General features: G+C 36.4%; 1 protein-coding gene across 3 annotated transcripts; it reads right to left on the bottom strand.

Annotated features, from left to right (window-relative positions):
* Nucleotides 1–16,938: 16,938 nt before the first annotated feature.
* LOC140137858 (neuronal acetylcholine receptor subunit beta-2-like) lies at nucleotides 16,939–190,972 on the bottom strand. Of its 3 annotated transcripts, none has more exons than XM_072159658.1 (10): nucleotides 190,677–190,972; nucleotides 113,658–113,842; nucleotides 61,199–61,243; nucleotides 54,250–54,359; nucleotides 37,913–37,936; nucleotides 31,398–31,619; nucleotides 28,603–28,717; nucleotides 25,628–26,055; nucleotides 25,215–25,315; nucleotides 16,939–18,486 (listed from the first exon to the last, which is right to left on the bottom strand). In XM_072159658.1, the coding sequence occupies exons 1-9, from the start codon at nucleotides 190,732–190,734 to the stop codon at nucleotides 25,309–25,311; spliced, it is 1,194 nt and encodes a 397-aa protein (XP_072015759.1). In that variant the 5' UTR covers nucleotides 190,735–190,972; the 3' UTR covers nucleotides 16,939–18,486; nucleotides 25,215–25,308. The 3 variants fall into 3 exon arrangements, with proteins under 3 accessions (XP_072015759.1, XP_072015760.1, XP_072015762.1); XM_072159659.1 differs by lacking the exon at nucleotides 190,677–190,972 and adding an exon at nucleotides 126,791–127,073; XM_072159661.1 differs by lacking the exon at nucleotides 37,913–37,936.
* Nucleotides 190,973–251,112: the final 60,140 nt, after the last annotated feature.

The raw sequence follows: 251,112 nt of genomic DNA, 5'->3' as shown, positions 1-251,112 counted from the left end.
TTATAATGCTCAGTGGTATACTAAAATACCACGTAAAAGACTAAGCCTGAAGTGTTTTAATAACAGTAACTTTTTGTATTAAAGCTGGGTCGACCCGGTTTTATTCAGAGTTCAACGATCGAGTACTTGCTAACATGTACCGTGGATGTCAGCTTGTATGGACACACGTCGAGCGCGATGCTCCGTGCAAGTACATGTAATACGATCGGCGAGCGTAGTACACGCATTGTAGGCGTTGGAATGAATCGCAATTTTCTTCGTTATACCTCATTTGTTTGGCTCGAAATTAAAAGGGGATAATGTGATTAGTGAAAACAAACATTTAAATAAAAATCTATTCTTTATGCAAATCACACATTATTGCTTTAATGAATTTCATCAATGTGTAATATCTAAACATTATTCTTTGGACCTCGGAATATCCCTCATAATATTCCTCGGTTCCAAAGTTAAATGTTTAGATGTTAAAATAACTGATGCGCAGTTCTACCTCTAAATGTTATTACAGATCACACCTGAATGTAATTAATCAATTTAAAATGATAAGGGTCGTATGTGACTGAGGGTAAACACTATCAGTTGTACATAGTGTGAAGTTCATTGTCACCTGATAAGGTTTTTGTTTTGTATTACTACCGAGTGAAATAGTTTAGTAGGGCAGTGGTGTACTTTTACTCGTGCATGGGATGTGAGAAGTTAACACTATCAGTGACACATTTGAAGTCTATATCATCTGATCAGGTTTTTTATTACTACCAGATGAAATAATTTAGATTGAAATGTCAACTTTTACTCAATTTTAGCTGGATGTCGATCTGTCAGATTGGGACATTGAACAACACTTGGTAGAGCATCACTCAGTATATTACTTCCTTATAATAAATTCTATTTCTGAGTATAATACGATATTTAACGCATATTTATATCGGCTGTTCTGTTTGAAATTTACATACCCCATGTGATATAATCATGAAAAGTTCATCAACAATGTTTCACAGACGGGGTGTAAATCTCAAAAGAAGTAACCCATTGCCGTAGAAAACAACTGGCAACTCGACAGCAAACTCATAGCCCAATTTTGTTATGACGTAGCACCCAGTTTGGGTTAAAAGCTATAGACCACTTGACATCACTATTTATCAACAAAGGCGAGGGACTCGTCTATCGATATGCTCGAACGAGCCGCTACACTGTTCAATGGCTTTCCTGTACTTATTGAAATGTGGCGGGCGATTTAAAATGCACGTGCCCTTAGTAGACTACGATGCGTACGCACACTGCAGGGCAAACAACAATGGAAATTGCCATAATGCGCGCGCATACTGCCGGGCAATGACGTCACATGCCAAGTGGTCTATACACTCAGAACTAAGGTCAACCGATATCTATTGTTGTAAGGCTCACTCAGTCATTTAATGAGACAATACAAACGATTGAATTTGGTATTGAAATGAGCCAAATTTTGAGTTACACCTTTGCAATGTAAAATTATTTTTGCCCAAATGAACTTGAGCAATAATTTTCATTTTTTTTCAGTAAATGCTTGATACTGAATTTATTTTCAAATCCTGGTGTTAAACTTGGGCGTAATATTTTAATTTTTCAAAGTAATATAATTAGTTCGCTAATGAAGGATTTTCCCCAACTTTGTAACGCACATCACCTTGAGCTATTATCATAGTTTTGTCAGAATTTTCGTTTTGATTGCACCATTTTTCAATTCCGACTACCAATTTTGTCAAATTCAACTCGCGAATGTACCCATGGATGGATGATTTTGTAAGCCACTATAGAAATATCGATTATTTCTGTTGAATGGCCAATTTTGGGCAATTTTTGGCCATCGAATCGTAGTGAACTCGCTCCCACTGAGTGAAGACACAGCTTATTTTGCTCTAAGTTTGCTGTCTTGTTTGCTACTTAGTTCAATTTGAACTTGCTTTCAATTTTTGACTTGAATTAGTTTTTAAACTACAGCATGTAGTTCTTGTTGTTTGCTTTATATTTTGTTGTCTGTCCCTGAAGAAGAGCAGTTTATCTGCTCGAAACTTCGGTTGTTTTTGTCTGTTTGGTGTTGTTTGATTGCTATGTGCACAGTGATTTTCATCACTACCAGTGTACTGCCCCGTGTACTGTTTTGCACTTTTGTGGGCTCTGGAATTGGCAATTTTTGGCCATCGAACTTTGCCTGCTTTTATGCCTACATTGGATGTTTGGTTTAGCGTGTCTGTTTATATGCACAGTGATTTTCATCACTCGTTCTAGTGTGCTTTTGTATTACCGTTGATCCTTGTTGTTTTTGCAGGTTCAGCACTTGTGGGCCTTGGAACTGGTAATTCTTGGCTATCGAACTTTGCCTACTTCTTATGCCTACATTTGCTGTTTTTGTCCCCCTACGTACTGTCTAGTCTGCATTTTACTTGTTTCCCCACATCAAGTTGGTGTACCTCGCTTTTTTTTCTTTCCTGTTGTTCATATTCAAGGTATCCTCTTGTATCATTTATTGATCCTTGATGTGTTTTGTGTCCTCGTCCGTTGGATTCACCATTACCCTCTTTTTAAGATTTTTGGTAATTTTATAACAGCAAATAATGGTGATGTTAAAAGAGGCCGAATATTAAATATATATTTTTTTTTCAAAAGCCCGTGTCTCATCCAAAAAGTGATATATGTTGTAATAATGTTTAATTTAATTTCCCTGCAACCACTGAACCAAAACGACCTCAATTTGCACTGATATGTAGGAAACAGGTTGTACTAACTACTTTTATACATTTGTGATCAGTATGCACCTGAACTGAATTGGAACACCCTTTACTTGCTCTTCTTTCTAAAATGTTTATATAATACACATGATTGAACCACGGTTGAAAAGTAATGATGCTCTATAATTGGTTATTAATGTCAGCACTCAGCAGGGAACTCTGCATTGACGTACTGATGTTATTGTATGTGTCTATATCGGATACCTTACCAGCCGGGATCACTTGCATCTCAACTGATTGTATATATATATATATATATATATATATACGCCAAAAAAGTATCCTTACGCTTGGAAAAATAATCACAATTTCAAAACTGAACCATATCGAGGTAAATTTTTTTAAATAAATGCGCTATCTAATTCTGTACATTGTGACACCACATTGAATCCAATATGACCTCAAGAAGTAAAGTTACAAGCATTTAAATAGACGAAGGTCCAGTTTTAAAAGTGACAAGCTGGCCTAATCAAAACATTGATTCATTGGATTCAATGTGGTATCATAATGTGCAGGATTAGATAGCGCATCTATTAAAAAACAAATTTACCCTAATATGGTTCAGTTTTTAAATTGTGATTATTTTTCCAAGTGTAAAGATACTTTTTGGCGCAGTATATTATCCGCAAAAAGAACCCCAAACAAACAAAGGAAATAGGATCAAGGTAAGATACTCGAGTATCTTATTGAAAGATTTCCGAAATCGCAAAAATACAATAATAAAGAAATATAAAAAATCAGTGATTTGCTCTTCGGGGAACGTAAAAATTATCAAAATTCGAGTTTTGGCACATTTGTTACATGCTAAATGTGCTAGAGTCCGTTTGCTTCTTCGAGTCCGTATAAAAGTAAAATCAAATTTTGAGATTTTTTCAAAAACTGTTAATTTTTGCAGATGGGAATCTGATATGCTAGTTGGATTCCTTGCATAGTTTCCATTCTCAAAATGTATACTTTTATATAGTGTACTTCCCACCATTACATTTATCTAAATTAATGACTCGAAAAAGGTAAACAGACAATAAAATAACCTGCTAGTGATTAATCTGAAAGCCTCGTATTATAGAAAATGGAAGACATTTTACACAAATCTGTAATTTCTCTATAAGAAGCGAAATTAGCTACATGTATATTTGAACAGGGCTTCAACTTGGTCAATACTGCTGTTTTCTTCTTTTTTTTTCGTTTCTAAAATGCCGAATGCCAACTTGAATGACTTTACCTTCACTTTTAGGCAATTTATAAACAATTTTAATTTTGTTGCACTTACGCTGGGATCACTAAATGAGCCCTTAAAAGGGTGCATGTGATTGTTTTATATACTCCTATGTACAAAGTAGGTCTACCGTATATTTTACGCAGTTTACCTAAAGAGATCAGCCGGTCATGTAATGTTTATGAATTAATAAACATACCTGGTTCGTTTAAAGTACAAAAAACCTCTCCGTTATAAAGAAATAAAATTAATATATCTTTAAATTTCCTGGTATCGGGAGACGGTAATTTTCAATCATTTCTTGACGTCACTACTGCCCAAGTATCGATACAGCCGAGTAGGCAATGCTAGTTTTTCCTATGGAGGTTATCCACTTCACTCATGTGTGACTTCTAACAAAAGGAGCTGGTTCCCGTTGTATTCCTCATTCAACCCAATTCAGGAATTGGTTTAGGAATATGTTATCTGTATTCCTAAATTAAGTGACTTCGGTATGATTTGAGGTGACCTCCACTTGAGATGAGTCTGGTATTTATTCCTAGCTATTATGTAAAATGAGACACATGTAGCAGACGACAAGTGCATCGTTTTGATGTAGATGTACTCAAATAAATAAATAAAATACGCTACTAATGAGCCTTGCATCGTTCTCAAAATAATCAGGGGGTGTAAGACATAACACTAAATCATGAGACTGTACACACTGATTACTTTGTTCATCACAGTTTATTTCTCATATATAAAACATTTTATTTCTGTGTCTATATATACATGTGTATGCAAACTGTACATCACAGTAACCCATGGTTAAATGTAGGTCCCGGTATAATTTGTACATAGTCCAATATAACATATGAAGATATTATTCAACATTAAATCTTAAATTTTAATTATGTCCTTATAATGACACCAAAATAACACGAGTGACATCACTGTGGATTGTTATTAAAGCAGTGGCCACATTATACAGACAACAAAAGAATTATGGGATTAAATCAAAACTCTGTCCGGTTTCTATTGTTCTAACAATGGAAACCGGAAGGAACCAGTGGTCAACCACCGATTTCATCCCTTAAAGTACCAGTTATTTTTAACCCTGTATATCCTACCCAAAGACATATGTCACTATTAGAAACATTAGACAATAGCTGTGCCTGTTTGTGTGTGTGTGTCAATTTGAAGAAAATATAGCAACATACTTTCTAATACTTCCCTTTTAAATATTGTGTGTAAGCAACAACATACATCTTGTTAATTTTGAATCGTTTTGTGTGTGTATGTGTCGAGGTCTCATACAAAAAGATAAAATCGTTACATATGATGTTTCAGTGCCATTGCATTCTGTTAACTACATGAGATTTTGGCTTCAGTGATGAAATTTACACAGGAGAAGTTTCCTTGCCAGCAACGCCCTTTTAAATCAATCGTAAGGCTCTAGTGCCCCTATATTGTTATTATTAAAGAATAAAGTTTTTGTTTTTAACCGCTGTCGTGCATCTATCGTCTCACATTATAAGGGGGCATCAACCTTCTCAAGTGTTTACGAATTTGTTATAAGTGTTACGATTAGGGAATTGATGAAAAACTAAATTTAAAATTTGTTTCACATGAATTAATGAAGAAAGATAAAGTCATCCGTAATCAGGAAATGCCTAATTCGAATGCAATTCGATATGTCTGATGTGCTCTCATGGCCCACAAAATCATACTGTGCAAACGTTGCTATCCGAGCCCTTAAAATTTAAAGTAAAAAAAATACTTTCAAAACCGCATTCCGCATTAGGTTTTCAACTTGGGAACGGCTTTGAGACAATATATTACGATGGCCTAATACAGAAGTAGAACGATTCAATTTCTGGATTTTAAAATCACGGATAAACAACATGATTAGGAATGAATAAGTTACGGGTGATATTGCACTGTAATTATATTCGAATACTGTTTTACATTCCATATACTTTTTCTAGCTTTTTGGAAAGCGATACATCATCAATACAATACAGTGGCAAATACACCAGGCACAGAAACTCGTCAGTTATATTCATCCTTGCTGTTCAATAACTTGATCATTTTGAATTATTCTGAAATATACATTTTGTTAATTGGACTTTTTTTCTCATTTGACACCCTGTTCGTAAACATTGAGCAAGAATTGACCAAGATATGCGCCTCCAAACTCTCAAACCCCAAAATGAAAAGTTGCAATTATAACGATTCAATTGTGCCTGTTACATTGTATGCTTTATTGATTGGCACGTGGTGCTTGTGTGCAATACAACGATGCGTTCTCATTGAAAATCGTTGAAAATGCAACTTTTGATTTTGGGGTTTGAGGCTTTGGAGGCGCATATCTTGGTCAATTCTTGTTCGTTTTTCACGAACAGGGTGTCAAATGAGAATGCAAAAATCCAATTAACAAAACGTATATTTCAGAATAATCCAAAATTATCAAGTTATTGAACAGCAAGGATGAATATAACTGACGAGTTTCTCTTTGTGCCTGGTGTATTTAAAACAAAGGCATACTATGACATGACAACTGAGAATACAATACAAGAAGGAATGCAGTTTATTAATCTTTTTCCGCCTATCAGCCTTTCATAGTGCAACATACCGGTCGTCTAATCAATGTATACTTTCAAAGCTACTAAATTTGAATAGGATCTGTTACGAGGGACACTTAGCGGGAATCTTTTTCAAAATGAAGAACATTAGGAAGTCATTGGAGATGACCGCAAAGTGCGCAAAAATTTGCAAATTTCAATGCCGAAATGGACCAAAATAAGGATAATAATAATGTGGATTAAAGCAGGCCTGCTAAGAAACATTCATTCCATTGATATTATTTTATTATTGTATCATTTTTATGTTGCTATAGTGTATTTCAATGGAAATAGCCTATGCTGGCAGCCATTTGAATACAATCTTGAATGAAAAGATGCAAATGAAACTAAATGGCCACATATTTATTTCTGTTGATTATAAACATTAATTCCATTAATAATTATTCTTTATTAGTAGTATTTTGATGTTGCTATAGTGTGGTTTAATGGAAAACCCCTATGGCGGCCATTTTGAACGCCATATTGAAAATGTGTTTGATCTGAATTTCTTACCCGAACTTTTCTGAATGTCTTGACGTATATAGCATGAAAATGCAGGGTAACTCTGTAAAAGAATCATGTACACCAACTCACCCCTAAAGCCGAAAGTATTGGGAATACCCATTATTGTTATTTTTTTTGTAATTGACAAGAGGGCATTAAAGGCTTTCTGTGGATCGGCTACTTGTTTCCGCACCGAATCAGCTTACCTATTAAGAAATCAAAAACACATTAATGTGTTACCTTTCAAAATAACTCGTATCCTTGTTTCAATAAGGATTCCGCGAAAGAATACTTTGACCTAGCTATGGCGTACGGTTATGGAGTAGAATTTATTGTGACGTATTTGTTTAATTTCGCCTCCGCGGGAAAATGACATTTGCTATGACTTTGATTTTTAATTATTTGGTTTGGCGCAAGAAAACAGAAGAAGAATCGTTTTAAACATCTAGGGTAACACAACAATTGTGAAATGCACTTAATGAAACTCAATGTGACTGAATGGGTATTGTCCTATTTTGATGTGTTGCCAATGTAGAGAAACATCCTTCATAGCGCAAACTATTCTTTTTCTAATTTATCATGGAAAGATAAATTATTGTTATTTTCCCCCTGTGGTGCCGTCACAATGTTACATGTATGCAAATAACTCCATAACTGTACGTGATAGATAAGTCAAACTATACTTAATTCGAGTAATTTTGAACATATTGATCGGATAAATGTTACCCAATATGGACACTTCATTTTTTTAATTTACACAAATTAATGTATTTTATACAAAGCGTTATATATTTAATTGCAGATAAAGATATACATATGATTTCAATCTTACAATTATTTATTATGTACATTGAAACATTTTTGTTATTACCAATTATACATCCTGTCACCGTCTCGGTGTCAAGAATTAGCGATTTCGTGCATTATACATGTACAATCCGACAGGACCATAGTACGTATGAAATGTGAGAGTCCCTCAAAATATAGATTTCGGGTCTCATGAGCATGATAAGTAAAAGTAAACTCCAGTTCGGGACGGACGGACGTCTATGGCAAGTATATTGCACAATAGAAAAAAAAACCAGATTTATCGGCCGAAGAACCTGGTTTTTCGCCGATAAACTTGGGTTTTCACTGATAAAATAATAATAATAATAATAATATACGGCGCTTACTATAGCGCAATACCAAACATGTTCATTGCGCTTTACAAAATAAGAACTTATACACTACATGGTCTTATGCAACAAGCAATATGTGTCTTGAGCGAGCGTTTGAAAATGTCAACAGATGGAGAAGATCTTATTGAGAGTGGTATGTTATTCCAGAGGCGTGAGCCGAAGACACTGAAGGAGCCATCACCGATACATTTCTGAGATCTTGGAATGGTAAGGCGGCTCTGATCTTTTGATGAGCGTAGACCGTCCCGTGACGGTTTGTGGGTTTGAACGCATTCCTCAAGGTAGATTGGTGATAGACCATTCAAAAATATGACAATCGAATTGAAAAAACAAATTTATCGGAAAAAAACAGGTTTCTCGGTCGATAAGCTTCGTTTATCAAAACTATGACAATCAAATCAAAAAAATCAAATCAAATTGAAAAACCTGGTTTATCGATTCGATTGTTATAGTTTTTAATAAACCTGGTTTATTAACCGAAAAACCAAGTTTATCAAAAAACTCTGACAATCGAAAACCGAGTTTATCGGCGAAAACCAGGTTTCTCGGTCGATAAACTTGGTTTATCAAACACTATGACAATCAAATCGAAAAACCCGGTTTATCGATTCGACTGTTAATCGAATTGATAAATCTGGTTTTTTCGATTGAAAAACCAGGATTTTCTCTTCTATTATGCAATATACTTGCCATACATGTCCTACGGATGTCATTGGGTTTTTTTTAATCAAAAACTATGACAATCGAATATGAGAAACCTGGTTTTTCAATTGAAAAACCAAGTTTATTCTATGGCAATCGAATTGAAAAACCAAGTTTATCGGTGAAAAATCAGGTTTCTCGGTCGATAAACCTGGTTTTTTGATTCAAAAACCAGGTTTTCAAACAAAATGTGACAATCGAATTGAAAATCCAAATTTATCGGCGAAAAACCAGGTTTCTCGGTCGATAAACTTCGTTTATCAAAACTATGACAATCAAATTCGAAAAACCTGGTTTATCGATTCGATTGTTATAGTTTTTGATAAACCTGGTTTATCAGCCGAAAATCCAAGTTTATCAAAAAACTCTGACAATCGAATTGAAAAACCAAGTTTATCGGCGATAACCAGGTTTCTCGGTCGATAAACTTGGTTTATCAAAAACTATCACAATCAAATTCGAAATACCTGTTTTTTCGATTGAAAACCAGGTTTAAAAAACATATGACAATCAAATTCGAAAAACCTGTCATTTCGATTGAAAAAAGAGGTTTATCAAATCGAAAAACCTGGTTTATCGATTTGACTGTCAATCGAATTGATAAATCTGGTTTTTTGATTGTGCAATATGCTTGCCATACACGTCCTACGGATGTACTGAAACCTGCAGTACGCTGAATGGGGTAACTGACAATGATCTCACATCGTTACAAAAACACGATATTTAATAGTACAAAGTTTGCTTTCATGGTGTAATTATTTTACAATATTGTTGTTGTTTTTTTCAGTTGACTACCTACAAGTACTGAGGTATTATTATAACAGAAAGTAATTATCCATTTTACGAAGTGTAATGCAATAAATAAATTTTCTTTCTTTTAAAATGATATCAAGTTAAGTTCTCCATAATGGTGTTTCTGATCATAGATATAAAAATGAGCATTTTGGGGTACACTGTTATTTACACCCTTACACGTTTTCACCAACAAATGTGAACCATGATGAGCCTCCTATGTACAGTAGTTAACAGCGCAACCGTGGACCTCTATACGCACATTTTTACTTTTGAAAGCGTTGACATTTGTGGCAAGATATTTAACCGCCAAAACGGGGACCTGGTCTTAAACCTATACATTATTAAAGTATTATGACCGTGGGCATCCACGATTACTATGGGTCCACACTTTATGAATGAAATGTTATAGGTGGACTCACCCCTGTCGGTAAAAACAAACGCACAAATACGTCTACAGTATGTACATGTATAAAACATTTTGTGAAAAAAACTACATATCATTTGGGAAACGAGAGTGATTTCAGATGTTGTTTATGTAAAATTTCGTCGTATCTATGTTGTTATGGGGTGGAGTAGGTGTTTGTGGATGGTATGTGTGTGTTTTATTTGTAAAGACAAAAGTAATCAGTCGCAAATTGTAAAGACAAATGTAACTCGGCGGTAGTGACTTACTGTTTGTGAGGTCTTTAAGTAGGGCTTATATGTGTAATTTGTGTATGATTTGCGAGTGGCGTGTGGGTGTTTAGTTGTATAGGCCTACTGTGGTATGCCCATTTTGCTCTAATATAATACATATTCTTTCCCTTACCCAATCTACACTCTTTCATGTTGGTGTAGATTATTCATCCAGTAGTTCAAAACATTATTTTGTAAATTAAATTCAAATACTGGAACTAAAATTTGCAACTCACTTTGCTACGTTGCGTCCGAAAACATCGGACTTCGTCAGGCATCCTATTGAATAATCTACACCAAGATATAAAGAACAATTTCGGGCAGGAATGCCTTGATCTGGTTAGAAACCACGAAAAGACGGCAAGGAAGATCGCTAACTTCAGGAACCATTTGCGTTTCAACCTACGGTGTTTGCATGAGAAAATCACCACGAGGAGTGTCAAATTGAAATCGAGTTTGCAAGGACATCGAGCGGATAACATCCTGAGAAATGCGGAATGGAAGCTGTTAAACGAGCGAATTAGGCAGACAAACTTTACAATAGATGTGTTAAACCAGAAAAAGTCGGATTTAGAAGATCGTTTGTCCAACTCACTTCCGGGTACGGAATACGACAAGGTTGCCGAATTCAACAGGGTTGCACAGCTGAGCCAACACGCTGTAACCAAGGGACGCCATCTTGAAAAATTTGCGAAATACAAAACTGCATCGCAACAAAGATCGCAAGCGGACCTTGATAAGAATTGGAGATCAAGTTCTAATAACCCTGACTTCCAACGGAAATGGGTCCGGAACCTGTCGGATAGAAATTTGAAGGATAGTGAAGTATCTGTGCTAGCTAAGGGACTTAATTACGCGGTTGTTCCAAACAAAATTCCCACAGCAGATTTCATCACAGCTACGGAAACCGCGATTAAGCAGGCCAAATTAGACCCATCAAAAGCTGAAAATCTTCGTCACAAGGTCAGTAACACACTTCGTAACACCAAACCCCACCTCCTAATATCACCAAAGAGGAAAAGAAAGCTCTTGATGAGCTGAGCAAGGACAATAACATTGTTATCGTACCTGCCGATAAGGGCAAGTGTATTGTTGTTCTGAACAAAACTGACTACAATAGCAAGTGCCAACTGTTGCTCAAGGACAAGAAAACTTATAAACCCATAGGTTATAACCCTACCAACGGTTATAGAAAGCAAGTGTCGGAGTTTATCAACAAAATCCACACTGCTGGGGCGGTTGACCTCAGTCTCAAATTTAGATTGACCCCCACCCCCCCCCCCCTACCGAACCGAGCGTTCCAGCTTTTTATGGCCTGCCTAAGATACACAAGCCAGATCCCATCCCAGTGAGACCAATTTATAATTAGTAGCATTGGCTCGGTTACGTACAACTTAGCCAAACACGCAGCGAAGATTATAGGACCGCTTGTCGGAAAATCCCCTCACCATCTTGTCAATACACAGGACTTTGTAAAGAAAATCCGCGATACCTCAGTGGACGATAACGAGATCATTACTTCTTACGACGTGAGCGCACTTTTCACCTCCATTCCGCCGGACGACGCCATCAAGGTTGTAAAGGATTTCTTATCGGAGGATACCACTTTGAGTGAACGCACAGATTTAACCGTTGAACAAATTGTTGAACTTGTCACCATCTGCCTCAAAACAACTTATTTCTCGTACGACAATAAGTATTTCATCCAACAATATGGGTGCGCGATGGGCTCAGCCGTTTCCCCAATCTCTACATGGAGAAATTTGAACAACACGTGCTGAGTAGTTACCCCGGTAAACCGCCCAAATTGTGGCTTCGTTTTGTTGACGACACATTCATCATCATAGACAAAAGCGAGTCGGAGTCCTTCTTTAATTTCATTAATCAAGTTGACCCGAACATCAAATTCACTCAGGAGGAATGTGTGGACAATAAGTTAGCTTTTCTGGACTGCTTGGTTCATTTGAACAGTGACGGTACCCTCAACTCAACGGTTTATAGAAAGCCCACGCATACCGATCACTATTTACAATTTGACTCACACCATCCGCTGATCCACAAATTAGGCGTGATCAGAACCCTCCAATACCGTGCGGACACTGTCATAAGCAATTCTGAGGACATTCCGGAGGAAAAAGATCACTTACAGAAAGCCCTTGGAAATTGTGGATACCCCGGTTGGGCGTTTACCAAAGCGAACAAAACCAAAGACTCCACCAAATCCACCACAGGAGAGGTAAACCATGACAATCGCACACAGGTAACCATCCCATACATCGCTGGATTATCTGAAAGGCTTAAGAACTCTTTCAAGTCCTTCGGCATTACTACGTGCTTCAAACCTACCAACATCCTACGGGGGAAGCTCGTGCATGTTAAGGACAAACCCCCCAGAGATAAACAGTGCAATCTAGTTTATGGCATTACCTGTGCTGCACCGGACTGTGGTGACTCCTATGTAGGCGAGACAAAACAATCTCTTCGAGCGCGATTGAACCAACACAGGCTCCCTAGCTCCAGCGAAGCCCAAAACTCCGCGGTTTACAACCACTGCAACAAGAAAACCGAACATTTCTTCAACCCTGAGGAAGCGGTTATTCTAGATAAGGAGGAGAAGTGGTTTGAGCGAGGAGTCAGAGAATCCATATGGGAGAGAGTGGAGGAGCCTGCCATTAACAGAAAAGGGGGACTCCGCTTCCAGTTGTCACGTGCATGGGACCCGGCGTTACGAGACATTCCTCGCCGTCTGACGTCACAACATCTGACGTCATCACAACATCTTCAATCAGATGCCTGACGAAGACCGATGTTTTTGGACGCAACGTAGCAAAGTGAGTTGCAAATTTTAGTTCCAGTATTTGATTTAATTTACAAAATAATGTCTACACTCTTTCACTTCCTGAAGATCGAGCAAATGGCGTAAAAATGTATTTAATAGTGAGTTTAGTACGTATAGAGAAAGTTAGTCCACATATAGAGTATAGAGTTAGTCCGCGGTTGACAGGGTGAAATTTATTGGGTCTTCGATTTCATATTAAATTCTTGTCCTCGTTTTCCGGTCCCCGGTTGACAGGTCATACCAGTATGCCCGGTGTGTCGATATGTGTTAGATTTTGTTTCCGAGGAAAACCAGAGAAATTTTATACCGCAGCTTTGTTGTAAATTTGTGTAAGTAGAGTAGGGGGAGAATGGGGTAATCCCGAACACCTTTTCATTTAAACCTATTACTACGCATCAAAACAACGTAAGATAAAATAAAAGCTAAAATAAACCATACCAATATCAATTAACTCAACCTTCATTAGTTAGCAAATGGCGTCGTTCGGGATTACCCCGCGATCTGAGGGTAATCCCGAACGGTACTGGGAAAGCTCATTGAACCATCAATTTGGCGTGTTCAAAAGAATTGTTTTGATTATAACTTTTAATTTATTTCTAGAGCCTCTAGATTAGTTCATATCCAGCTCATGTTAGATCAATTCAGATAAAAAAACAACAACATCAGACTCATGACGGCCGTTCGCGATTACCCCGCACACGGTATCATTACTGTTTTCTATGGCCGTTCGGGATTACCCCACCACTCAAGTATTACTTTTTCTTACTTGTACTGATAAGCTATGTCAATTCACGATATGGTCACGTCATATCTTTAAGCAATTGTCCTCATGTCTTATTAATTGTACAATCCACCCCTGTTCATCACTTCAATGTTTCCTACACATCCGAAACTGACCTGAAGATAAAAAAAAGTCAAACGTGTCTAATTTCGTTTTTAATATTTTGTAAAAAGAACCCTCTATCTCTCCAAATGTTCATTGTGTGAATGTTTCTTTGTATAGTAGCTTTTCCTGGTTACTACTACAACAGCACCGTTCGGGATTACCCGCCCCTCCCGATTATCATATTGGGTCGTGTGGATGTGTTTTGAATGTGCGGGGTAGTTCAGGGTTTGGACTGGGGTGTGTGCGTTTCACTATACACGTTCATGCGAAAGGAAAGGGCACATTACTATCACATTTGCGTTATACACACATCGGTGTATCAGTACAGTGAATGGTACAAGAGATACATTCACCGCCACGGTCAAACGAGGACACCCCTATATACATTACACTCCTAAAAGGTGGACACACAGGAACCATGGCTGCCCTAAGAATGTATTGTAATTTGGGGGTGCTAAGAACTGTGTTTTTTATTAAGAAAGGAAAGACCATGTTGCCATCAAATATGCTTTATATACACATAAGTAGGCCTATGGCCCACAATGAATGGTGATTCATGCATGGGTTGTACATGTATAAGTGGCGGGGAGGGGCTGGATGTCCGTTCATGTTCATGTTTGTGACCGATTTCTTAAAAATATTATATTGTGAAGCTATACAGAGTTGCGGAAAGGCTACATTGCTATTTAATATCAGTCCCAGAACAACGCCAAATATGGATTAAAAGACCTTTGACCTTGGATGTACAACAGCATGTTATGATCTAATGGGAAACTGTGCACATCAACAAACACCATTTCTATCAAAAGGCAACGGCCGATATAATTTGAAACCACATAAATTACTAGAGTTGGTTCTTCTCTTGGATTTGGACCAAGCTTTAGAATATCGACTGTTGCGTTTTGAAATAAAACAAACCAGAAATTTATCACCCGTAGTAAAAGATATGGCACATGTACCGAATACACGTACATACATTGGCTGACCTTGTGGATTTCCTGGCCCAGCCATGCTAACCACATAAGGAGATTAATACGATTAACCTAGTGCAGCTATTGTCATAGCAGGGTATTATTATGTAATACTCCTGATCCATATTTGGCGTTCTCTTGGACTGAATATGAGGAGGTATGTGGGTGTATGAGGGTGTATGTGGTATGTGAGGTATATCTTTGTATGGTTTAATACGAATGTGGATAGGCCTATGTTGTTAACTTTAATATGAAACTTATGCAAACCTATGTGCGGGGTGTATATGTATGGTGTTCAAGTGCGTGGCTATATACACCAGGCACAAAAAGAAACTCGTCAGTTATATTCATCCTTGCTGTTCAATAACTTGATCATTTTGGATTATTCTGAAATACACATTTTGTTAATTGGACTTTTCTTTCTCATTTGACACCCTGATCGTGAATATTGAGCAAGAATTGACCAAGATATGCGCCTCCAAACTCTCAAACCCCAAAATGAAAAGTTGCAATTTTAACGATTCAATTGTGCCTGTTACACTGTGTGCTTTATTGATTGGCCAGAGATTGGCCGTGGTGCTTGTGTGTAATACAACGATGCGTTCCCATTGAAAATCGTTGAAAATGCAACTTTTGATTTTGGGGTTTGAGGCTTTGGAGGCGAATATCTTGGTCAATTCTTGTTCGTTTTTCACGAACAGGGTGTCAAATGAGAAAGCAAAGTTCAATTAACAAAATGTATATTTCAGAATAATCCAAATTTATCAAGTTTTTGAACAACAAGGATGAATATAACTGACGAGTTTCTTTTTGTGCCTGGTGTAGGCTATATCTGAGCTATTGTATATCTAAAGGTGTGTATATTGATTGTGGTATGTTTAATGGTGGTGGTGGTGGGGGGGGGTAGTGCTCGTGTCTCAGCATCTACGGATGTTGTTCATGTTGGGGTGTGTTTTGTGCGCATGGGGTGTATAACCCAGCAAACACAAACGTTTTCGACATCATTCGCAAAAGGTTATAAAAGGTTGTCAGAAAACGTTTAAATGTCGGGTTATATAAAGGGTATATTAAGAGTATAAAACGTTTTCATAACCTAAATAAACATTTGTTGATAATCTACTGCTCAGCAAACAAAAATGTTTTACAGAAAACGTTTAAATTTCGGGTTATATAAAGGGTATAAAAACGTTTTAATAACATTTCAAAAACATTCTTGAAAACTTGATACAAAACATTTTAAACACAATGTTATTTTGGGGTTGAAAAAAATATTTTGCGAAAAATGTTTGCCCAAAATATTTTCAATAACGTTTTAAAAACGTTTGCATGACCTTTATATAACCCGACATTTAAATGTTATTAAAAGCTTTTGAAAAAAACATTTTAAGAACATTTCTGTGTTTGCTTGGTTCAAATATTTTAACATAATGTTATTTAAGTATTGACACAATATTTGGCAAAAATGTTTGCAAAAATAGGTTACAATAACATTTGTTGAAAACATTTAAAAATAATTGTTGTAGTGTGTTTTCATACAAAACGTTTTAGAACGTTATCATAACCTTTATATAACCCGATATTTTAATGTTATTAAAACGTTTTTACCTAAACCAAAAGCCAAAATATAACTTATTTAAAACGTTTTTAAAACGTTTTTGTGTTTGCTGGGAAGTAGGGTGTTTATATCAGTAAACTTCAATCAAGATATACATTGAATATGATACGTTTTTATGACCAGTGTATGAGTATGCCTATACACTTTTTACCCAAAACATGTGCTTCTAATATATTCTAATACACAATATTATACACTGTACAAAAATAATTATTATTTGAACATTATTACAGTTTTCAAAATCTGAGGTATACAATAGGGAAGTTCACAGGTGTAGTAGGTGTCTAGCTCAATATGTATGGCATTACCGTGCAAACACTGGTCTGACTTAAAGGTATGGTGATTTAGCTTTGGTATTTTCTTTTACAGTGTTGCTCTTTTGATGATACATTTGAGCACATCGAACCCGTTTGCTAGACGAGTCAATTTACGTTTGAGCGTAAAAAATTGGAACACCAATGTTTTAGTTGTCTTCCCCAGCAACATATCCAGGAGGGGCTAGTGTTTAAGTAGAGTCACCATGGTCACTAGCAAGCAACAACATTGCGTTCCCATTTCGTTTGGGTGCACCCATTATTTGGCAAAACTCGACCGCTGGTTGATCGGCAGCTGATGGCGGTTGAATCGCCTTTATTTGTTTAAAACAATAGAATTCAAGTCCAATGTACCGGACGACATATGGATAGGTTTGGCTACAAAACGATTCTCTTATAAACGCATCTATGCCCAGTTTCCACCACGATACACATGAGCACACAATTTCGTCCAAGCAAGAGACCTTGTCTCTACACAGTGTTTACTGTGCTTTTATATGCTTGCATGCATAGCATCATAAGAGCTGTGTGAGCTTCTAGCTGGTGACTATTGGAAAATACGGCATCTGTGATTAGTTTTTGTTAAAACCCAGGATGTTCTCTTCATCCAATCAGAAATTTGTTTATATCGAACGAAAGCTAACACTTCCCGCCAACAACACTTGATTTTTCATTTCGTCAACAGATGACACAATTCAATATTATAACAAGACGAATGTTGTAAATCTGTTGAAAACGACATATTCACGCACAATTTTTGACCAAAATGTAGGGTTTAAAAGTCAAGAACCCGAGTGATCCTTACAAAATGAAAAAAAAAACACTCTTATATTGTCCATAATAGTAGAATCATTTCAATGAGCAGTGGCCAATTCTCTTTTTAAAAGTTTCTATTTTCGCCTGTTTTGTCATACGGTTATAAATTCAATGAACAATGACTTTGCTTAAAGAGCGCTTTGAAATTGATATAAACCGGGCGAATCAACCGGCGGTTGAGTTTTGAAATCGTCCCTAAGTTAACTCGTATGCTAGTCGATCAGTGCTCACATTAGGTTCCGATGAGCTAAACACTCGACAAGAGCAGAACAATTATGATCGCAATCCATTGTATAATTAGATTTATTAATATGTACAGGTTTATTTGACCCGCATACAATTTGTACCGGGTTTGACAAATTTGTGTCATTTCTTCTGATTTCAATATATACATAAATACATAATGTACAAATAAAAACATGCTTCTGTTGGGTCATTGGGATAACGATTAATTCTGGCTTTGATCGCAGTATATAGGATCCAGATATGACGGCGTGTTCGGAATTTTCGATAATAAAATACAGGTTGTAGCAACGTAAGTTGTGACCATCATGACGAAGAAGATCCGATCCAAGCAAACGGTGATGATCCATCTTTCTTCTCTCTGAAACAAATTGTAAAAACAATAAAATTATAAATACCCCTATGAAAACCCACAGCTTTCTAACGAACACTAAACCTTACCCTAATCCATAACGCTATAACTCCTTCAGCAAACTCACCTACAGTAAGCCAAAGAATTAAGGCACCCGTTATGTTCATTCCCTGTATATCCTAAACAAAGACAGATATGTCATAATTGGAACCAGCAGCCAATAGCTGCATCTTGTAGCTCGAATTTAAGACCTCATTTGTTGAAATTGTTTAAGAAATAAAGACACGACAATCCAAAAACCCAAGGAAGATGACAAAGTAAAAGTTGCCGTTTGCGCTATTGCATGCCCTATTGATTTGTACACAAAGCGTTCGCGATTAAGAGAACTAGCGCCGTGCTTCCATTGATTAGCACGTTAAAACTAGCGTCGTGCTTTCATTGATTAGAACACAAAAGTGCAACTTTTGATTTCGTTTCTTCATTAGGTTTTAGATCACTATTTCTTTAATTCTCAACCAATTTCAGCAAATAAGGTCTTTATTTAGGATATGCAGAGGTGAACACAACTGGTACCTTAATTTTTTGGCTTACTGTATATTATGTCCAATTCTAACCTTGAAGCTAACGCTAAAATGTATGATAGAACTTAGTCATAAACACAGGATAATAAATAAAACTAAGTAACAAGTCAAATGAGTATCCGTTTACACGGTTCACGAGATGGGTATCGTTAGTTCCGTTTTGTGTTCGTAAACTAAAGTGATACAGGGTGTTCCAAAAAAAAGAGGCCCCTCATTGCGCCCTCTTTTTCGCCTATTTTTGTAAAGTTGATCAAATATATTTTGGCATGTAAAGAAACCTTTAGCTAACCTTGTTAGCTTTATAAACCAAAACAATTATTTCAATCGGCTCCCAACCTTTGAAGATATGCCCTTTTAAAGAAAAGTACCCGTTTTTCACTCTGTCCACGGAGAGCCGATTGAAATAATTGTTTCGGTTTATTAAAGTTAACGGGTAAAGGCTTCTTTACATACCAACATGTACTTGATCAACTTTTCTGAAATAGGAGAAAAAGAGGGCGCAATGAGGGGCCTCTTTTTATTGGGACACCCTGTATATAGTGCCAATTGCATCGCGTATTTAATTTCAAGTCATTGTAGGAATAGATATGATCAAGTTCGTATAAATGTGAGTGGATCAACTTGAGATAGCTAAATACCGTTAACTAAACCATGGTTACCATAACTGGATTGTATGTCTGGCAAAGGAATCATGGCTTATAATCGGATTCGTATTTCGTTAATTATTATTATCAAAAATTCGTTTTCTTTTAAAGTTTCCTATTGTAAATACTTCTAGATAGTATGTTTTGCAGAATAGACCATTGTCCTATAAATGCACTATTCCATTGTCAATGCCTAAGATGATGTTTGAAATTCATACAATGCAATATTTTTTTTAAGTACCCACATTGTCATTTGTTAATCTTTTAGACCAAGAATAAAAGGGGTAAAGTTCTAATATTCAATCTTAGATTGAATCGAGTTCTCAAATTCAGACGCTCACTGGCAAATTATATATGTCCATTTTGGAAAGGCCCATGAATTTCGCCATTCGTGCAAGTTATATTGCATGCAGCATTTTTTTTAAATATTCAATCTTAGATATAATTGAGTTCACAAATTCAAACGCTCACTGATAAATAGTACACTCATAGAAATGACTTGTTCGCCTTGTTGGCGCAATTCAAAAGGAGTAAATTTGAACAACTCAAAAATAGTGTAAAAGTTGCCAAAACAAAATTCATTTTAGTTATCCTGAAAAAGCTCAAAAGTTCCGTCAACTAATCAACTTTGTTGGCATTACTTAAAAAGTTGATGTAAGTCGTTGCGTCAACTTTTAAGTAATGCCAACTTCTGAATTCAAGTTCAGGGAACTTAGAAAATAAACAAGGTTCAAAGAACCAATTAGTTGAGTTATTGTAACTCAACATGTAAGTTGATGTAACTCGTTCATATTAAGTTACTGGTACTTATTGTTTTGAGTTATTCCAATTTGGTACTTTGTTACTTAATTCACGTAATTGGATCATTTTCTGCACAATTAGCAGTATTCAAATATTTATTTTTGTAATCAGTGCAAAATTGTGTATACTATAGCACACCTCTAGAAAATTATGCTAACCTAGGCTAGTTTCATTTTCTGAGTTGTAACAACTCAATAAAGTAAGTGCAAATGAGTGCGGCCAACATAATGATATCGAGTCAGCGTTACTCAACATTGTACGCGTTAGCATTACTCGGAAAGTTGACGCAACGACTTACATCAACTTACTGAGTAATGAACGAACAATATGAGTGTATGGTATCATTGGAAAAAGCCAATCTCTTTTCTCACTGAACATGCTGAAACAAATGGTGTAAACAATAAAAAAATAAATAATTCTATGAAAACTCTAGCTTTTAACAAACACTTAACTAGGTAACAAGTCAAACGAGTATCCGTTTACGCGGTTCACCAGATGGGTATCGTCAGTACCATTGTATATTCCTATTGTAACTAACTTAAAATGTTTTGGATGTAAGAATTCGGTTTCCAATTAAGAAAGCAGTATGGCTCACAGTAGTCTGAATTGCATCGCGTATTTAATTTCAAGTCATTAGCTGTCATTGTAGGAATAGATATGATCAAGTCCGTATAAATGTGAGTGGATCGGCTTGATAGAGATAAACAACGCTAACTAAACCATGGTTACCATAACTGGATTTTATGTCTGGCAAAGGGATCATGGCTTATAATCGGATTCGTATTTCGTTGTTAATCATTATTATCAAAAAGTCATTTCTTTTAAACTTTCCTATTCTAAACACGTCTTTATATATTGGAAACCATTGTATATAGAATTAGATCTTTTCCCTTTAAATGTGCTATTAGGGCACTCCCCAGGATACTCTCATGTCCACGATCAAACGCCAAGTTCTATATGCTCTCTCTCTCTCTTTCGCAGTTGCACGAAGTAGGCGTACCTTGAGGTCAATGGATATGCCTCTGCTTTTCCATATGCTTGACATGCCCTGCAGAGTTGCCCTTGCAAGAGACAGTCTTCTCTTTAACTTTTTAATTACTTTTTTAAAACTTTTAATATTCACTTGTATATATCTATTTATTTGTATGTTTTTGTATGTTTTTATGCCGTTTGCCCTTCTATGTATAAGGACCCCTTCGGAAATAAGCCTTTGGGCTTAAAGGGCTATCCTGTGATATCTCCTTGCATTGTTTTTTATGTGTATTATATGTTATTTATCTTAATGCATTTTATATCTATTTACCTTGTATTGTTGTATGTGCAATATGGAGATACCGAATAAAATAAAATCAAATCAAATCAAATTATTACAGTAATTTCAGTTCTGTTAATCATTGAACCCAAATTGCTTTACCTCCTCAATCTGCTGTACATCTATATATTACAAACTCATCACTTTTCCGCTCTCTGTCTACAACCATTATTTTTTGTCTTCTTTGTGTTCACGAGTATGGCAAGCTAAGCGGCTCAGAACGTGGGACTAGCTACGCGCAGCTTCTTTCTCGTTACGTGCAGCTTATTAACCAATCAGATTCGCGGTTTTAAACACGTGGAGCTGATGTAAACATCCTCTCTCACAAATATTACGTTGTTAATTTTTGTAAATGAAAATATCTGTAGTATATCAGCAAAAAATGGTATAGGTGCTATTAAAGTAATATCTGAACAGAATGATGATTGTTCTATATTTTGGGGGCTATCATTTTCTTCGGAAGGGGATCCCAAATATAGGGGTCATACTTTTTGGAAAGAAAAATAAGGGGAGGGGGGTCATAAATTGATAATGACAAAATGTAGGGAGTCACAAGATGACTACAGATAAGTGTGTTTATTGTATTCAAAAAAACTGATTTCAATACAATTTTAGCCTGTCTAGGGGGTAAGGTGTATCGGTTGTGGGAGTCGGGGGTCATAACATTATGATGCCGAAATAGTGAGGGCCGCAATTTATTGTAAATTTAGGACCCCCCCCCCTTCCGAAAAAAATGATGACCCATTTTACTCTCTCCATATTTACACAGTGGCATGTGATATCGCTTTCCCTGCAATATCTTTACACAGCGCTTTACATCAGTACGGTAGTTGTTGTTTGACCTTCATATCCCCTGCACCGCTAATACAGCCCGAGTATAAAGTTACTTGCTATTAAACACGGTGTAAACTTGGAAACACTAAATAAATATGCTTTGTGTCATTTTAGCCAGGCATTAGCAACATGTTCTCTTGACACGTGCTGTGATTTGGCCTCCTTTACCCGTTCGTTATCTATGCTAATTCCGTAAATTAATTACAAGATAATAATTGTGAAAGAGGATACCTATAACTATACTACGCACAGCTAACGACCCAACCACGTGATTAAATTTGACTATTTTGATTGGTCAAACAGCTGCTCGTAACGAGAAAGAAGCTACGCGTAGCTGTTCCACGCTTTTGGCCCCCTTGGCTTGCCATACACGAGAAGGTTTTTTTCTTCGCTGGCCTCTATGCATCGTGTTGAAAATCGTCCTCGAAGACGAGATTACGCGAATCCCTGGTATATTGTGCAAGATGGGATTATATAGAGGTAAACTTTTGTGTTTGTTTTTTGCAGTATCATCTATGCTACAGGATGACTGGATAGATTCATTTATTTAAGGGGTGGGGTATAAACGTTTGGACAGTATTTATTGTGGGACATTAGAGCACATCAGACATATCGAATTGCATCCTGAATACGAAGAATGTCCTTCTGATATCAAATAATTTTGATTTTTGACATTCGCAATGTAATACATTTTATGGCAAATGATTAAAAATTGATATTTTTGATATTTAACAGTACTCGAAGTAAACTTTATAAACCTGATGATTTATACTTAAAGTGTATGTAGGTGGGATGAAAAGCCGACGATCAATTGAAAATTTTGACCTTTCGTCTTGAAGATATGGATTTTTTCCCCAAAATACCAAAAAAATTAGGTCTTTTGGAGGAAAAAATCCATATCTTCAATATGAAAGGTCAAAATTTTCAATTGATCGTCGGCTTTTCCTCCCAGCTGCATACACTTTATTAAGAATTTATCATTAGATTTATAAAATTCACTTCGAGGACTGTTATATATCAAAAATGTGAAAAATATCAAATTTTAATAATTTGTCATAAAATTTGTATTATATCGTGAATTTCAAAAAATGAAAATTATTTGATATCAGAAAGACATTCTTCGTATTCAGAATACAATTCGAAATGTCTGATGTGCTCTCATGTCCCACAAAAAATACTGTCGAAACGCTCATTCCAGATCCCTTAACCTTTTTGAAAAATAGAAAACAAAATGCAATCAATAGAGAACTAATGAAAAAAAAATACCGGTATGTCAGTATGTGATTAACAATAGAATATGTTAATCCACAATCCACGTTACACGTTTAAAATTATAGCATAAAACAAAAGTCATTATTTTATATAAAATACGTGGGTAAAATGTATTTTAAATTAGTGCTATTTTCTTTTCGTTTTTGTCTTTCATATTTATTACACTTTGTTTTTCGTGTCTCCTTACAATTCAGTATTCAGTATTACTCGTACCATTACATTCAATTTAGTTTACCTCGATGGAATTTTTTTAAACTAAAACCAACAGATTGGGATGCTTTCCATATTTATATTTATTGATATATAGATTTAATTATAATACGTTTGCTAATAAACTGGTTCGTTTTCTCACTCTCTTTATAAAATCAAAAAAAGAAAAAGAAAAGAAGTATGTTTACAGAAAGATGTGTTTTTCCTGTTTGTTCTATGATTACTGTCTTTACTTCTACCCATAATGTGTCAATAATTTTTCAATTATAAAAAAAGTGTTCCAAATAGTGTTCAACATTACATATTTCACACTTAATTCTACTAATTGCTTTCCCATTTTATAAGAATGTTTCTTGGATAAATATCACTTAATATCTTAGAATTTAAAGTTATAATAAGCCTAGCCTAGCGGGAACTTTCTTTCCCTTGACATATTGGTTTGACAGAGATATTAGAAGTCATAATATTTCGAACGGGTTTGGACGAAGATCTACATGTGAATCTAAATTTTGTGAATCTCTCAATTTTTTTGGAATGGAGAGAATATAATAAAATAAATGCTGTTTGATTTAAAGTGCGATTCAGCTAGGCATGACCTAATTATCAGCACACTTCAACAATTATTCCGCTGCCATTAGGATATTATTATCAGAATCATTTCCGCTTCACCAAGTCCGCAACTGATGCGCAGGTACTCTCATCGACTTAGATTGTTATACCCCCAGCAGCTCCCCATTTCAGACCTTGGTGGAATGAAGCAAATGGGAATTAAGCTATCTTGCTCAAGGACGCAACACTGTGGAAGCTCGCAAAATTGTGCAATTTTACCATATTTTGACCAAAACAGGGTCTACTAGGAAGGTGACAGGGCAATTTTGGGGGCCCCCGAAATCTGGCCCAATGGTAAATCCGGCCCTGTATATTCACCAAAATGTGCATAGACTATTTCGGCATTTCCTGACTATTAGTCGAACGTGTGTTCAGCTTGTGTATTGACGATGAACTAAAGGTTCTATGAATTGCAGAAATGGTCTTCAATGTAAATACGAAGACCACTTGTTGTAAGATAAAGTAAACTCATACCCATGATGCAGGTCCCTCCTCTCCTTCTGTATAGACGGTGGTTTCTATTTGGTTGTTATTGGGTTGTTTGTCAGCATTCTCAGCATCACCTCGATCACTTTCTGATGAAATGAAATAATCAAGAAGAGGTTATGTGCTTGCATAAAATATATTATTTATTCAGAGTACTCAATAGTCATTTACATTGACTTATTTTAATCTTCAATTACGTATTTAGGCCATCACACGCCTACTCGCACTCCTACTTTAAGGGACTTGATATTTTCTAAATCCTATATTTCTTAATCGAAGGATGAATAAATTAATAGTTGTTTGTTTTGATTGCACAATACTTGAATCCAACTAGATACAAAAGCACATTATTTTTCATCCAAATTAAATTTTGATGAAAACTTTCGGAACTAACGTATTACCTGTTTCTTCTATAACAACACGCATTTGTTCTTTTTCCTGCGATTCTTGACGTTGTGGTCGTCGAACAAAAAAGGACTCCTGGCAACAAGTGTAAAAATATTGCTCTCACACACCGATTTCTAATGGGTCCTGGTTGTAAGTACACCCTCAACGACACTGCAGTACAGAGCAATGACGCAGCTACTATTGCAAAGTTCATGGAGAGATACATTCCTAATAGAGGAGGTTTCCCTGCGGATTTTTCAGGAAGTTCTTCTGATACGACAAGTTGGAATACAGTGAGTCCAAGAAGCAGAGACACACCTAGTGATATTTTCTCGCCGCACTCAGGCGGGAGCCAAAAGGCTGTAAACCCGAGTACTGTGAGAACAGTGGATGGTAATGCTGATGTTGTTAAATGATAATATGGAAGTCTCTTCAAATAGACCTGTAGTAGTAAAAAGGACAAAATATGTTAAAGATAAGTAACAGTAAAATGATATCACATACTTAATATAGTATGATATGGCCTGAGTAATTTCATTTGATCATTTACTTTTTTACATTTGACTGTGCCATGTAATCAAGTTGAATCACAATAACATAGTCAGTCAGACCTATTTCGCGGAAAGCCCAGGTTGAACTCAAAGGTGGTGACCTGTGATACTACAACCACCGTTTCACAGGTCAACTTTTACCGCCAGATAATCAGTAGGGCTGATGATGCGGTCAGGATTGGACGAGAAAATTTCCCACTCAAAAATAGTAAGTCCAGTTGACTAGATGATAGTTCAAATATTAATTGATAAAACAACAGCACCAATGTTCCAAGTAGCAACTTTGTATTCTTTTTATTTCTCAAAGGGTTTATAAATAATACCCACAGAAACATTCGCAAATCCTAAAATGTAAGACATACTTGGACAGACGTACTGTATTATTTGCCCTTTCATTTATGCTGCAGTGCTTTCCCATGTTTTTCCTTTTTTATTTCCTTTACTCTCGTAATTGAATGTCATAACCTTAATAGCTTCAAGTGCAGGGGAATCTTAGTAAGGGGAAAGTTGTACAGCGTGTCCCAGAATGATCTGTACCAGGGTAGTTGATTTAGCTATAGATATCATGGCTATTGGCAGGGCCGGATTTACCATTGGGTTAGATGGGGCCCCCAAAATTGCCCTGTACATTTTCCATTTTGCGCGCTTTTTTCGCCAACTGGCCTGTTATATAGCAAAATTCAGCTTCAATTTGGGCTAAAATAGTCTAAAATTTACATTTTTGTGCGCTTCGCGCGCAAATGTCCTAGTAAAATCTATGCTTGTCTCCCTCTAAATTGTAATGCTTCCGCCGACAACGTCGATCTTATAATATCTAAACCAAAACTGGAGTGCACATGCCTTCCTCACAGAGTGTTTGGGGCCTCCAAATTTTGGCCTGGCCCAGGGCCCCAAAAAAGGTAAATCCGGCCCTGGCTATTGGTAATATTGTTAGTAGTTCTAATTTTATACATGACATGTATCTGTCTTAGGAATTTTAGATTTTAAATATTGAATGCTTCTGATATAAATTACAGAATATTCATTTAAAATGGTGGATTCCAAGTTGGCCGAGGCGATCTGTTTTGAAAATCTGTAAAGTCATCGACCATGTCAAGCCCAAAGTTATTTTGAAAATTATGCAAGTATTTTCGTTGTGCCCTGTTCTTTCTTCTTCTAAAAAGTTGACATCTATTGACTGTTTGTGATATTTACGAAGAAATCATTGTATGGAATAAATGGGTTGTTGCGCTTGATTGATCAAATAATACTATCCTTTTGCCGCAATTTTGAATTTAATTATTGTGGTGTGAGGTTCATCATTTGAATCCTGGCAGAGAATAATCTGCAGGTGTTGGTATAGAGAAGATGGCTCATCTTTTTGCATTGCCGCAGCGTGTCCAAATTAATTATGTAGTCCAGTAAATTTCCGGAACCATCGTGCAATGTGCAAATTATATCCAATTTGCCATAACTGGCAAAGATGTACAACTTCTAGAGCTGCTGATCATTATAGGCTAAGGAACCATTTCAACACGTTTGGGAAAAGGTCCGCGAACCTTTACACAGTGGTCAAGTTCAAAATTGCCCGTGCTTGTCGTGATAACTCAGAGAATTAATATTGCTCCGCTTTTGTTGACAATGTTCTCAAATTATTTGACTTGCCATTGGAAGTAAGAAAAAGAATCATCTGCCCTATAGGATGTTTCGTCATCTTAGCAAAACAGCAAAATACGTAGGACAGTGCCCACTAAGTCGCGCGATGATTGAGTTCTATATTGAGTCACTTTCACCTTGACAATCGCTGTGTCACCTGGTTAAAAGCACTCTATAGAGTTATAAGAGAGTTAAAAGTATTCTGATCTTATTCTGTTTTTCTTGCTCCAAGATGAATAATTTTAGATCATATTTAACCAATTCAACCAAAAGAGCAATTTTCATTTTCGTGACAGTTAAGTTAAGCTGTAAATGTCTTTTCACATTAGCAAGAAAATCTGGTGAACGTTCGTAATTTTGTTTATGTTCTTATATTCAATACGACCTAATACTTGTGTTTATACTTATTATTGATGAAACCCATAGCATCGGTATAACTAGTTAAACAATTATTATGATCTTATACAACGCTAATGTATGTTATTATTTTCTCCTACTTTTGTATGTATCATAATTTGATAGAATTGCCACCAGTGTGCTAACAAATCCTCCAAATAAAAATGTTTAAGTCATTTATGCCAAAACAACAACAACAACAACAAAACAGTTTAAAAATTAATGTGCTTCTTTTTATGACTCGTAAGCATCTTGTCAAATCACGATCAAGTGTTTTTAATATACACTGACCACAACGTTAGACAAGATGATATTGGACAGCGCAATGATTCATAGTTTGATGCTTTTGCTCTACACAAAAATGTTCTGTTGTTGTTGTATCATAATCAATACATATTAAACCTTACCTGAAAATGTACATAAGAAAAAGACATATTCCCCGATAAAAGATACGGATCAACCAACGTCGACTCTGTGGGTACTACATTAAGCAGTTTCCATTGTGCGCGGTCATATTCGTATCTGGTGAAAACAAGATTACATTAGTTAATACGATTCTGAAAGAGTAGTTTTTATTTATTTATTTATTTATTTGTTTGTTTGTTTGTTTGTTTGTTTGTTTATTTCTTTTTTCTTTTTTTTCTTTCTTTTCTTTCTTTCTTTCTTTATTTATTTATTTATTTATTTATTTATTTATTTATTTATTTATTTATTTATTTATTTATTTATTTATTTATTTATTTATTTATTTATTTATTTAAGCTTCAGTGAAGCTGAAGAAAGATTTCCATAAGATCATAAGGCTACACAGCAAAGTTCGGAAAACTGGAGCTGAGAAACGAGGAAAAAAATCCAGTACCACAGCTCAACAGAATTTCCGGGAAAATCCTCACCAATTTGCCAAGATCTTAATCAAAACAAAAACAGAACTACAACTTTCCAGAAACCTGCAGCAGAAAAATGTGACCCGTCACATCAAAACCGACTGAATACACTGCAGTATTGGTGTGTTCCAAGGGTACCCACTATCCTGTATCCTATTTCTGGCTGTATTCAACTTAGGTCTTGATCTGCTTGATAAACACAGCCACCTTGGGTACCGTATGAGCAACGCAACTACGAATCCTCTGCAAAGGCCTATGCAGATGATCTCACACTGATTGCTAAAAGCCCAGAGGATTGTCAGAAATTGATCAACAAGTGTGGTACTTGCTAGTGTGGCTTAAGCCTTGTCATTCATAGGCCTAAGTATAAAAGAAACACAGTTCAAAGAACTTTTCCCAAGCCACCTTCACAAGAGGAAATTACAATGGAGTTCTCATCATAAAAGGGTGAAATAAGTCTCCGAAGGGACAGCGCTGGTGTTCTACCAATGAATAACGCATTTATTTATTTATTTATTTATTTATAATTCAAGCCCTGGTTTGACGGCACATCGTTTTCATATGAGCTGCAATATCGTTTCCAGAACAGTTAGCACACATGGAAATGTGAATGATTGATTGTTTATATGAAGCATGTAATAACACCGTTAACTCTAAAACGACACCATTTATCTTACTCATGATAATATGTTTCAGCGATCGCATCTACACTGGCACTTTAATTATACAGTTTAGTTTATGCCTCAAAATTAAAATTGTTTAAATTTCTTAAAAGTGAAGGATAAATAATTTAAATTGCCATTTGGTATTTTTTAAATGAATTTTGATGATTTGTACGATCGTCCGGATGAGCAAATCATTGAATGGGCCTTTAATGCAATAGAGTTTTCAATAATTTGTTAGACTTTGGAATACTTTAGGAAAACCTTATTCATATAAGTAATTTTATTAGAGAGCATGGATCACTTCCAAGACTTTTTGTGGTACTCCAAGGATTTATCCCTGTAAATAGTACATTTAAAAAATAAAAAGGGCTTCCTCCTTTCCTCGAGCACTGTTTGAAAATACCGAAAACAACTAACAATGCTGATTTTAAATTGAAAAAAAAAATTGTATTATTATTTTTATATTTTGATAAAGATTTTTTTGAATTAAGATGTCATTTTCCAGAGTTCAAAAGTACACAGCATAAAATTGCGGTTGATTTACACAACTGAAGTACAAATGTCAATTGTTTTATACGCGAGTATCAAATCAAGTAAATTTTCTTCCAAATTTGACATAGCTTTTATTTTAGCCTAATACATCTTCATGTAGTGCCCCTCTATATTCCATCTTCATTTGACTGCCGATACGTAAGCGTATTCAAGCTTTTGGTAATCACACACAGGTGCGTCTATTGTCGGTAGATGGGGCAATTAAGACAGAAACATCACCATATGCAAATTAGGGTTAGGGGTTAGAGGTTAGGGTTATGGGTAAGGGTTAAGGTTAGGGTTAGGGTTAGTGTCAGAGTTAGGGTTAGAGGTTAGGTTTAGAGGTCGTTTGTTTTAAATGCCACATTTACCCCATTCTCAAGCTCCGGAATACTACTGTCTGTCCAATTAACTTAAAGACTCAGTGTTGACCTCAGTTCTAACAAGATTATTTGACAAAATTTTGAAGATGTTTTTCTTCATGCAAACATTTATTCAATGTGGATACATTTCGACAATAAATCGGGACCAGGCATTTTTTCATAATGACTTAAGATTTTTAAAGGAAAGTTCATTTTAAAGCAGTGGAAAATTACATTGATAGTAGCAAGAACTCATCACCTTTCACAAACTGAAGTATGTCACTTGTTCACCACCTGACACAACGCCTTTCTTTGCTTTTGGCAATTATTATTAATTTTATTGTTGTTGTTGTTGTTGTTGTTGTTGTTGTTGTTGTTGTTGTTGTTGTTGTTGTTGTTGTTGTTGTTGTTGTTGTTGTTGTTGTTGTTGTTGTTGTTGTTGTTGTTGTTATTATTATTATTATTATTATTGTTATTATTATTATTATTATTATTATTATTGTTATTATTATTATTATTGTTATTATTATTATTATTGTTATTATTATTATTATTATTATTATTATTATTATTATTATTATTATTATCATGTATTCATTTTGAAAGCGATGTGATCGGGCTTAGAGAGCTATATAAAAGCCTGGTTGTATTATAGCATCGTATTGTATTGTTTCTGTATAGTACACTTGTAGAAATTGTGATAATGATATGAAATAATCGTATATTTTATATATAAAAGATATTAGGCATATGTACTTACGTGTGACTTAAATTACCAACTCTTAAAACAACTAAATCAGTCGTATCAGCCTGATTGGTAAAATCCAAGGAACAGTTCTGTACGTCAAATGGGAAATCAGCAACATCAATTGAGCATAGACTGGACATAACTTCTGGTGTGTCGTATAAAATCACTCCATGAGCGCTAACAACTACACGGGAAAAGTCATCATTGCTGGGAACTTGCAGCTTACGGTTAGCACTGTGAACCAAAACAAGACCAGAGTTTGAAATGACATATTATTTTGGTTAAAATGTTCCACTTTTCATGTCTTCCAAATCCAAAAGTGGTTTTATTCAAATTGTTTATGCAGTATTTTTACATCAAATTAAATTGACCATAACTGAGAGACTACATTAAGGAAGAATTAGTTCATCTCATTAGCAATTAACAGCGTTAATTCACTGTAACATAGCTGAACTTAATTTTGATATTGATAATTATGATAAGTACGGATAAATTTAAACACGCTTATTTGTGTGATTATCATGAGGGTAATGCAGAATTTGACCTACAGGGTGTCCCTGAATGAACTGTATCATTGGAAACCTTTTGTTTTTTGGTATTTTAATGGTCGAAACAAAAAAAACACTAAACAGTTGATGTGGTTGAGGAATAAAACGGCTAAAACATACTTTTTGAATTTTTACACTTGATAAGTCCGTTCTCGAAATATAAGAAATTTACGATAACGCCTCATTTTCAAACTATGCCACGGATTCAAATATTAATCAAGAACCTGTATCTGGAGTAGAATACCAATCTGACACGGTGCACCAGGCGTCTATTGTCATTGGTCAATATTTGAATCCGTTGAATGGAGTAAAAATTGGTCATTTTCGTAAAACTCGTATATATCAAAAACGGAGTGGTCGATTGTCAACATTTAAAAATTAAGTGATAGCTGATTTGTTCTTCATCGCTATCAACTAATTAATTTTGTATGGTTTGGGCATTAAAGTACCCAAAAATTTAAGTTTCTGACTATACAGTTCTTTCAGGGACACCCGGTATATTTCATATTCATCCGATAATCGTTGTTGCTTACGATGCATGAGACCCAATCAAATTTATTTATTTGCTAAAACGTGGACGCGATGCGCGTTACTAATAAACAAAAGTGGACTACAGCGTAACATTAATGACCTCTGCGTGCGTAACTGCGTACCCTACGAACACTTTTTGCTCACAGGCAGCTACCATATTGTACATCGCATGATTGTAAATGTATTTTCTTTAAAACATTCTAATAGAGGCCTTGCATGTGACGTATCATCCCGTAAATATGGCGGACTACTCAAATGCATTCAACAAAAGCATAATTGCAATCTACCGTGACAGTTCGTCTCACACACATAGCCCTGCACTACGATCAAATAGGTTGATGACAACATTTGATTAAATGGACTGCACTCGGCCATAACTACGGTGAAGGACACCGGTTCAAATCCTTTGTTTGGAGCCAATCGATAATTTCATGCAGGGCCTCTATACGAGCAAATTGAAATGGATGGTTATGAAGGAGGTTAACGACTTTGAATCAGTTATTTTGTGGGATATTGTGAAAATCTAAACATTTCACTTAGACCTCGGATAACATGATCGATCTCAATGGGGAACAAGAATCACACTGGGTTCGAATCAAGCACAGCATAATTCATCAAAAGAAACGCGGACATTTAAGAAACACCCTGCCCTGCAGAAGTAACCGTCGGATCGGACGGCCACTTCTAGGAAGGTCATCAACGATTCCTGTATCTTCACACCTGTCTCCGATGATTTTCAACGTAGAATATTTGATGCAACATGTCTTCGTTATTTAATATATTCTCATTCTATTCCAGTAATGTTTAACTTCTCTAATGAATGTTTGATGATTTTTAATGAATAAAGAGTGATTGATATACAGTAAGCCAAAAAGTTAAGGTACCAGTTATATTCACCCCTTGTATATCCTAAACAAAGACATATATGTCATAATTAGAACCAGCAGCCAATAGCTACATCTCTTAGCTCGAATTTAAGACCTCGTTTGTTGAAATTGTTCAAGAAACAAAGATATGACGATCCAAAAACCCAAGGAATATGCCAGTTTAAGTTGCAGGTTGTTCCATTGCGTGCCTTATTGATTTGCACACAAGTATGCGTTCACGAAAAAGAGAACCAGCGCCGTGATTCCATTGATTAACACGTTAAAACCAGCGTCGTGCTTTCATTGATTAGAACACAAAAGTGCAACTTTTGATTTCGTTACTTTATTAGGTGTTAGACCACCGTTTCTTTAATTCTCAACTAATTTCAACAAATGATGTCTTAAATCAGAGCTCAAGAGTACAGGTATTAGCTGCTTGTTTTAATTTTGACACATTTTCCTTTATTTAGGATATACAGGGGTGAACACAACTGCTACCTTATTTTTTTGGCTTACTGTATATGTATAAACGTCGAATGTCTGGTGGAAATATTTTAGTGCTTGATGCGAATCCAGATTGATTCTTGTTTAACATTAACATTGATCACCTTTTTTTTATTGTCATTGCCTTTCTTCGGTTAATTAATGCTGCAATCATAATATACAGCCTGCTCAAAATAAGTTGTGCAAGTGGAAAGCGCCATCTTTGGAAATTAGAAAATACTGTTGTGACGTGATGCCTACATCAACGTCAAGGGAGCAGTCCTAGCTTTCAAATACCACGTTTCATTCATTTTTTTCGGCAATCCAGAGATCTGCTTTACTTTTGGATCAAAAGTTTAAATCAAAATCATGATTTATACCATCACAGATGAACTTTCATGAACGTATAAAAACCTTTTTGTGCCACTTTTTAGAAAATTGAATAGAATGTTATATCCAAATACCCGTATAGTACAGTTGATAAAATAACATTCATTTGTAGGATAAGAAATAATGATTTTAATTTTACAACAGAATATGCAATATTTGTTTGTCTTTTAACATGTCTAGAGTGACAAAGAGAACAGTATTTACCATGATTAAATCATTATACATGTATCATGATAAAACAGTAATAACAGTAATAACAATTTTGTATTGTTGTGTAATCGATGCCTTCGTTTGATTTCACGAAGGAACTCTTGATAAAGTTGATGCTATCATTGACTTACATGTACAATCCTCTTCCCTAGTAAAAGTGGCACAATTGTGACTTTACCCTTTTGTTGTTAACTAAACATATCTAAAGATTAAAACAACAAATTGAATAGAACAAACGCCATTTGAAAGCTACGGCTGTGCCCTTGACGTTGCGATGTACAGGCTGTACAGGGGATACTGCAACTTTTGAAATCCGACCCTTTATCATTCAAATGGTTGCAACTTTTTCAAACGAGATCGCAGAGCAATAAACGAGGTGTAAAAATTCGCAGTATAAAATGCTGCATTTAGTGAGTTTATTAATTTGCTTTCACGGCTGTTTGATGTGATCATTTATTAATTTTTCTAACAAAACATTATTATAATGTTCAATTCTAGAACATTATAATACCAACAGCTATCACACTAGTAATAAACTGTACACACATATATTTTGTAGCAATTTTTAACCTAGATTTTCGTTTCTATATCAAATTATTTATCTTTTACTGTTTTTGTGGTATTTTTAATTCTATGAACTGTACATTTGTATGCAAATTGAGGGCGCTATTTACATGTGTTTTTTTAAATCAAATTAGCCAAATAATATGAGTTATACCTTACATTTCAAGATAAAAAAGGTTTTGGAAAATTCCCTTGTCATTTGTTAGTCTGTTTGCTGATGTTCTAATACTATTTTTCAAATGTCTACCTCTTGTAAAGATGCAAACAAGATTTAAGATAAAGAGCGCCATCATTGTTCAACTTTTCTTTACAATGACTCAGTTTTACATGCCATCAAACAGCCGTGCTTTTGGTTTGTAAATGATGACGACATTTTCAAGTATGGCGATCCTGTTTTAGCATCAATATTCTATTAAAATAAATCGACACCTACATTATAAAGGTGCAGAATACATGAATAAATGCGTCTGTATAACAAATGTAATCTATGCCATGATCACTTTAATATTGTCCTACAAATGAGGTATAATTAGGCATTAATCAACCATTCAAAACAATAATCAAAATTACATCAACTTATAAATATTTAACTGAAAGGCAAAACAACAAAACCAACGTTTACTGACATGCCTAATGTTTTCTTTCACTGACATGAATTTTTCATAAAGTATTGATTACCTCTGTGTTCTTGATGTTTCAAAGACTGTGAATTGGTTGTTGTGATGTAGATGCCCCTTTAACATGTATAACTAAACAATCAAGGGACTCAATATGCATGCGATTTGAGTATCGGGTTGTGGAATAGAATAAAACAACAGACTCAAATGAAACGGTCCAACCTGCATAATTGAATTTGAAGTATGTGACCATGAATGTGCTTTGAATTAAATTCTATACATGATGTTGGAATACTATAACTTTAAAATTGAATCGAGTGGGAAAAAAACACCTTGAAATACGATGTTTACTGACATTTAAATAAATATTCTACATGTGTCAAGACGGTTACTACAGTACTGAAGAATTGAATTTCTAAACTTGAATCCACCACATGTCTAAGCAGTGCCTATATATCTAAGTAATCTATCAGCTCTATTCATTCATCAAAATCGAAGAAACGTGTTTATTTCATATAACTATCCTATGTGACATGATGTTGACTACGATATACGGAAGAATATAATTATTTCTAGAATGTAACTCATCACCACTGTCTACATATATGTATACTCGCTATATAATTAATATGTAAGATCTATTCATCAATATCTGAGAAAGCTTATTCCGACAATTCATCTATAAACGTGCCAAACGATGTCGACATAATTAACTTTATTAAAAACAAAATTAAACATTTCAACAAGAACAGAACATGCATATAAAATACAACATAACAAAATGCATAACAGGGCTCTTTATGATGTAGCGTTTAGGTGTTTATCATCAATTTATATATAATTCCAGATACATTTTGTAGTGACACATCCTGAGAGTGAAAAAAGTACTTTAGTTTCTTAATTGTACTGTACACTGCCACATTAACAGGTGGCAATACAACGTGTGTTGCTGGATTTCGTGTCTCTGTTAATTTGTTCATTGCTTAGAGGCTAACCCCCGACAAAAGGGCAATTCTCAGAAGTCATTTTGTTGGAAATGTTAACACTTTTTATTTTAATCATTTCACTGAAGTGCCCGATTCTTTTACCGTGCATGAACACTTATTAAGCATGCGACATGTGGCTACCAGTGCAATTACGTGCGATCAATATGGATTATAAAAGCAACGTGTGCTACAAGGGAGCCATTCGTTGAATGAGTTCTTTTCCTGGAGGTGCGTTGGTCTTTATTCCGATAGCCGCTTGTTTCAGTAAAATTGCTATTCTAAACATGCTAAAGGTTCGCTATTCCAAAATCAAACACAGTTTGCGTGTTGAGAATAATAAATAATCGTTAGAAAGGTTTATTTAGTAAGTAAATTACTCGTTGCTCTCTGAAGAATCATGTATATGTCATGAATAATTCTAAACGTTGGCTCTAAGGCCAAAAAATATTGTTCGCTTGTCCACCACCGACCGACCCTAATCTGGAAAATATGGAAAAAAGTTTTTTTGTTTGTTTGTTTTTAGTTTTACTGTAAAATGAATACCGACCCGTATTTTGGAAATTCCAAGAAATTATTTTTTTCTTTTAACATTTTTGTCATCCTTAAAGGTTTTGTACAGTTTCTACACACTTCTAAACTGTTTTAAAAACATGAATGAAGTGGTATACAGTAGCAAAATATCCCAATTCACAACTATTTGGCATATTTATTAAACTAATTAAATCCATACAGACATGTTTTGGCTATGACCTTTAAAAAATATTTATTTGACATGGAACTCATATGATATATAATTCCAGATTTAGGTGCTTAAGCCTTGGCTAGATATAGCAGAACATGCATGCAAACGGTCGTGTGATTTTGACAGCATTTCATGTTTATACATCATCCAATCTTCACTACGGATTAACAATGGTCCTGGTTTTGGTTTCCATCACGTGGTTTCCCATTATCGTAGCTTAGCTCCAGGGGAAGTTTCTGAACAGTAGAGAAACCAAAACTGAAAACTTGAAAAGGCCCATTGTTTTTAAGGGAAGCTGTACTCCAGCGAACAGAATACCCAATACCCTATAGTCAGTATCATGTGAAACAAAATGTATTGAATGCCTGGCCAACGTGGGTCCCTTTTACCGACTTATATGCCTATATCGACGTGGAATACCATCGTCCATCATTCAATGCATAATTTTAGTTGCTGCTTTGGAATAACGAACCTGGTACATCAAACATTTTATACAGCATACCATCATAATCAAGGGTCATATATGCAGTGACGCCCTTGCAAAGCGCATGTGAATACAATTTGCTTTCCGTAGCAAGACAACTAAATACCTTCTACTTTCTGCAGATTCATACCTGATGTCATTTGACATGCAAGAGAAAATAGTCATATTAAATATAATTAGAATTAATATTACATGTACAGCAAGGTATGTTCAACAATATTACCTTCAAGGAATTCATATGATATTAGTTCTTTGACGTGATAATATATTGTAGGCCACTTGATACTGATTTGTACGCTAAGTGTTCTCGAACAAGAGAACTAGCGTCGTGCTTTCCATTGAGTAGAATATTAAACTTTTGATTTCGTTTCTTCCTTGGGTTTTCGATCACCGTTTCCTTAATACTCAACCGACTTCAACAAATCAGAGATAAAGGGTACAGGTATTGGCTGCTGGTTTTAATTTTAACATAGTTGTCTTTGTTTAGGATATACAGTGGTGACATAGGAGATACCTTAATTCTTTTGCGGTCTGCATATTGTAAAACGGACCCATTACGTTTCACTACCTAAAGAGAATTGATCAAAAATAGAATTCCCTCTTGTGGTTAGTACAATGAATTGACCAGATCACCAGGCTGTCATTATAGCTAGAGGCGGTGTATGACACACATGGGTCAATGAGTTACATAAAAATGACCTTGTGTGGTATTCAGTTCCGAGGAAGTGAGTTTTGCCTGAGGCAATTTGTGCTTAAATGTTAATCCCTCACTAAAAGTTATTACCATCGATTTGGTTGAAAACGGAGGTGAGACATGATCAATTCTGTTCAGGCAGTAAAACCTAATGCAATTTTGTACATTTTGTGTTTTGTCTGGGCGTTCATTTCTTACATGCAAAATACTAAGCACTAAAACTGGCTGAATAGTTAGACGGCGTACTATCACGGCGTAAGGGAATCGCAACCTCTCTAACATAAAGGAAAATACTTCAGTGCAAGCTATATGCATTCTGTCAATAATTTACCCTGTAAGCTGTTTACCTCCAAAATTTGCTACAATTATGCACTGTTTGCTAGAAGTACATGGCGTACATGACGTACGTGGTCCAGAGATTATCTTAAGATGTGGAGGCTTTCTTAATTTTACGCCTAGTGACCAGTAGAGGTCACAATATCATATAGGGGTAAACATTATTCGTCTGATCACAAGGATTTCAAAAATGTGTAGTTTAAGCTATCTACGACTTATCGTTTCCGAGTTATTATAGAAAGTTTCAAGATGCTCCTACTTTGGCGAAAATGGTGGCAAAATATTTGTCTTGACATGAGAATCAAGAAAAGGTATAGTATTTGCCATCTAGAATGTACTCTTTAATTGTTATGAGCAATGGAAGTGACCTATCAATAGGAGCGTACATCATAAAAGTATAGCATAATTATGGTCAACAAATGGCCTATAACAATTTTTACCCCTACCTTACTAGGATAACACAGTAGATAAGTGAAACTATTCTTTTTCAGATTTCATTAAGCTAAACAAGCAATTTGCCAAAGTTTTCCCCAAAATCAGAGCAATTTGAATTTTTTACACATGTACAACCAACAATGTGCAATTTTAATAAAAGAAAAAGGTTTTTTCCAATAACTCTATATAACGATAGGTCGTAGATAGCACAAACTATACCTTTTTACTCCTTTATGACCTTTCGTGCGGTCACTAGGAATCAAATCCAAAATGCCTACACATCTTGAAATCGTGCAAATTATAATTTTTACAATGAGTACACACAGTAACAAACACAGCTTATAAAATACAAAAGACTGTTCGCTTTTGCTCGATGCTTTTGAATGTCGAGCTCGTTCAGATTATGATGAGAATGATTTGAAACGATACCTTTCAATAAAATGTCAGTTACGTAGAGAGCTTCTTGACTATTTCCATTTATTAGAAAGAAAATACTTAGTGTATTTTTCCTCCAGGTAATCAAAAGGCGCATAAGTGGTTTGAAAATGTATTTATGGATCCGAGATTTTGCTGGAAAACACTTGTAGTTAAAGTTACTTTCTGTATTATTATATGAATGGCGAATGCATTTAAAAACAAAACATCAAGATGCTTTAAGGATAACAAATTCATCAGTGGAGCAATAAACGAGTGTGTTTTGATTTTAAATTCAAGTGAAGTCTTGTTTCACAATTTTAACAAGGTATAAATAATTATTATCTTTTGCGTAGCAGATACAGTGTCATTATTTATTCATTCAAATACATCATAACATGTCTTTGCATATTTGATACACAGAAGATGATAACTATGATCTTCACAGATAAATGTTTAATGTCAGTTTCATTCATCCTATTTATGACTGGACACCACGAATCAGCCGTAAAGTCGGCCCGGCCAATTTGGTTGTATTTCGTGTTTAGAAAATATACGACGTATATCATAAGCTTTTAAATGGTATATCATTTGACTTCAAATGATATTCAGAAGCGGGTTATGTTGAACTTTGTTACTTTTTTCGGTTCTACATGTGTCTCTTTTTCCACATTTCTGGTAATAAAATATTAAACAGTCATAATTGGCGGTCATTTCAAATCATCCCCAAGTCAACGAGGTTCAGGAATGTCCTCTCATTGTTAATTGTTGGTTATACATAACTAGACAAAATACAATGCTTTGTTATCCACCACTTGAACAGGATTTAGCCAAAGCAAACAAAGACAAGAACTATTTACAGATTCTATAGAAATAGGTAGAAGCTTATTATCCTCTTCAGCTATAGGAATATTGATTGGTTGAAACAGTGTTTGATGAGATACTTGTCGCACCAAATTGTGGTATCTATGAATACGACCTACACGTTGCCGACTTTACGGTGTCGTAGTGTCCAGTCATATTTTATCTTATTTCAATATATATGACATTTGATTTACACATACAATTAAATGACCATAATCACGGATGCATGTTAAATATAAGTATATTCTTAATGCTAAAATCCTTGCTTTTCAATATCAAATGAATAATACATTATAACCGAAGGGAACTGTTAAGAATAGACAGTTGCTAATCCATGGGACTCAGGTTGTTTTTGATTAAAACTTTATGATCGAGACCAATTATTCAAGAATGGCAAGTTATTCTCCTTGAAGAATGAATACTTTAATATTATAAATATTTAATACATATGAAACCTGAATAAAGAAACGATGAGACATATTTTGGAGAAACCCATGGATTAGGTATTCAAACACATGATAGCCTTGAATGAAAGCAACATTTTCCTATCCCTAACTCAATTTGGCCAAAATATGAACTTCGGTCGTTTCTTTAACTATACTTATTTATCAGCTAAGAAACTGACGCATGAACACGTAATGGTCCATTGTTGCAAAGCGGAGTAAAGTGTAGGTGGAGAAATAAATGACGAACTAGGAAAGACAAAAATAAGAGAGTGAACAAAGAGAGATAGGAACCTATAAACAGAAAGAGAGAGATCGAAATTAAGAAAGAGAGAGCTGCACAGAGATATAGGCGAGAGAGCAAAAAAGAAAAGAACTGAGGAAAAGAGGTTACTAGGAAATGCCCGACGGCATGCAAGCAAATGCTCGTACTTTGCGTTCAAAATTACTTGCGAGGAAATTGTCCTGACGTCGTTCACCCAAGGCCAGTTAAAGGGGTTTGGCAAAACAAAACGTTTCTATAATATATACGTCACATGGGTAACATATAGCATGCTTTTCACGGTTTTTCTGCAAATAACAGAATTGTGGGATAGGCTTTTACGACGGGAATTCATAACAATAAAAATAACAGAATGTCTATTTTACATGCTATTGAGTCCAACTGTTTTGCGATAAATATGTCGTGGGCAGAGTCTATCATCGTAGGTGCATATTGCAAAGTTTACAAGATTTTTTTGAAATGTTCAGAAAATCAATTTTGATATTATTGTTGTTGCAATTGAAGTCTTTGCTAATTTTAACAGAGTTATATATATAATAAGTGTCACTTGCGATGGTTTTGCGCTAACACTCATTTTCGTTGAGTACAAACTGTCAATTTCACAAAAAAGTTTTTTACGATGATCTTGACTCTGCCCACTCCTACAGCAAGCAATTTAGGGTGAAATTGTAAATTTATTTATAGGTTAATAAATGCGTATCACTTGTTGGGAGCAAAATTGGACAAAACAATGCATGCGTACTGAGATGTTGATGCGTTTAATACACAAGCCCCGCAGGGGAACTACATTAGACGCATCAACATATATTTTGCATAATAATATTTCTCGAGCAACAAGTGATACGCATTTATCCACATATTTCATATACACGAGACACACGATTCCATGACTTTTGCTAGTTTGTAACAAAATGTTGGAAAATACAAATGGGCGCTAGACAGGACGTTTGGAAAATTGACCTTTGGCACAGCGGATGATCTTCCTGTGTATTTCAATTAGAAACGCGGGATGCATGTCCACATTTTCTAGCAAATTTGTCATTTTTTTGCAACTGTCGGTAAAAACTTCCAAAACTTGGTTCTTGAAAACATACTAAAAGAGCAAAATCCCCCAATGTGTAATTAAGTTGCCTTATACATTTTCAGCAATTTTGATGATATTTTCTGAAAAATTCCTATCTCTTAGCATTGTAGCACATCTACTGATCACTTGGTGGTCTTGTTATGGCGGCGCCCATGGGTCACCTTTGCAATAAATTTATTGCCTTTTATTGAATAGCCTATGGTGACTGTCAACTAACCCACAAGAAAATGAACGCTTCCGAAAACTCTGCGTGTAGTACGTTTTTTTTTCTCTGATTGGTTTTGACTTCCTAGAGTGTATGAAAGCAAAATGAATTAATAACTATTTTCTAGAGCCTACAATGACGTATGGCGTGAAAGATGGAATTTTCCATTCAACTTGTATACTATTGACATTATGCTTTTAACGCTTATGTTACATTGCCACAATTCCTGTAAACCATCAATCAAAACATTAAGGCAACTACCTTAGCATTATCTTAGAAAACACGTTCGTAAAACGTAATTTTTCTCTTGAAAATAAACAGCATTACAAGACAAAATTATTCTTCCTTCACCGTATGGAGTAAAAAAAATGCCGTTGATGATTGGATGAATCCTTTTCTATCCAGTTTAGTTGAATAGCATTAAATTGAATAATGTGATAACGAAATTGAAATGAACAAATTATGCACGCTATCGTGATATAAGTAGAGGTTTTGAAGCACTTAAAAGTTACACAGCTATCATAATACTTCTAAATTGAAAAGGTTTATGCTATACAAAATCTGATTAAACATTCGATTAAAATGTCAATGTCAAAATTGTTTTCAAAGTGTACGTTCAACATCGTTGAAATGTTTTTACCGCTGTATGTTAAGAAAATGACACAGAGTCCTCTGAGGCCGCTTCAATGTTTTGCTTAAACGTATTTCCTCTAGAACAACGTTGCAATGTTTGAACATAAAGTTTTGGGTTTTATACTTTGTTCAACTTATAGATGACAAGACTCATAAAATCGTGGGTTTATGTAGAATGACATACATGCACATGAGCGTATCATCTACGCTCGTTACGCTTTGCGAAATGCGTGACTATGGCAGTTGGAATGCGCAGTAATAACAAAACCGGATACTTTTGAACAAAGTATAATAATTCTATTTGAGCGGGTCAAAAATGTTCATTTGCTATGTTTATTAAAACAGATATACATTACAAATGCTTTTAAGTTATTTTTGAGCCGATCGGAGAATTTCTTATTGTTATATTGAAATACCACATAACTTTAGCTCGTTCTTGTTTGGTTAATGATTTATACATCCTTGAATTTCGTATGACTAAAAATTGCTCAGAAAAAAAAATACAATGACTAGGTCTGCGATATTTATCGTAAAGTTTATATCAAAACGATTGGTATCAGTTACGATCTTTACAGACCATTCCTATAATTGGCACTTTCCTGTCGTTGATGGGGTGAACATGGATATCACGTCTAGTCTCATCATCGACCAGTTTGATTCCATTCGCTGTCTACACAAACAATCTGCCAATGACACGAGCCCTAAATCTTTCCCACGCGCTTCTCCCAAATGTACCATTTTTATATTGGATTCATATAAAATGACCAGAATGCACAATTTGTTATTCATTGGTACAACCTGCATACAAGAAATGCCGTTTTTGCTGCATGAATTTGAATGAATTTTCTATGGTTTCTTTAACAATATTACTTAGCGATTTGGTAGTTCACAGCATCTAGCGAATGGTAATGACCTTTGCCATAAATCATTTCATAGCGAGTGTGTAGAAAAATTCAAGTAAGTCCTTTAGTCCTTGAGTTATATTGTAAAGAGGGTTGAAACAACAACAGTTTTGTAAAACGTACATAACTCATTAACAACAATAAATCAAGCAAGTATATGATTTGTAGAATGAACTTTTGCTAAACATCAAAGTGTTATTTTTCAATAATATATTGATTTAGATAATGTTTACCTAGTCTACCCTCAAGGGGCGAATATAAATCTTTGTCAAGAGGGATTGTGTCGAACTGTTGGCTTTGATTTCAATTTCAAAAAGATTATTCCTTACGTAATCTTAGCTTAGTCATATAAACGATAAACACTTCACGTTAATTGGCAGTAATACTTCCATTTTAATATTAAATTGAAACGCAATAATTTTTCAATAATATATTGATTTAGATAATGTTTACCTAGTCTACCCTTAAGGGATCTAAAATGAGCGTTTATTGCGTTTCGACAGTATTTTTTGTGCGACATGAGAGCACCTCAGACCTATCGAATTGCATTCTGAATACGAAGCATGTCTTTCTGATATCAAATAATTTTCATTTTTTGAAAATCATAATATAATACAAATTTTATGACAAATTATAAAAATTTGATATTTTTCAAATTTTTGACATATAACAGTCCTCGAAGTGAATTATATAAATCTAATGATATATTCTTAAAGTGTATGTAGCAGGGAGGAAAAGCCGACGGTCAATTGAAAATTTTGACCTTTCATGTCATATGGATTTTTTTCCCAAAAAGACCTAATTTTTTTTGGTGTTTTGGGAAAAAAAATCCATATCTTCAATACGAAAGGTCAACATTTTCAATTGATCGTCGGCTTTTCATCCCACCTACATACACTTTAAGTATAAATCATCAGATTTATAAAGTTTACTTCAAGTACTGTTAAATATCAAAAATATCAATTTTTAATGATTTGCCATAAAATGTGTATTAAATTGCGAATTTCAAAAAATCAAAATTATTTGATATCAGAATGACATTCTTTGTATTCAGAATGCAATTCGATATGTCTGATGTGCTCTAATGTCCCAAAATAAATACCGTCCAAACGTTCATACCCCAGCCCTTAAGGGGCGAATATAAATCTTTGTCAAGAGGGATTGTATCAAACTGTTGGCTTTGATTTCAATTTCAAAAAGATTATTCCTTGCGTAATCTTAGCGTAGTCATATAAACGATAAACACTTCACGTTAATTGGCAGTAATAATTCCATTTTAATATTAAATTGAAACGCAATAATTTTTCAATAATATATTGATTTAGATAATGTTTACCTAGTCTACCCTTAAGGGGCGAATATAAATCTTTGTCAAGAGGGATTGTGTCAAACTGTTGGCTTTGATTTCAATTTCAAAAAGATTATTCCTTGCGTAATCTTAGCGTAGTCATATAAACGATAAACACTTCACGTTAATTGGCAGTAATATTTCCATTTAATATTAAATTGAAACGCAAGCCTTTAAAATGATTTTTAGAAACGCTAGAATTGAAAGTGCTTATTCTCTTCTTCTTCGACGTCTAACAGTACGCGTCAATACCCGGTGATCATGTCTTAGGCGTAAAACTTTATTTCTCATACTAAAATTTCAGTTTTGATGAGAACAAATAATTAGAGAATAAAGGTATTGTTTTTAGTCGCTGTCGTGCATCTCGTCTCATATAACAAGGCGACATCATTATTTTAAGTTAATATGTTGTTTTATTCTCATTCTTAAACACTTCAATTCCAATAAAAATATTAATCATAAGTACAGTGTATACCAAATTTTAATCAAATTAAATCCTACACATTCTACAAGAAATTACCCAGGGCTTAGAATCGATCAGTCTCGTTGTTGCTATGCACCTCCGATTGGTTCAAATAGCGCATACGAGTATCACGTCGACTCGCACTCGCTGTACCATATCGTGTCATTATCTGTCACATCACACGGCTAAGAACCAATAAGATTGCAGGAACTTTCTCCAGCGTTTAAGAATGGGGAATAATCTGGTCACACTAATAATAAATCATCTGGCATCCGGACTGTTATGTTTTGGACTTTAGCTTAGGAGATCATGCAAGGACGTTTGTAAAATAGGAACCTGATCCAGATGTTAATTAATTATAAGTTAATATTAATGTGTATCACTTGTTGCGAGTGAATTATACAAAATAATGCACGCGTAGTGAGGTGTGGATGCGTCTAATGCACGAGCCCGCGGAGGGGATTGCATTGTACACATCAATATCTCAGTAGCTTGCATTATTTTGTTCAAATTCTCTAGAAACAAGTGATACGAATTTATTATTTCATGCACGAGAACAAAATCACATGATTTTTACTATTTTTATAACACAATAATTGTCACTAAAATATTGGAAAATACAAGCAAATATAAATACATCAACCCGCAAGACAATGAACGCACCGAAAGCACTGCTTTGATTCGTTCTCGCTCTTTAAGAGTGTATGAAATGTAATATTATTATTAAACATGATGACATGGCTTATATGCTCTAACTTTCCAAGAGTTGCAACTTAAAAACATGATTATAACAAATAGACTATATTGTTTCACCTTTATTTAATTATGAAGGAATCATTTTACTTCCGAAAGTTTTCTTTTTAAATCAGTGGACACCAAATGACTGAATCTTGATTACTCTTTTCATACAGAAATTCTCATAGAACGCGTTGAAATAACGAAGTCCATGCATTATTGAAAAAATTGTGAAAATATTCCTGTAAGCTTACCGTACCATTAATTTTGAGAACCAGGTGTGCACAAACACATCTAGTCCGGATGCACTGATATTAACAGACCTCTTTGAATTGCAATAGCTTATTAACAAGTAATTGAATACACTGGTCCAGATTCTTGAAAGCGGGAAGGATGCATAGAGCAGACATGTTGTGGGGCACCTAAAGTGACCGCTGTTATATTGCTTCGAGCACCGACAAATAGGATACGTCCGTTCGAGATTCTTATACATGTCAGCTTTTGTTGAGTAGGATTTTCATTTGAAATTGCGGCGTTTGCTTTCTATTTATTTAAGTATCAAATGAAGCTCAAAAGATAAATCCATCTGAAAAAGTGGACACCAAATTAACTGTAGACCAGATATCCATATAAAGAAGTGTCAGTGGGAGTTTAATATGGTCCTGCATCTTGATTGTATACTGATCCGTAATTTTAGAAGGGGCTGTTTACAGCACATGTGGTTGCAAACTTGATCAGTGCGAATACTGAGATGTAGGTCTTTAAATCTGCCTTTAGAGAATTTGTACAAAGTAATCATTCCATTAAAAGAAATCTCCTTCCTAAGTTTCAATTTTAAAATCAATTATAAAGTTCTATTGGACATGTCTTTGCTTGTACAATGGTACGCGATGATAAAACGTTATAGGTTGTCCTTACCCAGCAAACACAAAACATTTTCGACATCATTCGGAAAAGGTTGTAAAAGGTTGTCAGAAAACGTTTAAATGTCGGGTTATATAAAGGGTATATTAATGGAATAAAACGTTTTCATAACATTAAATAACATTTGTTGGTAATTTACTGCACAGCAAAGACAAATGTTTTACAGAAAACATTTAAATGTCGGGTTATTATTTTAAAGGGTATAAAAACGTTTTAATAACATTCCAAAAACATTTTTGAAAACTTGGTACAAATCATGTTATTTTGGGGTTGAAAAAATATTTTGCAAGAAATGTTTGCCCAAAATATTTACAATAACGTTTTTAAAATGTTTTCACGGCCTTTATATAACCCGGCATTTAAATGTTATTAAAACATTTTGTAAAAAACATTTTAAGAGCATGTGTGTTTGCTGGGTGCAAATATTTTAACATAATGTTATTTAAGTGTAGACAAAATATTTGGCCAAAATGTTTGCAAAAATAGTTTACAATGACATTTCGAAAACATTTTAAAAATATTGTTGTAGTGTGTTTTCATACAAAACGTTTTAAAACGATTTCATGACCTTTATATAACCCGACATTTTAATGTTATTAAAACGTTTTTACCTAAACCAAAACCCCAAATATAACTTATTTAAAACGTTTTAAAAACGTTGTTGTGTTTGCTGGGTAGTCTGATTTCTGGCAATGTACATGGGAAAGAATATAAACTGTGTTATGAAAACCCAATGGATTAAAATTAAGAGAAAATCATAATGTTTGTTTCCTCTTTTCATTCTAAACAGAAAACATACGTTTCGGATGAATTTATTCTCAAGTATACGAATATCAATTACATTCCGTCTTCATTGCACACGCAAGTATTCTTAGAGTTAAGCATACAATATTATTGAAATCGGCAAATAATCTGTTCGTCACCTCGATCCTTTCTTTAAGTAGTCATTGAAGTTCGCAAAACAGCTATAATACTCTAAATGTTGGAGAACAAACAGCTATTGGCGACATAGAGAGCAATCCGTTTTCCCCAATTCGAGAAAGACCCTCTTTCTTGCCCATATTTAACACTGCTGCGGGTTTTCAACAACATATTTACGTGTTTTTAAAGCACGTCACGGCTTGCCTTTATTCCTTTAGGGTGAAACTAAGAAAGTGCCGTCGTTGTTTGGTAAACGGTTTTTCCTACAGCCTTCAAGGACTTATAGTTAAGAGAATGAATAGCTTAGATGCTGATCTATTTTTCTTTAAAAGTTACATTATATTAGCACTTATTATATGAAGTAAAACTTCTCGGAAGAGTGGAAATTAACAGTTAAATTGAAAGGATAACTTTAACTATTAGATCTAACAAAAGGACTTATTATAGATTTCCTTTCCTTGTCAAAGGCACGTACCTATTAGGGCTATAACGGACGCAGATTTTAGATATTTTCCCTATAATGAATAGTTAATGATCGAGTGATCGTTGTAGTGCATAGTAAACAATTACCAAGGGAAAGAGTGCATCTTGTCGTTTTACAGATTCAAATAGGTTGATTGCGTTATACTGAATGGTGTATGCCCCAAGAGCGTTATACAGGAAAATGCGTATCCCTTCTTAAGTCATGGTATTTCAAGCCTGAGGGGCCAACTTGCCCTTACCCATACACGCCTTTATGGCAAGCCATTAATGTCATAATGTGCAGCTAGGTACGCGCAGCTTATTTGAAGCTACGTGCAGCCGTTCGACCAATCAAAATCGTAATTTAATCACGTGGTTGAGTCTTTAGCTATTGTATTGTATGGTATCCCAGATAGCAAGACGACGTTGGCCCAACGTTGGCAATGGTCGGCATGGTCGCGGTCGGTAAGCCGACGCCAAGCCAACGTTGGACCAACATTGACATGCCAACCTTTAGTCATGGTTGGTATGGGAACGTCAGGCCAACGTTGGGTCAACGTTGTTATGCCAACCTTATATTATGGTCGGTATGCCAACGTCACGCCAACGTAGCCAGCCAACCTTAAAATGACGGTCGGCATGACAACGTTGGGCCAACGTTGTTTTGCCAACCTTAAATGATGGTATGCCAACGTCGAGCCAACGTAGCCAGCCAACCTTAAAATGACGGTCGGTATGCCAACGTTGGGCCAACGTTGTTGTGCCAACCTTAAATGATGGTCGATATGCCAACGTCGAGCCAACATAGCAAGCCAACCTTAAAATGACGGTCGGTACGCCGAGGATGGGCCAACGTTGTTGTGCCAACCTTAAAATGATAGTCGGTATGCCAACGTTGCACCAACGTAGCCAGCCAGTCGTAAAATGACGGTTGTTACGTGGAGGTTGGGCCAATGTCGTCGCACAAACGGTTGGAATCCCAACATTGGACCAACGATGGTATAAACTGTTGTTCAAGTCATGGAAATGATCATGTTTATGATTATTTTCTTTTTACTACTAAGGCGTATTAAAGAGTGACATTAAATAAAGACTATAAAGCCCCAGTAGATAAACTTATAATAATATTAAATAATATCAAATAATAATAATAATAATAATAATAATAATAATAATAATAGGCCTAATGAATAATAATGACAATGATAATAATATGATAATAATGATAATGCTTATGCCCTACTAGGTATGTAATTATAATACATGTAATAACAATAATGCTTTGGAATTAAATCAACAATAAGAATTATATTTTTATATTATTATTTTTTTAAATCAACATTTATAGCAAATGTTATCAATATTCACAGTAAATTTGATCAATATCCCTAAAAAGATGCACTTTGGCAGGTTTAGTCATGAAAATATATAGCTTAAATATTAACTTCAAACACTTATTCAACTATGTAATCCCAGTTAGCTCAATTGGTAGAGCATCAGGCTTATAAACAGAAGGTCCCTGGTTCGAATCCCTTGTGTAAATTTAAGGTAGTTAATTTGTGTTCGTTGAAAAATAGAGAGCCAGGTAATTTAAGACTTAAAGTAAGCACAGTATACACAAGTAACTGATTTTTTCGGGGTTTTTTTTTCTCATTGGGCTTGTTTGCCAATGGTTGGATCAACGTTGGCTAATGGTTGGATCAACGTTGGTCAAATAACGTTGGCCCAACATCAAAAATTTGATGTTGGCCCAACGTCGCAAATTACATTTGTATTGCGGTTGGGTCAAAGTTGGAGCGACGTTGGCCCAACGTTGTGGTGGTTGGCTGCCCGGCCAAAATCACGTTGGGCCAACGTCGAAAAGCAACGTTGGCCCAACGTAGTAAGGTCAGTTCGCCCACGTTGGACCAACGTGTTGCTATCTGGGATTGTGCTGGCTATCCTCTTTCACAATTATTATCTTGTAATTAACTTACGGAATTGGCTAGGTAACGAGCGGGTAAAATGTAAGTTTGGTAAGGAGGCCAAATCACAGCATGTCCCAAGAGAAAATGTTAGTAATGCCTGACTATAAAAATGGTACACAAAGCATACTTATTATTGTGACGGTTTGAAAGTTTATCCAATGTCATATGACACACTGTACAATGCTGTGCATGGGATCTGAAGGTCAAGCAACAACTACTACTGTCTGTAAAGCGCTGTGTAAGACATTGCAGGGAAAGCGAAGGTCATATGCCACAGTAGCTTGTGTAAATAAGGATAGAGTAAATATAGAACAATCCTCTTTCTGTTCAGATATTACTTAGCACCTACATCATTTTATTGCTTACATTCTTGAGATGTTTTAAGTCCCAAAATTAATTAAATGTAACATTTTTGACAGAGGATACTAGATATTACTATTCCACGCGCAGCTAACTATACTCAATCATGCGATTAGAATGAATATTCTGATTGGTCATTTTAGCTGCACGTAGCTTGAAAGAAGCTGCGCATAGCTATCTGCACGTTATGACTTTGACGGCTGGCCATACGAATCACCCGGTGGATCGAAACAATAGGTGGGTTGAAACGATATATTTCAACGAATAGTTTTCTTTATGAAGCCTACTAGACGTAACATTACAATACATAACCATGGTAGAATTCTCTCCAATACCGTCACAAAAAGCTAAGCTATTGTTTGAAATACAGACTGTATATTTCATATGCTTCTTACATTGAACTAAGCAATGGTTTTTTTTATTACTCAGTTTCATGTATAATTATGTTATGTATAGTTACTTTAATCGTGTTGAAAACGCACTTGACCACCCCGGTGACCACTATCGCTTTTTTCGCACATGTCGTGTTTGTATATCGCCTAAAATTGACTTTTATTATGTTGAGCACTCCAACAATTGTATTAATTTTCACATACTTAAAATAAATCATAAATTATAATAATATAATATTTCTGTAGAGCTTATAAATAAAATAAAAACATACCTCATTGTTTAACACTACCCGTTAGAGCCCCCAAACGCCGGCTCCATGATTCAGTTAATACGTTTGGCATTGTTTGATACGCAAAGGCACAAAAGTAACCGAAGTGGTTTTACGAATTTACATAATTGACTCTAGTCGTGTTCACACGGTCGGGCATAAGTGAGTGATTACCGATAATAAGAGACTTATAACCGGTAATAGTGACTTATTACCGGTAATAAGTGACTTAAGTTCTACCGTGTGAACACGACTTCTATATCATATCTTTGCAAGTAGACCACCAATTTCATTGGAACATAATTATATTTTCAATATTTTTTTAAAAATGTGGAATTGTTTTATTATAGCTGTGTACAACTATTATATGCCTCATTAATTGTGAGATTCATCTGTTACTAAGCAAAACTGCAATTTATGGAAACAGCTATGGGCATTAAATCATATAATTGGATATTATATGATATACAGGTATAATCAACGATGGGCTTAATCGGTCCGTGTATAATTATGACCGGTCAATCGTTCTTCGATTTTCATTTTCAACCAAGAAAAACTAAAAAAGCCCAATATGATCGTTTTTCGTTCTAGGTAAAACAAGTATAAAATACGAATTTTTCTTATTTATATTTTTATACTTGGTTGAAAATGAAATATAAAAAACGGTTGGATGATCATATACACGGACCTAAATCCATAATGTACGATCTTTGAAATGAGTTTGGTCATTGTTTCAAACCTGATTTCTTTGGCACATTTGAATATTTACACATGTCTCAACTTACACCTAACTGGATTCGGGAAAATTCATTGTGTTTTAGGACAACAGAGCAAATTTGAAGTCATTAAATTCCCCAGTTAAGCTGCTAACATAGTATTAAAAAAATCTTTCTGACATTTGTTACTAATAATATTGCATAATATCTGTAAAGAATAACCAAATTACAAAATTTAAGTCGTACAAGTAATAAATATAATAGAAGAAGACACATTAGAGGTGTTATACAAGGTTTTGTTAATAATTAAATGTGAGCTATATGATTCAACACAGCCTTGTACTGCGACAAAATGCCGCTGGATTTTAGTTCTAGTTTTATAGTTCATTTCAAAAGTTTCCTATAAAATGGTGTTGTGTCAGGCCATGTGACTGAACTTTTAAAACAAAATTTTTCATACGAAAAATATAATTTCAAACGATTATATCGCTAAGTATGGTATTATGTATAATATTGCAATACAATTGCCATTTAGGTTTTATGACGTTTATCTTTTTGACATAACAATCTCCGCTTTTAGTTTTAACAATAACATAATATTACAACCTTGCTTGGCCACGACCAATTGCTTAACTTTACGCTTCTGGCATATGCATTAATTTAAATCGGTGAGAGTCAGATTCACATGGGATTGTCTGCTACGAGATAAGCGAAGTTGCTTCACTTCACTTTAATTTTAAACAAATAAGGCCTTGGGCGTATAATGAGATTACAAATAAAGGAAAATAATAGAAATAAAATCAAGAAGTAACAAATACCTCTCGTTGAAATGATGAAATACGTTGATTAGAAACAAAGTGGGAGCCAACTTTTGGTTTGCATTGAGGGAAAAGTAATGTAATAAAACTTGAGTGCAAGGATTTTCATCCATGGATTGTACTGAAAAAGATATCTAAAAATGCAGAAGAAAAAGGAGTGAGAAGAAGGAGAAAAGAGGAGACAGAAAGAGGGTGTGAGAATAGACAAAACAAGTCGAAGTAAATGTGGACGAGAAGAACAAAAAGAATAAAAACATGGTGCTATCTACATATTACAGTGCCTTATATTACAGTGCCTTGCATTACAGTGCCTTACATTACAGTGGACTGTGCCTTAAAAATCGAAGCAGAAATGCCTGTGAAAAAACCGAAATCACCGGGCACATATTCGTCATCGTTTTGACCGTTCAATAGCACAATAGCGCAAAGTCCTATTGTAAACAGGTGAAAGACTAGGATGACGAATACATGACCTGTGATTTCGGGTTTTTCACATGCATTTCTGCTTCGATTTTTTTAGGCATCGTCCACATAATGAATAAAGACATGAGACAAGAACAACATGGAAAACCATGAAAAAGTCAACAGCATGGCGTATGAGTATTGGACCAAATTGTGTCGCAGAGTAAAATACTTTAATTGTTGATTTCTTATTTCTTTCCATTAATTTACACCCATCTGATTTTGTCATCATGGGAAACAAAAGTTACACACTCGACATTCGTGAGACACTGTAATCATTAAGAATTAAAACAAACAGAGACAAATATCTTACGTGTTTTCCAGGACGATCCTTGGGGACCAGATATCTTTGGTAGGCAGGGATATACGCTCAATTCCACCATATTCAGACGGTTCCCAGCTTAATCGATAGTCTCTCCATTCCTTAGAAGAAAGAATATTTCAAATTGCAACATTATGATCTAACCATACCAAAGGAGTCAATTGTGATTACACACCAACAAAGGTTTCAATACCACTAATTCTCCATAACACAGTTTTCAATAGAAAAATGTCACGTTGAAATGTCTTTCCGCACCCGCATAACCGCAGCTGAAAATGTTAAGTTGTAATGATACTACAAATGGAAAACGTATCAAACCTAACTGTCACTAAAATATAAACCCTTTAATCAATAATAGTCATAATTGTAGGAACCTGGAACCATCATTTATTACAAAAATAAAGAAAGAAAAAATATCCTTATTTTTCTGTAAATTACACAGTAGAATTCCATTGAAAAAAGTGGCGGCGCTGTTTAATGAGGGTCATTATGACGTCAATACCTTGTTGCTATCAAAAAGTTATCATGGACGACTTGCAGTTATCCCGACTGCACTGCTGGTCATCATCAACAATGTTTGATACAAACGCTATTTGGGTTCGGTTGTTATTATTATCTCATTGTTGTTTTTTTCGGCCGTTTGTCCATTGAGCCATGAATCTACTTTTTTCTCAAATTATATCGAACAGATCCCTCGTCAATATTCAATAATCTCGCACTTTCATGGTTAGATTTTCCTTCACTGTGATAGGCTTGGCATTTTGAGCCTGATCCAATGTTAAAACTGAACAATTTTGGAGGTTGAAATTAAACTATAATGCGCTGCTAGATAGGAAATCCATGTAGTAAGGCTGCATTATATTAACTGTATGGAAGTTATCTCTTTTGGATCGTGACAAATAACATAATCGCATAATAATTACTAATACGTTGTAAATCGGGCTTTATTCCTCAAGTATCACAATTCATAACCTTGATCATTTCTTATGCATCATATGTTTTAAAAACAGTTCAAATACCCCGGGCGCCATATGTCGTTATGGTGGTCTTCAAGGACTAACGTCATAAATAGCCAATTAAGCACAGCGCCGCCACTTTTCCTATGGGGATTTTGAGACCATAAGAAAGTTGGTTTCGTTATTTTCCAGCAATGTTTTGAGGTTTCAAGTTAGTATTATTTACTAAAAATTCAAAAATTGTTACTGCAGAAAGACATTTCAACGCGGGAGTATGTTAACCGAATATTTTTGGTTTTAAAGCACTGAATTATAAAGACCACAACTTTACAGTGCGCTCTCCTTTATGGGGACTACTGGAAGAACACCGAGTGGGTGGTAAAATCGATTTGCAGACAATGAATGTGGGGGAACTTTTCATCGAAAATAATGGTAAACAAACATGTCATTTCTGTATGTTACTCTGAAATATGTACATTTTTTGCTTTTTTCAGATGCCATGCAAGAAAATAGTTTTTTCAAACACTGCCCACTGCCCAGCTATAATTAGTGGTATTTAACCTTGAATTGAGCCTCAACAATGTCAATGTGTATTGTTTGCTCAGACATCATGACGTTGTTTCAATTGTAAAATGGCCACTTTTGTCCTGATTTGATCGGATCACGTTGCAATTGTTGCGTCGTTAGTTTAAATATCAATCGCTGTTTCGCCATTAATGTCTTGTTTCCCATTCTTTAGATGTTTAGTGGAAAGCAAGAACCTGTCAATTGATACGGCGCAATATTGTTGTTTGTTCTCTTCGATCTCCCATTTGGTATGTTGTGTTTTTAAGCATTAAAATATAAACGTCTCGCCATTAATATCAAACATCATGTCTTGATTCATTATTCTTATTTTTTAAATTCTTAAATGTTCAACAGACAATGTATCGATATAACAGCTGTGGAAAATGTATGAATAGAGAGTAGAGAGTAAAAAGGTTGTTAATGTATTTAATATATATATATGTAATAAAAATAATGAAGATAGGAGTTGACCTATATGCTTCACCCTGGCAGGGCGTAAGACAATGCGAGACACAACTAATGCGAGGATCGGAAATAAATGATGTAAGCCCAAGAAATTCTGATTTAAATAATGACTATATGAAGCTCGGAGAAACTGCCGTATAATAAATTTAGAGTGCAGAAAAATTAACCCTGGACCTCACGATGACAAGTCGAGAGTTATTATAAATGTTATAACTAGTCCAATGAGGTAATCTCGCCTAATCTTGATAGCATACTCTGTGTCTTATCAGCCAACTATGTATAAATAATGACGAGAGGACGTAGCCTATATCAGTGGACTTCGGTTGTATATATAAATGCGCATATATTAATGCGCACGTGACCAGATGGCCAGTGCCATGTTCGTGTTACCTCACTGTCAATCACTGAAATTGCGACCACAGTTCCAGGTGGTGGCCGCATTGCATTCTCTAAATTCAGTAAATTTTCATCGTCAACGTGAATGGGATTATTTTGAAATTTAAAACGCTTGAAATATCACAAACAAATAGGCCTATGTTGATAAATAATATAAATACAAGCTAAAACCGTTGGGGTTCGATAATGAACCCCACAAAATTAACCGACTATATTGGAAAATGCCATACGGCCGGGCGGTTTCACAAGTTGCCGGCTCGATCATGTCATCCGCCGCCTGCACAGTTCTGACCTTAAAGCCAATCATGTCCCCTTTCATACTTTCATGCCGTTGCGACAAGAGGCATGACTTGTCAGCCATTCACAAGTCTTGATTATGTCTGTTTGTCTACAATGCGCGTGTGTCACGCCGCTCGGCGGCAAGCAGCACGATAGTATGAAACCAGCACTACGTCATAGATATGGCCAATTGGCACGCCCATTTAGCACAGAAATTATGAAATATAAGTTTGTAAATCAGCTATATCTAGCTTTTCCGTAGTTAATTTTTTTTTTTCCGTGATGGAAAACGTTAATAAAGAGTTTATCTTTCGGGTCAAGTTATTTTACCCTTTGCAATCAATGCCACTATTTTGCAAAAGCAATTTTCCTTGCGACCTGTCATTTTCCCTATACTTTTGCACGGGGAGTTTATGTACATCCGGGTACCTTATATCGTTTAATACGGTATGGCGACTTGTAGATGTCACGTGCGCATTTATATATGCGCATTTATATATACAACCGAAGTCCACTGTATGCTTCACCCTGGCAGGGCGTAAGACAATGCGAGACATAATTAAAATAGAAGGAATAGAAAAGAAATGAAAAAATGAAGATCCACATTGGCATGGTTGGAATCAGATTATTCTTTAAAGAAAACAACCCTCAGGTTTTCCTGAAAGCAGAAACGTTTTCCCTATTGTCGCTTTAGTAGTTTTATTGTTGCGTTGGGAATATGCAGTAGTAAGAATAACGACGAGATACTTTAAGAATTATATCTTCGTCTCTCTCTGTAAGGATTTTATTTTACTGTAAGGACTATGTCATACGAAAAGGAATGTAAAAGTGTATTATTTTGTATATATTTCAATGTGAGTTTTGTTGATTTTCCTTTTTATAACCATAGCAGGGATGAACATTAACATAAAAATAGTTAAGCATAATCACCCATTACCAAAATACATGCGAAGACTAACAAGGCAGTAAGCCAAAAAATTAAGGTACCAGTTGTGTTCACCCCTGTATATCCTATATAAAGAGAAATGTGTCAAAATTAAGACAAGCAGCCAATACATTTACTCTTTAGCTCTGATTTAAGACCTCATTTGTTGAAAATTAAAAAAAAACGGTGGTCTAAAACCTAAAAAAGAAACGAAATCAAAAGTTGCACTTTTGTGTTCTAATCAATGAAAGCACGACGCTAATTTTAACGTGTTAATCAATGGAAGCACGGCGCTGGTTCTCTTGTTCGTGAACGCATTGTGTGCAAATCAATAGGGCACGCTATGTAGTAAATTGCAACTTTTACACTGGCATCTTCCTTGGGTTTTTGGATCGTTATATCTTTATTTCTTGAACAATTCCAACAAATGAGGTCTTAAATTCGAACTAAAATATGCAGCTATTGGCTGCTGGTTCCAATTATGACACATCTGTCTTTGTTTAGGATATGCAAGGGGTGAACATAACTGGTACCTTAATTGTTTGGCTTACTGTATTATACAGTAAGCCAAAAAATTAAGGTACCAGTTGTGGTGAACATAACTGGTACCTTAATTGTTTGGCTTACTGTATTATACAGTAAGCCAAAAAATTAAGGTACCAGTTGTGTTCACCCCTGTATATCATATATTAAAAGAAATGTGTCAAAATTAAAACAAGCAGCCAATACCTGTACCCTTTAGCTCTGATTTAACACCCCATTTGTTAAAATTGGTTCAAAATTAAAGAAACGGTGTTCTAAAACCTAATAAAGAAACGTGTTAATCAATGGAAGCACGGCGCTGGTTCTCGTGAACGCATTGTGTGCAAATCAATAGGGCACGTAATGTAGCAAACTGCAACTTTTACATTGGCATCTTCCTTGGGTTTTTGGATCGTCATATCTTTTTTCTTGAACAATTTCAACAAATGCAGCTATTGGCTGCTGCTTCCAATTACGACATATCTTTCTTGGATATGTTTAGGATATGCAAGGGGTGAACATAACTGGTACCTTAATTGTTTGGCTTACTGTATAATGGGGCTGTGTCCGAAATATCAGATGAGAAAACGATGCCTTATTTGGATAGATTCAGAGTATTAAATTACATTCATAAATTTGTAAAAAGCAACGTTTTCATAGTATTTTTTGTGGGACATGAGAGCACATCAGACATATCGAATTGCATTTTGAATACGAAGAATGTCCTTCTAATATCAAATTATTTTAGATTTTTTGAAATTCGCAATATATATAAATACACATTTTATGGTAAATTATTAAAAATTGATATTTTTTATATTTAACAGTCCGAAGTAAAATTATAAATATAATAATAATTGTGACTTTTTGTATTAATTAAAGATATACATTTTTTTTCCTCCCAGCTACATACACTTTTAGTACATACACTTTAAGTACATATCAGTAGATTTATAAATTTTACTTCGATGACTGTTAAATATGCACAATTTAAAACAACAATCAATGTTTAATAATTTGCCACAAAATGTGACCGTTCACGGCGAATGAGCCGTAAATTCCTCCCCGGTCAATTTTGTTTTATTTCGTGTTTAAAAATAAACATCATAAACTTAAAAATGGTATATCATTTGACTTCAAACGATATCCAGAAGCGGGGTTATGGTTTGTTAAACTTTGCTCCTTCAACAAAATTATGGCTTTTTACGTTTTTACATGTGTCTCTTTTTCCACATTGCTGGCAATAAATATCAAACAGTCATAATTGGCGGTCATTTCAAATCATCCCCATGTCAACGAGGTTTAAGAAAGTTCTCTCATTGTTAATTGTTGGTTATGCATACCTGTACAAAATACAATGCCTGGTAACCCACCACTTGAACAGGATTTAGCAAAAGCAAACAAAGACCAGAGCTATTAAAAGTTCTATAGCCATCTAAGGTAGAAGCTTATTATCCACTTCAACAATAGGATTATTGATTAGTTTTTGACTATCAAAATGAGACAGATGTCGGGCAGCTTAAGTTACCGATGAATACGACCTTCGTACACATTTTACACCGTAACTCAGAATACAATTTAGGGAATTTACGGCTCATTTGTGCTGCCGGGTCACAAATTTGTTTTATATCCCATATTTAAAAAAAAGTAGATTACATGACCAGAAGGAAATTCTTCATATTCAGAATGCAATTCAATATGTCTGATGTGCTCTCATGTCCCACAAAAAGTACTGTGCACACGTTGCTATCCGATTCCGATCCCTTAAGGGATCTGGAATAAGAGTTTTGAGCGTTTCGACAGTATTTTTTGTGGGGCATGAGAGCACATCAGACATATCGAATTGCATTCTGAATACGAAGAATGTCTTTCTGATATCAAATAATTTTTATATTTTGAAATTCACGATATAATCCAAATTTTATGACAAATTATTAAAATTTGATATTTTTCACATTTTTGATATATAACAGTCCTCGAAGTAGATTTTATAAATCTAATGACATATTCTTAAAGTGTATGTAGCTGAGAGGAAAAGCCGACGATCAATTGAAAATTTTGACCTTTTATATTGAAGATATGGATTTTTTTCCCAAAAAGACCTATTTTTTTGGTGTTTTGGGAAAAATAATCCATATCATATCGAAAGGTCAAAATTTTCAATTGATCGTTGGCTTTTCATCCCACCTACATACACTTTAAGTATAAATCATCAGATTTATAAAGTTTACTTCGAGCACTGTTAAATATCAAAAATATCAATTTTTAATCATTTGCCATAAAATGTGTATTACATTGCGAATTTCAAAAAATCAAAATTATCAAATACTGTCCAAACGTTCATACCCCACCCCTTAAAGAGAACTGTGTTAGGAATTTAGTTCAGCGTCCTGATTTTGTTAAAACTCGAAGGATATGGATTTAATTGAGGATAGTGATAATAATTATGGATAAGTGTTAAGTACAAAACGTATTTCGGCATTGCTGATGACATCTAAACCAGCCCCTTTTAAATAATTTACCTGTAAAAATGCGTAGCAACTAAGTTGTGTTTAACGCTGAGTATCTACACGCAGAATAACATTAGGGCAATCTTTTCTCTTTCTCATAATCATTTGTCTTGTTTTGTTCACAAGAGTCAAACAAACTAACGTTATTTTGTCCTAATATTCGAGCATTTATCCATGCGAACTGAATCTCTTATGTTTATTCTCGAGCAGTCGGAAGAGAATTAGCACAAAAGCTGCAGAAGATGAAATTCAAATATTTGCATCAATACAATAATTGTAAAATCCCTGTTTTAACAATTTTATATATTTATATTACTTACCAGGGATAACCATGTAGCTATTGTCAACATCTGAATTCTTTCATTCTACATGAAGAAAAAAAAAAGAAACATAAACAATTAATTCGAAATATATCACACCTATCTTTGCTAAATGGCATTGTCATAATCCGTGAAGATTCGCCCAATGACGCATATGAGCTCCTTGACATAACTAGCATTTTGGGCACAAACTAAAAGTGCCCTCCCATCAATATCCCACTACCGGATAAGGGAACGGATTCTTGATGTTGATCAATTTTCATCAGAAGGAGCTCTCTATCTCTACCCTAATCATGCTAATGCACAGGAGCCCACGTGCTCCACTATAGGCTAATGTTTACAGTAATTGGTTTCAAAATTAAGTGACATAGTTTTCGTTCGGGTAGCAACGGTAAGTACACAACAAAAGACAATGTAACTCACAGCTATTGGATACAGTTCGGATTTCAGGTGTATAGGGCCGCTGTACAGACCTTTTAGTGGATGTAGAATATTCGATGTAACTTGTCTTCGTTATCTATTCCCATTCTATTTCCAGCAATGTTTAACTTCTAACGAATGTTTGATGACGCAAAACCAATAATGTTTTTCCACCAGGCATTCGACGTAACATATTATCGATTTCACGTCACCAACAATTCGTTGAAAGTTAAATATTACTGGAAATAAAATGAGAATAGATATATTTAAAATTAACGAAGACATGATATATCGAATATTATACGTCGAAAAGTCGGAGTCTGTACCTTAAATTATGACTCGCGTTGGCAATAAATATGCAACGCGGATAGCCGCCAATGCGCTTGTATGCCCAAATATCTGGACTTTAATTGATTCTGGTATATCATTGTGAGTTGTATTCAATTTTAGCCCTAGAAATACGAAGGGAGGGGAGTTGTACCACCCCCTAAGATTTTTTAACCGTCCTATAAAAACGAACACCTTTGTGCCTAAATGACCTAAGATAATCGTAAATCCATCCTTTGAGCTCATTTTGTTCGGTTTATTAACGCTAACGATTCACGGTTTCTTTACATACCAACATATATTTTATCAACTTTTCTGAAATACGAGAAAAAGAAGGCGCAATGAGGGTTCTGTTTTGATGGTGTTTTTTTTTTTGGGGGGGTTAGTCGGCTATATAGATCAATTAATGGCACAAGCAAAAACTTTTCTAAATGATCCATTTGCAATGAAAATAGTCTCAAATTATCCGTCGTGAAATATATTATAGATTCAATCATATGTCCTATAAAATGCTAAGGTTAAATATAGGCTACTCAACCCTGGGCTATGATTTTAAAATAAGATGACTTCTCAGATACTCAGATATAGCAAACCATACCTTTTTGTATTAATTTAATGCATTTTTCTTGTTTTAAACCACCAATATTGTTTTGATCCACGATGCGTAATAATTATCTACCTGTTGATCAGCTTGCAATTTCTTTTCCCTTTCAGCTACCTATTTCGTAGTTTTAATTAGTATGCAAGTGCTTGCACTGCAATGGTTATGAATTAACTGCAATTTTTTATTTAGAAATTTCAAATGACTAAATTGGCGATAAGAAAATAAAATATAGAATTTCAAGTTCAACGCTTGTTACAATTTTAAAACCGCTCAATTTTTTTGGAAGCCCCAAAAATAATTCTCAGGGAAGCCCCCAAAAACAATTCTTAATTCTTAGGGAATCATAAATTAGTTCTAGGTTTGACCAAAAAAGTTATCGTTCCGGAATTAAAAAGGCAATAATTAAAAAACAAAAAACAAACAAAATACCAACTTACGATCTACAAGGGTAAAATGCTCTAAAATTGTTTGTCACGCAAACCATTCTATTGTAAACCAACTTTCGGTATTATCTACTTGCTAATTCTGGTACTGCAAATTATACCACGAGCTAAGTCCTTAGGTTTAACACAGTGAGATGTCACTACTACGGTGTGTTAACGGGTTATGCCATTTTAAATCGACTTTCGAAAAGTTTTTTGATACATTCATTGATTTCTCAAAAAGTAAAAATCGCAGTTTAACAAATAACGGTTCAAATGAAAGCCATTATTGGGGGCTAATTGTTGTATCACTATGATAGGCCTGACACCAATATAAACACTTGTTTCGGTGACCCAAGTTCATGGTCATTTCTGCTCACGCACTTTTTACAGATGGCCTGGAATTTCATATTTCGGTTTCAGCGATTGCCCGAAAAAGGTGGTATGTTTTTGAAAAGCGTTTCCGCTTGGAATGTAGATAGTTATTGTTGCTATTACTCTTCGCGATTTTAATTTATGCCCTCTTTAGCCGACAATTTTCAATGCATTTTGCACAATAGATACGTCGCTTGCATAAATACCGCTATTTTTAACAGTATCGTTTTTGTTAACCAACATAACATCAAAAAGAGTTCTCAAGACTTTGATGAGACCATAGATACCAAATCGGACTACATGTGATGAACAGATTTTACACTAGAATCAAAAGAACCAGCGTAGGCCCTCTCAAAATGTACTTTTTTAAATATCGCGTTGTGATAAAAATGACTGCCTTTTCCTTGTTTTTTATAACAAGGAAAAGCTTTACTTACCTCAAACTTCAAACGTAGTGCTGTCTCAGTGTCCGTTACTGGTTAGTATTATTCCGATTAAGCGATTTTCATGATTTAGGCCTACTTAGCCTACATTTGAGCAACTATTTGCCCACACCGTGTACGAATATATTCCAAATATGGCGCTGCATTCAGTATCACACTAAACGACAAGGTTATACTAAGATGTGTAAGACTTTCTGACACTATATTCACGGTTGTTCTAATGGCTATTCAAACTTATGACAAATTTGGCTGCTTTGCGTTGTTCAATACCATTTCACCTAGTCTTGGTACCAGCTGGTTTGTGCTCCTCCGTCACTAACGGTGACGGAGGAGCACAAACCGGCTGGTACCGAGACTACATTTCACCCTGATGTGACAGTGACAGTCACATCCGGGGTCACGTCAGTATAAAGTTGGTTTCCACAGAGGAGTAAGATATCTTACTCCTCTGTGCTGGTTTCATACTACCATGCCGGTTGCAATGAGCGGCGTGGCGCACGCGCATTGCAGATAAACGGACACAATCAAGACTTGTCATTGGTTGAAACGCTCTGCCGCTTGCCGGGTGTTCGTGATCGCGCGCCATTATCGTGATGATCGGGGATTCCTTTTTGTGATGAAGGCACCAGCCGAAATGTCCGTTTTCCAGAATGCAATGAACATAACTCTGTACTCCCCCGGGGAGATGATGTATTTTGCGACACTCATGGCGGGAAAGAGATATGAAACGAATTTTATTAGGCGCAGCTTCACTCGCTGGAGTTCGATAGCGCTGGTGTAGGCCTACATACGCACGCGCTTAAAGACCGCCGCATAGATGCGCGAGCGAAACAGTTCACAACTGTTCACAACGCGTTGACATCACTGCCACATCGGGGTGAAAAATGGTATAGGTAATAGATGACTATGAAACCTCAAACTCGCCCCTCGGTAAAGGTTGGCAATTGAAGCAGGCCTCAGTTTAGCGAACTTTGTCTAGTTTAATGCGATGCGAGTGCAAGCGCCGCTCAGACTGTGAAGGTTTCTGGATACCGAATATGGGTTTAGATTAGGCCTATATCATGTCCTCTAGGCCATATAATTTATTTTTGGAAAGGAAAGTCTAATCTCGGAGCTTATTCGATTGAGAAGGGACTGGATTTTGTCATAATAATATAAAAATTAATACTTAATGCCTCGCGATTTTTTTGATATCCAGCCATAGTATTTTAATTGATTAAACTGAACATAAAGCTATATCTTTACTAGCTTCATGCACTAATTTGCAGACCTGCCTTGGCCTTCTACATGTAGTGAGTACCACATTAGATTGTGTTTACAAGAAATAATAAGCGCTGCCTCCTCGAAATTTCTTATGCCATCAGCTTTGATGATTAAATATTATCTACAACTCGGCACCTGTGTTCAAGGCCTTTCTTTTATCTATTGACCTCAAAAGAAAGGATTAGAATGATCAGAATGCCGTCCCTGACCCCTTTCCACACATTAATAATGAGTCGGTAAGGAACGTGCTACCGTTATACTTCAATGAGTACGTATGGCTACTACGCAGTTCAATGGCCTTATTGTGATCTGGCGGGAGTTTTAAAAGCACGGTCCCTGACTGCGTGGGCATATTTCCGGACACGGAACAATAGAGACCAATTGCCTGGCAATGACGTCACATGTAATCCCAGTCTATAGTGTGATTAGAACATTATAGGCTGGTGGTCACTTATAGTACGATCAGTACGAAAAGTCCAATGCGATTATTAATGTATTTTCTAAAATTAAAAGAACCACTTTTTAGCGGGAATTTTTGTAAGTTACACAGCTGAAGTTGTGAAAGGGTTGAAAGACTACAATATTACGGCTTAAACAAGAATTTCTTTGTTTGGTCGTTATTCCTATAGACTCATCCCTTAAGTAGGTTCCGGCACAACCTTTGCCGTAGCTTATTTTCTGCAGTGATCGGTTTCTTTTATTAGCCACATTATTCGGCATTGGTGTCTGGCTTGGTTAGTGGGATCACCAATTACTGGTCAAAAGTGATAGTTAATTCCAGAGTAATTGTAACTGCTGATTACTGTACGGCTACTTAGCATGTAGTATTCTACATCTATCCCTATCAATGGTTTCGACTAATCTTGCAATACAAATTGTATTTTCTGGTATAGTTCTTTGCAGATGGTTTATTCACTACATGCCGTTTAAAGTATTAATATTTAAGTGGAACAAAATTAATTTCCATTTAAAAGGTTAACGTTTGGTCCAATTTTAAAGCTGAATGCGGAATATATCTCTGAGGTAAGGGTCTCTGAATATAATATTATAATAGTTTGACTAATCCAAGATTTTCGTGCCGGAATTATGATAAAAAGAAGTCAAGAGTTAAATTAGTGAAACCACACCCGATGCCATTGATTTTGATGCAAGTGGCCTGCATTTGATTATCTTGTTATATCAATACCTCAGGTAACGAGTCACTATGCAGAAACAAATTACTTCTCGGCATAATCTACAGGATAAAAGGCAAATCCGTTACTGCAAATTACAGTGCGCAAAAGAATGAAGGTACCAGTTATGTTCACCTCTGTATATCTTTAACACAGGCAAGTATCGAGGGTTCAGAACCAGAAAGCAGTAACTCACTATGACCAGCTCTCACAAAATAAGCATTAAGTTGGCTCTTTGCTTTGGTCTTCCTCCACAATGTCTTTTGAATTCTATTGAATTGTTGTCATGATTAATGGACTGTATCGTCTAGAGTGCCCTGGCGACTTTATGCTCATTTTGTGGGAGCAGGTGATTGTGAGTGGAGGCTTTCTGGCTCTCAATCCTCGATATGTCATAATTGGAACCAGCAGTTAAAGCCATATTATAAACATTTGCTGAGGACGACGCCCTCAATATTTTTCAAAATTCTGTTTTTACTTTGTAAACTAACATACCCTGCAAATATCAAGACTTGCGGTGCTGTAGTTTTTGTCAAAATCCGAGATTTTGAATAAAACGTCTTAATAAGACGGTTTATTATTACGATGGAAATAAAAGTCGAACGCGTACACGATGTGCATAACACGTACGTACATTGCGTGTGGGCAGTCGTGACTTATTAAAAGAACCGACACGGCTCATGTTCGAATGAATGCATTTGCGCATCTCGCATTAAAGCCATATTATAACATTTGCTGAAGAGGACGCCTTCAATATTTTTCAAAATTCTGTTTTTTTTTACACATTATATTGTACAACATACCCTACAAATATCAAGATCCTAGGTGCTGTAATTTTGTCAAAATCCGAGATTTTGAATAAAATGCAGGAACCGTCGTTTTATTATTACGATGGAAGTATAAGTCGAAGCATACGCGATGTTCATAACACAGAATACTTACACGCACATGGCGTGATCTACACAGCAAATGATCATACAGTTTAAACACGACCGAAGCAGTGATGCGTATTGGCGCCATAGGTACTGGTAGTTAATTAAAAGGGGATATATCTGAGAGTAAAAGCTAACATTTTATGCAAAGAAATACTAATCTATCTTGTATAAAAAAATATAATATGGCTTTAAATTAGGTGCTGGTAGTTAGAGGACATAGCAGCAATTTGGATGAAAAACGGGGTCAAGTCCAATTGAAGGTTTAATTTTAAATTGCTTCAATGGAGCTCAAACGTAGTGGGTGTGTTGACCTTGGACTAACAAATTAAAGTTTCCACGGTGACCTTTTCGTCAGACCTACTCAAACCTGGTGGGTGGGTGGATCTTGGACTAACAAACAAAAGTTTCCACGGTGACCTTTTTGTCAGACTTACGGTTAAGAGGTCATAGGTCAAAATACGTACAAATTTAAAATTGCCCCTATGGAGCTCAAACTTGGTGGGTGTGTTGACCTTGGACTAACAAATTAAAGTTTCCACGGTGACCTTTTCGTCAGACCTACGGGTAAGAGGTCATAGATCAAAAAAGGTAGAAATTTCAAATTGCCTCTATGGAACTCAAACCTGGTGGGTGGGTGGACCTTGGACTAACAAACAAAAGTTTCCACGGTGACCTTTTTGTCAGACCTACGATTAAGAGGTCATAGGTCAAAAAACGTATACATTTGCTCATATGGAGCTCACACTTGGTGGGTGGGTGCATGTGTAGCTTTGGCCAAGGAAGCTCAGGTTTGCGTTTGTTAGGTCATCTGTGGTCAAAGGTCAGGTCAAATTTCAAATTGAGGGCGAAATTCGGGTCAAAGTGCAAAATGCTGCAATTGAGCACAGCTGCGAGGACAGTGATCCCAGCCAAAGGACACACCCTGATTTTGAGATCGGCAAAAGCCAATAACCATGACAGCCTAGTAACCGCCTAGTATTAGTAATTCAAAAAAGAAATAATTTGCACTACCTACGACGTTTCGTTACCATAGTAACACACCAGAAGCAGTTACTGCCCGTTGAGTCAACTGATATTTTTCTGTACGAAATGTACAAAATTGAATTATTATATTAAACAAGAAAAAACACTTTGAGACCATTTAAAAAAAATCTAAATCGGATAAATTTTATATGTTTGACAGATATGGAGCCAAAATTGCGACGTTTCATATTTTTAATAACTCCAGACTTATTTACAAATACATATTTTCCATGCCACCTGGAAAATATTTTGATATGGCTTTAAACCAACTGAGACCAAGTTTAAGCTTTGACCCCTGTATAACCTTTGACCTCATTTTTCTTTATTACTCAAGTCTGCCCACTGGGCATCCGTCATCTTGACCTCTCAACATGTTAGGCATCAACCTTAAAGGGGCCTCCGGCAATCACAACATATCAAGCACGAATCACGTGGTTTCATTTAAAACAAACTCATAGTAACCATAAAAAGGAATAAAAACATCAGTCTCTCAACACGCGATATTCAAAATTCTCAGGTGCCGAAATTGTCGAGTGCAATGACGTGCCAGTAATACAATGAAGTCTGACGACAATTGAGCACAAATAACCAATACGTCATTGCACTTAGACAATTTCGGCGCGGGAAGTTTGAATATCGCGAGTCAGGAGCCGGATGTTTTATTCGTTTTTATGGTCAATATAAGTTGGTTTTAAATAAAACCATGTAATTCGTGCTTGATAATTATTTTTCTAACATGTAAGGCATAATGTTAGGGTTGCCGGAGACTCCCTTTACACCCTGATTTTGAGATCGGCAAAAGCCAATAACCATGACAGCCTAGTAACCGCCTAGTATTAGTAATTCAAAAAAGAAATAATTTGCACTACCTACGACGTTTCGTTACCATAGTAACACACCAGAAGCAGTTACTGCCCGTTGAGTCAACTGATATTTTTCTGTACGAAATGTACAAAATTGAATTATTATATTAAACAAGAAAAAACACTTTGAGACCATTTAAAAAAAATCTAAATCGGATAAATTTTATATGTTTGACAGATATGGAGCCAAAATTGCGACGTTTCATATTTTTAATAACTCCAGACTTATTTACAAATACATATTTTCCATGCCACCTGGAAAATATTTTGATATGGCTTTAAACCAACTGAGACCAAGTTTAAGCTTTGACCCCTGTATAACCTTTGACCTCATTTTTCTTTATTACTCAAGTCTGCCCACTGGGCATCCGTCATCTTGACCTCTCAACATGTTAGGCATCAACCTTAAAGGGGTCTCCGGCAATCACAACATATCAAGCACGAATCACGTGGTTTCATTTAAAACAAACTCATAGTAACCATAAAAAGGAATAAAAACATCAGTCTCTCAACACGCGATATTCAAAATTCTCGGGTGCCGAAATTGTCGAGTGCAATGACGTGCCAGTAATACAATGAAGTCTGACGACAATTGAGCACAAATAACCAATACGTCATTGCACTTAGACAATTTCGGCGCGGGAAGTTTGAATATCGCGAGTCAGGAGCCGGATGTTTTATTCGTTTTTATGGTCAATATAAGTTGGTTTTAAATAAAACCATGTAATTCGTGCTTGATAATTATTTTTCTAACATGTAAGGCATAATGTTAGGGTTGCCGGAGACTCCCTTTACACCCTGATTTTGAGATCGGCAAAAGCCAATAACCATGACAGCCTAGTAACCGCCTAGTATTAGTAATTCAAAAAGAAATAATTTGCACTACCTACGACGTTTCGTTACCATAGTAACACACCAGAAGCAGTTACTGCCCGTTGAGTCAACTGATATTTTTCTGTACGAAATGTACAAAATTGAATTATTATATTAAACAAGAAAAAACACTTTGAGACCATTTAAAAAAAATCTAAATCGGATAAATTTTATATGTTTGACAGATATGGAGCCAAAATTGCGACGTTTCATATTTTTAATAACTCCAGACTTATTTATAAATACATATTTTCCATGCCACCTGGAAAATATTTTGATATGGCTTTAAACCAACTGAGACCAAGTTTAAGCTTTGACCCCTGTATAACCTTTGACCTCATTTTTCTTTATTACTCAAGTCTGCCCACTGGGCATCCGTCATCTTGACCTCTCAACATGTTAGGCATCAACCTTAAAGGGGTCTCCGGCAATCACAACATATCAAGCACGAATCACGTGGTTTCATTTAAAACAAACTCATAGTAACCATAAAAAGGAATAAAAACATCAGTCTCTCAACACGCGATATTCAAAATTCTCGGGTGCCGAAATTGTCGAGTGCAATGACGTGCCAGTAATACAATGAAGTCTGACGACAATTGAGCACAAATAACCAATACGTCATTGCACTTAGACAATTTCGGCGCGGGAAGTTTGAATATCGCGAGTCAGGAGCCGGATGTTTTATTCGTTTTTATGGTCAATATAAGTTGGTTTTAAATAAAACCATGTAATTCGTGCTTGATAATTATTTTTCTAACATGTAAGGCATAATGTTAGGGTTGCCGGAGACTCCCTTTAAGCAGGAAAGTGTTAGTCACACGCAACCTTTATACACTTAAAGTATCTACTAGACTAAGAGGTGTAGCCTTTAGGTGTAAACGAAATGGCACCACAGTGTATAATTAAGTAGGTATAATTCTGCGGTAATTGTTTTTTCTTCTCAGCTTCATTATTCGGCCTTGGTGTCTGACTTGGTCAAGTGGGATTACAAATTACTAGTCAAAAGTGATAGTTAATCAATCTGTTAGAATTGCAGATTACTGTCCGGACGTCGGCTACTCAGTTAGTATTCCAAATTTATTCAATAATGGTTTATACTTGACAGAATAAAACACCAGCACCTGCATTATAATTTAATGAAGTGTTTATCCCTACGATGCTTAAAAGGCCTTTTGATTCAGTTTTGAAGTTGGTATGGATCATTTATAATCTATATCGCCAATATTGTTGGCTTTATCGTGTCATTCTCATCCGTTCCCACCGTTTTTAAGAGAGCAAATAATCGGATGAGTTCTCTAGTCGTATTGGTGTGCTAGTCTTAAGGTCTGCTAGTCCGAAAAATAACGAAGGGGTCGTTAGTGAGAAACGTTCGCTAGCACTATAGCGAAAAGTCCTCAGATAATTATGCTAAATTGTCATTTAATACCATTGTATTTGAACATTGAACAAAAGGACATAAATCTATTGCACACTAGATTATTTAAAACACTCCAACATTTTTCATGGAAAAGAATTGTCGAAGAGAGATCTGGCAGAAGGTGATTAAAAACAATAATTGATCCGGAAATCGATTGAAAACAGTGAATTTGAAACCATCAGTGCATGCACAGGTGGGACTAAAATTTTCATTCTCGGTGTGGCGTGGATTAATAAAGATAGATCGAGGAAACAAACGACAAAGCAAAATAAAAAAAGTTTAGTGTACATAGTTTAGTGTACATGTTCAATCTCGGAACTAGGTTACCACAGGTAGCATAAATCCAGAATACACACACGAGCCAGTCGTTTTTAGGTTTTTTAAGTGAATATAAATGACCAATTTGGTAAGGAAGTAACACAAGTATTCCGTATTCAAACTAGGGTTGAAAATAACCTGACGAGAATATCTGAGTCATTACCACGGACCAGCCGTCTAATAAAACCAAAGTGTCTTGAAGCTCCTAAGGTTACATACTTGACACTATCACCACATATTATAGGAATCACCAAGGTATTTACACATCTGGACTGATATTGCCATGTTGGAATCTTCCATAACCCAACCCCATCAGTCATAGCTTACTAAGACTGCAACTGAAGCAGCAGATCTAGGTCTTGTCATCTACACCTACGATAGAATATATGACTGCAAACTGCTCAGCCAGCACTTGACGTCTACAGTAGTATACAGGGTGTAACAATAAAATTTGTACAATTTTGTAAATAGAATGACACAAGTATGCCGCTTATTTTTTTGTTTGATATTTATATGTCTAACAAGATAATTTCTTTAGCCACCAGCTCAGCTTTGTTTCAATAAAATCGACGGTATATAAGTGAAGATATGACCAATTATGTAACCTAGTCTTAAAACTGCTTGGGCCACTTTTGTCTAAATGTTACAAAAGTAACTGAATAGAGTTGAACCATGGACTAGTTGGACGATGCTCTTATGATAGACAGTTTTAAACAATGAGGTATTCGAAGTGGTAAAAATGATTACATAATGGAATATCTCCTTGAGTTTTTGAAAGTCACAACTAAGCACTGACATATCAACTTCATTTACTAGAAATCGTGGCTGCAGCTCAACAACTTCAACCCCAATTCACGTTGGAAGAGCGTATTTTTATGGTTGTGAGATTCGGTAGCACATGGAGTCAAGCAGAAACCATAAGAGTGTTTATAACTCATTTTCCAAACTCACGTCTTCCATCAAGGCATACAATTACATATAACTATGAGAAGTATGTAGAATTTGTTAACAGAAATGCTGGCAATAGTGGTTACCCCAGAACAGATAGATGCCCAGCTGAACTTAATTTCAAAATCTTATTGTTTTGTACTTATGCATGTTATGGATGCAAAAACTGTTTTACCAATGATATCTCAGGGATATGAGAAATTACTTTATTTATAAGATAATTTGAAAGAAATTTCATGACTTCATTTTGGATTTTAAATAAATATCATATTATTATTAAGTTCATGTTAATTATATGAAGAAACACCACTTATAATTCTTTTGTGTCAGTCCTTCGCTGTTTAATGCACAATAAGCATATCTACGCGGTTCAAACTTGATATGCGCAAACATGGCAAAAGTGGCCCAACACGTTTTCTGGATGATTTAATTAATCGGACATAACTTTTAAACCCAAGCTATTAAAGAAACCAACTAAACGTCTATTTTTAGCCAAGATATTACTGATTGCATTGCATATAACATGTGTGCCATAACACTTTTAGTTTTTTCCTGAGAAGTCAAAATGCAATTGTACAAATTTTATTGTTACACCCTGATACCATCAACCATGTCGCAGACTTCAAGTACTTGGGTTCCAGGATCGGCTCTAGTGTTGGAGTCCTACAAAGAAGAAAAGCACTAGCCTGGGCAGGATTTTGCAAACTGCAACGCCTTTGGAGAAGCCCATCAATGCAAATCAAAACAAAGATCAAGCTGTTTGAGACAACATGTGTTGGAGGACATGGAAAACAAGATCACTGACTTTGCAACATCTTGCTACAGAGTCATGTTAAACATCAAGTTGTAGGTCATGTGGTTCTTGAGTTATGTTGTAAAGAGGTCTGAAACAACAACACTTTTGTAAAAACGTACATAACTCATTAACAACAATAAATTAAGCCAGTTTTCAAAGTATATGATTTGTAGAATGAACTTTTGCAAAACACCAAAGTGTTATTTTTCAATAATATATTGATTCAGATAATGAAAATCGATTTTTCTGTGCTGTTTCGCCAACAATACCTCGTATACCCTTAAAGCACGAATAAACGACCAAACCTTTTTACCATAACCAAACTTTTCAAGAGCTATATCAACAACATAGGAATGATACCCTTTTTGCACAACAGCAATCTCTCACTTCAGTGTTTAGGTTGAGGTTGAGCTGAGGAATAGCCCAGTTATGACAACACTCCGGCCGGCATAATAGACGGATGGGTAGGCAAAATAAATAATAGTTGCCTCAAACTTGACGCATACATTGGTAAATATTCCATGTTTACTTGCCAAGAGCTTTCTTGCCAACGACATTTAAGTGGAATATTTTCTAAGCACCATGCGGCCTGTACACAAAGCTGAAAGATGAAGGTCAGCCAAATCCAATGATATTTGGTATGTAGTCTAGCTAGGTCAGATGGTTCACAACTATGATAGTAAAAAAATCAGGTGACCCACCTGGGGGAAATTCCATGACCCCCCTAAAATTGGCCCACTTTTGACCTGCCTCAGAATTGATACAGCTTAAAAATGAACAACATTTGACATCATGAAAATGTCCTTTGAAATAATCTGGGTCTGACAGAAAGTTGAACATATTGGAATTGAACTATGCTTTATAAGATGACCTATTCAGAAAAATTTATTTCTTTTGATATAATTACGTAATATCATCGTGGAATTTGGGCAAAAACAGGATTTTTCATAATTTTGAAAGTAGCGAAAAAAGAGCATTTTCAAATCACATTTTCTGCTATATTCAGGCTAACATTGGATCAAACCTTTTGGATAATATAACCAACATGTTGTACTTCTGAAATATGTTTCAATTAGCGTGGGACTTTTTTCCTATACTGCAGGGGAGTTTGTTGATTTGGCGGATTTTCCGTTTTTTGCTTTTTTTTGTAGACTCAATTAACGTTTTCCAATGTATAAACATACTAATTATTTTACATTCACAATACGGCTTCAATTCTCAACCAAGGTAATTATTGATTTAAGTTTGATAACTATTTTCATGTGGATTTTGCTCTTTTATTATAGTGGAATTTGTTAATTTTCATGGAATTTGCATATGAATCTCCCTGCTAACTAATGATATGAAACTCGGGTTTCCTAGATTGATATGATATTTATTTTGATTACTGATTTTAGAAATATGTTTCTAATAACAGAATGTGTTTTTTTTAATGGAATTTGTTTTTTCCAAGGAATTTGTGTCTTTAAACATATTTTCGAAAGTGGAATTTGCAACCAACATTACACTGTTTAGGTAATAAATCATATTTAAAATAAAATTGACTAATATTTAGTTAACTGTTAGATCAGGCAAAAACCAACAACACATTTATAACAAAACAAAACAAACACCACGCCATACTTCATATAATATCTACTACCAATGCAATGGAATTTTCATTTCTTTTCAAAGGCGAATCTGATAATATGAGTTATCTATCAAATAACATGTACAGGTACTTCAAGCATTGTCTAAAATTGAATGTGAATATGTACATGTACGTTTACAATATCTCATTGAGCATGAGACTCACGCATTCGGGGACTTTATCAGGTGTCAGATCTATTGCCATTTGGTCTAATACCATTTGGTCTAATACCATTTGGTCTAATACCCATTTTATCTACAGACTTGACATTTAGTATGGAATATTTTCTCACAAAATTCGAGGACTGTGCTGGAATTTCGGACTTTATGCAAAATTGTTCTGTTATTATCAAAATCAAATGTATAGGGGTTTGAGGTGATATTTCCTAAACTTCGTCAGCAATTGGCATTTATCACATTTGAAATACACTTGCAATGTACACATTTTTGAACATGGGAGGAGATTAAAATATGGCTCTTAAAAGTGGTACGTACTCAGAAAGTTTAAATGACCCCCCGGGGGTCAAATGTTATAAACTTATGGTACAAAAACAACGGCACGGATTTCTGGTTGTCCAATGAACTCACGCTGCTTCTTTGTGTACAGTAAGATTGTAAGGGGCCATTCAAACTTTCTGAGTGCGTACCACTTTTAAGAGCCATATTTTTAAAGCTCCTCCCACTTTCAAAACTGGTAAATTACAAATGCATTTCAGTTCTGATGAACACTTATTGGTATTAAGGTTCAGTAAACATCACCTTAAACCTCAATAAATTTGATAATAACAGAATGATGTTGCTCAAATTCAGAAATTTTACCCCACAAAAATCCAATTCAGTCTCCTTAAAACCGTAATTTTAGGATAATTCACTACATTATGAGCGCCATAATGTAAACTAATGGAATTTGGAAAGCACATTTTCTGTCAAAAAATTATGTTACACCATCTCCCGACACACCCCGATTAATATTTAGCCCGTGCGGTTTATGCAGACCCCTTCCAGACCAGTCTTGGAATTTTGCAAAAAATATTCCATACTAAATATCAAGTCTGTATATACAAAAGGTCTAGTACCAGAAAGGCTAATTACCACGTCTAATAATCATATAGTCTAATGTCCATTTAGTATAATATTGTTTGGTCCATTAACCAGTACGTCTACTGACCATATAGAATAATAACCATTTGGTCTAATATTTTTGGCCCCCACATATATGTGGGGCTTATGTTATCATCCAAATGGTTGACTGGTTGTTTGTTTCTTTGTTTGGCTGTCCGGGCGGAAGCAAATTCATTAATCCACTGTGCAGCTTAAACGTAATAACCTATCAACTTTAAACTTGGTTTGGTGATTGGTCATGGTAGCTTGATGTGCTGTATAGTTTTCTGTCATGTTATTGGCATATTTATGAATATTAATGAGCTTATTTGCATATTTTGCCTACATTTTGCAGCTACATTTTCATTAATTCACTCTGCAGCTTAAACGCAATAACCGATCAACTTCAAACTTGATTTGGTGATTGGATATGGTGGCCTGGTGTGCTGTATAGTTTGTGTCATGCTATTTGTATATCAATTAATATTAATTAGCTTATTTGCATATTTTGCCTATATTTTCATTCATCCACTCTGCAGCTTAAACGCAATAACCGATAAATTTCAAACTTGGTGATTGGATATGGTGGCCTGATAAGCTGTATAGTTTTGTGATATTTATGAATATTGATGAGCTAATTTGCATATTTTGCTTACATTTTCATCAATCCACTCTACAGCTTAAACGCAACAACCGATCATCTTCTAACTTGGTCTTGTGATACTTGTGGCCTGATGGCCTGATGTGCTGGATAGTTTTGTGTCATGTTATTTGCATATATTTTATTAATATTAATGAGCTTATTAACATATTGCATATTATTTGTTGTTTACACACCTTTGGGTGGGGGCCACCTTAATTATGAACCGCGTAAATTCTAGTATTATTAACAATCTGGCCTAATTACCTTTGATTTAATAACCGTTTGGTCTATTAACCGTATGGTCTAATAACCAGTTATAATCTAATACTATGTCGTGTATTTGCCAATTCATCAAAAAAATTATCGTCTACAACTGGTTACGGGCTGTAAATTTATGTAAATGAGACGGGCACGTGTATAAACATACTACATTCATCAAATATAGTGTACCCAAAAAATTAAGAAGAAGACATATGCGGCCTGCATGTATTGAAAGTGACATTTTGCCAGGCTATTTGTTCTTCTTTTCCGGTCTTTACAAGGTATATAAATAATATAACCGGTATAGGCTCATCATGCATCGCCGGGGGTGCCACAGGCATGGGACATGGGCCAGTATGAGTTATCTGTCACTCCAAACTTTAAAACGAAATAGGTTTCTATGGGGTTGACCCATAATTTTCATGTCAAAAAGGGGAGGGGCCTTTGAGGTCTGTAAAGGGTGGCCCGAAAATTTTTCGCGATTTGCATCAGCCCCCCCCACAAGTGTTTGTGAACGGTCCCTAGACTATTGGGTTTTGGTCTAAATGGTAAATAGGACCAAATAGTTATTGTACCAAATGGTAATGGGACCAAGTGGATGTAGTAAAATCTAACAAATTCTCACGCATCATCAAATTTAATTTAGGATTCATTCATGAAAACCACGCTTATACCAGAACATTTTGTGATACTATACTATTTCTTCATCATATACCATTATTTCTCCAACTGAAATCCCTACGCAGATCAGCCGGTCCTAAACGCTGGGCCATATCGCCGTTGTTCAGTCTCAAACAATCAAGCGCGCCGTTAGGTAGCGCCATGTATGTAGGCATATATGAATGTAAATTATTGACCAAATACAGCCAAAAATGGGATATTTGGACATTAAAAAGTCACTTCTAGGTAAAACTTGCACTCAGTTGTTATTAATAATCTACATACTGATGTTATATAATATTTTCTTTCTGATTAATACAGATTGTACATAGTATTAGACAATATTAATATGCTCATTTTGATTTTGTTGATTTACGAACTAATGCAAAATGCAATATTTTAAAGACCCCTCATAATAAATTGGAAAAAGATCCCACAATAGAAAAAGCATTTTCCTATAGTCAAAGGATGGGAAATGTTTATCTAAAAAGGTCATATCAAACTCAGCCTGAATAAAGGCAATAATTAAGTTAGAAATTAGGTAAAATTTGCATTTTTCTCATTTTCGACATTTTGAAAATATGGCTATATTGAGTTTATGAAAAATCCACCTTAATGAAATTGCTGGCTTCTGCAAATTTGTGAGGAGATTCACCAATATATGTATTTTCAATGCCAATTTGTTTGGGACCTGTTGAATTATGGAGTTTCTTACAATATTTCCTTGAAATGCGATGAAAAACTGCTTTTTAAAACATATTTTAGGTGATTTTGGAGCGATTTTTAGGGGGTGGTCATATTTTTTAACGGGGGGCTCCAGAGAATTTTTTAGTGTCGTGATTGAAAAGTGTTATCAAAACCTATCAATGTCCCAAAATATTATTGATGGCGGCCGACCTTCATCTTTCACGTCTGCAGGAAATTAGAAAATATGCCACTTAAGTCCTCCTACCAAACCAAGTGCGCAATGAGAGTAAGATGTATAAAGTTTATCCAAATCTGCACATTACGTCAAGCTGGACTGAATAAAAACAAATATGCGGAAAGGCAATATAATGCGTATTGAGACTTAAGACTGAATGCTGTAGGCAATTAGAGCTACAGTACACTTAAACAACTCATCAAAGATCTATATTATCTTTGAGGGGGTCTCAATGGCGCGTCACAACATCCTGTAGGCCTACTTAACAAGTAATGTGTAATTTGAGCTTAAGGCAGTGAAATTCATTATTAATGTGCACCCAGTATGAGCTGAGGTATGACATAGTTCTAAATTCAGTGGGAGAATGGTGTTCATATTTTGTTAGCTTCATAATTTACTCGTCTACGACATTGGTACTACCAAATTGGTGATTTTGTCCATGTTTGGAGGAAAGCATAATTGCGTGTGTTGTTAGTCATCTGGCGAATCGCCAATGTATAACTCTTGATTTAAAGGCCCATTCGGTGATCCCGGCGAAGGTGTAAAAATTTTAAATTGTTTATAAATTACCTAAGGGGATAAGCCATAACAATTATCAAAAGGTATCTTTGTTGTGAAAGGTTTGGCAAAAAACAAGAAAAACAGCAGTATTGACAAGGTTGAAGCCCCAATCAAATACATTTTGTCTTCCATACGTAGCTTTCGGCTTAACCACTGGCAGACTATGTAAGCACATCTATGACAATAGCAAAGGTGCCCAAATCTGAATTTTGATGATATTTACGATCCGCTGGCTGATGAGCAAATTACTGAATGGGCCTTCAAACAATACTCATGACTACCATACATGTTTTGACGCGATTGTCTATGGCGTCTGTCCAGCGTTGAGTGCTGATCTTAAGAGTTCTTGATTATCTACAAAATTTTGAAAAACTTCGCAAAACGATGCAATTCGCTACTTGCATGGTTCTGCCATTCTGCACTATGTGCGGGGAGAGCCTCGAACTGGCAGTATAGACGAATCCAATTTCACGCATTCCTACACCTCAATAGCAGCCATAACTGCCCCCACCCCTTAGGTCTATCCCACCTAAAATATGAAATGATGTGGCCTTGGTGGGGATATTAAACTGCATTCCATCACCCGTGTTGCACGTAGACAAAAGAATGATGAAAGTTTACAACACAATACAATTCAACATCGACACAAAGTGTTCCAGGAGCACTTTGTTGCTGGCAGTTAGCATGGTTAAGGGCTAAGTGGTGTGTTAGTATTAGTCTGTGGAGTGAAGGGGAAGGTGGTTTTAGCTCTAAGTATTTACCCAGAGATGGAACCGAGACTGTGGGACAGTCTATAGTTAAGTACCATAATGCAAAAGAAATATGTATTGATAAATTTAAATCGATCGAAATTTACTGTTGAGATACAAACACTGTTGAGATATAGTGATTAAAATTTCAAATTTCTTATGTTTGCCAAATTAAATTTCAATTATGAAGGGAAGTTTATACAACAAAGCAGTTTAAGCTCGCTGTTGGGATAATTATACAAGAACAATCCAATTTGGATAGTGTTTCAATATTATCTTAAAGCAGACTAATGAGTAAATATATTTTGTTAAATAACAACTGTAAGAACACTTTCAGAGATATTGATTAAAAATCTACCTGATCGAAAATAACTAGAAGCAAATTAATATTTCCTTCATACTTCACACTTGTCTTAAAAGATAACAATCTATACTAGGAGCTCATGGAGTCAACGTCTCCTTTTTATTAGGGTTAGCAAACACACTCTGTTGTCAGTGTAATGTGATACAAACTTGTAACATTGTATCAGATTGCAATCTTAAATTTAAATTGTTTTTCTTGATTTAGATAAATAGAGTCAAATCAATTCTTGTGTGTAACTTTGTATTTTATACTTCGACTGACTAGGAAATGAAGTAAATTTATCCGGATGTGTGCTGTAAAAGCGACTTGAAGTACAAATATGCGTGTTTGTTTGAAATTATTGACTTCTGCACTAATGCATATTCTTTTGTATTGCCTCTTTCTTCCTGACGTAATATTATCACTTTTTCTTTTTTTGAACAAAAAGGGCACGAATATCAAAAACATTGAGATGAAGAAACAACAAATTTGGAACAAAAAAAGTACTTGAAAAGAATAACATCCCCTACATCTACTATATGTATACCAAGTTTAACGTATGTAGAATAAGTTTAATAGTATAAATTAAAATAAATTACCTTGAAAGAAAAGAAAGTAATGTGCTTGGTGTCTATTGTGTTCTACATTGTAATATCTGGTCGTTTGGTGTCGGATATACGGTTGGATCTACCATTACTTTGTACCTAGACATGCTAGATATGTGGCTGACGTTTATCTATTCCTGATGGAAATTACTCTGTTATCAAAACATCCACTTTTTTTATATCATTTTCGCATTGGCTTACTAATATCAAAGTACCTAAACACTAAAGTGATTTTGACAACAATAATGTTAGCCTAAATCTGTCGTTCACTTGTCGTTTAAATTACCATCTGTGAGTTAAAGTTAGCTTAGTTGTGGATAAGAGTACATTAGTGCCACTCAAACACTTTGAGGTATTATGAGATGAGTATGTGTGGCAGCTTGGAGATTTCCTTTTCTTGTTCTTGAAACACGCTATTATTATTATGATGATTTTATTTCATTTTAATCCACTTGCCATTTTGTAATGCATACCTTAGCGTGTTTATCTTGTGCTTCTTGGTTAATATTTTGTATCCAGCTAATTAAATTTTATCCACCAGTTTCTTGTTTTACCTTTAGCAAATCGCAGTGATCCTATGCGGTGACAACATTATAGTCCCCGAGGTATTTTATTTAGTTATTTAGTTTGTTCGTTCGTTCGATTGATCGTTCAGGGTTGATTGGTTGTTAGATGATCTCTCTGTCTTGAATAAAGTAAAATCAACAAAAAGTATCCAAAAGCTCTGGAGACTTGATAATGTCATGTTCATTCTACGCATCAATTTAGATCAACATCATGCTTCATGCTTCGATATTTCAAAATATAAGTGTTTGTATTTTGTCTGACCGGGACTAGGGACTAAGGATCTCTCTCGGGTATTTTAACAATATTTAGATCAGTCTTATCTAACAGAGGGAATTGAATGAATGAATGAATGAATCTTTATTTCCATAATAAAAAACAACAAAATACAAAGAAATTCAACATCATAAAAATAAAACAAGACAATTATGGAGGAGATGATCGAAAGGCCAATAAGGCCAGCATTGACCACCCCCTTACAGAACTAAATTAATACAACAACAAACAAACAGAGTATATTAAGCCTATCACACAAGAACAAAAACGGGACTCCAAGAACTAGTTGTAAAATGAGATTAGATGTGTTTTATATTTGTTTCGAAAATGTTTGATTGAGTTTGCTACTTTAAGGTTATCGTTCAGGGAATTCCATAACAGTGGGCCGGTAGTCCTGATTGAATGATCAGTGAATACTTTCTTGTTTCTTGTTTGATTATACTTATTACTGTTTCTTGTGTGATAGCTATGAATATCGGATCGTTTTAGAAAGAAACTGTCAAATGAACATGGCAGTTGTTTAATAGAATATTTATACATGTATACACCTAGTTCTAGTTTGAATATATCATATACATTGAGCATATTGAATTTATGAAATAGTGGTCCAGAATGGCTTCGATAATGGCTATTTGAAATGGTTCTCATGGCCCATTTTTGGAGCAAATGTATTTTATCAAGATATGTTTTACATGCATTCCCCCATGTAAGTATACCATAATTAATATAAGGCAAGACAAGCGTACAATAAAGCGTGTGCAAAACACGCCCAGGTATAAACAATTTCAACTTGTTTATCATACCTATATTCCGTGAGATTGTTTTTGAGATTCCGTTGATATGGTTTTTCCATGTGAGATTTTCATCGATAATTACACCTAAAAATTTGGTTTCGGTTACCCTTTGCAAGTTTGTACCATCCAAAGTAATATCTCTGTTTTCTTGTGAATTATTTATCGAAGTCATTCTAGGGGTACCCATAATCATGTAATTAGTTTTACTAGCATTTACAGAAAGTTTGTTTGCTTTAAACCAGTTACTCACTTCGGATAACTCTATATTTATTAATGACATTTGATTAGCAATGTCATTGCTTGAGTATAAAATTGTCGTATCATCAGCAAACAATACAAAGTCTAATATAGTCGAGGTATTCGTTATATCATTTATGTACAAAATAAATAGTAAAGGACCTAATATTGAGCCTTGAGGGACTCCGCAAATTATACTTTTATATTTGGAATTTTTATTATTGAAGTTCACATATTGTTTTCTATCACTTAAATAGCTCTTGAACCAGTCATAAACAATTCCTCTGAATCCAAAATGTTCTAATTTATGAAGTAGAATACTATGGTCAATAGTGTCGAAAGCTTTTGATAGGTCTAGAAACACTCCTATAGTAGTTTCATCATTTTCTACTGCATTATTTATCTTATCAACCAGATGCATAATTGCCATTTGGGTGGAATGATTGGCTCTAAATCCAAATTGTTTATCATTGAGAATGTTATTATTATTAATAAATTCAACACTTCTATTAACGATCAATCTTTCAAGGATTTTGGAGAAAACCGGCAGAAGTGATATAGGTCTGTAATTTGAGAATATCTCGGCATCATCTTTTTTATAGATAGGGATTATCTTAGCTAATTTTAATTGGGTAGGAACATATCCTGTTGACAAAGACAAATTAAAGATCGCTGTAAGAGGTTGAGCAAGTTCTTTAGCTATTTTTTTACAACGAAGTTTCCTATGTCGTCATGACCTGCGCTTTTATTCTGGTCGAATTTGTTGATTATTTTCAAGATGTCTGATTCAACTATTGGTTTCAGAAATATACTGTTTTGGCATGGTTCACTTAGATAATCGTAATAATTTTTGCCAGAGTTATGAATTTGAGATGCTAATTTTGGTCCTACATTAACAAAGAAATCGTTGAATTCGTTTGATATGACTGTTGGGTCTGTGATTATAGCTCCTGAGTCCCGTTTATACTGGTCTGAGAGCAGTCAATTCAAATTGACTCTTTCCTACAATTCCAAATACTGTATGAGCCCAACAAAGCTAGTTTAGAAATGTCTTTGGTGACCTTTTTGGTGACTGTAGCTTTGCAAAATTTGAAAATGGAACGCACACGAGAAACGTTATATTTACTGACCAGGCCACGAGAACCAACCTCAAAACAAACTAGATTTGTTTTCACACCCCCCATGTTAAGATCAGAAAGAAGACCGGCATATTTGTTTTGCTTACGATCATGAGATATTTTTATATTTTGTTCAAATGGAACAGTGCATTCGGCAATCAAAGCCTTTTGGGCAGATTCATTATACAAAAATATGTCCGGGCGTTGAGATGTGGGCAAATTATTTGGAGTGACTTTGGGGGTATGTATATGGTCACTTGCGTCTAACCATGGAGGTATATAAATAAATGGAGAATGATCCAGCCAAGCCTCTTTTGTACTACGTTGGTTATGACCAATTATTGTTGAATGGGCATTTTCAGGTTTATATTGATTATGCTAAGTTGATTACATTGTGAAGTCTGTTTCACTGGCCATTGATTTCAATGGGGTAAAATGAAGTTTATACTTATTGGAAAGTGCTCATGTTTCATAAAATTTTGATATCAAAATCTCATTTTCGCCAAAAATTGAGTGCTTAAATTCTGAGACTAGTAGGCCTATACCTAGGTTTAGGTATACTAGTCTCAGTTAAATTGCATCAAGAAATCAATCTTTTTAAAAAAAGAAACACCTTATCTGTTGTCATCTTGTGACTTCCTACATTTTGGTCATGAAAAATTGAATTATGACTTTTTTCCCAAAAAGTTATGACCCCCCCCGTATATTTGAAACCCCTCCTCCAAAGAAAATGATAGCCCCTAATAATATTAATATAATCATTTAGGCCTAAATACTGATAATTATTTATTATAAAATGAGAAGTTTAATGATGATGATTTAGGCGGCCTATACGATTTCATGACAATACAGATTTAAAAGTTTAAAAAGCAATAATATGACATATCCGTCATGGCACTCAATCAATTTGACCCGAAGCTTCAACCCAAATCACGGTTATCATACACTAAACTATGAGAAACTGTTTAAACAAAGTATGTAGGGCCTATACATTCCGTATAGGGCCTAGCAATTTCTCTCTAGAAAAGATTGTCTGATCATCACTTTTGCTTGAATTCCGAAGTACTTCCGGTAAATTTTGCTCGCTCGTAACTCAAATGGCCCAAATTGGCCCAACATAATCTTTTCACAATCGGAAGGTAAAAACGTTTTGCTTTCATTTGCACTATATTTGAACTCGCTCAGACCCGCATAAAAGCTTAATATATGAACATGAAAACTAAGTATATTTGTCAAGTTACGGCACAACTAGTGTAGAAAACAGTTTCATAACTTGAGAACAGAACATCCAAATTTCTTCGGGTTTTCGCACAATCATACATTGAAACTATAAGCTATCAAAACTGGTGACTTTGAACATCTGATTGACTAGCTGACGTCATTGTACAGTCTCTTTTACAAGGCTTCCGGTACGGGTCAATGTAGGGTCAATTCCTATGAGGAAATTTTGGGAGTGACAATCAATGAACCATGGTAGAGGCTCATAACCATCGTGGAGATCAATAGCTTGGCTGAAGTGGCTGGTCAATTCAAGTTTGGTGACTCATTGAATAGAGGTAACGGGATAATCTCCACTTAGGAGATTAGAATTCTGGCGATCATTCTCCATTTATTTATATACCTCCATGGTCTAACTAACCATGCTATGCTACCTGTTTAAGTAACAATGCACGTCACTTGCATTTATTATGGAGAGCAGAACTAACCATCCATTTGTTCGAAATGAGTAACATGTAATTGTGGACATAGCTACTTCTGGCTCTAAGCCCTCGATATAATACCTGTATCATGATAAAACAGTAAAAACAGTAAAAACTATTTTTTATTGTTGTATAATTGATGTGTTCTTTTGATTTCACGAAGGAACTCTTAATAAAATCGATGCTATCATTGATTTATATGTACAGTCCTCTTGATCTTCCTTAATAAAAGTGGCACAGTTGTGATTTTACCCTTTCGTTGTTAACTAAACATATCTCGAGATTAAAAAAGCAAATTGAACAGAACAAACGGCATTTTAGAGCATCATGTCACAACGGCATTTTCTAATTGCTATAGAGGGCGCTTTTCACTTGCACAATTTTTTTGAGACAAGTTGTAGATGAGAAGGCTCATCTACCCCATTGAAATATCAATCATCTACATGATAGTGTTATTAATAGATTAACCCGTCTCGATGAATAATTAATATTTACAATTTACGATTTGGTATTAAAAAAAATGAAAGAAAAGCAAGCTCGTAATTTCCCCGCCTCGTGTAACCCAAGAAACATGAAAGTTTGCATGAACCTCCTTAAAACAGCGCCACTTTAAATTAGGTCGGTTAATGTGTAACGCTAAGGGCATATTGTTAAGGCTTATGTGAAATGTAATTCGAGTGAAAACGTACCATATGTAGCAAGAAAAGTGAGGAATATATCATATTACTCGCCAATGGCATGTTAAAAAATATATGTGTCAATATTTGGAAGTCATTTCCCTTTTCATTACGATATTACGAGTACATGCTTATATTCTTTGGGGTTTGATTTTTTTTTAAAGACGAAAAATATTACAACTGTAATGTTCTCATAATTTAAAATTGATACCAGATGAGCAGGCAATCCCTGTATGTAAATAGGGTAACAGGAACTTTCGAACTTATGTTAGACGATGCTTCCAAATAATAAAGGAATCAAGCCATGAACAAAGTGGTGATAAACGAGCAAAGCAAAAGTCCTACAAAACATTTGACAGTCAGAAATCCTTTGTAGACCTAAGCATGGTCCCATCGATCAAAATTAATACTTAATATAATGTTTCTTGAAATTAAATGCCGCTCTGGTTCTTACTAGCCAATAAACTGGTCTGGTTTTCACCCCAGATCTCCACTAACAACCCACCCATCGATATTCCAACATTTCTGAAAATGTACCCCAAACCGTGGCATATATATTTCCGTATCTATTCAAACAGATAGACCCGTGGGGTCCTTATTCGGATGGTGTTCATGTGAAGTGTAACGGTGAAAGAATTGGAACATTTTGATTTTTATACGAAAAGGCGGTTACCTCAACACATAAAAGGAAACTTTTATTCACGTAGGGTATTGTTTTAATGTAAGATAAAATAGATGTAAATTGGTGGCTTACATCGCCATTTGGGGTGCTGAATTTTGCACCATTGACATTACCCACAACATTATAATTATGATCGTGATTTTTCAGAACTTTGCAAGTTTTTAAGGATTTAAACTATTAAGGGTTTGAATTATTTAGCATATTTTTAGTTTAAGGTCAGGGTTAGGGTTTAGTTAGCATAAGTTAGGGGTTTAGGCGGTTACGGTTAGAATAGTTTGAACTACGGTTTCGTAAGGCATGTAACTTGGGGTGGCGTTCTTGCTAAATAAAAAGCCCCTAAAACAGGATTGCAAAAAAAATCGCAAAGGACAAAAAAAAAGCCAAAAGATCCTGAGACAAACCCCATTTTTGGCCTAAGTAATCTATACTGTAATATAGCTTCAATCTTCAATTGATCCCCGTGTATGCGATATACATATGAAAAGAAACTCGAGTAGGCTTCAATTGTCTATTCTTTTATAAACTCGGTTGAAATATTTCATTGGTCTATTTTGTTCACAGCGAAAGACTAATTTTCAAATGTACCAAAAAATATAAATGAAGACTGATCAATAAATGCGTAAAATGACACCACATACACCATGCACTTACCCGGACCGGGGGCTATTAATCGACCTTGCATTATTACTTGAGCTAGAATCGGGCAGTCAATTTTTACGTATTTTAAACAAACACATCTTCAAACTTTAACACATTATGAGGCTACTTTGGCTCAAGATAACTAATTATTGCAACATACTTAGTATCTGGATATAAGTCAATTTTAAAATATGTAATTGTTTCGCTAAAATGAGCTCAAGGGATGAACGAATCACCAACGTCTAAGTCTTCCTTTAAACAATACTCATGACTATCATACATGTTTTGTTGTGATTTTCTTTGGCGTCGGTGATGATTCTCGAGTTACAGTTAAGTGATACTTTCAAGTGTTCTTGATTAGCCACGAAGGACTGTTTAAGAGCCATTTTGGAAATACTTCGCAAAACGATGCAATGACATGATGAAGTAAGGAGTAAAACAAATTTGCACATACGCACAATTTTTGTACAAAATAATTTAAAAAGAAGTTTGACAAGTTTGACGATGGATTACATTACATACAAATTAATTTGTATTAATACATGTAAATCGATCAAACTTCACAAAGACATACTAAATTGAGATATAGGCTAATGCTTAATGCTAGTGATTAAACATTCAAATCGTTATGGCTGCCAAATTAAATGTCAAATGGAGGAAATTTACCGCAATGAAACAATTTGCAAGCTCGTTGTTGTTTGATCACAATACGGGAAAAACGGTTTGGATAATATTTAAATATTATTTTAAACCAGATTAATGAACAAATATATTTGGATAGAATATTTAAAATATTCTACGTATAGAATAAAGTAGTAAGACTACTGCGTGTTAGGGATATTGATTAAAGATCTACGTGATATGTGTCAAATGAATAACTAGAAGCAAAATATTACCGTCATAAGTAGAATGCTGTACTATTATCTTAGTAATTTAAAACAAAAATCTATACCAGCTGATAAAGGAGTTCATGGAGTCGACGCCTTTCATTTTGATTAGACACCCAAGGGTTAGGAACAGCACTCTATTATGAGTGTAATGTGACACACGCTTGTTACGTGGCGTCAGATACTCAGAATAATTAAAATTATTTAAATTGGTTTTCTTGACTGAGATAGTGAAAAGAGAATCAAATCAATTTTTGTGTGTAACTTCATACGTTTACGATTAAAAAGAATTCAAAAGAAAAAAGTTTCTGCACTTTCTGTTTTGTACTTTTATTGAATATTAAACTCAAGAGAATGAAGTAGATGACTTGGATACATATTTAATATCAAGAAATGTGAGTCAATAGGCCCGGATATGGCGTGTGTCACAAATGTGAATTAGAAAGAGAGGCCCAAACATGAAACCGAAGAGGTGCAAACAAATCCATATCTTGGGATTGTTGACAACCAACTCATATATAGGATGAGCAAACGTGCAGATTAACAAGACAGTCAGCAATACAAACAGATTGCTGAAAGTACGAAGGAGTAGTAAAGGAGACTGCATACAAAACACTGGACCAATATTAAAGTATGGTAGCTGCGCTAGGGGACCATGCGAGAAGAAACACCGTCAATCCGGTGATAGAGGGAGTGCAGAGAAAAGCAGCAAGATTCTGCCCGGGAGACTGACTAACAAAATAGTATTGTGACGATTGCCGAAAACGTTAAACATCCTAGACTGGGAGACTTTGGAGGACAGAAGACAGAAGACAAGAATGACCTTGTCATACAAGAGTATCAATCGGCTTGTAGGGAATTAAGCCGATCATCACTCTCAAAGAGCAGATACTAGTGGTGTGCCAACTAGAACTAGAAATAATGCAAATCTGCAGCAGATATGTCCAACATAGGATGTGTACAGAGAGCATCATGTGAATGGGTTTAATTGCATACTGAGACAAAAGCAACTAATTTAACTGATGCAGTCAGGAACAGAACGTACAAAACAGAAATCAAACAGAAATCAAAGCAACTAAAACAGCTGAGATAAACAAAGCAGAAACCAAAGCAGAAACCAAAGCAGATACCAAAGCAGAAACCACAGCAGAAATTAAAGCAGAAACCAAAGCAGAAACCAAAGCAGAAACCAAAGCAGAAACCAGAGCAGATACCAAAGCAGATACCAAAGAAGAAACCAAAACAGAAACCAAAGCAGATACCAAAGCAGATATCGAAGCAAAAAGCAAAGCTAATACCAAAGCAAAGCAGAAACTCAAGCAGAAACCTAAACTAAAGCAACCGAAGCAACTAAGTTTAGAGCAGAAACTAAAGAAGAAACGAAAGTAACACTAAACACAACAGTAGCCTTCAAGAGCCAGAATAAACAACTATAAAGTAAGAAACTTGGATCTCTGAAACCTGTTGCGGTAAAAAGTTGACATCAGGCAAACAGCACGTCTTAGCATGCTGACTGAAAACTGCTTGTAAATAATCGAATTTTGGCACTAATTTAGCTTTTGATATTTTCCCTGTCCATCCGTATAATAAGCCCACATCTCTCGTTTATTAGGTATATACTTAAAGTACTATCTGTACTTTTAAAGATAGATTAGCTGTGGATATAAGCTTATAACGATGCTACTCACACACTTTAAGTAAATGATTCTGTCATTTGGAAGAAGTAAAATAGTACAAGCACGTTATTATTGATCATAGGCTGAGGTACCAGTGGCATCATAAATTATTGGTGGGTATGCTCCGCCGGTATTTTGAGATGGTGGGTCTTTGGGACCTGACGGCACTGCGAACATGGCGAACAGTCAATATCAATGGTCTTTCTTGGCTTGTTGGTTGAAAATCGCCTAAAAACAGAAATGTGAAGTATGATATTTCAGGGCTGAAACCTGTATTCGTCAAGGAGGCAACCAGGTAGAGGGCAGAGCAGCACAGTAAAATCACTTCAGAAGAACCAAAGACAACCAAGCAGCCCTTTTTAGGGCTACCTTTTATGCGAAAAAGAGAAATGATTTATCTTGTAAATAAAAAGAAAGCAAGAAACAACCAAGTAAGAAACATAATAAAACAAAAGGGCATACATAACTAAGAAAATATAAGTAATTGCAAGTATAGCAAAAGAAGTCCCATTCCACATCCATTTTGCCCACAAATTAATGATACCTATCCAAATCCATAGCCCATCTCGTAAAGCCCATTCCCTAAATAAAGTTGTTGTTTTATAAAGTTATCAATGAGGAATATTTGAAGTAGCCAAACCTCCTCCGTGGACAGAGTGAAAAACGGCTTTCTTTATAAGAGCATATCTTCAAAAGTTGTGAGCCGATTGGAATATTGTTTTCGTTTTTACTGGGACACCCTGTAACTTATACTCATAGTGTCTAGTAACAAATAAGTGATAACTGACCAATCAGGTCGATGTTTTTTTTTACTGGAAGGAAAATCAAACATTAAAATCCACCAAATTTATCAAAAAGCGCCTGAAGACTTCAGCGATAAAGATTAACGCTGATAACGGCGTGTTAGCTTATTGACATCAATTCATGGCAGCATCATTGCTTCTTAGATCTTTCAGAGCTAAAGCGTTTTCATTGTGTCTGACCTATTAAGGAAATCTCTTGGGTTTCTAAACAAAATTAAGCTTTATCTAACTGAGGGAGCTAAGATTGGCTGAAAACGATACGTGCTTGAGTTTACTAGCTGAATTGCCGATGATAATGGATAGATAAACATGGACATAATTTTGTACGTTAATATTGAGCAGAGAGGTAACTAACAGGTAAATCGGGTGACCATATGACAATATTTTGCCCACAATAAAACTGGTACAATATAATCATCAAAAAAGTGAAAATGATGCAAAAATAACATATGCGGGAATCACAAATTACACAATGGTAAAAAATCAACAATTTATCAGAATTATTTTGAGCAATATCCATGCCAGGCGTAAAAGAATTCAAAAACCTCATAATTTTGAAATCTAATTGGTAGGAGGTTTTATATTAATGGATTTGGAACAGGTGTTTATTAATAGATTTGGAACAAGTTTTGAAATAAATCCACATACATCTGCGCATTCAAAATTTTTGAACATGCAAAAAAACCTTAATAGTATTTATATAATAATTACTCGTAATCAATCTACCCTTTAAAACAATTGAAATAATGCATTGTTTGCTTTTGTTTTTATTTCTTACACGACTGTATCTCGATTATTTTGTGCAAACGTGTGTATTTACTTTAATAAGAATTGGCAAATTAGTTATAATATTTGGAAAATAGGTAAAATAAACATAACATCCAAACCGCCCTTACTTGATGTGAGTTATTTTATCGTTTAACATTCCTTTACTTTTTGTCAAATGATCCGTGTAGGAGGTTATTTAATATATACATGTATTTTAAGCATCAAATTATAATGAAAGACAGAGATAAAAAAAAAAAGACTAGTTCGCGTCTGAAATTCTAACAACTAGTCGGCAACCAATCATGGCGCACCTTTGCCCTGACGTCAAACGCGATTTAGTCTTTTTATCTCTGTCTTTCATTACAGATATAACTATTTTGATATAAAGTTGTCATAGTTACTAATTCACACATTTGTCAAGTTATTGTGTTAGTGTCACATAGAACCATTATTCTCTTAGAACTAGAAGAAGCTGTTTGCATGTTTGCAAACGTTTTTGCTCTTTACACCAATATTTTAATTTTACATTAGCATTTTTTAAAGGTTATGAGTGACATATCTCTCAAAAGGCAACATCACTCCCGCATATTATTATGATAACATAACACATAGCACTTAACAGGCAAAACAAACTACAATCTTGTAGCTGCAACTAAAGTAACAACAAATTTCAGAGTCGAAAAAGTATGGTAAGAACAAACACGTTCCATACGCCGGCCATATCATATAGTGACGTATTTGCAAAATGCTTATTTCGAGCTATAGCCAAGATTTTGTCATTTTGAAGGGTAGTGGCACCCTTATTTTGATTGGTGTTGTCTCCTTACTCTCCCAAAATTCATAAAAATTTCAAATACGTCACAATATGATGCGGCCGACGATATCTGTCGAGAAGATGACTTAAGTCGTGTTGGTTGTTTTTGCTAACACTATTTTCCAATAACCGTTCGTTCTCAAAATATATCAGTTCATAATTGTCAAGGTTAAATGTTGTTATGCTAAAGTCACTATTGACTATATTGATGGAAATGAATCAGAGAAACGTAAGGGGTTAAATCGAAACTCGGTTCCTATTGTTCTAAACAATGGAACTTTGTTCAACTGCCGGTAACCGCCGGTCGACCGCTGTCGAGTTTTGATCTCATCCCTAAAAGCATTCAAATAACTTGAAACATTGGGTTTAGGCACAATCATGACAAAGTTATAACAAATCACAAATATTTTTTATTCCTCCTACCTAGAAATAGTAGTTAAAGAAATGCATGTTTAAAATAGATTTTTAAATGTTCAAAGTTCAGCTGTAAAGATCGTCATTGCAAATATAGCATCAGTAAAGAGAACTGTCAGTTTTAGAAACGTCTGCATGTAAGTGGAATTGTATTGATCTAGTTGTATGAATTTACAATAACAATCCATCATGAACAATCCTAATGCATATTCAGAGAATGTATTCAATTATTCCTGAAAGCTGCTACCTAAATGTTTATCCAAACATTGTGCTGAGTATGAATGCTTAATCATGACATTTATATAACGCTACAACTAAATAATTTTCTTACAAAAATAAAACTAAGTGCAACCGGAAATTTGGAAAAAAAAATTACAAATGGTGTATTATCTTGCAGAGATAATGATGAAAAGTGCCATCAAAGGATCATAGGGGATCCACGTTTACATCAAAACCGATTTGTCCCGCAAAAAAACAGGTCTACATTTTGAAAAACCACACACCCCTTAAACAATCAATCCTGACTACGGGCCGGAAGGCCATTAGTTTTACATAATGTTTTGCAATAAAAACATTCACGCGCGCACCCAGTAAATTATTCTTATTTACCTCCTTGATAAATATAAGAAACTCATAACACTTGTCTTACTGACGTATTGGAGGTACTGTAATGGAGGTTGGAAATCCCCTATGGATAGGACCCCAACGGAAATTTTCCTGGGTTACCCAGGGTTGTAAAATCTAAACAAATCAAATTTAACTATCGGTAACATTTTCTTAACATAACTGTGTATTTATTTTGACATAATTGAAAATATCTGAAAGCTAATCTAACCCATTGACAAGTTAATAATTTCCTCTACAGGGATTTTAGATTTACCCGTATCGAGTTAATATTTTATATTATTCAAAAGCTGACTTCTAAAATAACAACGCAGCATTTTGAATACTAGAACAAAGCGGAAGAAATGTAAACGCATATCCCTTATTTTCCGGCACTATCTTGTAATGTAATATTAAAACACGATGAAAGTTTGCATGAACCTGTTTAAAAACAGGGTCACTTTAAATTAGGTCGGTTAATGTATTATGCTAAGGGCATATATTAATACAAACATAATTCGAGTGACAACGTACCATATGAAGTAAAGAACGTGAAGAATATATCATATTACTCGCAATTGATATGGTTAATAATATCATTATGAACACGACAAAGTGCGAATAACAATTACCACAAACAGCCCTTGTTCTTCAAGCTATTTGCCTAGCATGAGTAGCAATCAAGATTCTGCATTGTTTCATTTTATCAACATATTCAGTTCCTTTCCATTTTGACATTATTACATGCTGAGAATTTTTATACTTTTTGTTATTTCATATATCATTAGGAAACGAATTTGGAGGGAAAACCTTCTGTTAATAAAATATTATGCTGAGCCACCAGCCTGGGTGGCTCACGCTCCAATAATTTCAGATGATTGAGCTCAGTAATACATCAAAGAATGTCTTCCAATTCATGAAAACAAATAGATAATCAGCTTATCGGATTAAAAGCTTAGAGGGAAGATCTTGCTGCTCAGCGAGTGTTTGTAATTATCAGAAGGTTTTCTCCAAATTCATTCTCTAATGTGTTTCTACAAATATTACATGTATTGACATATTGAAATAAGAAATTCATAAATACTGGCTGGACAATAATAGAAGCCATTGGTTAATGCTTATGTTGATGGCCTTGAACTATGAATTGGTGCCACAGGGAGTATGAGTTTCAAATGGGGTTACATCTGTATGGGTGACTCCATTTAAAATTTAAAAAAAGAAAAAAGATTAAGGCAATGTCTTCCAGGAGGTGTATGGATTGCAACTGGAATAGTCCAATTTTTCGGCAAAATAAGTTGTATGTGAAATGTGTCCCACAAATAATAGTCAACCAATATTTCCTCAATGTAAAATGAAAGTGCTTAAAGGAGAAACAACGTTGGCCAGTCCAACTCTGTAATGTCTGTGGTAAAGTTGTAACATTTTACCTACCACATAGCAAGAAATCTCAATTTCAGATAATATCCCATCATGCATGTACTACAGGGGCGTAGCCAGCTTTCTTGGTGGGGGGCACAGATGAAAAAATTGCACTTGCATCATACAATACATGTGTTTGAGCTTCCAAGAAGGCTCAAATTGGGACTTCGCGCGCGCACAAATATTTTTTTATTTTACACTATTTTCGCCCATGCTCAGGAATAAAATTGCTTTAATGCTGTATTTTACACTATTTTGGTCCATGATCGGGTTGAATTTTGTTGAAAAGGTGGGTCCCTCCCCCGCTGGCTACGATACTGATTTACTAGGACTTTACTTTTAATTCTGCATGAATGTATGTTTATTGAAGGTCACCTGAAGGTCACCTGAATCAATTTGCATTGTGGGATATGGTTCAATAAAGTCCCTGTCTTGTGGGTGAATGTCACTGATCTGTCCTCATAAAAAAAGTTACTGGATTAAATGCTATATTTCCAGATGTGTTGATAGGCACACCGTACACATAATGTAGTGTCAGCAACAATTCTAAATGTAGACATAATACCTTGTCAGAGCTTTGTCTTAAGACAAGTCCATGAAATTGTATTTCTTCTCTAGTTCATACCATTTCTCTATTCATTGACATACTGGCAGATATATCAAATACATCAAAACGCAGGTGAAATTGGTGAAAGCAATGGCTAATTATATTTCTTTGATGGTATTTTCATTGTTTGCATTTAAGTGTTTATTATCTTAAAGAACGTATGCAAAATGTAATATTCATCTTCGATTCCATACTGTATAACATCAATTTGTTCGAGTACCACGTAATTGCATAGACTTGGAGACGTGTTTACAAGTTTAAAAAATCAACACATCAGTTTTTATGTAATTATACGAGGTACATATGAGCCCTGGTGGAATAATCAAGTTGACTGACTGCCTTATAGTTCGGTCGGCTCTTGACATAAGCAGAAATTATAAATAATTCAGCATTAATGAATACACTTGTGAAATCGGAGATAACCATACAAACACAGAGTGAATTAAAGTTTTAAATTGCTTGCATTACAGAATTTGAACCCTTGGCTTACTAAATACTATGTATCTTTATTCCCCATTTGTGTTTCTATACCAAACCCCGTATCCTAGCTGTGGATCTACTTTATTTGGTGATACCAAATTATGTACTAACATTCTCCACATGAATTCGTAAAATTGGGAAATTCTGGCTACAGTGAGCTTTTGTTAAAAAATAATGCGGTTTCACCAGATTTCTGGTTATCATTTTATACGGATACCACTAATATAAATATCAAGAACTCAATATCGCTTAATTTTTTTCTGTCAGAGCAAGGATAATAAAAATGTCTCGGCCTCATCAACCCGACAACAACCCCTATCCTCGAAGTTTGATCGAAAAACATATCCGGGGAAGTTAGTAGATCAATTTGTTTTCGCTAGTATAATCTCTAAAATCTCTGATTTCCATTTTTATGACAAATTGTGCATGTGGTAATATTACTTTTTCTCCAATGTTTATGAATTTAAGTAATATTAAGGAGAGTTACAGACAATTACGTCAATGCAATTTGCGAAAACCACTGTTACGTAAAACTAACACCTATATTTTTTTAATCATTTAGATGGGCCGTGGGATCTTTTGACCTGGGATATGAGGCGCAAGTGAGGTCTGGAAAACACATTAACTTGAGAAGTCGTTACAGGTTGGTGGTAAGAGTTGAATGCAAAGATGATATTTTAAGCCTACTTCATTGGGTAACAAACTATGTGAGGACACCTGCAAAGACAAACACTATACTGGGCTGATGGAGATTTTGGAAGATGTTTCAACACCTGTACAGAAATGGCCTTTAGAACTAGTCCAAGCCATCTCCACTTTGTACAAAAAGACAATTTGACAAAAGTAAAGAAATCGATCACTCGCCAATGTCGGATCTTGATTGAACAGTGATAATGACTCTAGTACATGTTTTGAAGCGTTTTTCTTTGGCGTCGTTGTGAATCTCGAGCCAGCGTTAAGTGATGCCCTCAAGTGTTCTTAATTAGCTACGAAATCATGTCTAAGAGTCGTTATATGGAAATACGTCTCAAAACGATGCACTAAACAAAGGTGCTAAAATAAACGTTGCACGTATGCACAATACTAGTAGTAATAATCATATACTAGGTGCATAATACAGTTGAAACAAGTTTGACAAAGGAACATAATTTACAGTTTAAAAAAGTTTGACAATGGATTGAATTACATTCCAAATGAATATGTATTAATTAGATATAAACCGATTCATAGCTTCTTGTTTACGATTCATACTATATAGTCTCTAGTAAAGGGGGTATGTATTACTGACTAAATAATGAGGTAGGTAGTCTCTTTGTCTTGAATGAACTAAAATCAACCAAATTAAACAAAAAGCTCTTCATGGAGACCTTAGCGATAACGACTAACGTTGATAATATCGTGTTAGCTTATGAACATCAATTCAGGTCAACATCATTGCTGCTTCGATCTTTCAAAGTGTTAAAGTGTTTGTATTTTGTCTGACCAGGACTAACGATCTCTCTTGGGTCTCTTAACGATATTTATATAGATACGTTTTATCTAACAGAGGGATTCAAATTGGTTCGTAACAATACGTGCGTGAGAAGCCCCAATGAAAATGGATATGTAAACATAGATACTTAATATCAAAAAAAAAAAACAATTGACGCTTTACGTGAAGGAAGCGCTCTCGTAATGTTACCTTACAGTTCAGCTCAGATTGTGCTCATGCAGCCCTCGCGAACCTCGCAGACGACGCAGGCACATCGTTGTTAAACGGTGATGAACAACGGTGAAACATGATTAAATTAATGAACCTCGTTTTGAACAAACAAGGACCATTTTAAACTAGGTCGGTTGAGGCTAAGGGCATTATTTTAAGGCTTATGTGAAATATACTTTGAGTGGGAATGTACCATATAAAGCAAGAAAAGTGAAGAATATATCATATTTCGCGAATGGCATGTTTATTTTTTTCCCGGGGGCCACTCAAATATTACAGTGTACGCATGTGTGACCAATTTTTTTCCAAACACCCCCTAAACAAGTTTTCCTCTGCGAGCAAAATGACCCCCTAAGCAAGTTTTTAGCGCGCGTTCCCCAAAGATTGACCCCTGAACAAGTGTTTGTGTAAATTTGGCACTAATACAAGTTTTGATGAATTTGTACAACATAAAAACAATTTTTTCATGTCATGGTAGCGTGCCTAAATCAAGTCTATTGGATTACCACTTTATATGCATTCATAGTGTCATAAAATACCATGAAATGAAACAAGTCATGAACAAAGTGGTACTTAACGTGCAAAAGAAAAATTATGTAAAAGGCATTTGACATTTATCAATCCTTTGCATACTGCACTTGGCTCTTCAGTCGATCAACATTATGTTTTGTGACATCAAACACTGTTTTGGTACTTTCTAACCGCATGTTGTATGTATGCTTTCAGACGGTGCTGATATCACTTCAAATCGAGTAAGTCTTACTAATAATAATAAGTGTTACAAAATGTCATATATATTAGGAGATGTTTTTATTTCGTACGACAGTTCAATTCAAAATTGGTCAGCAATCCCAATGAATAATAATAATAATAATAATAATAATAATAATAATAATAATAATAATAATAATAATAATAATAATAATAATAATAATAATAATGTAAATGTGGTTCATATCTGTTTTTATCCTTTGCAAATGTATAGTAAAGGCAAAGAATGCAAACTGAGCATAATTTGATATTTGCATTTCTTATACGGTAATTGCCGTGGGTATTAAACGAAAGGGAAGAATAAGATATATCGTTTCAGTGAATAAATAATATTTTCAAAATTAGTCTTTTTTTCACCCAGGCTTCAGCCTGGTGATATTACATTCAGTTTAGACCTTGTCCTTTGAACTCAAATTGGCTACTTTGAAACGAAGTAGCCAAATGCATTAACTTCGTCCTCATTAAAATTATTTTACAGGATAATGCAGAGTATCTAATGGATCTGCAGGCTACTAAAAACTAACCTCACTCCCCATGACAAAATTCATACAACTATATTCAGTAGTGCTCGACTTTACCCAGGGAATGGATGGAATATTAACCTCATTCAAGTCCCCATGACAATTATTCGTACAGCTGTTCTGTAGCCTATGAAGTTATTTTTTGACATATAGGGATGATGTTGCAATATGAAAGTTGACAGGTGAATGGCCATGGCCACTAATTCATGAACTTGGCTAGCTGGCTGGCTGGTCTGAGGTCACACTTCTTAAACATCTATGATTTGAATTGCATTGTTGTTCTCATCACAGACTGAATTAGAAGGAACCATTAAACTACTACTATTAAAGTCTGCTATTATAATCGGACACTAAATTAATTGTAAAAAATCCTCCTGCTCCCATCATGCAAGTTCTTCCACTTAGACTGTTTGATATAGACCTACTTTTATCAAAATAAGTAAGCATTGATTAAGCATTTGCCAGTGAAACATTTTCACTCACAAAAATCACAGATACTCAACATGAGAATCTGTGCAATGTTTGACAGAGAAGGTCACTAAATCTGGCTGTCTCAAGTTCATATTAGTTTTGATTGATCTTCATGTACCAAATCATTTACTTTAAATTGATATCCTAGCTGTGACCTCTGAGCCAAATGTTCTATAGCATAGTAACACCACATGCACTTGATTCATATACATTTATATACAAACATATTGGCATAATGGGGATTGATGTTCTCTGACTGCAGTCAGAGGGCTACATGTAGTACCAGTATGGCTAGTAGTAGCATACAGGTAGTTCATATACTTATTCAGCAATCATAGCTCAGTTGTGGAGTAGTTCTTTGGTTGAATCACCACCTTCTTGACTGATCAGAAGACCTGTGTTTTATATAGGCTTACTGCATACACTGCCTACCTCTTTGCAGCTATGTGGAGCCAAGGTGGGGGCAGTCCGGGGGGGGGGGTGTGCAGTCATATGACCTCCGTACGGCCTGGGTACTCCCTTTTAAAGGGATTTTTATTACAGCCTCGTTTCACTTACTAAATTACAGTATCATTCAGGGTTTCACTTTACTTTTCTGGTTAATATTTAAAGTTTATATGATTATGAGGGAGAGATTTTAAATAATGAGGTAGTTAGTCTCTTTGTTTTGAATAAACTAAAATCAACCAAATTAAACAAAAAACTATGCATAGAGACCTCAGCGATAACGACCAACATCGATCTTATAGTGTGTAGCTTATGAACATCCATTCAGATTAACATCATTGCTGCTTCGATCTTTCAAAGTGTTAAGTGTTTATATTTTGTCTGACATGGACTGACGATCTCTCTTGGGTCTCTTAACGATATTTATATACGATATTTATATACAGTCTGTCCACCTCGAAGTACAAACCAAATCTGTGGCATTGGGGGTCGATGCTTTGCGTCACACGCACTGCGTGTTAAAAAAAATGTGACGCGTAAAGAGCGTGGTGCGCTCGGCAAGTACAAATCGCGCAGCAGTTGTCGCGCGAAAGAAGCATTTACACACGCATTGCACTCTCTCATACCTCCAGTTTCCGAGGTCTATTTACTTTGTACTTCGAGGTGGACAGACTGTAGATAAGTTTTATCTAACAGAGAGGGGTTCAAACTGGTTCGTAACAGTACGTGAATGAGAAGCCCCAATGACAATGGATATGTAAACAAAGAAATGCTTTTAAGCATGACATCGGGATATTGAGATGTTAAAATATCTTAATATCCCGATTTTAGCCTGTTCTTATTGTTTTGAAGGTAAAATATAGGTTGTGCTTATATTGGTTGTCCTGTTCACTCAGGATTGAAGCTGGAGAGTCCAAATGTCGAATAATTTTCTTTTAACCAATCAATGAACAAAGAATATCTTATGAAGTATGTAAAACAATTATATACTCACTCAGAACGGTGGTCACCAGCTTCTTTTGTTATGCATAGTCGCGCTAAAATTCGATCGATACTTGTTGAAATCAGCACAATTCAGAGATACACCTTTTTGATATGAAATTAATTTTCTCGGTCAAATATAAAGCAATAATTTTTTTTCTTCAGAAATATCAGTTAAAAACATAGTGCTTGGATACATCAATCCTTGTGTTAAAATTAGGCATGAAATTGTGGCTTTTATATTAGTGTAAGCTTTTTTTCAGAATTCATTGTTTTGGCGTTTTAAACTAATATAGTTTGCTAAGGAAAGATATTTCCCACCTCTGTAAGGCACATTAGTACTTAATATTTGTATTTCGAAAGAAACAAGCAGATAAATCGATATGTCTATTATGACTTGCAGAATCATTCATCCATGGGTATACTTACGCGTGGATTTTGGAAAAAAATCAATCGGGAAGAGGAGAGTGGTTTAAGGCGTGGGGTATGGGCGAAATTAAAGGAAAATAGTACTATTGATCTCACCTCGGACCCATAGTTTTAAACAGAATCACTCATGACAGTATCGTAATTGTATAATCGATTTTTGTGACATTAAATGTAGTTTCGATAACATGTGCTTTTGTACTGTAATCCACTCAAATCGAATATGCCTTACTAAATGTAATGTACATCTTGTTTATTAAGAGATGCTTTGTTTCGTACTCGAGTTAAGTGCCAAATATATCAATCTGAGCAGTCCAATTGAAATATTTTTATTGGACTATGTTTAATTTCCTTTGTTCATATCTTTGGTTGTAGTAAAGTTTTGCCAGAGTTGAAAAAAATATATATACATCAAATTCCGTTCAGCTCACCATTTGCCTTTTATTAGTATAAATTTGCCGCAGATGATAACATATGAAGCATATTAATATTATAAAAGCTTCGGTTGCTCAAACGTTACGTTTTATTGTGTCTTAAGGTATGTAACTCTAGAATGTTACAAAACAATGGATTTCACATCATGGCATGCGTGCTCGAGGTTTGTGAATCAAATATAATATATATGTGATAAATTGTGACATATAAGCACGGAGAGCAGACAAAGAAGGAGACAGAGAAAGAGCCGGATACCATGTAATCAAGTTTTTACATTTAAAGACAGCAGATAGCAGCTGAATAGATCTTTGCAACATAAGCTTCTTTCGATAAGTCATCATCGAAAAAGTGTTTTACATTATTTAATAAGTGAAATAAGTGACAGGGGACTTTGAATCACCTCGTCTGATGAATGCAATGTTTTGCACATCAAAATCGACTAGATCTTGAAGGATTCAAAGCGCTGTAATTTCGCTGCCATGGTGAATCATCACAATCAGATCGCATCATCTAGGCCAGTTCCAGCCGAACCTGGCGAAGAGCTATCCGCACTGAGATTGTAACATCCACCAATTATCTGTGCAGCTCCCCAAATTCCATTGGGTGAAGGAAGTTTTTGATAACCGAACAACTAATCACCGATTTTTTTTGAAGCAGGAGGAAACCGGCGATCCCGGAGAAAACCTACGAGAGCGAGCATGGAATCGGGATAAAAAAAACCCAAATGCAAAAACAGTCCTTGTGCACGGCCGGGGCTTGAACCCAGGACCTCAGTGGTACAAGGCGAGGGAACTACCGCTGCGCCAACTCGCTCTTCCACTTTTGCACATCAAAATTGAAAGAAAACAATGATGCATTGTAGAAACCTATTCAGCAAAGAGCCATACAGCACTATTTATAGTATTACACACAGGCACATTTTCGCAAAGTAGGTCATAACTGTCCATACAAAGAAAGGAAATCTTAAACGGGAAGTTAGACAATATAATCATGAATATGATGCATATGACATTTTTAGTATTCATCTGTTCTACTTGCATCTTAAATTTTCGGATGGTTTTCCTCAACTATATACCAGCAAACACAAAACGTTTTGGACATCATTTGCAAAAGGTTAGAAAAGGTTGCTAGAAAATGTTTACATGTCGAGTTATATAAAGGGCATAATAAAGAGTATAAAATGTTTTCATGACATTCAGAAACATTTATTAATAACCTACTGAAAATATTCTAACATAATGTTATTTAGGCCTAAGTGTTGACAAAATATTTGGCAAAAAATGTTTTGCAAAAATATTTTACAATAACATTTTGAAAACATTTTAAAAATATTGTTGTAGTGTGTTTTCATACAAAACGTTTAAAACATTTTCGTGACCTTTAATGACATTTTAATGTTATTAAAACGTTTAAATCTAAACCAAACCCCTATAACTTATTTAATACGTTTTAAAAACGTTTTTGTGTTTGCTGGGTATATTGGCACCTTCAAATCTCTGAAATGTTTTCCTCACCTAGTGGAATGCAAGTTTAATTTAGTGTAATACTGTTTATCATGACGGGATTATATTCAGTAGAGTACATTAAGGACATCAGCAAACTTATATCAAATTACTCCAACTCATTATATGAATAATTTTGCTGTTGATGGTGGTATAATGTGAAATGTAAGATGCTCTTATGTAAATCTTCATTAGTGATAATATGCAGAGAAAAATAGTTTTGTTTTTTAGTAATGCAGTTCGTTAACCTAAACTATACGATGATTTGCTGTATAAATGGTTGGAACAGAGTTAATGGATTAGGATATCTTGGTTGAGCTAGAAACATTGCATGATTATGCCAAAAGTAATGTACTATGCAGGAAATTGATACGCTAACACGCATTATGAAGACGTGTATTATATTATATCGGCGAAGTCTACCATAGGGAATTCTGAACTTCTGTATAAATGTTTATGGATGGAAATAATATTTTTATTTAACGAATTGACTTTTTTTCTGAACAAATATGACTAAAATACGGAATTTTCATTGAAAATTTAAAATCTACCCTCCGGTATGAGTAAATCTTTTTTGTTGTTCCATATGTCCAACGAGTATCAGAAAGAATTAGGCAGTTACGGAATCGTTCAGATCAATTAATACTATTTTCATTCGGGGCTGCGCCCCTCAGGAAAATAATATTGGATAAAAATTGTTATTTTCTTTATTATTTTGATGTGCAAAACATTGCATTCATCCGACGAGGTGATTCAAAATTTAATTTATTTATTAAATAATGTAAAACACTTTTCCGATGATGACTTATTGAAAGAAGCTTATGTTGCAAAGATCTATTCAGCTGGTATCTGCTGTCTGTCAATGTTAAAACTTGGTTACATGGTATCCGACTCGTTCTCTCTCTTCTTCTTTGTCTTCTCTCCGTGCTTTCATATCACAATTTATCACATATATAGTATATTTGATTCACAAACCTCGAGCACGCATGCCATGATGTGAAATCCATTGTCTTGTAACATTCTAATGTTACATACCTTAAGACACAATAAAACATTACCTTTGGAGCTTCTATAATGTCAATAATGTGTTTCATCTGTATTCATCTGCGGCAAATTTATACTAATAAAAGGCAAATGGTGAGCTAAACATAATTTGATGCATACTATTTACAATGCTATCTGTTTTCATCTCTGGCAAAACTTTACTAAAACCAAAGTAATGAACAAAGGAAAATGAACAGATATCTGATGCATTGTCGAAACCTTTTCAGCAAAGAGCCATAGGCCACTGTAGTACTATTTATAGTATTACACACAGGCACATTTTCACAAAGTAGGTCATAACTGTCCATACAAAGAAAGGAAATCTTAAACGGGAAGTTATACCGTATAATCATGAATATGTTGCATACGACTTTTTTTTCAATACGTTTTAGGATATTCATCTGTTCCACTTGCATCTTAAATTTTCGGATGGTTTCCCTAAACTTTATTAGGCACCTTCAATTTTCTGAAATGTTTTCTAACCTAGTGGAATGCAAGTTTAATTCAGTGTAACACTGGTTATCATGACGGGATTATATTAAGGGATGGGGTATGAACGTTTGGACAGTATTTATTGTGGGACATTAGAGCACATCAGACATATCGAATTGCATTCTGAATACGAAGAATGTCATTCTGATATCAAATAATTTTGATTTTTGAAATTCGCAATGTAATACACATTTTATGTCAAATCATTACAAATTGATATTTTTGATATTTAACAGTAAACTTTATCAATATGATGATTTGTACTTAAAGTGTATGTTGGTGGGATGAAAAGCCGACGATCAATTGAAAATTTTGACCTTTCTTATTGAAGATATGGATTTTGTTTCCAAAAACACACACAAAAAATTAGGTCTTTTGGGGATAAATCCATATCTTCAATATGAAAGGTCAAAATTGATCGTCGGCTTTTCCTCCCAGCTACATACACTTTAAGAATATATCATTAGATTTATAAAATTTACTTCGAGGACTGTTATATATCAAAAATGGGAAAAATATCAAATTTTAATAATTATTTTGTCATAAAATTTGTATTATATCGTGAATTTTCAAAAATGTGAAAAATATCAAATTTTAATAATTTGTTATAAAATTTGTATTATATCGTGAATTTAAAAAAATGGAAATTATTTGATATCAGAAAGACATTCTTCGTATTCAGAATGCAATTCGATATGTCTGATTTGCTCTCATGTCCCACAAAAAATACTGTCGAAACGCTTAAAACGCTCATTCCAGATCCCTTAAGAGTACATGAAGGATATCAGCAAACTTCTACCAAATTACTCCAACTGAAACTCATTATATCATTTTGCTGTTGATGGTGGTATAATGTGAAATGTAAGATGCGTAATGCTCTTATGTAAATCTTCATTAGTGATAATATGCAGAGAAAAATATTTATTGTTTTTTAGTAATGCAGTTCGTTAACCTAAACTAGATGCTTAACGATGATTTGCTGTATAAATGGTCGGAATCGGCTACTTAATGAGAGTTAATGGATTAGGATATCTTGGTTGAGCTAGAAACATTGCATGATTAATGCCAAAAGTAATGTACTATGCAGGAAATTGATACGCCAACACGCATTATGAAGATTATACGTGTATTATATTATATCGGCGACGTCTACCGTTGGGAATTATGAACGTCTGTATAAATGTTAATGGATGGGAATAATATTTTCGTTTTATTTAACAAGTTGGCTTGGTATCCAGTTGGTATAGCAAGTTTGACAAATATGACAAAAATACGGAATTGGTGGTTTTTGAACAAGTAAAATCTACCCTCCGGTATATGGGGATTGCAGTTTTTCACGCGTACGAACCAAGAAACAACCGGTAGCTACGCAAGAAAGCAGTGTCGTAGCGTTGGGGCACCGACCATGATTGGGGGGAACCGGATCTTATGGGGGGGCACAAGCCGTTTTCGGCAATTTTCCTATGGGATTTTTTTTTTTTCAAAATTTCCGTGCCCCTATGACGCTACGCCACTGCAAGAAAGTGCTCCGTCCTCTTTTTTGTTGTCCCATATGTCCAAGGGGTATCAAAAAGAATTAGGCTAGTTTTTGGCAGTTACGGAATCGCCACCATGTTGAAACCCTACCGGCCATTGCATCAAATGTTAGTTACGCCCAAAGATAAGTCTGAAATAGATGGTCAGTTGTGGCGTCTCTCATGTAAATAAAGTTTACGTGGGAGAAACCAAAAGGATCCTGGGTGTGAGACTCAAAGAGCATACTGAGCGTAACACCTCAGATATTGCAAAACACAACAGATATACAGGACACTGTCCTGACCTTGGAGGTTTCACTGTCGTCTGTAGAGACGACAAGTTTGTTCAACGCAAAGTGAGGGATGCTAGCTATTTGCATATTAGAAGGCGATTATCTACTGGAAATACCTAAGACACCACCAACGTCCAGATCGGGTAGATGATCAAGTAGTCAGCATTCAGCTATATCACCCGCTGATGACGGAGAAGGGTTTTCCGAAATATGCTGATCAATAAAAGAGTATTGAAGACTTGTTTTAAACTTTCACATAAGACAAAATTGGTTGAAAAAAGAATAACTGCGCTCTCTGTCGTAATGCAGATCAAATGTGCTGAAGTGCTATGCTGTGTGAATATTTAACCACAAAATAGTCAATTGTATTTTATTGCGAATAATTTCCTACTCTCATAATCACCAACATTCAACCAGTGTAATAAAAATCGCCCAGAGTTTCCAAGATGCTTGCGCACAGGCTAAAAACGGGTTTAATATACAGACCACTTATCGTTTTTATTAGCATTTCGTGTAGAAACCATTTCAACTCAGACAAAACATGCAAACTGCGATGAAAATAGTTGTCGTATCAATATCGTTTTGTTTAACGATATACGACATTTTGAAATGCCACATCGAGATGTGCAAAGGAACACATGACATATTGTCAACTACAATGTTAAATGTCGACAGAAAACCTTGACAGGACTTTTTGTTAAGGGAAATTCAGGACATTTTATATGCTTTCTTGTTCACAAATCATTTCTCTTTTCATTGACATACTGACAGATATATCAAAATGCATCGAGCAGGTGAAATTATTTAAAGCAATTGCTAATTATTTTCATTTGACAAATGTTTGATAGTATCTTAAATACATTAAGAAATGTGCAAAAGGTATTATTTTATCTTTGGTTCAGTACTTTCTAAATTCAATTATCACGCATGTCTCCGACATGTCCGAGGACAACCTGAATAAGCACCAGGGATTTAAGATTGCATTAACTCGGGAGACGTGTTTACAAGTTTTAAAAAATCAACACATCAGTTTTATGTAATTATACGAGGTACATATATGAGATCTGGTGGAATAATCAAGTTGACTGACTGCTTTAGTTCAGTCGCCTCTTGGCACAAGTAGATTATTATAAATAATTCAACATAGACATCTTGCTTTGTACTGCTGAAATGTTTGGCTAAAACTTTATATAGGCTGAGGTAATCATGCGCCTGTATTTTAGGACCATCTGCACATTTAGAATCCCTGTCCTAATTCATATCTCAGCTTCTGCAAATTTAGCCCTTATATATATTTTTCACGATTATAATCACGACCTTATCTAGCTAGAGAAAGCTTTTGTTCAGGATTCAGGGTTGCGGAAATGGAACGCATCTGTACATATCAGAGATGTATCGTTCGAGTCCGGACTCGGACTCGAGTCCGGACTCGAGTCCACTTTTTGTTGGACTCGGACTTGGCTCGGACTCGGACATAAAAAGACTCGGCTCGGCTCGGACTCGGACACAAAAGGACTCGGACTCGAAGGCGAGTCCGGTCCGAGTCCAGTCCAATGTCCAAATCTATGTAAAATGTGAAATGATTATCTAAAAATGTAAAAATAGATCTCAAATTTGTTGACTTTACTTATTTGGCCATTTTCCAAATTAATTGGGGCTGTCAAATCTGTGACCTGTTATTATTCCTACATCTCCACCAAATTATTTAGATTTATCTGTCACTTAGCAGAATCATATTTTTGTTATCATTTAAAATAAAATAATTGATAATTAATCAAATGCATAATTTTATTAAATATTTGGACTATATAAAAATTTCTACAATGTAAGACTTCTTTCATGGAACTTTCCAATCCATTAAGCTCTTGAAAGAGAAACATGCAAACTGGACCATATATCTCAGCTCCCACTCAGTAGGGCTATAGTTTGCATGTGCTCAGTAAGTGAGTACACATGACATTTGTGTGGGCCAATTTTGAAAATATGTTTAGAATTATAAAGGTGAATTTCTGTTAGTATTATTATTATTATAATGATGATGATATTAATTTTCTATAATGTATTTGAATATATTGCAATTCATTTACATGTAATACTGCACACAGCGTATATGTATGCCAGGCAAACCTATCTGCTAGTCAGCCAAATTCGCCTAGAACACAATACATATTTACATAGAATTTTAAAAGAACAGGTAGGTCAAGGAAACCTACATAAGTACTAGTATGTTGTCTATACTTCACTTGATCCAATATTTGATTTTTTTATGGCGATGAGATACTCGCACATAGAATTTTAGAGGGATTTTGACCCGGATTTTGATAGCAGTCCACATAGAAAAGCTGCTATCATCATGAGACTAAGATCTAGAAACACCACCGAAATCCCAGACAAACTAGTACCTAGACCAGTGACTTTGACTCACGTAGTGAAGCCAACACTGCTTAGCAACGACTTGAACAAGGACGCATACCCGGACGCAAGCAAGCAGATAATGTTCGCGTCTACAGAACATGTTGCATTTGACGCGGGCGATAAGGGCGCAGTAACCACGCAACCGAGAGCGTCAGAATGTACGCGATTATCTCCGCGTCTAGTAACCCAGTCAAACTGATTTTCAGTTTTGACTTTCTTTACTCAAGGGCTTTAATTTGATATATAAAATGATGCAGTTTGATGGCAAATTTGAATTCACCTGGCATACCTACAGCCTTGTCCCTAGGTGCAATTAAGTTAACTGTGAGTTTACATGTAGTGTGCTACACACACACACAAAATACAATACCCCCACATGCCTGCTGTCTGATACAGGTACTAGGTGATCTGATACATGTAGTTTTTACCTTCAGGAGTAACCTGTTCATGGAGTGGACATGGCTTTTGAAGAAAGTGTGTACGGTTGGTTGGTTGGTTGGTTGAGTCAACAGTGTTGGGTGGGGTTTGGTAGAGTGGTGCGTGGTGTGATGCAGTGAGTGACCTTCTCATCACATTTCTACAATTTTATCATCAAAATGCCATAAAATTATGCGCAAACTTTAAAATTGACCTTTTTCAGCAAATTTGTATTGTAAATTTTTCAAATAAGAAATAAAATATAAAATTTTGCTCCATTTTTACAAATAATGACCCATTTTTTCAAAATGTTGTACCAAATGACCCCTTCTTTCAAAATTTTATACCCAATTACCCCTTTTTCATTTTGTTATACCCAAACTAAGCAATGCCAAACGGTAGATACCTGTCACATCAAAGTTGAATGAACCCCCCCCCCCCCACCACCACCACCACCGGGCATGGACTCTCACCCCGAGTCCGGACTCAGGTCTTATTTTTGTTGGACTCGGACTTGGCTCGGACTCGGCACCCCTGGACTTGGACTCGAGTCCGGACTCTGACACAAAAGGACTCGGACTTGGCTCGGACTCGGATACAAATGGACTCGGCTCGGCTCGGACTCGGACAAGCTGGACTCGGGTACAAGTCTGGTACATATATCTACCAAATACATAAGTAGACCCAATTGAAGTGACCACCATGAAATACCATGTATAATGAAAGACTAGTTTGCGTCTGACGTCATCTGTCAATCAAACGCGAGCTCGTGATGATATGAATTGATGAAGGCGGCGGTAAAGCCGGGCGCCTTATTGTTAATTTTGCACCTTCAAATATACAAACCATCTCAAAAGTTAGGTTTTAATAGTAGGAAACTTTCATTCGCGAAGGCACCATGTCAACAATGCCTAGAAAAGTTGCTTTTTGCCTTGGAAAAGTACGTAATTTTTCGCCATTTTCTACTATTCCTTTTCTCCGATCGGCACCAGATCAATCGACCTTCCTTTTACGCGCTATTAACCAATCAAGGATCGTAGGGAATTTGATTGACAGTGACGTCAGACGCAAACTAGTCTTTTTATCTCTGTCTTTCATTATAGTCTCTTCAGATACTAAATGTCAAAAATATTATTTTCTTTTTCAAATTTGTCATAAAATTTGTATTATATCGCGAATTTCAAAAAATCACACTTTATTGATATCAGAAGGATATTCCTCGTATTCAGAATGCAACTCAGAATGTGTCTGATGTGCTCTCAGTACTGAGCAAACATCGCTATCCGAGCCCCGAAGATGTAATGGTGATATGGATACTATCCCAGCAAACACAAAAACGTTTTAAAAACGTTTTAAATAAGTTATATTTTGGCTTTTGGTTTAGGTAAAACGTTTTAATAACATTAAAATGTCGGGTTATATAAAGGTCATGATAACGTTTTAAAACGTTTTGTGTGAAAACACACTACAGCAATATTTTTAAATGTTTTCAAAAAATGTTATTGTAAACTATTTTTGCAAACATATTTGCCAAATATTGTGTCAATACTAAAATAACATTATGTTAAAATATATGAACCCAGCAAAATTAATACAGAAATGTTCTTAAAATGTTTTTTTCAAAACATTTTAATAACATTTAAATGTCGGGTTATATAAAGGTCATGAAAACATTTTCCTCAAAATATTTTTTCAACCCCAAAATAACATTCTGTTTAGAATGTTTTGTATCAAGTTTTCAAGAATGTTTTTGGAATGTTTTAAAAGGTTTTTATACCCTTTATATAATAATAATAATAATAATAATAATAATGACGATTTAATATAGCGCCGGTATCCGCCTTTCGACGCTCAATGGCGCTTGACACAACAAGTTCAAAAGATCTGAGAAATATATATCAACATGGTGACACAGTTCATTTGAAAAGAGTCAAATACTAAAAGAGTCACTCTTTGAATGCCTCATTGTATAGATGGGTCTTAAGTCCAGATTTGAAAGTTGCGATATTGTCACATGTTCTTAGGGCTACAGGCAGTGTGTTCCATAGTTTAGGTGCACCAACTTCGAAGGATCTATCTCCCCAAAGGGTTCTTGTACGAAGCTCCAGCAGGCGTCCACTGTCCGTTGATCTCAACCCAGCTTTATCCGGAGTGAAAGCATCAACTAGATTATAACCCGACATTTAAACGTTTTCTGTAAATCATTTTTGTTTCCTGAGCAGTAGATTATCAAAAAATGTTTTTTAAGGTTATGAAAACGTTTTAAACTCTTAATATACCCTTTATATAACCCGACATTTAAACGTTTTCTGACAACCTTTTATAACCTTTTGCGAATCATGTCGAAAGCATTTTGTGTTTGCTGGGATTACCAGCTCCCTCTCTACTTTAGTAGAACCGTCTAAGTAAAATTCAGTACAAGAAAGTTTCGTTTATATCGTCACATAATGTGTAACAGTCACGTTTGACAACTAACTGAGCGTCATAAAACCAGTAACCATTTTAACAGGGACGATATCCATTGTTCCAATTACTATGTAAAATATACATCTTGAATATAGATGCGAATATACGTGGTTTGGGGAAAGTACGACACATTTGTGCATGATGTATGTATTCTGGCTTCACAACTAAGCGTCATAAAATATCCCGCAGTAACAATACAACATGGACAATCTCCATTATCCAATTACTGAGTCGATTAAAAGAGGTCTCTCTAAAAAAGACGCGAAGAAATCCACAGTTTGTGACATCCAATGAATATACGAGATGTGAATAAATACGTGGTTTAAGGCGGGCTCACACTATGACGGCAGATAACCAACGAAAGGTGACGAACGTGAAAATCCAAAATGTTGGCGACAAAGCGACGGCAAAAAGAGGAAAATCAAGATTCGCTGACGAGTGGGAACGATCTTCAGCGACAACACGACGGCCTCTTGACAGGGACGAAAGGCCTTATTTTTTTTCAATACTAGCTTCATTTTGGAGTAAAAATAAAATTGGATGGGGAGTGGCAGAAAGTTGAGAAATAATGTAGGTACTTATATGTCTAAATTAACGTGCCGTATAAATCAAGATACCGATAATTTACCCAGTGTTACCAAACCCACGATTTTGTCTTTTGTCTTTTAAAGGTCTATACCTCGAGTTTTGAGTGACTAGTTGAACTTTTTATATGGCTATGCGATAGGCCTAGAGCAACTTGTTAGTGGTTTGGGCGATTGTCTGAGTTTTTCTGAGCATCTTTCCCGCGAATTCGGGAAATAATAATTCATGGGGTACCTTATAAATAAAATGATAAAAAAGGCTTCAGACAGTCTCGATGTATTCAGATATCACCTGAGGGGCACTTCAATATGGAATGGATATATTATGTGTATAATGAAAGACAGAGATAAAAAGAATTTATCGCGTCTGACGTCATCTGTTAATCAAACTCGAGCACGGTTTGTTTACAAGTGTCGTGATGATGACTTGCTGCACGCGGCGGTATAACCGGGCGTCCTATTGTTAATTTTGCACCTTGAAACATACAAACCATCTCATAAGTTAGGTCTTTATAGTAGGAAACTTTCTTTCGCGAGGGCACCCTGTCAACAATGCCTAAAAAAGTTGTTTTTTGCCTTGCACGTAATTTTTCGCCATTTTATGCTATTCCTTTTCTCCGATCGGCACCAGATAAATCGGCCTTCCTTTTACGCGCTATTAACCTGTGTAAACCAATCAAGGATCGTAATTGACAGTGACATCAGTCACTATAAATTCTTTTTATCTCTGTCTTTCATTATAGTGCTGACACTTTCACAGTAAGGAGCATTTGTGAGAGCAAAATGTAAAAAATGTGGGGTCGTTGGGTGAAAACATGACCTTTTTTAAAATGTAATCTTTAGATGAGAGCCGAAACCCGGGGCCAAAACAGTGCCACAGAAACCTCGAACATTGAATTTCTAATTCTCAACTGGCTCTACCATTTTCGAGTTATGGTCAATAATATATAAAAACTTCTTGGTTTGGGCATGTCCACATCCCAAGAAAAATCATATACATGCGACACCCCTGGATCGCCTTATAGGTTTCATACCATTCCGTCTTGTGTGTCTACTTTATTTGTTTCAATATGTGAGTGCAAACACCGCTATGTCATGTTCCCCTCCGATTCGCCTTAAAAACAATACTATGACATAAACTTACCACTCCCTGTAAGGCTTGTATTGATATTGCTACGACCACCTCAACTGCTCCACCAGTTGTTGAATTGATAGGCCTTTGGCGTTTATTATAACTGTTATTTTCCAATAGTGTAGTTATTAGTTTTCCTTCTATACTGCCAATGTGTTCAACGTCACTGGGCTGATCTATGTATTCTCCTGCATAACCTGTTGAGAAAACAAAATAATAATAATATCATGTTAACGGCGTCGTTCTTATCATAAAAAAGGAACAAGGGAGTAAGTAAGTTGTAAGTAGTAACTTGAAATGGTTAAATTCAGATAAAAAGGATAATATTTCTAAGACAAATTACTCGCAAATGCATATACTGCAAATTATAAAAACATATTTTTCTTTAATAAACAACAAATCATTCTAGAATCTATTAAAGAAGTCTATGAGCTCGTAGCTTTAACCCTAGAACAACGAAGGGGGTATACCAACCTCTTAAGATTCTTTATCCGTCATAAAAGCACGCACGCGTTCATGCCCAAACGACCAAAGCTAGTCGAAGATTCACCCTTTGTGCTCATTGTAGTGATAAAATTTTTACTCCAACACCTTACCCGGGGTAGTACCGACCAACAAAAAAGACGACCATAGAGGGGGGGGGGGGGAGGGGGCGGCTCCAATGATTTTCATTTCGCTCTTGTGACATTATTCCAAGAGCTACTGACTTTTTACTTGTCGATAGGTTAAAATAACAATTTCCTTTAATATCTAGGAGAAAATTTGGTGAAAAACTTTTTGCCGAAAATCAATATTACCTATATTTTTGTACATAGCGACATTATGTGGGGAATGTTTGACTTATTTTTGGTATCACTGGATAAAGGAGATCCATAGCTATACATTAGTACCAAATATAACGGTATAATGACGTTTATAATTGAAAATTAGAGGGGCTTGCAACCCCCCTTTCGTAGTCCGTATTAAAAAATAGGGCTCAGTAGTTCTAGGGCTAAATAATAAATAAGTAATGCTTTTGGACATATTTGTTAGTTTTTGTACTATCCAAGGCACATATGCATACAAAATGGGCGACCATGTTTTCCACATCCACATTGCAGTTACTGTCCATTTCATACACAATACACAGTGCTCTCACCGTTGACGTGTGACCTCTACAAATAGTGTATGTTACATGAGGTATAGGGCATTGCCTAGTTAACGTCAATGTGTAAAAACTAACCGGCCAATATTTTTTGTACTCTCTGAAATTCTGGAAAATATAGTTTTGTAACATGTACTAAATTTTTAGCTAATTTAGATGTTTGGAAATATTCGTAATTTTGTGTTTTAGTATAGAAGGGCATGGCCTGAAAATTCCCTTTGTAAATCGAAAAAACTTTTGGTGACTATCACTCATTGTGTGGACCGCTCTCTTCCGAAGGGCATTTATGATTAAAACCAAACCAATTGAAGGATATTTGTTGTACTTGCTGTCAATCAAGAATAACATCTTTCTTTCTTTTCTTTATCGATTGATTTTGTTGGAGTAATTTCCTGTTAACCAAGTTTAAGTACTGCAATGGTCGAATCATGTTTGCTGTGCAGCAAAACTGCACTATGCCTAATGCTGAATTCGTCGCCGACATTCATAGTAAATAATTAATAGTGCAAATGAACGTGAACAGCCGTAACCCTAGTTTGCGTACTTAGGAAGGTGTTCAAGTTTAAATTGTTCATCAGATATGTGAGGCGTTGAATCATTATCATCTATATTGATTACGTTTATATGACTACATTGATACATGACAACTAAGGTGAATAAGGTGAATAACATTTTGGTGAGGTGTTTCACGCACACTTCGAGACGTATCCTTACACCGTTATTGATGCACAGAGGCGAATCTTTACAAACTCACGGGGAGTGAACATGAGGGGGAAATCTGAAAATATACATACAAATTTTGCCCCTCAATTAAATATTCCTCGATTTATTACTTTGACTGGGGGCATCGCAAGGTTGCGTCTCATAAGAAAGGGGGTGGAGTAGGGCGAGAAGGAACGGAAGGGGAGTGGACGTGAGAGTGGAAAGTGAGGGTAGAGGAGAGGAGACATGGGATAAAAAGAGAGGAGAATAACGGGAATAGATTAGTGGTGAGAAAGGAGGGGAGGAAAGGGACAAGATAGATGGAGTGGGAGAGGAACAAGGGGAAAGGAGGGAGAGTAGAGAGAGAAGTTGAAAAGGCTATAAAACGCAAACCCATGAAGGGACGCTAGCCCCAATAAAACAGGCCAAATATGCGTGAACTTAATCTTTAGCCTAAATATAGAAAGCCTTGACGCACAGGATAGATATTTATTATAACTTATGTGGCATGCCTTTACCCAAACCAGATGAGATTTTAAATATTTTGATCTTCTAACTGTTGTTTAATTTGTAAGACATGTGGACTAGACCCATTTTGTTTTAAATTTAGTATGTTCTTCACGTTTTCCATACTACCGGGTGTCCCAAAAGTAACTTAACATTGTGAATTTGCCATAACATACGTTGGGTTGATAGTGTTGTTACAAAAATTGCACAGTATGTAGATAATTCTTTTAGAAATGTTATGATACCAAACATGCCTATGTGGTCATGACCCTTTGACATGAAATTAACGGATGTCTACCGTACCGTAAAACCCACTTTTATAAACGCAAAATAAGTATCGTCATTTGCGACGTGATAACACGATATAACGTGTTATCGTTTTAAAATCTGTTTTGTTTAATTTTGCTGTGTTTGTCTGATTGTTTGTTTGTTTGTTTGTTTGTTTGTTTTCAATGCATAATCTTCATTTTCTGTTTTATCTGGATTTTATATGGAAACTGCTTAAGATCTTTTCTGAGGATTCGATGAACAGTTGTGCGCGGTACGTTGTTCTCCATTGAAAGTCGACGTACTGATCGCCTTGGACTTTTCGCCATCGCTCTTCGTATGACATCGATGTTTGCAGCCGATCTTCCTGTTCTTCCACGTCCTGTCCGAGGTAGATCATGAACAAATCCAGTTAATAGGAATTTCTGCACTAGTTGCTGGATTGTATTTCGGTTGGTTGCATAATTTACATTAAAATGTTCCTTAAACTTTGCTTGAGTGAGTTTGTCCGACTTTGTCTCGGCAAAGAGCCATACGATCTGAAACCGTTGATTTATATATAGGAAATTCATCTTCACTTCAACTGTTTTTAAGTAAAGTTTAATATTGTCAATATATCCTAATTATAATCTAAAACAGCAGTCACGTTTATGCTAAGGCATGTAATCCATGAATGTTCATACCTAAATGTAGCGTGTGCAGTGAGTGAACCAACTCTATTGTTCAGGGAAGCACATCATTCATGTGCTTGAACAAAGAACATATGAGCTTGCTTTTGTGGGTTTGATACACACATAATTATGTACAGTCGCACAGTAAGGTCAATGGGTCATCAATAATGCTGTTTTTGGTATCAGAATAATTCTAAAAGATCAATCTATGTGAATATGTTCTCCATTTTGGTATGAAGTAGGAAATATTTGAGATATGGCAAATTCACAATGTTAAGTTACTTTTGGGACACGCTGTACATTTATTTATTCTAATATCGATTAACACGTCGCTGTTGTGCGGCACTTCGCAAAATCTCAAATATTGTATATAATACCATGATACGCAGACAGCGTCAATACCGCAAAGGTACAGTTATGGATTAGCCATAATCGTAAGCCACAAGAATGCTGGTCGAAAAAAAAGATACTTAGAAAGCTTTTTAAGGCGAAAAGAATACTAAACTATAAGAATTTTAGTTTTTAAATCCGAGGTTATCTGCCCTATTTCCGGATTATGTGTCTATTGTTCGTTGTATTCTTTCATTGTTTTTATTTTTAATGTAATGTTTGAAACCTTAACCTTATCAATGTAAAGGCGATGTTATGATGTCATACAGTGTTAATCTATCTACCTATTTATCTATATATCTATATATCTGTCGTGCGCTTATAAGAGGTGAAATCTAGACGAGATAACAGGTGCAAAGATGACATTTTGATGATGCAAATATATCAAAGATGACACGATTTACTTAGTCACACAACACCTGAGCCCTTAAAGATCTATCAATAAATAACTGAAATGTTTTGTTTCGAAATATTAATCTACCCCCAGGGATGATAAGTTGTTTTCTTAAATTGTCTATTGCCACTTAACAAGGAATTATATATCTTTTAAAAATTAAACGAATAAAAGAGTATAAATGTATTAGAGACGCTGGGTAAAGTTTTATCAACTCATTCCAATATCATTCACCGATGTTATTCCCGTTGCTACCGTATAAAGTAGTAATTGTGAGACATTATAATCCAACCCGATATGACCTTGTTTAACATGTTATATGCATAGTTGTTTTTATCATGTTAGTGAGTGTCCTAGGATATTGCCTTATTTGTTCATTCGTAATTCACAGACCGTAATTGTAATCTCTTTGCATTTTTGAGCTTTTCATAGGCGTAGATAGGGGATACATGCGCGTATTTTGGGGGCTTTGGGGGCGCCAGCCCCGGTGGGGTTAAAAGGAAGGGGTGGCAAAATCAGTTATTAAAGGGAAAAACAGTTATTTAGAGAGGAAGAGCAGAAAAAAGGGCGAAAAATTCTCAATAATATCCTTCCAATCATCTCCCCATGTCGACGCATGTATGTGGGTTTATGACCAAATTAACTTCACATTGGTCCATTTTAGCCCCAAAAGTGCCCATTTTTGCGCTCTTCACGCGAATCTATTCCTCTTTTGCACATATTTCATCTTTTCAGCTTCATCAATATGGCAAACTTTTACACGCGCTTCGCGCACATGTGTACCATAAATTTATTTTATCGCCAACAGGTGCTGGATTCAATATACTTTTTAATTTATGGAACAAACTCAGCACCCCCCCATGTCAATCAGAAATCTACGCCACTGGATCTTTTCGTATAGCACATTCTGTCAGTCATGAAACCGTTCACACATTTGGATAACGGATAGCAGGGCATGTTTTTAAGTGATTAACATAGCCCGTTGATAATTTACAACCTTTCTAATATTGGTAAGTAGATTGTGAATGGCTTTCCCCTGTACTAAATGTTGTTTTAAAAGCCAACTACTGCTACGTAATTGTTTTTCCGACACTTACATCAAAACGTAGATAACATTACACAACCAAAGACTTTTTAAACTCGAGTGACCCAAACAGAATCACGCGCAAACGTTGTTGTTTTGAAAAGGGGAAATTTGCAACGACATGTAAAAAACAAATCCGCCAACGCGAATTTACAGGACACACTCACATTCATAGAAAGCCTCACAAGCCTTATAATGTTAATTGTCAACAACTTGTGGCGAGCTTTTTACCCAAACCAAACGAGATTTTCAATAATTTGATCTTCTAGATAGGTAATCCACAAGCTTAATTTCGTAAGGCATGAGCAAATGTAGAAATGTAGTCTTAAATTGAACGTGTCCTTCACGTTTCATATTTTATTTACTTCTAATATCAATTATTATCTGTTGACACCTCTGTCACTTTCGAAGAGATATTAGAGTGATTTGATGAGACATGTGCCCTGTTCATTATTCTTAGCATATCAAATTAAGGCTGCATTGATTGTAGATTTATTTGATCCATATCATTCAAACACACAAACATCATCTGACAGTAAATGAAATTTGCCCAGCGTAACGTCACAAAGGGTCAACTTAGCTGGAACGTATAATAACTTTTAGGGCATTGTCACATCGCTATAGTTCGGACTATATAGTCCTCTAGAGATCGAAGTTAATGCTGCTGTGCGGCATTTTGCGAACTCTCAAATATCATATACATGTAAAAAAAATCCGCCAACGCGCATTTACAGGACACACTCACATTCATATCCATAGAAAGCCTCATAAGCCTTGTGGTCAGCTTTTTACCCAAACCAAATGAGATTTTCAATAATTTGATCTATAGGTAATCCACAAGCTTAATTTCCTAAGGCATGATGAAATGTAGTCTTAATTTGAACATGTCCTTCACGTGGACTATTTTATTTATAGGCCTATACTTCTATCGAATATTATCTGTTCCACACACCTCTGTCACTTTCGAAGAGATGTTAGAGTGATTTGATGAGTCATGTGCTTTGTTCAATTTATAGCAAATCAAGGCTGTATTGATTGTAGATTTATTTGATCCATAGCATTCACACACACACACCCCAACCTCCTCTGACAGTGAATGAAATTTGTCCAGCGCAACATGACAAAGTGTCATCTTAGCTGGAACGTATAATAACACATCGCCTTAACTTTAAGGGCATTGTCACATCACTGTAGTTCGGACTATATATATATAGTCCTTTAGACAGCGAAGTTAATTATGCTGTGCGGCATTTTACAAACTCTCAAATATCGTACAGTACTGAAGTTGTATTTTTCATAGTTCGTATTTTTAATGTAATGTTTGAAACAATTTGTTATCAATGCAACGATGATGTTATGATGTTATACAGTTTTAATCTATCTATATCATGATATATCTATCATACGCTCTTAAGAGAAATCTAGACGTGATAACAGGTGCACAAATGACATTTTGATGCAAATATATCAAAGTTGACACGATTTACTTAGTCACACAACACCTGAATCCTTTTAGATTTATCAATAACTGAATTGTTTTGTTTTGCGATATTAATCTGGCCCCAGGGATGATAAATTATTTTCTTAAATTGTCTGTTGCTACTTTATTAGGCATTATATCTTTTAAATATTAAACAAACACAATAACATGGAAATGTATTCGAGACGATGGGTTAAGTTTTATCAACTCATTCCAATATCATTCTTCATCATATCGTTGCTATTCCAGTTGCTACCGTATAAAGTTGAAATTGTGACACATTTTAATTCAACCCGGCATGACCTTTTTGTTTTATCTAATTCATAATTTTGTTTGATCACCCAATGAGTGTCCTAGATATTGCCTTATTTGTTCCTTTTTAATTCACATAATTTTACTCTCTCTGCATTTTGAGCCTCTCACTTTTATTTGAGAACCATCATAATTTACTTATAGACGAATTAATTTTCACGCATTCCTACAGCTCAATGGCAGTCATTACTGGGTCCCCCTTAGGTCTATTCCACCTAAAATGTGAAATGATGAGGCCTTGGCGGGGATATTAAACTGCATTCCATCACCCGTGTTACACGTAGACAAAAGAATGATGAAAGTTTACCACACAATACAATTCAACATCGATTTTTAAGCGGATTTTAATCCACCCAATTGGGCAGTAACAACACCAGTGTGGTGCAGACGGGATATAGTAATGGCCGACTGAATTCTGACTATCACTTGGCTTGTTGTTTTCGTCTATACTTCTGATATCAAATAATATCTGTTCCTGCTTTGATGAGTGATTTGATGAGACAGGTGCCCTGTTCAATTCCTAGCCAATCAATGCTGTATTGATTGTGGATTTATTTGCTCCATTGCATTCATACACACAAACCTCCTCTGACAGTGAATGAAATTTCTCCAGTGTGACGTCACGAATTGTCACCTTAGCTTTTCATAGCAATGTAAATTTAGTTTAAACTAGATATTCCTCTAGACAGCGAAGTTAATGCTGCTGTGCGGCATTTCGCAAACGCTCAAAAATATTGTATACAATACGCAAATAGCATCACTACCTAAAAGGTACAGTTCTTTTTTAGTTGATGGACTGGTTAGCTAAGCCACAAGAAAAACATGTTAAAATACGGTATTTAGAAAACAATTCAAAGCGAAAAGAATACTAAACTATAAGAATCGGGTTTTTTTTCCAGGTTATATTCCCTATTTCCGAATTATGTGTGTAATATAAGTTACATTGCTACGTTGCGTATTTTTTCATTGTTTTTATTTTTGATATAATGTTTGAAACCTTTTGTTATCTATGTAACGGTGATGTTATGATACAGGTTTAACCTATTTATTTAACCCGTTTATAAGAAGCGAAACCTAGACGTGATAACAGGTGCAAATATGACATTTTGATAATGCAAATATATCAAAGATGACACGATGTACTTAGTCACACAACACCTGTATCCTTTTAGATTAGTAAATAACTGAAATGTTTTGTTTCATAGTATTAATAATAATATAATAATATATAATCTACCCCCAGGGATGATTAGTTATTTTCTAAAATTGTCTATTGCCACTTTATAAGGCATTATAAATCTAGAAATTAAACATATAGTATAGAAATGTATTAGAGACGCTGTATACAGTTTTATCAACTAATTCCAATATCATGATATTCTCGTTGCATCGCTTCTACCGTATAAAATGGAATTGTGAGACATTTTAATTCAAGCCGACATGTCCTTGTTATTTTATTTAAATGCATAATTTGTTTCTTAGCATGTTAATGCTTTCCCCGGATTATTACTTTGTTTTTTTCCTCCTTAATTCACATAATTGTATTGTCCTTGTTAATCAACGAGCCTTTCGTATCACACGAAATCGTTCACAAACATTTGATAAAGCAATGCCTATTTTGGGTCAAAACCACTAAAAACGAGCAACTCGGCGAAAATCCTGTCGCAACCATTCAACTTAATATATTGTACCAATGTAGATCGTAATATAAGGAAATGATCTTGGAATATCTTTAACACATAACAGGCTATAATATCTGAAAATTTGATCATTCAAATCGTATTATTTTGGAAGTAGCGATGTTTCGAAGTTGGAAATCATGAACTTCACATATTTGTGTAATGTGCTTAAAAGGAACACAATTAATATGCCTTGAAATAGTATTAAAATATAATTTATAGTGTATTCCTACTAGAAAAAAAAAAGGAAAAAACCATCCCTAAATTGTAAAAGATGATTTATTTACAATTGAAATTTGTCGCAAAACTCTGTGTAACCTACGTTCCATTGACATGTTTTCTAACCCTTGATAACCTTTTTTTATCAATTTAGGTATCATGTTTTGCCTTTATAATGTCAAATTAATAGCGTGGAAATAAGGAAAGTAACCTACGTTACCAATTTTCTGAAAATCAAACGGTAAAATATATACCTGGTAGGTAGTAAACATTAGCATGTGATACCCTGATAAAAGTGAAATAATTTTGTTGCACCGCTATCATTAACAGAACATGTGGAAATTTTAGAAGTTTAACTGAAACATCCGTTACTGAAACATATGTTACCAGTATTTGTACGACCATGATTAAATTGAAGAAAATCACATTCTGCCTGCATGCATATAATTTTTAGTTAGTCTAGCGCCCCCTTGCACTGCTAGCAATGTACAACATTTTTAGTTTTTTGAGTTCTATGAGTATGTAAACGATTTGTAACATACATTACGTAACATGCGTTACCATTCTTAACAGTGACACAATACAATATGAGGAACCATTATGGAAATTATTTGGTGGTATATGTCAAACACATTAAACAAGAAACTTTTTGATCCAATACTTTCATAAGATTCTCTAAAGTACCAGATAATAGTCTAAATTATGAAAGATGGATATTAGATTACTTATTCCACATCTCCTGTGTTCATATTCACACTCACTCCAGGATACCAATGATAAGGGTGAAATAAGTCTTTTGTGTTGAAAGAAGCAAGTTCAAACATCATTTCAAATAGTGAAAACCGATCATTAGTAATGCGCTTCCCTCCCTGACAAAAAACACTGCTGAATTTTACGAACCAGTAGTAACGTATGTTACAGCAGTAAATTTCGCTAATTTACTTGTAAGTGTCATATATGATACCAATGGTAAGGGTGAAATAAGTCTTTTGGGTTGAAAGAAGCAAGTTCAAACATCCATTTCAAATAGTGAAAACCGATCATTAGTAATGCGCTTCCATCCCTGACAAAAATAATGCTGAGTCTTACAAACCATAGTAACGTACGTTACAGCAGTACATTTCGCTAGTTTTCTTGTAAGTGCCATAAATTTAAAAAAAGTTCAGAATATTACGTGCTCATATTTGTCTGGGTCAAAATTCGAAGCGTTATATCTGATTTTATATGTGTAAACATGACTAGAATAACATTTTATTTTCCCCATTTTTGGAAATTGCTCGTTTTTAGTGGTTTTGACCCTTTAAGAGGTAAATTAGTTCGGGCGTTGTGAATTCACAAACTCCTCTGAACTCAGAGACCCGGTGTGTGATTTCAGATACTGTTCACTTGTTTCAATTTTGGCAGCAAATAAAACATTTAGGCAGTCTGGTTGTTACATTAGATAGTTAATGATCTTTTTTGCTTCAAATTCATCTGTGCAAATTAAAATTTTGTATGTGCAATTTTGTTTATGTAAAGTAAAATGACGCAATAAAGCAGGAATATCCGAAAAACTTGCAGTATAACTTTGTTCACTGCTTTTTAAAGATATTATGTTGTTGTAGCACATAAATGATTAAACCACAACAATATAAACAACGGCATGCAAGCCACGGTTGTTGCATGTAAAACTGAGTCATTTTAAAGAAAAGTTGAACAATGATGGCGCTATTTATCTTAAATCTTGTTTGCATTTTTACAAGGGGTTGCCACTTGTAAAATGGTATTAGAACATCAGAAAAGACATACAAATGGCAAGGAAATTTTCAACAACAAACAATTATCATGAAATGTAAGGAATAAGTCATATTATTTGGCTAATTTAAATTTAATATATATGTAAATAGCGCCCTCAATTTGCACATAAATATACAATTTATAGAATGAAAATTACCACAATAAAGCATAAAAAGATGAATAATTTGATATTGAAACGAAAATCTATGTTAAAAACAGATAAAAATATAGATATGTGTATATTAGTGCGATAGCTGTTGTTATTGTCCAGGTGTAGAATTGAACATTATATAATGTTTTGTTAAAAACATTATTAAATGATCACATCAAACAACCGTAAAGCGCCTTGAAACAAAACTAGCTAAAAATGCAGTAAGTCGTTACCAAGAATTCACAGACGATCTGTGAATTCAGAGGAGTATTCAAATTCACAGACGGTCTCTGTGAATTCGGAGGAGTATTCGAATTCACAGACGGTCTGTGAATTCAGAGGAGTATTCGAATTAACAACGCCCCCGAACTGAAATCCACAGAGTACAATTCTGAGAAAAACAAAATGATTTTTTTTTTTTTTGATACAGCATTTTATTTTGTTGATTGTATTGCATGTGAGTTAAGGTATCCCAAACTAATGGCCTTAGTTGAAAATCTTAAATTTGAAAAAATATCCAAATTGGTAGATTTGATAACAAAAACATATGAGTAAGGTCATGATCATGGTAATAAATTCAGTCCTCCCCTGCTAACACTACAACGTTGTGCAACATGTAGCAACTTTGTTACAACTTAACGACTCGAATGTTGTGTGTTACTAGTGTTATCAGCTTATCACAAATGCCACGTTATGTGACTTATATATCAAGCAGGCAATGTCCCATCTAATTTAAGACAAGGACAAATAAGAAGCCATTTTTTTATTGAAGCCCCCTTTTGACCCGTTTGTAATAATGTTAGTCGTAAGGGCTTGCTAACTGAGTTTCATATTAAAAATCTCATCATTTCCATTATTAATTGTAAAAAGCAAGTAATTGTAATTGCCAAAATGACCTAAATTTTCAATTATTTGTGAATTTTCTGAAAATCCAAAATATTTAGGTTTTTACTCAATTTTGACAAAGTTAGTTTAACCTTACGTAAGTATGTCCAATTTAAAGACACTAAAGTGGAACGGTAATTATTGGTACTTTTAATAATAAGTCATTATAGCTAGTACAATTAGTATGTTAAGTGATGCGGACATAATTATTCTGGAGTGACGAATAGCTTTTCCTGTACTAAATCATGCTTTTATATTATACTGCTCTGTATTTTTTGTTCATGTACATGTATCATAAAGATTTTTTGGTTCATGTTGATCGTATTTTGTTTGAAATTATATAGAGCTAACAATTTGGATAGTTGATTTGTTTTATTCAGCTATACTTTTTGTTAACTCTGTTTTCATGTATACATGTATGCTTGCTTGTATCTGTTTGTTTTGTTGTTGTTTTTTTGTTTGTTTTTTTGTGTGCCTTGGATTAGATTTAATTTTCTAGATAAATGGCGCATTATAAATGCTTATTTATTATATTATTTATTAAATGTGATATTAGAGTCAGTTAGGCTAAGTAACAAGATTTTTGTTTTTCCAACATTTACATTAAAATTTTGATATTATTTCACAACGAAAATGTACAAGACTTTTAAACTTTTGAACAAAGCGTAATACGCACAAAATGAGGAAATATAGTCTTGAAAGGGTAAAAAAAACAAATCCGTCAATGCGCATTCACAAGACGATTTATATCGCTCAAGTACATACGATCATTGCGCTTTACAGAAAGCCGCTGACCGCTTTAGCCAAAGACAGATCTCATAAACTATAGGCTAATTAACTTGAGGAATTGTTCGGTATTAACGACGTACAATAACTCTTGCAGAATATTAGTCAGTATTTTTTTTTCAGTCCGTGCAAAACTATTCATGAATAATCTTTTATCTTGCAATCTAAAATGTTGACGGAAATAATTATACCCTACAAACAGCCATCAACAAACTCCCATACTGACATACAATTTCACAGACTGATACACACTAATATGTGATGCGATCAAGCCAAATCAGTCGGAACTCGGAAATATTGATTTTGAGATATAGCCAAACAAAGGAAATTTTTCCTTTTGTTTCCTATTGTTTTGGAAATTCTTTAATTGCTCATATCTTTGGAACTGGTTGTTCAATTTCAATGGGATTTTCTGCAAAATCCAGCTTTATAAATACTTTTTACAATCCTATAGGAAACTGAAAATTTATTATTGCCGAGTTCCGACTGATTTTGCTTGATCGCATCACATATATCCAGACACTCGCCCGCACTCGCCCGCACACCCCCACAGAAGCGAGCTGAAGTGAGCAAATTTCAATGAAAATAATTGTACTTCTAATGTCATATTGTCCATTACCTGCAATACCACACCTGCATACCTGACAGTTGTTTCTTTAGTTTACATTTTTGTTTTATAATTCAAACACATAACTTACCCAGATAAAAGAAAGCTGTTGCCATCAAAATCCAAGTAAGTGGCTTGGTAGGCATTTTCAAATAATTCCACAAAATATGACTTCGCTGAACATCATCTTATGGGTTGATGACAACAATAGCCGCAAAGGCCAAAAAAGCACCCAATCTATATCATATTCATTGCTACACACGTGTACTTCATGTTTAGCTTTGTCCTGATATTTCCCTTAATGGTGTGTCTCCTTGGTCCAAGTTTTACATTTAAATGATATATCCCGCTCCAAGTTCACCGTCTGCGTTGACAGTAACATACAGCTACGAATGACTGGGAATAATTTTAATATTGAAAGAGCGCCAACACGTACATGACGTATTATGAATCAATTGTTTTGAGTGAACTTCGCCAATACACCGTCTGTCCCTTTGTATAATATATAATTTATATAAATAAAATATCAATCAAACTTGGTACAAGTGACCAGACAGACGCATTGTATTGTGTTACACAGTGTTGTGAGTCTGTTTCAACACGAAAAACAAACCTCAGTTGGTAAATCTAAATTGAAATGCTAAATCAGTTTATAGTACAATTCTGGTTTACCCTGCGCGCCCTTTGTTTTAGGTACAATTCTGGTTTACCCTGCGCACCCTTTGTTTTAGGTATACAATTCTGGTTTATCCTGCGCACTCTGTATTTTATGGTTATGTTTATGGGTGGGGTTATGGTTAGGGTTAAGATTAAGATTAGTGGTAGGGTTATACTTGTGCGCAGGGTATACCAGAATTATTGTTTCTGGAACTGTTTAGGAACTGTTTATTTTGTTAATTTATTTTGTTAATATACTTATAGTTAAGTTATGTTACCTAAACATCTCATTTGACGTGTCAGGCATAATTGATTAATATTATTTTAAGTTGGCATATTTTCCTTTTCACAACACTTAACATGCAGCAAGGTGAGTTGCAGTAATCAACCATGTTTGACATCTGCATGACCTTGAACTCAAAAGAAGAAAAGAAGAAAAAAAAAGAAGAAAGAAAAGAAGAAAGAGAAGGAGAACTTAAAAAGGAGGAAGAGGAAGAAGAAGCAAAAGAGGAAGTGGAAGAGGAAGAGGAAGAAGAAGAGGAAGAGGAAGAAGAAGAGGAAGAGGAGGAAGACGAAGTATATAATATAAAATATTTGTACGCGTTTTCTCTATACAAATGTATCTTTATAATAATAATGTGACACAATCTGGTCCATGGTTCAAATTTGCCGCCTTGGCCCCCATGGACCAGATCGTGTCTCATATGTAGTATCGGTTGCTGAGTACTAATATTCTTGAAGCACTATGACGAATCTGCCATTATTAGCGTTCAAAAGATTGTTTTACATATTTTTGCATTGTTTGACATACATGCCACTTTAACATGCTACTTATACGAAATGCAGGATCACGTTTAATGGTACATCAACATTCATGGTAAATAATAAAGTAGTATGATGAACGTGAACATCCATAACCATAGATATTCTATTAAAGATGAAATATGTTTAAAATGCTTAAAATGCTTATCATATGTGATGCGATCAAGCAAAATCAGTCGGAACTCGGAAATATTGATTTTGAGATATTGCCAACCAAAGGAAATATTTCCTTTTGTTTCCTCTTGTTTTGTAAACTCTTTAATTGCTCATATCTTTGGAATTGGTTGTTCAATTTCAATGGGGTTTTTTTGTGGCAAAATCCAGCTTTGTAAATGCCTTTTACTATATTCTATACTGAAAATTTAATATTTCCGAGTTCTGACTGATTTTGTTTGATCGCGTCACATATATCAGGGATGCGTAACCAAATTATATTAACCATATGTATTATGATTTCTTACTATTGATGCACGATAATAATTATGTTTCATCGCAGATGAACAAAATAATTGCTGTGACAGTGGTGGCACCAGGAATTTTTCTGGGGGTTGATGGGTGGGCAGTAAAATCAGGGGAGTGCTTAGTGGACACCTAGACCTGCAAGCAAGACTTCAGTCTTTATCATATTCATAATGACATCTACAGACCTGAAGTCTTGCAGCGGTACATAGGGATGCGCTGTACGTTTAAGAAATCCAAGTTCATGCATCTAGATATATACCGTAAAACCTCGTCTTCAAGCATATAGAGTAATTTTGATGAAAGCTAAATTAATCCAGGCGCCATCTATTGACAAATTTATAGCATTGTGAAGTTTGAGCAAATAAATTACCGATACAAGCATATACAATTACAAACAAGTATTATTGTATTGGCATATTTACGGTTGTTTCGTATCAATTTATCTTTCATCAAAAAAACTCTATATGTTTGTAGACGAGGTTTTACGGTACCTATTATTTGTCAATGTTATCTCAAATATGTTGTAGACCCTCTCTACATAGTGTAGACATAATATATCACAAGGAGAGTGCTGCTCAATATGTGATGCGATGAAGCAAAATCAGTCGGAACTCGGAAATATTGATTTTGAGATATAGCCATACAAAGGAAATATTCCCTTTGTTTTCTTTTTTTTTAACTCTTTAATTGCTCGTATCTTTAGAACTGGTTGTTCAATTTCAATGGGGTTTTCTGCAAATTGTAAATGCTTTTTACTATTACATAAGAAATTTAATATTTCCGAGTTGCGACTGATTTTCCTTAATTGCACCACGTATGATAAATGCAAATTCTGAAAATTAAGCAATTTAGAGAGTCACATTTTGACCACTTATGCACTAAATAAATTACTGACACGAAGAATGCAGGTTTTGCCAACTCAGAGAATGTTAAACCCACCCGAAAGATGAGATGATTATCTGAACTTTGTCTGTGAGTAAATAAAATGGGATTAAAGTCATCCAGGTACGCCCAAACCCCTTGAGACAGCTTCTCAGCTACATCCTTGGAGCCCACATCGTGATATTTCTTATTTGTGCAGCAGATACCAATACAGTGCATTGTACCTCAGTATCCGATAACGTCATAATGATAAACGAAGATACTGAGTAACAGGCTGAAACTAGTAGAAATTGGGGGAAATTAATTAATGATTGGTTATTGTGTCATTTTGGTAGAGGGGTGTGGGTGATACTCAAACAGCATCATTACCTTCGAAGTAGACTGAAAGCCTAAACTGGAAAGCTCAACTAGGTAAAACCTAGTTAAGGTGGTGTCAAGATCTTATACCTAGTCAAGCTATATGGACTCTTGAAACAGATACAGTAGTCCAGCCAGTCTTGCTTGACTAGTTTTGCTCGACTGGCTTTAAGTTATTCAAGCCAGCTCGACTGGTTTGAAATACTGCCTGACCAGACAAAAATAGTTAAGCACGCTGGTCAGTCTGACTAGTTTTAAGCTAGTCAAGCATGTGCGTGACTGGTTTTTATTTTCAGTGTATGGATTGACGTACGTTTCTCGTACGCTACGAAATAAATTCTAGACGCGATAACAGGTGCAAAGATGACATTTTGATAAATGCAAATATATCAAGAATGACACGATTTTCGTATTCACGCAACACCTATAAAGGCTTTTAGCCTAATTAAAAATTCATAAGATTCGGTTTATAATACTTATCCCCCGGGATGACAAGTTGTTTACAGGCATTGTCTATAGCCAACATTAGGTGACTAAAAACATTAAAATAAAGACTGCACAAAAAGTAACGCAGCTGTTATAAAAACACCTATAACGTCAGAACTAAGTATTGTGTTCACAAAATTTTAACATAGAAAGAAGGATGATTTATTTACGCGCATTTTGATACCCCGAATTTAAAAGTTGCAGCGATTTGTATTGATTTGAAGTCAGCGCTATTTTACGAGCCACAATGCTTTCGTAATAACCACTGATCGCTATAAACTGCAACTTTTTAATTTGGGTATATTTCTTCAAAGGCACTACTGTGTTGTTAATATTGAACGACATTTGACAAATTGGGTATCAAAATGCGCGTAAATAAATCATCCTTCTTTCTATGCAGAAATATTGTGGAAACATTTATTAGTTCTGAAGCTATGGGCGTATTTCACAGCTGCGTTATTTTTGTGCAGACTTCACATTGGAATTATTGAATGTGATTATTTCTTCATCCAATAGGGAACCAAATCCGAACATTAAATTTGGTTTTGTCACTAACAATATTTGTATTATATCGCGAATTTCAAAGAATCGAAATTATTTGATATCAGAAGAACATTCCTCATTTATGTAGAATGCGACTTGGTGTGTCTGATATGCTCTCAGGTTCCACACAAAAATACCGTGCAAAGGTGGGTGACCGGACCCTTAAAAGATCGTACATATGGCTGTAATACAGGGTGTATCAAAATGATTGGTACCGGGCTATGTGACATTTTCAAAAATATATCAAAAATCTAAAATTGCTAATTGATATAGTTTTTGTACTATAAATAGAAAGGGGCATATGTTAACCTATTGATCTAATAATCTGAAAATGATTGGTTAATGCATCTGGGAGTTAAACGAAGATCGACGTAATCATGGTTTTACTTACACAACACAAGATGATAGGTTCATTGCTTGAACTATTTATTGCATACATGCTCTTCAATATCTCACCTCAGTCTACATAACAAAAAATTGCTTTAAAAGCCCCATCTTGAATGAACTTACACCTGGGGTGAATCCGTTCTGTAACTGCCCATATCAAATTGTGAAACATTGCAAGTTATAGCATGTTTGCATGAGATACTCCTTACGCTTGAAAGCTATCTACTTAATAGTAATCTCAATACTACAATTTAAATTACCGCCCTGGAAGGTGTTGATTCACAAACTTATTTCACCCTGGAAGGTGTTGATTCACAAACTTATTTCACCCCACCTAAATTATTCAAGTCAATAATATTACTCTCAACCAATAAATATTGATTAGAACGACATATGAAATTCCCTGCGGAGATTGTGCTGGTACCTACATCGGAGAAACCGGCCGCCCATTCGGCGTTCGCCTCAAAGAACACCAAAAAGAGGTGGAGAAATTTTAAACGAAGCCCTACACAAGAGCCAGCCGCACGTCATCTATCACAGACATTCACAAGTCAGCTATCACTGATCATGTTGTCTCCACCAATCACTCCATCAATTGGGAGGACTCAAAAGTCATCGACAGAAAAGCTGACAAGACCACTAGGTGGCTGAAAGAAGCCATCTGGATACGCCGAAAAGGAAAAGACACTCTAAACAAGGACGAGGGGGCCTACTCACTCAACAACATCTTTGACCATTTCATCACGCCCTCTATAGAGGTTCCTATTGCCTATAAAAGGAAGCAGTCAGATGTGATGGGTTGCCAGTCTGAAGAAACCACTAGTGTAGTGGTGAAACGTCACTAAAAATAGGTATATCACCCCAAAAATAAGCGCAGCAGAAACATGTTATTTGACGCTTTTAATTGAATCATCGTTATGAATGCTTCAAAAAAAAAAAAACAGAATTAAAATCGGACAATGCAAAGTGATGTAACGTCAACTTGAAGATACCGCAAATCGGGTGAAAACCTGCACAAATTGCTATAAATGGCAAAATGGTAATTTTTGGGATTTGTAATGCTTATTCGGACACTTACTTGAAAAGGTAGCATTGATTTAAGTATCACAGATTAATTGCATATCTTTCCGGACTTCGTTAAAGAAAACAAGATTTAAAAATCTCTCCTCGAATAAATGTAATAAATCCACCAAATATACAATTTTAGCCATTTTGATCAATCTGCAGACAAATAAAAGCTTAAAAATGACTAAGTCCAGCTAATTAATATGCAAAAATAATGCCAACAGAGAACCGTACATGATATGAGGATGCGGTTTTTTTGCACACATAAGTACCCAAAGTTCTTTCATTTGGTAACAAAAAATACACAAAAAGTCATTAATTATGCAAATTAGCTAATTACATCTAATTATATATTTATGCCATTCTTATGTTAATTAGGCATATGTAATTTTTACTTTTTTCAATGTTTTATTTATGTTTTATTCATACAGCATGATTTTGTCAAATATGAACCTGCTGTGATGTTGAATAAAGAAACTGCAGTTAATTGCCTAAGTGCACCGAGTTTTCAATTGGTATAGGGAAGTGTTTCACTCATTGTCCAAGGGAAAAAAATACATGATAACAAACACTGGTATTTCAGACCGGTGGTACTAGGTCCTCTATTTCGAGAGACCTATATTTATTGATTTATGTACGATCTAAAAAAATTCATAAAACAGGTCTTAACTCTTAAACTAGGCAGTGTTTAATTTCGGCGGAGTTGATAGTGATTTAGGAAATGTTTCACCTACCATATATTAAAAAGACAAATTATTGTGATCAATGAAACATAACGAGGAAATCGTTTTTTGACATGTATGTTTTCAAAAATTGGCCAACTTTGATCCGCGCGCTTTTTGATTCACTGTTATGTATGCGTGCACAGTATGACAGAATTATTGTGCAGCCACTGTGACATACCTACTAAAAATGTGAGTTTAACATCTTCATTTTTCTTGGATTTGCATAAAACGAACTATGTTAACAGTGAAATCTAACAATCCAAATGAACTTGTTCAAAGATTTGATTAGAACATTTATATATATTATGAATGAAGAAATAGGCAAGGGAAAATTAAACATTTCCATGATTTTCAACATATCATTCTCACAAGGTATTTGTAGTAAATAGAACTTTGAAAATGGTGCGCTACTGATCCAGCGTTACGATGAAAAGTGTAAAAACACCTACTTTCCTTTAGAATCATGTAACTTCTGAACAGAATGTGCTATCTTTATGATCTAAAATTCTTAGAGAAGATAAAACTACTATAATTACAAATATGTAAACAATTTACCCCAAACTGGTACAAAAAATAGTAAAAAATATCGGTAAAAAATGAAAAGTCGTTGGTACCAATCATTTTGATACACCCTGTACAGGAGTACTGATCTTCTTTTCATGCCATGTTCTACTTCTTGAATATTATTATTGTTGTTTATAATCTGACTCTTCACTAGGATTATACTTCATTTTCTTTATTACTCATTCACTTGCTTTATTGCTTTTGCTGAATAGGCCTCATAACGTACATCGATAATCTTCGTAAAATAAAAGCCATTTCAAAAACCTAGAGACATGTTACGTAAAATATTTCCTCAAAGATGCTTCGTGAAGATTATAATAATAATAAATTGCATCTGTCATAGCAATAGAAGAATGCAATCGCGACATAGCTAGATTTCAGGAAGGGACTTAGAAAGAATTACATCATAAAGAGAGTTCAGGGACGTAGTTAGAATTATATAATGCAGTGTACAAAAAAAAAAAAGCAATACAGTGAGGATGTTATCATTACATCATTATTTATTCATAACACGAAATTAAACTTGATCCGACACTTTGCAGACGACTTATCAATACTCTTGTCACGTCTATCTGTTCATTAAGACAAGTTTAAAACAGGTCAGGCACGAAAAGACCATTATATAATAAAGATAATACCTACAAAAAGGGCAATGCAATGAGAATATCAGCATTGGATCATCAACTATTCATGACATGAAATCAAACTTGATTCTACACTTTCTAGACCACTTACACATTTACGTGTTCATTATAAAATCGCTCATGTGAAAATTGTAACTGATATGCAATATAGTTTAGGTATGCTCCATTGATAATTTTGTAACGTTTCCTATCGCTTAGTCTGTCCAATTAAAAAAGATTCAAAAGGTATATGGTACTTTTGTTAGGAAGTCATTAGAGCACATGCAATAAGATGTATATATATAACCATGATAACCGCGAATTCCGTGATGTGTTGGATGCGCGAAGGACATTTAAACTCTTCTAAACTCCAAGAGTTATCAAAACAGAAGCTACCTGTGTGCCGCAAGCTACCTGTGTGCCGCCATGATCACACTGTTTCACGGGCTGTTTATAGTTCGCGCCACAGTATTTACACATTCCCCGTGCTTTGCAAGTGTGATCTTGGGGTCGTTGCAAATGTACGGTAATAATGTTAGATGCATAGTGCAGTTATGTCCACAGCAAATTCACCGTGACCTTTCCAGCCATAAACCCGCTTAGTGAAAATTAAACGGAGATATGCAGTACTAAACAATTATAGTAATCGATTGTCCAATGCAAATTTATTACTACGGGATAATATTAATCCAATGAGCGATTGAATTGTCCGCTACGGTCAACTAATCCAATCGATAATGATGCTATTGACATGTACGGGCGGAGCTCTACTGACCGAGTTTTGGGGAATTTTTCAATGGTTTGCTGTCATTTACTCATCAAGGCGGTCCTCCGTTATTATAAGGACTATGCTAATGATTTAAAAATTGACATGTAGAGAATAAAACATACTTGATTGACAGAAAGTACTAAATTTGCACCTATTACGGTTTTGTGACACCCCTCTTCCAAATGCGACCAAGCCAGGGCGGTCCGGTGAAGCAAAATATGCATCGGAATACACGGGAGTTTGGATATAGGTGGTAGGATTTCTTTCTCATACAAATGTATGGTCCCTCGTTATTAAAGCTTGTACCGGGTTGAAAATTCAGATATTTTGAAAAGAATAAGTAATTGAAACATAGAGCAAGTACTAAAATCATTACTTTTTTACTTTTTGATAGGCCTATATAACGCTAACTAGTTCATCTCCTATACAACACAGCGCTACCAGTAGGGGTCAATTGCCTATTGTGAGTGCCCCTGTGTTGTGTGCATACATAGGCAACAATAACTGCATGATGGGTACATGATTTGTGTGGTAAATGTGCCTCACTATAAACAGCAAGAGTTTCGGTAAACATACAAGGATTATCGTACACGATGTACTCAAAATTTGGTATATTTACTATAAACACGCTGTATAAAAAGCAAGAGTTACGGTATACATAGAAGGACTGTCGTAGACGATGTACTCAGAACTCGGTATTTTCACTATAGACAAGCTGACAATTACATTAAATCGTGAAAAGAACATTTCACAAGCAAAATATACAATGTGACAAGTAACCTTTTAAACTCGAGTGACCCGTACTTGCTGCGCAAGGTAACACATTGTTGGCTTGTGAGCTAGATAAAATAAACTCAATTGATTGGTGCTTGCACTAAAAGGATATTGCTAGTTCCCAAACCAATTTACGTGCAAACGAGAGAATGTAGCTTCGAAAAGGGGAACATTGCATAAAGTGGCAAGTAAAACAAATTCAGCCAACGCACATCCACATGGCACACTCACATACCCAATCATTTACACATAGTAAATGAAATAAAATGATGCTGATGAATAGAGACACAAACCATGGAGGTACTAAAATGGGATCTTACATGTTATGTAATATTAATCTGATTAATTCTTCTTCGGAAGAAGATATGAATATCAAACAAACACCAAACGATTGTAATACAAAAAACTAAATGTTAACCTCGGTTGAACTTCGCACGTGTTGCATCTAAGCTTTTCATTTTTAAGTAATGTGTATAGTCCGCTGATAATTTACAACCGGTAAGTATTCCCAATTTTCAAAACTGTAAAGGTAAATGGACCGATAAGTGGTACTTTTGATAACAAGTCGTTATAGCTAGTGCAATTAGTATGTCCAGTGATGGGGACACAATCATTCTAGAGTGAAGGATTTCCTGTACGAAATGCTATTGTAGAGATCAATTGTCGTTATTACGCACAAACGGGAAACCAATAGTTTTAAAAGGGGAAATTACATAAAAGTAACAAGTAAAAAACAAATCCGCCATCATTTATAAAACGCAAATGCATCCCAGCAAACACGAAACCTTTCGACATCATTCGCAAAAGGTTAGAAAAGTTTGGCAGAAAACATTCCAATGTCGGGGTATATAAAGGGTATATAAAGGGTATAAAACGTTTTCATAACATTCAAAAACATTTTTGATAACTTACTGCAAATATTCTAACATAATGTTATTTAAAGGCATATATTGGAATGTCATCTTTCCCTGGGTAAGATCTGACACCAGGCCAGCCCATGGCCAGAGGGTAACATGAGTAGGTTTGTTTCACCTTGAAGGCAAGGATAGTCTTGCTAATATGGGCTAACTTTCCCCTGGGCCATCCAATATGCCATGAATTAGTAGGACCACAACTGGTATCTGCTGGTCAGTTTATACTCCTATTTCCACATCTGTTAATTTTATATGTGCCTTTAAGTGTTGACAAAATATTTGGCAAACTACTGTTTGCAAAAAATATTTTACAATAACATTTTAAAAAACACTTTTGTAATGAGTTTTTATACAAATCGCTTTAAAACGTTTTCATGATCTTTATATAACCCAACATTTGATGTTATTGGTGACCAGGTTTGCAAATGCGGGTAGGGGGTGGGGTGGGTTGATACTCGATTTCCTCACTGCTCAAATTTTTCGACTAGTTTCGCTCGCAGTAATTGCTAATCCCATGATTTTTCCCCGACTGAGTGCATTTCTCCCGACTGGAAGACAAAATGGTGGGGGACATGCCATCCCCTAGACTGCTGCTCTCAGTCGTCAACCGACTGGATTGACGACTGAGAAAACTTCGTGGAAAAAAAGTGACGGATTTTGCAACAGGATTCCTGTGGCATAGAGCATGCGCAGTTGTGTCCAAATTGACCTTTTGACCGAGTTTGTTGTTTTTAAAAGTTCAGAGCGCGATCTTGTCACAGTGGCGCGGTACAGCGACGCGGTACACGGGCGCCGCTAATCAGTCGCGCTACGGCGCACAACCAAAGTCGCATTGAACAGTTTTCAGAAGTCCGTCATGATATTGGCTGTAAGATAATCAGTCGTCACTACGAAGCATACACAGTATATGCGAAGTGTAGACGGCTGATTGGAATTAGTCTAGCCATCCCCCTTGTACGCCACTAGTTTTTAACACACTCAAAATCCAAAATATAACCTGTTAAAACGTTTAAAAAACGTTCTGTGCTTGCTGGGATATAATCATTGCGCTTTTACACAGGGAGCCGCCGACCACTTTGGCCAAAGACGCATCTTATAAACTTGACCATAATGACCTTGAGGAGTTGTTCGGTATATACGGACGTACAACAATTCTAGCAAGACTATTCTTGAATGATCTTTTTACCTTACAAGTAATTTATATAGCGCATTATGCCAGGCCTCAATGCGCTGAACAGAGAACTAAACTTACAAATACATTATGCAAAAACTACAAAAGTACATATTCTATTAGGCATAATACAACCAATACAAATTAATTATAGTAAACACATTTAAAAACATTATAAAGCAATAATACACTTGAAAGAGAAACAAAATAGCATATCATATAATGAACAATAGCATGATAATTATAAACAACACACTACAATCCAAATCACTACTCGAATCCCCAGGAAAATTGAAGCCCACAGAAATCACCCCGACAGACCAAGGTAGACAACCGTCGACCAGCACATGACAAACAATCGTCCACCCGAGCCAGACAAAAATTTGTCCCCGAGCAAAACACGCCAGAGACTCAAAATAGTGATCCAGGTCCCAATGTGAAGACATAATAATTCAAAAACAGCAAATTCACAATATACAAATTAAATATCATTATCAAATTGACATCGTTTCACAGATGGACTGCTACCCTAATACATCCAGACATCCACCAGCAAGCAGAGCAAATTTAAATTAGGGGTTCATTCATATATTTTCATGACTAAACGATTGTTTATGCCCGAGAGCTTTAGCCCGAGGGCATAAACAACGTTTAGTCATGAAAATATATGAATGAACCCCGTTCATACATACGCAACATTCTGCTTGCTGTTATTTCCCTTCAAAACTAAAAATACCATCATTTTAAACTAAAACTACCAGTTCCTTATCATTTTTAACAGTTTCTCCATCGCTAATTGTAAGAAAACGTTTTCTTGCTCAGTCCATCGTGCTTGGACGCGCGCGAACATCGCGTACATCACTCGCGCTTTGCGTGAATAGCTCGCGAACAAAGACGCGTAATATCCTACTCGCGAGCGTCCATCAGTTCTCACGCGGCTTGTTTATGACCGGAACGCCGGGCATAAACGTTGTTTATGCCCGCCTATCGACCAATCACGCATGCTGTTATATAGCGAGTATGTATGAATGAGAATTCACTACCAATATAATGTTTTCCACTGCCTGCAGTTGGCTTTGTGCAATTGTACATTTGTACTGTTTTCCTGACACTTCTGTGTGATATGGAATTGGCCATTTTTGGCTATCGAACTTTGCCTGTTTTTGTGCCTACATTTGTTGTTTGGTTTATCGTGTCTGTTTATAATTATGTACAGTGTCTTTCATCACTAGTCTTGTTCTAGTGCATTTTGTATTCCCATTGAACTTGTTGTTTTGCATGTTTAGCACTTCTGTGGGCCTTGGAAATGGTAATTATTGGCTATCGAACTTTGCCTACTTCTAATGCCTACATTTGCTGTTTTGCCCCCCCCCACATACTGTCTAGTCTGTATGTTACTTCTTTCCCCACACAAGTTGGTATACCTTGCTCTTTTTCTTTCCAATCTTTACATTTATACATCTATACCGAAAAACAATCACTACTGAACACAGCTTTATGAGGGAAATGAGCTTACTATTTCATACCCTGGATCAGGTCAAAGAGTTCACTGCAAAATATACATATTAGCTAAATGAATTTTATCATGGCGAGTGAGGCAACTGTTAAATAGTAACTAAGCATCTTGCAATATCGTTTTACTGAGGACGAAACAAATGCATCTTAAGAGGTTTCCTACTTCTATTCTTTCTATTTCGGTTCGGAGGTCGAAATACTTCCAAGGTCGGAAACGAATGATATAGAAATTCACGCTATAAACACTAGATATAGAAACAATCTCATCTTACCTCGAGTCAAGAAAGTCTTTTGTGAGAAATCTATTAAATATGCAGGTATAAAGCTTTGGAATGCTATTGATTCTGATATCAAGTGCTCGTCATCAGTGAAGCAATTCCGGAAAAAGTATAAACAACATCTTATGCAAAGCTATTCTTAGTCTTTCAATCATGTGTACCTCACCAATATTTTGTTCACTAATTTCATTAATTTACTTCAATAATTAGTTTTTGATATGTGCATTTTGTTTTTCTTTGTTTTTTCCTTAAATGTTAACATAGGATATGTCATTGATGGACATGACAGCTGGTTGGTTGGACTCGGCATTTTGTTGTCTACCAACCTGCTGCCATGTCAAATAAATGCCATATACCTGTATCAAGGGGTTACAGAGCTACAGGCCTTTGGGCCTTTACTGTAATTCCTTCACTCATCGTTGTATTATGCATTTCCATAATTATTATATTTGTATTATTATTTATATCTTTATAATGTATTATTCTTATGTATTTTTCTTGTATCATGTAATGAGTGAAAAGATAATAATAAATCTATCTATCTATCTATCTATCTAGTTTGGCTTGGAAGCCAAGCTAAAAAGACGATGCAACTGAAATAAGTAATTGTGACGCGTTATGTTATACATAAACCTGTTACGAGTAAGAACAAACCTCACTTGGAAAATATCAATATTGAAATGTTGCATCAGTTTATCTCTCTAATATAAAACGTGTTCTTGATGTGGCACTAGAGTATTGATAGCGTCTCAAATTGACATGCTGGTGTTGCTGGGTTTATTAGGAACAGTTTACAGGATTTAATCTTAGGTCAGATTTTAAATACCAGGTGTCTGGTAATCTCCATCATCTCATAAATTCATTAATATTTGATATAGTTATTTAAAATGGATGACACACTAAATTAGCCACATTGTCACAGTTTGGAATGATAAGAAAATCACTTTTGTGCCTTTTACACCGTGAGATCCCCAGTGGAATATCCTTTTATAAAGCGTTGACTGGCATGTAGGAAAAAAGCCTTGCAATCACAATACTTTTACGAATAATTGTGAATGCAGTGATTGTAATATGACCACTGTTTAATATTGCACTTGAATAGAATGAGGGAAATTGGTCTAGATGTTGAAAGGAGACAGTGGACATACGTGGGATCTGGTGATGTATAATGAAAATAATGTACGACTATGATTGTGTACGTAATATGAATGTGCAATTACACAAATATGGGGTCATTCAGTACACAACCTGAATAAAAATGGGGTCATTCGGTATGAAACTTTGAAAAAAGGATGGTCATTGGGGTAACAAAAAGTAAAATGGGAGTCAATGAGTACATGACTGCCAAAAGAGTATCATTAAGTACACATAAATAAGTGCCAAACTGCGTAAAAACAACTTGGCCACCTTGGAAATGTGACAAATCCCATTGTTTCTGGAGGAGAACACAAATACCACCTAAATTTGGGAATTAAAAGGGGGGTCATTGGGTATAGCAGGAAATAGAAAAAAGGGGGTCATTGAGTACATGAATTTTTTTTAAGGGGGTCATTGGGTAATAGGTAGGACCATAACACAAAAAAGGGGGTCATTGGGTACAAGCCGGTTTGAAAAAAAGGGGTCTATCCTGAAGCACATGATGCATATCTGTCATGGAAGTGCCCCCCCGGGAGTTTATGTACTCCTTCTGTAAGTTTATGGTATACGTATATCAAATTTGGTGTCAAACTGTGTGTACGACTTTTTATTCTAATTATATAGTTTCGGTTGCTGAATACTAGTTCACACAGGACAATAACGCCAGTATGTTTGTTAAGATTAATCAGTAAAAATGAGTCAAATGGATATTTAAAGATGATTCTTTTATAAAATAATGTGCAATTTATGCTTTAGTTTGCTTTTTATTTGATTCAAATCGGATGTTTGGTTCCAAATCTGTGGAGCGAAAAATAGGCAATATACCCAAAATAAAACCAAAAATCGCAAACCTTAGAATAATTTTCAAGGTCGTTCAACCACACAATTATTATATTTCTCCATTTTCTTTCTGTAACTTTCAAGATCCTTAGCTATCAATTCATTCCATTTTACATCCTTTCAAAATCCAAGATTGTCGACGTTGCCATAGCAGCTAACATGTGCGGATCAATTTGATGTCAATTACCTAGGGTTGTATGTTGACCAAATACTGGGTTAGATATTACTGAAAATTCCTCTGATCTTATACCAAGGTTACCTTAATCCTTCACTAATATTCCCGAGGAACTAAGGCGAGTCTGCTATGCTAGCTTTCAACACATATTGATGTATTGTTTAAAGAGAGTCTTTCTTTTGTCAAAACCAATTTGAAGAAAACTTACTAGTTTTTCTTGCTGACAGTTTCGTCAGTGAGCCACTGACTTTATCAAAGCTTGGTGTTGTTGTGATGATCCAACAGCTGATGACTGGCGGGAAGTTATGTCACTTCCGGTAACGATGTTAATCTTGCTAGCAGTCTTCAGAAGTGGATCGTACACGTGACTAAGATTGTAGACCACCTCGTCTCTGTTCATTACTCATCGCCCCCTCTTTCTGATCTGTATTGATTCTTTAATCCATCTTGCTTTCCTATCACTCTCTCTCTCTAAGATTTTGGACCCCCCCCCAGTTGATAATATGATTAGCCCTGGCTACGTGATCACTTATGCTTATGGCTGCGTTCTTAACATGGCTCTCGGATTCTTTCTTCCTTGACCTTGTATATTTTTGTTGACTCGCTTTCTCCGCCTCCCTCCTGTGTTCATCCAGACGCGTGCCGAAAGTTCTTTTTGTTTCACCAACATAGGTTAGCTCACAGCTACCGCAGGGAACTTCATAAACACAGTTGGGATTTTAACTGGATCTTGTTTGTCTTTCGGATGGACCACCATTTTTCTGATCGTAGTATGGGGTCTCATAGCGGTCGCGATGTCGTGTTTCTTGAGAGTTCTACTAATTCTTACCGACACTCCCGCTACGTAAGGTATCACCACCAGACCTTTACTTTTTGTTCAGATGGTGTGCTCTTATTTTTCTTTGTCTTTGCTTGATGTTTGGCTTCCATTTGATTCTTGACTTTATCAATTGTCCATTTTGGATAACCACACTTAGCTTAAAGCCTGTCGTATGTGTTCTTCCTCTTTGACTTTATCGTCCTCCTCCGTAACTATTTTGTCTTTCCTATCAAATAACGTGCGCACAACTCCCATTTTCTGATGAAGAGGGTGATGGGACGTTAAAGACAGATATTGGTCTGTATGTGTCTTTTTTCTGTAGACCATGAGTTTGATTGAATTGTCAAGTTTGTGGATTATGAGGGTGTCCAAAAAGGGAATTTGGTGGTCTTGTTTTTCCTCATACGTGAACTTAATACTGGAGGTAGTGTCGACTTGGTTCAAGTGTTCCATCAATGTTTCAGCCGTGTCTTTTTGAACTATTTCTAAAATGTCGTCGACATAGCGTTTCCAGAGGGGGGGTTACACTGTAGGGGGGCAGTAAGGATGGCGTGCTGTTCTAACCATTCCATGAAGATGTTCGCTGTGAGGGGACTGACCGGTGAACCCAACGCTGAACCAATTTTTTGTTTATAAATGGTGCCCCGGAAGGTGAAGTAAGTGGTTGTCAAAACAAACTTCATTAAAACCATAATGTCTTCGACCTCTAGCATTAACAGCGTGTATTTTTTCAGATCCGGATCTTTTTCGAGTTTGTCACGGATTATGGCAAGGTACATTCCTAAATAGGGATACAACATCATGTGAGATTAATTGCTCATTGTTTTCGATCATAACCCCACATAATTCTTCCGCTAAATCATACGAATTTTTGATATGATGTTTGGATTAATGATATCAGCCAGGGCTCTGGATGTGTTATAACCTAAGCTGCCCGTGTATTAATCAACGATAGGTCTTAACGGATTATTCGGCTTTTGGACCTTGGCGTAGCGTACAGTCTGGGTATAAGTTCCCCCGATGGTCTTAGATGATCATACTGCGCTTGTGTGATCTCTGATTCATCACGTAGGCTAGTGAGGATGGACATAAGGGGGATGTCATTTTCTTCGGCGGGGGGGGGATATGAATATGTCGGTGACCGGAGTAAACTTTTATGCCCCCCCCCCCCTATCACGGGCAATTTTTGTTACGACCCCCTATAATGGGTTGGAAATTTTATGACCCCCCCCTTCAGCCTACACAGACTCAGACAAATTATTCATTGCCGGAACAAAGGCGAGGAGCGCACCAAAACTGTACGTTAGAGCAAAGAAAGTGTGAGGAGTGTGTTAAAATTTGATCGTGTTTGTAAAGAAGGCGAGCGGAGCGCGCAAACATTTTGCATTTTATTACGAAAGATTGTGCGCACATTTTGTTTGTGAAATTAAAAGAATTTTGGGTGTTAAAAAATTATGACCCCCCCAGTATATTCATGATCCCCCCTTGACAGCCCCCTAAGTTCTTTCTTGTATTTACTAGTGTGATCTTTTTTCAACACTTCATACGTTATGTCATCACTCAACATGTCCTTCACTCGGTCCTCATAATCTTGTGTATCCATTACAACGGCTGCCTTTCCTTTGTCCGCGGGGTTTACAATAGGGGGTCTACAATCTTAGTCACGTGTACGATCCACTTCTTAAGACTGCTAGCAAGAGTAATATCCCTACCGTTCACTGTCACTTTAACATGCTTTTTCTACTCTGTGGCTATGCTAGGCATGGGGTAATTTCCCCAATCGCCCCCCCCCTCCCAAATATAGCGGAAGTATTACATTCCATTATTTCCTCATTTAATAGGAGATCATATCCAATCATTAGTAAGGTTGTTATTTCAAACGATATTTTAATACGATGTTGGTTAAATATTACGGTTATTCTTTGCCACAAACAATGAATAATATGAATATTTAGTAAAACAGGTTTTCTGTCCATTTTATACCAACATAATTGATGTAATGAAAGAAACCCCACTTACTATCTTGGCTGCTTAGAGTTGATCTTGATGGGGATATAATGTGGTGATTAGAACATTAAACATCCTACAAATACAACAAATTCGGCTGGTTTCAATTAGGTGTAAGTTGGGACATGTTTAAACATTAAAAATGTGCCCACAAATTATTATTATGGCTGTAATACAGGAGTATTGACCGCTTTTCATGCCATGTTCTACTTCTTGAATAATATTATTGTTGTTTATAGTCTGACAACTCACTAGGATTAAATACTCCATTTTGCTTAATGCCCCTTTATTTGATTTATTGCTTTTGGGAAGTAAGCCTCATAAGGTATATCGATGATCTTCGTAAAATAAAAGCCCTTTAATATAAAAATATTTTCTTAAAGATGAGGCAATAGACGTTATCCACTTTACTCATGCGTGACTTCTAACAAAAGGCGCTGGTTCCCGTAGTATTCCTCATTCAAACTAATTCAATGTCTGCATGACTTTGGCGGGCTATTTTGAAACAGTGATGGTTGCACAAACAGGTACTTCTTTTGAAAGTCCAAAACAAGGTATATAGTCGCTGATAGGATATGCAGCTTATAGAACACGGATAACCTCTATAGCAATGTATATGAATTTATCGTGAAACGTTGAAATAATGGTAATTGTGAGGCGTTGTGTTATACGGTATATAAACCTGATACGAGACTGTTTCCGCACAAAGAACAAATCTAAGTTGGGGAATCGAAATTGAAACAGCACAGACTCTCTACAGTTTATCGCTAACTACGTTATCATCTGTGTTAGACTTAGGATTTATTAATAGATATCTATTATAGATAGGATGCGGGTCGACTTGTTTCTTTTTGAGGCACTAGGGTATTAGAACGTTTCAAAATAACATACTGACATTTCTGGGTTGATTTGGAACAGTTTATTAATTAATTTGTTTATAGGACTGCTACATCATCTTGTTTGACGTGTCAGGCAGATCATAACCTGATTAATTAATTAATATTATGTGAGAGAGTAATATGTATAAAGTGCTATATTTTCATTTTCCTTTCATGATTGCGATTAAGTAATTATAATTCTTGCTTAAAAGTTTTTGAGGATTGTTTTCTAAAATAAAGTGTTCCATTTTTCGTATATGAAATTATGTTATCCTACGTAGGTATACTGTCTTAGAACTTAAAACTCAGCCAGTATAATTACGCCTTACCGTAATTAACACATTTGTTGTCATTCAATTTATTTGAACGAGTATTGTGGTCTCAGTGTAAGTTTGAAGGTGACGTGTCCATTTTCATGTTTGCAGTAAATTATGCTCATTTGAGCTCATCGCAACGATATAGGACTACACAATATTGCTTGCGTTTAATAATAATAACCATTGATAATGGGGGAGGTCGAGTTAGCGCAGCGGTAGTTCCCTCGCTTTGCGCCACTAAGGTCACGGGTTCAAACCCCGGCGCGGCCCAAGGACTCATGTGCACTTGGTTTATCCCGATTCCATGCTCGCTCTCGCAGGTTTTCTCCGGGATCTCCGGTTTCCACCTGCTTTCAAAAAATCGGTGATTAGTTGTTTGGTTAACAAAACTTCCTTCACCCAATGGAATTTGGGAAGCTGCACAGATAAATGGTGGATGTTACAATCTAAGTGCGGATAGGTTTGCGCTATTCCGGCTGCACAATGCCTAGTTGATACGATCTGATTGTGATGATTCACCATGGCAGCGAAATTACAGCGCTTTGAACACTCCCTGATCTGTGGTAAGGCGCTATATATATATAATTTTAAACTGTAAATGCAATCTTTTCTTTAGAAACACTATTGTGCTTAGAAACACTGTAAGTTTTAAAATCTGTCCTGAAATGTGATACACGTAGCCTCATTCAAAACCTTTTTTTCTGGAAATAAATATCGTAGAAAGAAAATTCACAGTGCATCTTAAAGGTAAAGGTCTAAAGATTTTTATTTTAGTAATCATTTTATTCTGAGCTAAAGGGAAACCTTTGTAGCTAGCGTTTGAAGTTTTTTACATTCATGCACCATGCCTCTTCTTAAATTCACTTCATTTTGGAAACGTTGCTATCAACGGATTTCGTTAAAAATTTTGATACACGTTTCTAACACATCCGAAAAATAATAAAATTGATATGTAAAATGTGAATAAATGGTGTGAATTTCTGTTCTTTACGAATAATTCTAACTAACAACGAAGGTGATTTTACTCACATTTTTGTGACGTTTCACCACTACACTAGTGGTTTATAATCAGACTGACAATTCATCACATCATACAGACTGTTTCCTTTTATGGACAACAGGAAGCACCGTAGAGGGCGTGATGAGTTGGTCAAAGATGTTGTTGAGCATGTTGAGTGCGTCTGATGAACCACTAATGCAGTGGTGAAACGTCACTAAAACATTAGTAAAATCACCTTCGTTTTTACTGGTTAACAAATTTCTTTGTATCTGAACCACTTGATAGAAGTAGTTCCAGCGTTGATCTTGGAGTTGCCAGTTGGTTTTCCTCCAAGGGAGTTTTTAGATCCCTGTTTCAGAAACTCATTATATATGTGAGATAGTTGGTACTGTCCTAAGTCTCTATTCATGGTGGTGCCCCTCCTCTTTCTTATTTCAATCACCTTCGTTTTTAGTTTTAGGAATTGTTCATAACGAACAAAAATTCACAGTTGAAATCAACATTCCTAATGAACTCTTTTATAGCTCCACACCTTTGTTAAAATGCTTAATTAAGCAATAGGTAAAACGTTTCCATACCCAAACTACAGCGATATTGAATAAAAATTCCTTTAAAAGGAATAGGGCGGGCAAATGAAAAATTGAACAAATAGAATTTCTTGTCACCTATTCCACCAGATTAGGTAGTTTTTTGTAAGCTTCACTTTTCTGATTTTGGTAACTATTATACCTTTGTTTGTCCAATCCATTTCAACTAGGCAATCTAAATTGTACTCGACATTTGCAGATATGATATTTTTTTTCCATCATGCCATTTGAATATATATCCAACAAAATACACGCAGTAAATAACTCCCGGGTGATATTTTTACATTTTCAAGTAATGGTGCTGTTAACCTTAATGTTGGATTTATCATATTAAGTTCATCAAGTGCGATTTGACAAACGGACGATTTAAATTGTCGCTCTTCCATCATAAGTTTCTGCTCTTATTGAAAACAAAATTATTACGCACCCAGCTTTCAAGAACATTATAATCAATGAGATATAGTACTGCACCTCATCCGATGATTGTGGCTAATATGTAGGATTTAGTCTGAGGTCAGGTTTTAAATCACAGGTGTCTAGTAATCCCTTATCATCTCATAATATCATTAATATTTGATACAGTTTAAATGGATGATATAATAAATTAGCCAGATAATCCCAGTTTGAAATGAGACGAAAATCACTCTTGCACCTTGCGTGTAGAAAATATTTGTGATTGCAAGATTTTTGCGCGACGGAATTGTGAACGCAGGAATTGTAAACGGTTATTGCATTACTTCCCGTCTTGTGGGCAATATTGTAACATTAGTATTTTAACATTTTAAAGTGACTGTGTAAAAATGTGGCTGACAATGATTTTGTCCATTCACTGCTAAAACTACATAAGATATTGACCGAATTGATTGAATTTTTACAGAATAAATCTTATGTGTGATTGTTCACATATCTACATATTCTGGGAGTGGAATACTCATTATTGTCTTGAACACTTGAAATTTACATTTGTACAGATCATTGAAAATAGATGCACACCACCTATGAGAGCTGATTTTTCAATTCTTCTAGCCTAATTACGTTTCCAAGCTTTTCCAGTAGAATTGGCACTGAAATTCCAGTCGTTTTCAGAGCGCACACTTAAAAATCCAGACATTGCTTTAATTGAAAAGTTACTCCTCTATCTAGGGTATGTACTTATTTTCTGGAATAGCCCGTTGCTGTAAGCAGATTCTAGCAATGGGAAATCACTTTATTTGTTATTTGTTCTGTTCGTTGCTACGTATATAATGCAGATCATTGGAGTAGGGGAAATCGCCTTCATTTCGAAACGTATTTGTATTCATTGCTAGCTACATAAGAAATTTATTAGACGGTAGAGGCCCGAACATGGGTACAAAGTGCGCCCGGTGGCTCTTGCCGTGTAAGAGAGCTCTAACTTAACATTTTCTTCCCACATAACATGCATAATAATTGCAATTGCCAGGCACGTATAGGCATTGAACGTACCTGGCCAAAACGACCCACACCGGGTACCGTAACATGCTTTTCTTTATTAATTTTTCATTGCTATATTTTATTTTATTTTATTTTATTTTATTTTATTTTATTTTATTTTATTTTATTTTATTTTATTTTATTTTATTTTATTTTATTTTATTATGCTTCATCACAAGTACATAAGTAAATTAGAAGACCTTCATGAAAACCAATAGATAAAATTACATGTAGTTTTGGAAGTAGGAAACGCATTATTCCCTAATAATGTACTGTTCATTGTAAACCATGGGAGAGGAAAGATTCGATTGTTCAGTGATACGTGCAGATGATGATGAGAGTGAAAAAACACCATGTTTTATAATACTGGTATTATTTACTTTATTAAGGGATCGATCAGGAAGGACATTCCTCGCATTCAGAACAGTACGACAGCAACTTAGCTCACTTCCGGTAATTTTTACCGGCGTGACCTCTGCTGTTACGTAACGCAATGTTGAAAATCAGGTGGCAATTTTTCGAAAACATCAAAAAAGTGGAATACACGAGTCGTTTCTCCCTTCATTTCCATATTGAGCCCATAGATAAGATATGAAACATGAGTATAAGGCAAAGAATAACGTGTAAAAGTTGAATTATTGTGAAAAAAATGAATGCTTTTGGTGCGCGAAGTAGCCTAAAACCTGAGAGAAAATGCATGTCACGATCACTAAAATGGTTATATCTACAGCTTGGAGGAAACGCCGGTCTAATGCTTTCCTGTTATGATAAACATTAATTAACCAGAGCTTGTATTAAATTTTCAGCGAAAATGAGCGGTGGAATAACCTAGTCGTAGGTTGAAAAGTTGCGTTCTTTGAGTCCTCGTGTCGTAAGCGCACGTTGCAAGTGTCACGATGCTTCACGAAATGGATCCCAGCCGGCGATGTCTATTATACATGTTATATTGATCAATATAGCAATTAAAAACGTCTATTGTATTATATTGTATTAATGCAAAATACTCTATTGGGTAACAAAATATTGTAGTCGTCAAAGAAGGTAGTATCATCTCATTTAACTGAAGTACAAGCAGTTTTGAAAAGATTGTTATTGAGTGAGATACTTGAACATGTTGAACGAGAAATAAGATAGCAAAATAATCCCCGTTGCAAGAACAAGATGCAATGGCTTTGTGGACAGAGCGAAGGTCTGCAGTGCAGAAGGTTGAGAGTTCGATTCCCATGTTCTTCTTAGAATTTTTCAGTTCGTTTTTCTTTCTTTTTTCCTCTCTCTTTTGTCTTTAATAATATAGGCCTAATGAATGTCAGCTTGAAGGCCCACTTTTTTCATGATTTATTTATTGTTGCTAAGTATTTCATATTTAGGCCTAATCCTACATTCGATTTGATATCTTTTTTAAAAATTGCATTTAAGTTCAGTAGCTTTCAATATGAAATAATTTCAAATAAAGCATGTCAAACTTAAGTAATTTTTAAAAGTTCAAGATTATATATAGGCCTATCAAATAAAGGAACGCAGATTTTAAGCTTTTATGCATACATATTAAATCACGAGATGCACGAATTTCAAACCTAATATTTTGGCATATTTGTCATTTTTACACAATGTCCAATTTACACCTCGGATTACACCTAATTGGAATCAGCCAAGTTCGTTTTCTAGATAGAGCAACTAACTTTGATGTCTTATTTAATCCCCCATAGAACACCACAGTTAAGCGGTCAAGATATTAGGTGTTTTCTTTCATTTGATCTCGCTACTCCTGCTTCAAATGTAATGTGAAAACCTTCCTGACAGTTATTTATTAATATTATAAATATTGTTATAATTTTTGGAATAACAAAACTTCAAATTTGCCCGAAATCGTATATTATGGCTTTAATAAAAGTATGAAAATTAGGATTTTTAAAAAAATGAGTTAAAATAAAATCAAAGAGAGGTGCTAGCGGGGTTCGAACAAAGAACGAACTTCCAAATATTTAATTTACCCCCGGTATTTACCACTAAGCCATACCAGTGATTAGATAAATACGGCAATAATAGCAATCTTATTCCCACTCATGACTCACTCGTGTATTTTATTTCTGGAATGAATTAACACCGTCCAAATAATGTAACACAAACCTTTATGCTGACTTTAAAACTGTTTAAACGTTGGGAGTATTATTTTCAAGGTAAATAACCAACAATGGACAATTGATCATGTTGACAGTGAAAGTTTCTTTGCAGGAAAAACATCGGCCTTACAATATATCGCGTGACAGTAGTCACGCACAAAGATGAACATTTTAACATGTTCAATATATGACTAAGAATATACCCCAACCAAAATTGATGAAATTTTCAGGCAAGCTCACTTTAGTTATTCTATAACATGACACCCATTTTTGATTCCGGCGCTTTTTCTTGCTTGGTGATATGAACATTTTTGTGTTCGTGACATGCAATTTTTCTCATTTTCCGAGCTACTTTGGACATGTTCAAGCTTCTTTATTTTCCATTTAATTCAACTTTTACAATTATTTGTTGCTTTACACAAATGTTTGATATCTTATCTGTGGTCAGGGTACATAAATGGAGCAATATACGACCCGTGTCTTCCATTTCTGGAGCTATTTTGATAAAACGTGTTTGCCGGCTAAAATTTCAACATTGTGTTACGTAACTCGTGTTAACCAACCCGTATACATTTTCTGTCGAACAAAAGAGGTCATGAAGTTGCCGTCGTACTGAGAATGCAATTTCTTGTGTCTGATGTCAGGTTCCTTGTGCAAACGTCGCTATCCGAGTCCTGAACCTTATTTATTTTAAATTACAGGTGTCTATGTCTCTCATCATCTCATAAAATATTAATATTTATTTCAGTTTAAATGGCTGATATGATAAATTAGCCTGCCACATAATCACGAGACGAAAATAACTCTTGCACTTTTAGTACACCCTGAAGTCCCAAGCGGGCTATTCTCTTACTACACCTTAGCGTTGGCTGGCATGTAGAAAAACAATTGTAATCACAGTAAATCTTCGCGTAGTATTAAACAATTATTGGATTTACTGCTCGTCTCGTGGGCAATATTGTAACATTAGTAGTTTAACATAATAAAGTGACGGTGTAAGAATGTGGCTGACAATGATTTTGTCCATTCACTGCTAAAACTATATACATACGGTATTGACCTAATTGGCTAAAATTTTTAATGAATTGTTCTCGGGTATGGTAAGTTTAAAGTTCATTTCTACATAGTTCTGGGAGTGACAACACTAAATTATCGTCTTGATTCGACTGTTCATTGCTGATACAAACTCTGTGAGATTGAGGAAAACACCTGTATTTCAAATTTGTACAATAATTTAGGCTATTCTAAACATTAGGTGCACACCGCCTATGAGAGCTGATTTTGAACAATTCCGTGACTTTCCATTCACCTACGGCCAGTGCCGCCGAAAGCCTTTATGGGCCCGGGTGCAAAATGAAACAAACAAACAATTAACAAGAAATTGTCTTGAAAATATATTTGCCAAAATGTAGACCGTATGTTACTGTTCACTTATGTTTATTCCCACATGAATATGGCGAGTATTCTTTATTATCTTTCAGACAAAATGACCTATTTATTTGTTTTGTACTGACGTAGGAGACAAAATTCCATGTTAACAGTATTGGCAAGAATGAGATAGTAATGCATCCCCATGGTTTACTCAACTTTTAAACGCAAATGATAAATTCCTCAACGACATTCATTGTAAATAACCAAGTAGTGATAAACTTGTATATAATCTATTGCCAAACAAACATGCATCTCCATATTTTACACTACGTAGTGGGTAAATAAATAGCGATGAAGATGAATGTATACTGCTTTTCTTCTAAATCCCTCTAATGATATATTCGCGTCACAATGGCGAGTCTGCTATCTTTCAAGATATTTATGGATTGTTTCAGACATATTTCGTGTTTTTTTGTCCTGTATAGTTGTAAGAGGAAGTTACCATAACATGCTACTATACACTATCATATTTAAAACTCAGCAAAGGCCCAAATGCGTGTCCATATTTTACACTACTTAAAGTGTAAATAATTAATTAATGATGAACATGAACGTCATAGCCCCCAGATACCCAATGAAAGGTGGAAAATGTTTAAAATGTACATACTTATGTGTAAAAGATTAATTAGTGATGAAGATGAACGTTCATTGCCCCCAGATACCCAATGAAAGGTTGAATATGTTGAAAATGTATACCATATGTCAGGCTTTCCTGAAGCTAGAATTACACACACTACTGCATTGGAACATCCTTAAAAAGAATTCGACAAACTTTAAGTTCAACATTGTTCCAATATACTGTCGAATTCATATTATGTACTAGATATCAATATTCTTTGCATGAAACAATTAATATCACTTAGGCTTATCAACGGATGGAAGTTGACCAATGTGTGACATCATGTGCGTATTCAAGTGATTACAATATATCGGAATGGCGGAAATCCGCTGGAACGTACAGAAGAAGTAGAATAGAAACTTTAGTCCATCAAACGTCCAGGTGCCATAAAATGGTCGCAAAGACGTCGGACATCTTTGACTGGCACTTTCTTCAAAGCACCACTTCCATGCAACATTATTTTGTAACCAATTTCCGTTACAGACACCAATTAAACTATTTGGCGACCATTTCTAAAGGTAGTGAGATTTAATTTAAATCTGATCAATCAGACATACCTATTTTTGTCGGACGAACTGACGTTGCGACTGAAACCTTCTGTCTTCATCTGCGTTGTGATGCAAATGACATTGAGTACGATGTCAATCGGCAAGGAATGTCCTTTATAATTCTGTACTCAAGGTCATTTGCATCACAACCCAGCTGAAGAATGCAGGTTTCGGTCGCAACGTCGGGTCGTCCTTCAAAACATATATGTCTGGTTGACCAGATTTAAATTAAATCTTAATATCAATATACCCTGGTGACCGAGAGTGTACACAGTTTGATTTCTAAAGGTATCTGGACATTTGTCAACTTGGCAACTTTTGGCCATCGAACTTTGCCTGTTAAAGCCCGATCCTGACTCCACTTCGCAGCGCAATGCAATGCTGCGATGCTTTTCAAATATCGCAGCATCGCGCGATGGCGCGATGTTGGGATGTTTTAAAAGCATGTGGGGTCTGCATCTCCTTTTAAGGTCATTCTACCGACCTTGATTTTCTTGACCTTGACATTTCCACCGCGCGATGGGAATTTTCACAGCTGAGCTCGTAAAAACCTGGCTCAGATTACAGTTTTTATAGTATCACAGCATCGCATCGCGCTGCGATGTGGAATCAGGATTGGGCTTTAACGTCAACATTTTAATTTGCCAAGATAAAACAGGATTCAATATTAGTGTGGCACAAACACGCTTACACTAAAATTCAACAAGGATTAATAAAGGTGCTGATTTTAATGGTTTATAAGCTGTGTTCTGGGCAGAAGTGGCGCAGTGGCTTTCTGTTAAACCCTGTTGACCCTATGTGATTTCTAAATATAAATCAAGGGCTTGGTATTACAATTTGATGTGTTTGAGGTGTGGTGTGTGTGGTCGTATATTGACAGTGGACAGGGATGTTTTATTTGTGTTTTCCTAATTAGGTCAATGGATTGTTTGTGTTTCTGTCAATTAGCAGTCTCTGCGCTGCCTATGTGTAAATGATTAGGGAACTTCACTAGGATTATACTCCATTTTGTTTAGTGCTCCTTTATTTGATTTATTGCTTTGGGAAATAGGTCTCATAATTTATATCGATAATCTTCGTAAAATAAAAGCCCTTATAAATTTTTCTTACAGATGAGGCATTAGAGGTTATCCACTTTACTCATGCGTGACTTCTAACAAAAGGAGCTGGTTCCCGTAGTATTCCTCATTCAAACTAACTCAATATCTGCATGACTTTGGCGGGCTATTTTGAAGTGACGGTTTCACAAGCAGGTACTTCGTTTGAAAGTCCTAAACAAGGTATACAGTCGCTGATAGGATATGCAGCGTTGTGATGCAAATGACATTGAGTACGATATCTGCGTTGTGATGCAAATGACATTGAGTACGATGACAATCGGCAAGGAATGTCCTTTATAATTCTGTACTCAGGGTCATTTGCATCACAACCCAGCTGAAGAATGCAGGTTTCGGTCGCAACGTCGGGTCGTCCTTCAAAACATATATGTCTGGTTGACCAGATTTAAATTAAATTTTAATATCAATATACCCTGGTGACCGAGAGTGTACACAGTTTGATTTCTAAAGGTATCTGGACATTTGTCAACTTGGCAACTTTTGGCCATCGAACTTTGCCTGTTAAAGCCCGATCCTGACTCCACTTCGCAGCGCAATGCAATGCTGCGATGCTTTTCAAATATCGCAGCATCGCGCGATGGCGCGATGTTGGGATGTTTTAAAAGCATGTGGGGTCTGCATCTCCTTTTAAGGTCATTCTACCGACCTTGATTTTCTTGACCTTGAAATTTCCACCGCGCGATGGGAATTTTCACAGCTGAGCTCGTAAAAACCTGGCTCAGATTACAGTTTTTATAGTATCACAGCATCGCATCGCGCTGCGATGTGGAATCAGGATTGGGCTTTAACGTCAACATTTTAATTTGCCAAGATAAAACAGGATTCAATATTAGTGTGGCACAAACACGCTTACACTAAGATTCAACAAGGATTAATGAAGGTGCTGATTTTAATGGTTTATAAGCTGTGTTCTGGGCAGAAGTGGCGCAGTGGCTTTCTGTTAAACCCTGTTGACCCTATGTGATTTCTAAATATAAATCAAGGGCTTGGTATTACAATTTGATGTGTTTGAGGTGTGGTGTGTGTGGTCGTATGTTGACAGTGGACAGGGATGTTTTATTTGTGTTTTCCTAATTAGGTCAATGGATTGTTTGTGTTTCTGTCAATTAGCAGTCTCTGCGCTGCCTATGTGTAAATGATTAGGGAACTTCACTAGGATTATACTCCATTTTGTTTAGTGCTCCTTTATTTGATTTATTGCTTTGGGAAATAGGTCTCATAATTTATATCGATAATCTTCGTAAAATAAAAGCCCTTATAAATTTTTCTTACAGATGAGGCATTAGAGGTTATCCACTTTACTCATGCGTGACTTCTAACAAAAGGAGCTGGTTCCCGTAGTATTCCTCATTCAAACTAACTCAATATCTGCATGACTTTGGCGGGCTATTTTGAAGTGACGGTTTCACAAGCAGGTACTTCGTTTGAAAGTCCTAAACAAGGTATACAGTCGCTGATAGGATATGCAGCTTATAGAACACGGATAACGTCTGTACAAGTTCAGCTTTAAAGCAAACAGCAATATATATAAATCGTAAAACGTTGAAATAATGGTAATTGTGAGGCGTTGTGTTATACGTCATACGAGAACAAAAATTTTTTTCATATTAGACTTTAAAAAATCTATTTTTTTTTCAATTGAGCACAATCTGGCAGTTGATGTTGTTGTTGCAAACTGTGCGCGCAGTAATAAAACAATAATTTGTTTTAAATATTTTGTTTTTCTGATGACTTGCAGTTAATGTAAGATTTCTATTTGTGTGGCTATAGTGTAAATGATGATGATGATGACGACGACGATGATGATGATGATGATGATGATGATGGTGATGATGATGATGGTGTAGATGATGATGATGATGATGATGATGATTATGATGATGGTGTTGTTGTTGTTGTTGTTGTTGTTGTTGTTGATGATGATGATGATGGTGATGTTGTTGATTGTTGATGTTGATGATGATGAGGATGATGATGATGATGATGATGGTGATGGTGATGTTGTTGTTGTTGTTGTTGTTGTTGTTGTTGTTGTTGTTGATGATGATGATGATGATGATGATGATGATGATGATGATGATGATGATGATGATGATGATGAGTCGTGATGGTGACGATGATGGCAGTGATGAAGGATTAAATTTAGTAATAAATTTTCAACCCCCTCCGCACCCACCCAGTCAATGTTGTTTTGATACTGAGACAGGAACGGACAATTGGTCTAGTATTGGCTCCAACATTGCTTTGGGGGGGGGAGTGGTTGCAAGCAATATGAAACATTAATGTTTGCCACTCATGTTACTTGTAATGTTTAAACAAAGAGCACGTTTCTATGGTATCACTCACAGTAACCTGCTTACTTCTCATGTATGTTTTTGCTTAACACGTGTGCTATGAGCCATCATCTCCAAATACACAGTTCAGTGACCTCGAGGCCTCCATTCAACAAGAAAGTAAACCTGCTGTTTAGAGGATGAGGCCCACGTGCCAAGGCCAAATCGACTTTTACAATGTTTATTGAAGAGATAAAATATGCATAATCTTAGTTTGCGAGAAGATAAGAGGTCAAATTTTTCCATGTTAAAAATAGAATTACATGCTAGGCATGTTTGTTCCTCTTTGTCGTTTGTGTATTAATTATCATCATCATCATCATCATCATCATCATCATCATCATCATCATCGTCATCATTATCATCATCATCGTCGTCGTCGTCGTCGTCGTCGTCATCATCATCATCATATCATCATCATCATCATCGCCTTCATCATTACCTGACTACTAGCCACAAACCCATACCAAGGAAAATAAAATATATCAATTTTGCTGCAAGCCCTCAGAGAAAATTAATATACAAATATTTAAAATCATGTTTTATTACAACGTATCTAATAGTAATAGTAATTTACACACAACCATGACAACTGCTAAATTAAGCTGAAATGAAAAAAATATAGACTATAAAAAAGTCTATAATGAAAATAAATGTTCTTCGAGACTGTTTTCGCACAAAGAACAAATCTAAGTTGGGGAATTGAAATTGAAACAGCACAGACTCTCTACTGTTTATCGCAACTACGTTATCATCTGTCTGTTAGACTTAGGATTTATTAATAGATATATCTATTATAGATAGGATGCGGATCAACTTGTTTCTTTTTGAGGCACTGGGGTATTAGAACGTTTCAAAATAACATGCTGACATTTCTGGGTTGATTTGGAACAGTTTATTAATTAATTTGTTTATAGGAATGCTACATTATCATCTTTGGTGTGTCATGCAGATCCTAGCCTAATTAAATGAGAGAGTAATAAATGACTAAAGTGATATAATTTAATTTTCCTTTCATGATTGCGATAACACCCGTGTCGGCCCCTATTGAGTTACGATTTTTTATAGGGCGCCGCCAAATTTACTTTTTTGCGCGATAGTAGCCTAAGTATTTCGACCCCGATCCCGAAACTATAAACATGGCGGGGCAAATAATCGTGCGTAGCAATTCCAGGACTGATGGACTATGCGATGGATTCTGATTCTGTGATCGATTGATTCGACTATCAAGTCTGGCCCGCGATCGTTCCGTTTGGGCTAAACCGATCCCGATGATGCACACAATTAGCACACGCCGTAATTACCAGAGAAGAAAACGAAAATATATACGAGACCGGGATACGAGAATGCAAAATACACTTTCAAAATTCAGTTTATTTTGTCATTCTCTTTCCAATTCAGTTTTGTTCATCATGATATAAACTCAATGTACTGTGCGAGGCAACGGCGCTGCCGCTAGCCTATGCATGGTAATGTACACTGTCAGATGTACACTGCAGTACACTCATGCATGACACAGTCACAGGATGATGACAGTGTCAGTGTCATGATGATACTGTCAATGTACTCATGTCATGTACTCATGTACTAATTTACTAAACATGACCGATCACATCTTTAGACGAATCGTCTCAGGATAACATCGTGTATTGGATATAAATCAGACATGGTAAGCTTTTAATATGTCATGTAAACACTCAGTACTAACACACATCATATTATCTAACCAGCCATACGTATATCAAATTAGTACATGATGAGTATACTGTCATGACTGTGGTTCACATCAAAGACAAAGTTCGGTAGTGACGTACATGTAGGCAATGCATGGTTACGTATAATTTCGCTGTGCGCAGTTATCGAACTGCATGTGTAAAGTTAATCGCACAGAGTGTACAAGCACGCGTACAAGGCCAAGGGCAGTTTGCCCACACATTTGCGGCGCAGCCACAAAAAATGTTGACGTCACTACCAAAATTTCAAGAGGTGAACCACAGATAGTAGCAGAGTAGTGCACCGCAGGCCCGTTCATATTACGCCGCAATTGTTTTGCGGTGGGTGCATTCCGGATCCGTAACTCAACGCAACTTGCTTGCCACATTCAACTTAAAATGTATAATTTTTATTGTGATACCGTACCGCAATGGCATGCATGGTACGTACTGACTGAGTCAACTTCAAAACAAATAGTGAATTATTTTGACTTTTATTATGCCATCACTTGCTCATGCTTCAAATTGAACCAATATGAAGACGACTTTTAATTGTGTGTTTGTAATAGGCCTACACTGCAAATGTTGGGAATTGAATTCGACAAAAGTTGCTCCGGGTCGTCATTAGAAGTCGATATCTGTGTTGAAACGGTTGCTCCGTGCAGAAACATGCTAAAATATTGGTCAACTTTCACCAAACCTTCGGTACGGTAGGCCTACACATTTTCGACTCTGGATCTCAATGCTCAAACAATTACAAATTCATGAAATTAAGGTTAAGATCAGGCCCTTGGCACTTGATTCCAAGTTTCCAGTCACATAATTACATGTATTTTCCAAAATAAAATCTGGTAACTTTTCATTAGGCCCTTCGCACTTGATTATTAGTTTCCTGTTTAAGATTTTGAAAAAGGGACGAGGTGACTTTTAATTATTAATTATCTTTTATTTTCTTTATTTGATTTGAACTATTACAAGCAACTATCGACTTGTTTTGACTAGGGCGGGCATTTAATTATTTCACAACAATATTTGATTTTATAAATAAGTGAAGGTGGAGTTGTACTCTTTGTTCATTCATCATTATTGTTGATATTATTAAAGTCAGAAAATGGCAAGTAGAAGTAGTTGAAAGTTATTTTAAAGGAGAAAATTGGAAATAAAAATAAAATAATTAATTATTTTGAGATTTTCAATTTTGGACGCGGGCGGTAAACAGGAAACTAATAATCAAGTGCGAAGGGCCTTATTCGTTATTTTCCAAAGTTTCATTAGTACAGTCAAAATGCGGAATAAGTATGAGCTTGGAACGGTCCATGGTTTTCCATGGATTAGCATGTGTTCCTCACGGACCAACCTGGGTAAACAAACAAATCAAACGCAGACTTCGGGCACAAGTTTGCGTATTGAAGAATTGATTTGAAAGATTTACTAAGGCACATTCCAGCAGGTATAGTACGTTTAGTAAATTTATGCAAATTGCAATCCGAGTAAAAAAATGAATGCAAATGAATTCAACCACATTTTATTTCAATTTTTTTAAATCGCAGTAAAGAATTCACACACAAGCGTAGACATGAAACTCAGAATCAAGTTTTAAGGGCCACTGTACCGTACCATTTCCAAGATTTGCTTTGGATGATCTTTTTAAATTTTAGTTCCTGTAGGATAAACGTTGAGGATCCCAGACAAGCATGCTAACAGTACAAAGAACAAGACTAGTGAAGAAAATTGGGATGGAAGGAAGGAGCATTAATTGTAAATTGTATTTTATGAAAAAAAAATATTTGTACACTGAAATTTAAACCAAAGTTTTCACTTGAATCTAGCCAGAAATGGTATAAACAGTATGATTCGGTCCTCACAAAACCTCTTCTCATACTTCACAAGTACTGTATCATTTTAAAAGCTAATAGCAACCCTGTGTCATTCACTGTTGTTGTCTGTAAACAAGCTTTCTTTTCTGTTTGTGTAATTAATTCCTCTTTGATTTATTTCCTCTTCACCCTATCTGCTTTCTGACATTCCATTTCAGAGTGTAGTACTTGTAGATGCCTGCATGATCCCTAGCACCCTCAAGGCTCATCCAAGTAGAAGCAGATTGCCTGTACCTGCAAAGTCCTGCATGGTTTTCCTGATTGGCTTAACCACACCACGCACAATAATATACTAATATTGCACATATTTTATCAAGCATGTTGCTTAAATTTCTTACAAATGGTATGGGACTATGAACGTCAGGCCAAGTAAAAATAACGCATGTTTCACATCCTGGTTTTTGAAAAAAAAGGAGGAAGATGTGTTTTTATCGTAAAATCGGTGTGAATACCCATAATTAGACAAATTAAAGAGAGCAGTTTTAGCGTACAATAATGCCTGGAAAAGCAGGAGCGCCTTTTTTTATTTGTTTTTCTCAGAGGTAGGCCCCTCTATTTATCACAAGACCTTCCAAAAGTGTTTCTTATATCAGAGGTATGAGACTTTTTGATCTTAGATTTTTATCATTTTTTCTGCACTTCCTCTGTACAAAAGTAAAGGAGCTTTCCCAATTTCAAACTTTCCTTTTATCTGTGGTCACCCACACCCCTGTTATATATTAGAAAGCATCTCTACTTCCTAGACATATTTTTGGAACGTTACAACTGAATTAAAAAAAATAAATATAATTGAAGAAACCTTAAAAAGGAAGCGGGAGGGACATGAAACATGTTTATTTTTTAATTTGGCCTTACGTAAAACTAAAATTAAAGATGAGCACAATTTTGTCAGTTCAGACAGATCAAGTGCAGACCCACACCTGTTTTGTATTATTCTGATGAAAATGTGAGTGACACACTCAAGTCCGTTCAAGTGGGAGAGGGACAAAAATTGTGTGTGACAGTCTCAAGTCTGTTCAAGTGGGAGAGGGCCAATCGCTATTTATCACATCTGATTATCGACAGGATGTAGGTAAGTTATAATGTACTAAGTATACAGCATGAAGGGAAGTTATAATGTACCGTAAATAAAGCAAGCACATACAAGTTAAAGGTTTAAAAACACTTTAATGTGTCACTTAAGGAACACCCAGGAACAGGCCTGGAAAAACGGAGGCAATCGGCGCAGCTCCTTGCCACATAATTTGTGATTTGGAGGGAAATTCTGCTTCTGTAGATAAAGAAGTGCAAAAAGAAAATTATGGGAAATTCTCAGGAGGGAAACTTCCTACATTGCTGTATAGTGCATTTCCCAATCCCATCAATTAAGTTTTTCTTTATATGAGCACAAGCAGAATAAAGTAAACATTTTTTTCCAGGTCTATCCTCAGTGCAGGAATGACAAATGAAGGTACATGATCTGTCTTTTACAGATGGATTGAATCAATACAGTAATACATGTAATTTGTTTTCAAACACAGAAATGTACAGAAACCAGACGAAACAGGGGGGCACTCGACTCTGGAAGTGACAGGGAATATGCAGACAACAGTTCGAACTAGGGATCTTTCGGTGAGAGCCTAGACACCAAAAAAGGGGGTCTGGTCTCAAAATAGGGGGTCTTTTTGTGAGACTGGGGAGAATCTGACCAAAAAAGGGGGTCATTCACCCGTGTCATTCAGTGAGACTTGGGAAAAATTTGGGACAACACAGGGCCTAGATTTCGTCTTGGTTTGCGAGAATCAAAATACACAATCACTGCACTTACTGTATGATACAATGAGGGAAGTTGATTCTCGCAACCGAATCTTACGAGAGTCATTACGAGAATCGATTCTGTGATTCTCGTTGAAATCTAGGCCCTGCAACATAAAAGTTTATACAAAATTGAATAAAAATAATAAAAAATAGGGCAATTCTGAGTTATGTAAGCTATCCACCAGTGGCTCTTCTGCGACCCCTACGCAGAACTTCCGAGAGTGGATTAACTGTGCACGGTGGACGCAAGGAATCCATTGACGGATTTTCTGCGCACGTGCACTGAAACAACCCTCCGTATATACTAGGCGCCGGTGGAGTATTTCTGCGCAGTCGCAGGGAATCCACTGACGGATTCTCGGCGCACGTGCGCTGAAACTCCCGTCCGTATATAGGCGCAGATGGAGTAATTCTGCGCACAGTCGCAGAGTATCCACTGACGGATTTTCGGCGCACGTTTTAATCCTCTCATGAATTGCAATGATTTAATATTATGCTAGCCTACCCTAGAATGTTTCATAAGAGATATGAATTCCAGGGTAGGCCTATTCGTCTCATCGTGCACCGAAAATCCGCCAGTGGATTCCCTGAGACCGTGCGCAGAATTACTCCACCGGTGCGGCCGTGTGTTTTGAACTCGCCACCCTTAGCGTTACATCACAAATATTATGAGTTTTTACACCAATCAAGATTCAAATTAGAATATCTCCACAACTATCAACCCTAAACTAGCAAAAGTATACATTTTTGGAAAGCTGAAGGCAAAAGCAATTTAAATAATACACATTTCAACTCATTGTACAGGGTGACCTTGAAGTTATACAGGGTGGAATAAAAAAATTCCAAATTAATGCATTGCTTATTACTAACTTGCAGATATAAACTGAAAGTAAACAACATTGATTTGGTTTGAGGTTAGGGGGAGCCTACTGACTTTGGAAGAAAAAAATCACAGCTGTTTGGTAGTCTCGGAATACAGGGTGTCCCAAAATATGTTCAAATTGTTTTACAATTCAACATATTTTGAACTGAAACATTTTACCCCTAACCCATACAGAAAAAAGTAAGTCCATATTTAGATTCCTTATCAAATTTCCTCTCAGAAAATGTTTACTTTGACTCTGATAGGGTAAGTAATAAAATTTACAGCAAATTTTAGATTTTGAAGACATACGCATTGCTTACTACAGTGTTTAATATGAAAACGGGTAGTTTTGTACGTAAAAGTTTGTATTTTATAGACTAAACCAATCATAAAGAGTTCAAAATGATTAAAAACAATTAGCAGAACTAATAATCTTTCAAAAGAGCTCTTAACCATGTCTGTAGCCCATGTGGATGCAAAGATATGATCAGTTGATTCAACGTGCACACACAAAATCTTTATTTCCCATAGACTTTGTTCATACCGCCACCGCCTCAACAACCACCTCCACCATTCTGAACTCAAACAACTGTAACTCCACTATCTTAGCTGATAAACAATTCTCCTTTGGAGGTCTGTTAGGGCACTCATTCGCAAACCGCTGGCGGCGCCCTTATTGCGAATAGCGAGAATTGAAAAATGGGGGTCAATGTGGCCGCACATCCCTGTCACCCATTTATTAGTGAGTGCCCCACCCCGGAAGAAACTAGTTCCGAACTGTCAGTGAGTTTGCACGGGTGCATCGTCAGCATGGGTACAAATTGCCCTTTACCTGTGTGTATACGATACGCATTATGGTAACAACACACAATTTGATGCTGCCACTGCAAAATTGTTACTCTCAACTTCAGAAGAGAAGCACTATAATGCCTTGTACTATACTTTGTTCGGCTTATACTTGGTAAAAACAAGATGCATAAACATCTTATATTGATATAGAATGGCATGCACATGGTCGGGCGAAGCACCTATGCTAGTTGCACGTAAACAGTAAGCTAGTCATTCTTGCAAATTATAAGCCAAACAAAGTAGATGTTCTATCATGCTACGTACAAAGATCCAAGATCAGAAAGCCAGATATGGTGTACAATTCGCTACTTGCATGGTTCCGCCATAGTGCACAATGTACGGGGGGAGCCTCAAACTGGCAGCATACATGAATGGGAATTGAACTTGTTGTATAACATTCTGCGTAAGGTTATGTAATTCTTCCTTTCATGTATGCTGCCAGTTCAAGGCTCTCCCTGTACATTGTGCACTATGGCGGAACCATGCAAGTAGCGAATAATGTTGATTTTCCAAACCTTTTATACCTGTGATTGGTACATACATGGCTGTAGTCAAAATAAGTTCATATTCTATACAATTTGTACAATATAAGCTATTAAAGTCAAAATAAAACAGAATTTGAAAAAGTAGTATGTTGTATTTTGTAATGCATTATGCAATGCTTGTGTCCTTTCCACATTAAGATAGGAAGACCAATGTCCTTGGCATTACTGAGTTCTCTGTATTTACTGCTGACCTGGATAGATAAGACCAAAAAATAATTCATTTCAATTGCTTGTCCTCGCCGGGCCCACCCTAATTTTAATAACCTGGAAAACATTTATTCTTTGGTTATTTTTTTTTAAACAGTTTTTTCACACCTGTTTTAAGACATTCAAGATATACTACCGTCGCAAATTGATCCTGTACCATACCTGCACAGATTGCCCATACGCACATTGTGCATGCGCCGATTGCCTATGTGCATACATGAACTGCACTTATTGCCCTGTGCAAGTGCGCATACAGTACCTGCACAGATTTCCCCTGCGGATGTGCAGATACCCCTGCGCATAAACCACCTGGGCAGATTGCACCTGTGAATACCTCACCTGCATATATCGTCCCTGTGCACATTGCGTATGTGTATATTTCGTAGATAAATATCCCAAATAGCATATGCCTAGATGTAAAACATGTTTTGGCTTTCTTATTTTAATCGACCAACCCGACCCTGTCTTCCACAGAGAGTGCGAGGACAAGTTTTATTTTTTGCCAAAGGAGCACCCAATGGCAAATCCAGCACCAGAAACACCATGTTAAACCAAAGGTAATTTTCAACTCTTCGGCACTTCTCGGTAGTAACTGACATGGTGATCTTGTTCTTCTTTGCAAACAGGGTTGGGGTAGCAAAGGTAATTTTCAGCTCTTCGGTAGTAACTGACATGGTGATCTTGTTCTTCTGCCAGGCTGGCCCTATTAGTCGGAATGAAGAAAAAAAAAAACAAATATTGTAAATTAATTTATTTCAGTGATTCAATTCGTACACAATATTCCAACATGACATTGATAAATATTGATATTGACATGTACTAATAATGAATGTGTATTATTTGTTCGGAGAGAAAGCAGACAAAATAATGCACGCATGCTGATGTTGATGCATCTAATATTCGGGGCTTGTGCATTAGATGCGTCAACATCAGCGCAATTGCATTAGTTTTCCTAACTTATCCAGCAACAAATACATTAATCTATTTCATACAAGAGAAGAAAAAAACTAAGATTCTTGCTGAAAATACAAATTATCACAGTATATGGGAAAATAGAAACAAATATAAATGCATCAACCCACCCGAAAAATGAATGAATCCTAAGCGATGTGAACGAGCACGAAACGCTGCACGTAGTATGCAGAGTGCACATTAAACACAATCTATGCATTTCGCGTACTTTTCTAACAGTTTTTCTGATTGACTGCTTTGATAGGAGTGTATGAAAAGCTTTTGTTGTACTGCGTCACCACAATTGTGCACAATGCCACTAATCAAATATAGCGTAGCATCTCATGGGTGGGGTTCGGGGTCCCTGGAAGCTTGTGGTTTAGCCAGGGGTGACGCTAGAGGGGGGTATGGGGGTGCAACACCCCCCATACACAATTTTGTCGGCAAAAATTGACAGTTGTCGTCAAAACCATGTGATTGTCTGCAAATGTAGTCAAAGCTATGTGATTGTCGGCAAATTGCAAGAGACATAAGATTAAGGGGTACTACACCCTAGACAAATTTGTGTCTATTTTTGCATTTTCTAAAAACTAACAACACAGTGGTAACTGTTAACTGGTAAAAGTTAAAAGATAAGGTATATAATAGGGGCAAGGAATCCAATTACTACACTGGAATTTCAGTGACCCAAGACAAGCGGTTTGTTATTTATGATAAGAATTAAGGTACCGCTAGGATGTACCTCGTTTCCTATCATATATACTGAACCGCTTGTCTTGAGTCATTGAAATTTCAGTGTAGTAATTCGATTCCTTGCCCCAATAATATACATAACTTTTATTAGGCAAAAAAAAAGGTTTGTCTCAAAGCTTGCGCGCGCGTTTGTAAAATCGCACGATTTGACAAAAAAGAAATGCGGACATTTTTTTATTTCAAAAAAAAATTTTTTATAGTTTTTTCCAGAAAAAATCGGCGAAAATCAGACTTTTTTATCAAAATACCATGAAAAAGTCGGAAATAAATAAAAAAAAAAATCGCACTTCGCATTTTTTTTTAAATTTCTCGAGAGCTTTGAGAAAAACCTTTTTTTTTTTTTGGCCTTACCAGTGTGTTATTATTTTTTGAGAAAAATGCAAAAATAGTCACAAATTTACCACAGGGGTGTAGTACCCCTTAATGTGTTACGAAATAGTTGTTACGTAATAGACATTGTGAATGTTATAGTAGTTACTAATTAAAAATTGGTCAAAAAATATTTCCGTCTGCAAAACACAGACCCCCCCCCAATCATATTGGTCTAGCGACGCCCCTGGTTTTGGCCACTGAAAGTGGTATAGGAAGGATCTCCTGGCATGTTTTATGTTTTCAAATATTTCAACAGACATAAAATACACTTCAAAATTGTTAAAAAACTTTTTTTTTTTTTTTGATTTTTTTTAAATCAAAGAGTATCATGCACTACTCAGGAACCTATGGCATGCCGCTATTCCTGCTTTAAAACAACAAGTCATTGAAAATACTTCATACACCACCCCCCATCAGGGCTGTCAACTCTCACGCATTGGCCGTGAGTCTCACGCATTGGGTCACTTTCTTACGGTCTCCCGCCAAGGTAGTATAATCTCACGCCTAGGAAGTAAATCTCACGCAAAAAGCTGGATAATGAGTAAAATCGCACACATCGTCATGAATAATTTGTTACTCCTAATCCCCCCCGCTTTTCACATTATCGAGCACCGTGGCTCAAATAATCGTGGTACAAAATGAACATTGGAGTCGGCTAAGCCCGGTACGCCTCTGTCTCACGCCAAGCAATTTCAAAAAGTTGACAGCCCTGCCCCCCATGGTGATGGTCCTGAATTAAGTAATTATGGAATGCAAAAATATTCGCAGAAATAACTCACCTAAATTGTATCTTTGTTTACAAGTGTCGGTCTTCTCTCTGTCATGTCTTTTCTATGATTTGGACCAGTTCACCAGAGTATATGTTTTCAAAATCTGAAATAATAAATCCATACGTAGTATGTCAATGTCACTCAATGCTGGGTGTCAATTTGTTTGTGTTTTATTATTTCAGTGTTGTGAATATACTAGTACCAGCTAGTATATTCGGCTGAAATTAAAGATAACAACATTTTGTAGGCCTCAAATCCGGGGAGAGGGGCACTAAACTTTAGAAGTGTCGAGTATGTGCCTATCGGCATCATGAAGTAGGGGCCTATCGGGTACAAAACATCTATTTGTTTGTGATATTTCAAGCGTTTTAAAATTTCAAAATAATCCCATTCAATTACACGGTTGACGATGAAAATTTAGTGAATTTAGAGAATGCAATGCGACCACCACCGGATTTCAAAAAAGGGGTCATCGAGTAGAAAATTTGGAAAAATGGAGCAAAATTCTTGTTCTTGTTACAAATTTCCAATACAAATTTGTTTCACATTCTACTAGGCTATGAGAGTAGTAGAGACCATTGCATTCAAAATCTACATGTAGTCGGATTCGCTGAAGCAGTGAAGCATTATGCCGTGAAAAGCAATGTAAGTTCAGAAGTAAACACAGCCGATTACGACAGGCAATATGCGGATTTAGGGTTTCTCTACCGGAAGTCAATTTGTGCCGAAATTACTTCCCACAATGCAAAAAATATGCATATTGCATAACAAAGAATATTGATTAACCTCCGAACTGTATCTATTGTTAAATGCAAAACGCTTATTGCATTGTGGGAAGGAATTTCGGCACAAATTGACTTCCGGTATCTAGAGAAACCCTAAATCCGCATATTGCATCAAAAATGTTGCTAAAATGACACTTTACTCAGCAAAATTTTAGACTGTCCAAAACAGGCAAATCTTGCTCAAAAGATACAGTTGACTAATCGAAATGACTTTCATCCACTTCAATATTAACAGAATAAATAAATTTCTGGTGCAAAAAATTGCACTGTTGTCCGACTGAAAAACGATACCAACGCACTTTGGCAAGTAGCATCGAATACGTAACTATCGTGTGCAAATTTGAAGTTACTGGAGAACTCTAGCTTCGAATTTGCACAGGATAGTTACGCATTCGATGCTAGAGTGCTTTGCTATCGTTTTTCGGTCGGACATCGGTGCACGTTTTTTCACCGGAGGTTATTGATTCTGTTTAATGTCGAAATTTGAATGAAAGTTATTTTGATGAGTCGGCTGTGTTTACTTCTGAACTTCCATTGCTTTACACGGTGTCATGCTTCAGCGAATCCGACTAGATTTTGAATACAATGGTCTCTAGCCTAGAATGTGAAGCTACATGTATCGGTGAGCAAATTCTTGGCTAGACTTCTCGAGCAAATTCGAAGTTGCAACACGGCCCCAGAGACACTAGCCCAAGGTACTCGCACCTCCATCACTACGATTTCCACTGTCCTTCTCCGTACAAAGGTCTGAGCCTATCTGGTCCAGGGTACACAGTATCAAATTTTATTAACAAAATATCACTTCTTCCTCACATGAAAATAAGACTTTTAAACAAAACATATTTGGTGCATGTGTGAAAATTTAAGGTAAGACTGTAAAATGACCAAATTTCAATTTGTGACTGTGACCGTAGCGATCGTCACCATAACAACATTAATATCTCATAGTCTACAGATAACACGGTGGCCATGGTGGCGAATAAATTTCATTTTTTGCTGTGAAATGCAGATTTAATGAAGAAAAGAGATGCGCAGGAAGTCTTCATAGTGTTACATTGTATTTTTAAGGATTATAACCCGGATTATAATCACAAAACTGAACATGCGAGTACTTTTGTGAATGCAGGGACGAACCTTTGAAATTACGACATGAGTTCACGGTTCAACTGCCTCAGACTGTGCCCCGTTTTTTCCAATACTATGGAAGTCATGGCCCTATACATGTATGGCGAGGAAGGAACCAATAGGGCCATGATGTGTCGGGCTACAGGGACATCAGCTCAAGGGCTGATCTGGGCTTTCCTGTGTATAAATAAAAATGAAATGAAATGAATAATTCTAAAAGTAATTAAATTGTCATATGAAATATGTACAAACTTCAAGTACATGTCGACTGGACTGCATAAAATAAAATATGGTTCCTCTTTTGCTCTTTTGTTTGATAAAAAACTCAATGTTGTGTGGTGTTGTGTCTGCATTTATGAGCGACTGGGTTAAGTAACAACACGACGAAAAGACAAATAATTTTAAGCTTACCTTCCTTCATCATCATGTACTGTTTACATGACGGCATCATGATGATCTACATGTATGACTGTCGCTGTCAAGTGTCATAGCTGTGACTGTGTATAATGTACACAGTCGGTGTAGGTAATATAAATCTCAGCCGCCGCAAAGGCAAAGCAAATGTATGCTCCATTCGTTGGCCAAGGCATTTTCAATACGAAAACAGCTGATTAAAAATCGAAAAACATGTAAACACAACAATGGCCTAGTCTCCGCGACCGGCTTGATTCTGCTCACTACAAATACACGTACGTTTTGCGACATGAAACAGAGACTAGATTGGGCGCATACAATCTGAGACAATCCGCCCAACATGCCCAATGAATCGAACACACGATTTCGCCAAATTTGGCGGCGCTATATAAAAAATCGCGTTCGGACAGGGGTGATAAAGTAATTATAATTCTTGCTTAATTTTTTTAGGATTGTGTTCTAAAATAAAGTGTTACCGATCTATCTTTCGTATATAAAATTATGTTTTATTTGAACGAGTATTGTGGTCTCAGTGTACGTTTGAAGGTGACGTGTTCATTTTCATTTTTGCAGTAAATTCTACTCATTTGAGCTCATCGCAACGATATAGCAATACACAATATTGCTTGCGTTTAATACTAATAACCATTGATAACTGGGGAGGGCGAGTTAGCGCAGCGGAGGTCCCGGGTTCAAGCCCCGGCGCGGCCCAAGGACTTATGTGCACTTGGTTTATCCCGATTCCATGCTCGCTCTCGCAGGTTTTCTCCGGGATCTCCGGTTTCCTCCTGCTTTAAAAAAAATCGGTGATTAGTTGTTTGGTTAACAAAAACTTCCTTCACCCAATGGAATTTGGGAAGCTGAACAGATAAATGGTGGATGTTACAATCTAAGTGCGGATAGGTTTGCGCTATTCCGGCTGCACAATGCCTAGTTGATGCAATCTGATTGTGACGATTCACCATGACAGCGAAATTACAGCGCTTTGAACACTCCGTGATCTGTTGTAAGGCGCTATATAGCGGGGCTATATAGATACCGAAATTTATTTATTTAACTGTAAATACATTGTTTTCTTTACACTATTGTGCTTCGAAACTTGAAATTTGATACATGTAGCCTCATTCAAAACCTTTTTCTCTGGAAATAAATATCGTAGGAAGAAAATTCACAGTGCATCTTAAAGGTAAAGGTCTAAAGATTTTTATTTTAGTAATCATTTTATTCTGACCTGAAGGCAAACCTTTGTCGCTAGTGTTTAAAGTTTTGCTACATTCAAGCACCATACCATGCCTCTTTTTAAATTCACTTCATTTTTGAAAGCTTACCATTATCAACGGATTTCGTTAAAATTTCGGATCTACGTTTCTAACACATAAATAATGCTGATATGTAAAATGTGAAAAAATGGTGTGAATTTCTATTCTTCGCAAATAATTCTAACTAACAGTAACAACGAAGGTATTTTGCTCACGTTTTAGTGACATTTCAACACTACACTAGTGGTTTAATCAGACTGGCAACTCATCACATCAGACAGACTGTTTCATTTAATGGCAACAGGAAGTACCGTAGAGGGCGTGATGAGTTGGTCAAAGATGTTGTTGAGCAGGTGGTGGCCGTATTGCATTCTCTAAATTCAGTAAATTTTCATCGTCAACCGTGTAATTGAATAGGATTATTTTGAAATTTTAAAACGCTTGAAATATCACAAACAAATAGGCCTATGTTAATAAATAATATAAATACAAGCTAAAACCGTTGGGGTTCGATAATGAACCCCACAAAACTAACCAAGTATATTAAAAATGCCATACGGTCGGGCGGCTTCACAAGTTGCCGGCTCGATCATGTCATCCACCACCTGTTGTTGAGTGTGTCTGATGAAACCACTAGTGCCGTGGTGATACGTCAGTAAAATCACCTTCGTTTTTAGTTGGAATTGTTCATAACGAACAAAAATTCACAGTTGAAAATCACCATCCCTAATGAACTTGTTCAAATGGAATAAATGGTTCCTGATTCCTTTTATAACTTGATGAACTTGGTGATTTTCCGTGCTCCACACATATCAACAACGAATTGGTTAAAATGCTTCTATTTTCAATATTGAGCTATATTTTGCATTTTTAACTAGCGATATTGTTTCACTGACACCTAATTAAGCAATAGGTAAAAAGTTTCCATGGCCAAACTACAGCAATATTGAAAAACAAATAGCATTTCTCGTCACCTATACCACCAGATTAGGTAGGGTTTTTTTTGTAAGCTTCACTTTTCTGATTTTGGTAACTATTGTACCTTTGTTTGTCCAATCCATTTCAACGAGGCAATCTAAATTGTACTCAATATTTACATTTGAAGGTATGATATTTTTTCCATCATATGTCATTTGAATAGGTATCCAATAAAATTGGAGTTTAATATATCTCCTGGATGATATTTTTCCCTTTTCAAGTAATGATGTTGTTAACCTTAATGTTGGATTTATCAGATTAAGTTTATCAAGTGCGATTTGACAAACGGACGATTTAAATTGTCGCTCTTCCATCATAGATTTTTGCTCTTATTGAACACGAAATTATTTCGCACCCGGCTTTCAAGAACATTATAATCAATGAGATATAGTACTGCAACTCATCCGCTGATTGTGGCCAGCTAATATGTAGGATTTAGTCTGAGGTCAGGTTTTAAATCACAGGTGTCTAGTAATCCCTCATCATCTCATAATATCATTAATATTTGATACAGTTTAAGGGGGTACTACACCCCTGTGGTAAATTTGTGACTATTTTTGCATTTTTCTCAAAAAATAATAACACACTGGTAACAAAAGTTATGTATATTATTGGAGCAAGGGATCCAATTACTACACTGAAATTTCAGTAACTCAAGACAAGCGGTTCAGCATATATGATAGGAAATGAGGTACATCCTAGTGGTACCTTATTTCTTATCATAAATAACGAACCGCTTGTCTTGGGTCACTGAAATTCCAGTGTATTAATTGCATTCCTTGCCCTATAATACACATAACTTTTTACCAGTGTGTTATTAGTTTTGAGAAAATGCAAAAATAGACACAAATTTATCGAGGGGTATAGTACCCCCTTAAATGGATGATATAATAAATTAGCGAGATAATCACAGTTTGAAATGAGACGAAAATCACTCTTGCACCTTGCGTGTAAAAAATATTTGTAATTGCAAGAATTTTTCTCGTAGAAATTGTGAATGTAGGAATTGTAAACGGTTATTGCATTACTTCCCGTCTCGTGGTCAATATTGTAACATTAGTAGTTTAACATTATAAAGTGACGGTGTAAGAATGTGGCTGACAATGATTTTGTCCATTCACTGCTAAAACTACATAAGATATTGACCGAATTGATTGAATTTTTACAGAATAAATCTTGTGTGTGATTGTTCATTCCTACATATTCTGGGAGTGGAATACTCATTATTGTCTTGAAACACTTGAAATCTACATTTGTACAGATCATTGGGCTATTCTCGAAAATAGATGCACACCACCTAGACTGCTGCCCTCAGTCGTCAACCGTCTGGATTGACGACTGAGAAAACTACGTGGAAAAAAAAGTGACGGATTTTGCAACAGGATTCCTGTGGCATAGAGAGTGCGCAGTTGTGTCCAAATTGACCTTTTGACCGAGTTTGTTGTTTTTAGAAGTTCAGAGCGCGATCTTGTCACAGCGGCGCGGTACAGCGACGCGGTACACGGGCGCCGCTAGTCAGTCGCGCTACGGCGCATAACCAAAGTCGCATTGAATAGTTTTCAGAAGTCCGTCATGATTTGGGCTGTAAGATAATCAGTCGTCACTACGAAGCATGACAGTACATGCGAAGTGTAGACGGCTGATTGGAATTAGTCTAGCACACCACCTATGAGGGCTGATTTTGGACCATTTTGTGATTTTCCATTCATCTAGCCTAATTACGTTTCCAAGCTTTTCCAGTAAAATTGGCACTGGAGTTCCAGTCGTTTTCAGAGCGCACACTTGGAAATCCAGACATTTCTTTAATTGCAGTTACTCCTCTATATTTTCTGGAATAGCCCGTTGCTGTAAGCAGATTCTAGCAGTGGGAAATCACTTTATTTGTTATTTGTACTGTTCGTTGCTACGTATATAATGCCGATCATTGGAGTAGGGGAAATAGCCTTGATTTCGAAACCTATTTGTATTCATATGTTCATTGCTAGCTACATAATAAATTTATTAGACGGTAGAGGCCCGAACACGGGTAAACAGTGCGCCCGATGGCTCTTGCCGTGTAGGAGAGCTCTATTAAACTTAACATTTTCTTCCCACATAACAATAGCCAGGCACGTATATGCATTAAACGTACCTGGCTAAAACGACCCACACCGTATACTTTTTTTATTAATTTTTCATTGCTATATTTTATTTTATTATGCTTCATCACAGGTACATAAGTAAAATAGAAGACCCTCATCAAAACCAATAGATAAAATTACATGTACCTTTTTCCACGTTACTCATGTGTGACTCCTTACAAAAGGCACTGGTTCCCGTAGTATTCCTCATTCAAACCAATTCAATGCCTGACCTCGGAGTTATCTGCATGACTTTGGCGGGCTATTTTGAAACAGTCATGGTTACACATGCAGGTACTTCTTTTGAAAATCCTAAACAAGGTATAGCAGTCGCTGATAGGATATGCAGCATATAGACTTACAGAACACGGATAACCTCTATTGTCCAGTGATACATACAAATTATGAGAGAAGAAAGAATTGAATGTTTAGTGATACGTGCATATCATGATTGCATATGGAGTGAAAAACACCAAGTTTTATAATATTGGAGAAAACCTTCTGATAATTACAAACACTCGCTGAGCAGAAAGACCTTCCCTCTAAGCTTTTAATCCGATAAGCTGATTATCTACTTGTTTTCATGAATTGGAAGACATTCTTTGATGTATTTCTGAGCTCAATCATCTGAAATAACTGGAACGTGAGCCACCCAGGCTGGTAGCTCAGCATAGTATTTTATTAACAGAAGGTTTTCTCCAAATTCATTTCCTAATGTATTTACTTTATTAAGGAATCGATCAGGAAGGACATTCAGAATGCAATTTGGTGTGCATACTACAGTTACTGTCCGTTTTCCTATACACAATACACAGTGCTCTCACCATTGACGCGCGACCTTTACAAATAGTGTATGTTAAAAGTATATTGCATTTGCCTAGTTAACATCACTGTGTGAAAAATAACCGGCCAATATTTAAACTATTCTCCAAACTTCTAGCAAATATATTTCTCTAACATGACCTAAAATTACAGCTAGGTTAGATGTTCAGAAATAGTCGCACTTTCGTAGAATATGAGTGAGGGCAAAGCATAGCTAGCTCATAGCTAGCCAACTCCCCGTGTTAATTGAATGGAGATTTGACCTAAAATATTGAGCTATATTGGTAACGGACCGCTCCGTTCTGAAAGGATGCCACAAAAAACGGTACAAGCTACATTTAAACTATTCTATGAAATTCTCGAAAATATAGTTTTGTAACATGTCCTAAATTTTTAGCTAATTTAGGTGTTTGGAAATAGTCGCACTTTTGTGTTTTAGAAAGGATATGTAAACGACAGATAACACCAAAAATATGAAGAAATTATTTCCAAACCGTGTTAAGTCAACAATCATTATGTTGCTCATTTTCAAGAATGCTGGTTAACAAAAAGCAGTCCATTGTCTCATTTCGTGAACAAAGGTCCACATAGCATTGTTTCCTTGCGTTTCCTTTATAATCAGTTACCCAACTGAAGCTGTATTATAGCACCTCATAGCGATATCGCACATATAAAACAGACACATGTGCACAACCAGAGAAGATCCGATTTAATCAGTTGAGCTGTTTCAATGAGTGTTATCTTGGTTTAATAGCTTTTAATGGGGTTTAAGTCCTGCAAAGATCGAGATGAATTCTACTGTAGACATGACTGCATCATGGTCTGATGTGCTCTCATGTGTTCTGAAGCTTTTCTTTAATTACATGTGTCTATGGCCCTCATCATCTCATAAAATCATTAATTCAGTTTAAATGGCTGATATAATAAACTAGCCTGCCACATAATCACGATTTAAAATGAGACGAAAATAACTCTTGCACTTTATACCTGAAGTCCCAAGCGGGCTATTTTCTTATTACACCTTAGCGTTGACTGGCATGTAGAAAAACAATTGTAATAACAGTAATTTTTCGCGTAGTAATTGTGAATGCAGGAATTGTAAACGATTATTGGATTTACTGCTCGTCTCGTGGGCAATATTGTAACATTAGTAGTTTAACATAATAAAGTGACGGTGTAAGAATGTGGCTGACAATGATTTTGTCCACTGGTAAAATTACATATATATATATATATATATATATACATACAATATATTGACCTAATTGGTTTAATTTTTAAATGAATAATTCTCGGATGTTGTAATTTTAAAGTTAATTTCTACATAGTTCTGGGAGTGAAAACACTCATTCATCGTCTTGATTCGACTGTTCATTGCTGATACAAACTCTGTGAGATTGGGGAAAACATCTGTAATGCACGTATGCTCTACATTTGACAAACAAGAAACTATCTTGAAAATATAAATAAAACTAAATGATTTTTCATAATCAAAATGTAGACCGTATGTTACTGTTCACTTATGTTTATTCCGCCATGAATATGGCGAGTCTTTTATATTATCTTTCAGACAAATTTGACCTATTTATTTGTTTTGTACTAATGTAGGAGACAAAATCTCCATGTTAACAGTTTGGCAAAAATAAGATAGGTATACACCACCATGGTTTACTCAACTCAAGTCGTGATAAGTGATAATATTTATAATCCTAGATAGCCAAACATGCGTCTCCACATGTGTAAATAATTAGTGACGAAGATAAACGTATATCTCTTCTCTTCTGAATCCCTCTAACAATATGTTCGAGTCACTATGGCGAGCCTGATATCTTTCAAAACATTTATGGATTTTTTCAGACACATTTTGTTGTTTTTGTACTGTACAGTTGTAAGAGGAAGTTACTATAACATGCTACTCTACACTATCATATTTAAAACTCAGCATAGGCACAAATGCGTCTCCATATTTTATACTACTTAATGTGTACATAATTAATTAATGATGAAGATGAAGGTTCATAGCCCCCAGATACCCAACGAAAGGTGGAAAATGTTTAAAATGTATATACTTAATGTGTAAAAAAATAAATTAATGATGAAGACGAACATTCATAGCCCTCAGACACACAATAAAAGATGGAATATGAAGATATATATCATATGGCAGGCTTTGCTGAACGAATTACACACTACACAAAAGTACTGCATTGGAACGTCCTTAAAAAGAATTCGACACATTTCAGATTTGAAGTTCAATAACTTAAGCTTATCAACGGGATGGAAGGTGTCCAATGTGTGACATCATGTGCGTATTCAATTGATTACAATATATCGGAATGGCGGGAATCCGCTTGATCGTAGAGAAGAAGAATAGAAACTTTAGTCCATAAAACGTCCAGGTGCCATAAAATGGTCGCAAAGACGTCGGACATCTTCTTTAGTAACCAATTTCCGTTACATACACCAATTAAACCATTTGGCGACCATTTCTAAAGGTAGTAAGATTTAATTTAAATCTGGTCAATCAGATATACCTATTTTTTGTCGGACGAACCGATGTTGCGACTGAAAACTTCAGTCTTCAGCCGGGTTGTGATGCAAATGACCTTGAGTACGATGACAATCGACAAGTAATGTCCTTTATTAATTTGTAATCTAGGTTATTTGCATCACAACCCAGTTGAAGACTTAAGGTTTCAATCGCAACGTCGGTTCGTCCGTCAAAAATAGGTATGTCTGGTTGACCAGATTTAAATTAAATCTTAATTTCAACATACTCAGGTGAATGAGAGTCTACACAGTGTGATTTCTAAAGGTATCTGAACATTTTGTGGACTTAGGTCAGACAATTTGTCTAGAAAATTTGACCAAAGTAGTGAGATTTATTTTCGGAATTTTTCTATTTAAACTGGGGCAAAGCCATATGTTTGTGGCCAAGTTCTTCCATGCCCACCATCCGATGCCACTAGTCTTTCTACAATCATACAACCAGTACTCTTACTAGATGACACAGGATAAAAGATAATAATGTGTGACTCACTTTCTGCTTTAATTTGGGCGGATCAGATAAAACATTTAAGATTATTCATTCCCGCGATTTGACCAAAGATATACAAGAGCCTTACAAATGTCAGATCTCCTCGAGAACTTCTAGAAATTATGCTGCCCTAAGCTGGCTTATTAATTAATTATAATTCATTTCAATTAATTAATTGATTAAATTAATATTCGATTTACTTATTTTTGAAGAGGGTGTATGCGACAATAATCGTATACCACCAAACACCTTCCCTACCATAAAAGTATGGGTTGACGTTTCGCATGTACGTACTTCAATTACAGGTGCAAAGATGACATTTTGATAATGCAAATTATATATATCAAGATTGACTCGATTTATTTATTCACACAACACCTGAGGCTTTATTAATAATTAAAGTGATTTGCTTTAATCTGTCCCCGGATGACAAATTGTTTACAAGCATTTTTATAGCCTGTATCACAACGATATACAAGGATTTAGCAAATTAAAACAGAAATTTATACTGGAGACGATTACGATTATCATCTCATTACATTTTTCGCCTCTGCATACGAACGCACAATTTCCATCATTGTAGCCCAATTTTACTTCCGTGCAAAGAACATTCCAACATAGTACGTAATTTGAAATCGACAGGATATTGGATGAATGTTCAACTTACAATTTGCTGAATTCCGGTTTTTTTATTCAGCGATCTTGGAATACTTTTGGCCAGTGTGTGTATTTTTACGCTGGTTTCATGCTGTCATGTCGCTTGTCGCTGAGCGGCGTGACGCACGCGCACTGCAGACAAACAGACACAATCAAGGCTTGTGATTGGCTGATACGTCATGCTGCTTGCATCAGCGACAAGCTGCATGAAAGTATGACAGGGGCAATATTGCTATTTATAGTCTGACTCTACACTAGGATTGTTTTGTTTTTCCTTTACTCCATTTTGTATTTGCTCGTTTACTTGATTTATTTCTTTCAAGAAATAGGCCCCACGATACACATCAATATTCTTCGTAAAATAAATACATACAGTTTGAGACATATGAAATAAAATCTTTCCACAAAGATGGGGCAATGCCTTATGCGGATATGTTAAAGTTTCATAATACACGCCTCAACTGACTAACAACAAACTCCCCGAAGTTCTAAAGCAATTGTGAAACTATCGGAAAAAATAAATAAATTGCATGTCTCTTGTCTACAGACCGGTTTCTTTATACAGTTTGTGAGCATTTAAAATCCTCATGCATGTATGATCAATAAAATGTAATAAATAAACTTATTTGACCCAATTCGATATTGCCCATAGAACATGTAGAATGTGGGGATATTTAGGTAAAACGTTTAATGTGGAGATTTTAAAGTAAAAACGTTTCAAAATAAAGATGTTTAGTTCAAATACTTTTATAAAGATTTATTAAGGGATCTAAAATGAGCGTTTATTGCGTTTCGACAGTATTTTTGTGGGACATGAGAGCACCTCGGACCTATCGAATTGCATTCTGAATACGAAGCATGTCTTTCTGATATCAAATAATTTTCATTTTTGAAAATCACAATATAATACAAATTTTATGACAAATTATAAAAATTTGATATTTTTCAAATTTTTGATATATAACAGTCCTCGAAGTAAATTATATAAATCTAATGATATATTCTTAAAGTGTATGTAGCAGGGAGGAAAAGCCGACGGTCAATTGAAAATTTTGACCTTTCATATTGAAGATATGGATTTTTTCCCAAAAGACTTTTTTTTTTTGGTGTTTTGGGAAAAAAATCCATATCTTCAATACGAAAGGTCAAAATTTTCAATTGATCGTCGGCTTTTCATCCCACCTACATACACTTTAAGTATAAAATCATCAGATTTATAAAGTTTACTTCAAGTACTGTTAAATATCAAAAATATCAATTTTTAATGATTTGCCATAAAATGTGTATTAAATTGCGAATTTCAAAAAATCAAAATTATTTGATATCAGAATGACATTCTTCATATTCAGAATGCAATTCGATATGTCTGATGTGCTCTGATGTCCCAAAATAAATACTGTCCAAACGTTCATACCCCAGCCCTTAAGGAAGGTGTTATTTTTATTTCAAACTCTAATCGTGACCCGCAGGTCAAATTGCTAGAATTGTACATTAAACATACCTAAACAGACACAATGCAATTTGCAGGCAGCAGCTTAATCAGCGCCAATATTGCAACATTGAAACAAACCACTATACAAACATCCAATCCAACCCAACCCCATCCCCCAGTAGGCAATGAGGATAAAGTGCCTTGTCCAAGGACACAACATGTTAGCACGAGCGGGGCTCGAACTCGCAACCTATGGATTATGAGTCGGGCGCCTTATCCACTCGGCCACACGTGCTCCCTGAACAAGTATTTAAATTTTGGTGTATTATAAATAGTAATCTTACGCAGTTATGCCTGAAAGTAATGCAACACAAAATAAATATTGTGGTTACGCAAAGAGAGAAACCCGTGCATTATTCTAACGGACGTGGACACAAACCACATTAAGGATCAATAAATGATACAAGAGGTTACCTTGAATTAACGAACAACTAAAAAGAAAAAAAGCAAGGTACACCAACTTGAAGTGGGGAAATAAGTAAAATATAGACTAGAAGGTACGAAAGGGGGGAATGTAGGCATTAGAAGTAGGTAAGGTTCGGTAGCCAAATATTACCACTTCCAAGGCCCACAGAAGTGTTAACATGGTTAAACCTGCAAAGATGGCTAGCATTTACCAACTACAGAGCCCATAGAAGTGTCAGGAAAACTGGAGTGATGAAAATCACTGTCCACATTTAAGCAGACAAGCAAAACCAAACGGACAAAAAACAACCGACGTTTTGAGCAGAAAAATAGCTATTCTTCACAGGGGCAGGCAGCAAAATATAAAAATCAAACAGCATAAACTACATGCTGTCGTTAAAAAAAACCTCAGTAGCACTAGCAAACAAGATAACAAGTTCAGAGCCAAATAAGCTGTGTCTTTGCTCAATGAAAGCAAGTACACTCGTAAGATCTGATCACTTAGAACCCCGCATAAGCTAAAAGAAACAAAGTTCGTCCAAGCAAAACTTTTGTGGATCTGCTTTGAGAATACATATGATATACAGAGGCCAAAATTGAAACCAGCACGCAGACAAAGCGATATTTGCGATACATTATTGATACCCGATCAATAATCTATTTGATATTTTATTAAACAATAGAAAAATTATCACATAGACAACGCAAAGAAGCGAATACACGTCATAAATAACGAATAACAGTAAGAATATAATCACGATAAAGACAGGTATAATAGAGGTCAGGTACGAAGAGAACATTATTTAATAAAGATAACTCCCACGAAAAGGGTAATACGCTGAGAATCTTTGTGAGCATTAGATCATTAACTATCCATAAAATGAAATTAAAATTGATTTGACACTTTCTAGACGACTTGTCAACACTCCACCTGTTCATCATGAAATTGCCCATGCATTGTAGATTGTAACTGATGGTTACATTTCAGGTATGCTCTATTGATTACAACGTTTCTTATATCAATTAGTCTGTCCAATTCAAAAGATTCAAAAGGTAATGTCATTACCGCTCATATAAAATGAATATTTTAGTGAAGCAGATATAATTAGTCTTGCGTGAAGACTAAATGCTATTTTAGCGGCCAACTTCCGTTACGTGTGGAGTAATAACATTTTCTCTGACATTTACATGAAAACGTAACTGGCATTTCACAAGCAAAATATATATATTTTTTTAACTCTGATGACCCGTAGCTGGTGTTTGTACTTGCAAGTACCTAAACCGAATTACGCACAACGTAGAGACTGCTAATTAACAGAAACACAAACATTGCATTGACCTAATTAGGAAAACACAAATAACACGTCCCCGTCCACTGTCAGCATACACCCACACACAACACACCTCAAACACATCAAATTGTAATAACAAGCCATTGATTTATATTTAGCAATCACATAGGGTCATTGCGTTTAACAGCGCTACTTCTGCCCAGAACACAGCTTATAAACCATTTAACATCAGCACCTTCGTTAATCCTTGTTGAATTTTAGTGTAAGTGTATGTTTTTTCCACTGCGTGCCACACTATTGTTGAATCCTGTTTTATCTTGGCAAACTAAAATGTTGCCGTTAAAACAGGCAAAGTTCGATGGCCAACAATTGCCAATTCCAGAGCCCACAGAACTGGGTTGAAAGCAAGTTGGTTGAAAGCAAGTTCGCAACCCTGCTTATTTTGCTCTGAGTTGGTTGTCTTGTTTGCTACTGAGTTATATTTGAACTTGCCTTCAGTTTTTGACTTGACTTCTTTTTTAACTACAGCATGTAGTTTTCGCTGTTTGATTCAATATTTTGTTGTCTGATGAAGAGCAACTTATCTGCTCGAAACGTCGATTGTTTACTTTGTCTGTCTGGTTTTGTTTGTTTGCTATGTGCGCAGTGATTTTCATCACTTCCAGTGTACCTTTGTACTGTTTTCCTGACACTTCTGTTGGCTCTGGAATTGGCCAATTTTAGCCAATCAATAATCTATTTGATATTTTATTAAACAATAGAAAAATTATCACATAGACAACGCAAAGAAGCGAATACACGTCATAAATAACGAATAACAGTAAGAATATAATCACGATAAAGACAGGTTTAATAGAGGTCAGGTACGAAGAGAACATTATTTAATAAAGATAACTCCTACGAAAAGGGTAATATGTTGAGAATATTTATGAGGAATAGAAAATTAACTATCCATAACATGAAATTAAAATTGATTTGACACTTTCTAGACGACTTGTCAATACTTCACCTGTTCATCATGAAATTATCCATGCATTGTAGATTGTAACTGATGGTTACATTTCAGGTATGCTCTATTGATTACAACGTTTCTTATATCAATTAGTCTGTCCAATTCAAAAGATTCAAAAGGTAATGTCATTACCGCTCATATAAAATGAATATTTTAGTGAAGCAGATATAATTAGTCTTGCGTGAAGACTAAATGCTATTTTAGCGGCCAACTTCCGTTACGTGTGGAGTAATAACATTTTCTCTGACATTTACATGAAAACGTAACTGGCATTTCACAAGCAAAATATATATTTTTTTTTTAACTCTGATGACCCGTAGCTGGTGTTTGTACTTGCAAGTACCTAAACCGAATTACGCACAACGTAGAGACTGCTAATTAACAGAAACACAAACATTGCATTGACCTAATTAGGAAAACACAAATAACACGTCCCCGTCCACTGTCAGCATACACCCACACACAACACACCTCAAACACATCAAATTGTAATAACAAGCCATTGATTTATATTTAGCAATCACATAGGGTCATTGCGTTTAACAGCGCTACTTCTGCCCAGAACACAGCTTATAAACCATTTAACATCAGCACCTTCGTTAATCCTTGTTGAATTTTAGTGTAAGTGTATGTTTTTTCCACTGCGTGCCACACTATTGTTGAATCCTGTTTTATCTTGGCAAACTAAAATGTTGCCGTTAAAACAGGCAAAGTTCGATGGCCAACAATTGCCAATTCCAGAGCCCACAGAACTGGGTTGAAAGCAAGTTGGTTGAAAGCAAGTTCGCAACCCTGCTTATTTTGCTCTGAGTTGGTTGTCTTGTTTGCTACTGAGTTATATTTGAACTTGCCTTCAGTTTTTGACTTGACTTCTTTTTTAACTACAGCATGTAGTTTTCGCTGTTTGATTCAATATTTTGTTGTCTGATGACGAGCAACTTATCTGCTCGAAACGTCGATTGTTTACTTTGTCTGTCTGGTTTTGTTTGTTTGCTATGTGCGCAGTGATTTTCATCACTTCCAGTGTACTTTTGTACTGTTTTCCTGACACTTCTGTTGGCTCTGGAATTGGCCAATTTTAGCCATCGAACTTTGCTTGTTTTTGTGTCTACATTGGTTGTTTGGTTTATCGTGTCTGTTTATGTGCACAGTGACTTTCATCACTTGTTCTAGTGCACTTTTGTATTCCCATTGATCCATATTGTTTTTCCAGGTTTAGTACTTTTGTGACCCTCGGAACTGGTATATTTGGCTATCGAACTTTACCTACTTCTAATGCCTACGTTTGCTGTTTTTGTCCCCCCCCCCTTTGCGTAGTTTCTAGTCTGTATTTTACTTGCTTCCCCACGTCAAGTTGGTGTACGTTGCTTTTTTTCTTTTGCTGTCGGCTAATACTTTCTTAATGATGTGTCTCCTCAGTCAATGTTTTTAATTTAATTGATATATCGTCACCTGCTACCATTATTTGGTTGTTGTAATTTTGAGAGCAAAATACAAAATATGGTTCAAGCATGCATCAGTTACGTAATCATCCTAATTATTTCTGATTATTCCCTTTAATTTGTCTCATTCTCATTGGTTCTTGTGCAAAGATTGGTGAATAAATACGTTTTATACTTGAACCATATTTTGTACTTTGTTCTCAAAATTATAACAAAAATTACTTGGGCAATTATCGTTGCAAGCTGAAAGAGCCCCAATATGTACGCATCAATTGTCTTGATTGGACCTCATGCACCGATACACTGCAACAACATGTTACTTGATATTATATAACATGTATTATCAATCCAACTTAATTATTTATTTCTTAGCATTTTAATGGTTTTCCCAGATGTTACATATGTTATTTTTTCATTTATTTAAATGTACTATATTGCTAAGCAAAGGGCCTTTCGTATTACTCTCACTGATACTTCTGCTTTTTGATTTCCTATTGTTCCATTGGGTAATTCCAGAAAATAAGTGCACACTCCCTATAGAGGAGTGACTTTTAAATAAAAGAAATGTCTGGATTTTCACGTTTGCTTTCTGAAACCAATTGGAATTCCAGTTGCCAATGTTAATGGGAAAAGCTTTATGCAATCAAATGAATGAAAAATCACGGAATTATTCAAATTGAACCTCTCACATTATTGATTTCTGATTTTGAACTATTTTTTCTGGATTTGTTTGCCTTTGACACTTTAAAAGTCTGAGTCTCCAAGTCCGAAAATCTGAACTCCTCTATAAGAGGTGTGCATCTATTTTCTGGAATATAGTCTATTGATGGCTCAGTCTTGGCTGACATGTTTCTCTTTAGTTGGAGGTAATCCGTTCTCCTGCTATTGATAACATGTTGTTTACAACGTAATAATATTGAAAACATAAAACGATCTGACCCTATGTTTTTGTCGAGATTGTGAATGGATCATATGAATAGAAACAATCTTTAGATATTACGAGTTTTGACCTATTTGTTTTTTCAAATGCCATTTCCTCCATCACGAGTTTTGACCTATTTGTTTTTTCAAATGCCATTTCCTCCATCACGAGTTTTGACCTATTTGTTTTTTCAAATGCCATTTCCTCCGACACGAGTTTTGACCTATTTGTTTTTTCAAATGCCATTTCCTCCGTCATGAATTTACTATTTAACCGCCTCTTCACTCGGATATTTTTGTCTTTCCTTTTACTCCATTTTGTTTTTGCTCGTTTACTTGATTTATTGCTTTCACGAAATAGTCCTCATGAGGTACATCAAACCTTCACGATATAGGAAATAAAAAAGTCAATAACGATGAGGCAATGCAAACGTAGGCGTTACGTTATTTTATAATTTTCGCGACGAGTTTTAAACAGAATATTGAAACCACCCTATATTCAACACAAATTGTAAAACCATGAATATGAATGCATAGTGAAAACTCAAGGATAATCTAAATTGCATCTGCTGTTTGACTTAAGACTAGTTTCTTAATAATGGTTTTCTGTTTTAATAAAGCTTATGAATTTTTATGATCTATAACATATAATAAATATGATAGGATTCGAATAATATCACCTACAAAAAATATGTGGATATTTGTATAGATAAAATGGTACAATATAAGAAGATATTGAAGTAGAACGTTGCAAACTATGGAAGGGAAGAGTTGGTATTCTGTAATGTTATTAGATTGGTCTAAATTATTAAGTGGCAACTTCTCCGTGTCACGGAAAAACGGACAAAAACACGGAATTTAAGAAAAAAAAAACAGAAAACACGGAAATTCGCGGAAAACGTGTTTTTCCTTGAGAAAAATAAAAATGAAGAAAAAAATAATGTGAATGTGAGGTAAAAATAATGAAAATGAAATCTGCTTCAAAGATATCAACCTTAAAACAACTAAAAATATAATGCAAGTAACTTATTTTACCCCGATTTTTAGCGGTGCGCATCTTACCAAGCACAAGGGCATTCCATTCTTTCTAATGAAATCAAAGAATTAAGTATTTAAAACCACTGATGGAAAAACGCGGAATTCGGTGTTTTAAATCACGGACAACTTGCCACTCCACTTTAGAAATTCTTAAACATACAAAAGGATGACAGGAAGACAATTTGAGAAATAATTTGAAATCTGATCACCTAAATTTGACCGTTTTACAGTCACTTATAGGAATCCAAGGTATAGTCAAACAAAATGGAAACTTAAACCACATTTCTTTCTTTTTATCACCCGACCCCCCGCCCCCTCAAAAAACAACAACAGAAGATGGTCATAAATTATAAAGAAAAGAATTGCAGTACAAGACCCAATCGCAAACTCATTTAAGAGTTCAGGCACGTTAATTAAGAGAGTAGCTACAAAAAGATCTATACAATATTAAAAAGATGCTCATTACATCATCAACTATTCATGATATGACATTATTCTTACTCCGGGCTGCGACACTTTCTAGACACCGTACCAACGCTTTGCAACGTGTGTCTATTTACCTTGAAATTGACAATGAATTTGGATAACCGAATAGCCAGACATGTTCTTTAAGTTACAGGTATGATCCAGTGAAAATGTTACATCGCTTCCTGTATCGGTTAGTCTGTTCAATTTAAAAGATCCCAGATGTATGTAGAATTTTCGAAAATAAGCCATAGCTAATGTAATATGAATGGTGAGTGATGCCTGCGGTGATGCGGATATAATTAGTCTTGCATAGAGTCTAAATGCTATTTCAGAGGCCAACGTCTGATGTGATGGGTATTAAATGGTAAAATCTATAAGGCATAATCTGACATTGAAACACAAAATATACAAATGGGATTTTTCAACTCAGGTGTTTCGCATCTGCGACTCAAAATAACATGTTGGTAGCCAGTAAACTACATAAGCTTACATAATTAATTTGTTCTAACACTTCAGCATACGGTATTGTATGTTACCAAACCGATATACGTGTAAACATGGTAAACGAGGGAATAATATTATCATGACATATAAAAAACAGATCCGCCAACACGCATCTACAGAGCATTCACAAACCCACACAATTTACATTGGCGACGATATAAAATAATTGCTGCTGATTTACAGAAACGCAAACAGTGTAATTGTTTCTATTTTGTTAACGATTGTTGATGTTCTTTAATTTGGCATTGTGAAAACAGAAATACTCACATAACCACATGCTCCACATACACCAACACTCCACCACTCCCATGCACATCCAACAGTACACCCCCATATCCAAGTACATTGGCCCAGTAAGTAGCTTACAAACCATTAAAGGCCCATTCAATGATTTGCTCATCCGGGCGGATATAAGGTGCAGTCAAACATAAACCATATTTCTTTCTTTTTATCACACGATCCAAAAAAAATAAAGAAGATGTGCATAAATTATAAAGAAAAGAATTGCAGTACAAGACCCAATTGCAAACTCGTTTAAGAGTTCAGGCACATTAATTAAGAGAGTAGCTACAAAAAGAGCTATACAATATTAAAGAGATACTCATTACATCATCAACTATTCATGATATAACATTATTCTTACTCCAACACGGGCTGCGACACTTTCCAGAGTATCCAGACAATATACCAACGCTTTGTCACGTGTGTCTGTTTATCTTAAAATTCATAATGAGTTTGGATAACCGAATAGCAAGACATGTTCCTAAAGTTACAGGTATGATGCATTGAAAATGTTACAACGCTTCCTTATATCGGTTAGTCTGTCCAATTTAAAAGATTCCCGATGTATGTAGAATTTTCAAAAATAAGCCATAGCTAATGTAATATGAATGGTGAGTGATGCCTGCGGTGATGCGGATATAATTAGTCTTGCATAGAGTCTAAATGCTATTTCAGAGGCCAACGTCTGATGTGATGGGTATTAAATGGTAAAATCTATAAGGCACGTAATCTGACATTGAAACACAACATATACAAATGGGATTTTTCGACTCAGGTGTTTCGCATCTGCGACTCAAAATAACATGTTGGTAACCCCAGTCAGCTACATAATTAATTTGTTCTAACACTTCAGCATACGGTATTGTATGTTACCAAACCGATATACATGTACGTGTAAACGAGGGAATAATATCGTCATGACATATAACAAACAAATCCGCCCACGGGCATCTACAGAGCATTCACAAACCTTGGCGACGATATAAAATAATTGCTGCTGATTTACAGAAACGCAAACAATGTAATTGTTTCTATTTTGTTAACGATTGTTGATGTTCTTTAATTTGGCATTGTGAAAACAGAAATACTCACATAACCACAGACTCCACATACACCAACACTCCACCACTCCCATGCACATCCAACAGTACACCCCAACCACATTGGCCCAGTAAGTAGCTTAATACAAACCATTAAAGGCCCATTCAATGATTTGTTCATCCGGACGGATCCAAGGTGCAGTCAAACAAAATAGGAACATAAACCACGTTTCTTTCTTTTTATCACCCGATCCCCCCCAAATAAAGAAGATGGGCATAAATTATTAAGAAAATAATTGCAGTGCAAGACCCAATCACAAACTCGTTTAAGAGTTCAGGCATGTTAATTAAGAGAGTAGCTACAAAAAGAGCTATACAATATTAAAAAGATGCTCATGGCATCATCAACTATTCATGATATAACATTATTCTTACTCCGACACTGGCTGCGACACTTTCCAGAGTATCCAGACAATATACCAACGCTTTGTCACGTGTGTCTGTTTATCTTAAAATTCACAATGAATTTGGATAACCGAATAGCAAGACATGTTCCAGGTATGATCCATTGAAAATGTTACATCGCTTCCTGTATCGGTTAGTCTGTCCAATTTAAAAGATACCAGATGTTTGTAGAATTTTCGAAAATAAGCCAAAGCTAATGTAATATGAATGGTGAGTGATGCCTGCGGTGATGCGGATATAATTAGTCTATCATGGAGTCTAAATGCTATTTCAGAGGCCAACGTCTGATGTGATGGGTATTAAATGGTAAAATCTATAAGGCACGTAATCTGACATTGAAACACAAATGGGATGTTTCGACTCTGATGATTTGCAACTGCGACTCAACATACGGTATTGTATGTTACCAAACCAATATACTAGTACGTGTAAACGAGGGAATATCGTCCCTCGTTTGAAAAGGAAACATTTGCACAAAATGACATGTATAAAAAACAAATCCACCAACCAACGCGCATCTACATAGCATTCACAAACCCATACAATATACATTGGCGACGATATAAAATAATTGCTGCTGATTTACAGAAACGTAAACAATGTATTTATTTCTATTTTGTTAACGATTGTTGATGTTCTTTAATTTGACATTATGAAAACAGAAATATTCACATAACCACAGACTCCACATACACCAAGACTCCATCACTCCCATGCACATCCAACAGTACACCCCACACCCAACCTTTGTCATTGCCATATATGTGCTAACATAGCCTGCTGGTGGTTTAGTCGAAAGCGGTGTTTTTAAGACAAAATAAGGCATTTACATGAATCTGCCATTTATTTACTGACAGTATCATGAATTAGCTACATGTATTTGAATGGGGCTTCAACTTCGTCAATACTGCTGTTTCTTTGTTTCTTTGCCAACATTTTTCATTTCAAACATACCAAATGACAATTTGAATGACTTATGCTTCACTTTTAAGCAATTTATAAACAATTCTTTTTTTTTCACACTTGGGCTGGGATCACTGAATACAACAAATGTTATTGAATGTTAGTGTATCATTTTCACTTGACAGACCATTGTTCAATGATCATTTATTTTGGCTAAATCTAAACATTATGCGGACGTACACACTAATACACTCACCCTACATCCTCAGACAGCCACACATCCTCCCCACACACCAACAACAATTACAACACCACCACCACCACCACACCACTCCCCGTACTCACCAACATACCCATTCTGCTGAAATACAAACGTAACGACCAATACCACTAATGAATCAGCTTTTAAAATTCAAATTTTCACACGTCACATATAACTTACTCAAATGAAAGAAAGTCACAGTTGCCATCAAAGTCCAAGTAATCAGCTTGATCGGCATTGTCCACACAACGTTTTTCAATTCCACAAAATATGACTTCACTGAATAGCATCTTTTGGGTTGATGATAACAATAGCCGGCAAGGCCAACAATAACCAATTATATATCTTATTCACATCTATACACGTGTACTTCATGTTTCGCTTTTTCCCGATATTTCCTTTATTAGTGTGTCTAGACAACGTTTTAAAGTCTAATGATATATCCTGCGTAAAACTCAACTTGTGTCTAGCGATAACATAATACAGCTACAAATGACTGGGGTTTTTCTCGTTGAAAGAGCGCCAACATTAATGTGTGCATCAATTGTTTCGTTTGAACTAAACCGATATACTTAAATCTGTCACATGATATTATATTAACATACAATATCAATCACACCTGGCAAGAAGTTAACATACAGTCCACATGCACTTTGGCGCAACTGCAAATTTTATTTAAGAATAATTGTTTAAAACAAATTGTTAAAAAGTGTAATTAATATACAACATTGACGAGTCTACTTAAAGGAGTATTTCGTGATCCTAGCATCCTCTTTTTATGACATTTTTCAGTACATATCCACGAAAAAAGCATATTCCCAAAATTTCAGTTGATTCCGATTTTGCGTTTGCGAGTTATGCATGATTATGTGTATTACACTGCTCCATAGACAATACGTTGTAATTTCGTTCTGGTGCACCAGAACGAAATTCAAATTTCACGATATCTTTGCTAAACGAATTAATCTGCAAGAAATATTTTGTACATAAACATTATGTAGCCAGAGGTTTCCAGTGATATAAAAATCTCAACTTTTTTTGAGAAAAGTGGGGGGATGAGGCTGTGGATCACGAAATGCCCCTTTAAAGAACAAATCTCAGTTGGGGAACTAAATATATAGCGCAGACTCTGCACATGTACGTTAACAGTCAGTTAATCTGTGACTATTGTTTCACTAGATGAATCTATGATCAAGGTTGTGAAAGCGGATAAAGGTTTTCTTCATGGGCATTTTAACATGCTGACATATCTGGGTTAATTAGGAACAGCAATCAATTGTTTATATGTTACCTATACTAGTAAATTAACATGCTGACATATCTGGGTTAATTCGGAACAGTTGTGAAGTTTATTCATTTAAACGCTAATAGTTTGTGTTTGTACCTTTTCACCTTGTTTGACGTGTCAACCCGGCGTGTCAAGCAGATCAATGCTTGAAGTGATTGCTTTTGGTTAATGTGTATTAGATATCATGTTTAATATATCTAAATTATACCTTTCCCACATTCTTTTATTACATTTTGTAATCTTACCTATCTCGTCAGATTTTATAAATATGTCAATCTCAGGAACCCTTGGGACAGCCAGCCCATCTCACGCCTAGATGATATTTTGACCTTTTCATGTAATGTCGTTATCAATTTGAAATGTTTGATGTGTCAGATCCATGTCATCAGGTGAGATGGTGACAAACACTGCCCGACAGGTCTTTAATTGCTCCTCTATCATCCCATACTCCAGTACATCTTTATTATATAAAAGCAAGTATTACATTTAGCGTTCAGTGTCACTTGTACTATACGCTGAAAGTTACAACCAATGAGATATATTACAAATCTTCCGACATAAATGGAAATATGTATATTTATGTCTCGGATTACTATTTTAAATCCCTACGTCGTAGTAAAACCTCATCTCATAAATTCATTATATTTGACACAGTTTAAATGGATGATATAATAACTTAGATACATAATCACAGTTTGAAATGAGAAGAAAATCACTCTTGCACCTTTTACACCGTGAAGTCCCCAGCGGGCTATTCTCTTATTACACTTTAGAGTTGGCTGGTTATTGCATTAAGGTGGTTCTGGACCCATTTTGGAAGTGCTCTATTTATGTTTTAAACATATTAATTGAGTAGGGCAAAGAACACTGATCCATATGCCTTTTGTTTGAAGCTAATCGGACATACGGTTTTCATAATACATACATTTTAAATGTCTTTGTATTGTATTGTTTTTATCAATAATCAATACAGTTAATGAGCTAATATGACTTGAAAGTGCTCATTAATATGTAATTTTGCCAATATTTTGCTAAAATCAATGCATAAATGTTCATAACATTTTTATTTAACAGAATATTGGTTTCAAACTTGGTCAAAGTGTTCCTAATGACTTCCAGATAATTTATGCATAATTAATGAGCTAGCCGCCCTAATTTGCATAATTAATTAGCATTTATGCAAATTAGCTCATTAATTATGCAAATATGCAAATGAGGGGGCGGCTTCACTATATAATACATTAGAACATATTAGAAACACTTTGACCAAGTTTCAGGGCAAAAGTATGCAAAATAAAAGTACCATGAACATTTATGCATTGATTTTTAGCAAAATATTGGCAAAATTACATATTAATGAGCCTTTACAGTCCTTTTAGCTCATTAACTATATTGATTATTGATAAAAACAATAAGATACAAAGAAAATATAATTTGATGTAGTATAGAAACCGTATGTCCGATTTGCTTCCAACAAAAGGCATATTGATCAGTGTACTTTACCCTACTCAATTAATATGTTTAAAACATGCTCAAAGCATTTCCTTATTTCTAGAAAATGCATCCAATACCACCTTAATATCCGTCTTGTGGCCAATGTTAATAAGTGATGTAAAGTAAAACGTTGCCAGAATAAAGGTGGCAGTTTTTTTTCTGTACACTAAAGTTAAATAAATGTTACATACTCAGTTTTGATTTGACATTAAAATTTTAATTGCAATGTTTATTGCTACACATATCACGAGATTGAAACTAAAACACCTTTATGGTATTGTTCATTGCTGATATAAATCATTTTGAGTTTAAAAAAGCAAATGTGTACAGTTCATGAAATATTTACCTATAGTGTCTTAAGGCAGTACTTAGAGAATAAACAATATGAATTTTTGTTTTTACTATCCTCTATACCATGTGATAGACGAGAAGCAGGTCCAATATTTTTTGTAGTGGATCCCACATGGTTTGTATCAGCAATTAACGATACCATAGGGTGTTTTATTATTATTATTATTATTATTATTATTATTATTATTATTATTATTATTATTATTATTATTATTATTATTATTATTATTATTATTATTATTTCAATCCCATGATCTATGCAGCAATAAACATTGGCATTAAGAAAGAAATGCGATTTTCCACTAAAACTGTAATGTCAAAATTAAACCGACTAGGCAAACATTTATGTAACTTTAGTGTACTTCCAAAAAAAGCATTGTCACCTATATCCTGGCAACGTTTTACTTTACATCACTTTTTAACATTGACCACAAGACGGGCATTAAAGCCATAATGTGTGATTTGCATAAAGAATGGATTCTTACTTAAATATAAGTTTTTCACTGATTACATTGTCCCCTTTCGAGCCAAACAAATGAGGTAAAACGAAGAAAATTGCTATTTCATTCTAGCGTCTACAATGCATGTATTAGCTCGCCGATCGTATTATTATCATGACTATTGGCGTAGCTTCACACAGCTTGGACGAACAAACAAGACGTAAGACGAATAACGATAGGTACACAGTTTACACGTCAAGACCTAAAATGAATAGCGATATGCACACAGTTTATACGTCACTGATTCAATGATTCAATACTACACATGCACGCGATGTGTTTAGCCACAGTGAACTGTGAATAAAACCGAAGATCTCCGGTTTTAATGTAAAAACTTAAATTTTACTGTAATTAAAGCACTTAGTCTTTCACATGGTATATTAGTACACCATTGGGCATTGCAATCATTCAAAAAGTAGAAATTCAACAAAAATTGGGGCGTAGCTGTGGTGCAAATCACACATTATGGCTTTAATGTAATAACCAGTTAACCCTGAAGGGTAATAAGAGAATAGCCCGCTGGGGACGTCAGTGTATAAAAGGTACAAGAGTATGGATTTTCTTCTCATTTCAAACTGTGATTATGTATCTAAGTTAGTATATCATCTATTTAAACTGTATCAAATATTAATGACTTTATGAGATGATAAAGCAGCCGGTATGCACTACAATAACAATATTGGATTGTATAGACAAAAATTCATATCGTTTATTCTCATTCTTAGTCAGTTACTATTGTTTTAGTAAGAAAACAGTATTTTATTTATACTTTGATCAGCTCGTAATTGGCGGGCCTTATAACAACGCGGATTAAAATCAAAATATTTTATTTTGAGAATTTTCTTGTGACATCTCGTCAGAAGCATGACGGATTATTAATTCAAGCCCTATACTTTGTCTACTTTCTTTAACACAAAAAATAAAGACCAGGCAGGTCAACTAATAGCACCATTATTAACGTGGGTCTACTTTTCGGCGTAGTGGTAAAAGTTACCGTCGTCGACTTCCCATGTTAAAAACAGCTAAAACTGAAGCTAATGTAGGACAATATGATATACAACACACGATTTGTAGCACAACAGACACTGGAATATCATCGAATGTTGCTAAATCTCCACTCTGGCAAATACATTATTAAAGTATGAAATAGTGTCACGCATCGTGAAAAGGCATTGGGATCAAAATAATGATAATAATTAATGATCAAGAGGAAACTGAATATAAGCGTAGCAAGAGAAACAGACAAGGGAGGCCTTACTCTTAGACGCATTGTTAAATACGGTATGAGCTTTCCATCACCACTTGGTTGATGGATTGTAGAACACACTCCCCGGAGCGATCGCCATCCCCATACCAACAAGAAATATCTACGCCACTGGTTGATATCAAAAATGTAACACCAAATTGAGTGATTTTTAAATTTTCAGAAACTCAAGTGTGTCTCACCACAGATATGGATGTAAAAGTATTTAAAAGCATTCAATTCGTCTTTAAGGGTCTATAATTTATTTATATACGTCGTATTGCATGATCAAGATGATTATAAAAATAAAAAAATGAGTAGACTACCAGTATTAAACTCTCTGTCAGTAATTCCATAAGGAATAAGTCACATTTAGTAGAAACATTTACGTGTTCTTTTTGCATGAATAATAAAATAAAATGAAATAAAAGGGACGTTGTACGTAAGTTTTAAAGAATTCGATTTTCCAAATATATCGGGTCACCTACCTTTAAACAAATACATGGACAGGTCTATGATCATGGGAGAGGGTCTAGGAAAAGACCAAGCATAAACGCAGTACTGTAACCATCCTACACCCAGAATATCCATCACAGTTAGGGTCAGAGCCCGAGTTGTCGTAAGGGTAATCCTGGCTGAATCTGCAGCCACTGACACTGTTGCGTTAAATCAGATTAGCTAAACAATTATCAAGAACTTTACAGAACTGTCCTTCACTTTAGTAGTAGTGTATTATACAGGGCTATGAAATCCACGGTATCGTGGTACCGGCGTTCCCAGAAAAAATTCAGAGTCGCAGAAAAAAATCAAGACGGGAAAATTATTTAAAACATCCTATCTTTAATACCATTTTCCTGCAGCTCTGAAAAAACTTCTGTGAACACTACCACTCGTAAAATATTTTTCTGCGAACTTTGACGATTACATAAAAACTGAACATCAGATGACAGGAATGTTATGTAAAGAAAATAAACAGATGCCGTGTGTTGATTTTCATTTTGTATGACTCGATCCACTGTAGTCTCTAACGCTGCTGCGTCAACATGAACTCCAGACCAGACGATCGTACACAGAAAGTGACATGCGGTAGAGCCAGTAGCGTAGCCAGCACGGGTGCAGAGTGAAACGAAAGAAAAAAAGTGCCCTTCTTACAAAAAATGAAAGAGAAAAATCTGGAGGGCAAAGTAAAAGAAAATGGACAAGGAGCCCCTTTTCCACTAAAATTTACCCCGATCATGGGCCAAAATATTTTAAAATACCACAATTTTGCCCGCTACGCGCGCACATTGTCACAATAAAGCCCTTTTTATCCAGATCATCGTGATCATGGGCGAAAATAGTATACAATAAACTAAGTCCCAGTAAAGCCTTTCTTGGAAGCTCGAAGACATGTACAGTCTCTCTAAAGACATGTTCAGTCTCTCAAAAAAGCACCATACCCACTAATCTAGGAGCATCCGGTACTGGACCTCCGCTGGGGTTTCGCCCCTGCACACCACCTGTTCATAAGAATTCGCGCTCCGGCTCCACGCTCGCAGCAGTTCACGTTCCCAGAAAGGAAATTATTTTTAGCGCCCTGAGTGTATATTGTCATAGCGGATAAAGAAATTTCGTTGGGCATCATTTTGACCCGGTTTTACGGATTACATTTACTGGATTAAAAAGAAGACTCATGTGGCTATTCTGAACTATTTCTGCCCGGTCAATGCAACAGGTCAGCCTGGTAAAAGCCGACGGAGGGGACACTACGTATATATCTTCACTGATCCCGGCCTGATACATACGTACGCTACGGCGCTAAAATACTTAGTATAACGCTGAGGTTGTTATTACTAACTTTGTATACTTTTTATGCCTCAGCGAGGATCATTGATAGGGATACAATGTTGCCTGCTTTTAAATTCAATGCCGAATGTCTACAATTTGCGTGAGTCGTTTGGTGACACATTTTTAGTGTCTTAGCGTGCCAGTGAAGCAGGATTGTACAATTATTTTCCAATAGACGAAGGCATTATCTGCAAATACGTATCCCGTATATTATACAAATATATACTGACATGAGATGTTCTGGTTAAAACTATGGGCCCGAGGTGAGATCAATAGTACTATTTTCCTGAGGGGCGCAGCCCCGAAGGAAAATAGTATTAATTGATCTCAACGAGGGACCATAGTTTTAACCAGAACTTCGAATAAAGGCAGTATATATTTGTTTTATATACTTCATTAATATGTTCTTTGTTCATTGATTTGTTAAAAGAAAATTATTTGACGTTTTGACTCTCCCTCTTCTATCCTAAGTGAACAGCACGGCTAATTTAAGCACAACCTACCCTTCAAAAATCGAATAGCCTAAAATCGGGCTAACCAATTACAGCAGCGAGAAATGACGCTATGGCAGTTTCGCGTGCGTGAACTGTTCCGTCGCATCGAATGCGCGCACGCGGAAGGCATGGTCAAAAGTACTATTTACGGATTGGAGGTACTATTTACGGCTCATCCGGGACATTGAAAATACTATTTACGGCTTAGAGGTACTATTTACGGATAGGAGTACTGATGGTAGAACTATTTTTGGTCATGTGATCCACTTTTAACCAATCAATGAACAAGAATATATTAATGAAGTATATAATACAAATTAGATACTGCCCTTTAACTTCAGAGATGGCTGTTTTTTATTTATTTATTTCAATCAATCGATTTTCTGGCTGCTTTGACGAAAAATACCGAATCTAAGCTGCCCAAAAGGCCAAGAGCCGAGATTTAGTCGGTGTATGTCTGATGCTATCGCACAGTAGTGGCGTGCCGAATGGTACCAGATTTCCTTACACATCTTTTAAAGCATCTGTGTTTTAAGCCACGGTATAAAGTGTCTGTAAATTATTTATTTACTATTTTCTATTTAAGCTAACAATCACAAACATAAGATACAAGAAGTATTATGTTGAGTTCCTCGCTGTAGAGCAAAACACATACTATGGCTTTAATTGCTATTTGTGTAATTTATGATTCTACCATACACCACTTGTTGTTGCACTGTATGCAAGAGAATTATATTATTGTGGTTACTAGATAATTACAGAAGTTATAACCGAATTGCTATGCTCTATTAAACAGTTTATAATGATACAACTTGAGTTATTGAATCTAAAATAGTGTTGAATGCGTCGTCAAGATGTAGAAATCATGCATGGATTTTAGATTTAAATTCTGCTTCCCAATTTAAGAAGATCAGTGAAATACCATGATTACTAATAGAAGAATATGTGGTTATACAACTATTTCCCTCGTGGATAGAAGCGGTCAATTTCTCACAAACTTGCTAGTGGGTCTCATAAAGCCATTGATAACATCATGTATATTGGTACTGATACGGGCACAGTGGCAATCTCACGTTGCTCAAGGGCCTCCTTATCTCGAGTTCGATGATTTTTCTTCGTGCAAATTATTCATCATAATGTCAACTCAATACCCTTCGAAAACGAATACATGTATACAATTCTCAATGTTTTGTAAGGTTGATTTTCTTTGGTAAGTGTAATGTAATTTTATGACTATAAATGTGCTGACCTACTTATATACTAGATCGCCTGCAATTAATGCTCATCAAATCTCTAATCTGAGATTATGATGTTATTTTACGCTCAACCAAATATTGGAAGCACCAGACATATTACTTGTGCTCTAATTGCTATTATCTGTCCAGTGAAAATACTATTTATTATATGGCCTTTCATATTTTATATTGAAACATGAGCACTCTATAATCTGGCTTGGACATGACTGAAATCTGGACCATTTCTCAATAAAGTCGTTACTATACGTTTAAATGAGGCTCATGAATAATGATGTAGCTGTAGCTGTACACGCTGTTAAGAACTTTCCGATGACATACTTTTGGTATAAATATACCGGTATCACATCTCATGAGAAATTCATTGATCATCATTCTTACTTACTTTTTTTCCACCACTGTTGCCTTTCATAGCTTTGTGAGGAAATATAACCTTCTTTTCTGGGCGAGTCGGGTAGCTTCACTCACGATGATATCATGTCTTGCTAGCACTTCCTTTACTCCATCTGCCCACCTCTTCCTTGGTCTTCTTCTAGGCTTAGTTCAGAGGATGATTTAAGTACTACCCAATACTACTTGCGGTTAGCATAGCTGTGTGCGTAAACATGACACCACTGCTCGCCCACTACATAGACATTAAATTTGAAATTGGACAGATATATTTACAATAAAAACACATTCAAATTGCTGGTCGATTTCACATTTTATGTTATCTACAGAAGGTGTGAATCATCCTTTATGCATACACTTTTGTTCTGAAATCGACCAAGTAATAATGACACACACACAATTCTAAAACAACATCTTTTGCACAGAATTCAATGGGATTTGAAAAGTAAAGTGGCGGTTGAGTCTCTGGTGATAACAATTTTGCGGTGCATGATGGGGCTTCCTTAAATCATCCTCTGGTTCTTGCTGTTATACGTTCTTGCTGCAGGTTGGCTAGGGGCCATTCGCATCATCGCATGACTGAGAGAGAAAGAGCTGTCATCGTGGTTGATTGCTTTGGCCCCTTTCTGAATTGCATCTGAATCAAAGAAGCAATTCAGATCCGGCTCTTTCTCTCCTAGTCACGTATTATGATCCACTGCGAAAAGCAAAATCCCGAGGAGTGAGATTGCATCCAAACACCGCTGGATATGCAGTGGACCAGATCACTTGTGATCAAGCCATCATCCTGGATGGAGAAAGCTCAAGTCAGTGAGTAAAATCCTGCCAGATTTGACAAACAAAAATCAAATTAAATCTTATCTACAATCCTACTGATGCATCTGTTTACGGATGACATTGATGAGTTTTGCTTTGGTACCCATCGGTATTGCAGGATGTGTAAGAAGTGGGTATAGTTGGTAAATGATATTATTGGCCTTTTGACATCGTGCCTCTATTTCTCTATTAATACGTCCATCCTCAGAGTAGATACTTCCCGAGTACTTTTAAGTACTTTAAAGACTCCTTTGTCTATTTTAGGTTACTGTTGTTAATGGAGATATCAATATCCTTGGGTAATCGGCTAACCGCCATAGTCTCTGTTTTGGCTATGCTGACATTCATGTCATATTTCTCACATGTTGCATTTTAGTTTGTATGGTCTTGAAGTCCAGCAGAGTCCTTGTGGATGAGGCTCTGGTCATCTGCAAAGAGAAGCTCATTCATTTCTACACTATACTGGGTATTCAAATTGAATGAACGCAGCTTTCAACAGCTGTACTGCGATCGTATATTGCGTATTTCAAACTACAACGCGAACGCACGACCGTGGATACAATGCTAACCAATCACGAATGCGTTGGCATGGTTGGATACACTTCCTCGCTACTCACGGACATCACACACGCTGGCGTACACCGCGCAGTGTACGCAAGAAGTCGTCACGCTATTGAAAGCTGCGTTCATTCAATTGGGATTCCCACTATTAGTTGGATTTGCTTTCTTGGCGAGCTTCCATATAAATCAAGAAGAGCAATAGTGACAGCACTCAGCCTTAGCGTACCCCCGATGTTACTGGCAACTATTTTGACTGACCACTTCTGGTTCTCATCATGCATTTCCTGTCTTTGTATAGAGCTCTGGCATTATCTAGCAGTTGACCTCTTATACCATAGTCCTCCAAATCGGGCCAAACTAATGGTCAGTACATAATTTTTCTTTGCCCCGCCCTCATGACAAAACGTCCGGGTACGTCTAGGAATTGAACTCCTGACCAATGGCAGCACCAGGAATTCGGGGGGGTGCATTGAGGGGGTAAAGTGAATTTCAGGGGGGAGCAAAATCGACAAATTTTTCGCAAAATTGCCGCAAAAAGTGGAAATTTACATAATTTGGGGCGTTTGCCTCGAAAGTAGGGGAGGGGGAACTGGGGGGCAAGAAAAGATTGAGAGGTGCAAATGCACCCCCGTAGCGTCGCCACTGCATGCTCCTAACTATTGGGCTATTTTGCTGACAGGGCCCTTTTTCTTAAATCCGTACTGTGATTGACGTCGAAAATAGTGCATTATTTGAGACATAAATTGGGTACAAACGTCGTTTCTAGTCATCGCTTATGAGTCCTTCAGCGAGTTTCCGACGTATTGTTGGCTCAAGAATTACTTATTATTATCATCATATAAGAGGTGTCTAACGCCTCCATTTTATTGTAATGCCCTGGGGCAATATTGCATACATTTGCTCAAACTTTTCTTGTAGCTTGACTTAAAATGACCCACACAGTGACAGAATCACTTAACAATCACTCGGGATACAATTCTAGGACTCTAAGATATGTTGTAATAACCTGTCACTGTGATTTAATTATTTTAGAAGTAGATATTTCATGCTAATCCCAGATTACTGGAGGAAGTGGTTATTGCTTGGACTGGGTCGGGTCGACGAGTTATTATTTGATTTTGAACTCCTGGCCAATGGCGGCACCAGGATTTTTTTGGGGGGGGGGAGGGCAAAATCGACAAATTGTTCACAAAATTGCCACAAAAAGTGGAAATTTACATAATTTGGGGGGTTTGCCTCAAAACTGGGGGGAACTGGTGGGGCAAGAAAAAATTGAGAGGTGCAAATGCTCCCACCCCCTTGTGTCGCCACTGCTCCTAACTATTGAGCTATTTTGCTGCAAGAGCCATTTTTCTTAAATCCGTGCTTTGATTGACGTCGAAAATAGTGCATTATTCGAGACATAAATATGGTATAAACGTCGTTTCTCGGCATCGCTTATGACGTCCTTTAGCGAGTTTCCGACGTATTGTTGGCTCAAGAATACTTATTATTATCATAAAAGATGCCTAACGCCTCGAATTAATTGTAATGCCCTGGCATGTTACGCGCAATATTGAATACATTTAACTTTCCTGATTGCTCAAACTTTTCTCGTAGCTTGACTTAAAATGACCCGCACAGTGACATAATCACTTAACAATCCCTCGGGATACAATCCTAGGACTCTAAGATATGTTGTAATAACCTGTCACTGTGATTTAATGATTTTAGAAGTAGATATTTCATGCTAATCCCAGATTACTGGAGGAATTGACCATTGGTCGGACTGGGTTGATGAACTCGAGTTGTGAAATTTTGAGCGATAAAGTGTGATCAAGTTTCATTTAAGAAAATAACATTGTATAGTGTCCAGTTTTTAATTTGACCGATCTCTTTACATGAAGGTTATGTGAACAAAGTTATCGGTCAAAGGTTTCGTTCCACGAAGGTCGAAGGATGCTAAATCTTGACGATCACAGATATATTTTGATTTTAGGAAATGTTATGTGTATTGATCATATGCCATAAAGAAAACAATGAAGTAAATGCAAATAGATAAATAGATAAATAGATAAATAAATAAATATATGAATTAATTAAATGAATAAATAAATTAATAAAGAAAGAAAGAAAGAAAGAAAGAAAGAAAGAAAGAAAGAAAGAAAGAAAGAAAGAAAGAAAGAAAGAAAGAAAGAAAGAAAGAAAGAAAGAAAGAAAGAAAGAAAGAAAGAAAGAAAGAAAGAAAGAAAGAAATATCACATCAGACACACCAAATAAAAAAAAGATTTTTTTAAATTCGCGATATTTGACAGTACTAGCAGCAGTTGGGCTATTATTTTTATTTCAATTATTTTTATTTAGAAAACAATCGAAAATATTAACAGTCCTCGAAGTAAACTAAGTACACTTTATGAATCTAATGCTATGTACTTGTGTGTAGGTGGGATGAAAAGCCGACCATCATGAAAATTTCGACCTTTCATATTGATGATATATATATGAAGTTTATTTAAAGACATAAATTGTAAATCTTCTATATCTCTAATACGAATGGTTACAATTTTCATATGATTGGTCGGCTTTTCCTCCCAGATACATACACTTTAAAGCATGTACACATCATTTGATTTATAAAGTTTTGATATCAAAAGGGCATTCCTCGTGTTCAGAATGCAATCTGATGTGTCTGATGTGGTCTCAGGTCCCACAAAAATACTGTGCATAGGTGGGTGACAGAGCCCTTAAGTGATAACTTATTTGTTCAATAGCTGAATACCAAATAGACCAAAAGCATTACTATGAGGCTATTAATAGAGCGTTTGTTTATCTCAAAATATTTGAGCCAGAAATTCCCTTTCAGCAATTCGACTAATGGTTTAGAGAGACTGAATATTTATATTTAAGGAATGCGATGAAAGATCATAATAAAGTCAAATAACTGACAGAGCCGGGCCTCTATATCAAAGGCAGAAATAACCTAGTAAAATGCATCGCATATAAAATCTATGAATATCACAGTTCCTTTATGGAACATTGAATATTAAGCTCAGCTTGCTCATTGTACAATTGAACTTTTGATTGCATTAAAATCATTGTCAATCAATTTGGTATGTATACATTCCAGTAGTAATGAAGTTGAAATCAAAATAATTTTTAAATAAATTATTGGTAGTAGGAAAGTCCCTTGAACCAACTCTCGGAAAAAAGAGACTTTGTTTTACTCTTGCGGTTTTCTATACATTTCACTGTCACCCCTTGCTCATTTAAAGCCATAATGTACGATTTTGCTTTTGTTAACCCAAAATGCTGAAAGAATAGTAGTAATAAAATGTTAGGAAGGGGTTCTGTCCATTTTAAAGCCGAAATTACGTATTGGCTGTTTAACCTGGAGTTCTGTAAATTACCGTAAAACCCCGTATACAAGCATATATAGTGTTTTTTTTATAAAAGCTTAATTAATTCGAAGCAAGCGTTAATATACCAATACAATAGATCGATCTTAAAATAATACTTGTTTGTATATGCTTGGATCCGTAAATTATTTGCTCAAACTCCATAATGGCGACTGGATTAATGTAGCTTTCATCAGAAGCACATTATATGCCTGTAGACGGGGTTTTACGGTATGTCATTTTGTCCGAAATTGCTCTGATTCCATTCAGGTTGAGATATGTGTAAACATTACAAATATAGCAAAACATCAGTTCTGAACAACAACAAAAAAACAATGTCATTATTATCAGATCATACATTATGGTTTTAACTTTTGAATACGTAGGAAAGGTTATATGTACATTAATTGGTTAGGGGAATTTGTGTGTTCTAGTTTATCTATTTTTCCTTATTTTGTTTCTCAGGCAACACGTCCAGATTGGTTTGATTTTAAGATCGACTATGAGTACAGGTTCGATTCTAGTAAAACATCAATTAATTGACTGCTGTTGACTTAAAGGTCTCACATCGTTGGCCTGGTCAAATGGCAGTGTTCTTTTAGATAGTCAAGAACTTGGTGAGTTGGACACTTTTATTTTCATTGATTATGTTATCCCATAAAAAACTTTATGAATAAATCCAGATTAAATCTTGTGGTACCTTGTTATATTCTGTTAAAAACCATGTGTCAACAACATAAATAAACTTACGCCAATGACGGGTATCAAGTTAGTTAAAATTAGTGAATGGGTGTGGTTTTTTTCTTTGGTATTTAGAGACATATCATTTTACGAATTCAGACGATTCCAGGTCTACATACTTTCTATGCTATCGGGCGACTTTTACGGGCGACTTTTAAGGGCGACTTTTACGTAACACTACAGTAAATCAGGGGAATGACTTACGGGCGTCATACAGATGAATGTAATTTCCGTAATTTTAGCTGTAATGATGGGCATCTCATAATATAGCATTTGGCAATTTGAACATCACTAGATTAATATGGAATTTTAAAGGGTAATAATATTATGCCCATTTGTTTCGCTTTAAGGTTAACATAGTCTGCTCCAATGGTTATACTTTTCTGAGTATTGTACGTGTGATCGATAAACTGTATGCGTTTAATAATGATAACACTAATAATAATAATAATAATAATAATAATAATAGTAATAATAATAATAATAATAATAGATATTTAACCTACTAAAACTAAGATTTTTTTATCCGTTAAAAAAACCACACACATTTACGCCCAAACGACCTAAGATAATCGTAGATCCAGCCTAGCACCTAATTACCCGGCCGGTTTCTACAGTAAAATCGATGATTTTCATTCGCTTTTGTGTGAAATTATTTCAAGAACTACGGAATTTTTACTTGTTAGTTAGGTAAAAATAGTCATTCCCTTTTTATTTTGGAAAAATTTAGCGACAATCACATTTTTGTAGAATTTTTAGCCGAAAATCAATTTTGCCCATACTTTTGTACATAGCCAGAATTTCCCAAATTTGCATGGGCGCCCTCACACTATGACATCGATATTATTTTGGGAATATTTGTACTTATTTTGGTATCACTGGTTAGAAGAGACCCATAGACGAAACATAAATTAATCGAACTCTATGATAAAAAAAACCATTTTTTTGTTACAAGTTAAAAGTAATTTCTATTGAAAAACCAATCTGCAAAATCATAACATGTGAGCTTATTTTAGGGCTGTGGTCAAGCAACACGCATAATAACCAACGCCAAATAATTCGCAAGTATTCGTAGTGTGGTGTTCCTACTTTTTAGAGACATAACTATTCTTTTAGAAACATAACTAAGCCATTCTTTTATTACTTCTACGGCGAATAGAGATTTATTTATTTTACATTTCTCTATCGCTTTTTAGAGGTATTTTCACACAGCGATTCACCTGTTAAAGTAGGTAATGGTGAATCCAACGGACGAGGACACAAAACACATCAAGGATCAATAAATGATACAAGAGGATACCTTGAATAAGAACAACAGGAAAGAAAAAAAGCAAGGTACACCAACTTGATGTGGGGAAACAAGTAAAATGCAGACTAGACAGTATGCAGGGGGACAAAAACAGCAAATGTAGGCAGAAGAAGTAGGCAAAGTTCGATAGCCAAAATTTACCAGTTCCAAGGCCCACAGAAGTGCTAGCTGAACCTGCAAAAACAACAAGGATCAATGGTAACCCTTACGAAAATGGCACGCAGTTTTTGAACGCATGCAGCATGCAAGCAGCACGCGTGCCGCACCGCATGCAGCACGCGTGCAGTTGGTAGCGTGCGGATGCGTATATTTGGAACGAGGCACGCATGCAGATGCTTGCTGCATGCGTGCAGGTCATGAGCGTGTGCAGTTTGCATGCAGCATGCAAATCCTTTAGCGTGCACTGCATGCGTGCAGCACGTACTGGCCATATATATGCGAGACAAAATCATGAAAAAAAAAATCAAAAATAATGGTTAACAGTGTATACTGTCCTTACAATTAATCTTACATAACCTGGCTATCCATTTCACAATGAACCAAAATTGCCTAGCTTAATTTTATACAAGTCACTTATCTAACTTAACCTACCTGATTTTGAACCTGAGACCTTCTGCATGGGAGTCTGATGCTTTACCATTTGAGCTATTGGGGAATACACATTTGATTAAGTGTTTTAAGTTAATATAAGCAATATTTTGATGACTAAACCGGCCAAAGTGCATCATTTTATGAATATTGATCAAATTTACTGTGAATATTGATGACATTCACTATAAAAATGTTGAATTTTGTTTTGATTTTTTGCAGTGCCAATTAACTGTTGATTCATGAATGGCATACCAACATTGGCCCAATATTGCAATGCCAACTATCGAAAAGAAATGGCATTCCAACATTGGGCCAATGATGCAATGCCTACTATTGAAACAGGAATGGAATTCCAACATTGGCCCAATGTTGCAATATCAACTTTCGAAACAGGAATGACATTCCAACATCGGCCTAATGTTGCAATGCCAACTATCGAAACAGGAATGGCATTCCAACATTGGCCCAGTGTTTCAATGCCAACTATCAAAACAGGAATGGCATTCCAACATTGGCCCAAAGTTGAAATGCCAACTATCGAAACAAGAATTTGCTTGCCCTCCCTCTAGACCTGCCAAAAATGCTTGCCCCCTCCCTGTTGGCCTGCCAAAATTGCCCCCCCCCCCTCTTGGTCTGCCAAAAAATCTTGGTCTGAAGGTTAAATACTTAGAAAATTTTGGTCCGAAGGCTAACTTATTTATTCATTGTAAACATTTAAATATTTTCACTTCTAGATCATTGCCAAATTGTGACTTGATGTCAGTTGTGTAAAGGTGAATTAGTCATTGAAAATCCTGCATGCATGCAGCATTTCACCTTTACTGCTTCTGGAAACCCTGTATGCATGCAGCATTCTAACTTGTGATCTGGAAATCCTACAGTCCGTACACAAGTGTAGTCTGTACGTAATTTGCGTACAGATTGGTAGTCTGCACGCAGGTTCTGCAAGCAAATTGTGTGTGCGGTGGATATTTGTGTGCGGTGCCTGCATGCACACAGCTGGTTCGCACACATGAACACGCTACCAGCAGGCCTTGCTTGCATGCTGCACACATCTGCACGTGTGCTGCACACTGCCGCACGCGTGCTGCATGCGTCCGCACACATTTTTCATTGCTTGCATTTTCGTAAGGGAATACAAAACTGCACTAGAACAAGTGATGAAAATCACTGTGCATATAAACAGACATCAAACATCAAGAGTAGGCACAAAACAGGCAAAGTTCGATGGCCAAAAATTGCCAATTCCAGAACCCACAAAAGTGTCAGGAAAACAGTACACTGGAAGTGATGAAAATCACTGTGTACATAGCAGTCAAACACTAAACAGACAAAAAACAACCGACGTTTCGAGCAGATAAACTGCTCTTCTTCAGGGACAGACAACAAAATATAAAGCAAACAACAAAAACTACCTGTTGTTAAAAGCCCTACATAGTGATAGACTAGTGATCATGTATCAGCTGAGTCTTTGGAATGAATCTAAGAAATTCAAGCAAAATGCATCGCATTATACAGTACTTGAAAATAGGAAATCATACAACTTCTCTGTGAGGCAACCTGGGAGAAAAAATCAAATTCATTGTCAGTCAAATGTGCAGACGATTTAATTACATTACGCGGTTATAAATTCCAGTAATCGGATAGCTGATATCTAATTCATTGGAATTGAAACTGTTCATGCTAAAGCTTTTATGGCGGGTAAGTAAATTGGGTGATCACACTTTTCAATTCCATTCCGGAGTTCTAGTAGTTTTTGCAGTACTAGTAGCAGTTGGGCTATTATTTTTTATATCAATTCTCTTTATCTAGAAAACAATCCAAAATATTGAACAGCTCACCAAAGGAAACCTGCAGTCTGCTAATGATGATACGATAATCAATTTCAAAGATGATGCTGGTCTATACTGATTAATGAATTACACCACTTTATCTCGTCACGCTTCGCGACATCGACTGCTCAGTGCCAGAAGTGGGTAAGTGCCCGTAAGTGCAATAGTTGCCCAGCGAATATTTGTAAGGTACGCACATTTTGCGTAAGCATATCAAGCGTCGCGAATTAAGTCGCTCATGCATTTGTGTGCGCCTAGCAGCGTGTTAATTCCTTTAGACATCACGGCGCGCCGAAACTGTGTAATTTACTGCGTACTTTACTTTTTACTTCAAAATGGACAAACTATACACATGGCAGCTACATATGGCAGCTATTGTACTTACCCACTTCTGGCACTGAGCAGTCGACATGATTGTACGTGTAGATAACGCATTAACGTTTCGTGCGTTTCATTGAATTTTGTATCAAGATATATTACTCATTTCGCACACTCAGTACGCAACTGACCAGCTTCTTTTGTTATGCACAGTGGCGCTAAAGTCGATCGATACATCTTAAAATCAGCACAATTCAGAGATACAACTTTTTGATAGGAACTACATTCTCTCGGTCAAATATAAAGCAATATTTTTTCCTTCAGTAATGTCAGTTAAAAACATAGTGCTTGGATATACCTTTTGAAAAAATCTAGGTGTTAGAATAAGGCATGAAACTATGTCTTTCAGTGTAAGATTTTTGACTTTTACAGGCCTCAATTTCGCCCGCGAGCTGTTTTTCGGAATTTGTTTACGTTTCAAACTAGTATAGTGTGCAAAAGAAAGATATTTCCCACCATCGTGTGGGTCTATATAGTTTTGTCAGAATATCCGTTTTGATTTCACCTTTTTCTCTTGCGACTGCAAAAATGTCCAACCTTCTTCTCCTTTCGTATGCTGCTAACGAGGAAGATTCAGATCTCAAGTTTGCTGTTAAGCAGCCAGTCTCGTGTGGAAACATCAACTACAGAGAGTCCCTTGGCCTCCGATGTAAATGGGTGCCGCGACTTCAGACGAAGTTGCTGAACGTCTCTGTTGCCCACTTCATACAGAAGATGGCCAACCACTACTTAATTTCTGATAAAAGTAATATAACCAGCACGGGGCAACAAATCGAAAATCTTACACTAGAAGCCTAAATAAATTTCACACCAGTTTAACACCAGGTTTTGACAAAAAAATATACAGCATTGTATTTTTCTTCTGACCAAAGAAATGAAAATTGTTGCTTTTCATTTGACCAAGAAAATTAATTATGACGTGAAAAGATATAATTAATTTTTTGCTAATTTCAACACCGAATTCGATCGTTTCAAGCGCCGAATTAAGGTTATATAGGCTTATATATTGGTTTGATTAGTCTAAAAAATATTTTTCATTTTTTAGCTAGGCGATATGAGCATGGATCACGTGAAATAAAAAAATCAATGAAAACAAATCATTAAAGTGTCATTTTTCACCTATTTGTCTTAAAGTTGACGGGTTGTTAGGGACGCTTGTTAGAAGTAGTCTCATCGATAAACACATTTTACAGTATTAGACTCGCTACCAGTCCTATATACGACGTGCCTATGTATATTTAGGACGAACACACACCAATTTGTAATCAATAAAAAGTACACAGGTCGGACATTTGAAAACAATTCTTCACAATTTTGTATATAAAATCGGTACACATCTCATTGTGTTACCTAATCAAAACTCTATTCAAACAAATTAAGGATCGAATGCCTTTTAGTGTCCAAACAGGCAAAATTACCGTCAAAGTTTTGTCGAATTCTGCACCCTTGCCAATGCTTGCGAAGCCCCCGGACGTGCAGTCGTGAATAAAAATATCCGATTTTTGCAATCTAAAACACAAAATTACAACTTTGGATGTGCTCTAAATAAAAGACACTATTGCCAAATAATATAGAACAGAACATTTGACGTCAACTTGACAAAAGATTGAAGAAAATGTGTTCCATAAAAATTTTGTAAGTGCGCAAAACAATTCCTATTCAATATAGATATTGAACTGAACAGAACACAAGGCAATGTAATTTGTTCCAGTCCCAGTCAGCTTGGTGCTCCTTCGTATTTTAGCACAAGCCGCCGCGCCAACTGGCTGGAACCAACCAAGACAAACCAACCAACTCGACCTAGTGCTAACTCGGCCCCAAACGCACAGCCCTCCCTATATAAAACTTAAAAGCCAGAAAAAGATAAAAACTAGGCCAATAAAATTTGTTTATTATAATAGTTCGTGACTGGCAATCCTGACAAATATTTGCGTAATTACCCGGTACTATAGGGAATAGTGGCGTAGACATGACATTTTTGAGACAGGGGTGGCAGGGCAACTGTCAAGGGGGGGTAATCAAAAATGGGTTAAAAGGCACAAAAAACTGGCTTACTAATTTTAAATTTCAGGGCGGTAAGCATCTGAACAAGACTTGGGGGGGGGGGAGCTGAAGTTCTACCGACCAGAATTGCCCTATGAATCTTCTTTTTAGCCTAGTATTCAGACTAAAACTCTGCCAATATACCGTAGAAACTAAAACACTTAGCTTCATGTAGAATATTTTTTCAGTTTTGCCTATTGACAACTGACCCCTGGTAGACGCACTATATTAGACTAAACAGTAAAAGGTCACCAGGTCACTTTAGTGCTAAAGGGTCTCAGGCTACTACATAATTATGCCATGTGGCTGGACTCCTGTGCAATACCGGGGGTGGTAATTATCTGTCCGGTGGGAGGAGGGAATGGAAAAATGACCAGCCAAAAATCCTTCCCCTTGGCTTGCCAGAAATTGCACGGCCTGCTAAAAAAAATAAGCATACCACATGCTGTTTGTAAAGGGATCATAGAAATAATGCAGCTAAGAATTATGTCGACAACATATTCCACGAAAACGATATTATTGTTGCAAAATGACAACAAAGTGGTACCAGTTTCCATTGAAATTCTGTCAATACACTGAGCTATGAAAATTAAATCAACGCAAGCTGCATAGAAAATAAATAGCTACATTATTTTGTTGACCTGTTTATAATCAGTAGCCAAATCGAGAGTAAAATCGGGCTATGCGTCAGGAAATTATGGCCTCTGTCTTAAAAATCTTCATGCTCATGACACGTGAACAAAATTGAAACACTTGCAAAGTACATTTGTGTATGAGCTATGACGTTAAAAATATTATAATAATAATCTCTAGAGGGCCACCTTTAAGATGAAGTATAATTTTTGGGCCTACCGTGTTTATTTTTTGAAAAAATAATTTTTTTAGGTGGCTACGTACAGCCAGTTTTTGAAAAAATTTTGTCAAAATTGTGTGTAACCTTAAGTGACTGAGTGAGTCTTGTTTAACAATAGCCATCGACTGACTAGCGTTCTACGTGGTAGGCAGTGATAACAGAAATGAAATGGGGTAATAACCCTGCAAGTAATAGATTACGGTTGAATCTTGTGTAATATTGGAACGTGTTTCATTTGGGAATTGACATAATTCGTGGCTCTTATTACAGCGGCAAGAATTACTTACAATGTCCCATTATTCCTTCAGCTATGTTTTTAGAAATATCAAGATGGTCACGTTGCCTCTGTCAGAACAGCCCTCAGAACGCAAATATGTCTCAAGCTATGTCTCAGGAAAACAATTTCGCATGTTGTAGGAGTATTAGTTTCTAATGTATACGATCAGACATAAGCTAAAGCACGGGCTCAGACGAGACGACATTCCTATGAACCAATGCTCGTACTTTTAAAACATTTAACCATTGTTGCTTCAAATTAATCCGAACTGGCTGGCTAAATTGCGAACAGAATTAAAGGCCCTTTCAGTGATTTGCTCATCGGGAGGATCGTAAAAATCTGAAAGCTGAAAGGCGTATATTAAAGAGAATAGAAGACATTTTACACGAATATGTCGTTTCTGTACTTAAGTATAGAGAAATTAGTTATTTGAATAGGGCTTCAACTTTGTCAATACTACTGTTTTCTTCGAGTTTTGCCAAATGTTTTGTTTCAAAAATACAAATTGAATAACTTATCCTTCACTTTTAGGTAATTATAAACAATTTTAATTTAGTTACACGTACGCCGAGATCACTGAAGTGATCTTTATATACAAGTAATTCAAAAATTGTGTATTTTGCTAATGGATATAAAGTTGATTCATCTGAATAAATTCTGCTAAAGTACATGAATGTGTTATCATGATGCAGTCATGTCTACAGTAGAATTCACAACGACCTTTGCAGGACTTAAACCCCATTAAAAGCTATTAAACCAAGATAACACTCATTGAAAACAGCTCAACTGATTAAATCATATCTTCTCTGGTTGAATACACACAACATATGTTTCTGCTAGAGAAACACGGTTTGGAAATAATTTCTTCATATTTTTTGGTGTTATCTGTCGTTTACATATCCTTCCTAAAACACCAAAGTACGAATATTTCCAAACCTCTAAATTAGCTAAAAATTTAGGACATGTTACAAAACTATATTTTCTAGAATTTTAGAAGAGTACTTTTAATATTGGCCGGTTATTTTTCACACAGCGACGTTAACTAGGCAATTACCCATACTTCTAACGTACGCTATTTGTAGAGGTTACGCGTCAATGGTAAGAGCACTGTGTATTGTGTATAGGAAAATGGACAGTAACTGCAGTATGTTCTAGTTGAAATCCATACACCCCTATGTAATATATGACCTCGATCTCCCACACAGGGGGTGTAAGATTTCAAATGGAGTCACCCATTCAGGTAAGCCCATTTGAAATTCACATTACCTGTCGAAGATTAAGGGGTGTATAGATTTCAACTGGAATAGCCTTATTCTCTTAAAGGAGTATTTCGTGATCATAGCATCCTCTTTTTATGACATTTTTCAGTACATATCCACGAAAAAAGCCTATTCCCAAAATTTAAGTTGATTCCGATTTTGCGTTTGCGAGTTATGCATGATTATGTGTATTACACGGCTCCATAGACAATGCGTTGTAATTTCGTTCTGGTGCACCAGAACGAAATTCAAATTTCACGATATCTTTGCAAAACGAATTAATCTACAAGAAATATTTTGTACATAAACATTATGTAGCCAGAGGTTTCCAGTGATATAAAAAACTCAACTTTTTTTGAAAAAAGTGGGGGGATGAGGCTGTGGATCACGAAATGCCCCTTTAAAACATATCCAAGTACTCGTTATTTTGGATTCATGAGGTTTGAACTTCCTTGTGAGCAATACTCAGATGGTGTAGTATTGTGGAATAAATTTATTATTCTGTACCACAAACGTGAGATTGAATTCTGAGTCGATCGGGTGTTGATTGTTGTTTATATGTAGCTCAGTGAAATTTAAATGCAAGGTCATGTTTGGCAAACATTTCCCCATGTTAAACAGCTTTGGCAGACAACACATAATTAAAAAGAATTTAATCATAAAACATCACTCTAAAGTCTGAAAGAATGTATTGGGAGGTATGGTGGGAAATGCATTATGACTTATATACCTTTAAATTCAAACGTAAAAAGTCCTCGGCAGAGGAAAGTAATGCGGGTTTACGGCTGTCGGCATCTTTCTTTATGTGATTATTGTTCTCTGAATAGTATAGGCAAAAAGCGCCATGAAGATGATTCACAAAAATCTTGTTCAAGACGTAATTCCTTTCAGATCTATGGATCTTATCAGTAGACAAACAGATCAATTGAAGGATTAATACATCCTCTTTCCCTTTCGTAAGGGGCAACAATCGCGTAGCGTCATAGGGGCACGTGCCCCCCCAATCGATCTGAAATTTTTTTAAAATCCCATAGGAAAATTGTCAAAAAGCGGCTTGTGCCCCCCATCAGACCCGGTGGCCCTAAATCATGGTCGCTGCCCCCACCCCCCCCATGTGATGACCCATGCTACGCCACTGAGGGGCAATATCACAAACAAAATAATCTTTTGCAATTTTTATTAAATATTGTTAGGCCTACCTTAGAAATGGTTGTTTTTGTTGTTGTTATTGTTGGGTGTTATGTTTTTGTTTAGTTTTTTCTTTTTAAGGGGTAAATTAATGCGTCTTACTTCTTTAGGATAAAGTGCCTACGAATGATGGCTCTGAATAAACCAGTGAATAACTCTTTCAAGTAACAATTTTCTTTTTTTAAACGTGCTTTTCATTCATTTTGAATGCCTCGCGATCGCATATCCGGGCCACTGGGCATAAACGTTTCTTTTGCTCGGCTCTCGACCATTCAGAATCACGAAAATCACTCAATATGATCAAATAATTAACTTAATTAACAAATAATTACATCATCGTTGTCACTAATGCAAGTTTTTCTGTCTCAGAATATGTAAATAAAAGGAAACTGTGATATAAACAAATTAATATTAAATGAAATAAACTAAACAAACCAAAATAATATAATATTGATAGAAATTGGAAGAAAACAGGAGGTACTAGTTTCTTACTAGATTACAAAGCATGTGTAAGACGAGCGAAATAGTGGAAGAAAGGTATTACGGAAAACACAGAGCACACATTATTTGCTCTTCGACATTATACGGATGAGAGTACATTATTTTGATTATATTCCTACATGTTCGAACTGCTTGCCGTAGTTTTTAAAAGCGTGCATTCTAGTGAAGTAAGTAATCGAATGATAATAAAGAAAGGATGTTTTAGTTCCCTCTAGGGCCACACGCTAGCTACATGGATGCCCCAACCTACTTTAGAAAAAAATTCTTCAATAATTGAGGTATGTGTGATAAATTGCATGTTTTTACTACAAAAGGAAACATAATGTGGACGGGCAAACAACCAAATTTATATGCAAATTCATAAACAACATAATATGAAAGAAATGGGAAAAAAGAGGATGTTCGGTCACAAAGTACGTCGCAGACGAACAAACTAGAAAAAGGAGAAACAGGGCACACATTTGCTCCACGATAATGAAGATATAGGGCATTAGATGCCCGATTAGATGATTTTATCATGAGAGAGCCTAAAATAACTTCGAATGACTAAAATGGAGGTTAGTTGAGTTTTTCATTATACTAAACATGGAAGCACATACAGGATATGAAATCTTAATCAAAATGCATTATCTCGATTGATTGATTGATTGATTGATTTTATTTGGTTCCATAATACAAAATATATAAAAATATTATATTGCACAGTTTAAAATACATTACATAAATATAACACTTGACAAAATAAGAAATTAAAAGATATACAATGTGAAGATAAAAATACACTAGGAACCGGGATAACCCATAAAGCCAATGTTTCAGGCTTATTTCCAATGGGGTCCTTGAAAGAAAGATTTTGGCAAAAAAGGCAAGAGTATAAACAAAAGAAGAAAGAAAGCACACAATGGACAACAGACCCCACTGGAAATTAGCCATTACTGAAAAGTTTCCTGATTGCACTCTTGAAATGATTAAGATTGGGGATATTTTTGATGTCATTTGGAAGCATGTTCCAATCCCGAATTGCACTGTAATAAAAAGTAGTGCCAGCTGAACTTTTGATTTTAGGCACTCTGGTAGTTTTATTTTTTCCAATTTCATTCCAATCTCCACCGAGACCAAAATAAGAAGAAAAAAGGGCAAAAAAGGGTGATCCCTATCATTTGGTTGTTATACACAGTCAATTATAATCAATCAATTTCAACTTGCTGGTAGATAATGACATGTCACTCACGGGATAACACTTTACATCGTGTTCTTCGACATGTACATGTGGATAAAGCATTACTTTTGTGTACGTTTCATTGAATTTGATATCGGGATATAATGAAGTAGACAGCGATAAAACCAAAGTTGAAATCTGTTAATTACTCTGCAAGTAACCGAATAAGGTTGAATTTTGCGAAATCTGAAACTTCTTCATTTGACATAATCGACTCTCATTTCAGCAGCTCGACTTAGGGGTGTCATTTTATTCGGCAGGGGGGTCATGAATATGTCGGTGACCGGAGTCAAATTTTAGAGCGGAGTGCGCGAAACGCGTTAAAAATTTTGACCGTAAGCGTTAAGAAGGCGCGCGGAGTGCACAGAAATCTTGCATTGTATAACTAAAGATTGTGCGAACAAAATGTAAAAAAAAGTTTAGAGTGCAAAAATTGTGAGTCACCAGCCCTTAATAATTCTATAACCACCACCACCCCCTATTTTGGTTGTTACAAAATTATAATCCCCTATTTTTGGTCTCAAAATTATATGACCCCCCCCCCCCCCCCCCAGTATATTCATGACCCCCCTTCCGAAGAAAATTACAGCCCCTTATATTCAATATTACAGCGTTCCGAAAAGCAATATTGTGAACAAATATAAACAGAAAAAGCATCTGGACAATAACAGATCATTAATATAGTTCAATAATAACATTCCCCTCCGAAAGTATATAGCACTAGCACAATCAGATATTTTTTTTAAAACAAATACTAACATTTATATTTTACATATCGTTATATTACCAAATGTGCATGGCCAAGAAATATTATTATTCAATTTAATCAACAAATTCTTTTTTAGGTTAAACTAAACTGAGCTCAAAAAGAAACTTATAATATCACAAGGTCATATCTTAAAATACTGTCAATCAAAATGAACCAAAATTACACACAGGATTACCTTAATACTCTACTCAAAACACATGTCAGTAACCAAGCAGTTGTCCAACTGATACAACAGCAATATGCACTGTCATGGGACAGCTTCCTGGACTTCCTTCACTTTCAAAGCCCAACATTTGGTTCTACCTCCAAGTAAGCAGTCACGAAAATAGTACAGAGCCAAACAAAACCCAGGACAAAAAATCTGTGAGAATGCACACAAGATCCTTGCTTTCTGCTTTTCTTACACTTTTTTCATGAAACAGGGCTGGGCTGTGAATGTGGTCCAGGAATCTGTCCCATGTCAGTGCATATTGCTGTTGTGTCAGTTGGGTAACTGCTTGGTTACTGACATGTGTTAAGAGTAGAGTATTGAAGTAAATCTGTGTGTAATTTTGGTTCAATTTGATGGACAGGATTTCAAGATATGACCTTGTGAAAAATTATAAGTTTCTTTTTGAGCTCAGTTTACTAATAGGCAGCAATTGCAAATGGGGCACACTAACATTTCAATGCAATTTCCTTCCAGGAATTTGATGAAAAATATAGAGAGATTGAACAATCTATTAAAAGGTATGCGATAAAAGAGTATAACAAATATTACATAAGCAACAGATTTCGGAATGAGCTTAAAGAGGAAGCCCCGCCAGGGCAGTTTTCTGGGGTTATCTCTAAATTTGACATGTGCTAATTGATCCAATAACATTAAAACATCAATTAACACCTGTCAAATTCAGAGATAACCTTGTCACTGATTAATTTGACAACCAGGCAGGTTTGGTTCACCCCAGAAGAACTGTTCTGGTTCCTCTTTAAGAAATTCAGTCAAAATGTATCGCATGTCGTATTTGTAAATCGGAAATCACTGACCTACTCTTTTTGACGACAACTTAGAATGAAATGAAATTCATTGTCAATCAAATGTGTAGGCGATTTAATTGCATTTTAAAGCGGTAATAGATTCCGTGATATCTGTATTAGAAATGAAACTGTTCGTAATGGGAACGCTTCTATTTTTGGTAAATATATCACACTTTTCAATTTCATTCTTTTGGCATTTTTTTCATCCTCACTCTCTTTTGCAACATAAATTAGGTTAGGTTTTGTGTAATATTGTCTCCATGAAGATACTCGTATAACTAGAGAAAACTATTAATACTCATCAGAGACTCAAGTGAGAAGAACGGCAAGGATCTCTCGGGTGCGATTTAAGATGGAAGAAAAACACTGCTTCTTGTTATTTCGCGGTTAAGCAGATTAATATCTTAATGTACAGCATCCTAATAATGATATATATATTATTTAATCAATTTTGCTGGTGTATACTGATTGATGAATTACACCACTTTATCCAGTCACGCTTCGTGACATGTCAATGTGGATAAAGCATTAACGTTTCGTGCGTTTCACTGAATTGGATATCGGGTTATACACTTCTAGTGCCCGTTTCTATTCATCGTTATGTATTCTTCTCCCGTGCATTATTTTCGCGAACTACCCTTCACAGCCCAAATTATATAAACCTGCACGCTAAACAATGCATTATCTAAAACCTGCACGCTAAACAATAGATTCTAGATAATACGTGCACGCTCAAATACTAGAAATACTACTTTCACATAACCATATAGTAGAGTTAGGTGACGCTTTCGACACAGAGGTCACATAACTATATAATTGTCTGTTCGATATATATACCATCAAAAAAGTACGAATATACATTCTGTGGTGTTAAAATGGTATAGTTCTATAATAGGGTACAATTACCGAATAGGGTGTAACTCGCTAGACTTGAGTCCAGTCCTCGTTTACGGAGTTTAGGTTTAGGGTTGGGGTAGGGCAGTCTTGTAATAAGACTAGTAGAGTTGCACCCTATTATGCAAATATCATTGTCATAAATTATGATTAATGACCTCAAATAAATCAAACATCAAATGAGAATAATCGAGCTTCTATTAATTAAAAAGGGCCAAAAACAGGTGGATCATAATTATACAAGATGACACCATTGCAAAATATTCAGCATTTTACAAATGAAATACATGTAGGCCTATATCTAAAATAACATAGCCGGGCCAGGAAACACACACTAGCGCATAATATCATGATCATGCTTTATAATACCATAGGCCTTCAAACACATGTGTTTGAAGGCCTATGATAATACTGAACAAATTGTTAAATCCCAATGTCGTGTGTTTTAATATAAGTAGATTTTAAAGTTCAAATTATAGAGCTGTAAAGTCCAGTTGATATTCACCGTAGTACTAGTCGGACATCTAAATCGATCGTTTCCAGATGAACTGGTTCAGTGCTCTAAATGATCACAACAAAAAGTCAATTGGTTACAAACCATGCGTGAATAAGTTACTAAAGTATGACGTATGGCGCAATCGATACCATTGATAGCTAACTTATACAGGAATTGATTTTCTTTACCAGGTAAATGCTACGTAGCTGGTCAATGTCCTGACGGTGTTTTTAAAATGTAAGATATTTTCCTAATATTAAAACTAATATAATGAATGCAGCAATTAATATTGCCTATTGTTTTAATAGGCCTACACTCAAAGTGTATGACGGATAATGTACTCGTGCAAATGCATTCGTCAAGATAATTGCACTTGCCATGGAGTTATTGCATTTAGCTCTTGAGCCTATCGGCTCTCGAGCTAAATGCAATAACTCACGGCGCGTGCGATTATCTTGACGAATGCATTGCACTCAGTTCATTATCCTTATCATATTACTTATTAAGTATATAATATGGCATTGACATATATAACTAAAAGTGGAATGGGTTAATCCTCCATAGATTACGGTTGAATCTTGTGTAATATTGAGACGTGTTTCATTTGGGAATTGACATAATTCTCGGCTCTCATTGCAGCACCAAACACTATCCCATCATTACATCAGCTACGTTGTTAGATGTCAGATGATCACGAAATGAAGCTTGCAAATTAATACTTCAATTTCTACGTCACTTTCGCATATATTATCGATTGGTTTGCTCCTGCTCTTTGTTCTGATTTACTACAACGCGAACGTTTAATTGGTTGCTACACAAAGAGTGTTTTCACGCTTAAACTCGAGGTGAAACATTATTGACAAAAATTGTTGATTGATAAAAACGGAAAATGTCACTGCGGCTAGAATCACACATGTGAATGGTCAAGCAGGAGGACAATTATATTTCCCATAGGGAAGCTGCCCATCCCACTTGGCTACCGCTACTGTACCTCCCTGTCCACTTCCAATCCCCCTTCTCATGCTCCAAATTAGAGTCACGCGGTAGCCGTGACCAGCAAGTTTTTAAAAAAAAGACTGATAAAGAAGACTAATAACAGATGCTCCCGCGAGACTATATTTACACGTAACATTAAAACACTTGACTTCTATTGTTCGATGTTATTTTTCGCTGGGTACAAAATGTATCTAAAACCATGCTAAATGTTATTTACAGTCCCAGGTGTAATATCGTGACAACTCATTAATTCCAAAAGGGCCACCAATCCTACGGTCAATCATTGTTCGTAATAAACAAATATTTTTGCTTCCATTTCACGCGGTATTTCATAGCGAAAATTAGTTGCAAATCATACTGATCCAGAATTTTTGGACACTGCTACAGGTCTACCTGGTTATCACCTTCACACTACTTTTTCAGATTCACTTCCAAATATACCCTAGCAGATTCCTGGATACCCTACACACAAATTCTGAGCCCCATTCGCCAAAAAAATCAAGTTTTCACAATTCTTTTGTTCTTATCGGACGACGCATCCATTTATATAATAAATGCTGTATTTCGACACAGTATTTTACAGCAGAGGTCCGTGGCCTAATGGTTAGTGCGCTTGACTCCACATACGCTATCCCGAGTTCGAAACCCGGTGACCAACTAATTTTTTTTTCAATGTTTTATTAAACAATTTATTGTCATTAATCAAGGATAACATAATTTTAAACATCCAGTGCTATTGTGATATTATTTTTTTATTAAAGCAAGTTGTTTGATTTTCATGGAAATTGTTTTTTGTGTTAAGGGCCTATTTAAAAACACAGCATAATGTGATACAACACCATCAAGGATCAAAAGAAATCTGAATAACACAAGAAACCAGATCAGGTATTATAGGGTATGCAATACGACGTTTAATACTCATTGTTATTCTCATTTAAATATATTTTGTCCTACCACGGGCAAATTCGCATGATAATAGGACAATGATGATTGTGATATTGTTATGGAGCCCCGTTCCCGATTTCATTATAATCGGATGGAGACTCCATGACCTCGTTAACCTAACCCTTTTTAACTATTTATGAGTCGGCGCATTGACGACTAAGCCAGCTTGGCAAAGACTGCCCCGCCCTTGTTGAGTCAGTTGATTGCGAGCTGGCTGGTCGACATCACGTCTTTATTTTAGTGAGTACATTTTATTCAAAATCAATTTGATTTGTAGTAACTTGAAATAAGAATTAAATATATTGCAAAGAAATTAATTTATTGGTTTCAGCTTGTTATTTTGTGTTTGATCTCGGTTTCCTCTTTTGGCGTTTAACGTCATAATAAATTGGTGGAGTTATCCGTGGTTTTCTTTTCATTAATTCTTAATCGACAGTACCACCTGTCCGCTTGTTTAAATTTCGCGCGTTTTTGCAGTGAGCTTTGTTCCGTGTACTATCCATTCAGTATTATTATTCAATTCAGTTCACTGCACTATTCATTCATTGCTTGGAAGTATTATTAATATGGGCTATGTTTGTCATGTAGTACCGGCCAGCTCGCAGTCTACTCAGCATATTTCGGCATATTTGGGTATGTAATTTTATTTATTTTAAATATTGTGTTATACGGGCGTGGCATTATCTTGTAGGCCTTGTTTATCGAAATTATTATACTGGGTATGAGTATAGCCCACAAGAATGTTGGTTATAATTATTTCCATCGTCTGTTGCCACACGTAAATGAAATATAGATGGAAATAATAATTCATTGCAGTGTATTCATTGCTATTTTAGCCGCTTTCCCAGTCTTTTGTTCAGATATTTTGGATAACGCTACGCTTGTTGAACCAATGCCAGAACAAGAGTCACCACCGATAGTCACCATGTCTAAATATGAAGGGCATTTTAAAGAATCGTATTCTGGCAAACCAGAAGAGAATTTAGAATTGTTTTTGGCACGATTTGAATTAAATTCTCAGTTGCGTGATTTCGCAGATTCAAAGAAACACTTGGCCCTTAATCTTAGATTAAAAGGAAATGCATCAATTTGGGTTTCAACTCTGCCAGACGGTCAGAAAGACACATATGAGCATTTAAAGGCAGCATTAATTGAGCATTTTCAGGGTAATGACATGAAATGGGTTAACGAATCGAAATTATCAAGCCGTATTCAAACCTAGGCTGAGTCTCTAGATGACTATTTCTCAGATATCTTGACGCTTTGTTACAGACTAGGTAAATCTGAACAAGAAAAGTTGACTCATTTCATATGTGGTTTAAAACCTAACTTACGTGCTTTTGTTATTTCAAAGGAACCTGAATCTATAGACAAAGCAGTGCATTTTGCACGCCTTGCCCAGACAGTTACGAATCTTCCATCCACCCCATCAGTGAACTTGGTAAGTGAAAATCCCAATGCTATGCAGGATCAGAAAATTGCATCAGTATCCGCTATTGAAAAATTATCAGAACAAGTGGAGCAAATCAAAGTGCAAGTTCATGAAATAGCGTCCAGGCCTAAGCCAAGCTCCAATAGACCCTCATTCAAACAATATGGGTCATTTAGAGGGAATCATCAATCTAACAATAGGTCAAAATCCCAACATGACCAAAGGAGACCAAGTTTCAATAGACCCACGTGCTTTCGTTGTGGAAAACTTGGACACAAAAAGTTCGATTGTTATTCAAAATTTCACGTCGAAGGTTATCCTTTAAACTGACAACCCCGCCTACTTCCTATCATGCATCATCTGTAGATAGTAATTCTGGTGTCAAATCTCAGAATGTAGGTGAAGGGACACAGCTTATATTGACACTTCCTTTCACAATTGTTGTATTAAAGTCAATTTGGGATGTGACCAAATGTCATGTTTAATTGATACTGGCGCAGACATTAATTTGATCAATGAAACTTGCTATCAAAACTCTTCTGTATGCAAAAGCTTGCGCGTATTCAATCCTCGTTATAGTCGTGCAGTTACAGCAAATGGTTCTTGTTTGAATATAGTAGGTCTTGCGTACATTCCTTTGATAATTTCTGGCACAAAATTTTCGGTTCCTATGCATATTACTTCCAATTTGGACCGTGAGCTCATACTTGGTGCAAAATTTCTGAATTCTCAGGATGCAAATTTGAATTTTAAGTCTAAAACACTCAGACTAAATTCTAAAGTTCACCTCAGAACTTCTTCGCGTATTGAAATTCCACCACGTTCTCAATCTGTGTTTTCCGCAAGAATAAAAAACCAAGTGTTTGGTGGAACTTCAGGAGTTTGTACTCCTGGTAGAGCGTTAAACAATTTGGGTTTACAATTAGCCCATACTGTGTGTAGAGCAAAATCACATGGTAATTATTCTGAGGTGCCAGTGCTGTTGTTAAATCCTTCAAACAGTACTGCTGTTATTTACCCTCGGACTAAGTTGGGAACATTTTCTGTAGTAAACGATAGCGAAGTCCATTTTTTTTTTGCTTTTGAGGATGATCCCGTTGTGATGTTTTCAGAAGTTAAACCTGAAATTGTGCAAGAGAAATCAGATGCGCAATCTAAAATTGATGAAGTTCTTAGTCAAGTTGATTTAGCAAATGACAACTTGACTTCGTCTCAACAACATGAACTTCAATCATTGTTGGCTGATTATGTTGATGTGTTTCAAACTTCAGGTAGTCCTTTGGGTCATTATTCCAAAATTAAGCATGTCATCAACACTGGTGATCATCCTCCTGTGAGGGCTCGTCCATACAGACATCCTCCTCACTTACAGAAAGTTATTAGAGAGCAAGTTGATCAAATGTTAAAAGACGGTGTCATATCTCCTTCTACTTCATGTTGGTCTAGCAATGTAGTCTTAATTAAAAAGAAAGACTCAAAAGACTTGAGATTTTGTTTGGATTTCAGGCCCTTGAATCTGTGTTCTTTTAGTACCAATTCTCTTATTCCGAACATTCTGGACTCGTTAGACAGTTTAGGTGCTGCAAATCCAGCATTTTTCTCAACTTTAGATATGGCATCAGGGTATTGGCAGATAGGCCTAGAGGAAAGTAGCAAATGTAAGACTGCTTTCATAACTCAGGACGGTCTATATGAATTTAATGTCATGCCATTCGGCCTCCAAAATGCGCCAAGCACGTTTCAGCGCACAATGCAGGAAATTCTTAGAGGCCTACAGTGGAAAATTGCCTTAATATATCTAGATGACGTCATCATCTTTTCAAAGTCTTTTGAGGAACATCTTAGTCATTTGTCTCAAGTTTTAGATCGTTTTAGAACAGCTGGACTAAAACTTAAGCCCAAAAAGTGTAGTTTTGGTCATAACAAAGTTCGGTATCTTGGCCACATTATATCACAAGAAGGCGTATCCACAGATCCAGAAAAGACCAAAATTGTTCAGAAATATCCTGTTTCAAAGAAAGTCTCAGAGGTTAAATCGTTTCTCGGTTTTACAGGATATTATAGACGTTTTGTTCCAAAATTTAGTCAAATTGCATATCCACTGATCTGTCTAACAAAGAAAGATGTTCCATTTGTTTGGTCATGTGAGTGTCAAAACGCGTTTGAAACACTCAAACAGAAACTCCTTGAACCGCCCATCCTGGTTTATCCTAGGTTTGATGATTCTCAATTTATCCTCCAAACCGATGCGAGTATTACAGGCTTAGCATTCATTCTTTCCCAAGTTCAAGATGGTAGTGAGAAAGTTATAGCGTATGGTGGAAGATCCTTAAGGGATCTAAAATGAGCGTTTATTGCGTTTCGACAGTATTTTTGTGGGACATGAGAGCACCTCGGACCTATCGAATTGCATTCTGAATACGAAGCATGTCTTTCTGATATCAAATAATTTTCATTTTTGAAAATCACAATATAATACAAATTTTATGACAAATTATAAAAATTTGATATTTTTCAAATTTTTGATATATAACAGTCCTCGAAGTAAATTATATAAATCTAATGATATATTCTTAAAGTGTATGTAGCAGGGAGGAAAAGCCGACGGTCAATTGAAAATTTTGACCTGTCATATTGAAGATATGGACCTATTTTTTTTTTGGTGTTTTGGGAAAAAAATCCATATCTTCAATACGAAAGGTCAAAATTTTCAATTGATCGTCGGCTTTTCATCCCACCTACATACACTTTAAGTATAAATCATCAGATTTATAAAGTTTACTTCAAGAACTGTTAAATATCAAAAATATCAATTTTAATGATTTGCCATAAAATGTGTATTAAATTGCGAATTTCAAAAATCAAAATTATTTGATATCAGAATGACATTCTTCGTATTCAGAATGCAATTCGATATGTCTGATGTGCTCTAATGTCCCAAAATAAATACTGTCCAAACGTTCATACCCCAGCCCTTAACTAGTGCTGAAAAAAATTATTCCATCACGGAATTAGAAGCATTAGCGGTCGTTGAAGGTGTTAAAAAATACTCTTCTTACCTAGCTACTGCATGGTCCAAAGTTCAAAATTGTCACGGATCATCAAGCTTTGTGTTGGATATTTGGAAGAAAACCTGTCACAGGTCGGTTTACACGTTGGGCTTTGCTACTGCAATCGTACGACTTTGAAATAATTCATAGGCCAGGTAGTACTATTCAAAATGCCGATGCTTTAAGTAGAATACATCAAAATGTATCATTAAGTTCTAGCCAAATTCCTATTGAATTGCCAAGTAATCATAGCAAAGTAGATGTCAAGTCAGGTCAAAGTAAGGATTGGATTCCTTTAAATTGGATTCCATTTGGGTTTGGTTCACTAGATGATGATATTTTTCCTTGCCATACAAAACCAAATGTCAGTACAATTCGTAATCTTAGGTTTCAACAAGGTAAAAGGTTAAGTGACAGAAATGAGGACAAGTTTGAAACTTATATACCCCACATTCATGATAGTGTTAATTTGTCTGATTTTAAGCAGGAACAAAGAAAAGACTCCTTTGCAGCCAAGATGATCAGATACCTTGAGATAGGCGATCTCCCAGATGACAACAAAGAAGCTCGTAATTTACTGCTAGAGTCTGAACATTATTTCTTACATGAAGGTGGGTTATTTCATATCTGGTCCACTCCAGCAAAACGTCATTTTCCTGAAAGGACCACTGTACAATTGTATGTACCGTATAGTTACATTGATACAATTTTGAATGCTCATCATGATCAAGCCCTTGCTGCTCATTTTGGATTTCACAAAACTTATGCCAGTATTCGAAAAAGATATTTTTGGAGAGGTATGTACAAAGATATTGATAATTGGATTAGATCATGCGTTTCATGTGCTAGTAGAAAAACACCTAAGCATAAAGTAATTGCTCCGTTAATGACCATGGAAGTTCCTGGACCATTTGAGAGAGTAAGTGTCGATATTTTAGGTCCACTTCCTATATCTACTTCAGGCAGTAGATACGTCTTGTGTTTCACGGATCACTGCACAAGGTGGCCAATTTTGGTCCCAATAAAAAATATGGATGCTAGTACTGTAGCTCACTGTTTTAACAAAGAGGTGATATGTAATCATGGTTGTCCAAGGTTTCTTCTAAGTGACAGAGGCACAAATTTCCTGTCAAAGCTGATGCTCGAAGTTTGTCGTATCATGACAACAAATAAACTCAACACCAGTTCATATCATCCTCAGTGTAACGCAGTACAAGAACGTTTTAATGCTGTTATACTAGACACTATTTCTCATTATGTCAATAAGTTTCAAACAGATTGGGATGACTACCTGCCATCAATCCAGTTTGCGTACAGAACCAGTTCTACTGACAACAGCGTAGGATTCAGCCCGTTTTTCTTACTCTACGGAAGAGAAGCAATCTTACCAATGGATGTTGCCTTACTGGAGCCAGAACGTTTAACAGATAGAACCGTGAGAGAACACATCAAGCAACTGGTAACTCAGCTGGAAACGACTAGGGAAATCTCCAAGCATCATCTACAGCAAAATCAACAGACCATGAAAAAGCGGTATGATCAACACGCCACTGATGTCCAATATCAGGTAGGAGACAGTGTATTCATATATTTCCCAGTAACACAACCAGGATTGTCCAAGAAACTGTGCAAACATTGGTGCGGCCCATACTTGATTATAAAACAATCAAGTCCGGTGAATTTCATGGTTAGAAATCTTGAGAACAATAAACTCTTGAAGGCGCCTATACATGCAAATAGAATGAAATTTGCATATAACCGGTATGTTCGCCCTGCAAATAATGAACTTCCTGTAGACCTTCAAGCTCAAGCACCTGTAGCAGTATTGGATGACACAGATCTTCCAAAAGACTCATTTGAGCCCTTACTGGCTAAACAAACTGTCAAAGATTCAGTTATTTTACCTGTGCCGGGATTACCTGCACATAAGAAACAAACTGACAAACTGTATGCAGTAGAAAAAAAGTCATCAGAGGAAAATTCGTCAACGGTAAACTGCATTACCTGATTAAGTGGCAGAACTTTTCAAGCAAGTCTAATTCATGGGAACCTGAAGACCATCTTACTGATGCCACTCTGGACTTTTTGAAGACAAATCCTGTCAGGATAGCAGGAAAAGTGAAATAATTTAAAAAATGCCAAAATATGTTTATTGTGTGTATATATTTATTGGTAATGTCGTAAAAATTTAAAGAAATGAAATGATTGCCTGCAAGAGGTACCGGAATCGGACATGTTATTCAGGCATTTTGTGTGAACATTTAAGAATAATTTGTGATGTCAACTTTCAGTATAAAATTGGCAAAATACGCAGATAAGTTGATTGAATTATGTCAGTATTTCAGAATAAGTTGACATTATGAAGATAAAAGTAATGGAGAAACAAATTATGAGATCAAGAAAATATTTGACTCAAGAAAATGTATGTTTCTGAAATTGATGTTATATTGTATTATGTATTGTAAATCATGTTATTGCAAGCTTGCTAATCAATTGTTTGTTTTGTTCTTTATTGAGTTTTATACAGAATGGAATTCAGAGGGTACCCTCCCCCATGACCTTAGGATCTTCTAGTTCTTTCATCTTACTGGACTTGACGACAGCTACTTGTTCGATTAGCGGAGTATGCATATCCGCGCGGGATGCATATGCTTCTTAGTTAAATGACTCTGTGGAAGGAGAACGGCGACTCTGGTTGCGCGCATTTTGTTATCAAAATTACTAGAGGCCCGTACTCCGGAAGCAAGAGTACCGCTGGTAGGAATATAGGTCTTGGCAATTCAAACTCAATAGGAATTATTAAATAAAGTAAGTTTCATAAATGATGTCAATTAAAAAGTAAGTGTAGTGTAAAATAATGTGTTGATTAATTTTAAAAAATCAAATCGTATGAGACGATTCAAAAAAGGGGAGGCGGATGTTATGGAGCCCCGTTCCCGATTTCATTATAATCGGATGGAGACTCCATGACCTCGTTAACCTAACCCTTTTTAACTATTTATGAGTCGGCGCATTGACGACTAAGCCAGCTTGGCAAAGACTGCCCCGCCCTTGTTGAGTCAGTTGATTGCGAGCTGGCTGGTCGACATCACGTCTTTATTTTAGTGAGTACATTTTATTCAAAATCAATTTGATTTGTAGTAACTTGAAATAAGAATTAAATATATTGCAAAGAAATTAATTTATTGGTTTCAGCTTGTTATTTTGTGTTTGATCTCGGTTTCCTCTTTTGGCGTTTAACGTCATAATAATATGTATATATGAATGGTTGTTGAATCGATTAAGAGACCTGACTCTCTGTCATCTTCAGCTATCGTAGAACATGACAATTGTCATACCGTCCCGGTAGGTTGATTACAAACACTCTGTAGGTGTGGACAATTGTTCCGCTAGTATGGAAGGCCAGCAGGAAAAAAAATCCAAATAACATTTATCAAGCATATATAGTACGGAAACGTCTATGTGACACAACTTGACAAGATAATTATCTTGCCATGTCGACTTATTATCAGCATTATGTCAACATGACGATATAAAATATCTCGCCAAGACAACTGAACAAACAAGTCAATATGGCAAGATAAATTATCATGCTAAGTCGACATACCAAAATGGATGTCTTCTTCCCGAAATAAATTATTATGCCAAGTCAATTTAGCAACAAATTAATGTCTACATAGCAGGATATTTTGTCACGTCCAGTTGACTTAACAAACAATATAAGTCAACATGGTAAGATAAATTATCATACCAAGGAATAGTAATTTTTGACACCGTATAATTTAAATTATTGAAAAGCATCCTCGGGATGTAGAGGAGGGGCGGCCCGAAATTAAAGGTAAAATTAAATCTCAAAAGACCGCCGACAACCGCCGCTCAATAGGGATATCCAACTAGATTGCACCGCAGGGCTACAAAGAACCACAAACCGCGAAATTTGGATATCTAGCTAGATTGCCCCGCAGGACTCAGGAACCACAAATCTTGAAATATGGATATCCTGCAAATTAAAACCACAAACCGCGAAAAGCCGCCAACAACTGCCGCTTAATAGAAATATTCAACTATATTGCCCCGCAGGGCCACAAAGAACCACAAACCGCGAAATTTGGATATCCAACTAGATTGCCCCGCAGGGCTATAAAGAACCACAAACCACGAAATATGGATGTACAACAAGTTTTAACTATAAATTAGCCCTCGATAGAGGGCAAAGCTTGAAGGATTAGGGAAATTATAACCACGAACCGCGAAAGTTGCCTTAACAAACAATATAAGTCAACATGGTAAGATAAGTTTTCATACCAAGTAATAGTAATTGTTGACACCGTATAATTTAAATTATTGAAAAGCATCCTCGGGATGTAGAGGAGAGGGCGGCCCGAAATTAAAGGGAAAATCTCAAAAGACCACCGACAACCGCCGCTCAATAGGGATATCCAACTAGATTGCCCCGCAGGGCTACAAAGAACCACAAACCGCGAAATTTGGATATCTAGCTAGATTGCCACGCAGGACTCAGGAACCACAAATCTTGAAATATGGATATCCTACAAATTAAAACCACAAACCGCGAAAAGCTGCCAACAACTGCCGCTCAATAGAAATATCCAACACCGCGAAATATGGATGTCCAACAAGTTTTAACTATAAATTAGCCCTCAATAGAGGGCAAGGCTTGAAGGATAAGGAAAATTATAACCACGAACCGCGAAAGACCTCCAACAACCACCTCAATAGAGATATCCAACTATATTGCCCCGCAGGGCTACAAAGAACCACACACCGCGAAATATGGATTTCCAACAAGCTTAAACAATAAATTAGCCCCGATAGAGGACAGGGCTTGAAGAATAAAGGAATACCACGAACCGCGAAAGACCGCCAACAACCGCCGCTCAATAGAGATATCCAACTAGATTGCATGCAGGGCTACAAAGAACCACAAACGGCGAAATTTGGATATCCAACTAGATTGCCCCAGTGCTACAAAGAACCACGTACATTTTAGTTATAGCTACATATACTCGTATTTTTTATTGTCATAAATCAAGGATAATATTATTCAAACTTCTATTTTTCGCTTTATTCGTCTTATGGAGTATTTCGTAACCGGATGACTTTTCAAGCTTGGAGCTACTCGGCTTCATTCATAAAAAGAAACGAAATCTACCAAAAAACGTTGACAACGTAAAAAAAGAAGCAAGTTTAAAAAGCCCCCACCTCGGCTCACTTTTTGAAACTTGGTCCCATTTGTAAAATATACTGATTTAATCTTTGTCATAATTATCAACTTAAAACATTTCCAGAAGTGTTATGAATCTTTAATGTGCCGATGCGATATATTACTTAAAAGTTGTTAGCATTCTGGAACGATCAAAAAGGTTATTATGTTGTTCTTGGCCAATATCCTATATATGTTTTGTTTTATAATAATTATTAAGTTCATGATCAATGATTGAATTAAACGAATAACAAGTAGGCATGTTAATGGCAATGATGCTAAAAACACCGATTTGCTGTTGATATTCAAAATGGGACCAAGTTTCAAAAAGTGAGCCGAGGTGGGGGCTTTTTAAACTTGCTGCTTTCTTTACGTTGTCAACGTTTTTTTGGTAGATTAATATATACACCTGCTATTATTCTCTTCCAAGAAGTATCCAACACTGCTAGCTCCAGTAAAAACCAAGCCATTTTTACGTGAACTCATCCCTTTGCCGTTGACGTTTTTACAGGACGCCATTTCGCAAGCTGATTTTGTTTACGTCATGATCACACACAAAAGTACCAAGCTCGACATTTAGAACAAAAAATATTTTAACCTAATTTAATCACCAATTGTCAACAATATGAGCTGTGCTTTTTGCCCCCAAAAGGGCTTTCCTAATAATTGGCCTTTTAACTAGAAAATACATAACTTTTGTAATTTTGTACTGCATGAAGAAATGTAGAAATTATTGTTCTTAAATTGATATCTTTCCGTTTATAATCTACTTCAACTATCAGATTTAGGTATACTTCGACTATCTGGAGGCTTTCATGGCAGAGGGGTTTTGAATAGAAAATCCTCTAGACGTTGAAGTTTGTACTTTTGAACCTCATTTCGCAAGAACGCGTCATAAGCTAGAGCATTGTCTCATCACATAAGAAGACATTCGTTTGACCCCATTCTAAAACATTTAACCATTGTTAGTCCAAATATATTTTATTTGACTGGCTGGCTAGGTTACGAACACAATTCAATAATAATTCCAAAATAAGTTAATCAGAATCTGCTAGAGTAGAGAAGTAAAGTTACCTAATTCATATCCAGATACTCATCACATTTCATTGCCCACGCACGACTGGTGATTATTCTGTAAGTTTTCCTTGAAGAGCAAAGGTTGGTGAAACTCTTGGCCTGAGAAAATAACAAATCTTGCCCTGAATACATTTTCTTTCAGAAGCTTCAATTTGAACATATAAAGCCAGAAGGCAAAGGATTATTTATATAAATTGTCTACGGAACTGATCAGTAGACAAAGTAACAGATTAAAAAAGGATTAATACAGCCTTTCCCTTGCGGACGGAGAAAATTAATAACACGAACAAAATATGATTGAACAAATTCACCAGGGTCAGTAGAGTAAACACAGTAAAGAAGTTTCGTTGTATCTATCCATAAATTGCAATTGTGTGCGTTTCAGGAAGTCCCTCTAGCGTCGGTTTCCAGTAGCTGCAGTCACTCCTCATCAAGTATTGACAACGGCAACGGTGCTTGTGGAAACGTACGTAAGTGCAATTTCTGGATCAGATACAACGAATCTTGTTCACTGACGAAAAAATATGTTTGCAATTTTTTTAAACAACGGAAGGTATTTTGCTTTTAAGGTTAAACTATTTGTCCAATTTTTTACACCAACGTGGATTTTATTATCTGCACTGAAATTTAAGGCATCTTTGAAAACGAATGCAGTGAAAGATCATATCGAACAATTAATGTAAAAAACGTAGAGCCTCAAAATTTACGACATAATGAACCTAACACATTCGCCAAGAATGTATTGCATACAAAGCTTATAAATATTACAGCTGCTTCATGGGACATTAAATATTTTGAGCAACTCCTCTGTGTAACGATATAACCTTTAATTGAATTTCATCAATATAATCAATCAATTTTATTGGCGATTCCATTAAATAAAGTAGTACATTGCAGCAGTGATGAGGCTAAAATCTAATTTATTTTTCTAAACTGTTGATAGTTGTCAAATTGTAGCTACAAATTGTACCACTACCTGTCCGTTGCACCAACTCTCGGAAAATGATACATTTACTCTTGCACTTGGTTTTACATTTCACTTGCTATCCTTCCACGTGTGAATAAATTCATGTTATAAAAGGTGATGAACATTTAAAGGTATACTGCTTTTCTGCTACAATCGCGGTCTAATAAAACAAATAAAACTTGTCTCGGCATTAGTTTTGTTTTTTATTTGCATTTAAAGACATATCTTAACAACAAGTTGTTTTAATTAGAATCCGAAAGAATAACTACCACCTTCTACTATCTGACGAGCGGGCGAATTGATGAGTTACTGTACCAGAAAATCAGGGGAATGGCTTACGGTGGTCATATACGGATGAATGTCATTGCCGTAATGTAAAATGTTAAAAGGTTAGCTGTGCTAATGAGCATTTCATGATATAGCAGATGACAGTTTGAACATCACTAGATTATTGCGGCGATTTACTTCGCTCGTAGATTATCTAAGCTTCGCTTGAAGGTAAACATAGTCTTCTTTCATTGGCAGATGTTTGTGACTTGTGTGTGATAAATTGTATGCATTTAATCAAGACTGTGATAATTTAAGGGAACTGGAATGGTGACATCCCGCTATCTCTAAGGACCGCTATCTCTAAGGTTCGCTATCTCTAAGGTTTGCTATCACTAACGTGTAAAGTCTATAGAGATCAGAATCCCGCTATCTCTGATAGAGAAAAGGGTTCGCTATACCTAAAAAAAAAGGTCCGCTACTTCTAAGATTCGATATCACTAATTTAGAATAAGGTTCGCTAGTTCTAAGGTTCGATATCACTAATTTTAAATAAGGTTCGCTATCACTAATTTAAAATAACGTTCGCTATCACTAATTTTGAATAAGGTCCGCTATCACTAATTTATTGAAGGTTCGCTATCTCTAAGGTTCGTTATCACTAATTGCAATAAAGGTCCGCTATACCTAAGGTTCGCTATAACTAATTTTGTTTAGGGTTCGCTATCCCTAATTAATTAAGGTTCGCTATCTCTAAGGTTCGCTATCACTAATTTTGATTAGGGTGCGCTATACCTAAGGTTCGTTATCACTAATCTTAAATAAGGTCCACTATCTCTAATTTGCGGACCTTATTTAAAATTAGAGATAGCGAACCTGATTTAAAATTAGTGATATCGAACCTTATTTAAAATTAGTGATATCTAACCTTAGGAATACCGAACCTTTTTCAAAATTAGTGATATCGAACCTTAGGTATAGTGGACCTTTTTCATAATTAGTGATAACGAACCTTAGGGATAGCGAACCTTAGAGATAGCGGTCCTTAGAGATAGCGAACCGTAACCACTGGAATGAGCGTTTTGAGCGTTTCGACAGTATTTATTGTGGGACATGATATGAGAGCACATCAGACCTATCGAATTGCATTCTGAATACGAAGAATGTCTTTCTGATATCAAATAATTTTCATTTTATGAAATTCACGATATAATATAAATTTTATGACAAATTATTAAAATTTGATATTTTTCACATTTTGGAGATATAACAGTCCTCGAAGTAAATTTTATAAATCTAATGGTATAGTCTTAAAGCGTATGTAGCTGGGAGGAAAAGCCGACGATCAATTGAAAATTTTGACCTTTCATATTGAAGATTTTTTTTCCCAAAAATTTTCTTTTTTTTTTTGGGTGTTTTGGGAAAAAATCCATATCTTCAATACGAAAGGTCAAAATTTTCAATTGATCGTCGGCTTTTCATCCCACCTACATACACTTTAGGTAGAAATCACCAGATTTATCAAGTTTACTTCGAGTACTGTTAAATATCAAAAATATCAATTTTAATGATTTGCCATAAAATGTGTATTACATTGCGAATTTCAAAAATCAAAATTATTTGATATCAGAAGGCCATTCTTCGTATTCAGAATGCAATTCGATATGTCTGATGTGCTCTAATGTCCCACAATGAATACTGTCCAGCGATTCAGTGATAGATGAAGAAAATATAAACCGTTCAGACATAACATTATTGTAAGGGTTAGGAGTTTTTACTAGCTTTTTCTATTTAATAATTGGGAATGAACAAATAATTAACTTTATTAACTTTATACTACGACGCGATCAAGTTGGTCACTATTGCATGTTTTCCTGTTATAATATAGACGGGCAAACAACCAAAAGTATATAGGCAGCAAAAAAATGGGAAAAATAAAGAGAGTGTTGGATTACAAAGCACGTGGCAGACGAACAAACTACCAGAATAAGGAGCACACATTTGTTCCACGATGAAGATATAGCACATTTAATGATTTATCATCGAGAGGAGGTTAGTTGAGTTCTTTATAATACTAGACATGGAAACAGATACAGGATATGACATCTAAATCAAATTACACCTGCAATATCATTGTAAATAGTCCACCCGAGACCAAAATAAGAAAGAAGAGGGGCAAAAATGTGTGGTCCTTATAATTTGGTTGTTATCATGGTTATACACAGTCAATTATACTCAATCAATTTCAAAATTAATATATATGTATAATGATATATCACTCCCGAGATATCACTTTACATCGTGCTCTCCGAGATTTGCATGTGAATAAAGCATTAATTTTGTGTACGTTTCATTGAATTTGATATCGGGATATAATGAAATAGGCAGCGAAAAAAAACCTTGAAATCGGTTAATTACGCTGCAACTTTTGCGTCATAACTTTTTCATTTGACATCATTATCGGCTCTTATTGCAGCAGCTCGACTTCAATTACCAGCATTCTGAAAAGCAATATTGCGAACCACATATAAAACAAAAAACTACTATTTTTGACGACAGCATAGAATGAAATCAAATTCATTTTCAATCAAAATATGTGTAGGCGATTTAATTGTATTTTAAATTGGTTATAAATTCCAGTAATGATAGCTGATATCTGTATTAGAATTGAAACTGTTCATAATCATGATAATGGGAAAGCTTCTATTTTTGGTAAATATATCACACTTTTCAATTTCATCAGTAATTCTCTCTTTTGCAACATAATTAGTTTTTAATTAGCAACAAAATAATTTGTGTAATATTGCTATGAGTAGACCATTGTCTCCATGCCCACAGCATGTCGATTACTTTAGTAGATTATTAATTAAAGACATAACTAGAGAACAGTCTAAATCTATCAATATAATGACATTAAAGTACTCCATCAGAGACCACACGAACTGAGAAAGAAGAACGGCAAGGGCAATATGCGATCTCCCGGGTGCGATCTTAGATGGAAGAAAAACACTGGTTCTTTTATTTGGTTGTTAAGAAGATTAATATCTTAGTGTAATTACAGCATCCTAATAATGATATATATATTATTAATCAAGTTTGCTGGTGTATACTGATTGATGAATTACATCACTTTATCCAGTCACACTTCGTGACATGTCAATATGGATAAAGCATTAACGTTCATTTCACTGAATTGGATATCGGGTTAAATTACTTATTAAGTATATAATATGGCAGTGATATATTTTACTAAAAGTGGAATGGGTTAATCCTCCATCGATTACGGTTGAATCTTGTGTAATATTGAGACGTGTTTCATTTGGGAATTGACATAATTTTCGGCTCTCATTGCAGTTGCAAACACAATCCCATCATTCCATCAGCTACGTTGTTAGATGTCAGATGATCATTGGAGAGATCGCGAAATGAAGCTTGCAAATTAATACTTCAACTTCTTCGTCAACTTCGCATATATTTATCGATTGGTTTGCTCTTTGATCTGATTTACTTCAACACGAACGTTTAGTTTCCCCTCTCAGAAGTGAGAGGGACATACACAAGCGCACGATACTTACCTCCCACGACCTGATCTATGCACAAAACGAAGTTTGGGACCACAAGAAACCCCTGTACCACAGAAAAGGTTTTGGCACCCCGGAAGAACAGGGATGACAACGCCCAGGTGTTGGTGTCGCCCAACACTAACGAGATATCGCCCTCACCAACACACGTTTCTTGCGACCCTCTACGTGTGAGAACGTATGACTTTCTTGAGGGGTGGAACGCATAAAACGCGGGAAGGGCTCAGGTCGTGGGAGGTAAGTATCGTGCGCTTGTGTATGTCCCTCTCACTTCTGAGAGGGGAATACACTGCGCACCCTCTACTTACCTCCCACGACCTGATCTATGCACAGAATACCACTGAGAGCAAGGAGGTGGAAGAAAGTCGTGAGAGGTAAGGAGGGCACACAGTGCAAACTCCGCTCAACCACAACAAAAACCACCCAACCCAAGACTCACCTAACGTCCTCGATCCGATCCCTGGCGGCCTGCAAGCAGTGCTGAAGTACCTACAGCTGAATGACTTGCGAGGACGTCCTTGAGGTAGGTCGACTGGAAGGTGGTGGGGCTCTTCCAGCCTGCTGCGTCGAGCACCTCCCTCAGGGACACCCCAGAGTGGAAAGCCCAAGATGCTGCTTGGGATCGAATGTCGTGACACCTGACCTGTGACTGTGACTGTGTCTGAGGACCCGTCATCCGTTCGTGATGTTTTTGGTGGGCGCAACGGATGACGGAGGCAACCCAGTGGCTGATGGTGCTCCTAGCGGCCGGCCTAAATGGCCTGGCCGATGTAATGAAATGCTGCCGGATGTCCCCCCTGATCTTCTCGGTACGCTTTAAGTACGATCTAAGGGCCCTAACGGGACATGACGGTTTCTCCGCCTGTCCTGCGACCAGGACCAGATCAGGGAGGAACACCGGGGAAGGAGTAAATGACATGGTCTGGTTCTTGGCCAAGAAACCGGTCCTAGGCAGGATGGAGACACCCCGGTTGGTAAAGCGTAAATGGTGCTCGTCGATCGACAGAGCATGAATATCAGAACAACGCCGACCGCAGGCCACTGCCACTAAGAACACTGTCTTTAGTGTCAGGTCCTGCAGCGAGAGGTCCTCCATGGGCTCGAAGGATTCGGCTAGATATCGCAACACCAACGGGAGGTCCCACTCCGGAACCAGGGAACGGACTGGGGCCTCTCCGAGAACATGCCCTTAATGAGGGCGGAGAGGGCTGGACTAGAGGAGACAGTCATGCCTCCCCCAAAGCCATGATGGACCGCTGCTATGGCCGTCCTGTACGCTTGGGCAGTCCGAGGCATACAGCCGCCGTGGAAAACTTCTGTAAGGAAGTCCGCGACTTCGCCTACAGGGGGCAAAATGGGGTCGATTTCTCGACCGGCACACCACCTGTAGAACCGGCGAAGTCGCGAATCGTAAGTCTGTCGAGTCGACTGTCGCCTTGCCTTTGCAGCGAGCGCGGCAGCCGACTCAGAAAGTCCCGCCGCCTGGTAGGACTGGCGGAAATACGCCAAACAGTCAGATGGAGGTTGTTGATCACTCCCATCTGAACCTGCTGGCGTGACGGAACGGACAGAAGATTCCCACGGCGAGGAAGGCTGACTGGCTCCCCACTAGGAGGTCCAGGAGGCGGGGAACCACCACTGCTTGGGCCAGAGAGGAGCGACTAGAAGGAGAATACAGCCTGGAGAGCGGGCTACCTTCTCCAGCACCCGAGGGATCAGAGCAATGGGAGGAAGGCGTAACCGAATACGCCCTCCCAGCTCTCCCGCATGGCGTCTCTGCCTATCGCCTGGGGGTCTTGGCCCCAGGAGAAGTAGGTCGGAAGTTGGTGGTTCCGATGAGACGCGAACAGGTCGACATGCGGGCGATCTAACCTCTGGAAGATGGAACGGCAGACTGCTGGATGAAGATGCCACTCTACTGACGCTCCCCTCTGGGCCAGGCGCGTGGATGACTGAAGCCCCCCTCGGGACAGTGAATCGGCCAGGGTGTTGTCTACCCCGGCCAGATGCTCCGCACGGAGGGAAATATCCCTCCGTAGACACCACAGGAGGAGGGACACCGTCTCCTTGCAAAGGCTGGGACTTCTGGTGCCCCCCTCCCTGTTGATGTAGGACACAACTGTCATGCTGTCGCATCTGACCAGGATGAACAGGCCTGTGAATCCGTAGACCCAACTGGCGGAGGGCGAGGAAAATGGCCCACAGCTCGAGGAGATTGATGTGTCTCCGAGCTTGAGTCCTCGACCAACGCCCGGAGAGCCTGACGCCCTGAAAGTGGGCTCCCCACCCTGACTTGGATGCATCCGTGGTAAGGACGTGGGAAGGGCGGGGTTTCGGGAATGGAACGCCTATCTGAACACTCGGCTGACCTATCCACCAGGAGAGGCAGGGGAGGAGATGCCGAGGGACCGGAATCCTGAGGCTCAAAGGATGGCGCCACGCTCGATACCGTCCGAGGAAGTACAACTGTATCTTCCTCATGCGTAGCCGGCAGCCTGGAACCAGATCTATGAGGCTGGCCATCAGCCCTAGAAGGCGAAGCCACGACCGAGCCTGGACCGATGCTGCCTGCCTGATCTGCAGAGCGCAGAGCCGAACGTCGGCGATCCTCGAGTCTATAGGAGAAACCCGGCCCCTGGCGAAGTCTATAGTCGCCCCTAGGAACTGAGGCGACTGAGATGGGGGAGAGAAAAGACTTCTGGTGGTTTATGATAAACCCCAGGGACTCTACCAGCCTGCACACCCCTGAACATCCTGGCGCAGACACTGCGGAGAGGGGCTACCAACAACCAGTCGTCTAGGTAGACGAAGATCGTGATCCCCTTCCTCCGGAGAAACTCTGCCACCGACTTGACCAGTCGAGTGAATGTCCGGGGGCCGTGGAGAGGCCAAACGGGAGGACCCGGAACTGAAAGGCGGTACCGTCGAACACGAAGCGAAGCCATTTCTGGTCTGACTCGCAGATTGGTACGTGGAGGTATGCATCTTTCAGATCTAGGGTGACTCCCCACCAGCCTGGCTGAAGGACAGATAACACCGCCCGCAGCGTCTCCATCCGGAAACGTGGGGCCTTGATGTAGGCATTCAGGGGCTTCAAGTTGAGGATTGGGCGCCACTCCCCGGATTTCTTTGTGGTAAGGAAGAACGTGGAGTAATGGCCTGTACGGAAGGCCCTGGGAGAGGTGTGATGGCTCTCTTTGTTAGGAGAGCTTCGATCTCCCCACCAAGGCCTCCCTCTGTAAGGGATCCAGCGGTGACGGGGTGACTCGAACCCCCGGAACCGAGGAGGACGGGAGGTGAACTCGATCTGGTAGCCTAGAGACACTGTCTCTAGGACCCATCGGTCTGAGGTCACCCCCCGCCAAGCCCTGGCAAATGCCAGGAGACGACCACCCACTGAGAGCGGGCGGTCGGGTCCCGGAAGGGAGTCAGAACCGGCGTCCCCGACCGCGTCCGCCATAGGCGGACGGGTCGTTACGACCGGCACCGTCACTCTTGCCTCGCCCTCCCTTGCGACTGCGATTGCGGTTGTGATTCCGCCTGCCGCCTCTTGCACCTCGCACGGGGCCAGAGGGGGCATGGGTGGCTGGCGGAAATAACGGTTGCAAGAGGGAAGGATACTGCTGCTGCTGCTGCTGAAATTGCTGAGCAACCAGCTGCTGCTGCTGGGGCACCTGGATATAGGTCGGGTTGGCTGTCTGACCTTTGGACCGAAACCGCTTGGGCGCTGATGTGGCCGGTGCCTTTGGTTGGCTGGCCTCCTTAGCCGCCTTCCGTCTGGTACGTTCATCTTCGGTCAGCCTGGGAAAGACCCCGCCGAATAGATCAGTACCAAACGGAGCAGACCTCAACTCTCTTTTGTCCGAGAAGTTGAGCGCCTGGGCGACCAAGGCTCGGCGCGCCAGGACAGACCGAGTTGAAATCCGAGCGAAATGCTCCGCTGAGAGATGATTGAGGTCAGCCAGCACATGTACCGCCCTCAGTGTCGCCTCAGGAGACAAGGACCTTTCCTTGTCCAGCAAGCTCCGTGCTAGATGAGCGCTGACGAGCTGTTGGACATTGGAAATGCGGAGCCCGTCTCTGGCGAGAGACTCCAGGGACCGTAGCTCCTCATCCCGGGCTTTATCCCAGGGAGGCACCTTGTGGGGCGCCTTTGGTCCAGCCTGCCTGGGGGCTCCCTCAACTCCTGAGGGGAGGGAGCGCTCCGGGCGACACTTGGTCCCCTTATCCCGCTCCATCTGGCGATAGGCCGCCTCCGGACAGAGGGGGTTTCTAAGAACGCCACATCCTCTGTAACGTGGGGGAACGCCCGTGCCAGCCACGGGAGGCGGTCTACCTCACCCTTATCCTGTACGGCCGTGGTGAGTGCCTTGATGTCACGCGATAAGGGGATGAAGGGCATTGACTTGGGTGGCTTAGCTGGCTTTGCCGCATATCCTAAGTCGGAAGCCAGTTGCGGAGGTGTCTCGAACTCCAGTCGCATCTTAGCGTCCGATAGGACGGCTGCGAAAAAGGGAGCCGAGACCTTAGGAGTAAGGAGCCTCTCCGCAACTGGTCCTCCTCGGAGCCTTGAGTCGGTGCTGGGAATGAATAAGGGTCCCCCCAGCCTCGACACTGATCATAACTCCACTGGTACCGTCCAGGTGGAGCCGGGTCGGGCTGAGGAACCCCTCCCCACCGAGATCGCTCCTGATTGGGGCCACGCTCTGGACCGAGGCGGCCCGACCGCTCTGCGGTCGAATGTAAGGAGAAACCTTGAGTTTCTGCAGCGAACGTCGAGCCAGCTAAGCTCGGGGGAAGGTGTGGAATCTGAGCCTGTGAGCCTGACGGAAGGAAGGACTGGGTCATACTCACTGGCGGAGGAAACGACGAGGGGCCTGGGACCAAACGCGAGAGAGAGTAGGATCGACCCTGTTGGTCGGCCACGGTGAACGTGTCTGGCCAAAGTGCTTGGCTCTGCAAGGGAATACCGACCGAAGAGGGTTGTTGGGAAGCTCCGAGGGAGACCGAGAAAGGCGCTGAATGACTGACGGGGTCGCGATGAACCCCAACGGGGATATCAGAGCCCCTCTGTCAGCCCTGGGGGGAGTCGAAAAATCCCGAAAAGACTCTACCTCCGTCTGACTCTGAGAGCCATCTGAAAGCTCATCATAGCTAGCCTCTATGCTAATCGCATCGGACTGCGGATCCGGACCTGTTGAAGGCAAACCTGGACCCACTGGTCGGGTTACCGCCGAGGGCACCTGACCGGGATCTTTGCCTAACAAACCAATGAGTTGGTTCATGCGGTCTAACGCCGACGGGTCCGAAAGTGATGAGATGAGCGTTGACAGTGCCTCAGCCTGAGATGCCGAGCATTGACTGCTCTGGGATCTCGGATGCTCAACCATCGAGGGAGCAGCTAGGGCAGAGGAGGGATCCCGAAACACGCTCTGGCCAGGGGCCGAGCGTAAGGGATCCGAGCGGTTGACCGGTGGACCATGGCTGCCGTCGGGGTCGCTCTACCGTCCTGGACGGACGGGAGGCCTTCCGACGGTCGAGCCGTGGAACCATTGAGGTCGACCGCACACGGGGAGGACGCCTGAGCAGCGCCTACGCCCGGGGCACTCAACCCGACCGCAACTGGTGCCGTCGAGGAGTGACCGCTCGGGCGCGAGCCAGCCCATTGCTCAGAGGATGCCGGGGCCGCATACCCACCTACGGCACTCGACCCGGACGCCGTAGCGCTCAGGGAGCCGCCGTGAGGGTACGAGCCTCCTAGCATAAGGGCGGGCGGAGCCAAAAAGGCTTGGGGACTGCCCGACCGAGGGACAGATAGAGATTGACTCTCTCATACCTGGTCTCCTGGAGCTAGAGGACCCAGGGACGGAGGACAAACTCCCTGGCTGGCGGGGGCTAGGGACACTTTCTTCGCCGAGCCAGACGACTCCTGCGAAGAAGAACGGCGTTTGCGGTTCCTGTCCCTAAGCCCCTCCACCTTACGTTGGTGAGACTTCTGTAGTTTCACCTTATGGGCCAGGGACCTAGCCCAGGCCTCCTTGGACCAGTCACGGTCAATGGTGCACGGTTGGTCCGGTGAGCACGACCTACAAAGCAGGCATGCCTCATGCGCATCGTCTTTCCCAAGGAATGCCTTGCACGCAACACACTGCCGAGGTTTGCTTCTGGCCCCAACGCCTTGGAGGAGTACTCTCTTTAGACATTTTGATAACTACCTGTAATGGAGAAAGAGTAAGAAAACATGTAAACTCCCTCTCGTCTCCGAAGGACTGGAGGGAGGGACCCCCGGCGTAAGAGGAGGGGGATAAGCAAGAGTGTCAACCTGTAAGGGGTCACAGACTCCCCCAAGGGGAGAACCCCCTCCTCTACCGCCAGAGAACCCAAAACATGAAAAGGCGCACGGGATCCAAAAAAGTGAACACGAGATCCCCTACTACTGAGAGGTGCGCATGGGAACAGTTTTGACATAGGCCCCGCACTATTAAGCGAAAAAACCGCGAATTTTAAGCTTACCACATGTGCGAGGGAAAATGAATCAAAACACCGACTACGAAAGCCAAAGTAGCCGGGACAGAAGGGAGATCGCCAAGAAAAAATCCCGGCGACCTCCCAGTGGAATTACCAGGGGAGCCGAGTGAAAACCTATGAATATTTTACTTGGGCGGTCTCACTTCGGCCACAGAGACTACGAGAAACTAGCAAAAAAAAAACATCACAAATGGAAAAAAAATCTTGCTAAAGTTACAGAAAATATCACCGAAGTGATTACTGATACTTGCATAACCGTTACTCGGAAATAAGCCTCACGCTGCTACGATATTTCTCAACAGAAATTGGAGCTCTTCGTAAACACGTCCTTGTTGGTCGCAAGAAACGAATTGGTGAGGGCGATATCTCGTTAGTGTTGGGCGACACCAACACCTGGGCGTTGTCATCCCCGTTCTTCCGGGGTGCCAAAACCTTTTCTGTGGTACAGGGGTTTCTTGTGGTCCCAAACTTCGTTTTGTGCATAGATCAGGTCGTGGGAGGTAAGTAGAGGGTGCGCAGTGTATGGTTGCTGCACAAAGAGCGTCTTTACTCTTAAACTCGAGGTGAACAATTATTGACATAAATTGTTGATTTATAAAAACGTGAAATATCACTGCGGCCAGAATCCCACTGGGGAATGGTCAAGCAGTAGGACAATATTTCCCATAGGGAAGCTGTCCATCCCACTTGGCTACCGCTACTGTACCTCCCTGTCCACTTCCAATACCCCTCTCATCCTCCATATTAATATATGCACCTGCTATTATACTCTTCTAAGAAGTATCCAACACTGCTAGCTCCAGTAAAAACCAAGCCATTTTAAGTGAACTCATCCCTTTACCGTTGACGTTTTTACAGAACGCCATTTCGCAAACTGATTTTGTTTACGTCATGATCACAGGCAAAACTACCAAGCTTGACATTTGGAACAAAAAATATTTTAACCTAATTTAATCACCAATTGTCAACAATATGAGCTGTGCTTTTTGCCCAAACCAAAAGGGCTTTCCTACTAATTGGCCTTTTAACTAGATAATACATAACTTTTGTAATGTTGTACTACATGAAGAAATGTAGAAATTATTGTTCTTCAATTGACGTCTTTTCGTCTATAATCTACTTCTACTATCAGATTTAGGCGTTCAATTCGACTATCTGAATGCTTTCATGGCAGAGTGGTTTTGAATAGAAAATCCTCTGCGTTGAAGTTTGCACTTTTGAACCTCATTTCGCAAACGCTGTTGTCTCTCGGAACGCGTAATAATTAAGCTACAGCAATGTCTCATCACACAAGAAGACTTTCGTTTGACCCCATTCTAAAACATTTAACCATTGTTTGCCCAAATATATTTTATTTCACTGGCTGGGTAGGTTACGAACACAGTTCAATAATTCTAAAATAAGTTCAATGATTTTGCTAGAGTAGAGAAGTAAAGTTACATCACATTCCATTGCCCACGCACGACTGGCGACTATTGTGTAAGTGTTCCTTGAAGAGCAAAGGTTGGTGAAACTCTTGGCCTGAGAAAATAACAAATCTTGCCCTGAATACATCTTCTTTCAGAAGCTTCAATTTGAACATATAAAGCCAGAAGGCAAAGGATTATTTATATAAATTGTCTACGGAACTGATCAGTAGACAAAGTAACAGATTAAAAAAGGATTAATACAGCCTTTCCCTTGCGGACGGAGAAAATTAATAACACGAAATATGATTGAACAAATTCACCAGGGTCAGTAGAGTAAACTCAGTAAAGAAGTTTCGTTGTATCTATCCATAAATTGCAATTGTGTGCGTTTCAGGAAGTCCCTCTAGCGTCGGTTGCCAGTAGCTGCAGTCACTCCTCATCAAGTGTTGACAACGAAAACGGTGCTTGTGGAAACGTACGTAAGTGCAATTTCTGGATCAGATAAACGAATCTTGTTTACTGACGAAAAAATATGTTTGCAGTTTTTTTAAACAACGAAGGGTATTTTGCTTTTAAGGTTAAACTATTTGTCTAATTTTTTACACCAACGTGGATTTTATTATCTGCACTGAAATTTAAGGCATCTTTGAAAACGAATGCAGTGAAAGATCATATCGAACAATGTAAAAACGTAGAGCCTCTAAATTTACGACATAATGAACCTAACACATTCGCCAAGAATGTATCGCCATTAAATATTTTGAGCAACTCCTCTGTGTAACGATATAACCTTTAATTGGATTTCATCAATATAATCAATCAATTTTATTGGCGATTCCAATAAATAAAGTAGTACATTGCAGCAGTGATGAGGCTAAAATCGAATTTGTTTTTCTAAACTGTTGATAGTTGTCAAATTGTAGCCACAAATTGTACCACTACCTGTTCGTTGCACCAACTCTCGGAAAATGATACCTTTACTCTTGCACTTGGTTTTACATTTCACTTGCTATCCTTCCACGTGTGAATAAATTCATGTTATAAAAGGTGATGAACTTTTAAAGGTATACTTCTTTTCTGCTACAAACGCGGTCTAATAAAACAAATAAAACTTGTCTCGGAATTAGTGTTGTTTTTTATTTGCATTTAAAGACATAATCTTAACAACAAGTTGTTTTAATTAGAATCCGAAAGAATAACTACCAACTGACTACCTTCTACTATCTGACGAGCGGGCGACTTTCACGAATTGATGAGTTACTGACCAGAAAATCAGGAGAATGGCTTACGGTGGTCATATACGGATGAATGTCATTGCCGTAATGTAAAATATTATAAGGTTAGCTGTGTTAATGAGCATTTCATGATATAGCAGATGACAGTTTGAACATCACTAGATTATTACGGCGATTTACTTCGCTTGAAGGTAAACATAGTCTTCTTTGAATTGGCAGACGTTTGTGACTTGTGTGTGATAAATTGTATGCATTTAATCAAGAATGTGAAAATTTAAAAAAAAAAGTGTAGTCCTTATAATTTGGTTGTTATCGTGGTTATACATAGTTAATTATACTCAATCAATTTCAAAAGTAATATATATATAATGATATATCACTCCCAGGATATCACTTTACATCGTGCTCTTCGAGATTTGCATGTGGATAAAGCATTAATTTTGTGTACGTTTCATTAAATTTGATATCGGGATATAATGAAGTAGACAGCGAAAAAAAAAACTTGAAATCGGTTAATTACACTGCAAATTTTGTGTAATAATGAAACTTTTTTATTTGACATCATTATCGGCTCTTATTGCAGCAGCTCGACTTCAATTACCAGCATTCTGAAAAGCAATATTGCGAACTACATATTAAACAAAAAACTACTCTTTTTGACGACAGCATAGAATGAAATCAAATTCATTTTCAATCAAAATATGTGTATACGATTTAATTGTATTTTAAATTGGTTATAAATTCCAGTAATGATAGCTGATATCTGTATTAGAAATGAAACTGTTCATAATCATGATAATAGGAAAGCTTCTTTTTTTGGTCAATATATCACACTTTTCAATTTCATTCAGTAATTCTCTCTTTTGCAACATAATTAGGTTAGGCTTTGTGTAATATTGCTATGAGTAGACCATTGTCTCCATGCCCACAGCATGTCGATTACCTTAGTAGATTATTAATTAAAGACATAACTAGAGAACATTCTAAATCTATCAATATAATGACATTAAAGTACTCCATCAGAGACCATACCAAGAAGAACGACAAGGGCAATATGCGATCTCTCGGGTGCGATTTAAGATGGAAGAAAAACAATGGTTCTTGTTATTTCGCTGTTAAGCAGATTAATATCTTAATGTACAGCATCCTAATAATGATATATATATTATTTAATCAATTTTACTGGTGTATACTGATTGATGAATTACACCACTTTATCCAGTCACGCTTCGTGACATGTCAATGTGGATAAAGCATTAACGTTTCGTGCGTTTCACTGAATTGGATATCGGGTTATATCACTTATAAGTATATAATATGGCAGTGATATAACAGAAAGTGGAATGGGTTAATCCTCCATAGATTACGGTTGAATCATGTGTAATATTGAGACGTGCTTTATTTGGAAATGACATAATTCTCGGCTCTCAATGCAGCAGCAAACACTATCTCTTCATTCCATCAGCTACGTTGTTAGAAATGTCAGATGATCATTAGAGAGACTGCGAAATGAAGCTGGCAAACAACTAATACTTCACCTTCTACGTGAACTTCGCATATATCGATTGCTTTGCTCTTGCTCTTTGTTCTGATTTACTTCAAGGCGAACGTTTAGTTGGTTGCTGCACAAAGAGTGTCTTCACGCTTAAACCCGAGGTGAAACATTATTGACAAAACTTGTTGATTGATAAAAGCGTAAAATATCACTGCGGCCGAATCCCACAGGGGAATGGTCAAGCAGGATGACAATATGTCCCATGGGGATGTTGTACATCCCCTTGACTACCGCTACTGTACCTCCCTGATCACAATTCCAGTCTCCTCCTCCATATTAATATATGCACCTGCTATTATACTCTTCTAAGTATCCTACACTGCTAGCTCCAGTAAAAACCAAGCCATTTTTACGTGAACTAATCCCTTTGCCGTTGACGATTTTACAGAACGCCATTTCGCAAGCTGATTTTGTTTACGTCATGATCACACGATAAAGTACCAAGCTGTGCTTTTTGCCCAATCCAAAAGGGCTTTCCTAATAATTGGTGTTTTAACTAGAAAATACATAACTTTTGTAATTTTGTAGAAATTATTGTCTACTTCAACTATCAGATTTAGGTATATACTTCGCCTATCTGGAGGCTTTCATGGCAGAGCGGTTTTGAATAGAAAATCCTCTGGACGTTGAAGTTTGTACTTTTGAACCTCATTTCGCAAACTCTCTATTGTCTCTCAGAACGCGTCATAAGCTAGAGCAATGTCTCATCACACAAAAAAAGACATTCGTTTGACCCCATTCTAAAACATTTAACCATTGTTAGTACCATTATATTTTATTTTCCTGACTGGCTAGGTTACGAACACAATTTAATAATTTTTAAATAAGTTCATCAGAATAATTCTGCTAGAGTAGAGAAGTAAAGTTACCCAAATCCTATCCAGATACTCATCACATTTTATTGCCCACGCACGACTGGCGATTATTCTGTAAGTTTTTCTTGCAAAGCAAAGTTTGATGAAACTCTTGGCTTGAGAAAATAACAAATCTTGCCCTGATAACATTTCCTTTCAGAAGCTTCAATTTGAACATATAAAGCCAGAAGGCAAAGGATTATTTATATAAATTGTCTACGGAACTGATCAGTAGACAAGGTAACAAAAGGATTAATACAGCCTTTCCCTTGCGGACAGAGAAAATTAATAACACGAACAAAATATGATTGAACAAATTCATCAGGGTCAGTAGAGTAAACTCAGTAAAGAAGTTTCGTTGTATCTATCCATAAATTGCAATTGTGTGCGTTTCAGGAAGTCGCTCTAGCGTCGGTTGCCAGTAGCTGCAGTCACTCCTCATCAAGTGTTGACAACGGCAACAGTGCTTGTGGAAACGTACGTAAGTGCAATAATTTCTGGATCAGATACAACGAATCTTGTTCACTGACGAAAAATGTTTGCAATTTTTTTAAACATCGGAAGGTATTTTGCTTTTAAGGTTAAACTATTTGTCCAACACCAACGTGGATTTTATTATCTGCACTGAAATTTAAGGCATCTTTGTAAACGAATGCAGTAAAAGATCATATCGAACAATTAATGTAAAAAACGTAGAGCCTCTAAATTTACGACATAATGAACCTAACACATTCGCCAAAAATATATCGCATACAAAGCTTATAAATATTACAGCTGCTTCATGGGACATTAAATATTTTGAGCAACTCCTCTGTGTAACGATATAACCTTTAATTGAATTTCATCAATATAATCAATCAATTGTATTGGCGATTCCAATAAATAAATCAGTAAACTGTTGATAGTTGTCAAATTGAAGCCACAAATTGTACCACTACCTGTCCGTTGCACCAACTCTCGGAAAATGCATGCACCCGATACAGACAACAGTACACATTGACCAATAGGTACTATATACAAATAGTAACCATTGGCCAATGTGCAAAATTATATGTTCCATATGCCGTGTATGCAGTACCCATTTCCCAATGTTACTAACATATGCGGCAGTTTATGAGAAAAAGTGATAGTGCCCTCTGTTGTTATTAATCGTTTTTAATACGTATTTACAACGTTGTGAATAAATATTTGACACTATAGAATATAAAAACTAGTAATTTGATAACTTAAAATAAGATCAAAACAAGCAGGGTTGCCAAACCCGCGATTTAGTAGCCCAATTGGGCGACTTTTGAAACAAGGCCGAAGGCCGGAGACCGCTCCCCACAAGGCCGCAGGTCCGAAGGACCGAGGCCGGTAGCTCCCATCTTCAACGAACCGCCGTAAGTGAGTTTGTTTTATAGGGCTATATTTACCCCATAATTTCCCTCATTCTTCAGGCCCTGCCCTCTATCGGGTGTTAATTTAAAGTTTAAGCTTGATTGCTATTGTTTCTTTGTAAGCCTGCGGCGCAACCTTGAACAATATTGTCCTTGAGATAACGCCCCGTAGCCACCCCCAGCCAGCCCCATACCTCATTTTGATTTTTAACATACCCATATCCTCCCCTTTATATTCCACAGTGTCGCACATTATCTCAAATAATCATTCACTACAATGAAAATACGTTCAACATTTAAAATGTTAGTAACATTGGGAAATGGGTACTGCATACACGGCAGTATATGGAACATATAATTTTGCACATTGGCCAATGGTTACTAATTGTATGTAGTACCTATTGGTCAATGTGTACTATTGTCTGTATAGCATGGAAAATGATACCTTTACTCTTGCACTTGGTTTTACATTTCACTTGCTATCCTTCCACGTGTGGATAAATTCATGTTATAAAAGGTGATGAACGTTTAAAGGTATACTTCTTTTCTGCTACAATCGCGCTCTAATAAAACAAATAAAACTTTTCTCGGAATTAGTGTTGTTTTTTATTTGCATTTAAAGACATATCTTAACAACAAGTTGTTCTAATTATAATCCGAAAGAATGACTACCACCTGACTACATTCTACTATCTGACAAGTGGGCGACTTTCATGAATTGATGAGTTACTGTACTAGAAAATCAGGGGAATGGCTTACGGTGGTCATATACGGATGAATGTTATTGCCGTAATGTAAAATGGTAAAAGGTTAGCTGTATTAATGAGCATTTCATGATATAGCAGATGACAGTTTGAACATCACTAGATTATTGCGGCGATTTACTTCGCTCATAGATTGTCTAAGCTTCGCTTGAGGGTAAACATAGTCTCCTTTAATTGGCAGATGTTTGTGCCTTGTGTGTGATAAATTGTATACATTTAATCAAGACTGTGATAATTTAAGTCAGTTAAAACAAATGGAAGAAGAGGTGATTAAGTGATTTAGATAGATCAAGAAAATATAAACCGTTCAGACAGAACATTATTGCAAGGGTTTGGAGTTTTTACTACTTTTTTCTATTTAATAATTGGGAATGAACAAATTATTAACTTTATTA

The sequence above is a fragment of the Amphiura filiformis genome, chromosome 17 (assembly GCF_039555335.1).
Source record: "Amphiura filiformis chromosome 17, Afil_fr2py, whole genome shotgun sequence".
NCBI lineage: Eukaryota > Metazoa > Echinodermata > Ophiuroidea > Amphilepidida > Amphiuridae > Amphiura > Amphiura filiformis.
The sequence above is the reverse complement of the archived record's forward strand: the minus strand, read 5'-3'. Positions and strand labels throughout refer to the sequence as shown.

What these genes read in the sequence shown, in the direction of transcription:
- LOC140137858 (XM_072159658.1), bottom strand. Translation starts at nt 190,734, where the DNA reads ATGCCGATCAAGCTGATTACTTGGACTTTGATGGCAACTGTGACTTTC. An exon ending in GTTGGTAATTTAAGTCACAC is followed by an intron (nt 28,718 to 31,397) that starts GTAAGTACATAT and finishes TGTTTTCACCAG; the next exon opens with ATACGAATATGACCGCGCAC. An exon ending in TTTCTTATGTACATTTTCAG is followed by an intron (nt 26,056 to 28,602) that starts GTAAGGTTTAAT and finishes TTACTACTACAG; the next exon opens with GTCTATTTGAAGAGACTTCC.